The following is a 288,358-nucleotide window of genomic DNA, read 5'->3' on the forward strand; positions in this document are numbered from 1 at the left end:
AAATAAAACTGAATTGAATTTCTTTTATTTGAGCCCATTTATTTCAATAATCAGAAATGTACATTTTTAAAAAAGCTTTGAAATTGCATTTTCTTCATAAACAAATCTATTGGGCAGAAACAACATATTGTGTGTCTCTGTTTAGTCTTGAATCTGACTGTTCAGAATAATGTGTACATTTTTGTCTTCCCAAATCTGTAAGACATTTTCTACTAGTAGTATTTCTCCTTTTAACCCATTACGACCTGAGCAAACTACAATAAAAATCTAAAACAGAAGCATTTTTAAACCTGCTAAAACCAGAGGGTTTCCAGAAAAACTGGGCAGAGATGGGCTACATTTCTCAGTCTCTCATGGGGGAGAGGGCAGCTTGAATCAGTGGCGCTCTAATGTTCGTCAACTGTTTAAACTGTACTGGTAATATCAATTGAAAGAAGTGGTTTCCTAAATGGCTGAAACAGTTAACCCACTGTCATAATCACTCACACAACATTGTATTATCTTCCCCTCTCATGGATGTTTTTGTTAGCTATCAATGTGTTGTTTATGAAATAAAAAAGAAAAAAACACACTACTAATTTTAATCATTTGTCCATGAATTCTAATACATTTTCTGTTAGGCTGAGAGTGTGTTGTTGAACTGTAGTTAATAGTGACCAGTAAGTGACACCTCTAAGGGTTACGATTTACGACATGGCCCTTAGACTTGGATAACAAGTTTTATTTTGTTTCCAACAGCTTGAAGATATGCACATTCTTAAGTCTCTCAGGTTAGAAGATCTTGATCTTTCAGTAGAATGGTTATGTTTTGATAGGATTACATCAACTTGTGTTCATTTAATGTCTCTGCCTAATAAACTAAATGTATTTCATATATAAACAAGTAGGATTTGGACTGTTAGGTAACACAAGTGCAGTTACCACAAGGCCAGCGAATGAGAGCAAAGACAGAACCTCTGAGCAACTGGTCTGGAGCACAGGAGCCACACTCAGTGGGCAGATGACTAAAATAGCAGCAACTGCTGCTGCCAGAAGGTGCAGTTACACTAACGTGTTGCATTCAGCGTCATCATGGAACAAATAGCATCTGTTTTCATATTCTCATCACTCAAGGCATTTAACGGATTTCTTCCTGAACCTGTCACAGTCCGGTTCTTGGGCATTTGTGTCCATGCTTCGTGTAAAGACCACATGTCCCGACGTCAGTTTCATCCTTTCACCTGAGCCATGGCCACCCTTAAAATGTGTAAGGGTATTGATTTAACCCATGTATACAGCCATGTTCTTGCTATGCAAGAGAAAAATGATTGAATTAACATTTTCAATATACATAACTACTGTATTTACTTTGAAAGCAGCCCTGCCCTGGCATAAAGCCAGATATCAAGCCATGCATCCTAAGTTAGCCTGGAACAGCATGTATATTCAAACGTTGCAATGACAGTCTCAAGTCTATTTGTTTCAGGCTGTCCGACAAAGTTGGAAAGCTGGTTTTAAAGTGTTTGTCCACAAGATCTAAAATGAGATCCAACTCACACTACAATATAAACGTTTGACGTAAAACTCAGATTTCAGAACTAAAGGATATTGACAAGTTCTAAACAGCCACAAAACCTCATGAAAAACCTGATGAGTCATTGAGGTCATGCGTAGTTCCATGGATGCTTTCATAACCGACTAGATATGGATGGAAAACAGCCATGTTTATTTGTCTATCAAACAAAACATTTGTGTCGATAGCCATACAAAATGAGAATGTGACAGGACATGTTTTCAACAACTGCCATGAAGAAAACCAGTTTATGAGCTCTGCTCCAGCTCTGCTAGGTGGCACCAAGGGAAGAGCTTTTTAGCAATTTCATGGACAATTCTTGTAAATGTGGCACAAAGAAATATTTTACTGAAAGAGAGGTGAGACATATCAGCTGGTGCAAAAAGAAATGTTTACATTAATAAAAGCAGGAACATCACCGGCCTTTTTCATAAAGAATTGCTGACTTTCATTTTGGAGATCTGTCTCAACTGTGTCAAGACAACCAGGGGAAGCAGAAGTTATACATCTCAGTATTCAGTGAGTTTCAGTGGGGAGACCGTCAGTTAACCCAGATGAGTCACTCTCATCAGAGCCCCAGACTGTGCCAACATCCTGCAGGCCAACCAGTGACATATCTGGTTGTACGTCCTCCTCATCTGATTGCACCTGTTGTTCATCACTCTCTTCACTGGCAACTTCTTCTTTCTGCCACCCTTCAATCTGGTTGGACTGTTGGTTGTTTGTAGGAGGAGCTTGGTCCAAAGATTCAGAAGAACAGGATGCAAGGTCTGGACCTATTGGGGAAGACAAATGAGTAAGTAAAGTTTTACTGTCAGTGGATAAGGATCAACTAAAGAGTTCAGTCAGTCACATCTGAGTTTTGTGTGGTTCACTCAAACAAGAGACAGACTACTGCAGCAGTGGCTCCATCCATTTCCAGAGGGGTGGGGTGGGGTGATTTAAAAAAAATATGTTGGATTGCCAATGATTATTTTTAGAATGACTAATAATTATAATAAAAACTCACAGAAAATGTTATTTTCCTCCCCAGACACAGCATTTTGCCTGGAGAAAAGATTTGTGGAGTTGGCAGTTACAAGTTATAACCAGCCTGGTGTTCGGCAGCCACAGAACCGGTGACCAGCACAAAACTACAAGGTAATCTCTTCCCAGTGAATCATTCACCTTTTTCATGTTTTTCCAAGTAGTGAAAAGACAACAGACACAGCTTTCAGCACGTGGAAAGAATAGTGTAACAGAAGACAATGTCTTTCATGTGTTAAGGTAAATGATTTGGAGTTACCTGACGTCACTGATGATCCAGTACTGATGTTATCACCAGTGGAATTCAAGAAGTCATCAAAGGCCTCCTGGTCTGATATGTTAGCAACAGTCATCTGATCCAGAATACAAACATCAGGTCCTGCTGATCCTGTAAACACACGGTTACACTAAAAGTACTGATGACTTTTGTTAAATGATAGCTATGTGTAATGTTACTTCATAGTAATGTAGCTAGATGACAAACAGAGAAAGTTCAGTTATCTTAACTTGGCAAACATATTTTCATGCAAAGGCAACACTCATCGGATCGGATTCATGGCTAAATTACAATAAGATTGAGTTATTAAGTTCATGTAGACACCTTAATCTGACAAGAAATCGGATCAGATCGGGTTATTCATGATCGAACTAAGACCCCGAGATATCATACATGCTTTGTGCCAGTGATTCCAATCATTCACCGCCATATATCCAAGTGGGGATTTACTAAGGAAATTCCCTGATAATGTAGCATGTGTAAAAGGTGGACTGACTTGTACCTGGCTTTGTTGAATGCACTCGGTGGAGTTCTGTTGACAGAACACAATATTTGGGTTGTATGGAAGTGAATCAGGCTACATGATTTATAACAGCATCTACCACTGAAAGAATGTACTGAAATACGGAAGTCTTCCCCTTCATGGCTCCTTGTTCAGCTGATAAATACCTTTAAAATGATCTCTGGTCAGCAAAGCTCCAAATGGTTTGGGAGCATTGTCTGACCTGCTCACTGTCTGTAGCCCAGTCGTGTCTCTCTCAGGTCATTTGGTGCAGGACTTTTAGCTGCTCCCAGAAGTAAACCTGAATCTGCTGAAGATGCTTTCAGTTGTGGTGGCCCAGCTCTCAGGAACAAACCACCTGCTGATCTGAGATCTGTTGCAGGTGTGTCTGCATTCTAAACTAAATCACTATTTCTGTGAACACAGGCAGGCACTTGATAACTGTATTTGCATAATTACACATCCGTGTGTGTCTATGGATATAGGTATGCTTGCCTATGTTTGTGCATGTATTTCTTGTCTTACAGAACGCCTGTTTTCTTGTGTTTATCTGTGCCAAACACACAGGAAGAGTGACGCGTGTCATAACAGCCCAATGTGTAAGTGATACACCTCCTTTCCTATTCTGCTTCTGACGTTCCAGCAACCTTAGCTCCCTAAAACTACCATCTGCTGCATGGCAGAGCATCAAAATGTGCTACCAAACCTTTTGGCAAAAAAAAACAACAAAAAACACAATTAGAGATTGTGTTTGATGAAGCATCCCTTGAAGCAATAATTGATGCAATTGTGATTTTATGTGCGTAAACAATAAAAATGGATCTTTCTTTTGCCACCGGATACACAGTAATTATAGCTGAATAAATATAGATGAACTGTTGAGGCCAGCATGTTATTAAAAGTGTGATGACTGGGAAGGATTGGACCAAGTATGGCTTTAACAACAACTGCCCTCTCATTAGTGTTAAAGTCCTGTTTATACTTCTGTTATTACTGATAAGTAACTTACCTCTATGCTGTAGGCATCCAGTGGATAGATATTGCTCCACATCTTGGTTAAATGCTTCCTCATAGACCTTCTGTCGTTCTCTTAACTTTTGTTGCATAACCTGCTCCAGTTCTGCCATCCTCTGTGCATGTTCACAGTTTAGTTCCACTACAACAAGAGGAAACATTATTTTTACCTTCTCCCTCTTTTACCTCTTGAAGGACATCCCAAAGCTCTTCTTTGGATGTGGGCTGCCTTTTGTTCCGTTCTCTGTCAGATGATCCCACACTGCTTCAATAATGTTGAGGTCCGGGCTCTGGGGAGGATTCATCCCTCCATAAGACCTGTTGCCACTGATTTTCAGTCCACTTCTTGTGTCATTTGGCACAGCTCAGCCTTTTCTCCCTGTTTCCCTTCCTTAAGAACGGCTTCTTGACAGCCACCCTTCCATGGAGACCATTTCTGATGAGGCTTGGGCCAACAGTAGATGGATCAGCTGAAGGTCCAGATGCATCTCTCAGGTCCTGTCAGGTCACAGCTGGATTTTTTCCTCTTTCTTAAGGACATCACTTTCAGATCCTGTTCATCTGCTGTAGATAGTTTTTTAGGCCTGACACTTCTTCTTTTGTCCTCCACTTGTCCAGTTTCCTCAAATGTTTTAAGGACACACTGCACACCATGCTGAGATATGCCAAGTTTTCAGCTAATAGCTCTTTGGGAATCACCTTGTTGCTGCAGAAATCCTATTTTCTGTCTGTCAAACTGTGTTTTCTTTATTAAACTGTAAAATATCTGCTGTGTTATGTGTGGACACAACACTGGTTCATCCCTTGAGTTAGGAGCCTTTTTTCTGTTTGAATGATTCATAGGTCAGAGTTAAGTGGCTTAACAAAGAAAAAAAAAAACACTTTCCTTTGAAAATGGTCAGATACAAGGATTGAAAATTAGAGAAAAGGCAGCCAATATCCACAGAAAAACTTTGAACGACCTTCAGAAAGACTGGAGAAACACCTTGTTTTCATCCAAATAGAAAATAACATTAAAAGAAAAGGAAAAAAAACACTAACTTTATTGCCCAAGCATAATTTATTGTTATTTTGTTATAATCTGCACATCTTGCTTTTATATTTTTTCCTTTTCAGAACATTGAATTTCCGCCACTGGGTGGTGAATAAAATATTTTTCTATTCTATTCTATGATGCCTTCTCATCATGAATTGTATACTTAACATAAAATATTGCTATAAATAATAAATAGGCAAATACTGCTTTTAAGAAAAATCAAAGGTTCAGATAGTTCCTGTGATCAGATATAAGTGATAGTATCGGCTGTTACCGTTTCTAGCAACAGTATCTGGGACCAAAAATCAACTATAAACTATTGAAAATTTGACCAAATAAAGGAATTTTAGACCCTTCCTTTTAAGAAGGTGGTGTCAAAGATAACTTAGGCTAGTAGTGGTTGTTGGGAAGGGATTGTGACTAAAGCCTCTTTCAGACATGAAAGATAAACACACAGCAACTTACCTTCTAGTGACTCCACCTCCTTCCTGTTGCAAAACAGACAAAATTCCAATAAAAGATAGTTAATAGACAGTGTCACTTCATTTTTTGTTTATCATTCCATGTAGGATTTTCTAGTCAAGTGTGATAAAGAAACAGGAAGTTCCACAGGTCTGAATAAAACTAATTGTGAGATTTTAGACGATATGTGAATAAAACATGTTGAAAGGCTGAGAAATACAGCTTACATTTTTTAATGAATTTCTGTGTAGGATTTTTAGGGCAGGTCTAACATCAGTTTACACAGCAGGGTGAGTGACAGCTGACCCTGACCCTAATAGTCCAATGGTATGAATAGGCCTACAACAAAGCATTATAATCTTGCATTGCAGTTGTTATAGGACTCTACAAGCACACACTTACAGGAGACATGCATTGTGGATTGATTTAGTAAAAACCTAGCAGGGCTAAGGTCAGAGTGATGTGCACCTACTCAGGAAACCAAAGGTAGAAGAGTAACTACAATTGGTGGGTGCTCGGTGGACTGATTTTGTGCTGAGCTGCAGTGATAAAGAATTCAAGATCAACCCCAACACTCGACTCATTTTTCACTTGGTAGTTTTACAAACTTTGACTCGTGACACCTGGGATTAGGATCATTGTAGCCTATTTGACTCTCTCCTTCATAGCTGCCACTGGAATGTAAATTACACCATTCTTTTTTTTTTCTTTATAAAGTCGGCAACTATATCTACAGCTGCATGGTGACCAAAATATTTAATATCTGCACAGTGAGTTTGTAATTTCACATCAAAGCAGTTTGGTTAAAACAATCTGAACTCTCTTTAGCCCTTAAGTGTGGTTCATTGGAGTGTAGAGAAACTTTCTCTATATCCCTGTCTCTTGGTCACCTCAGTCAGCCTGGCAAGCAGGTTCAAAACTCAAACATAGTATTCTATTATACCAGTGCTAAATGTAGAATCAAGAGACAAGAGGAGTCTAAAGTAATCTTCTGTAGACCGCAAAGCTCAAGCATGGTGCATTTATTTAGCTAAACATGCAGTGAGACAGAGCAAACTGATTCTTTGTCTCTGGGCTTCACCTTTTATTTGCTAAGCGGCCCCTCCTCATCACTGCCCTTTCAATTTATTTTTTAATTAGTTCCCCTTTGTTCAATACACTATTCCATCCATTTTATATACCCGCTTAATCCATCAGTTGGGGGGGGCTGGAGCCTATCCCAGTGGTCATCGGGTGAGAGGCGGGGTACACCCTGGACAGGTCACCAGTTCAATACACTATTATGACCCAATATTCAAAACTATCGTCTAGTCTTCAAGCATTTTTAAAAAACATGAGCTCATCCCAGGTCTACATATCTTTCCATCCTTCCCCACTCTCCTGAGTATGCATCCTTCAAGCTTGCCCATTCTCCTGTCCTCGTATCTCATACCTACAGCATCAAGCTTGCCCATTCTCCTGTCCTCGTGTCTCATACCTACAGCATCAAGCTTGCCCACTCTCCTGTCCTCGTGTCTCATACCTACAGCATCAAGCTTGCCCACTCTCCTGTCCTCGTGTCTCATACCTACAGCATCAAGCTTGCCCATTCTCCTGTCCTCGTATCTCATACCTACAGCATCAAGCTTGCCCACTCTCCTGTCCTCGTGTCTCATACCTACAGCATCAAGCTTGCCCACTCTCCTGTCCTCGTGTCTCATACCTACAGCATCAAGCTTGCCCATTCTCCTGTCCTCGTGTCTCATACCTACAGCATCAAGCTTGCCCACTCTCCTGTCCTCGTGTCTCATACCTACAGCATCAAGCTTGCCCACTCTCCTGTCCTCGTGTCTCATACCTACAGCATCAAGCTTGCCCACTCTCCTGTCCTCGTGTCTCATACCTACAGCATCAAGCTTGCCCACTCTCCTGTCCTCGTGTCTCATACCTACAGCATCAAGCTTGCCCACTCTCCTGTCCTCGTGTCTCATACCTACAGCATCAAGCTTGCCCACTCTCCTGTCCTCGTGTCTCATACCTACAGCATCAAGCTTGCCCACTCTCCTGTCCTCGTGTCTCATACCTACAGCATCAAGCTTGCCCACTCTCCTGTCCTCGTGTCTCATACCTACAGCATCAAGCTTGCCCACTCTTCTGTCCTCGTGTCTCATACCTACAGCATCAAGCTTGCCCACTCTCCTGTCCTCGTGTCTCATACCTACAGCATCAAGCTTGCCCACTCTCCTGTCCTCGTGTCTCATACCTACAGCATCAAGCTTGCCCACTCTCCTGTCCTCGTGTCTCATACCTACAGCATCAAGCTTGCCCACTCTCCTGTCCTCGTGTCTCATACCTACAGCATCAAGCTTGCCCACTCTCCTGTCCTCGTGTCTCATACCTACAGCATCAAGCTTGCCCACTCTCCTGTCCTCGTGTCTCATACCTACAGCATCAAGCTTGCCCACTCTCCTGTCCTCGTGTCTCATACCTACAGCATCAAGCTTGCCCACTCTCCTGTCCTCGTGTCTCATACCTACAGCATCAAGCTTGCCCACTCTCCTGTCCTCGTGTCTCATACCTACAGCATCAAGCTTGCTCACTCTCCTGTCCTCGTGTCTCATACCTACAGCATCAAGCTTGCCCACTCTCCTGTCCTCGTGTCTCATACCTACAGCATCAAGCTTGCCCCCTCTCCTGTCCTCGTGTCTCATACCTACAGCATCAAGCTTGCCCACTCTCCTGTCCTCGTGTCTCATACCTACAGCATCAAGCTTGCCCACTCTCCTGTCCTCGTGTCTCATACCTACAGCATCAAGCTTGCCCACTCTCCTGTCCTCGTATCTCATACCTACAGCATCAAGCTTGCCCACTCTCCTGTCCTCGTGTCTCATACCTACAGCATCAAGCTTGCCCACTCTCCTGTCCTCGTGTCTCATACCTACAGCATCAAGCTTGCCCACTCTCCTGTCCTCGTATCTCATACCTACAGCATCAAGCTTGCCCACTCTCCTGTCCTCGTATCTCATACCTACAGCATCAAGCTTGCCCACTCTCCTGTCCTCGTGTCTCATACCTACAGCATCAAGCTTGCCCACTCTCCTGTCCTCGTGTCTCATACCTACAGCATCAAGCTTGCCCACTCTCCTGTCCTCGTGTCTCATACCTACAGCATCAAGCTTGCCCACTCTCCTGTCCTCGTGTCTCATACCTACAGCATCAAGCTTGCTCACTCTCCTGTCCTCGTATCTCATACCTACAGCATCAAGCTTGCCCACTCTCCTGTCCTCGTGTCTCATACCTACAGCATCAAGCTTGCCCACTCTCCTGTCCTCGTGTCTCATACCTACAGCATCAAGCTTGCCCACTCTCCTGTCCTCGTGTCTCATACCTACAGCATCAAGCTTGCCCACTCTCCTGTCCTCGTGTCTCATACCTACAGCATCAAGCTTGCCCACTCTCCTGTCCTCGTATCTCATACCTACAGCATCAAGCTTGCCCACTCTCCTGTCCTCGTGTCTCATACCTACAGCATCAAGCTTGCCCACTCTCCTGTCCTCGTATCTCATACCTACAGCGTCAAGCTTGGCCACTCTCCTCCTTCTTTGTGAAGTTAGTTACAAGTCATTAAATCAATACACAGAGTTAATATGATACATAGATTGGTAAAACATCAACAGAAATCTAAATACAGCTGTTTCTGGGGCTCCTTGTTCTCCACAGGAGCTGGTCTAAGACCTGTCCTCAGGTGTACACACACATTCTGATGATTCTCAGACCTAGTTTTATTTCCTTGATAATAGTTTAATTCATTCATGTTTGGCTGGTTAATAAATGTTTCTGTGAAGTGAACACTTAAAATATAGATTTACTTCTGCTTGACTTGGGCTATAAAACAGACTAAATGGGGGGAAAAACAATAAACATCTTCTCTAACGGCATGACATCACTGAATAATAAATAGTGAGCATATCATACCTTTTCTTTTTCTTGTAGGCTTCTAGTTGGTTCATATGATGTTTTTTGACAGACTGTTGTTCACACTGAGAACACAGAGTTTCCAGGTACACCAGTCTGCTTTCCATCTCCTCAAAGTCACCTTCCAAATGAGCTGGAAAAGGAAAAATCCAACCATATATCATTAACATGGAGACTGGTCTCCTGCCAGAGGTTTCTTTAGCTTCTTCAGGATTGGCACTGAAGGTCATTCCTACTGGTGTAGCCTTACTAAACGATTCTATGTAAGAACGATTTTATTCAGGAGTGTTTGTTCTTGTTATTTATTCATATATTTGTTTCACAAATTTGTTGACAAATTGGAGATTTTCTGCCCATCTTTGCTCATTAAAATTAGGCCCGTCCAAGCTTTTTTTTCCTTTGAAATGTGTTGCAAGCCTGGTTCGCTTCCATAGGAAAGCACATATTTTATGTAGCTCAATATATGAAATGATGCTGACATTTCAAACTATGAAATCTGTGGGGTTCAAACTGTGTGCAGTGAAATATAGTCTGAGTACTTATTGAGATAAGGATATTATAAAGTAACATGTACTAAATTGTTCAACCTGATGTTTTGGCATCATTTCAAAGATGAAGTTGGCTGGATTCATTGAAGAAAAATTCAAATAAATGCATACCTATGTTAGCAGTGATGGCATCAAGTTCACCGATAAAGTCAGGCAAGCTTTGCAGCTGTTCCTGTAGCTGTGTCAGAGCTGCTCTTCGTCTCTCCCAATGAGCTGAGAGCATCACTATGTCACCGTCTAAAGCCTAAAACAAAACACACAGCTCTCAAGGTCAGACGGAGAAATATGAAAAGCTGCTGTAAATGTCCACCCAATTGGGACTTTTACTGTCACAGCTACCAATGGTATATTGACAAATGAAAAATCATATACTGTCATAAATTCATTAGGCTTCTGTCATTTTTAAGTAGTTTCAAAACAAGTAACGCTTTTAGCCAGCCAATGACTGCATGATTATTTACTTATGAAAGAGTAAAAGGACTCTGGTGACTGCTCCTCCGATTGCAAGTGTGTGTGAAAATATTCAGACGTTTTCCATCTCTATCTTTAAAGCACAGAGGAACGTAAAGACGTGGCAGCGATAGCGAACTGACTGAATGCAGGTAAACAAACGAGTGAAGATACGGCAGGTCGGGGAAACATCAGTGGTACATTTGTTTGTTTGCTAAAACTACACCCACCTAATACACAAAAGATGGATTTGTCCTGAAACCTTCAAATATGACATGTAGCATCTGTAACAAGGCAGGACAGAAAAAAAAAACTCCATACCTCTGCTGCCTGAGCACAGTCTTTAGTCTTTTTATGGAGCAGAAACCAACTCTCCTCATACCTAAGAAACAAATTGAAACACTTTATTTCCATAAGTTTTAATATTGTGGCAGTGACTTAACTAAGTGACTGCATACCAACCACTGGGATCCATTCAGTAATGACGGTTAGGGGTAGGGTAAGAGATTAGGGGGCACTTTTTACAGAAACAAATACAGACACACACCTTTGACATCAACAAACGTGCGTGTGTGTGTGTGTGGGTGAGTGTGAGAGACCTGCTTAGGATTTCCAGCCCAGCACTTAAATGAGGAAGGTATTCTTCAAACCTGAACAAGAGAAAGGTTTCAACATTTTCAATTAAACCAGACGTATAATATCCCCTTACAAATCATGTAGTGTAAAGAACAAATGTAAATATAACATTTGAGGGTTGGAGCCCTCAAATTTACTATCTATTAATTAATAATAATATATTCATTCATTTAATAATTCACCGACAGAAGAAGCTCGTCTCCTCAAACCTTAAGCTGCAATGGTTAGATTTCTGGTTTGATAAAACTGAGCAAAGTCACAACTTATGTTTATGAGAGAACAAGGATGTCTCAACTCAAAGGTTTAATCAAGGTTGCTTTGTGACACATTTATGGAACTGTGCAGTCCTGCACATTAGAACCCTTGTTAAAACACTTTCATCTAAACAAAACCACCTGTGTCCACGAGAAATGATAATGCTTAGTTTGATAGACTTAAATATTATTGTCTGCACACACACATTTATACACACAACCACAGAGTTTTCTGATCACCTAGATCTCCTCCTCATTTTGGTGTCTCTGGATACGTCTCCTAGAGTCTTCAAGCTGAAGCCAGGGTGGCACAGAAAAGCAGAATAGGGAGAGGACATGAGGAAGAAGTTATCATTTAAAGATGTAGAACAGTTGCACAGTAGCATGACACATGTTACACGCCAAGTGAAAACACATCATTGGGCCATTTACCAAAATGGAGCACATTTCCATGCAGCTTTAAGAGGCATGAAGTAAAACCATGAGCAAAAGTAGGTGGGGTGCTGAACCAAGTCACACAAACTCAGCTCAGAGGCTACCTTCCATTCCAGATAAAGACACACTGCTGGGTTCTGGTAACGGTTTGGTTTTCTTGGTTGTCTCTTAATACAAAATAAACACACTTAAATGTCCAAGCGGAGTGCTAACTGATTCATTAATGGTATAACTGTAATTCTTTTATATAATAATATAAAGCTGGAAGACTGGAGACTGAAACTCCATTAAGGACACAGCGCAAATATCAGGAAGACAATAATTCTTTTTCATTGACACCTGGCAGCAGAACAACTCCAGCAGCTCTCTGCTCAGCTTTAAGAAGCAAAAACAGAGACTGCAGACAGAGTGGCAAAAATAAAGGAGTAGGATTACAGAGCTGGTTAACAACAGATGGTGGAATCCTGGACGTGTCACTGAGAAGGAGCGTCTCTGCACCCCAGATGTTGAACTGTTGGCTGTGAGTTTCTGTCCATGTTGTCTGCTGAGAGAGTTCACCTGTGTTATCTGCTGATACAGTGTGTGACATCATCAGCTAAGTTGTTGCCAAGCTACAAAACAACCCCAACCCACTGACGGAGACTTGAGGATTTCTCCCACACCTCTCTTTGCTGGTAGGCCTCTGATTTTAAGTTTATTTTCTTATCCATCTCTGATAATAATTTACACTTCAGTGATAGAATTCCATTGAGGGATAAATAAAGTATCACTGAACTGAATTAAACCCAACTGAAGGTTGTTCTCAGAATCCTGGTTTCTTTCATGGTCTATTTGAAATTATGACAGGCTACGTGGGGTGAGAGAATAAAAGAGGGACCCGTTTCCCAGCAGACATTTTAACATGTCTCATCAGGGAAGGCAAAGGTGTACTGATGATTGGTGACTTCCATTAAGACCTTGATTAAACTCCCAGGCACACTCACATGGGCAGCTACACACACCAGACATATATTGGCTGCCATTAGCCTTGTTTATAAGTTACTTTAAGTTTACTTGTGGTCATATTTAGTTTCTTTTTAATTTGTTTTATATCTTAGCTGTGCTTTCATGTTGGTTCTCCAGTGAATTCAGAGTTGTGGGCTGCGTAGTGGTCATGGTCGTCTAAATCTGATAAATATCCTGCCATGTTGCACAAAACTATCAGCAGCAAACTACATGTGAAGTTAGCCGACTGCCACAGAGCACGGAGTGAATAAACTGTGCTGCAGGGGGGCGTGTGGATGACGTGGTCCCAGTAGACCACTTCAAGCAGAAGGGACAGAGACACTGGCTCAAACACATTAAACACAGCAGAAGTGACAGCAGAAAGACACACATCAGTAACAATAGCTGCATTACCAATAGTCTGTCTAACAGAGGCTACTTTTTCAATAAAGTAAAACAAAAACTCATTGCAGAAAGTTATTGGATGGGTTTGTATTGGATTGACTAGTGTTAAATAACATCTGAGGGCAATTACAGCTGGTGGAAATGACAGTTGACAAATATTGACATTTGGCCTCTTTAACAGCTTTTTAATAGTCGTTACGACTGTCCCTCAGAATGCCAAACATGTAGCCTGTCTTTCTTCCACTTACGTTCGGTTAATGAAAGATGGTGAAAGGAGAAATTCTGTAGGACTTAGGAAACTGCGGTATGAGAATTCATCCACACTGACAGCCAGCTGTGATGTGGGTGTGCAGCAGTGAAACTACAGCTGTTCAATCAATATCTTACAAAAAACACTTTGTCTGATCCAATCTTATCACATTATTACAGAAGATTATCTCATGAATACATATCATAAAAGAGACTAAATCAAATAAATTCATTATTTAGGTTTGATATTAAGAAAGAGCTAAAAAATCTAAAAAGTGAGATATAGTGTTGTCACAGGCTGCTCAAATACTGTCCTGTTCTCATATTTATCCACACAAATCCCAATAAGTACAACTGGATGAAATTAATTGAGCATCGCCTTGAAAATTGCAGGAAATCGTGGGATTTGGTATCACCTAATTTTCATAAAGAAGGGAAGCATTGGAGCTCCTTTCCTTAGCTTTTGGGGAATATCATGGCTGCTGCTTAGACAGCAAGGGCCTCATGTACAAAGACTTGCGTGAATTTCCTACTGAAACATGGCGTACGCTCAAACCAAAATGCCCTCCAACGTACAAAAATATCCGGATGTATGAATCTGTGCGTACGCATGAATCCAAGCACATGTCCTTTGTACATCCCAATCAACGTGGAACTGAGCGCACATGTCGGAGTGACCGACTTCTCCCTGTCCACGACCCTACTTAAATATGCAAATCATATTTAAATAAGCCCTCCACCTGCGATTCCCCTCTCTGCACGATCAGAAAATAAAGAAAAAAAGAATGAGTAAGAGACGAAAAAAAGACAACTTCACGGAAAGCGAAATGGTGGTGCTACTTTCTGAAGTGGAAGCGTGCAAAAATGTGCTCTTTGGCACGCTGTCCTCAGACATAAGCAACAAATGCAAGAGGAGTGGGTGGGAGAGCGTGTGTGAGGCTGTCAGTGCCGTGGGGTCACAGAAGTGCAGAGGTGAAAAACAAGTGGTCCGATATTAAGGTGGATGTGAAGCAGAGACTGGCTGCCCACCGCCAAAGTGTGGCCAAAACAGGCGGGGGGGACAGGAGAAGAGGGGCCCACTCTGTTTGAACAGAGAGTCGGCGCAATTATGGGTTACAATGCTGAATGTATGCATTGTGCACTGAACCAGGCCACCTCACCACAATGTTGGTTAATTGCATTTGCGTATCACATATGATCTGTGCATTGATCAAATGAAAAGGTTTCCTGTTGAAATGTACAAATTCATCATGTGGTGGTGCTTTTATAGCAACGTGTGTGCAGTTGATAGCTCTGATTCCATTAGGCAAACCGGCTCTCACTGCAAATTGTGCTGCAATGTTGGCCTGCATTGTATGGGAATTTGATATACCTGGCAGAGAGGTGGATCATTCCGTCCCACTCGGCTGGCATGGCTCGGCTCGGCTCGGCTCAGGGTCAACTGGCACAGTCCCAATCGGTTGGCCAGCTCCCTCATAGGTTCGCCTATGCCCAGAGCCGGCCCTGCCGACCAGAATGAATGAAGCAAGCTCACGGGGTGAATAAAACGACTTACAGTTGATTTTACAAAACGTCAATTTTAAGTCACTCAGATGCTTCTCATTCAGCAGTCCTGAACAGAAAAAGTGAGGCATCCTCAGTGAAGTTGAAATCCTTTGAAATTTTCAATCGTTGATACTGATACAATAGACTGGAGTTCATTTATGATTGTATATGTGTATTTGTGAACACAATAAAACTATCACGGTCTAGTTTGAAATCATTTCTGTAAAAAGGTTTTCGCACCGGTGCTCTATGCGTACTTGATGCGGACGACTGCGCAGTCTACACCACTTGGTTGCATTCAAGTGTTCACATCGACCCGTTTTAAATGTGACACCGAGCTGACACGGTACGCTGGAGTATGAAACCTCAAACGTCCATGGACAGTGTGCGCGGGTCAGTATGGGTAGCACGCCCGACTCCGTGGAAGCCATAACTGTGCTGGAGAAATGCATTGGTCTGTGTGTAGTCGGCTGCGAGTGTGGTGTTCAGGGACCGTCTGGAAATGGCAACATTAAAGCAAAATCTAATTTATTCAAAAGGTACATTTTATGCATGGTAGATTCAGAAACATAATATTGCATATCTATTGATTTCTGTATACTATACTATCAATTTGGAGAAATGTTTTTGCTTATTCTTATTAAATCTATTACAAACTACTTTCAATAACTTGTAAACTGTAGAGTAACAATAATGTCACATCACGTACACCAGCAGGTTAAGTTTTTAGTTATATACTTATCATATAGAAACTTTCTGTTGTTTGATGAAATTGTCACCATATCACTATGGAAAGTGAGTCACTGCTTCTTGTCATTATATTTCTGTTTTCCTTTTAGACTTGAACAGTTAGTCACAGCAGTCTTTAAGAGCATGAGGAGCCTTTATATGCACAGTAGTAAATACTTTGTCCAACAAAAACAATACACCTGGCCATACAGGTAATATTACAAAAAAAGGTACTAATCTAACGCTACTAACTCAATGTACGTCCTTGAGTTAGTAGAAATTAGTTGAAAAGCATATAGATAATCCTCTTTTTTTTTTTTTTTACAGAACATAGGACCTTCTGACTCCTAATTTAGACTCCACATATTAGTAATGATTAGGTTTTTAATTTGCCACATCATTTCTTTATGTGTGGCAGTTTGAGATGTTTCATTTGTATGTTTCAGGTGCCACAACATGAGATCTTCCTCAATGAACTTCTGCCTATAAAATCCATGGAGAATGCAGTTTGGAATAGAGCCCAATTGATGGAATTACAGAATTGGAAGGGAAAAGTCAACTGTAACACGGTATTTGTTTGTATGCTGAAGTATCAGTCCTGAACTCAGTCGGTGCTTTGCCATTTCGCATTAAATTTTTCAAATTCTACACTGCTTTACTTTTGAGCCTTATAACGGTCTCTGAACTCCCTTTATGCATGTACTCTATGTATATGCACGCTTTTGAAATTTGCTAGCAAGAAGTTCTATGGCCATGTGTTTGTGGTTATAATGTTAAGTAGATATCTTAAATATATCTATGCCATTTCAAATGTGAAATAAATAATGTCTTCCAAACATCTCTTAAGCTGCAAATATTTTTCTTTGGAAAATATTGAATTATTATTTAATAGAACAGTAAAACATTTACTCAATACAATTCATATCAACTAATACATTCATAATAAATATTACTTAATAATTACATAGACTATAATGAAGAAACATCAGCAACGGTGCTTGGGTTTTGTAATTAGAACAATGGTAATCTGAGTGAAAGTTTCAATCTATAGGTGAGTATTGCCAGTGCAATTTACTAAAAACAACTGGTTCCAGTAAGTAAATATTACTTAGAAATAGCCTGAGTAAAGATGACAAGCACTTTCTGTGTGGAAAAACTTTTTTTTAAGTAAATGTCACTCCAAATTTATTTCAGTGCAGACACATGGGTGTGTAAATTGTTCATCAGTGTTAGTTGTTCTTATGTCTCAGATGTGCACATCACTCAGTCTGAGGATTAATTGTTTTCACATTTATTCATTATAACAGTTTCCCAACATCACCTCTAAGTGTCACCAAAGAATCAACAGCTGTAGAAAAGTGCAAAAGCCAGCCCTGCAGTTGGCGTGAGGCACCGCACATTTCCACGCTCATTTCACTCTTGATGCATCTGATTGTTGACGTGAAAAAGAGTGTACGCCACTTTTTTGTGCATGAGGCCCCTGGAAACCATCAATCACCAAAACAGCACTTTTACCAGCAAGGGAATAGTGTCATGATTAATACATTTGTGTTTTGGCTCCTATGATAGGATAACTTGTTTCACACACTGAAACACCACAAAGAAGACTCCCTATTTATCATGTCTGCTCATCTTTGTTTCTACTGACCACATCAAGGTAGCTTAGTGTTTTGGCTTAGGCCAAAACAGGAAACCAGCAACCACCAAAACAAATCTCTACCATACCATACCTTCCTCCCTGCTGCACTTCAACTTTCCACATGTTTGTTAACTAAATTAAAGTTTATTTTCATCTATAATCAATAATCAGCAGCATTTGTGCCTTCATACTGTGGTGGCGATGCCTCATAATGCACCGCACTGTGACATGGGTTTCTAAGGTCCACAACGTGCAGCAGAACACTGTCCAACATGCTCCTACCTGAGTTTTAGGCCCTAAATAATAGTGAGCAAATAATTGTTGTTCAATGTGTATAACCCAGTCAGATCTGTCAATCAGATGCAGGTCTTCAGTTCCCAGAATCAGATCCAAATCTGCAAAGATGCTTTCAGTCACTGTGGTCCAGATCTCTGTTGATCTGAGGTCCTGTTTACACAGTTTGTTTGTGTGAACCTATTCTATCCTTTGTAATGTTGGTATGTGTGTGGTTATGTCAGTCTTTGTTCAGCATATTAGATTTATATGTTTTGAAATGTGAACTGTCGTGAATTGTAGAATATAAATAAGCTTGTCATAGGGTCTAAGTCAGTTATTTTAGAAGACCGGCTCCTTACACATAGTAACGGGAGAAACTTGACTTTCTAATCATCATTTCCCATGACTGTCAGTCCTGTGAGCTCAGATAATCTGAGCTGAGACGCTACTCGGAGCAGACATGACTCTGACCCGCTGACGTTTCATCACATGACCATCAGCTGACAGCAATAACAACTCGTTAACATGACGAACCCAGCCTTTTAGTGGTTAAAAAACGCACTGACAATAACTTCAACCACTACTACACTGCTTTTAGAAACCACTAAAAGGTTTCTAAAAGCCACAAGGCGCCAAAAAACTAAATTTCTGTTTACTAATGAGATAAGGGCTGCAGCTTTAGCCAAAGCTAGTGCTTGTACCAGTTCGGTGGTTGTGTCTTCATCAGTTAAGGTAAAGTGTACACGTTAAGAAATAAGAAGTCATGGTCCAGCTCAGCTGTCGAAACCAACATATAATATTTTGTTAAATCGAGGAGTTCGTCACAACCTAAGTTGATAAAAAGCAAGGTGATGCTTCGCAAAGGAAAATCAATTTTTTTTAAAAAAGCTACGAACCCCGAGGAGAAGTCCTGCTGGACCAGGTGAAGTTTCTCTCTGAAGTTTTCAAACATAGTTCCTCCCTTTCGGTTCGGCTTCAGATGAGTTCAGTTACAATGACGCCAGTTTAAACTAGCTATCAACATTGCACAGCTATGTTCTTCTTCTTCTTCTTTGATGTTTAATGGCAGCTGGCATCCTTGGTGTTGCATATGCCGCCATCTACTGGACTAAATTTCTCTTTTTTTCCCCTTATTTCTTCTTTTCTATATTCTTTTAATTATTCCAGTATTTACCAAGAATCGTATTGTTATTCTCCTCCCTTCTTTAGACTTAGCAGATTCTACTATGTTTTTCAAATTATATTCTGTTATTCCTGCCCTCTGCAGCCCTATCTTCATTATTTCCCTCTCCCTTCCATATCTGGGACATGCTATCAACACATGTTCCACTGTTTCCTTCTCCCCACAGCTACACTGCCCAGTTGGATGTTTCCCCATTATCTTAAGTGTATTATTCAGTTTACAATGACCTATTCTTATCCTGCTAATAATTACTTGTTCTGTTCTGTTCTGTCCATAACACCCTGCCTCTCCTGCTACACTTTGTAATTTATATAAATGTCTTCCTTTTTCCTGATTCTTCCAATATTGATTCCACTGATTGTTTATTTCTTTCCATACTAAACTTTTCCCTTCTGTTTTTGTTCATTTTACTTTCATTTCCACCTCTTTCTTTACTGCATCCTTAGCAGCTTTGTCTGCTTTTTCATTTCCTTTTATTCCTACATGAGCTGGTACCCACATGAACACTATTTCCCTCCCCTGTTGCATTAACCTGGATGTTTTTAACTGTATTTCATATAAAATTTCCTGATGTGTTTTTGCTGTTCCGCTTGTAATACTTAAGAGGGATGAAAATGAATCGCTACATATAACTATTCTCCTATCCCTCACCTCCATCCATTCAATTGCTATCAATATTGCACATAATTCTACTGCATATATACTTAAATGATCTGATGTTCTTTTTGAAATTGTCTTATTATAAATGGGAACCACCATTGCTGCTGCTGTTACTCCTGTTGCCTGTTCTTTGGACCCATCTGTATATATATACACATATTCTCCATATTTTTCCTCCACATAGTTATAAAATTCCTGCACTAGATCTGCTGTTTTATTTCTTTCCTTGATGTTCCACATGTTTAAGTCTACATTTGTTTCTTGTAGCATCCATTTTGGTATTACTGTCCATAGAACTGTTGGGCTGAATTCCACATGTTGTATTTTTAGTTGTTCTGCTAAACCCTCACTGACCCACCCAAAACTCGTTTTTTCCTCCTTCCCCTTTTCCCAGCACATCTACAGAACTCTCTTTGCTGGATGTTCTTCTTTGTGTCCTTTTAAATTTATCCAGTAGTTGGCTATCAGCTGTTTTCTTCTGAGCCCTAGTGGCATTTCTCCTGCTTCAACCTGTAGTGAACATATTGGTGCTGTTTTTATTGCTCCGAGACAAGTTCTTAATGCTCTGACTTGGATTATATCTAATTGTGAGAGGACTGATTTTGCTGCCGATCCATATCCCACACAACCGTAATCTATTCTAGACCTTATTTATTTAATATCCGTCACCACTTGTTTCTCTCTATGCTTCTGCTTATCATTCTCCTTTCCCGCTCTCCTGGCAGCTTCAGCATATGATATTTTCTCATTCACTTTCATCCGCTGCACTGTTATCTCTTTCTTCATAGCCTCACATCCCCAGTATGCTACACTATGTTCTCCTCCACAGTTACAGCATTTTGGTTTCACACCTGTCCCACATTTCCCATCTTCATGGTCCCCTCCACACCTTGCACACCTTCTTTTCCCTGTGCACCTGCTAGCAATATGTCCGTACTCTTGACAGTTAAAGCACCTCATTGGTTTTGGGACAAATTCTCTAACACTATATTTTACAAAACCAAAATAAATTTCTTTTGGGATCGTTTTTGCATCAAATTCTATAACCACTGTTTCTGATTCTTTTTTCTCAGGCCCTCTTGTCATTCTTTTAACATCTTTAACTGTCGTATTTCTTACTCTCAGGTTTTCTATTACAACTTTCATACTGATTCCAAGGGGAACCCCTGTTATCACTCCCTTCCATCCAAAACTTCTCTGCTCTCCAACTCTCACCGTTTTTGTAACTTTCATTTTTCCTACACTCACCATTTTCCGAGCTTTTTCCACTTGTGTATCTGTGTTGCACCCGATTAGCAAGTTTCCATCTCCTAACACTTTAGCGTATTTGACCTCTCTTACTTGTGTTCTGATTATTTTTGTAATTTTTAATGGATCCATTTTTTAACTCCCCCTTCACCTTCAAATCTCACCACTACATTAAAGTTTCCCTTCTTCCTATTCCTTTCCTCATCTTCCTGTCCCTCACTCTCCGTGTCTTCTACGCTATCTTTATCTTCTTTCTTTCTCTTTCTCCCACTTTCCTCTTTACCCCTTCCTCCTCTCCCTACTTGCTCCCATTCACCACCCTCTTTATCAATCTCAAACTCCTCTTCACTCATCTCCGTATTGTTACAGCTCTCTTTATCCCCCTCCATTTTACACCCGCTTACCAAAAGTAGAGCTAGGACATCGCTACCGGACCTGTACAGGCCGGCGGCCGATATCCCCCACTCTACTCTCCGTAAGTTACTTTTCTACCTACCTTCTATACTCTAGTGATGATGTTAAACACTCCTCATTTCACTTTTTTCCTCTCGTGTTGTTTTTGAATTTACCGCACTCCACCAAACTCTACCATGTTTCAGGATCACCTGAGCCATCCCTAACTTTAAGCTTTATCAAAAAGGAAAGTTTTAAGCCTAATCTTAAAAGTGGAAAGGGTGTCTGCTTCCCGGACATTTACTGGCAGCTTATTCCACAAGAGAGGGGCCTGATAACTGAAGGCTCTACCTCCCATTCTACTTTTAGAAACTCTGGGAACAACAAGTAAACCTGCAGTTTGGGAGCGAAGTGCTCTGTTAGGAAAATATCTTACAATGAGATCTTTAAGATGTGATGGAGCTCTGTCATTAAGAACTTTATATGTGAGGAGAAGAATCTTAAATTCTATTCTGAATTTAACAGGGAGCCAATGAAGAGAAGCTAAAACTGGAGAAACATGATCTCTCCTGTTAGTTCTCATCAGAACTCTGGCTGCAGCATTTTGGATCAGCTGGAGGCTTTTCAGAGAATATGTGGGACAGCCCGATAATAAAGAATTACAGTAGTCCAATCTTGAAGTAACAAATGCATGAACTAGTTTCTCTGCATCACCCTGAGACAGGATGTTCCTGATTTTAGCAATATTACGAAGGTGAAAGAAGGAAGTCCTAGAAACCAGTTTTATATGTGCGTCAAATGATAAATTCTGGTCAAAAATAACTCCAAGGTTCCTCACTGTAGAACTAGAAGCCAAGGAAATACCATCTAGAGTAACTATATAACTAGACAATTTCTCCCTGAAGCGCTCGGGTCCAAAGAGAACAACTTCAGTTTTGTCTGAATTTAAAAGCAGACAGTTCTGAGTCATCCAGGTCTTTATGTCTTTAAGACAGGCTTGTAGTCTGACCAACCTGTTGGTTTCATCTGGTTTCATAGATAAGTACAGCTGAGTATCATCAGCATAACAATGGAAATTTATGCCATGCTGTCTGATAATGTTACCTAATGGAAGCATGTATAAAGTAATCCAACAGGACAAGCACAGAAACAAGTCCACTATCAAAGGCTAAGAGGAGAGGATAGTGCAATGTGTAGTGCAATTTTCTTAAATTAAGGATAAGAATTTAAATATAAATATGTCAAATAAAAAAAAAACCTTGGCACAATAATTCCACACAAAATAAGAAAAATGCTTCAGTAAAAAAGTGTTGAGTGTAGGGTATTAAAATATAAGTGTAAAAATGTACAATATTAACAATATAATTGATGTTAGCATTAAGGTGCAGGTGAGTGAGATAGTCCAGTTTTTTATATTCTTCTCTAAAGGGAAAACAGGATAGGATGGAAAAGGCTGAGCCAAACCAAGCTCATCTTTGGGCCAAGCAGCAAGAAGAGGAGCAGAGATAGAGGGGGAGCAGGTGCTATAAAAGGAAGAGAGTATGCCAGACCTGTATACGTTTTAAAAGTCAGATGTATAATGCAGGATAATTTAAGTATTGTGTAAGATTATAATAGAAATGTGTTCAAAAGCTGGTTTTCCTTAATAAGAGTGAACAGATTAGGCACTATCACCAACATGATAGTGTAATAGGGCTTGGGTATCTATTTTAAACACTGAAGGAAATATGAGTGTGGCTGAAAGAGGGCGGAGACAGAGAGAAACTCAGGGTTTACTGAGAAAAATCTGGTCCCGACCAGGTTAGGTTCATAGAGTCTGTTACTATGGTAACTGACAGCTTAAGTTATCACTCTCTCTGAAACAGGAAAGAGTTACCCCTCTTTCTCTGGTTTGAGTTACCTCCCTTTGTGAAAGGGAAAACTCAGAGTTTCCCTCATTTCAGGGTTAATAAACTCAGAGTATTCACTAAACCTGCTTTGTGAAACGGACCTCAGGACATAAACCCTCTAAAGACTGGTCGAGAACCCCTTTCATAAAAAGAACTGAAAGGGAACACATTGGTTATGAGTTAACAAATGTGCAAAGGTGTTCATCAGAAAATGTAGGCTTGACACTGTTTAGACCAGATTCAACACTATTATGTTATGCATCACTCTGACATTTAAAGGGGGATGTGTGGTGTTTTCCACAGTTTGCATATGTGCAGCATGGCAATTGCAGCTTGTGAGGTCAACACAACACATGACAATAGATGCTAATGGAGCTAATGTAATGGAGTGGAGTGGAGTGCTTGTAATACTTAAGAGGGATGAAAATGAATCGCTACATATAACTATTCTCCTATCCCTCACCTCCATCCATTCAATTGCTATCAATATTGCACATAATTCTACTGCATATATACTTAAATGATCCGATGTTCTTTTTGAAATTGTCTTATTATAAATGGGAACCACCATTGCTGCTGCTGTTACTCCTGTTGCCTGTTCTTTGGACCCATCTGTATATATATACACATATTCTCCATATTTTTCCTCCACATAGTTATAAACTTCCTGCACTAGATCTGCTGTTTTATTTCTTTCCTTGATGTTCCACATGTTTAAGTCTACATTTGTTTCTTGTAGCATCCATTTTGGTATTACTGTCCATAGAACTGTTGGGCTGAATTCCACATGTTGTATTTTTAGTTGTTCTGCTAAACCCTCACTGACCCACCCAAAACTCGTTTTTTCCTCCTTCCCCTTTTCCCAGCACATCTACAGAACTGTCTTTGCTGGATGTTCTTCTTTGTGTCCTTTTAAATTTATCCAGTAGTTGGCTATTAGCTGTTTTCTTCTGAGCCCTAGTGGCATTTCTCCTGCTTCAACCTGTAGTGAACATATTGGTGCTGTTTTTATTGCTCCGAGACAAGTTCTTACTGCTCTGACTTGGATTATATCTAATTGTGAGAGGACTGATTTTGCTGCCGATCCATATCCCACACAACCGTAATCTATTCTAGACCTTATTTATTTAATATCCGTCACCACTTGTTTCTCTCTATGCTTCTGCTTATCATTCTCCTTTCCCGCTCTCCTGGCAGCTTCAGCATACGATATTTTCTCATTCACTTTCATCCGCTGCACTGTTATCTCTTTCTTCATAGCCTCACATCCCCAGTATGCTACACTATGTTCTCCTCCACAGTTACAGCATTTTGGTTTCACACCTGTCCCACATTTCCCATCTTCATGGTCCCCTCCACACCTTGCACACCTTCTTTTCCCTGTGCACCTGCTAGCAATATGTCCGTACTCTTGACAGTTAAAGCACCTCATTGGTTTTGGGACAAATTCTCTAACACTATACTTTACAAATCCAAAATACATTCCTTTTGGGATCGTTTTTGCATCGAATTCTATAACCACTGTTTCTGATTCTTTTTTCTCAGGCCCTCTTGTCATTCTTTTAACATCTTTAACTGTTGTATTTCTTACTCTCATGTTTTCTATTACAACTTTCATACTGATTCCAAGGGGAACCCCTGTTATCACTCCCTTACATCCAAAACTTCTCTGCTCTCCAACTCTCACCGTTTTTGTAACTTTCATTTTTCCTACACTCACCATTTTCCGAGCTTTTTCCACTTGTGTATCTGTGTTGCACCCGATTAGCAAGTTTCCATCTCCTAACACTTTAGCGTATTTGACTTCTCCTACTTGTGTTCTGATTATTTTTGTAATTTTTAATGGATCCATTTTTTTAAACTCCCCCTTCACCTTCAAATCTCACTACAACATTAAGGTTTCCCTTCTTCCTATTCCTTTCCTCATCTTCCTGTCCCTCACTCTCCGTGTCTTCTACGCTATCTTTATCTTCTTTCTTTCTCTTTCTCCCACTTTCCCCTTTACCCCTTCCTCCTCTCCCTACTTGCTCCCACTCACCCCCCTCTTTATCAATCTCAAACTCCTCTTCACTCATCTCCGTATTGTTACAGCTCTCTTTATCCCCCTCCATTTTACACCCGCTTACCAAAAGTAGCGCTAGGATATCGCTACCGGACCTGTACAGGCCGGCGGCCGATATCCCCCACTCTACTCTCCGTAAGTTACTTTTCTACCTACCTTCTACACTCTAGTGATGATGTTAAACCTTATTTCACTTTTTTCCTCTCGTGTTGTTTTTGAATTTACCGCACTCCACCAAACTCTACCATGTTTCAGGATTACCTGAGCCATCCCTAACTTTAAGCTTTATCAAAAAGGAAAGTTTTAAGCCTAATCTTAAAAGTGGAAAGGGTGTCTGCTTCCCGGACATTTACTGGCAGCTTATTCCACAAGAGAGGGGCCTGATAACTGAAGGCTCTACCTCCCATTCTGCTTTTAGGGGCCTGATAACTGAAGGCTCTACCTCCCATTCTACTTTTAGAAACTCTGGGAACAACAAGTAAACCTGCAGTTTGGGAGCGAAGTGCTCTGTTAGGAAAATATCTTACAATGAGATCTTTAAGATATGATGGAGCTCGGTCATTAAGAGCTTTATATGTGAGGAGAAGAATCTTAAATTCTATTCTGAATTTAACAGGGAGCCAATGAAGAGAAGCTAAAACTGGAGAAACATGATCTCTCCTGTTAGTTCTCATCAGAACTCTGGCTGCAGCATTTTGGATCAGCTGGAGGCTTTTCAGAGAATATGTGGGACAGCCCAATAATAAGGAATTACAGTAGTCCAATCTTGAAGTAACAAATGCATGAACTAGTTTCTCTGCATCACCCTGAGACAGGATGTTCCTGATTTTAGCAATATTACGAAGGTGAAAGAAGGCAGTCCTAGAAACCAGTTTTATATGTGCGTCAAATGATAAATTCTGGTCAAAAATAACTCCAAGGTTCCTCACTGTAGAACTAGAAGCCAAGGAAATACCATCTAGAGTAACTATATAACTAGACAATTTCTCCCTGAAGCGCTCAGGTCCAAAGAGAACAACTTCAGTTTTGTCTGAATTTAAAAGCAGACAGTTCTGAGTCATCCAGGTCTTTATGTCTTTAAGACAGGCTTGTAGTCTGACCAACCTATAGGTTTCATCTGGTTTCATAGATAAGTACAGCTGAGTATCATCAGCATAACAATGGAAATTTATGCCATGCTGTCTAATAATGTTACCTAATGGAAGCATGTATAAAGTAAGAAGAATCGGTCCAAGCACAGAACCCTGAGGAACTCCATGACTTACTCCAATGTGAGAGGAAGATTCTTCATTTACAAGAACAAACTGGAATCTATCAGATAAATATGACTTAAACCAGCCTAATGCAGTTCCTTTAATCCCAATAACATGTTCAAGTCTCTGTAACAGAATGCTGTGATCGATCGTATCAAATGCAGCACTGAGATCCAACAGGACAAGCACAGAAACAAGTCCGCTATCAGAGGCTAAGAGGAGAGGATAGTGCAATGTGTAGTGCAATTTTCTTAAATTAAGGATAAGAATTTAAATATAAATATGTCAAATAAAAAAAAAAACCTTGGCATAAAATTCCACACAAAATAAGAAAAATGCTTCAGTAAAAAAGTGTTGAGTGTAGGGTATTAAAATATAAGTGTAAAAATGTACAATATTAACAATATTATTGCTGTTAGCTTTAAGGTGCAGGTGAGTGAGATAGTCCAGTTTTTTATATTCTTCTCTAAAGGGAAAACAGGATAGGATGGAAAAGGCTGAGCCAAACCAAGCTCATCTTTGGGCCAAGCAGCAAGAAGAGGAGCAGAGATAGAGGGGGAGCAGGTGCTATAAAAGGAAGAGAGTATGCCAGACCTGTATACGTTTTAAAAGTCAGATGTATAATGCAGGATAATTTAAGTATTGTGTAAGATTATAATAGAAATGTGTTCAAAAGCTGGTTTTCCTTAACAAGAGAGAACAGATTAGACTATCATCAACATGATAGTGTAATAGGGCTTGGGTATCTATTTGAAATACTGAAGGAAATATGAAGCATTTGTATATATTATCCCTCTGTCCCAGGACAGTTCATTCCTTTTTATTCTTAATCCATGACTTGATGAAATTTTTGAAACCTAGTTTTATATTGTAACTAATTTGGAAATCATTTAGGATGAGGCTGATGTTCTCTGATAACAAACAAAACAAATAATCCTAAAAGTCATGATGATGTTGTTTTTGTTCCTTTAAGACTCTGAAAATGGCCAGATTTAAATAACGGAATTAGAAACATTTCTAATTGTGTGTTGTGTTATTGAGGAGATTGCTGGGAAAATATGGGTTCAGGTGGTAAACCTATGACAGAGGTGTGCTTGTGTAACTTATGGCAGAGGGTGGTTATGTAGGATGGGGAACTGAAAGATTTTTATTCAGATACATTATTCTTTCAACAGTTTTTGGATTGAGCCGGTTTCTTTTTTTGCCCACAATTTCTCCACATTTTGAAAACACCCGCTCACAGGGAACCGATGAGGCAGGTGTGCATAAAAATGGTTTTGCCAGTTTAAAGAGGTGAGGGTAGACATTTTGACTGTTCTGCCAGTATGCCAGTGGGTCTTCTTATTGTTGTATATGTAACTTTACTTTTCCACGGTACTTATTACATTATTATACAGCCAGGAGCGATCAGACTGAAGTGTTCCCACATGTCAGAACGACCTCTCTTCCTGGCTGGCTCCATAATTATCCAAAACGGAATACCGACAAATCAACAGCAATAGCAACAACAACGCTCCGTGGCTGAGGGAGCTCATCCTCTGAGTTCACCCCCCAAGACACAAGTGCCTTGTATTAGGCCTATAGATATCTTTTTTAAGCCTATTCATACAATTATTTACTTGTCTTTGATGTCTTTTTTTTCTTTTGTCCAAACAGATTCTGATGGTGCCGCTCAAAAAGATGAAATGGAAATGCTAAAACATGTCTGATAACCATCTCCCGACGAGTATTTAATTCTCTACGCAGTAATGCTGCACCTTCATCCACAGGATTGTTGTCAAAAGGACGTGCCATGTTCGTGGAAAAAGTAACCTCCTACTGTGCCAAATGGACTTCCAGAACTTCTAGAGGAACTAGGCCACGCCAAAACTCACCTGCTGACTGAATGAATGAGGAAATCAAATGGCTTGTGTGGCTGAAAGAGGGCGGAGACAGAGAGAAACTCAGGGTTTACTGAGAAAAACCTCATCCCGACCAGGTTAGATTCATAGAGTCTGTTACTACGGTAACTGAACGAGAGCTTAAGTTACCTCTCTCTCTGAAACAGGCAAGAGTTACCCCTCTTTCTCTGGTTTGAGTTACCTCCCTTTGTGAAAGGGAAAACTTCCCTCATTTCAGGGTTAATAAACTCAGAGTATTCACTAAACCTGCTTTGTGAAACGGACCTCAGGACATAAACCCTCTAAAGACTGGTCGAGAACCCCTTTCATAAAAAGAACTGAAAGGGAACACATTGGTTATGAGTTAACAAATGTGCAAAGGTGTTCATCAGAAAATGTAGGCTTGACACTGTTTAGACCAGATTCAACACTATTATGTTATGCATCACTCTGACATTTAAAGGGGGATGTGTGGTGTTTTCCACAGTTTGCATATGTGCAGCATGGCAATTGCAGCTTGTGAGGTCAACACAACACATGACAATAGATGCTACAAGTTGTTGCAGCATTCTCTGCTGCCCTCTTGTTTGCATGAAAATGTCTAAATATTAATAACTTTACATACTATGAAAAAAAGACAATGAATGCACAAATGGGACAAATAAGTCAAAATACCCTAAATCCAATTTATTAACCCTATAAAATACTGTAAATCATGTATCTTCATACGTAATGTATTTATGTAGCCTGGTAGTTTAAACTTTCTCTTAAACTGCGACCATAACATTAAAAAAACATTTCCAATTAAACTGTCCAGCTATCACCAACAAGCCCTCCTACACTGGGGCACACATTTTTCTCACTACACCTGTTACAACATGCATATTCTTATCAAAAATAATTCTTAATCTTTTGAAGAACAGATGGACAGAATAATCTGGTCAGTTTTGGATCTCCTTCATACTACTGAAGGTTTGTTGTCAATCATCTTTTTATTAAATTGTATTCTTTTCTGTCAATCTAAACAATTATGCAGTCTTTGTCCCCAAATCATTCCAACATTCGGCCATAGGGATGATTTTACCAATCAAATCAAAATGAACATAGCCCAAACTGTTTATTAGAGATATATGGATAAGAAATTTGATAATTGCTTGATTGGACAGACACTAAATTACCATCATCCAAACCACTTCAATGGAGCAATTGAATACATACTATCAGAGATATGAATCCTCCACTCTAAAAGCAAATGCCAGGATTCGGTTGGCAGAATTTGCTTTTCTTCTTCTATGAAATGAGTGAATTACCGCTCAAGTAATAAACTGTTGCATAAATCTTAAGTTTTAAAATTTCTCAAAACAAAAAGTTGTTCAAACTAGCTTTCCAGAAAATGTCTTCAGAAGGGCAGACAGGATCTTGTTGGCAGATAAACAAGCAGAAAAGAAGACAAACAGAGTGCACTTAAGCCAGCAGAGTTGTTAAATCACTGCTGTAAGGACTAAGGGAGCAACCAAACACGAGTTTACCCCTGACACAATCAGCAATCTGGGGCCTGTACTATGAAGCAGGATCAGTGGCCTAGCAGGTAGCTTCAACTTAAGCACGTTTTTTTTCAGTATCACAAAGCTGGTTCACATCTTACCAGGTTGTATCATCATGGTAACATACTCTTGAAACTTAACTATCAGAGCTTCCCCACCGCAACACTCCTGCTCAGTCCCTCAGGTCAGATGACCAGCTGCTCCTTGTCATCAACCTTGTCATTGACCTCAAAGCTGAAGCTCAGAGGGCAAAGGGCCTTTTCTATCTGTGCCCCTAAATTATGGAACGATTTACCTTTGCTCATTCGACAGGCTCCCTCACTGTCCGTTTTTAAAGCCAACTTTTACTCATTCACCTTCAACCCTGCTTGAGACTTGATCTGACTTTGCTTTTATTATTTGAAACTGATTTACCTTAATTACGCTTATTGATTATATTGATTGAAATTGTTTAAATTATTATAATGCTACAATTGCTTTTATTTGACCCGCAATAAAACAGGAGGGTTAAACAGTCACAGACTCAAACACTAAGCAGATTTTTCCGGAAGTAGTCATCCTCTGCGCGCTCCCGCAACTACGTGACGGGACAGACAGACTGTCTCCGCCCCCTACGACATGTGCTCTTTTTATTTAAACTCATGAGATCTACGAGCTTTTAACGTACAGTAATTCTTGTAACACACATTACAGACTATACGGTATTGAAGGTACATTTTGTATATTGTCTTGTAGGCAGATTAGTATTGTTGTTATTTTAAGCGGGAGGTCAAAGGTTATTAACAAAATGGCCGAAAGCGGAAAAGCTACAAACACAATGCTGTGAGCAGCCGGGTGGAGTGGATAAGCTAGGGTGTTTCGGGACTTGGCGAGTCGAGCAGTGGTTGGATGGACCTGTTGTCTCTTATTACAACAATAATAGTAACCGCTACTCTTTGGGTGACTAATAATTACGAATGCGTACATGATATTTTTAATCAAACACAGCTCAGCTATCGCTGGATGAATATAAACCGAAAAGGAGACCACTCGTAACAGTCGGTAATGTAGTGTTAGTTGCTTCATTTTACTCCAGCTGTTATTATACTGTTTAAACAAAAACCTTTTTTGGTACGTTTCACTATGCATTAGGGAGTACCGTCCAATCGCTGTCCCGAGCTAGCAAAGCAGCCCAATACGGCTATGAAGACGGATACATCAGGGAGCAGATCCATGATTTGTTGACACTCCGGTGAAGATTCAGCAAGGAGAAAGGATGAACAGGAAGAAGGATAAAGGATTTGAGAGCCCGCGCCCCTTTAAATTATAAGTATTTTATTAGAATTTTGTCATTGTTAACCTAAGAAAAGATAACGTTGGATTTAAAACAGTAATGTTACGTCACTTACAGAAAAACGGTTTAAAATATATTTCTGCTTACTAAGTTTGGCTCCATCACTTTGCTTGCATCATACACTAATAATTATTTTCTGTCATTTTTCTTACGACCCACCAGGTGGTGTGCATCAACAACATTAACTTTCAAAGGAAGTCTGTCATTGTGAGTACTCTTATTACAGCAAAAGTTGTTCAGCTCTGCTAATGTCTCACTGTTTCATCCTCATCATTTACTTCACCTCTTATAGTTGATAGTAAGTACTATAAAAATGACAGATGTGTCCTCTACCAAATAGTTGGATTGCTTTTATTTTGTAATTAATCTAGGAAGAACTGCTAAATTACAGGTGGTTTTTGCAGTGGTTACACATGGACTTGTAGACTTGAATATACTGGCAATATATTGGATCAGCCTTATTCATAATTTAGTGATGGATAAAAGGAGCTCCATGCATTAGATCAGTCTTAAGCAGCTCACTGTGTGACAGCATATATTAGCCATACATCATAAGAACATGAGAAGAGTTTGTTACTGGTTTCTACTCTTTGCAATTAAAGTCTCTACTTGTTACTTTTGGGTTGTATTTAAATTTCTACTAACTTCCTTCTCTCCCATACATACATCAGGGCTACGTTGAGCTGACCATTTTCCCCACAGTGGTCAACCTGAACAGGATCAAACTAAACAGTAAACAGTGCCGCATCTACAGGGTTAGAGTCAATGATCTTGAAGCCCCTTTCATTTACAATGACCCCACATTGGAGGTGTGCCACAGCGAGTCCAAGCAGTGAGTATATCTGCATGTGTTATTTGTTTCTGATGCATATCCTACTTACCTACTGTGAAATTAGACAGAAGGGTTATGCTGTGACGTAAGGAGATAGTAAACAAAGCGAGCTGTTTCATTCTGCAGATTTCTCAACTGCTTTTTACATATTTATGACATCTCAATCAGCTTCAAGAGGTCCTCACTCAGACTGACGTTGAGTTAAAAGGTGCACTTTGTCAAACGTTACCTTGACAAATATCTTCTATCTTTCATACTGTTTTTACATCAGAAGAAGTGTGTTTTTAAAATGTGATTGCACACACCAAAGCAAGCCATAAAAAACCCCTTCTGTCAGTGTTAGCCTGTTCTCAATGTCTAAAGACCACAACTTACTGATCCGCTAACTCCCACAGGGACAAGGCTATGACACCACAAAAGGATGACTTTACAGTGCATCCTACCTCAGTTTCTTCACTGATAAAACTCTCTGAGTCGATTAGACAAGCTTATTATTTTTGCACCTCAGTGGACTGAGAGTGAGCTGCCAGCTGTCTTGACAACAACCTAAAAACTTCTCAGTCTTAGAGAGTCAGTTTTAGAGCCTCCATTTGAGACATTACAGTCAGTAAATGTGCGTTTAGTAACTATTGTAATTTGCATTGTGGCATCTTCTTAATTTGGTCAACTTTTGAAATTTCTTTATTTATATGCTTTGACAACACAAACTACTGTGTTAGTCCAACAGAAACCAGACTTTTAGAATGCTTATGAACACATTTATCTGACTGAAATGATACAAAATCAAGCTTCTCATACCCAAACTAACACACCCAGGTAATGAAGTTGGGTTCAGAAGACTTTCAAGTTTTCACACTTTACATTAGAATGATTGTTTTATGTGCAGCTCGTCTATCAGTCTCCCTGTATGTGGGGCTTCTCTCTGGGTACTCCGGTTTCCTTCCAAAAACATGCATGTCTGATTAATTGGTGGCTCTAAATTGTCCCTAGGAGTGAGTGTGGCTGGTTGTTTGTCTCTGTGTGGCCCTGTGATGGACTGTTGACCTGTCCAGGGTGAACCCCGCCTCTCACCCAACGACAGCTGGGAGAGGCTCCACCTCCCATGACCCTGAGTGGGATTAAGTGGGTATAGAAAATGGATGGTCGGTCAGTCAGTTTGACTCTTGCTTCTGAATTTTTAAATCTCCCAGATTTATGTTGGCATGTAACTCTGCCAACCCACAGCAGAGGCCACATTGTAGCCCTGATAGTAATTCTTGGCCTGTCTGCTAATATTTCTTTAGTTACAGAAGCTTTTCAGATCACAACTGTGTGTTTTTGCTGTTGATGGTTTTATACCTCATGATACTGCTGAACCAACCGTTAGTTTAATGTTTAAAGATGAAAAATAAATGATTACGTCGACCCAAAACCAGGCTGGACAAAGCAAAAAATTAAACTATCAAAAGAAACTGTTGGAAAGCAGAAATAAGATGGAGGAAAATCAGTAAGACTTAATTATCAAATGAATTGTAATGGGCTCAGAATTTATAGTATGGCAGTCAAACAGTCAAGTTACTCTTGTCTCTCAAAACTGATAAAATGTAATCAGGACATTCCCAAGTTAGTCCACAGTTTTTGACAGTTCAGTTAACTTTGTTTTGATAAAGTCTGATAATATAGCCACCAATCCTAAATGTGACGACTTTGAAGCTCACATCTGTGATGAAATAGTTACTATTAGATCAGATTTACTCCAATATCAATACAGGCATGTTATTAGCCTAGAAACCATGTTTTATCAATTAAAACCGAGCCCATTCCTGTTCCAACTCTATTACACATTACAATTTTTGTTTTTCTAAAAAGCTCTGCAATGTAAATTGATGTTTTCCCTTCTGCTTTTAAGACTGCCATAGTTGAGCCCCACATCCACATCCAGATCCATCCATTCTCAATAACTTCAGACCAGCGTCTAATGCGCCATTTTAAGTGAAGTTTTAGAGAAGCTTGTTTTTTTTTATTAGTTCCATTGTGGTTTAAACACTCAGAACAATTTTGAAAGATTCCAGTCTGGTGTTCAGGCCAATTACAGTGCAGAGTCAGCACTAGTACCTCCGGTACAATATGGACATGAATCAACCTTCTTCTGCAACCTTTGATATTGTTGACCTCTGTATTCTTCTTGAAAGACTTCACACACGGATTGGCATCTCTTGTATGGTTCTTACTTGGTTTAAATCTTATCTCACAGATAAAAAATAAAAAAAAATCGTAAGCATAGATGACCATTCATCAAATAGCTAGAAATGATTATGGAGTTCCACAGGGCTACATTTTTGATCTATTTGAGGTGTGGAGAGATGCAGCTCTGCATTGCCATGATCCAGAACCAATTGATGTCTTTGTAACTGTGCTTTAGAGATTAAGTCATGGATGGCAGGAAACTTTCTTCAAAGTCAGGGCAAAACTGAAGTATAGGTCATAGCAGGTTAAAAACAATTCTTTCTTTTACTCAAATTTGAGCTTTGAACCCCACATTGGAAATATAACAGAATGTATTTTATTATCTGATGGGCAACTGACTCTGCATTGGCTGTCAGTCAGCTTGGAATTGATTTTAAGGTTCTGTTATATTTTAAAATCTAAATGTCCTTAGTCCTGCCTGTATATCAGATTTGCTTGAGGACACACAGTTAAAGTGGGATTGATCAATTCTCACACAGTCCATAGAATCACAGTGTCTGGTTGATATAATGACAAAAAAAGCTAAGCTAATCTGAAATAATGAAGGGATTTGGGGTAAGAAAGTAGTTTCCTTCTTTGTATAAAGAGAAAATAGTAGAGTGGACATATTTTTCATTGACCTATCACAGTAAAACTTCTGCTCCTGTCTTATATTTCATCTTAGCGGTTAGTACATTATTTTTAGTATCGATATCTACTTAACTTGAAACTGTTGGGAAACTATTGTTTTTTTGTCTGCATAGGAGGAACCTCAACTATTTCTCCAGTGCCTACACAGCAGCAGTGAGTGCTGTGGACCCTGATGCTGGAAATGGGGAACTGGTCATCAAAGTTCCCTCTGAGCTCTGGAAACAAGGAGATGGTGAGCTTCAGTGGGCTCTGATTCAAATAACCATGCAGTCCTTTTATATAATTTACCATTCAAAACTAGGTTTCAATATTAAAATGATAATCTTTTTTTTTACTGTCCTTAAAAACTGCATCATCTTCATCAGATTGTTTTAAAAACAGCTAGTTTTGATAGTAGAATTATTTGCTCAATAGCTTGAATTGATATGATCCACATACTAAGTTTCTTGGAAGGAAGTACAAAGAAGTGGAAATTTGAGATCTTAGCTGATATGTTGTCTTCTGTTTTATTTTTCTCCAGACATGAAAGTGTTGAAGGTATATATAGAATTCTCGCTGGACCAGCCCAAAGGAGGTCTTCACTTTGTTGTTCCTGATGTGGAGGGCAGCATGGCAGAGAGAGGAGCCCATGTTTTCTCCTTTGGATACCAGAACTCTACAAGGTGCACAGACAGTGGCCGTTTCTGGTTTACAGGTTAAACAACAGGTTCTCCAACTCCACAGTGTCTGTCAGAACACAGAACACACTTGGCCTCTTGCCTTTTAAGTACCGTAAATTCCAGACTATATAGCGCACCCTCTAATTTTAAAAAGAAAATCCATTTTGTTCTTGTATAGGCCGCACCGGATTATAAGCCGTGGGTGTCCACATTGTAATATAAGATATTTACACAGAAAGATGTTACATGTGAGGATTTTTAAACTTTTAAGTAAATGCTATGGTAATATAAACAAATACATACCAAACAGTGCCTGTAACACTGATGGTTTTAGCTTAAATACCTATCAGTAACACACAAATAGGTGATGTAAATGCTTTTTTTTCTAAGAGTGCCTGTAACACTGATGGTTTTAGCTTAAATACCTATCAGTAACACACAAATAGGTGATGTAAATGCTTTTTTTTCTAACAGTGCCTGTAACACTGATGGTTTTAGCTTAAATACCTATCAGTAACGCACAAATAGGTGATGTAAATGCTTTATTTCTAACAGTGCCTGTAACACTGATGGTTTTAGCTTAAATACCTATCAGTAACACACAAATAGGTGATGTAAATGCTTTTTTTTCTAACAGTGCCTGTAACACTGATGGTTTTAGCTTAAATACCTATCAGTAACACACAAATAGGTGATGTAAATGCTTTTTTTTCTAACAGTGCCTGTAACACTGATGGTTTTAGCTTAAATACCTATCAGTAACGCACAAATAGGTGATGTAAATGCTTTTTTTTCTAACAGTGCCTGTAACACTGATGGTTTTAGCTTAAATACCTATCAGTAATGCACAAATAGGTGATGTAAATGCTTTTTTTTCTAACAGTGCCTGTAACACTGATGGTTTTAGCTTAAATACCTATCAGTAACACACAAATAGGTGATGTAAATGCTTTATTTCTAACAGTGCCTGTAACACTGATGGTTTTAGCTTAAATACCTATCAGTAACGCACAAATAGGTGATGTAAATGCTTTTTTTTCTAACAGTGCCTGTAACACTGATGGTTTTAACTTAAATACCTATCAGTAACGCACAAATAGGTGATGTAAATGCTTTTTTTTCTAACAGTACCTGTAACACTGATGGTTTTAGCTTAAATACCTATCAGTAACGCACAAATAGGTGATGTAAATGCTTTTTTTTCTAACAGTGCCTGTAACACTGATGGTTTTAACTTAAATACCTATCAGTAACACACAAATAGGTGGTGTAAATGCTTTTTTTTTTCTAACAGTGCCTGTAACACTGATGGTTTTAACTTAAATACCTATCAGTAACACACAAATAGGTGATGTAAATGCTTTTTTTTCTAACAGTGCCTGTAACACTGATGGTTTTAGCTTAAATACCTATCAGTAACACACAAATAGGTGATGTAAATGCTTTTTTTTCTAACAGTGCCTGTAACACTGATGGTTTTAGCTTAAATACCTATCAGTAACACACAAATAGGTGATGTAAATGCTTTTTTTTCTAACAGTGCCTGTAACACTGATGGTTTTAACTTAAATACCTATCAGTAACGCACAAATAGGTGATGTAAATGCTTTTTTTTCTAACAGTGCCTGTAACACTGATGGTTTTAACTTAAATACCTATCAGTAACACACAAATAGGTGGTGTAAATGCTTTTTTTTTTCTAACAGTGCCTGTAACACTGATGGTTTTAACTTAAATACCTATCAGTAAGTAAATAGGGCTTAATTTTTTTTTTCTAACAGTGCCTGTAACACTGATGGTTTTAACTTAAATACCTATCAGTAACGCACAAATAGGTGATGTAAATGCTTTTTTTTTTTCTAACAGTGCCTGTAACACTGATGGTTTTAACTTAAATACCTATCAGTAACACACAAATAGGTGATGTAAATGCTTTTTTTTTCTAACAGTGCCTGTAACACTGATGGTTTTAGCTTAAATACCTATCAGTAACACACAAATAGGTGATGTAAATGCTTTTTTTTTCTAACAGTGCCTGTAACACTGATGGTTTTAGCTTAAATACCTATCAGTAACACACAAATAGGTGATGTAAATGCTTTTTTTTTCTAACAGTGCCTGTAACACTGATGGTTTTTAGCTTAAATACCTATCAGTAACACACAAATAGGTGATGTAAATGCTTTTTTTTCTAACAGTGACCTGTAACACTGATGGTTTTAGCTTAAATACCTATCAGTAACAGCACAAATAGGTGAAGTAGAATTGCTTTTTTTTCTAACAGTGCCTGTAACACTGATGTTTAGCTTAAATACCTATCAGTAACACACAAATAGGTGATGTAAATGCTTTTTTTTTCTAACAGTGCCTGTAACACTGATGGTTTTAGCTTAAATACCTATCAGTAACACACAAATAGGTGATGTAAATGCTTTTTTTTTCTAACAGTGCCTGTAACACTGATGGTTTTAGCTTAAATACCTATCAGTAACACACAAATAGGTGATGTAAATGCTTTTTTTTCTAACAGTGCCTGTAACACCGATGGTTTTAGCTTAAATACCTATCAGTAACACACAAATAGGTGATGTAAATGCTTTTTTTTCTAACAGTGCCTGTAACACTGATGGTTTTAGCTTAAATACCTATCAGTAACACACAAATAGGTGATGTAAATGCTTTTTTTTCTAACAGTGCCTGTAACACTGATGGTTTTAACTTAAATACCTATCAGTAACACACAAATAGGTGATGTAAATGCTTTTTTTTCTAACAGTGCCTGTAACACTGATGGTTTTAAGCTTAAATACCTATCAGTAAAAGCACAAATAGGTGATGTAAATGCTTTTTTTTTCTAACAGTGCCTGTAACACTGATGGTTTTAGCTTAAATACCTATCAGTAACGCACAAATAGGTGATGTAAATGCTTTTTTTTCTAACAGTACCTGTAACACTGATGGTTTTAGCTTAAATACCTATCAGTAACGCACAAATAGGTGATGTAAATGCTTTTTTTTCTAACAGTGCCTGTAACACTGATGGTTTTAAGCTTAAATACCTATCAGTAACGCACAAATAGGTGGATGTAAATGCTTTTTTTTCTAACAGTGCCTGTAACACTGATGGTTTTAGCTTAAATACCTATCAGTAACGCACAAATAGGTGGTGTAAATGCTTTTTTTTCTAACAGTGCCTGTAACACTGATGGTTTTAACTTAAATACCTATCAGTAACGCACAAATAGGTGATGTAAATGCTTTTTTTTCTAACAGTGCCTGTAACACTGATGGTTTTAGCTTAAATACCCTATCAGTAACACACAAATAGGTGATGTAAATGCTTTTTTTTTCTAACAGTGCCTGTAACACTGATGGTTTTAGCTTAAATACCTTATCAGTAACGCACAAATAGGTGATGTAAATGCTTTTTTATTTCTAACAGTGCCTGTAACACTGATGGTTTTAGCTTAAATACCTATCAGTAACACACAAATAGGTGATGTAAATGCTTTTTTTTCTAACAGTGCCTGTAACACCGATGGTTTTAACTTAAATACCTATCAGTAACGCACAAATAGGTGATGTAAATGCTTTTTTTTCTAACAGTGCCTGTAACACTGATGGTTTTAGCTTAAATACCTATCAGTAACACACAAATAGGTGATGTAAATGCTTTTTTTTCTAACAGTGCCTGTAACACTGATGGTTTTAACTTAAATACCTATCAGTAACACACAAATAGGTGATGTAAATGCTTTTTTTTCTAACAGTGCCTGTAACACTGATGGTTTTAACTTAAATACCTATCAGTAACGCACAAATAGGTGATGTAAATGCTTTTTTTTCTAACAGTGCCTGTAACACTGATGGTTTTAGCTTAAATACCTATCAGTAACACACAAATAGGTGATGTAAATGCTTTTTTTTCTAACAGTGCCTGTAACACTGATGGTTTTAGCTTAAATACCTATCAGTAACACACAAATAGGTGATGTAAATGCTTTTTTTTCTAACAGTGCCTGTAACACTGATGGTTTTAGCTTAAATACCTATCAGTAACACACAAATAGGTGATGTAAATGCTTCTTTTTCTAACAGTGCCTGTAACACTGATGGTTTTAACTTAAATACCTATCAGTAACGCACAAATAGGTGATGTAAATGCTTTTTTTTCTAACAGTACCTGTAACACTGATGGTTTTAGCTTAAATACCTATCAGTAACACACAAATAGGTGATGTAAATGCTTTTTTTTCTAACAGTGCCTGTAACACTGATGGTTTTAGCTTAAATACCTATCAGTAACACACAAATAGGTGATGTAAATGCTTCTTTTTCTAACAGTGCCTGTAACACTGATGGTTTTAGCTTAAATACCTATCAGTAACGCACAAATAGGTGGTGTAAATGCTTTTTTTTCTAACAGTGCCTGTAACACTGATGGTTTTAGCTTAAATACCTATCAGTAACGCACAAATAGGTGGTGTAAATGCTTTTTTTTCTAACAGTGCCTGTAACACTGATGGTTTTAACTTAAATACCTATCAGTAACGCACAAATAGGTGATGTAAATGCTTTTTTTTCTAACAGTGCCTGTAACACTGATGGTTTTAGCTTAAATACCTATCAGTAACGCACAAATAGGTGGTGTAAATGCTTTTTTTTCTAACAGTGCCTGTAACACTGATGGTTTTAGCTTAAATACCTATCAGTAACGCACAAATAGGTGGTGTAAATGCTTTTTTTTCTAACAGTGCCTGTAACACTGATGGTTTTAACTTAAATACCTATCAGTAACGCACAAATAGGTGATGTAAATGCTTCTTTTTTCTAACAGTGCCTGTAACACTGATGGTTTTAGCTTAAATACCTATCAGTAACGCACAAATAGGTGGTGTAAATGCTTTTTTTTCTAACAGTGCCTGTAACACTGATGGTTTTAGCTTAAATACCTATCAGTAACGCACAAATAGGTGGTGTAAATGCTTTTTTTTCTAACAGTGCCTGTAACACTGATGGTTTTAACTTAAATACCTATCAGTAACGCACAAATAGGTGATGTAAATGCTTTTTTTTCTAACAGTGCCTGTAACACTGATGGTTTTAGCTTAAATACCTATCAGTAACGCACAAATAGGTGATGTAAATGCTTTTTTTTCTAACAGTGCCTGTAACACTGATGGTTTTAACTTAAATACCTATCAGTAACGCACAAATAGGTGGTGTAAATGCTTTTTTTTCTAACAGTGCCTGTAACACTGATGGTTTTAGCTTAAATACCTATCAGTAACGCACAAATAGGTGATGTAAATGCTTTTTTTTCTAACAGTGCCTGTAACACTGATGGTTTTAGCTTAAATACCTATCAGTAACACACAAATAGGTGATGTAAATGCTTTTTTTTCTAACAGTGCCTGTAACACTGATGGTTTTAACTTAAATACCTATCAGTAACACACAAATAGGTGATGTAAATGCTTTTTTTTCTAACAGTGCCTGTAACACTGATGGTTTTAACTTAAATACCTATCAGTAACACACAAATAGGTGATGTAAATGCTTTTTTTTCTAACAGTGCCTGTAACACTGATGGTTTTAGCTTAAATACCTATCAGTAACGCACAAATAGGTGATGTAAATGCTTTTTTTTCTAACAGTACCTGTAACACTGATGGTTTTAGCTTAAATACCTATCAGTAACGCACAAATAGGTGATGTAAATGCTTTTTTTTCTAACAGTGCCTGTAACACTGATGGTTTTAACTTAAATACCTATCAGTAACGCACAAATAGGTGATGTAAATGCTTTTTTTTCTAACAGTGCCTGTAACACTGATGGTTTTAGCTTAAATACCTATCAGTAACACACAAATAGGTGATGTAAATGCTTTTTTTTCTAACAGTGCCTGTAACACTGATGGTTTTAACTTAAATACCTATCAGTAACGCACAAATAGGTGATGTAAATGCTTTTTTTTTCTAACAGTGCCTGTAACACTGATGGTTTTAGCTTAAATACCTATCAGTAACGCACAAATAGGTGGTGTAAATGCTTTTTTTTCTAACTGTGCCTGTAACACTGATGGTTTTAGCTTAAATACCTATCAGTAACACACAAATAGGTGATGTAAATGCTTTTTTTTCTAACAGTGCCTGTAACACTGATGGTTTTAACTTAAATACCTATCAGTAACACACAAATAGGTGATGTAAATGCTTTTTTTTCTAACAGTGCCTGTAACACTGATGGTTTTAGCTTAAATACCTATCAGTAACGCACAAATAGGTGGTGTAAATGCTTTTTTTTCTAACAGTGCCTGTAACACTGATGGTTTTAGCTTAAATACCTATCAGTAACACACAAATAGGTGATGTAAATGCTTTTTTTTCTAACAGTACCTGTAACACTGATGGTTTTAGCTTAAATACCTATCAGTAACGCACAAATAGGTGGTGTAAATGCTTTTTTTTCTAACAGTGCCTGTAACACTGATGGTTTTAGCTTAAATACCTATCAGTAACGCACAAATAGGTGATGTAAATGCTTTTTTTTCTAACAGTGCCTGTAACACTGATGGTTTTAACTTAAATACCTATCAGTAACACACAAATAGGTGATGTAAATGCTTTTTTTTCTAACAGTGCCTGTAACACTGATGGTTTTAGCTTAAATACCTATCAGTAACACACAAATAGGTGATGTAAATGCTTTTTTTTCTAACAGTGCCTGTAACACTGATGGTTTTAGCTTAAATACCTATCAGTAACACACAAATAGGTGATGTAAATGCTTTTTTTTCTAACAGTGCCTGTAACACTGATGGTTTTAACTTAAATACCTATCAGTAACGCACAAATAGGTGATGTAAATGCTTTTTTTTCTAACAGTGCCTGTAACACTGATGGTTTTAACTTAAATACCTATCAGTAACGCACAAATAGGTGATGTAAATGCTTTTTTTTCTAACAGTGCCTGTAACACTGATGGTTTTAACTTAAATACCTATCAGTAACGCACAAATAGGTGATGTAAATGCTTTTTTTTCTAACAGTGCCTGTAACACTGATGGTTTTAACTTAAATACCTATCAGTAACGCACAAATAGGTGATGTAAATGCTTTTTTTTCTAACAGTGCCTGTAACACTGATGGTTTTAACTTAAATACCTATCAGTAACGCACAAATAGGTGATGTAAATGCTTTTTTTTCTAACAGTGCCTGTAACACTGATGGTTTTAGCTTAAATACCTATCAGTAACGCACAAATAGGTGATGTAAATGCTTTTTTTTCTAACAGTGCCTGTAACACTGATGGTTTTAACTTAAATACCTATCAGTAACGCACAAATAGGTGATGTAAATGCTTTTTTTTCTAACAGTGCCTGTAACACTGATGGTTTTAACTTAAATACCTATCAGTAACGCACAAATAGGTGATGTAAATGCTTTTTTTTCTAACAGTGCCTGTAACACTGATTGTTTAACTTAAATACCTATCAGTAACGCACAAATAGGTGATGTAAATGCTTTTTTTTCTAACAGTGCCTGTAACACTGATGGTTTTAACTTAAATACCTATCAGTAACACACAAATAGGTGATGTAAATGCTTTTTTTTCTAACAGTGCCTGTAACACTGATGGTTTTAGCTTAAATACCTATCAGTAACGCACAAATAGGTGATGTAAATGCTTTTTTTTCTAACAGTGCCTGTAACACTGATGGTTTTAACTTAAATACCTATCAGTAACGCACAAATAGGTGATGTAAATGCTTTTTTTTCTAACAGTGCCTGTAATACTGATGGTTTTAGCTTAAATACCTATCAGTAACACACAAATAGGTGATGTAAATGCTTTTTTTTTCTAACAGTACCTGTAACACTGATGGTTTTAACTTAAATACCTATCAGTAACGCACAAATAGGTGATGTAAATGCTTCTTTTTTTCTAACAGTGCCTGTAACACTGATGGTTTTAGCTTAAATACCTATCAGTAACACACAAATAGGTGATGTAAATGCTTTTTTTTCTAACAGTGCCTGTAACACTGATGGTTTTAGCTTAAATACCTATCAGTAACGCACAAATAGGTGATGTAAATGCTTTTTTTTCTAACACTGCCTGTAACACTGATGGTTTTAGCTTAAATACCTATCAGTAACACACAAATAGGTGATGTAAATGCTTTTTTTTCTAACAGTGCCTGTAACACTGATGGTTTTAGCTTAAATACCTATCAGTAACACACAAATAGGTGATGTAAATGCTTTTTTTTCTAACAGTGCCTGTAACACTGATGGTTTTAGCTTAAATACCTATCAGTAACACACAAATAGGTGATGTAAATGCTTTTTTTTCTAACAGTGCCTGTAACACTGATGGTTTTAGCTTAAATACCTATCAGTAACACACAAATAGGTGATGTAAATGCTTTTTTTTCTAACAGTGCCTGTAACACTGATGGTTTTAACTTAAATACCTATCAGTAACGCACAAATAGGTGATGTAAATGCTTTTTTTTCTAACAGTGCCTGTAACACTGATGGTTTTAACTTAAATACCTATCAGTAACGCACAAATAGGTGATGTAAATGCTTTTTTTTCTAACACTGCCTGTAACACTGATGGTTTTAACTTAAATACCTATCAGTAACGCACAAATAGGTGATGTAAATGCTTTTTTTTCTAACACTGCCTGTAACACTGATGGTTTTAACTTAAATACCTATCAGTAACGCACAAATAGGTGATGTAAATGCTTTTTTTTCTAACAGTGCCTGTAACACTGATGGTTTTAACTTAAATACCTATCAGTAACACACAAATAGGTGATGTAAATGCTTTTTTTTTCTAACAGTGCCTGTAACACTGATGGTTTTAGCTTAAATACCTATCAGTAACACACAAATAGGTGATGTAAATGCTTTTTTTCCTAACAGTGCCTGTAACACTGATGGTTTTAGCTTAAATACCTATCAGTAACACACAAATAGGTGATGTAAATGCTTTTTTTTCTAACAGTGCCTGTAACACTGATGGTTTTAACTTAAATACCTATCAGTAACACACAAATAGGTGATGTAAATGCTTTTTTTTCTAACACTGCCTGTAACACTGATGGTTTTAGCTTAAATACCTATCAGTAACACACAAATAGGTGATGTAAATGCTTTTTTTTCTAACAGTGCCTGTAACACTGATGGTTTTAACTTAAATACCTATCAGTAACACACAAATAGGTGATGTAAATGCTTTTTTTTTCTAACACTGCCTGTAACACTGATGGTTTTAACTTAAATACCTATCAGTAACGCACAAATAGGTGATGTAAATGCTTTTTTTTCTAACAGTGCCTGTAACACTGATGGTTTTAACTTAAATACCTATCAGTAACACACAAATAGGTGATGTAAATGCTTTTTTTTCTAACAGTGCCTGTAACACTGATGGTTTTAACTTAAATACCTATCAGTAACGCACAAATAGGTGGTGTAAATGCTTTTTTTTCTAACAGTGCCTGTAACACTGATGGTTTTAACTTAAATACCTATCAGTAACGCACAAATAGGTGATGTAAATGCTTTTTTTTCTAACAGTGCCTGTAACACTGATGGTTTTAGCTTAAATACCTATCAGTAACGCACAAATAGGTGATGTAAATGCTTTTTTTTCTAACAGTGCCTGTAACACTGATGGTTTTAACTTAAATACCTATCAGTAACGCACAAATAGGTGATGTAAATGCTTTTTTTTCTAACAGTGCCTGTAACACTGATGGTTTTAACTTAAATACCTATCAGTAACGCACAAATAGGTGATGTAAATGCTTTATTTCTAACAGTGCCTGTAACACTGATGGTTTTAGCTTAAATACCTATCAGTAACGCACAAATAGGTGATGTAAATGCTTTTTTTTCTAACAGTGCCTGTAACACCGATGGTTTTAGCTTAAATACCTATCAGTAACGCACAAATAGGTGATGTAAATGCTTTTTTTTCTAACAGTGCCTGTAACACTGATGGTTTTAGCTTAAATACCTATCAGTAACGCACAAATAGGTGATGTAAATGCTTTTTTTTCTAACAGTGCCTGTAACACTGATGGTTTTAGCTTAAATACCTATCAGTAACGCACAAATAGGTGATGTAAATGCTTTATTTCTAACAGTGCCTGTAACACTGATGGTTTTAGCTTAAATACCTATCAGTAACGCACAAATAGGTGATGTAAATGCTTTTTTTTCTAACAGTGCCTGTAACACTGATGGTTTTAGCTTAAATACCTATCAGTAACGCACAAATAGGTGATGTAAATGCTTTTTTTTTTCTAACAGTGCCTGTAACACTGATGGTTTTAGCTTAAATACCTATCAGTAACACACAAATAGGTGATGTAAATGCTTTTTTTTCTAACAGTGCCTGTAACACTGATGGTTTTAGCTTAAATACCTATCAGTAACGCACAAATAGGTGATGTAAATGCTTTATTTCTAACAGTGCCTGTAACACTGATGGTTTTAGCTTAAATACCTATCAGTAACGCACAAATAGGTGATGTAAATGCTTTTTTTTTTCTAACAGTGCCTGTAACACTGATGGTTTTAGCTTAAATACCTATCAGTAACGCACAAATAGGTGATGTAAATGCTTTTTTTTCTAACAGTACCTGTAACAGGGCTGATTTAAAACAAAAAAAAAAACAACAAAAAAAACAGTAGCCTACCTGGAGAGGTAATTTATCTCCTTCAATTTAAAAGCTACATCATATGCCTTTCTTCGTTTGTTTTCCATCTTGATGGGGGGTACAAATGACTGATTCATAAATGTTATAGTGCAAGTGTATTTGATTTATTGTACAATTTCATTGGACCACTGTGAACTAGTCATTAATTTTATTGGTCTAATGTTACGAAGAAAAATGTTTTTGGCAGCATGAAAAAGAAAACAACCATATTAGCTGCACCGTACTATAAGCCACGGTGCTCAAAGCCTGGGAAAAAAGTAGCGGCTTATAGTCCGGAATTTACGGTAGTTTTTATGGTGAGGTAGAAACTTTTCTGGGAAGTTAAATGAAAAACTGTTCCTCAAGCACCCAGCCAATATCTGTGCACTGCTCATTGCATATTTTCCTCATTAAATGGTCTCCTCCCCCAGATTCTGGTTTCCCTGTGTGGACTCCTACTCAGAGCTGTGTACCTGGAAGCTGGAGTTCACCGTGGATGCGTCCATGGTGGCGGTGTCTTGTGGGGACCTGGTGGAGACCATCTACACCCATGACATGAGGAAGAAGACATTTCACTATGTCCTTCCCATCCCTACAGCAGCTCCTAATCTTTCCCTGGCTGTGGGGCCCTTTGAAATCCTTGTAGACCCCTACATGCACGAGGTTGGTGAAAATGATGTGTCATGATGTTATTGAACAAAACTTTGACTTAAAGGATCATACATAGAACTGAGGATGAAAGTTGAGTGAAACTTCTAAAGCCTTCTAGGTGGACAGCTTTGGCCTGGTACCGCGCTCCAACAACGTTATCTTCACTTTACCCGGCTCCCCTGTGCTACACTCTGTCCCATTCACAGACACAGGACAACAGTTAGTGACACCAAAAGCAGAAGAGACTCTCACTATAAGCTGAAATGAAACGAGTGCAGCGTAGTTGATATCATCTGGAGAAAAACGAGATGTTTACTTCACCAGAGGATGCCATCTCTAATGATCGTCACATGAGAAGCTTCACGACCACACTAAGCCACTGAATAGTTATTAACATGTCATTTCACTGTAATAATATAAATCAAGCTAACAGACACTTGTTAAATTGAACAGTGGTAAAGACTGGTTGCTGAAGTCAGTGATACATAATCAGAAAGAGCAGAAGTTTTTTAAACAGTTTTCTTTTGTTCGTTTGGCCCAGCTGCTGAGAAAAATGACTTATTGTTGCTGCTGGTTGAGACAGAAGTTAACACTTCCTTGTTCTGGTTCAGCTGGAGGTTAAAAGAGCGTTATCCTGTTCATCAGTCATATGCATGCTCATGATGAGGCATTTAATGAAGTGAAGATTTCTTTGGATTCCTTAGTTGGACAACTGAATGAATTTCCATCGTATGAATACAGTTCTAATGAATTGGATTATATTTTTGCTCTTCAATGTTTCTTGAAATAACATTTCCTGAGTTGTTGCCATATAAATGACTTGAACTGAATTGCAGCTAATTATTATGGATAAAACCATGGAGGTGGACTGTTTGAACATGAGTGTTATTTATTTATTTAACAACGTGATCTGTTGAACTCCTCTAAACAGCCAATCGTATGTGAAACTAACATGTGCTGTGTCTGTTAATGTGAAAGCAGCAGTTCAAACTGCTATGTTTAAAGTGACAGGTGGATGTTATATTGCCATCACAAAATAATTTGGAATAGCACCAGAGGGGTCATTAAGACATTGAGATGTTCAGTTACCGCCAGAGTAATGGAAAGCAGAGCAGGTCTCAGTGAGGTTTTAGATCCAAAGATTCCAGCGTCCATGTGTAGAAACCATGCATACAGTCTTATCCACACAAACTTTACTTCTAAAAGAATTATGAGTGACGTAAATGTGAACGCTCGCACAGTTTGGTGTTGATGTCATCTGACAGCAAGAAGGATCCTGGTTTGAATCTCAGATGAGTTCGCTCTGCATGGAGTTTGCTTGTCCTCCCTGTGCATGTGTGGGATTTCTGCTACAACAATTTAAAAACATCCATCCATCCATCCATCATCTGCCGCTTATCCGGGGGTCGGGTCGCGGGGGCAGCAGCTTTAACAGAGAAACCCAGACCTCCCTGTCCCCGGCCACTTCCTGCAACTCTTCCAGGAGGACCCCGAGGTGTTCCCAGGCCAGCCGAGAGACATAGTCTCTCCAACATGTCCTGGGTCTTCCCCGGGGTCTCCTCCCAGTGGGACGTGCCCGGAACACCTCCCCAGGGAGGCCTCCAGGGGGCATCCTAACCAGATGCCACCTCATCTGACTCCTCTCAATGCAGAGGAGCAGCGGTTCTACTCCGAGCCCCTCCCGGATGACTGAGCTTCTCACCCTATCTCTAAGGGAGGCCCAGACACCCTGCGGAGGAAACCCATTTCGGCCGCTTGTATTCGTGATCTCGTTCTTTCGGTCACTACCCACAACTCGTGACCATGAGGGTAGGAATGTAGATTGATCGGTAAATTGAGAGCTTCGCCTTCTGGCTCAGCTCCTTCTTCACCACGATAGGCCGATGCAGAGCCCGTATCATTTCTAATGCCGCACCGATTCTTCTGTCAATCTCCCGCTCTATTCGTCCCTCACTGTGAACACGATCCCAAGATATTTGAACTCCTCCACTTGGGAAAGGATCTCAGTGAAAGCTGAAGGTCACGGCCCGATGACGCTAACAGAACCACATTATCCTCAAAAAGCAAAGACCTGATTCTGAGGTCGCCAAACCGGACCCCCTCAACGCCCTGGCTGCACCTAGAAATTCTGTCCATAAAAATTATGAACAGAATCGGTGACAAAGGGCAGCCCTGACGGAGTCCAACTCTCACCAGAAACACATCCGACTTACTGCCAGCAATGCGGACCAAACTATGACACCGGTCTTAAAGAGACCAAACGGTCCCTATCAAGGGGTCCGGCACTCAATATTCCCAGAGCACCCCCCACAGGACTCCCCGAGGGACATGGTCGAACGCTTTCTCCAAGTCCACAGAACACATGTAGACTGGTTGGGCGAACTCCCATGCACCCTCCAGGATCCTGCCGAGGGTGTAGAGCTGGTCCACTGTTCCACGGCCAGGAAGAAAACCACACTGCATCTCCTGAATCCGAGATCTTGTCCGACGGATCCTCCTCTCCAGTACCCCTGAATAGACCTTACCAGGGAGGCTGAGGAGTGTCATCCCCCTTTAGTTGGAACACACCTTTAAGGAGGGGGACCACCACCCCGATCTGCTAGTCCAGAGGCCCTGTCCCTGATGTCCACGCGATGCTGCAGAGGCGTGTCAGCCAAGACAGCCCCAGAACATCCAGAGCCTTGAGGAACTCCGGCCGGACCTCATCCACCCCGGGGCCTTGCCACCGAGGAGCTTTTTGACCACCTCGGCACCCTCAGCCTTTCCTTTTTCTGTTTTAAATAATTTTTTCCAATCTGAATGTTTTGTAACATAATGTCTGATTTGTAAGTATCTATATAGATCACTTGAAGGTAAGTCAAATTTGTCTCTAAGTTGTGAAAAAGATACCTTAAATACCTGTCCATCCAGGAGTTGATTTATAGTTATCAGACCAGACTCTGCCCATCCTTTTCTAAGCCCGGTCATACACAGACGGTAAAAACTCTATATTCCCTGCTATAGGCGTAGCCCGTGACAGGGTTACAGCTCCCTTAAGTTGGTTTTTTTTTTTAAACTAAATTCCAGACCTTCAAGGTGTGTACAATCCATAAATGATTGATTTAAGTTTTTTCTGAGATTGCTGGCTAAGAAATGGAAGACCAGACAACAGTACCCCATGGCATAGATTTCTGTTCAATAGAGACCCGTTCACTCTCTAAGTCCCCGACCATCCATGCGACCATCCTACTCGCAGCTGAGCTACCCAGTAGTAAAACTTTAGATTGGGTAGGTTCAAGCCTCCTTTCTCTTTTGCTGACATCATTACTTTCAGACATATTCTTGGTCTTTGGTTTTGCCAAATAGATTTTGATATTTTTCTAGTAACTTAAATGCAGATTGTGGTAAATCTTTTAAGTTTAAACCTTTTTTTTTTAGTTCAAGTAAATAATTGACTATCAGAAACCAAAACCGTTTGACTTCTTTGCTGTTCTTCTCATTGATTGGTTCATCCATTTAACTGAGAGAATGGAGTATGTGCACATGTGCTCTATTCATATTGACTGTCGTACTTTTCATGTTCGCAGCTCCACAGTTTGTGGATTTATAGTATAGACAGAAATATGATAATGCACATGTTTAAATGTTCATTTGGTCATTGTTGATTTTGAATGACTTCTGACAGCAGGTCAGTTGTGACACTGGTTCTGTTTTTTTTCCTCCACCTTTCTGTGTGTTATTTTTCTGACCACTAGATGTCCTTAAATATCAGGATGCAACTTTAAGTTCAGGTCTTCCTGACTCTCAATCATTAACGGTTTAAGAAAACAAACTTCACATGTTTTCTTTGAACTAATCTTTGAGAGAGACCAGCTCCTAAACAAAACCACTGTCCTCATCAGGTGACCCATTTCTGCCTGCCGCAGCTGCTCCCTCTGCTCAAACACTCCATGTCCTTCCTGCATGAGATCTTTGAGTTCTACGAGGAGATCCTGACATGCCGTTATCCTTACGCCTGTTTCAAGACTGTGTTTGTGGATGAGGCCTACGTTCAAGTCTCCTCATACGCTTCCATGAGTATCTTCAGGTAGGCAAAAAGTGCTCTCTTTTCCTCTGAGGTAAAGATGGCATTCAGAAAAGAAAATTCCAGCTACATAAACATGATTTCTATTCCACGTTGATCACTTACTGTGGGCTGTTGCTGATGCAGCTTCCAATCATAATATGTTTTCTTTTGGGCTTATTGTATTCAGTGTGACACTTGACCTGTTGCCCGTGTGTTTCAGTACCAACCTGCTCCACAGCCCAATGATTATAGACCAGACCCCGCACACTCGACGCTGTCTGGCTCAGGCTTTGGCCCAGCAGTTCTTTGGCTGTTTCATCTCCAGAATGTCATGGTGAGACTTTACATCTGATGTGTCGCTAAAACAGAATCTCACATTACACTTGCCCATTTGATTCAGCAGATTTGTCAGATTACACACCTTTTTTTGGAAAAGTCTTACTGAACAGACTGATTTGCCATGACTAACCCCTTCCCTGTTGTTTACCAGCATGCCACCCTTGAGTGTGGTGATTCTGAACGAGTGAGTTTAAAGTGTTCAGAGACTTTGATACGATGGTGCGTTTTTTATTACGTTCAGCCTTTACAGATTGTGATAAACTTCAGATTCCATATATTTATGTTAAGGAAAATGTTTGAAAGAGAACTCACGTAACCTGCAAACAACTTTCAACGATGCCCAGCAGTCTTTTTTGCAAAGTGTGGTAACATTTAGCTGTCAGAGGTATTTATATAAGGCTGGTGATGAGAGCTTTACAAAAGAACTAAGCTGTTTTGTCAGTACCAAGAGTCAGAAATTGGATCAGCTCTGGCCTAAAGGACTGAGTTTGCCAGTCTGATGGATAGATGCATTACCACTGAGCAACTCTGTGTGGTTGCTGTCCATGACAACCTGAGTAATTTAGAGGGTCTTGTTTATGTTAGAAATACTTGAGAATGTTTCAGTACACCTAGTACTGTGAAGGAATGCCTTTCTTTACTTACTTTTCATCCTGCGTTGATCTGCCATCTCTGCTTCTCATCCTAACTGACCTCTTAACAAACATCACATGCGAGGCTGTGGTTTGCATATACTGTTGTACGTTGAGCAGGCTGCTGTTGTGTAACAGAAAACACATGAAAGTCACATTTCTGATTTTTAACAGTGTCACACTGCTGCTTGGAATTCATCAGAGGGGGTGAACTGGGTCCTATAATTGAAAACAGGTTAAGATTATTAGTCTGTCACACGTTTGAAAGAGATGACACAAGAAAAACAACAAAAAAGCTTTTTTCAAAACTAACTGACAAGTGGTAAAGCTGATTAAGAGCTAGACTAATGGCTTATTTATGCTCAACCTTAAATACGTACATGTATCATTTTATGTGTGTGATCCCATGTACCGTATTTTGCGCACTATAAGGCTCACCTGATTATAAAGCCCCCCCTCAATCATGGGCTCCATTTCTGTACTGAACCCATACATAAGGCTCACCTGATTGTAAGGCTACATATTACCTAATGTTCTCTGGTTGGTTTATCGCTGCCAGCACAGTAGTGCATGTGTTACGTCTCTGTGTCAGCGGGAAATGGTCCGATGGTCAAGGACAACATCGTCGGTGGTTTTTACACTTATAAACGTATAAACTGCACGTCGATCTGCATCACCCATCTCAGACGGAAGAACAGTCACTCACTGGGACACGGGCAAAAGCATTAATGATGACACGATTCAATCGCTGAGTACGAGCTCCATACAATCTTCTCCGGTCCCTTTTCTTAAAAATTGGAACCACCTCCCCGATGTGCCACTCCACAGGTGTTGACCCAGACTAGGGCTGTTGTGATAACCGCAAAAATGGAATATCACGACATGGGCCACCGCCATCACCGCACGTGACCTCATCTCACCACAGCACACATTGAGAAGGAGACAATAGCACTGGTATATAAACCAAATGTTACTTTCCCCCTTGGGGAGCATTTTGGCTTTCAGCCAAATGAAAAGGGGGCACCAGCTAATTTAAATGAGGCAATCTGTGAAATCTGCAACAAAATGGTTCAAGTAAAACGAGGAAACACAACGAATTTAAGGGCTTGCCTAGCAAGCTACCACCCAGCTACTGAGGTGCGGCTACGCCTCCTCCGCCTCCCGCCACACAGAGTCGTAGAGCTGCTTATGCTCTTAGCCGACAGCTTGGAGTCGGCAAGTACAGCAGAGACAGTGACATGCATAAATGCCAAACAGGTGCTGTTACACGGCATCTGGTTGAGCAGATGGTGCCGTGGAGAAACCTGCATTCAAGTCACTGCTCCAGAAATTTGAAAAGTGAAAACCTGCTTCTCAGAAACTGTTGTGCCGAAAATGTAAAATCCAGTTAGAGCATCGGTCAAAAGTGTGGGTTTTTTTCTCTGCCACCACTGACATGTGGTCAAGTGTGAATCTGACTCCATGCATGAGTCTAACTGTACCTGACCATAGACTGGACTCTTAAATCACTTTGCCAGCACAGCCTCATGCCCCAGAATCACACATCCGACAACATTGCAGAGGCTCTACGCAGTGGATATTTAGTAATTAACAAATGAATTCGCTAGATAGCTAGATTAAAAAAAAATATATATATGGTGCAATAATATCCATATTGAGCCGCCCTGACTCACTGCGGGGGGAATTCTGACAGCCCTAACCCAGACCTCTATGTGACATTGAAGAGAAGACAACCCCACTATGTCCAGAGCCTTTAGCATCTCAGGGCAAATCTCGTCTTGAACATGGACCATTCAGATTCCATGTCCCCCACCTCCTCTGCTATGTGAGAAAAATTCTCACAGTCCCCAGTCTCCAGGGGTTTGGTACCAGAGTCAACGCTGTGTCTGGAACTATATCTAGTTGGTACCACTCCACCTCACACACCAGCCCAGGCTCTGTCCCTGCCAGCAAAGTGACATTCCACGTCCCCAGAGGCAGTTTGCAACAGTGGGGACCTGCCCCCCCCCCCCCGCCCTTGCCTGCATATCAACTCACACTGCAGTAAATTCAGGTTGATAGATTTATGGGAGCAGTGTGTGCATCATACCAAGTTCAAACCAAGAAATACCCCAGGGTAAAAGTCAATGTCACGAAATGATGAAGCAACTCAAATGTGCTCTTAGATGATTTTACAAGGTTCTTTGTCAGAAAGTCCAGAGTCTGTGTGAACTGTAGGGACTGATAGTGAAAGGGTTGTCGTCATCATAAAAACTGTAAAGGCTCAACTCAAAACGCACCACACTCAAGGGTGGCATGCTGGTGAACAACAGGGGAGGGGTTCGTCATGAGTGGGGGAGCAATACGGAGTCTGTTCAGGAAGACATTTCTAGTGGTAAAGTTCAAGTGGCTATAAGCAAAGAAAGTGCTGGAATAATAGTGAGATACATTTTCCACTCTGAAGTTGAAATGGAAGTTGATTCACTTTGAGATTTGAGTAGATGTTCATAGAGTCTAGTCATGCTGTGATTTATTCTGAGGAATGCATGTAAAACATTTCTGATAAGTTTGTCAGATTAGACGGCCTAATGTGTTCTGATGTGTTACTACTCCTATAGGGCTGATGAGTGGGTGTTGAAGGGGATCTCTGGCTACATCTATGGCCTTTACTTAAAGAAGACCTTTGGAGTCAATGAGTACCGGCACTGGATCAAAGAGGTAGCCAATTCATTTTTATAAGTGAATCTTGTGGTGAATCTTTCCCTCAGGAAACCGGTCATTTTTAGGTTTTAATAGCTAAATAACTCCTGTTATACAGCAATGAAATTCAACGTTTCTTTCTTTTGAAAGAAAGAAAGGGTTTTCCAGCTAATTCATGTCTATGAAGTGTTCACACCACATGAGTAATCACTGATGTATATTGTCAGTTAGTAAATTAGTGTTTAGATAAGTGTTTTAAATCAGTGTGCTTCAAATTGAACTCTGTAAGGGGCTCAATTTCGACATAAGAGCACATAAGAGACATTACTGACCTCACTGAGAACAGCTTTAATCATTCACAGGCAAAAAATGCACTACCAGTCCATTCAGGTCAAGGAAACTAAATCAATCAAGAAAGGAATGTTGAATGTAGTTTAGTGACTATTAGAATAGCTGACAAAATTCAAAAAGTGAAATGCAGCTACAATGCTTACTAACATTTACTGTTAGTTGCAGCTCAGTGTTGAAGTTCACGTGCATGAGGTTCATAAACTAAATGACGTGGAGCTGTATGTGAAACCTGACTGAAATGGTTTGCGGTATTCCTCAGATTTTAGAAGGTTGAAGTATTTTTACTCTGTTGTTTCTCAGGAGCTGGACAAGATTGTGGAGTATGAGCTGAAAATGGGAGGTGTGCTGCTGCACCCCACCTTCAGTGGGGGCAAAGAAAAAGACAAGTAATGAATCAGAATGGAGTTTTGGTCCTCGTGCATTAATAACAGTTTGAGTGACAGCTCATTTCCTGGATCACAGCTGTGTGACTCTGACCAAGTGTTTCTCTCTTCAGTCCGACCCCCCATCTTCACTTCTCCATTAAGCACCCCCACACCCTGTCCTGGGAGTACTACAAGATGTTCCAGTGTAAGGCCCACCTTGTGATGAGGTTGATAGAAAATCGAATAAGCATGGAGTTCATGTTGCAGGTCGGACACATTCAGGATATTCTTGTTCCTTGATTTGTTTGTGTAACTGATGTTGAAACAGCTAGCGTTCACTAAAAGCTTTTGTTTTTCTTCTTTCTTTAGGTTTTCAACAAGCTCCTCAGCCTGGCCAGCACAGCCTCATCTCAGAAGTATCAGAGCCACATGTGGAGTCAGATGCTTCTGTCCACTCATGCTTTCCTCAAATCCATCTCTAATGTCTCTGGCAAAGACATTGGCCCCCTCATCAAACAATGGGTGTATCCTAAACTCTTTATGGATCCCTACTTGATGACAGATGTAATGATTCTTGATAAACTGGTTCCATTGTTTTTTGGATTGGAAACATGAAACAACTGGGAGCAATACAGCATAGAAGCTAGTGTGTAATGTAGCGTTTGGAAGTAAAGTCACTTGCCTTTCTGTAGCAGTAACTCATATGTGCTTCATCTTCTGTCAGTGGAACTGGAAAAATCTGAATAAGATCAAACTAAATCAGATCTTGACCATGAAACTGTGCTGTTAACCTTAGAGGAAACCAACTGTTAGAAGTTGGCATACAGTAACAGAGGAATCTGTCAACCCAGCTGTTCTGTTCAGATTTTCAGTCTTAACTATTCATGTCCAGAGACCAAAGTGGAGTGGTGAAATTTTTTGGCAGCTTTGCCTTCAACAGGAAGAGAAATGTGCTGGAGCTGGAGATCCGCCAGGACTACACATCATCTGGAACTCAGAAATATGTGGTGAGCTTTAAGATGGAACAATACAGAATGTATAGTAGAAAATGTGTGCCAGTGTCTTTAACCCATAGATTAAGTTGGCAATAAAGCGCATTCCATGTGTAAAATAAGGCTACAACCAGTCTCAGAAATCTACTAACTGGATGTGGGCAGCTGAAGCATGCAGATAGACCTGTCTGTCTGTCATATTGAGGATGTGAAAATCTTCTGTAGCATAATTCTGAATAACTCTGAGTCTATTGGACATAATAGTGGTTTCTTTTTAAAATCAAATTCACTATTGGCAGGCTAATCTTTCAAAAATGTGTCGTTAGCCACAACTTCTTGTGCGAAAAAGTTTACCTAATATTTCAACTTCTGTTAGTTTCTCTATATCTGTGGAATTCTGTAACACCTGGTTGCCTATTAGTGATTTAATTTGTGTGTTAAGTCCATAAACTGCAGCCTTTCCCAGCTAACACTGGGTAAGAGGGACATGCCTATGGACTGTTAGAGGAGACCAGAGGAGAGCTCCTGGAAAAGAACGGCACAGGAGAAACATTCAGACTTTACACAGAAAGACTCAGCAGACCAGAATCTTCAGGCTCAGAACCTTCTTGCTGTGAAGTGACGGTGTTAATGACTACACCACTGTGTTGCATTATTAGAACCCAAATTCAACGTATTAGATCCTTACACTAAGACCAGGACTATGGTCTCTTCTTGTCATATGAACATTTCCCTGCAGGGTCCCATCAAGGTGACAGTACAAGAACTGGATGGGTCCTTCAATCACACTCTGCAGATAGAGGAGAACAGCCTCAAGCATGACATCCCCTGCCACTCAAAGAGCAGAAGGTATGGAGAAGCACACTGCTCAGTTTTTGTGCTGCGGCATTCCAACTACTGAAGTTGTAGCATAAAGAGTATTTATCTGTCAGCCACTGTCTTTGAATTAATTTCATATGTTCTTGATAACGCTGGTTGTTATTGTGCTAATATGTAAGATCTTTATTCCATCTCTATGTCTGTCCTTAGTGGAACAGAACAGTCAGAAGAGATTTTAAAAACTGAAGTTCTTCTTTTTTTTCCCCCCAGAAACAAGAAAAAGAAAATTCCTCTTATGAATGGAGAGGAAGTTGACATGGATTTATCAGCAATGGAGTAAGATGTTATTTTGTGAATGCTTCTCTGCTTAAAGGAGAACAATTATACTCCTTTTCCAGCAGTTCACACAGGTCCCAGGCACCTTAATGACATCATCTGGTCAAATTCGTCAGGGATCAGACACAGCAGCCCTCTCTGTAAACTGTCTGTTGCACTCGAGTGCTGAGACGGTCGATTTTCCTGCCGCTGCTCACTCCGCCCTCCTTTTCCGCCCATCGTTCGCCATCAGGCTGCTATGACAACAGTTGCAACCATATATGCTTGAGCCAGAGTCAGACGCTGAGAATGTATGTGCTCTAATATAACACAAGCTGCAGTGTAAATAATTAATTTCAGCATCGTTTGTACCTGCATGAACTAGCGGTTAGCATTAGCTCGTGGTAATGGACAAAAGAAACACAAAGCACACTTACATAGTCTGTCCTTTCCCCACGGATGGTCGGTATCGATCCCTCTTTTAGGGAAAGTTCTGCTGCCAGTTGTACTGACCCAAATTGTGGAAGCAGTCCATGTCAAAATGTTTGGCACACACAGATAGGTTTATGAACGTGGCTCCCGTCGTAGGTCCTCTGTGACTGGGGTCGTATGCAGGGTTTTGTGCTGGTCACTGCAGCCAGCAACAGAGTAACTTACATGCTTAGCTCTCATATTTTCCATACTGCCAACCGTTTTTCTTGGCTGCGATGAATGAAATATGGGCGCCTCACCTGAGCTTTGCTCTTTTATAACCTGTAGGGCGTGGTGGGTGGAGACTGGGTGTTGGCCACTGCTGGAGTTCAGATTCCGCTCCCCTTCCTACGTACGAAATGGACGCGGTTATTGTTTTTAACACTGGGGGGGGGGGGGGGGGGGTTTGTACGCACCCCGAATTCAAATATAATAGTGTAGAAGAGCTGGAAAAGTGATTTTTTTCATAATATGTCCCCTTTAAATCTATGTCATGTTTAAGCTACATTTTATAAAAGTGGACTACAGTCTGTCATATCATTAGTCTGGCATCAAATTCTCATCACCAAATTATTCACAGATTGTATACTTTCCATGTTGTGTAAAGACTTCAAATAGTACCAGAAGCACTTTCCTTAGCTAATTTCTGTGAACTTCTGTGAGTGTAGGTACATCACTTGTCAGTGATGCAACATGTCTCCATAATGTGTTTCCTCTGCAGTGCTGACTCTCCTCTCCTCTGGATCCGAATTGACCCGGACATGTCCATTCTGAGGAAAGTGGAGTTTGAGCAGGCAGACTTTATGTGGCAGTATCAGCTGCGCTATGAGAGGGATGTGGTTGCACAGGTATGATCATGTTCCAGCAGATCTCATTCTGCTGTTAGAAAATGAAGCTGTCTTGTTGAAAACTTTTGCCTTCATGGTGCAGGAATTCTTTTTATTTTTTAAAGATCTGTATCTCTGCTGAAGCTGCCTAAAAGCTTCATTGAGTTTTGCATCAATTTTATAGACTTGGATCCAACTATGAAGATAGGATTCTGTTACACTGGAATACCGTCTTACACATTTACATTATTAGTTTAGTTATATCTCTCAGCTCATACAAATGTCATTTTTCATCATTTCGCATTATGTGTAAAACCTTAAAAACTTAACTGGCATGAATAACTTTGATGGTGACTATAGCTGATCTTTTGTGTAGGAGGAAGCCATCTCAGCACTGGAAAAGTTTCCAACTCCTGCCTCTAGATTGGCTTTGACTGATATACTAGAGCAAGAACAGTGTTTCTACAAAGTCCGCATGCAGGCCTGCTTCTGCTTGGCTAAGGTATGTGTTGCTGTTTTGGTTTCTGCTAAATTAAAGCATTATGGTTTTTGAAACGTCATTTTAACAAAGTGAAACATCTGGGCAGCAGCTTGGTCTGATAGTTGTGCTGCAGTGAGCCACATTAAGTTCAAACACTGGGGCTGCTGTTGCTCAGGAGGAAGAGCTGCCCTCTACCAAGTGGAAGGTCTGTGGTTCGACTCCCGGCTTCTCCTGGCCAACTCTGAACATATATAGACTAAGATATGTTGTATGAGTGAGTGAATGAATGGGTGAATATGGCATGTAGTGTGAAAGCGCTTTGAATGATCAGCTAGACTAGAAAAGAGCTATACAAGTACAGACCATTTCCAGTCCACACTTTCTGTTTTCATCATCTGTGAAGTATTACTGTGGTTGGATCCAACATCTTTGGGTTCTCAGTCAGATTCATCTCCTGAGATGTGACTATTGATGTCCAGTAAGAAATTTTTATTAAATTGGTGTTTTCTTTGATGCCTTCTGCACAATATCACCTGATACTTAATAAGTAAAAAAACATTTTTTCCCAAAAAGGCAGCTGTTTGGGACATAGCAGGAGCTGCCGTAGTATTTAGCAATTAATAATAAGTATCCACGGGCAGTTATTTCTATTCAGTAAAATGATTAATGAAAATCATTAATTACGGGGCACCACCAGTAAAACCAGAAACTAACAACTCAACACCAGTATTGGTCTCAAAGGTCTTTTGAGCTATATGTGCCAATCTGGGACAGGGTGTGTCCAAAGCAGACATGAAGGCTATGAACCTGAGCACTGACCAGCGATCAGAAGTTATCACAATACACAGCCATAATGACAGCAAACAACTTCTCACTTAAAACAGTACAAGAGAATTTAGTAAAGTTAGCATAACAGTTTAATTCATGAAACTTTGATTACTGTGGTCCTTGGGGAAATAGTTCAGTCCTTGAAGAAAGGGCTGGAGATGATCAAGTCTTAGCTGCAAGTCCTTGTGTGCTTTCTAAAACAAGGACGCTGGTTGCTTTTTCCTTTTCTGGTGGAGTTGGCATGAGTGCTAACTTTGTGTCATCTCTTTTGTGAAAAATATCAGCTGTACACTGATTCGATCAGCTGACGAGAGTCTGTGCAAGTTTTGTATTGCCACTGCAAGAGGGAGAGACAGAGAGAGGAACTGGTGGGCACTAGCAGACCACACCCATCCTAAAGGCTTTCGAGAGCAATTTGAGCTTAGCAGGTTTTGTCCTCTCTGCTAGTGGGGAGAGGTGTTGAGGAGGGGGACTTGCTGAGTCCCTTAGAGGCTACAGAGGGAGAGCTGCTGTAATCCTTCCCTGGGAAGGTCTGACAGGAAAAAGAAAGAGTGTAAAGTTCTTGGGATCTTATGTGTCGAGTTGGGGGAATGGCTAACTGGAAAGAAGATCTTGGGCATAAACTGGCTTTTAGAGTAAAAGTCTAGTTTAACCCACAAATTGAGTATTTCAAGATGTGAGGTCCCCAACACAAAAATGTGGCTGCAATTAGGATAAGAGAAGAATTATTCAGTTTTTTTGACGATTAAATGGGAAGTTGTTGTTTTTTTTTGTTGTTTTTTTTTAAACCTGGACCTTATTTCTGGCATAAAAAACGTACATCTACTCATCGATAACATTTTGGTGAAAGTCTGCATCCATCAGACGCGATTTAGATCACTCGAGATCCACGTATATATATATAACGGGAAGGGGGATTAGACGATGCAGCCTCTAAATAAGGCCTTATCTGTCTTTATTTCACCAATACTTTAAGAAGAATGAATGAACGCGTACTGTTGCACTGTTGGTTCAGAGCTGCCGTGTTGTTGTTATCGGGGGCTTTCTGCACCCAGGTCACTTGGGATAAAGTCATTGACGCACGCCGCTGCTGCACAGCTTATTTACTCCATGCTCTGTGACGGTCGGCTAGCTTCACATGGAGTTTCCTACTGCTGGTAACATTGTTCGTGTTTGCGAAGGACATTTCACGGTTTTGTACTTTCAGATATTATACACTGATCCGTGTGCACAGGTTATAGCCTAATAATGTCATTATACAGTTTCAACCTCCACTGTGTCTGTCGTGCCTTCAACGTTTTACACGTCTGCATTTTCTGGATGCAAAGTCATCTATGAGGTGTTCATATGACAGCTGCTGTGCCACTTCTGAGTTGATACTTGTGATAGCCAGGCCACTCGAGCGTTCTTGCGCCATGGATGAGCGGAGGTATGTTTTGGTGAGCTTCAGTTTTGAAAAGCTTCGGTCAGCAAAGGCAACTTTAACAGGGAGAGTTACTGCGATGCGGAGGGTAATCCATAGATTTGGATACAGTTCCTGCAAAGGATTTTCATGGAGAAATGATCTTTTTAGGGTAATTACAAACCTGAGCCAACATACGACCACCAACTGGTCAATTGACCACTCCTTTTTCAATAGAGGTGAATGTATATACAGTTAACAAGACATTCAATAAATGATAATCAAGGTCGCTGGAAAATGTCATTTCCAGTCCTCATCTAGACAGAATTATCCTCTCTTCTGTCTCATGATTAGTAGGCCAGCAGCTGGGGTGTTTATGCCACAAAGTTTTTCTTTTTTATTTCAATGACATACCCACCTTCAAGTGAAGCACCAGCCTCGTCTTGTTCAGCACCTCTCAATAATGATAATGTCATGGATTTCAAGTGTACAGAGAAAGGTATACTGTGACTGATGGGGAGAAGTAATAGATTAAAGAACTTTAGGAAACAAATGAGAAACTAATTAATTGGGGTAGTTTCATGTGAAGAGTGGAACGCCTGAATGAGTTATTCATCTAGAGAATTATAGTTGAAATGAATAGAAAGATTAACAAGGACTTTGTTTTATTCGATATTATGTGATCTTCCAGTAAAACATAAAAACATCTTATTTGTATTTCCTACACATTCTTACCTCTGTCATGTTAGTGTTTCGGTAAAGATTTTTTTTCCCAATTATTTAGTCAAAAAGAAAATATAGTGAAAGGGGCTACGGAGAAAAAGAAGAAAAACATGAGTTCCCAGCCAGCAAGGCCTCCCATCATTTTGATTTGTGCTAAACTGAAGCACAGTTGACTGAATTATCCCATTCTGTGGCTGCAGGAAATTCTCCATTCTCTGGATCCGGTCTACTCCAACTTGCACCCCACCGATTTTCCACCCCTCAGGTTCCACCTGAACCAATATTTTCACAGCGTGATACACTGAGTGGGGGTTGAAATGGCTGCATTTCATGTCATTAAGTTACTGTGTTTGGCCACAGAACTCCAGCAGACTCCATCATAATGGCCTTTAGTGTACATTGTCCACACATTGACATGCAGGCTCACACACACACATCCACATACTTTGGCAATCACAAAAACACATGCAATCACAGACTTTGAGTGACCACAGAATGAAGCATGGCACACTTCAACATGCTTCAATCCTCTCATTAACGTGCTTCATTGTGATTGGTTGGGATAACTTTTTGTTGCATGTTATGGTGGGAATAAGGGTATGACTGAAGGCAAACAGAAAAACTAAAACAAAATATACTAATCTGTTCTTGAATTCATCCAAACACACATCAGGTGTGCATGCCCTCCGATATTTCTCTAACCAAATGACAACATCCTGTGTCGGTGACCCTTGGCCCTGTATTACGACATTAAGATAAATTCCTGTTGGAGCTCAAAGACCACTGGAGCCTCTGCTCTTCATACCCACAGAAGCCTCATGTGCTGTTCATGTGTACATTTATTGTTTGCTTTGTCGGCCACTTCTCACCTAAAATAAATAATAAATAAATAAATAAACATAGAATGAAAGGCCACAGCATTCTTCACTTGTCTTTTGGTGGTTCTCTAATAGTAGCTACAACTTATAAATTAGTCTTGTTCTGTCTTTAATTTGTGATCTTCTTTACTATAATCTCAAATGTTTTATTTTTCCACTCGTTATTTTACTGTGATGGCTGCAGATGGAGCACATCTGACGGCTGCTCAATGAAAATAAAAAAACTTGAGTTCAATGGTTCTCATGTTGACTTTGCAGATAGCTAATGCCATGGTGAGCACATGGCAGGGTCCACCAGCCATGAAGTCGCTTTTCACCAGAATGTTCTGCTGTAAGAGCTGCCCCAACATCATCAAGACCAACAACTTCATCAACTTCCAGAGCTACTTCCTACAGAAGGTACATCAAGCAAATGACCAAAACCCTTCTTTGCTTCTTTTTCAGAAATTCTTGCATCATGTCTTGACATTTCAAATCCAGAGTGGATTTAGAGACCACAGTAGCACAGTTCTGCCTACCTTTCACTGTTGGCTTACCTTTTCTACTTTACCAGTTCTGGACTGACAATGGCTGCATTTTTGTGTTCTCCTTCAACCTAAAGCTTGAGGAAGCTTTAGCATTATTAAAATAATTTTAATAATTTTATGCACTAGTCTTTTGGAATAACCTCTTAACAAATTTGTAACTTTCTGGGCATTTTGTCCATCTACCGTACTATTGCTGCTCTACTGTTTGTCATTTTAAATTGTGCAAAATTTCTATCTATGTGCTTTTATATTGCATATTCTGGAAGAGGCCTCATGTATGAAAATGATTGTTACTGTTATTATTACACATCACTGCGCATCATACAAACATCTCTGTGACTGTAAAACTATTACTGAAGGTCACGGTTCTGTCTCTGCTGGTAAAGTTTTTCACAGAAATCACATACGGTAGTTTGAACACACCAACTCATTTATTTTCTATTGGTAGACCTCTCCAAGCTTTTGATTACTACCAGATATGAGGCTGATATGTTTAGCTGAGTTTAGCTTACTGTCGACTTACAAATCGAAATTGTCATAAAGCAGCACTGTAGTTCTATTTCATATTTTACCCATTATGGAGTTTATTTGTCATTATTGTAATTCAGTTCAGTTCAATTATACTTTCTTTATCACTTAAGTGAAATTCTGGGGGGGGGCTGCACTGAGCGAGCTCTCGTAACATCTCTGAGGAAGAAAGCGAGAAGGGGGGGGGGGGGGGGGGGGGGCGGTCCTTCCCCACACGTCGACCTGTCTGTCAGAGACAGACGTTGTGTCATTGGAGCTTCCGTAATGGTCTCGACAGAAGCGATTCCCATAGTGAAACACCTCACTCTGTTATCAAAGAACCAGGGATTACGTTAAATAACCCAACGTTATCAATGGACCAAGATTACCATGCCACATACTTCACACAAGCACATTGTCAAATTAAGTTTCTCTATCTTTTTTTGAAAGGATATTTCATGATGTATTTCGCCCGATGACTGCTGGGATAGGCTCCAGCCCACCCACTACCCGATTAACGGACTGACGGTATAGAAAATGGATGGATATTTCATGATGTCTTTTTTGTGTATGCGTTTCAGACAATGCCGGTTGCCATGGCGTTACTCAGAGATGTGCAGAACCTCTGTCCCAAAGATGTCCTCAACTTTATACTTGACCTCATCAAGTATAATGACAACCGAAAAAACAAAGTAAAGACAGTCGCATATCTCAAATTTTCCCAGTTATCATAACTACTTCATGGTATAGTCTGGGGTGTTGATGATGCAAGTAGGACAGATTTAGCATGCCACATTTTTTTAAATTCTTTTTGTTTATATTAGTGCTTTGTGTAATAGCTCAGGCTTTGCAGACTGAAATTTTTTTTCATCCCTAACAAATGAATGGTAAAAATGGTTTCTATAGTGGTGTCTCAAGCACGAATACTTAAAAACTCTTATTGGATATATTTCAATTTTCTAAATGTTATTTTTCAGATTTAAACAGTGAATTTGTTGCACTGTTCTGTTTGTAACCAGAGAGAAAATAGTTGCTTAACGTTAAAGAAATACATTTGTAAAAGGTCGTGGGTAAGGCTTGGCTAGCTAGATAGATAGTGGGATTTATTTCTGTAGAAATAGAAATTATGATGAATAAGAAATTGAATGTAGTTTTTTTTTTTAATTTATTTATTCCTTTGTGAATACAGATTATTCAAACTTGAACTGATCATACAAACTTCCCGTCATATGAATACACGTTTCTGCTTTTCTTTTCTTTGTGTTGTATGAGGCTATTAAAGTTTAGTCTTTACAACCTTATTAACTAACCTTAATTTTTGATGAGTTGAACAAAACAATTGAGAAATGCTCAGTTTTATCAAGTCAGGCTTGATTCAGTCAGGCAAGTGATCCCATTTTATTTATTTTTTTTACCACAGCAGGGCATATAGGTGCTGATAATCTAGTATGGTGGTGCAGTTTAATCAAAGCAGTGCATGAGCTCATGTGAGGAAGCAGTCTGTTGGGCAAACAGGATTGAATTTCTCCTTCTTTTTCTTTCTTCTTCCTTTTGGCTTGGTCTGTCTTTAGTTTTCAGATAACTACTATCGTGCAGATCTAATCGAAGCACTGACCAACTCTCTGACTCCAGCCATCAGCATCAACAATGAGGTACGGACAGTAGATAATTTAAATGCTGACGTCCGTCTCATCTTGGAGGAGATCACGCGATTCCTAAACATGGAGAAACTGCTGCCAAGCTTCAGGAACACCATCACTGTTAGGTACAGAGTGGAGAGTGTATGTTAGCAATGTTCTACTCACATTCATGTCTGCTGGCAACTCTTTTTCTCAGCTTTCCTGGGCAACATGATTTTTAAAAAAAATTTTATATCTTAAAGTAAAAGAGTTACAAGCTTTAAATCTTGTGCACACATTTTTTTATAGTGATTTTATCTTCTACCTCTGGGGCCATTCATTCTCTCAGGAACATAGCTTCCAGTGTACATTTGATGGGTTCTATCACAGTAATTCGTCAGTATAATAAGGAAATGCTTTTGTTTATTGATTTTCAAGATTTTTCATCCTACAAAGAAATCTAAAACATATCTTTGACTTCAGTCTTTATGTACAGAATAGGTACAGATTTTTTTATTGTAAGGAGTTCTGTGGCCAAACACAGTGTCAGGGGTGTTGCTTCCATTTGAAAAGGATCAAGCGCCTTGCAAGGAGTGTTTAATCTAAATTTTTAATCTAAAAAGAAAAAAATAGTTGTTATTTAGGCTTGCAAAGTTTGTTTGTGATCTTTCTAAATTGATCTCACAGCTGGAGTAACGTGTCATCTCTCTGCAGCTGTCTGAGAGCTATTCGTCAGCTACAAAGGAATGGTCATATTCCCAGTGACCCGTCACTCTTTAAGTCCTACGCTGAGTATGGACACTTTGTAGATGTTCGTGTTGCTGCGCTGGAAGCTCTGATCGACTACACTAGAGGTATGACGTGATTTTATAGCATTGAACTAAGGTTTAAAAATGGATAGATACTACTGTGGCTCTCGCATCTGATACAATCCATCCATCCATCCATCATCTGCCGCTTATCCGGGGGTCGGGTCGCGGGGGCAGCAGCTTTAACAGAGAAACCCAGACGTCTCTGTCCCCGGCCACTTCCTCCAGCTCTTCCGGGGGGACCCCGAGGTGTTCCCAGGCCAGCCGAGAGACATAGTCTCTCCAACGTGTCCTGGGTCTTCCCCGGGGTCTCCTCCCAGTGGGACGTGCCCGGAACACCTCCCCAGGGAGGCGCCCAGGGGGCATCCTAACCAGATACCACCTCATCTGACTCCTCTCAATGCGGAGGAGCAGCGGTTCTACTCCGAGCCCCTCCTGGATGACTGAGCTTCTCACCTTATCTCTAAGGTAGAGCCCAGACACCCTGCGGAGGAAGCCCATTTCAGCCGCTTGTATCTTCGATCTCGTTCTTTCGGTCTCTTCCCACAGCTCGTTACCATAGGTGAGGATGGGAACGTAGATTGACCAGTAAATAGAGAGCTTCGCCTTCTGGCTCAGCTCCTTCTTCACAACGACGGGTCGGTGCAGAGCAACATGCAGACGCTGCACCGATCCGCCCGTCAATCTCCCGCTCCATTCGTCCCTCACTGTGAACAAGACCCCGAGATACTTGAACTCGTCCACTTGGGAAAGGATCTCATTCCCGACCTGGAGAGAGCATTCCACCCTTTTCCGGCTGAGAACCATAGTTCCATAATTTGGAGGTGCTGACACTCAGCTGTGAATCGCTCCAGTGAGAGCTGAAGGTCACGGCCCAACGATGCTAACAGAACTACATCATCCGCAGAAAGCAGAGACCCGATTCTGAGGTCGCCAAATCGGACACCCTCAACGCCCTGGCCACGCCTAGAAATTCTGTCCATAAAAGTTAGGAGCAGAATCGGTGACAAAGGGCAGCCCTGACGGAGTCCAACCCTCACCGGAAACGTATCCAACTTACTGCCAGCAATGCGGACCAAACTCTGACACCGGTCATACAGAGACCGAACGGCCCCTATCAAGGGGCCCGGCACTCCATATTCCCAGAGCACCCCCCACAGGACTCCACGAGGGACACGGTCGAACGCTTTCTCCAAGTCCACAAAACACATGTAGACTGGTTGGGCGAACTCCCATAAACCCTCCAGGATCCTGCCGAGGGTATAGAGCTGGTCCACTGTTCCACGGCCAGGACGAAAGCCACACTGCATCTCCTGGATCTGAGGCTCGATTATCCGACGGATCCTCCTTTCCAGTACCCCCGAATAGATCTTACCAGGGAGGCTGAGGAGTGTGATACCCCTATAGTTGGAACACACCCTCCGGTCCCCCTTTTTAAAGAGGGGGACCACCACCCCAATCTGCCAGTCCAGAGGCACTTTCCCCGATGTCCACGCGATGCTGCAGAGGCGTGTCAGCCAAGACAGCCCTACAACATCCAGATCCCTGAGAAACTCAGGACAGACCTCATCCACCCCCGGGGCCTTGCCGCAGAGGAGCATTTTGACCACCTCGGCACCCTCAGCCCCAGAAATGGGAGGCCCCGTCTCTGAGCTCTCCGACTCTGCCTCCTCCGAGTGCGTGTCGGTAGGATTGAGGAGGTCCTGGAAGTATTCCCCCTACCGACTCACAACATCCCTAGTTGAGGTCAGCAAAGCCCCGTCCCCACTGTAAACAGTGTTGACGGTGAGCCGCTTCCCCCCCTTGAGACGCCGGATGGTGGACCAGAATCTCTTCGAGGCCGTCCGGAAATCGTTCTCCATGGTCTCACCGAACTCCTCCCAGGCCCGAGTTTTTGCCTCAGCAACCGCCGAAGCCGCAGCCCGTCTGGCCTGCCGGTACCTATCAGCTGCTTCCAGGGTCCCACTGGCCAAAAAGGCCCGATAGGACTCCTTCTTCAGCTTGACGGCTTCCCTCACCACTGGTGTCCACCAGCAGGTTCGAGGGTTGCCGCCACGACAGGCACCGACCACCTTACGGCCACAACGCCGATCAGCTGCCTCGGCAATGGAGTCACGGAACATGGCCCATTCGGACTCAATGTCCCCCACCTCCCCCTGGGATATGGTTGAAGCTCTGCCGGAGGTGGGAGTTAAAGCTCCTTCTGACGGGGGATTCTGTCAAACGCTCCCAGCAGACCCTCACCATACGTTTGGGCCTGCCAGGTCTGATCGGCATCCTCCCCCACCAGCGGAGCCAACTCACCACCAGGTGGTAATCAGTTGACTACTCCGCACCTCTCTTCACCCGAGTGTCCAGGACATACGGCCGCAAGTCCGATGATGCAACCACAAAGTCAATCATCGAACTGCGGCCAAGGGTGTCCTGGGGCCAAGTGCACATATGGACACCCTTATGCCTGAACATGGTGTTCGTTATGGACAGTCCATGACTGGCACAGAAGTCCAACAACATAACACCACTCTGATTCAGATCGGGGGGGCCGTTCCTCCCAATCACACCCCTCCAGGTTTCACTGTCATTGCCCACGTGAGCATTGAAGTCCCCCAGCAGAACGAGGGAGTCTCCGGTAGGAGCATTCTCCAGTGCCTCCCCCAGGGACTCTAAAAAGGGTGGGTACTCTGAACTGCTGTTTGGCGCATAGGCACAAACAACAGTCAGGACCCGTCCCCCCACCCGAAGCGGAGGGAGGCTACCCTCTCCTTCACTGGGGTAAACCCCAATGTACTGGCATGCTTGAGTTTTTTTTTTTTTCTTCTGTTAAATGCTCTGATCTCTAATGTGGGGCACAGTCCGGGTTAGGATACCAAGAAGTGTAGAACTACTCCACAAATCGATTGAGGAAGCACTGTTTGGTTATACTTGTTTTATTTAGGCACATTTTTTGCATGAACATAATGTTCCATAATGTCCTTGCCTGTCATTAGGGTTGCAGAGTTTTTTTCCTCTCTTTTTGTTTAATATCTTTTTTTGTTTTCTTCAGTTGAAAGGAACTCAGCAGAGCTGCAATGGCTGCTCAACATGGCTCAGAATGACCCTGTTCCCCATGTCAGGTCAGCTAACACCAGACATATTTCTAGTTTGCTCACAAAGTGTGCATTCATTTATATCACCCTCACAAATTCATATAAAACACATTGCTTTGAAATATGTTTTTCCCTGGTCTTACCTCCCCAATTAAACTAAATTCAATTCAGTTTTATTTATAAGCACCAAATCACAACAAATGTCATCTCAAGGCACTTCAACTTACATGAAACAGCGATGAGACCAGAATATTAGAAAAAGGATCATTTGTGGCCTGGCAGTCTTTGTACCGTATGACTGAAGGAGCGTTTTAACTGTTTCTTATTTTGTCACTCTGATATCCAAACTGCTCCTCTCATTAGAGACATGGCAGCGCCAGAGGTCTCACATGTGTTTTTTTTCTTTATCATAATAATTCATATCAGAACGGGTAGGGGTGTATTTAGTAAAATCTCATTTTTAAAAAGTATTTTAAAGCCTTTTCATCTTCTTTCCATTCAAAAGCCAAACATTACCCTACATTACCAAACATCTTGATTATTTTCTGAAGTCACCAAGGTCCAATCTCAGTTTCCCCTCTTGGCCCTAACCTTCTGTTTCTATCTTATGAGATTGGTATAAAAGTGGGCTAGTTGACAATAGCTATTATTTATTATCATTGCAGGCCTCAGTAGCTTTTAAGCTACATTGCTTATGAGTGAAACTTATTCATCTGAGGCATGCTGTGTGTGCCTGGATGGAGAAGAGAAGCTGGAAATATAGGGGCAGAGAGCCGGGGTGTGATACACATTAAAGGGAAATATATTTACAACACAGAAGTACAAAAAATGGAATATGAATGTTTATAAATGCATGTATTTATCAAACAGTTACAGACCTTCATATGTTTTCCATTAGTGTGTGATTATTGTTGATAGACAGACATGTCTTTTCTTTTTGTGTTCCAACCAGACATATGATCCTGGGTATGCTCTGTAAGAACCCACCGTTCACTAAGACAGCCGACTCAGCTCTGTGTAATGAAGCTCTGGTTGATCAGCTGTGGAAGCTTATGAACTCAGGTGACACACACATACACTACCTGCACTGTTAATACGAGACAATATTTCAAATCCAAATCCCTCGTGGAATTAAACCTTGGAAGTGACCAGGTTATCATTAAAAAAAAAGTAACTGAAGTTTTGAAAAAAAAAAAAAAAGGACTCGGGTTATTAGAGCTTACTCTTACCTTGTTCTCTTGTTGTAATTAATCTTTTTTTTATTTAAAATTAGAACAACTTGAGAATAAAAGAACTATGGAATGACCTTGTAATTTACATTTTAAAACACTTTCTAAATGTACATATGAAATACAGGAAACATGGCTCCATCTAGAAAGCTGTCAGTGGATACATTGGAAGAGTTATAAAACTCCTTCAATAAGATAATTCCACTCAGAAGATGTTGGTTGTTCCCAGTCAGCTGTGTCTGAAATTTGGAGCAAAAGCAAATAAAATGGGAAATAATATTTCAGGCTGGATGAGGAGTCTGTGGCTAGTTATGACACAAGCATCCATTTCTTTTAATGCGAGCAGCTGACTATGCCTTCTTTAGTGTGGGCGGCTGTAGCTCAGGAGGAAGCGCCCACCAGTTTCAGTGCTTGCTGATGACACCCAGCTGTATCTATCAATGAAACCTGGTGATAGCAACCAGTTATTGAAACTGCAGGCTTGTCTTTCAGACATGAAAACCTGGTTGAGCAACAATTTTCTGCTTTTGAATTCAGGCAATACAGAGGTAATTGTTTTTGGTCCTGAAAACCTTAGAGAGACTCTGTCCAGCAATATAGTTGCTCTTGATGGTGTTGCCTTAGCTTGTAGTTCTACTGTGACGAACCGTGGAGTCATTTTTGACTTGAGTTTTCTTTTTACCTTGCACTTGTGTTTAAAAGTTTCTATATTAATAAAGTTGAAGTTGAAATGCCGTTTAAAGTAACAACCATATAGCAAGACAGTTTCTTCCTGAAGCGCTCAGGTCCAAAGAGAACAACTTCAGTTTTGTCTGAATTTAGAGTCATCCAGGTCTTTAAATATTTGAGACATGCTTGTAGTCCAACTAAATGGCAGGTTTTATTAGGCATTAACATTTGTTTTTTTTCTATATTTGTGTTTATATTTAAATCATCAAAGATGTGTTGCCAGAGATCTGACAAGTTGTACATAGTTGCAAAGAAATGCCTCCGTTAGAGCGACTTTATTGGTGAAATGTGGTTTTAGTAAGTGACTGTGTTGAGAAATATTAGCCTATGTACATCGGACGCCAGCTTAAGGATTTGAGTGACCTGGCTCACCCACATTGACACATTGTTAAACACTATGCTGTAAGTGTGCTAACAAAGACAAGACAACCAGACGCTGAATCAAGTCATCCGTCATTTACTTTATTATGTCTATCTTTACTCTTTTTCTTGGGTGTAGCTGTCCTCTGACTTAAAAAGTGCTGTATCAATCAAGTTGAGTTTAGTTGAGTTCTCTCTGGGTACTCCAACTTCGGGCCACCTTCTGAAAACATGCATGTCAGGTTAATTGGTGTCTCTAAATTGACCCTTGGTAGATGATAGATAGATAGATAGATTTGTGTCTGTGGCTCTGTGATGGACTGGTGACCCGATCAAGAAATCAGCTAATCAGTAAAATGTAGTACATCCGACTATATTGTAGGCCCATAGTGAGAAGTGCCTACAGAGAACATGACTTTCAGAAACAACACTTGTGTAGTTCATTGGTTGTGACACCATTGTGTCAATCACTTATTCAGTAGATATTCAGCTCAATGCATTCATATGTATTCCATCTAATCAGTATTATTGATAAATGTTTTGGTAATAAATGAACAATTTAGAAAAATCAAACTGTCTTTTACTTTGAGACAAGGGATTGGATTGTGACATCTATGGAAAAATGAAAAAGAACAATATGAAGAGTTAATGATTTTTTTTATCCTCAAAGTAGTACTTTGTGATATTTCTACAGTCAAGATACAAAATGGGACTGTGGTCTACTTTCTTTTTTTTTTTATTAAAAAAAAAGATAGTGTGGGCCTCTGGTCTGAACACTCATTCCCTTTCATTGTGCCTTTTGTGTGGTTCTGTGAGCCAACAGAACATCCCCTACAGCTTCCCTACCTCAAACAGTTACTTTATTATGTGGAAATTGTTTTTGTGTTGGTTTTAAAGTAACCATTTCATCTTGAACAGACGGTAACAACAGGAGCGCTGTAGTCGGGAACATCTAGTTTGGCATTTTTAATGCTGCCCTGCAAACTGTGATACCCTCAGAAAGGTTGTTCATCGGACTTTATAGTGAAATATGGGACCTTAAAACATCTTCCTTAACTCTGTCCAACTTATTCAGGTTACTAAATGTGGACTGTAGGTTGTAAACATGTCATGGATAAATAAAGTAAACAGAATGCAGCTCTTTCGACGCTTCTTTAGCATGAGCTGACTTATGTATTTACAGTCTGTTAAAAAATGGCCATGGAGAAAGCATGAACCAAACTTAGTGGAGTGACATCTAAGGCCTGATCTTATCTGACCTGCAAAGATTAAAATTTGCATGACCCACCAGCCATTTCTGGTCTGAACAGACTCAACAAAATCAGCAACTGACCGACGTCTTCCCAGATGTGATATAATACCCCAAATATTCCCAGAGGTTAAAGTAATACCTGAAGAGGAGGTCTCTAAATGTTCTTCTTGTGGATGTCTGTTTAGCTCTGTTCTACAGGTACAACTAATGTGAAAAGCTGTAGGTGGAATTGGTATAGTGAGTTTCTAAAATCATGTCAGAAATGAGTATTTTGCATTGAAAAGTTACCATCAAAGGTTTCCGGGACTGAATATGGAGCTTTTCAAACACATTTTTGACCGTTGTTCTGACAAAATATTTCTTTAAATAAAGTAATGGAGAGAAAAGCAGCAAGTCCTCACTCATAAGATCTTCAACATTGTTGAAAGAAGGGATCATTGGTTTTCTAATGTTTTGTGGCCTTTTCCAGAGCAAAGATAAGTTCTTTAATGGGCATCTTTTTTTTTTTTGCTTTACTCTGATGACACTGATGCATTTTCCTTACTATTGTGTGAGTATTTCACTGCTACCACCCAAATGAAAATGACTTAATTGACACCTAAGGATGTAGAAGAAATTCTTCAAGCTTTGTTGAATACCTTTTGTTGTCATTCAGTGGTTCCATTAAAAGAATGCAAGGTTCCTTTGGAGTACACGATCGCATTTGGTGTTATGTTCGGCCAACAAGGCCATTTGGTGTGCCTACTTTACTTGCCCTCATGTTTTTGGTCATGTAGATCTGAGATAGTTCATTTCCTTGTCAGATACAGTAAGATCCAAATAACTCCGGTATGAGGAACCATTATGTTCTAATTAAAGAGACTGGCTGAATGGGTGATTTAGGTTAGATACGTTTCCTGTCTTTCTGTCATTATTATATGACCGTTTCTGTCATTCATAAACTGAAAAAGGCTTACTTTGTGGTGAAGCGCTTCCTGCTTAATCCTGCTTCGATTGTGTCCTCAGGTTTCATTATTTCTTTTTCTTCCAGGGGGTCCAGTGTGCCTTTCAGCTAGCTAACCAGGTCATAAAATTGTAGTCTGCCAGTCCAAATATCCAGCACCTCAAAAGCCAAATACAAGTATATGTTCACAGCTTCAGATTCCTGATGGCCACCGGGCTCTTGTTACAACATGTTATTTATTTTTGTGATTTACAAGCAAGGAGGATGGACAGACATATACTGGTGGTTATTATTTCCACTGAACTCCTGTGTGTTGGCCAGGTTTGTGTGGTGAGCTGCTGGACAGTGCTGCCATTCTAAATACACAGGGACCAGTGTGGTAGCCTTAAATACTGTTATTAAGATGATCTAGTTGTTGTAGTCCTCTCTTCTGCATCCTCTAGCCCCCCCAAGTGTTTAACACACACACTCTCACACTGCGATATTTAACCAGCTGAAGGTCAATGCTTTACAAAAACGACCCAAAACACTTTCCGTAGCTGGTATCCATTTATTTCAACCGTCTTTCTAAAGCCACAGTCTGCCCCCCATTGTTCGGCGCCTGGTCTTTGGAGTGTCAGCTTCAGCGAGATTTGATGTTTCATTCATTCCAACTGCAATTACTCAGATGACTCATATAATGATGCATGTAGTTGTGTGACTGACAGTTGATAGTCTTCTGTTTATTTGTGGTTGTATTGTCCAAGATTTTCCAGTTGAATATGTTGTTTTAGAGCACAGAATTGAAGACTAATTGCTGGCGGTTACTTTATAAAAGTCTCTTTGTATCGTTGCCATGTCTGGCAGCTAAATTGCTGTTAGCTTCTGCGAATGGCTTAATTGCCTGCTGACACAGAGCTGGAACACTGTTTTTGACGGTCTTTATTCCAAGATGTTCAGTGTTGCATTTGCAAAAAATGATAAGTAAAGAACTTGAGAGAGATTTTCTTATGTTGTTACTTACACACCAACTCCCAACCACTCACAGAGCAGGGTCATCGTGACTTTCTGGATTCCTCTTTGAGACAGAAACTGTCAGATTGGTCAGCCCATGTCTTTGTCTCATCCAGCTCACATTACTAGCTGTTTGTTTTGCAGGTGAGGGGCTTTCACCATGTTCTGTTTATGGACAGGGCTTTTTCACTGTTGTCATTGCACAAGTGACAGAATGAGCCTCACTACCCGTTAAATCACAGCAGGGTGACACCTCTCTACCTCTTCACCTATCCTTTTCCCAGGTACCTCCCATGACTGGCGGCTGCGCTGCGATGCTGTGAACCTTTACTACACATTGTTCGGTCTGACTCGTCCCTCATGCCTGCCCCTACCAGAGCTGGGTCTGGTACTCAACCTGAAGGAGAAGAAAGCTGTCCTTAACCCCACCATCAAGCCTGAGCTGGGAGTTGGCGCTGTCATGGACTCACCTGCCAGTATAGGCATCCATGGTGTGGGGATGAGCTACACAACTGTAAGTGGTCATTTAACAGTCAGAAATCACAGATCATCCCCTCTCAGGTCCCTAACACATCAGTAAAAGGTGCACTGTATGGTGTCATATCATAGAACTAGAATGCTGGTGTGTGCCTTGAAAATAAAACTAAAAATATGGTTATTCTTTCCATTTTATACAGATCATAACAAATACTATCCAGTCATTAACTGATTTTGGTGAGAATCCGGAGTAGATGTCCGATCTCTGAAGGAACACTAACCTGGAGAACCTTTTTGCTAAGTAGGGAAAAAATAGTATTGATATCCTGTACTGTAGTGCTCTGCCTCGGAGGACACTTGCATCTCCAGGAACAGAATAATTTATTCTAATAAGTCACAATGTTGGTTTAATGCTCCAGGTTTCATTGGTTATTATGGCAGTGATGAGGTAAGTAGCAGGATTGTTGGTGGTATTTGTTTCCTTTAGTTTGATTTTCTGTGATTTGTACAGATGATACGTGCAAAGGAAGTGCTCCATAAAAGGTTGGATCTATGTGATTATGGATACTACAGGTTAATGCTGCCAACAGTAGGTGGCTATAGCTCAGGAGAAAGAGCAGTCATCTGCCAGTTGGTTTTGACTCCTGGTTTCCCCAGACCGCGTGTCAAATTGTCCTCTGGCTAGACTCAGAAAGCGATGTTGCCTTCGATGCATCCATCGGTGTGTGAATGTGTATGATAGAGAAAGCAGTGTCTTAGAAGTGCTGTATGAGTGTGTGTGAATAGGTGAATGTGGTTAAATACACTAAGAAAGCACTATAGAAGTACAATTAATTTGCCAGTAAAGAGCAATTGACATCTCATCCTCACTGTATCTCCCAGAAGGATGAGAAAATAACACCATTGTGCTGTTCTGTTCTACGGCTGACCAGCGCACTCTGAAATGACCCTACTGCTAATAGTTTCTCAGTAATAGACAATTATTTTGAATAATTATGTTTAAAATTAAAGGTTCTCAATTTGGTATTGTTGTAAACGCAAAACACTGAGACCAAAAGAGGACGAAAGCCAGCCCAGCTCCAGCCTGTCTCCAGCCCACCGCTGGTAGAGAGCTGATGCAGGAGGATTTGCTGCTCAATCAGCTGACTGGGGGGCACCTTGTTTTCTCAGATATGAGACCGCTGAATTCATCCTCCCCTCTCTACCAGGTCTTTTTGGACGGTTTATTCAGGGAACTGTTTTGTTGGGCGCTCAGAGGGACTACATTTGTAACAGTGTGTTCCACAATGACCAGTGAAATGTTTATTAATGGTGCATGATTGTTCATCATTAAGCAGGCATAATCCTGCTTAATAAGGTGTCTTTGTCTGTTAGATGGATGAAGAACCAGATCCTGTGTCACTGGGTGTGTGTGGGGTGGGGCAGCCCCCTCAGGGCCTGAAGAGGAAGGCTGAGACCCCACTGGGGTCTCCTCCAGAGCCTGGACAGGTGCTACAGCAACAGGACGATGATGGAAGAGGAGGGCGCTACAAGATCAGGGTGAGACTCTGCTTTTCCAAAATGCTTCCTTTTAAGTTCTGGTATTTATTCAGACCCTAACCGATGGGCTGTTTTATTGTAATGTACAGTACATTACATATGAAACAGCTACTATCCACAGACCATCTGTTTCTACTGGAAAATAAAACAAGTTGTTTTCATTGATTTCTAAAGTGTTGGTTTCTAAAATGAATTGTGTTCTGTTCCAGTTCAACACAATGGAAGAGGAAGATATTGATATGGAGACAGTTCATGATAGTCAGGCCTTCATTCATCACCATCTGAACTTGTTAGAGAGGCCCTCTACGCCAGGTAAACGCATATACACACGCACACGCACAGTCTTGTCTTTGTGTTGGGACTCTTCAATGATATATTACATTCTGTAGCCTAGTACCCTCAGCTCTATGTTAATATTGAACAGGATCTTCAATCTGAAAACTATTCAATTGAGTTTATTTATATAGCACCAAATCACAACAAATGTCATCTCGAGGCACTTAAATGAATACTGTCCAATTCAAACCAATTATAGTTCAATTCATTGTAATCATAATCCAAGCAAATCCAATTTGTTAAATTAAAAATTAATCCAATTCATACATACGGAGCCAATTCAAATACAATATCCTAGCTAAGGAAACCAACAGATTGCACCGAAACTTGTCTTCAGTCCAATCTCCTGTCCTGAGCGTGCATGAGGCGACTGTGGAGAGAAACGACTCCCTTTTAACAGGAAGAAACCTCTGGCAGAACCAGAACCAGGAAGGGTGGCCATCCGCCTCGACCAGCTGGGGTTTAAGACTGAAAAGAGGGGACAACAAACACCATAACACCATTCAAAGGATACCTGTTGGAACAGGGAAACACAAGTTAATAACCACAGTAATGTCACATGTAAATAATGTATATGGGGGGGATACGATATAAAATTAAAGCTGCATTGCAATTAGCTACCACTTTCTCTGGTTTAAATAGCCTATTTATATTATTTAATTTTATATTTTATTTACCATATTTTGCGCACTATAAGGTTCACCTGATTATAAAGCGCACCCTCAATCATGGGCTCCATTTCTGTACTGAACCCATACATAAGGCTCACCTGATTGTATGTTGAATGTTCTCTGATTGGTTTATCGCTGCCAGCACAGTAGTGCATGTATTACATCCCTGTGTCAGTGGGAAATGGTCCGACGGTCAAGGACAACATCGTCGGTGGTTTTTACACTTATAAACGTATAAACTGCACGTCGGTCTGCATCACCCATCTCAGACTGAAGAACAGTCACTCACTGGGACACGGGCAAAAGCATTAATGATGACACGATTCAATCGCTGAGTACGAGCTCCATACAATCTTCTGCTGTACGAGCCGCCCAGCCGAAAATACTTCTGCAACACCGTCTGTTTTTCCCTTTTCAATTTAAGATTGTGATAAAATCGAAATCGTTATTTTATTTTAAAAAAATCGTGATATGATATTTTTGCCATATCACCCACCCCTAATCCTGGTCTCAACCCTGGGATGTCATGTCTTTGGATGACTAATAAATTCGTCCATATTTCTAGAAATGAGAGCCGCTCCTTCCAAAGTGGGATGGATGCCGTCTCTCCTCATCAGACCAGGTTTTCTCCAGAAAGATTGCCAATTATCTATGTAGCCCACGTTGTTTGCTGGACACCATCTAGACAACCAGCGATTGAAGGAGGACATGCGGTCGTAACTGGTCAGATTTAGCAGGGGTCCAGAGAAGGAGAAAGAGAGTCTGACATTGTTTTGGCAAAAGTACATAAATTTAACATTAATTTTAATTTTAGTGACCTCTGATAGGCATAACCAGGTGTTATTACCGTATTTCCGTTTATCCTTAGCCAGCAGTTTTAAATAGGATTCTATGTCGCCCGCTCTGGCCCCTGGAATACATTTGACTATGGTCACTGGTGTCGCTAATGCCACGTTTCTGACTATAGAGATGCCAATTACCAGGGTTTTCTCCTCAGCGGGTGTGTCGCTGAGTGGGGAAAATCTATTTGAAACGTGGACAGGTTGATGGTGAACCACTTGCCCTGACAGCCAGCCTGGGTTTCCGACTGCTTGGGTTCTGCTAAGGGGCAGCTAACTGGATTAGCTACGCTAGGTGATTCTGCACCAACTAAACGGACCTGGCTCGCTATCAGGTGGTTTTCAACAGTGCGAACCCGAGATTCCAGTTCAGATAACCTCGCCTCCAAAACTACAAAAAGACAACATTTGTTCCATGTACCATTACCACTAAAGGAGGCAGAGGAGTAACTAAACATCTGACACACGGAGCAGGTGAAAGCAGGAGATAGAGGAAGAGAACTGGTAGCCATGCTAAGCTAGAGAACCAGACACACCGCTAAAAAGTGAAAAATAAAGACTAAAGATCTGTAAGAGTGAGCGTTAGAATATAACAAGTATGGGATAGAGTTAACTATGCAAGATGTGTAAATTATAGGGAGAAATAAGGGGATTATTAGTAGTTCAAGAGGAGCAAGAAGTTCCACAGAAGACAAGCAAGGTAACAGGAAGTGATGCAATACGTCTTACCGCAAAGCGTCAGTATCCAACAGAACAAGCACCTGGACATGTATCTGTTACAACAAAACTAGTGCAAGTACACAACAAGGGACCAGGTCTAGATGAAAAACCACTCCACTTGAAGCCTGCCAAACTAGGACTAGATCATTCAGAGAACCTGAAGACAGTTTAAAACCATTTAGTGAAGGTTTCTGAAGTTTCCCTGTTCCAAGCACATCGGACCAGGTTTACTTTTACATCATCATACTCAGTACCACTGAGGCCCACTAACCAGATGCTCTGGCATATCATAAGAGGTGATCAGAAAAGCTGAGGTAATTGTGCCTTTTCAGTGGCTGGCCCTGAGCAAACAGAAGCAGTCCCTGTGTGCTCGCACACAACAAGCTGGTGTCCCAGAACGAGCTGAGTGACCACTCAGTGAGTGTAGGTGGTGGGACCTTTGTGTTCAGCGGTGCTGGCTCACTTTTACAGCCAAATCAGTTCCACCTTGAAGGGGAATGTATTGAAATGTGGAGCAACTTCCAGATTAGAAACTTTTAAGATGCCGTTGAAGCACAGCTGCTTCTTATTTAGCTTTCAATTCAGGTGGCGCTTTGATCTTTTTATTTTTGATCGTGTTTGTATTGAACACTCTTTACTTCTTTTAGTCTGTGTTTCATTGATCACGATCTAAATTTCACAGTATTTTTGTTGTTGTGCACAAACGTGTTTTAAAATTGCTGTATTTGTGAAACTGACATTTATTTATCTATTTCATAAATTCTATTACAGGAAATATTTTCCACTTCTGTTTTTCATTTCTCTTTTCGCATAATTTGTCAAAGTTTATTTTTGGACAAAGATGGACAACAGTTGCTTTATCTGGCTCCTATCTGAATGCTTTGATCTTTGCTAACGCACACATTCTCTCTCTTGGTTTAAGGTAAAGAGCCACCATTAGTCGAACAGTCCTTGCTCTCCATGCCCGCTACACCTTTGCCCTCCTTTTCCAAAGAGACCACCTCCTCGTCTTCTAAGCACGGAGGTGACCATGGCCACCACCACCACCACCACCACCATGAGCACAAGAAGAAGAAGAAAAAGCACAAGCACAAACACAAGCATAAGCACAAACACGAAAGCAAGGACAAGGAGAAGGACCGAGACCGGGATAACTCGCACGTCTACAGCAACAGCCCAGCCAGCGGCCGGTCCCTGCGCTCCCCCTCTCTGTCCGACTGAGGAGCTGGAGGGGGGGGGGACTTCTGTCCTACAGGAGAACACAGAGACGTGTATGCTTCCATGTTCAGTAGAATAGTCTAGTTTTCATTGTCCTGCAGTACTTTCTGACCTGTTTGGGCAGAACGGTTGTTGTCTGGGTTTAATCATCAGAGAGATGAACACCGAGGAATTCCTCAGCAGAATCAAAAGTGCACGTTGGCTCAGAGGAGAAACATGAACTAAACTGAGGCTGAAGCATCATTAAGGTGAACCTTCAAAGACTTCTCTGTGTTGTCACACACAGACCCGGCAGTGGACCATCCCAGGCATGCAGCCACGTACACTTCTCTCCACAAACAGTCAGATACAGTCTTAGCCAAGCTGGTGCACGTGTCCCCGTGCAGAGACACCACTGTGGTGTGCCTCGTGCCCACGGTTCAGTGAGCGGCTTCTCAGGGCAAACATGATGGATGGTGGTGATGCTTCTGTGGTCTGAATCTCTGGTGAGCCTCATGGTCAGAGAATGAAATCAAACTGTAACCAACTAAAACCCCAATAATATACCTGTGTTTTTTATACTTTTGTCTCCAGTTGTCAACTTTGATTTAAGAGGCCTTCGTGTCAGCAAATGATTTTAACTAGCTACAGTCCAGATCCTTCCCTGCTTTTGTGGCTGATTTTACTCTGGCAGAATTTCTTAGCTTTAATTAGGTGGTTTTTAACAATGAGAAGAACCAGCAGAATTCAATATTCATCCCACAGAGACCTTTTTGGAACTTCAGACTTTTGTTGTGAACAAACTGTTGCTTAAATGTTGAAATGCTATCACTCTGCTGCTTGTAGTAAAGTGGGGACGCATTACAGGTTTCAGAATCCCGTGCACACAAAGCGCACTGGGGATGCATTTTTGTGGATAATATTTTCTATTTTGCAGTTTTGGTTTAAAAACATATAAAAGATTGTGAGATAAATCGATAAGATCTCCTATTCTATTTTTGTACTGTATTTATGCTTTGTCATATTTTGTTTGTGTCACATTTGAGCTTCATAGAAGTCTGGTTTCTCAGTGACTGGGCAGGTGACCTGAGGCTTTCCAATAACCCACTTAAAGAGCATTATCCTTCTGATTCCAGGTCAAGTAAGTAGCTTCAATAAAAAGACCAGCTGCAGGCCTCCTCTGCAGTAGAAGGTGCTCGTGGAGTTTATCTCTGGTTTCACTGACAGTATTGGTGTTGTTGATCATGGTGGAATATTACCTGCAGACAGAAGTGTTCTTCCACCTCTGTCCTCTCAAAGCTTTTTAGTGCATGGCACCATTTTGTTGCCACAGTTCAGAGAAGCACAAACCTTCCCCCCAAATCTTTCCCATAACTTTGAACTTCCTGTATTGCAGCTATGAAGATGCTGCTCTCTGCTCACTTTAGCCTTTTTCACACATGGCTTCTGCCTTCTCGTTACTATTCCTCCTCATGATTCACACATGGCAGACAGAGGCATGTCAGCCCCTCATCACGGTCCTTTAGCACATCAGGCTGGTGTCACAGGATCATGAGTGACAGCAGCACAGTTGGTAGAGAGGCACACATGAGGCAGGATCGCTTCACTCCTCGTTACTACCTGCCTTGCTGGAACAGCGGTGGAACAGCGGTGGAACAGCGGTGGAACAGCGGTGGAACAGCTGCGACTCCCCCTTCTCCATCAGTCCTGACTGAAAGGCACATGTGACTTTTGCGCACTATAAGGCTCACCTGTTTCCTGAACAACTCACCTGCTACTACTCCCTGTTTCTGCTGAATCCCATCCATGTAGAGTAATGATTTTAGCCTTGCCACAATCAGAACATTGCAGTACATGGTTGCTACCTACATTTTTCTGTCATTTTTGGGCTGGTTTTGAACATTTTGAGGTTGGAAAAATGAGACTCAGGTTAAAAAGCAGCAGAATCTTTCTCAAGAACCACAACCTTTAAAAGAACAACAGCACCAGTTCCCTTATTAAGTAGGTGGAAATACAAGCATTACGTGAGTTTGGTCACCATCACAGCTCCTGGTGCATCATTAAGCCACTCAGACTTGTGTTAATGGACAGACCGTTACCAACAAACACCACAGGGCTTCAGTCACAGAAGCCACACAAGCAGCTAAATCACAGCCACACAGGTGGCTAACTCATGACTGACTGCTGCTTAATTAAAAGCTCTGCTGTGGTAGATGTGGCACACTTCCTGTATACAGCACCTGCGTTTGCTCGGTTCTACAAAATGATTAAAGATGTCTTCCTTTTTCATCCATACATTTAAATCCTGTACTGGTAGTTTAATGTTTGCTTTGTTTTTTTGCCTCGACCCCACTGATGTGGGGTCAAGAGCACTTTGAGGTGTGGACGGACAGGGGATCAAACCACTGACCCTCCAGTCGGTGGATCACCACTGGGCACAGCTTTGCCACAACTGTTTAACAGCCACAATAGAAAGTTTTAAGAGAAGACTTTAGGGGATGTGCTTTCTCCTTCATGATTAGCTCTGCCAACCCTAAACTAGCTGTTCAAATGGAGAAAGGAAGGTGTCCTTAACTTTGCGTAATGCACTTCACATCATTTTCACGCTCATCAATGGGAATTTACCCATTGTGGGACAATAAAGAGAAATCTAATCTAGTACTTCAGTGAACCCTTGTGTCTCATGGATGGAAGCACTGACAGACTGACTGAGACCTGTTTTGTTGCTTTGTGCTGATTTACGGCGACTAAAGTCTCGGATACAAGAGGACTCTCACTTTTTTTGTTTAAATTATATTTCTATTTTATTGCACACAAACATATATTGAAAGACAAAGAGCATTACTTTGACGTAGGGAAAACAGCCAGCCGACACAAACATGTTACTTCAGCAGAAGCAACAGTAGACCACACATTACATTGTGTTTGTCTCTGATGTGAGAGAGAAGGAGATCTGTACAGCGCCACATGTTGCCATTCATGGACACATTCACAGGACCAAAAGTGGCCCTTTTTCTTTCTCACTTCCTGCAGTAAATAATTTATTATTTATTAGTTCTCCCTGTGTATGCACGGGTTCTCTCCAGGTACTGCGTCTCCCTCCCACCGTCCACAAACCTGTATGTCAGGTTAGTTGGTGGCTCTAAATGGTCCCTTGGAGTGTGAGTGTGTGTGTGGTTGTGTGTCTGTTTGTCTCGGTGTGGCCCTGTGATGGACTGGGTGTACAGCTGGGACAGGCTGCAGCCCCCTAAATTGAATGAAGCGGGTTTAGAAAATGATGAACAACAACAATAGATCATCCTTCATGAGTTCTTTTCTGTTGGTTCGACGTGGAGTTTTCTAAAATATGCTAATTTACATATTTTCATTCTGAAACCATCGCAAACCATTTCTTTCAGATTAAGAGAGAAGTGTTTGAGTCATTTCTGCATTTTGTGTCCGATAGTCCACATGAAGTGTTCCAAATTCACCAGATCCTTATGGACCAAGAGCAACATTCTAAGTCTAATCTCTGTAAAAGCTGCTGTAATTAGCAGGGCTCTCAGATCTCACGCAATGAGAAAGATTCTCTCTCTTTCCTTCATTCAAAACTTGAAAGCCCTGGTAATTAGATAAATAGCTACCTAAAGAATGGAATATTTGGGATTTCTCACTCCTATTCTGTGGCTTTTCACAACACACGAGGCAAATTAAAATAGGGATGGAATGTGGTTGAGCTGTCCTATGTGGAGCGTATCCATTTAACTGGACTGACTTGTGGAAAAGCCTTAGTCCCTTCCAGTTCGGATTCGGAGTCGTTGTCACTGCTTCATACAGCCAGACTGGTATGAATATGACTGACGGAATGATTTAGAAACTTTTGCCAGCTCCTGACTCAGCGCAGCGTAATCCACATGCGGGTTCAGACAGGAGCCCTCTTTCACCGCAGCATCAGTAGGATTCCAGCCCGCTTTTGCAGTCTCCTCCCCTCTTCTCCTGTCCTCTCTAACGGTTCTCCTCTCCGGTGGTCTTTTGGGTTGGAATGCGGTCACCCTAGGACCTGCAGCTCAGGACTAAGCCCGACACGGAAACATGTTGCTTCAGAAACTGGTACGGTAAGAGTCCCCTCAGAAAATGTTCTTATGATGCGTAAATCCGTGTTGCGTCAGATGGATCTTTTTGTTGTTTGCGCTATTTGTTGAACTCTTTCTTGATGTTGTCTGCATGTTGCCATCCGTCTGCCCTCCTGTCCTTTACTCTGGCTCTGCACAATATTTCTGTCAGTTTCATGTGGCGAACGGCTCGTCCAACAAGTCGAAGCTATTCTTGTGCGGATGCGGGGGCCCGAGCTCCCTCTGAACCGGAGAAGCAGCGCTCCAGCCATGGTGCTCCGCAAAATGATGTTTTATCTTCCTCTGGGGGGGTTGGTTTCTTTAGGAAATTCAGAATTTTGTAGTGATCCCTGAATGTTAAGCTAAGCGAAATACTGAAGATGGGAGCGCATACAGAGCAAAGAAGAGTGAAATAGTGAGAATAGTGAGAAGGGGTTGCTATTGCTCTGCCCTTTGTGAACTCCATACCTGTTCTGAGCCCATGCAGCAGATGCACAGTATGAATTACTGCTCTAATGTGAGCTCTGCTGTTGTTCTCCCAGTTTGTGTGGATCCTGTCAGCCCTGTGTGGCTCTGACTTGGGTTGGGGTTTTGTCTACGGTCGGCCCAACCGCTCAGGAGAAGATGGGACCTCAGCCAGGGCAGAATGTGAGTACCCTGGTCTTCTGAACCATCTTTGAACTGCTTGGCCCTGACACATTTACTCAGCAGAGGTTGGATTAAAAAGCAACATGTGACCCCTCCACAGTCACAGTGTCTTTGTGGACAGACGGCACGAGAAGAATGTCTCTCTCAGCAAAACCAGAATTTCCTTCCCCTGACCTTTAATAAAATGCTTGAGGTTTTGAGCTCCCCTTCACAGGTTCTGACATATTAAATGGAACAACATGACTGAAGTTTCTAGTAAATAATTCTAGATTATGCGTCAACAAAAAAATACAAAGCAATCAATATCTTAGGTTACTTTTAGCCATAAAACTGCTGAAAGAAAAAGCATCTAGAATCTGTACTATGTATGAAATGTACCACAAGTCCAACAGGAAAAGGTGTGAAGTTTTTAGAAGAAGAGGAATGTTTAAGTTCCTTTAGATTATCTTTGATGTAGACAGTGCAAACAGAAGAAAAGTAAGAGGAATCTTTTCTTAGAAACTTATAAAGTCATGTATCTGCTGATCATCAGTTTATCATGAGCTACATTATAAACAAACTGTAAATACCAATCCCCACACACTAGGGGGCGCTGCAGAGGGGCACGAGCGCCATCAGTCCATAACCCAAACAAGATGAGAGGAGGCTCATAACTGCATATGCAAATAGTTCAACCGCTAAAGGGTAATATTTCTCAATGTAAAGTTGGAAAGACTCATATTTTTTCCATCTACAGATCAAAGTGTAATTAAGATAATCAAATGATCTGGAAAATGTTCACAGTATCCAGGGGACACTGCTGAAAACTGATGGTTCTGCATGATGCAGCATGATTCTGTGGTTGTAGTCACTGCATGAGCTTAGGAACATCATCAGTCAGTTTGTCCAGACATCTGAACAACAAAAGTTATTATCTACAATGCAAAGAAAAAAAAATCTTCCATTGTTCATTTACTTTTTGAGGAGAATTATTTTTAGAATTTATGGAGTCATCTGGATTAAAGAGGAGAGGGGCTATCATATTTAAACTGGGGAGTGGTTGCATTTGTGCAGCATTAAAAATGAGGAATATGAGGAGGATTTGGACCAACACACACTGCCATCCAAACAACATCTGTCTGAGGGAAAACCGTTTATTTCAGCAAGACAAAGACTAAGCACAACCACAGCAGAAGATGAGCCTGCCTGCTGTCCAGACTTGTCACCCACTGGGAACACTCTGAGAATTATAGAGTGGAAAAATATGAGTACTGAGCAGCTGAAATCCTACATCAAGTAAGCAATTAGAAAATATTTCACTTTCAAAACTCCTCAGCTTCCTCTGTGTTCCCCTCATCTTTTTCCACCACAGTGTCCCAGCTTTTTTGTGCCTGTTTTTGGCACCAAGTTAAACAACATTATTATTTCTTAGGAAGAAAGAAAAAACTAAGCCTCTCTGTTTCAACTTGGATTAGGTTATCTTTGTACCATGTTCATGTTTTCCATAGCATTTTTGGAAACAGGATAGTCTATTAGCAATCATTTTGACAATCAGTGCTTTAGAAGACATTACATGGACATTTTTCTCTGTTTTTTGACATTGACATGAATTTTTAATGGAAAAAGCAAGTGCTCATCAGAATAAAACAATAACCAGCTGCTGTGCTGCATCATTACACCACCATTATTGTGTGGCTGTGTGACGTAAACTGGACAAGGAACAATCAAATGTGTTCAATTGGATAATTAAGATCATTGAAATCTTTTCAGAACTTTTCAGTACAAACCAATTCTAAGCTCAAATTTAGTTGCCAGAGTGGTTCAGCTCAGGCCATGTGAAGTGTATTTTGGATACTCGTTAATGTATCTTGGCCAAGTGTAGGTAGAACATGCCCAAAGCTATGCTCCAACTCCAAAACACAAGCAAGAAACAACTTTAGGGTTTACTTCATGAAGCAGAATAAATCCTGAACTCTGTCTTCGCCCGCCTCAGTCATCCAGAAGTCATTTCACTCGTCTAAATACAAACAACATATAGCTTCACAGGAATTTTTATTTTATACGAAGTGTCTGCCAGTGACCAGAGTGTAGAGATGAGTTTACAGCGGATCACTGTAACCCTGTGAGGTGGGATTTGATGGTGTGTTTTTGAGGAGTGTGTCTGTGCTGCTTTATGTTGAATCAATATTAACAGTGTGCTGGAGATGGTTCTCTGCTCCACATTCTGGAACCCTGTTGACACGGTGGCATAGGCTCTCACAATCACATACCATGTCTGGACTCTGTTTGCAAGGTTTCTGCCACATTTATACAAAAAATAAGTTAAAATGTATCTCTGCTCACTAGTACAGCAGATTATTGCATTTTTTCAGGAAAATCTGTCACAAGAGGAAAGAATCACCAAAATTGGCACAAATATCCCTCGGGGTTTGTTGTTTAGATAAAACCCATTAGCCACACAAAAATCATGATGGCTACCATTTTTTTCAAGATGTCCACCAATTCAAGCTCTGAAATGCTATTTTGGGGGCAACTTTGCTGCCCAATAGGTAAAATCGTACATTTTTGACCACAGAGAAGTCGGCTTCATTGTACTGGAGAGGCTAAGAAGCTCCATTCTATCATATTTAAACCACTGAAAGAATATTATTGATCTCCGGCCTGCTACAAATGGTGTAGGGGAGAGTGGTCAAGTATGAGCCAGTGGGTTGACCCACACACTATTTTTGAATTAGATTATAGGTTAAGATAATAAATATAACAGATTATTAGATTAAATTATCACCCCAATCCTATCCCACTGTTGAGTGTGTTATTTGTTGTTATGTGACCATAAATACATGAAGCACCCATTTCTATATGGCTGTGACGGAGAAAAGGACATAAGAAACAGTTTTGTTTGTCACAGAAACCTCTAGGCTTGTTAGTTGACCATTATCAACATAACATGTTAGGGATGTATTTAAGCTCTTATTACTGTACTGCTATACTGTAATATCACACTGGAACCACATTAATAGTAAAGACTAGCACAAGCTAGCTAGGCTAGCTTGCCTAGCTAGCTTGCCTACAAACAGAACAGAACATTACAGCAGTAAACTAAATACACTTTAACTAGACAAGGGAAACACTGATGTTGGTGATTTGCTAACTTGTAAAATCATGTGAATCATTTGACTAAATATTACTTCACCAGTGGCAATCATTATCAACTCTTGATTTGCTTGCTGTTTAAGTTAGCTTTCAGGAAACAAGAAGAGATATAGACTATTTAGAAAACAAAAGAATGACTTTTTCTTTTTAATATATAAATTATTATAATTGTGTTCAGGTATCAACGTAAAAAGTCAGATGATCAATTTACTCCTACAGGGCTCAGTTTGCATTGGTCAACAGTCTGCCACCACAAACCTCAAAGACATTTGATGACTATGTAGCATCGTATGTTTTGCCCACCATAAAAGCATACTCAAGTACAAACGGACAGACATTGTATTTGATGTGTACCACCCATCAAGTCTGAAGAGTGAGACGAGGTCAAAGTGAAGACATGGAGTCAGACGCAGGGTGATGAGCACCAGTAAAGTCCCCTCAAATTGGCAGAACTTCCTAAGAGACTATGACAGCAAAACTGAAATTTTCAAATTCTTGGCAGACAAGATAGCCACAAACATGATCACTGTGCCCAAAGAAGATGGTGCTGTGAGCAATCACCCGACAAGCCTGGTGAAAATGGCCCCCTGTAGTCATGAGGTAGCTGACACGAGGATATTTGTGCTGCAAACACATCTTCATCAAAGCCAATGACACTGACATTCTCCTCATAGCGGTTGGTGTTCTGTCAACCCTTCAGGAGATTGGGCTTCAGAAACTGTGGGTTGCCTTTGACCAAGGCCGCAATCTGAGATGGATTCCCATCCATGACGTTCTCTCCTTCCAAGCCTTCACTGGCTGCATTGTTGTGTCAGCCTGCCATGGAGACAGCACTGCAAACCTGGGATATTTGTACTGAGGTTTCAGGTGTCAGTATCCACCAACAATACACAATGCTGACATGAAGACATTGGAAAACTTTGTGGTCATGATGTATGACCGATCCAGTACAGCTGATGGTGCTGATGATGCAAGGCTGGACATGTCTGCTCGGAAACAGAGGCCATACGAAGCCATCCTTCCTACTAGAGATGCTCTACTTCAACATGTGAAGCGTGCCACCTACCAGGCATGATGCATATGGGGTCAATCAGTAGTTTGTCAACCAGAAATACAAAGACCTGCTGGCTGGGGATGGACCAAGAAAGGTGATCTGTGGCAGAGCTTGTGGACCGATCTCCTCCCAGAAAGTTGCCAAGAACTGACCATTGTTGTTGCAAATCTGAATGTAGTGGAAGGTGCAAATACTACCGCTTTGGTCTTACTTGCACAGCACTGTTTAGCTGCACATGTGAAGATTAAGATCTATTCCATAAATTAGTTAGAGCATGATTTAGATTATTCTATATTTTAACACTTAAACTGTTAAACTGCTTTAACTGTTGATTGGAGAATGTTAAGGTTATTCACATTACAGATGTGAATTTGAAATGTGATAATTGATTCTAAAATAATTATATAATAATTATTATAATTAGCTATAACGTTTTGTTTGTATGCCATGCTGTACAAATGATATGTACAGTAAGCAGGGTTTAGCTCCTCGTGAGCAAATAAATTGACCATTTTTGTACATTTGTAATAAACATTTTGCTTGAATAATGTTGTGTTTATGCATATTTTAACACTGACATGGACAGGAGGCTCAGCACCATCACAGACAACAGATAACTTCTGTAGGGACACTGTGATTCCAGTGAGGACTGTAAGGTGCTATCCAAATAATAAACCATGGATCACCAGTGACATCAAAGACTTCCTGAACCAGAAAAAGATGGCGTTCCAGAATGGGGATGGAGAAAGGTGGAGGAATGTACAACGAGAGCTTAGAAAGACGTTGAGCTAAGGTGGAGTACAAGAAAAAGGTAGAGAGACAGCTGGAGAACAATAACATAAAGGAGGTGTGGAGTGGCATGAGGACCATCACTGGATACAGATTGAAAAACTCTCAGTCTGTGGAAGGTGAGGTGGACAGAGCCAATACTACAACAGGTTTGACAGTGTGGCTTTTTCTACCTCTGCAGCTGTTCCCTCCACCCCCATCACTACAGCTGCTTCCACTTTACTGCTTCCAATGCCCAGCTGTACTTCCACCTCAAGGCATCAATAATCAATTAACAACTCTGCAGCAACTCCCACCACTTACCCTCCTCTGTCCAGCTGCACCCCCACCCCCAGCTCTAAAATTGATAGCAACATCCCTCCTGTCGTCATCCCTCCGCTACAACCTCTTTGTCCATCTATAGAGGAGGTTGGAGCTGAGCTCAGGGGATTTCAGTCAGGGAGGACTGAGGTGCAGATGGAGTCTGTCCAAGGCTTCTGAGGGACTGTGCTGGTCAACTATCTGTCCCTCTTCAGAGGCTCTTCAATGTGAGCCTTCAGATGGAAAAAGTCCCGGTGCTGTGAAAAACTTACGGCTGTTGTGGCATGTGTGCACGGTGGACAGGAGAAGAAGTACAGGGACCTTGTGGAGTCCATCAATGGCTGGTCCAAAGAGAAATGTCTGCTCCTGAACACTACCAAGACCAAAGAGCTGGTGGTGGACTTCAGGAGATCTAAAACTCCATACCAGTTACTCTGCATTGATGGAGGGGAGATAGAAACTGTTCAGACCTGCAAATACCTGGGGGTGGTGCTGGATAAGAAACTGGAGTGGTCTACCAACATAGAAGCAGTGTACAGGAGGGGCCAGAGCCGTCTCTTCTCGGCTCGGGTCCTTCAATGTCTGTAGTGACATGATATGCATGTTTTATCACACTATCATTGAGAGTGCACTGTTCTATGCTGCTGTCTGCTGGGGGAGTTACACTACAGACAAAAACTGTAGGCGCCTGGACAAACTGGTAAAAAAGGCCAGTTAGTGGAGCAACAGATGAAGAGGAAATTATATTCTGTTTTGGATAATAACAGACATCCTCTCCATCGTAACCTGGCAGGTCAGAGGAGCAGCTGCAGTGAGAGGCTCATCTCACTGTGCTGCAGGACTGAGAGGTTCAGGAGGTTCTTTGTCCCCACAGCCATAAGGCTTTTTACTAATGACTGCTGACATGTTCTTCTCAAATTTATTATTTAGTAATTGATTATTATTATTATTATCATTATTATTATTTAATATACAATCATTGTAAATATTTATAATAAAAAAACACCCATTTTTTTAGCTACTTGACAAATTTCCCCCACTGGGGGATGAATAAAGTATTTATCTATTCTATTCTATTTTATTCTATTTTGTACATTATGTTAGATAGAAAATGTTCTGAGTGAATGGCAGAAAGAGATGTAAAAGGTTTTATGATCTATAAATTAGAAATGTCTATAATTTAAAAATCATCAATAGAAAAATGTCAGCCATCTTTAAAAATGGCCACCACTTTGGAATTTACGTGGCTAATGAGATTTTTCAAAAGACATTCAGTCAAAATTTGGTGTTTCTTTCCAGATGTGAAATATTTTTTTGCTAATCTGCTCTACTACACTGTTCATACTGATCTGCAAACAACTGTGGAAGTTTTTCATAGGATTGTTTTTTATGAATAAAATGTTTTTAGATGCTCAGCATTGAAACGAAAGATGGGAGGAAGTATGTGAAGAAAGAGCACAAAAAAACAAATTTGCAATGAAATTTGTAATAAACTTCAAAACATACTGAAACAAAATAAATGTCATCTGACATGAGAAAGGTAGTTAGGTTTAGACCTTTGAAGAAAGCATGGTGAGTAGTTTCAAAGGCTCATGGTTAAAGAAACATTTGAAACAGAAAATTAACAATTTACGTGAGTGTTGATGTCTGATGTTTTGTGGATGAATCCATCTACCCTGGGGTCTGTTTTACAAAGCAGGTTCAACAAACTGAGTATAATCGTAAACTCTGAGTTGATCTACTCTGAGATATACTTTTGGTTCCAGAAATGCTGATTTGAGTTAGTTGAGTCAACTCTGAGTAGTTTCACCTGGAGTTAAGTGCGTGCACCACAACTATAAAAAGCCAGCATCAATGGAGCCCCGATTCGACGAGTCACCATGGCAACGGAGAAGAGGAGGGCTACGTTTTTCACCAACCTAGAATTAGAAATCTTAATGCGCTCATATGGCGAGTTTCAACAAGTTTTTAGAAAGAAGTGCAACACGCTGCAGCTGCAAAAGAAAGGGAGACGGCGTGGGAGAACTGCTCAGGTCAGTGTGTAAGTTTAAATGTAGTCCTTTGCAATCACAATAATATCACAGGGAAAACTGCTTGAATGGTAGCCTATTCATTTATTTCATTTAGGTGCAATTCCACAGGGGAGAAGCGCACTTGGCAGCAGCTTAAGATGAAATCTGTAAACATTATTTAAACAGGTAAGACCTCAGCATGGAGGTACCTCATTATGATCAAAATGTTTTACACTGTAAACTAAATATTAATTCAGCTATTTGACTGTGCAGCTGTTTTATCCCCAACATAATTCTGTTTTCACACACGTAAATGTCTTCTCATCTATATCATGTTCTGTTAAATAATTAAACCAATTCAGACTAACACAGACTTCTACTCAGCCAACAGAAAGAAGGCAGATGCCTGTAAAACGGGTGGTGGCCCAGCACCTCCACCTCTAACAGAGGCAGAGGAGCTGGACCTAAACCACAATGTTGGAAGGCCAGTGGCTGAGGGATTCCCTGGATGGAGCTCATCCTCTGAGTCCACCCCCCAAAACATAAGTGTCTGTATAAAATGTAACAGGCCTATAGATGTATTTTTTTCAGCCTATTCATACAAATATGTATGTCTTTTATGTCTTTTTTTTCTTTTGTCCCAACAGATTCTGATGGTGCTATCTGCCTGGTGGAGCCTCCTCACGCCACAACAGACCTTGTAACTGAAGGTATGCAATACTCCACAGATTTGATATACTCCACTATCAAATGATAGTTTAAGTTTACTGAAACATACCGCTTATCTGGGATGAAGAGGATGAGGAAGCTGCCTTTACAGAGGCGGATCCAGAAAGGCCTATAGAGGTAACATCTTCATATGTTACTGATAGTTCTCTTCCCTTTCACATTTCTTAACATTCTGGATGAATATAGAGTGACATTTAGCCTCCACTGAAGTATTAACACATTTTCGTCCTTTTTAACAGAGCATGGCTGGGCAGCAGCAGGAGGGTCCCTCAACTCCCACTGCACAGACTGACACAGTGAGATGTTCAGTAAACACCAGAGGTTCAGTCTGTGGAATTCATGTGCAACTGTATCATTTAATGCCCTCCTTCTGTATTACCAGTTGACAATAAAAGAGGTTTATAAAATTCACCTGCTGAAAATTAAAAAAAAAAAAGAAAAAAGAAATACTCTACTTGGACCTCCAGATTAGGAAGACAGATCTGGAAATTGAAATACTGAAACACAAGTTAGAGGTGACTGCATGGTCACAGGTGAATTATGTTAACTATTGGAACATTAACTGAACTAGCCCTTGTATTTGTAGGAAATAAAGAAGACTTTAAACTGAAGAATTAAATTTGTATTACCTCTTTATTTGACTACTGTGGTGGTGGTGATGATGGTGACTTAAACTCTAAAGTGATTATTGCATATGCTGTCTCTGACTGCCCTGCATAGTTTCCTTGCTCAAGTGCTCTGCATCTCCGACATACAAAAGACTTCCATTTGCAAAGAAACGCAGTGCAACACACAATGGCTGCGTTTCCCAGATTCGATCGTTCTTAAGGACTTAAGAAGGCTCTTAAGAAGGGTTCGGCTAAGAAGGAGCGCTAAGATAGGGGACGCGTTCTTAACTGCCTTCTTAAGATCCCGCCAAAGAAGCTTCTTAAGAAGCTCTTAGTGGGAGCTGTCCAGCGCCGTGGTGCCGAAACTAAATCAATCGATGCCAGGCAAAATCGATCACCCACCACTTTATCAGCGCATAAATCACACACAACGCCAAGCTTTTATTAATGCACGGGCTTACCGGGGCTCAAGCCCCAGGGCCCGACGATGTAGGGGGACAACGCAAGGCTCGAGAAAAAAAAAAAAAAAAAAACATGCAAAAAAAAAAAAGCCTAGAAAAAGACAGTGACCAGGAGACTGCTGTCTGTGTTCAGTTGTGAGCGGGAGGGGAGGGAGGGCGAGAAGATTAATGTAACGAATAAATTTACACACTGTGATGCGTTTTTTGGGGGAACAAAGGCCAAAAAAGACATTGCATTAAAAACCAAATTTGGCAGGCAAAAGATATCCCCCTCTAGTCCCTGTGGCCTGCGAGACTGGGGTGCTGTAAGAAAGAAGTGGCAGGAGTTCCAAAGCCAAACCAAAAAAACAAAGTGCAAAGGTGAGGCGAGAGAGCATGGGCACAGGTGGTGGGCATTCTGATGTGTGTCCATGCATGGCGCAGGAGGATCGGTTATCGTAATGAGTGATAGTAATGATGATTCATTTTATTTATGTAGCTATAGGAACACATGGGCAATTCATTATTTTTATATATTGTTATTGCTATTTTTCTTGCGTCAGTGTTCTGCAGCTATGAATTCATCATTACGCATGGTTTTAGTATTCCTTTAAGTGTCAGATATAACTTTACCTGACGCGGCTGCAGTGAGCGTTAGGTTGCTAAGAAGGGTGTTAAGAGTGGGTCAGGGCGATCTTATGTTTCCTTCTTAGTGAAAGATCTTCTTAAGCTAAGAACGAATCTGGGAAATGTGGCCAATATCTGCTGGGATATGAGAGCATGACTACGGTTGGTAATTTTGCAAATGTAAGGACGGATTAGGTTTTGTATGTAAATGATGAGGCACCCTTCGATAAACTCATTTGACAGGTGACCTTTGACCTCTTATGATCAATCAAAGTATTTTTACAGGTGACCTTTGACATACATCCGCTCACATCTGGTCAGGTGGCTTTTGACATCTAAGGGAGGGGGGTTTACAGCTAAGGTCAGAAGGTTGTGAGAAATATATTTGTTGAATGTTTAAATAAGAGAAAGGGTTAATAGGAAAGGTTAAGTTTTAGAAAGTCCTTCTTTTTGACAGCTTCAAAGACCAGTCCCTGTAAGGTAAAGATGAGAAAATAATTAGATGTGGGGGGTACTGTTCGACGCCAGGAGTTGTCAGCAGTGCAAGGATTTGGGTGGGGTGGGGGTAACAGATAGTTAATAATGACCACTAGTGTCTAGACAATCATGCATTGTTACCTTTTTCAGTAAGAGACAGGGCAGTCCATCAGACTCACATCTGGCAACATCTGACTGACCAACTCATACTGTGAGGGTGAACAGCCAGGGGCCACATGAATGCAGTATACTGTGAGGGATGGGGGAGAGCAGACTGTTAATAATGAACATAAGAACAATCCTGCTTTGTTACTGGTTCAGTAACAGAACAGACACCTAGTTTAGGTTTACATCTGGTTATATCAGACTGACCAACTCATACCTCATACTCATACTCATAGGCTGAACTGCCAGGGGTCACAAGAATGCACCAAATTGTGTGGGGAACAGCCAGGGTCTTGGTCTTAGTTCACAAGTAAGCAGATTCAATAAATCTGTATCTAATCGTAGGATGGGTGTAGAATAAGTGTGAAGAATTGTTGTTTAAAAAAAAAAAAGGAAACAAAGTGTCAATACAATTTTTAAGAAAGAAAACGAGAGTTGAAATCCACAGACTTCCATTTAACAATTCTGAGGATATCTCAGGATTAGTCGGCAGTAAGTAAACAGCCTTAATAATGAACATTTATGTAAGTATACTTAGATTCCATCATGACACATTTCTAACTGTTATTCTTCTGAACCCATTGCACAGGAGTTGGAGGTTCTGTCTTACCACAATTGGACTTTGACAAAAGAAATGTGTAACGGGGGGGTGCATGGACCCAATTGCAGTACAAAGGAGTCAGAAGACAGTGGTAAAAAGTTCAAGGCTTTACTGAAACTCTGGCAGACAGACAAACGGTTTAGAAACCAGCAAACAGGAATCAGGAGAGGAGAGGCAAAGTTCTTGGTCAGTGACAGAAGGCTGGGTCTAATTATCAGGAGGCAGACGAAGCAGGGAATCAGGGACAGGCGAGGTCGGTACCGGTAAAGCTGGCAGGAGAACGCTGGAAAGACTTGCATGGCAAAGAACAATCTGGCAAAGGATAGAGTGTGGAGCTGGTGACTATATGCTGGGCTGATTGCATGTGATGAGAGGCAGCTGTGTGCACAGGTGAGTGGAGTGAACTGATGAGGTGTGTGTGGCTGACAGGCTGAGTGGGGCAGAAGCAGGATCAATGGAAAATTACTGATGGTTGGATGACTGAACTGTGACAAAATGATTCAATAAAGGAACAACAATTATAGCTACTTACAGATTTGATTAGTAATGTGAAGGTAAGCTGTCAGTTAGGGTCACAGAGTTCACCTTTCCTTTCTCTGCATCGTGTGTGTTTATCAGCCTCAACATCACAGGGCAGTGTGTGCATGACTGTGTGTGTGTTGGTGGTGTGCACACCTCCAACTGCCCTGCTGTGAAACACTGCAGGCATCCCACGGTCTAAGAGACTAGACAAACACAAGAGGGAAATGGTCTCGTGCAAATATACCAAACAACATTCAGTTGAATAAAATACTGAGAGTTTGCCTACTTTTCCTTTCCTTCTTCATTTTTTAACATCCAGCTAATTATGAGATATTAGTTCATATGAGATAAGGAACATAATAAAATAAAACTCACTGATCTGACAGAATAATGTGATCATTTCACCCTGTTACAGAAATCAAAGTAATTATGCAAAAATGTCAAGAAACATTATTCAAGAAAACCCTGAATCAGGTTCATATGCACAGGGAGCTGTTAATGTAATCTCACACCAGCTGAATATCTGCACCGGGCAAGAATAACTCAATAAGCTGGCTTTTGTTGCTCCTCATGCTTTGTTACTTTGCTGCTAAAAGATTTATCTACCTTCAGTTGACCAGTGTAAAGAACATTTCAGGAACCTTGTTACTGATCCTTATAACTTACTCAACATTTAATTAGCTTTATTCAATGTGATCTTCATTGCAATTTATTATTCATCAAGGAGATCAAACACAGCTGAAGACAAACAGCTCAGTTTTCAGGACTGCAGACTGTACAGAAAATGTAAAAACCTCCAAACAACATGCAAAGGAATAAACTGAGGTCAAAATTTAGTTTTCAAACAGTGCAACATGTTCATAAAGCAAACTAAACTTAAGCAACACCTGAGCACCGAGTTACCCACGAAGTGTCAAGAGACAGATGTTTCTCTGTGATGAGATGATTAAATTAAAGTCAGCAAATAATAAACTTTTTCCACAGCTGGAAAATGATCACCATCACCTGCATGAAATAGCAGTTTAATCAGAGAGGCACCATGTGTGTTCCCATGAGAACAGGGTGCACCTAAGTGATTGGGCAGCTGCAGACTTAGAGATAATGGTAGGTCACTTTTTCAGCAGGGTCAGGTTCTCAGCTGTCACCCTGAGAACTACAGATGTCTGATTCCATCTTTCATTCTGGGATCTCATGAATTTCCAGTTAAACGTTGTAGTTAAGCTGTTAACCAGCACACAAGACCTGAGTTTAAGAAGTAGGTGTTCGTTTATTCAGCCTTAAAGACTTCAGACTCTGCTCAGTCCATCTTTCATTTGAAATCAAAACACAATAACCTCAACCGAGGTGACTTTGTGGTAAGATTCAGACATGAACAACTGTTCAGTTTCTATGAGTAGACACTCTGGAACGAACAGGTGAGCATGCAAAGAAAACATGCTGATCTCCTGATACTCAGGATTAAATATGATAAAGATGATCAAAGTCCAATCTCTCCCGAACTGTTTATGACTGACTGGTGCCTTAGTCAAACATCAAAGACCCCTCCCACCCCCATCACGGACAGTCATACTCACGGTAAGAGGTTCAGTGGCACCAAAAAGCAGAACAGCCATTTCAAACTTCCCACATCAGGTCACACCATGTTCAGTGCAGGTGTGGGAGGTCATATAGTAAGAAAAAGGGGAAAAACTGGGTTTCTTTCAATTTTATCTTAGCTGACCCTCAACATGTAAATGAACTGATTGATCTCTGTTGTCGGTCCTGCCAGATAGCGAATTGATATTCTTAATTGGGAAGTCTCCCTATGACCGACTTCTGAAAACGAATCTATCATCCCTTTGGTTGCTGTTTTAAGCTGTATTTGGTGAACCAGCTCATTTGTATCCAATCTAGCTTTTAAACTGATGAAATGCCAAGTTTGTCTTTGTTTAGGAAATCATAATAATGCTAATAATAATAACAGTACAAGTAAAATAAGATTGAGACACAGGACATTGCTGCCTTCATCTACAATGGATGGAATTTTCTTGGATATATAGTTCAGGATCCTATTTTCTGTGTCATGAAATGTTCTGTATCAGTAGAATCGTTATTACCATCGCATTATCCACCATGCATGTGCTGAACTCTGCATGAGTAGTAAATAAACGATGTGAAAATTAATCGTTAGATGCAAAATATTTAATATTTTGTGGCTAATTTAGACCTTTTGCCCCTTTTTAGTTAAATGATAGAAAGTTTCTCTTTTTAATGTCACCTTTACTGCAGCTGCATGAGACACCTGAGCTACGTATAGATGTCTGGTTTTCACTGTCTGCAGACCGCTGATTCCACAGAGGGGCATGTGTTGCCTGTTGTCATTGTCCTCACCCATCACCAAGATTTTTTTTCTGCCAAATTTATTTATTTTTCTTCTTTTGTCCGTAGCTGTTCCTGACTAGAACCGAATGTGTGCCGGTAGTCTGTTTAAGATTAATACATAGTTGTCTTTAATAATCCACAAAGGGAAATTAAGTTAAAGAATCTGACCAGCGTCTAAGTTTGATTTAAGAACTACAAATCACTAGCACATAAGGTCAGGAAGGTTTTCATGTTCAACATCTTTTACAAATCAAGCTTAAGAATAATATCAGCAGCGGTCTTAAGGTTAAATTCAGGTCAAATCTAAGAGCAGAAAGGACATGACATGACATCTGTAAGCATAACAAAGCGTTACACCAAAATTTCCCCATATTTCTGAACAATGTGTTGACAATCAACAGGTTTTCTCCAGCAAATAGCCATCCATCCATTTAATTATTCTATTCAGAGTCAGGGTTTGGAGCTTATCCCAGCTCCAATATGGGAAGAGGCTGGATACACCATGGAATGGTCACCAGTCTATCACAGGGCCAGCACAGAGACAAACAACAATGCACGCTCACATTCACGTCTAGGGTCAATTTGGAATCACAAATAGCTTAACATGCACATTTTTGGATGGTGGGAGGAGCGAATCTGAGCCAGGAACCCTCTTGCTGTAACCACCACACCATCATACACCCTACAAACAAGCATAACAGCAACCTTCATCACAAAGCCACTTTCAGATGTTTAGAGATAGATTTAATCCTGAAATAAATGTTTGAAATAAATTCCACTCTTATTTTGCACAAACCCAGCTCACACAGAGTAACACTGAATCTCAAATCTACCTGAGCTCTGCTTCTCTTGTTCTCAGCTCGCTCTGCATCTCAGTACGTGCCGACCTCCAGCTCCTGCAGGAGCAGGTGTTTTGAGCTGGTGGAGGTGGAGCCACCAAACTGTCGCTGTGACAACCTCTGTAAGACCTACAACAGCTGCTGCTCAGACTTTGACCAGCTCTGCCTCAGGACAGGTACTCCATCTCAGCCCCTGCTTGTCCTCTGATGACAGCCCACCTTCCCATAAATTACCATCATGTTTCAGGTTTGACTGCAGGATTGCTGCAGGATGTCTCCCAGCATGTTGTCTGTCAGGGGACAGGAACTCAGGGTTGCTCTTTATGATGTAGGTTAGGTTGGGGAGGCCAAAGAAAACAGAAATCCATGCACATCCTATATTTGATCTGGCAGGTGATATTTTTTCTCCAACATATAATGTGACTTTCATCTGTTTGTAGTTATGATTTTAAGAGAAAAGAATAGGTTGGCAGATATCTGTCACACAATAAAGTTAAGAGCTTTGAAATATGTCAGTGGTGTGTGTGCTTGCTGCTGTGGGAGACTGCAATGATGAGACAGGCAGGAGAGGATGAGGAGAGGAACATAGCACGCCTGTAAATGTCAGCTGTGCAGTTTGGGAGAAAGAAGAAGCATTTCTCCTATTTGTCAGAACCTCAGACATACATGGTCAGTGTGTCACAGTGGCAAAGGCTAATCTCTACATCACCAGCACTTTGTATACAGTGTATTATATAGTGAACTGCATCTGGAACAGTGGGATTCATCAGTAAAAAACTAATATTGAGTATTACATGCATTTTGTAATTGTTCTTTAGATACTTTTATCTTTGATGGAGTTTTTATTTGATGTATTCTTGTTGAATTTGCTTTAAGAAAGGAGATTTTCTTTCTCAGACTGCTGCTTTTAAAGTTGAACTTGTATCATTGTTGGCCATACCTGTACTTTGCAGTATGTTGCGATGTTACAGGCCTTTTCAGTTGGACCCTGATTACTTCCAGTCCTACCAGTGCATAATGCTGTCCAACAAAAGAACATTTGTTCAACACAGATCTAATCTACAGCCATTTGTTAAACATGAATAAGTTTAAATGATGTTTTTCATTAGAAAAATCATTTTGTTTGATCAAGGCTTGCAAACATCCAGATATATAATATCAAAGCCTAATTTCCAGCTGTACAGTAAGGGGGTGGAAATGAGTAGTGGACTTCATGATGTGTGCTTCTTGCATATTGAGCAAGCTGTGTGTGTTTCTTGTTATTTCTCTGTCTCTCAGTTGCTGAGTCAGCATTTCCCCCTGCACTACCCATGTTGGTAGCGCTCATTGCTCTCCACTGCCTTGCCACAGTAGTCCTCCCTGTGCTTGAAAGTCATGATATACTTGTTTCACCCTGACAGTGTCAAATCCTACCTTAAAACCCTCTGTCCTTATTAAGGAATCTCCAGAAGACAGAATGTAAAGTAGGCTTAATGCTGCTGCATGCAGCCAAATGAACATCATGATGATACTGTGGTTTTCATGTTAATCTAATGAGGATTAATTTTGCCTCTGTGAATAGTTTAGAGTCTGCAGCTTCTGATACTTGTGTGAAGAGGTTTTCTTCTTTGAAGTGAGGCTCCTGTGTTCGTCCTGCATACAGATGGGGGTTATGAGTGCAGTAAGGATCGTTGTGGGGAGACTCGAAACGAACAGCATGCCTGCCACTGCTCTGACGACTGTTTGGCCAGAGGAGACTGCTGCACCAACTACAAGAAACTATGTAAAGGTTTGGAACTTTAAGTATCGCCTATCAGTTTGTACGGTATATATCTTTATTTATATCTGAATGTTTAGGAATTCAGGTATCAATTATTCCACTTTATATGATATTATTTGAATAGTTTTTGTATATGTGCATGAGGAGATATTGTCTGGAAATAATTGGTCTAAAAATGAAAACTTTTAAAACTTAAAATGAACAAGTTTATTGTCATTTTAAATGCTCATGTAAATATTAGTGATGAGTCTAAACATAGAGATTTGGTCATTCAAGTTATTAGAGGACCACAAAGTCTTTCTAGATGCATCTTAAGGTTGCAGGCAGACATTAAGTGTGACTTTTATTTCATTACAGATAGTATGAACCCAAGATAATTCAAATTTTGGCTCATTATCTTTATTTGATTTATTAACATACTTTTTTGCATTTTAGACCTGCAACACATTTCAAACCCTTTTAAACGTATCACAAGGGCACTACTAAGACTTCGATAGAGGAATACATTTCAAGGTGCCTCAATAGGCTGTGTATCTCACTAACGTTATTTCTGGCATTTTGTTTTAGTGATAGTATAGAAGTAGAAAGAAACAGAAGGTACGTTTGAAAAACAAAAACACTGAAAGGGATTAGAGGAACTTGATTTTTCCAGCAGTTGTAACTCTCTTTGTCCTTTTAGGTGTATGTGTGTGAGACAAAGACATTTGACTAGTGATGTTTTGTTGTTTCTACAAGAAACATAACTTTCTACAACTGGAAACTGGAAGTTGGTTTGGAGAACCAATTGTTCAATCTCCATGTTAAATACAATAGCGAGAGGAAAATGTACCCTGTGAGTCTGTCACAGTTTATGTTGTAATAGTCTTGTTTTCAGGTTCTGTTCTGGTCATGTTTTGCCACTTAGTTTCACTCACTTCACCTGCTTCATTGCTCACAGCTGCACCGCATTCACTGATCACTCCCTCCTCAGTATTTAGTCTCCTGGTTTCCTTTCATTCACTGCAGAATCCTCACCAACCCTTCATGCCTCAGTCACCGAAGATAAGTCTGGTTTCCTGCCTCATAGCCATAGTCCCGTTCATAGTTATTTATTCATAGTCACAGTTAATCATAGTCTTGTTTTGTTTTTCATAGTCTTGGTTTTTGTCAACGTTTAAGTATTTTTGAATCGGGCTCTGCCGCGCTTTCTGTTCTTGCCTTTTGCTCCCTGTTTTTTGGAAATAAACCTTTTTTTGAATTCGAAGAACTGCACCTGGGTCCTGCCTCTCCACAGTTTCTGACAGAAGGATTCTGCCAGAATGGACCCAGCAGCTCTCCAAGCGCTCCAGAGCAGACTCACGGCCTTGCAGAAAGGCATGGCTGAGGGGGCTGACAGTCTCGCCCGATGGAGTCTGTCCGGAGACTACCTGGAGGAGTTTGGGAGGGGGCTAGTTCCGGTCATCCCCGGAATCCAGGAGACTTGGGAGGCCATCAGGAAGATCTACATCGCGGCTGCGATGGACATTTTCGGCCTAGAATCAGCCTGGATCCTGGACAAAAAAACTGAGATTTTAGACCAGGCGACCAGGTTCTTGCCCTTATGCATATTGTGGGTTCACCATTTCAGGCCAGGTATACTGGTCCTTATACTGTCATGGAAGAAATCTCTGACTTGGATTATTTAATTGTAATACAGCAGTGTAAAAAATCAACACAAGTCTATCATCTAAATTTACTTGAAACCTACTACACCTTGTGATCATGACTCGGGGCAGGATGTAAAAGAGGGTATGCGTCCTTTTCTTAGTTGTCTGGGACTGTTTGAAGGTGATGGTGTTCCAGAGCCTGATGACATTTTGTTGTATGATCGTTTAAGAAGTTCCGAGGCTCTCTGTAATCTGGATCTGTCTATCCATCTCTCGCTCCAACCTGCCATGATACCCAGACTGAGGCAAGGACTCATCCCTAACCCAGACAGAGCATTCCACCTTTTTCCAGTTTAGAACATGGGCTCGGATTTGGATGAGCTGACTTTCATTGTGGCTGCTTCACACTTGGCTGCAGACCACTCCAGGGGGCACTGAAGGTCTTGGCTTAAATAGCCAACCGAACCACATCATATGCAAGAAGTAGAAATGCGACCCTGAGGTTCGTACTCCTCTCCACGACGACGCATTGAGATCCTGTCCATGAAAACCAGAAAAAGGATCAGTGACAAGGAGCAGTCCTAGTGGAGTCTAACATGCACCCGAAACATGTTCAACTTAGTGCCAAGAATACACACACACCTCTGACTTTGGTTATACAGGGACTGGATAGCTTGTAAAATCGTCTCCAGTACCCCATACTCCCTCAGCACCCCCACTGAATTCCTTGGGGAACACGGTCGTAAGCCTTTTCCAAGTCTACAAAACACATGTGGACTGGATAGTCAAACTCATATGATCCCCTCTTGCCCCCCCAAAACAACCAAACCCAAAAGCCTCATCCCTAGAGCCAGATTGCAACACTGGGGATCAGCACGCCCCGGCCCCAGCCTTTGCCTGCCACCCAGCTCGCACTCCACCCTTCCTTGATGTTCCTCCCAGGAGTGGTGCACTCATGTGGAGGATTTTGCTGTAAAAGCCACAACAAACACTGTATCAGCATGAAGACTTCATCCAAATCTTTGAACTAATAAAGTACACAGACTAGTAGACTACAGTCCTTTTTGCAGTTTCTAAGTTCAGCCTTCTCACACCACCTTGACAGTCGGGTTGAGCTTCTCTTGGCTTTAACTTGAAAATTGCATCTTTAGTAAATTATAATTGCTGTGGCATTAATATGTGGTGATGAGGAGCAGCTTATCTGTGCTGGACGATGGATTAGGGGCGGCTCTCGCTACATCAAGACACGCACTTGTCTCTTCTACCCGTATTCAGCAGGGGAGTTCTCAAGTAGCTCTCCTCTACTTACCACTCTACAACAACACAGACAGAAGTCGGTTTCATGGAACAGGCATTTATTACACAAAGATGTTGTCTTTGAAACTTTTACCACTTTTACTACTTTTTTCCTCTCTGCAGCAATAAAATCTTATCCGTTCTTGTATACTTGTGTTTGTATACTTTCTTTTTTTATTTCAAAAACTGTATTTGCAATGGGATAATTGATTGATTTTTCTTTCTTTTTTCCTCTCTCTCTCTCTCTCATTCACTCACTCAAGCCAAAACTGTGTTGATATCTGGCTGTTGAAGCGTTACATGGTACCATAAACCACTGTGTTGCCGAGCTGTAAACCAAATGTGTGAACTGTGGAGTCTCCAGGATAGACTCTGGATAGAATATGCATAACAAAAGGTGGTGTACTAAAACAAGTCAAAAGCAAGTTTTGGGTCAAAATACTACATATTCCCTTTTTTTTACTGCACTGTAAATTGCTTGTATTTTGTACAAGAATGCAGCAGCTACATCAGGCGTTTATTAAATTGAAACATTAAGTCCCAACTTATTTCTGTATAAGAATTAGCTTTTGGGAGTTGTTAGAATGGTAAACACAGACAACATGTCATCCCGAGGCACTTCAAAGACACAATACAATTCAAGCCAATTATAATCCAATTAATTGTAATGCAATCATAATGCAATCAAATCTAATTATTTAAATTCCAAATTAGTCCAATGAATGCATACAAAGCCAATTTAAAAACGTAGCGTAGTTAAGGAAACTAACAGATTGCACTGAAACTTCTTTTCGATCCAATCCCTCATCATGAATGTACACAAGGCGACTGTGGAAAGAAAAAAATCCTTTTTAACAGAATGAAATCTCTGTCAGAACCAGACTCAGGGAGGGTGAGAGGACAGGAAAGAGGGGACAACAAACACCATAACATCAGGCCAGGGATACTTGCTGAGAAAGAGAAACACAAGTTAATGGGAACAATAATGTTATATTACAGAAAGAAAAAGTAGAGAGGGTGTCTGCTTCCTGAACCCAAACTGGTAGCTGGTTCCACAGAGAGGAGCCTGATAACTGAAGGCTCTGCCTCCCATTCTGCTTTTAGGGGCCTGATAACTGAAGGCTCTGCCTCCCATTCTGCTTTTAGAAACTCTGGGAACCACAAGTAAACCTGCAGTTTGGGAGCGAAGTGCTCTGTTAGGAAAATACCGTACAATGAGATCTTTAAGATATGATGGAGCTCGGTCATTAAGAGCTTTATATGTGAGGAGAAGAATCTTAAATTCTATTCTGAATTTAACAGGGAGCCAATGAAGAGAAGCTAAAACTGGAGAAACATGATCTCTGCTGTTAGATCTCATCAAAACTCTGGTTGCAGCATTTGGGATCTGCATGGAGCAGTTTTTCTGCATCACCCTGAGACAGGATGTTCCTGATTTTAGCAATATTACGAAGGTGTAAGAAGGCAGTCCTGGAAACCTGTTTTATATGCGAGTCAATGGATAGATTCTGGAAAAAAATAACTCCAAAGTTCCTCATTGTAGTACTAGAAGCCAATGCAATGCCATCTGGAGTAAGTATATGACTAGACATTTTCTCCCTGAAACTTTGAGGTCCAAAGGCAACAACTTTGGTTTTGTCTTAAGTTTAGGAGCAGAAAATTCTGAGTCATCCAGGTCTTTATGTCTTTAAGACATACTTGTAGTCTAACCAACTGATTGGTATCATCTGGTTTCATATATAGGTATAGCTGAGTATCATCAGCATAGTAATGAAAATGTATGCTCTGCTGTCTAATAAGGTTACCTAATGGAAGCATATATAAGGTGAAATGAATCAGCCCAAGCACAGAACCCTGTGGAAGATTCTTTATTTACAAGAACAAATTGGAATATATCAATGTAAATGATCACACATTTGAGCTGCAAGAACTTTAGACATAAAAGGGTTATTGGATATAGGTCAATAATAACTAACACTCCTGGATCAAGAGCATTTTTTAAGTGAAGATTTAATTACAGCAACCTGTACAGTCTGAGGTACATATCCTATCAACAAAGACCGATTGACCAAATCCAATATGGAAGTGTTGATTAAGGGGAAAATGTCCTTGAACAGTTGCTTAGTAAGGAAAATCTATTTGAAATGTGAACAGGTTGATGGTGAACCAAGGGTTTGACTTTAGGGCTATGCCTCCTCTTCCTGACCGTCACCCTGCTAGCCTGGGGTACAAGCTTGGTGCGAGCTGGGGTACAGCTAATGGGATTAGCTACACTTAGGTGGCTCCACACCAGCTACAGGAACCTGGCTAGCTTTTGGGTGGTTTTCAACAGTACAGAGCTGAGATTCCAATTCAGATAACCTTGCCTCCAAAACTACAAAAAGACTACATTTGTGATGTGTACCATTATCGCTAACGGAGAAAGAGGAATAACAAAACATCTGACACATGGAACAAATGAAAACAGGAGATGGAGGGAGAAAGCTGGTAGCCATGCTAAGCTAGAGAACCAGACACACCGCTAGAAAATTGAAAATGTGTCAGTACACCAAAGAGCTACATAAATGGGTGCTGAGAATAAAACAAATGGTGTGCGATAGGGTTCACGATGCAAAAGTGTGTCACTTATAAGAAGAAATTCAGTGATATTTAAAAATCCTAGAGAAGCAAGAAGTTCCTCAAATGAGGATACAGGAAGTGATGTAATACATTTTACCAAGAAACGTAGCAGTAGCTCTTGAATACATTGGAACTCTTTAATCAACAACAGTGCCTTCTGAACAACAGATCCAGATGCTTCAATCAAATAAAGCTACCACAATACTTAAATTACTCCTTTACAAGCAGAAATTATGCATGATGAATATACTTAAGAAAGAAGCCAAAGTTTCATTAATTATATTTACTTCAAGTATCACATGCTGAAAAACTGCTTCTGCCGAAGGTTAGCCAGATTGACTCATGCTTGATATGATTTAGGGAATTTCTCTGACTTACCTGTACTCTGATCTCTTGGAGAGTTTGAAATCAGTTGTCATCAGCTGGAGAGGATTTTCTCTTTTGGAGAATAATCCCAATAGCTCAAATCTTTGAGACATGTCAAACTGACACAAATATTTCATAACAAGCCAACAAGATTGGGATGATTACACTTAAATGTTAACTCCAGATGCTCTGTGATTTGTTGAGTATGTCATGGTAGTAAATGTCCTCATTTACTTCCCGTCTCACAGCCTGAGAGTTGCAGACCAACCAATCAGAGTGTGCTGTTTGTACATAATGTTCTTCACTTACTCCCTCGTGTTTTCCTAGGAGACACTTCCTGGCTGCAGGATGAATGTGAGGAGATCAGGGCCCCTGAATGTCCTGCTGGGTATGTTTAAATCTTTGCCATAGAAGAGAGACTTCTAATAGACTGACAATAGATTGAGAAAGTTTAATTCTATACCTTGTGTCCTTTGTTTATTGTTCAGGTTTGTGCGTCCACCACTTATTATACTGTCAGTGGATGGATTCAGAGCTTCTTATGTGAAGAGGGGGAACACTGTCATACCCAACATAGAGAAACTCAGTAAGTCTGCATGTGTTATATAGAAGGATGGTTCAAGATTCCTTGTTGAAAAATGAGTAAAAACGATAATGATGTGGGGCTTTGTGTGGAGTTGAATTCCAAGGAGCTGTGAGTAAAAATGAACAAGTGGTGGTGAATTTTGCAATTATAAAAGATTTCAGTCTTGGAAGTAATTTTTCTTTGTTCTTTTCAGGAAGATGTGGAACCCATGCCCCTTACATGAGGCCTGTTTACCCATCCAAAACCTTTCCCAACCTCTACTCTCTGGCAACAGTGAGTATGTTATGATGAATACATGTGCCTCCAGATCTTAAAACTGATTATTAAAAAAAGTTTGAGGTCAAATCTGAATGCCTGTTTTGTAAAACACCGCAGTTCAAAGGGCTGAACAAATCTTGTTGAACAGAGGGGGGGGGTTTAGATGACACGCATCGTCTGGCCCATCTTACACGGGCTCTCATTAACTCTCCAGGCTTTCAATTTCCCAAGACACACGCTCATTGACTCTGTCCACACCTCCATTATTCTGATGTGATGTTTGATACATCGTTGATGACAGGTTGCAGGAAGCACAACACCTCCCTGGATCACATGTACTGTATATACTGAAAAAAAACGTTAATTAGTAGAATGTCATGAGGTGCAGAGGAGCGAACCCAAATTCAGACAATGGAGAGATGAGTGCAGCTGGCAGATGATCTGGAAAGGCTTTAATAAATCCAAAAACACAGGAGGTTTGGCACATGGACACGAACATAATGACATTTTTACAAAAAAACCCCAGAAAATAAATCAATGGATCCAGCATGGAGGAAAGAACCCAAACCGGTCTCAGGAGCTGATCAGAGCCAGCAAAGCCAGTTCAAATGCCCAAAAGTCTGCCGATGGCCCAGCAGGCCAGAAGAATTGGCGTAACAGAAACCCCTGCGGGGCGGACAGGAGAATAAAATTCTGGCCAACAGAAAACCAGGGTCTATATGCAGAGGGAGTGAGGGGGTTGAAAACAGGTGAGTGCAACCGGTAACTTAAAGCAGGTGTAACACAGAAAAGAGGTACATTTGAACAAAAACAACCAAGGGAAAGTTTTACAAAATAAAACTGGAAATACCAACAAAAATAAAAACAAATCCAAGGACCATGACAGTAAACCAGTTTAACTCTCTCAAAATTGGGTTGTAGCTTTATTGAGTGAAGGTTTTTGTTCCACCTTTGAGTCCTGCGGTGTTGTTGTGTCATGACATATTAATAGTGAATTTACACTATTTTGTAATTGAAGGGTCTCTACCCTGAGTCTCATGGCATCATTGGAAACTCCATGTATGACCCGGTGTTTGATGCAGCCTTTAACTTGAGAGGCCGTGAAAAACTGAATCACCGCTGGTGGGGAGGACAACCAGTAAGTAGAGAGAAGACTTTTCTTTTGAAGCTCAATGCAGAGGGAATGATAAATCTAATTAATGGTAGATATTATTTTGAGTTCATGAAAGCTGAGTTGGAATCGAATACCAGCCTTTAGAGATTTAGTTTTTTAAGGTTTATTTAAAGAACAAACTTATGTACATTTTTTCTTCATTGTCAAATTGAGCAAGCATGATAGTAAGTCCCAATTCCTTCCCAACAAACATGACTTTACCAGTATCTTTGTTAAAGAGCTTCACCAACCTACTGTTTGTATTTTTGCGTTAGTTGGGTTTACAGTTATTGATCTTTTCTCTACTGTAGCCAATGAGCATAGTTTATTCACTCTTACTTTGTGGTGAACACAAAATAAATGTGAATAATTATTCTAATGTGATTACTTTCTAAGGCTGATAATATAATGACTTGTATATAATGCTTTTTTTCAAGATCTGGATCACGGCACTCAAACAAGGAGTGAAGGCTGCCACCTTCTTCTGGCCTGTGTAAGTCTACGCAGACACACAAATAAAACCTGCCAGCCTGACTCCCCAGATACTGACTCCTGCTTTAAACCTGCTTGCTGGCTGCTCAAAATGAGTATTGTTCTCTTTCATGAAGGGAAATGCAAACCTCAAAGATAGCATCCTAGATGTTACAAATGAAAAGTAAGTCTGGCCAACCCGGTTCTTTGAATGGGTGGAAAGATCTACAAATATGATATATGATGGTTAACAGGAACATTCCTTCCCCTTATCATAGAGCTTTAAGATGCTGCAGTCAGACCATTCTGTGGCACAACACTGCCTTTTGATGCTTTAATAATAATAATAATGATGATGATGATGATAAGGATTAGCTCTGTCTCCTCACAGCAACAAGGTTACTGGTTCAAATCCTGGCCTTTCTGTGCTTCCATGTTCTCCATGTTTATGAGAGGGTTCTCTCTGGGTACTCTGGCTTCCTCCCAAAGTTCAAAAACGTGCATTTAGGGTTAATTAAAGATTTGTTATTTGTCTCTGTGTGCCCCTATCATGGACTGGTGACCCTATATCACTATAACTATCGCAGTGACAGATCTCTCCACTCTAGGAGGAAAACGAAAGGTCTATGAAAAGATTAATATTTAAATTTGATAACACTCTTCTAAAGAGGTGAACAAAGAAAACTCTCCTTCTAATGGAGGAACTACAGAATTCAACAAAGAACAAAAATCCAGCATCCACTCCTATAACGGAGGAGCTAGAAAACATTACAACAGAAATCACTCAAAAGGAGGAAACCAAAATCAACTATGAAAACTAGTCAAAGCTAAGCTGAGAATCTACACAAACATTAACCAAATGAAAACTCTGAAGGAGATACGCTCGACTTCAGTGATCAAACAAAAGATCAAAATACCGAGTACCGCAATGGTCAAGAATCTGGAACACAAGGAATTAGGCTAGAGGTTTCGGAGGCTAGGATGAAGACTGTTAGGTACGACACACTGGCCACGAGACAAGGGAAGACGAACACTATATAAGACATGAGGATCCAAGGGGAACAGGTGGAAACACTTGAGTAATCAGGGGAGACACGCAGACACATGACACGGAAGGAAGGGCAAATTATCTGAAACGAGAGGAGAAGTTAACATTCAAAATAAAACCGGAAGTGACAAGTCAAGGTACAAAAAAAAATGTTCGGGGATCATGACACTCCAAGGGTTTTCAGTAGCTGCTGGTGGATTTTCCAACAAAGCCTTTGCAATCAACTTCCACAGGGTAGGAGAGTGCCTTTTCTGAAAATATATGAAATGAAAATGATTTAAGGTAACCTGCAAAGGAAGCTTGCTGTTAGGCTGGTAAATATTAAGGACTCTAGGACTACGTTCACACTGCAGGTCTTAATGCTCAATTCCAAGTTATTTGCATGGTTGTTCACACTAGATGTTAATGTGACTTCCCTCAGACTTCAGTGTGAACAGTCTATGGCCCTAAGTGACCCGCATGTGTAGAAGACGTGATGTCACATGCAACATGATGCGTTTACAGAAGTAAAAATGAATACTACACATGTCAGCATATGTATATTAACTCTAAAACGTTTTTGTGCATTTGGAGCCAACAAAATTATGAGGATTTTAATTATGTCCAAAACCTTGCTTTCTTTCCACTGATTGGGCCACTTTGGCCTGCAGTGTGAACGTAGCCTAAGAGGTTTGTGTGGTACTTGTGAACTTAGTACCAGAACACCGCTTGAACTGAGTCATTGCCAAATACAACTGTGTATCAATTTAAATCTGTTGTAACTGATGCAAGCTTGGAGTTCATGTTTAGATTGTTTGATGGCAAAAGCATTGAACTTCCAGGCTTTGTAGAACACATAGAGGCCATACTTATCAGCACAGCAAAGGCTTTTATAGGGCTGGAGCTACATCTCAGCAGAGGGATGCTGCTAGTTTTTACATCAATTTGGATTAATAGGCTTATATGCACTATAGAGGGCACCGCTTTGAACCAGGGTTGCAAATGAGCCACTTTAAAGAACCAAGGGGCCAAAGTGTGGTTAACATAGCTCTGCTTGCACTTTGCACTGATAGAGGTGTATGAGAATTAGACAAGATTGTGCCTAAGACAAAGAGTGGAAGTGTGTTGTGATATTTCTGAGTAGCTGAGAATGCCCTTTAATGCAACACATTACATTGTTTTACGACATAGGCATATATTACCATGCCTTTGCATGGTAATGGAGACCAGGGACTGGCTGTTTGGTTTAAAGTCTGTTTTGGGTTTAGCTCTGCTGGAGGTCGCTGTTTGAACCACCAGCAGAGAAAAGTGAGGAACGGAAAGAAGATGGAAGACGAAAAAGGGAGAGTACATGAAAACATACAGTGGGTGGAGAGTAAACTGAGTTGAAAGTTTGAACATAGACAAAAGTGCAGAGACAGCAGACGTACAGCATGCTGCATTCAGGGCCTCACTCCTGGGTCTGATGGTTGACAGCTGTAGACTGTGTTATGGGTAAAAGCTTGGTTGGTGGCCTAATCTCTACTCAGACAGCACAGAGGCAGTCTCTGATGTCACTTTAAACAGTAGAAGGGCTTTAAATTTGTTCTACAATGCACGACTCTATAAAGAGCTTTGGGAAGTCACAGAAACAGTTTGGAATTTGATCATGCAGAAGGGCAGCAAGACCCCAGAATCTATTACTGTAATACCTCCTTCAAAAGCACAGATGTACTTAGTGATTCAAAAGTTTATTTGTATTTTTTAAATTAGTTTTACAATGTAAAAAATACATGAAAACTATAGAATAGAAAAAAATCTGTCATAAAGATGGAAGCTGTAGTGGGGTTTATTTCATTTTGGTTTATTTAATTTGAGCCTTCTTTATGTGTTTGATGTGTCGTGCTGAGGTAGTGATGATATAGAGCAAACATCTCTACTTCAGCTTCAGTAGTAATCCATATTATTGCAAAATACTGTCAGAAAAATCCTCAATGTGTCCAAATATGAGCTTTTTGTTTCCATTTTTTGTGTTTATGTGAGATGCAGAGAAAGGGAAGAGACAGCATCTGTGTGGACTGGTTCCCACCATGTGACATAGAATAGGTGTTGGAAGGGGGGGGGGGGGTCCTTGTTGATGACATGCTTGATATGTATTCAGAATGATTTGAGCTTAGTGGCGCCATCAACAAATCCACACTGTGAGGGCTCTTTGACCAACGAGCAGCTTCTACAATCATCCAAACTAAATCATTTTAGTAATTGTATGTATTACATCACTTCCTGTAATTAATTTTGTGTTTATGTATTCCAGAGCCATCACTTTAGAGAGGAGAGTACTGACTATGCTGCAGTGGCTCCACCTCCCTGAAGAAGAGAGGTAAATTTGAATTAAGTTTAATATTTTCGTCTGTTTCACATACAGTAGACTTTTCTTTTCTTTTCCTAGGGCTGGGGGGTGGCATGGGGAAGGGCTGCAGGGATCGAGGAGGGGGGTGGGGGGTGGGTACGGGTGCATTGAGGGTGGAGGGGTTGAACCAGTTGAAGAATTGGTTGAGTCTGTTTGCGTCATCCCTGTCCCCCCCATTCTGTACTGGTCTTTGTGTTGTGACCTGTGATAGTTTTCACACCATCCCAGATTTCTCTCATGTTGTTCTCGTTCAGCTTCCTCCCGTAGAAGTCCTTTGCCTCCCTCAGGCAACGTTTATTTCATCTCCTCCTTGTCTTTGATCCTGAAGGCCACCTTATGCCTGTTGAGGACAGCCTTGATTTCCTGAGTCACCAATGGTTTATTATTAGGGTAACACCGTAAGTCTTAGCAGGAACAACCACGTCTACACAGAAATTTAGATAGTCTGTTAGACAGTGAGTTAGCCCCTCTATGTCCTCACCATGTGAACCCAGCAGCACATCCCAGTCCATGGTGTCAAAGCAGTCTCACAGGGTCTCTTCCGCTTCAGTTGTCCGTCTCCTGATGGAGCGTGTGGTGACAGACTGCCTTTGGACCAGCGGGGTATACTGAGGCTGTATGTAAACCAGGTTGTGGTCAGGCTTGCTCAGTGGGGGGAGTGCAGTGACTCTGTATGCATCCCTTACATTAGTATACAGTAATTCAATCGTCCTGTTGTTTCTGATGGGGCAGTCCATAACCAGGTGAAAAGCAGCCAGAGAAGAGTCCAGGGTGACATAATTGAAGTTTCCAGAAATGATTAAGAAGACCTCAGGATGTTGTGTCTGCAGCCTTGCTGTGACAGTGGGGACCTTCTCACGGGCAGTGGCTGCATCAGCTCTTAGAGAGATGTAAACACAGATGAAGATCACGTGACTGAACTCCCTTGGCAGATAGTATGGGTGTAAGCTAATGGCTAGCAGCTCCAAGTCTGGGCAACAGAAAACTACCTTCACTGAGGTTACACCAATGCCTGTTGATATAAATGATGAGTCCTCCACCTTTGCTTTTGCCACATGCCTTGTGCTGTCACTGCCGTGAATCCACTCAAGTCCACTTTAGCATCCGGTATGCTGTCCCTTAGCCACGTCTTTGTGAGGATGAACAAGCTCCACTCCTGGTATTCCTTGGTTTTCCAAAGCGGACAGCTCATCCATCTTATTTGGCAGCGATTTCCCATTATTATGGAGGGAACTGAAGCATTAAAAAGATTGATTATTCAGAATTAAGTCATTATTAATGGTATCAAAGATGCAGCATAATCTATAAAACAGTTTTCTACTTGCCAAAACCTGATCACTGCCACTAGCTTTCTATTTCAAGACTGTTTTGCCCTTAAAATGGTTTGATTTTATTCAGAAGAGTTATTTTTGGCACATTATAAACCAACAGTTTCTTATCACCCTCTACAAAGCCCTTAAAGGAGCATCCTAAACAATGAGGCCTACAGCAGTTGATTGCATATCCAAAAAGCAGTCTGTATGCTGTCATTAAAATTCTTCTGTAAAAATGCCCAATTTGATTAAAATGTATTCAGCTGTACAAATCATAGGCAATCATACTCTTATACAGATATTTTTACCTGTCAGAAAGTGAAGACAGAAAGCTTCTTGTCAATAAAATGATGACTGTACCTTAAAATCTGATTTGATCTCATTTCACAAGATCTGGTTCCATTAATGAGAGTCACATTGCATATATTATCTGCCAATTGGGTCTCTTCTACCCTATCCCATCCCCATTTAAGGGGGGTGGGGGGTATTATATGTCAACATAGCACTTTTTGTTTGCCAAAAACTGTCTTGTCAGTAAAACCTGGAATATATCTTGAAATGGCCTGATTTCATTCAAGAGACTCATATTATATAGATTACTGGCCAATTAGTTCCTTCCTCCCACTCCCATACCCTATAAGGTGGTATTAGACCACATTATAGCACTTTTTGCTTGCCAAAAACTGATTGCGGCCCCTGTCTTGTCAATAAAACCTTAAATATATCTTGAAATGGCCTGATTTTATTCAGGAGACTCATATTATACAGATTACTGGCCAATTAGTTCCTTCCTCCCACTCCCATACCCTATAAGGTGGTATTAGACCACATTATAGCACTTTTTGCTTGCCAAAAACTGATTGCGGCCCCTGTCTTGTCAATAAAACCTTAAATATATCTTGAAATGGCCTGATTTTATTCAGGAGACTCATATTATACAGATTACTGGCCAACTCGTTCCTTTCTCACACTCCCATACCCTATAAGGTGGTATTAGACCACATTATAGCACTTTTTGCTTGCCAAAAACTGATTGCGGCCCCTGTCTTGTCAATAAAACCTTAAATATATCTTGAAATGGCCTGATTTTATTCAGGAGACTCATATTATACAGATTACTGGCCAATTAGTTCCTTCCTCCCACTCCCATACCCTATAAGGTGGTATTAGACCACATTATAGCACTTTTTGCTTGCCAAAAACTGATTGCGGCCCCTGTCTTGTCAATAAAACCTTAAATATATCTTGAAATGGCCTGATTTTATTCAGGAGACTCATATTATACAGATTACTGGCCAACTCGTTCCTTTCTCACACTCCCATACCCTATAAGGTGGTATTAGACCACATTATAGCACTTTTTGCTTGCCAAAAACTGATTGCGGCCCCTGTCTTGTCAATAAAACCTTAAATATATCTTGAAATGGCCTGATTTTATTCAGGAGACTCATATTATACAGATTACTGGCCAACTCGTTCCTTTCTCACACTCCCATACCCTATAAGGTGGTATTAGACCACATTATAGCACTTTGTGCTTGCCAAAAACTGATTGCGGCCCCTGTCTTGTCAATAAAACCTTAAATATATCTTGAAATGGCCTGATTTTATTCAGGAGACTCATATTATACAGATTACTGGCCAACTCGTTCCTTCCTCCCACTCCCATACCCTATAAGGTGGTATTAGACCACATTATAGCACTTTTTGCTTGCCAAAAACTGATTGCGGCCCCTGTCTTGTCAATAAAACCTTAAATATATCTTGAAATGGCCTGATTTTATTCAGGAGACTCATATTATACAGATTACTGGCCAATTAGTTCCTTCCTCCCACTCCCATACCCTATAAGGTGGTATTAGACCACATTATAGCACTTTTTGCTTGCCAAAAACTGATTGCGGCCCCTGTCTTGTCAATAAAACCTTAAATATATCTTGAAATGGCCTGATTTTATTCAGGAGACTTATATTATACAGATTACTGGCCAACTCGTTCCTTTCTCACACTCCCATATCATTTAAGGTGGTATTAGACCACATTATAGCACTTTTTGCTTGCCAAAAACTGATTGCGGCCCCTGTCTTGTCAATAAAACCTTAAATATATCTTGAAATGGCCTGATTTCATTCAGGAGACTCATTTTATACAGATTACTGGCCAACTAGCTCCTTCCTCCCACTCCTATACCCTTTAAAGTGGAATTAGACCTCTTTATAGCATTTTTTACTTGTCTAAAATTGATGACAGTGCCTCTCCTTACCCTTTTATTGTCCATGTTGTGATAAAATTGTTTGATTTTTATCAATAACAATTCAATTTAATTTCTTAGCTCTGACTTTTTCACCTGAAGAAATGGCATGACCATATTGACCTCCCCACTAACTAACTCCAAAAAAAGTAAATAAAAGTAAGGGGGTATTTACCTAGAGCCTCCCTAAAAAAAAAAAAAAATTTAAAAAAAAAAAAAAAAACGTACGAAAAAATGACGAAAAAAATGACAGGGGGTGCGTGCCAAGAACATACCTGAAAAAAATATGCGGAAAAAAAAAGAGGTATGATGAAATTCGGAAAAACCTATATGTTAGGCCCATATTGCGATGGTGCTAAACGGCCACTCACAGCTCATCAGCACTGGTTCCCCCCAGGGCTGTGTTCTTTCTCCTCTGCTCTTCTCCCTGTACACCAACAGCTGCACCTCCAGTCATTAGTCTGTCAAGCTCCTGAAGTTCGCAGATGACACCACCCTCATCGGACTTATCTGTGATGGTGAAGGAGAACAAACTGGAGTTCAACGCTCTAAAGACAGTGGAGATGATACCCCTATCACCCTCTGTGACTCTACAATTGACACTGTGGAGTCTTTCCGCTTCCTGGGAACTATCATCTCCCAGGACCTAAAGAGGAACAAGAAAGCCCAGCAGATGATGTACTTCCTGCAGCAGCTGAAAAAATTCAACCTGCCAAGGACAATGATGGTGCACTTCTACTCCTCCATCATTGAGTCCACACTCACCTCTTCATCACCATCTGGTACACTGCTGCCACCACCAAGGACAAGGGCAGATTGCAGCGTGTCATTCGGTCTGCAGAGAAGGTGAATGGCTGCAATCTTCCATCTCTCCAGGAGCTGTACACCTCCAGGACTCTGAGGCGTGCAGGAAGATTGTGGCTGATCCCTCGCACCCCAGTCAAACTATTTCAGACACTCCCTTCTGGCAGGAGGCTGCGGTCCATCAGGACCAAAACCTCAAGCCACAAGAATAGCTTCTTCCCATCCGATACCAGCTTATCAACAAGGCCCGGAGCCCCCGTTGACACTGACTCTCTCCCTCCCCCCTCCAGATCTTCTGCATTACATTAACGCATGTCTATTGTCTATTGTCTATTATACAGATTCTGTATATATACACGTCTATATTGTCTGCACCAACTACATCAAGTCAAATTCCCTGTAAGTGCAAACCTACTTGGCAACAACCTTGTTTCTGATTCTGATATGGTGAAAACTTTGTCACTTGGTGCTTGGTTCTTAAGCCAAACATGACTTGATCAAAGTGTCTGTCCCATTCTTCAGGTTTGTTTTCAACCAGGTTGGCCAGTGCTCTAGGGGAATAACAACGATAACAAAGGAGTTGTTGATTAGTATACTGAGGTAACAGCAACTTGAAATAAGTAAATATACATAAAGGGGAAAAGGGATGTTGTACCTCTGAATGGTCCCATTCATTTTTTCCCGAAGTTTGCCTGTGGGTGGTACGGCGCTAAAAGGCTTCTTTTGATATTAAGGATTTCACAGAACTTTTTGTTGCTCTGTAGATCTAAATCATTAACAATTTCTGTGTTAATTTTTTAGTACAACTTGTATATGTATGTAATTACTTATTCACACCTCATTGACAAACTCCTTCCCTTGGTCTGTAAGGATTCATTTGGGTGCCTTAAACAAATTTTAAGAGAAACTGGGTCACATCCTCAGCAGTCTTGGATTTAATGGCTTAAGCCTGTGGCCACTTGGTAAAATAACCAATAAGTACACATACACTATATTGCCAAAAGTATTCACTCCAAATAATTAAGTTCAGGTGTTCCAATCACTTCCATAGCCACAGGTGTATAAATTCAAGCACCTCGGCATGCAGTCGGCTTCTACAAACATTTTGTGAAAGAATGGGTCGCTCTCAGGAGCTCAGTGAATTCCAGCGTGGTTCTGTGATAGAACGCCACTTGTGCAACAAGTCCAGTCGGGAAATTTCCTCCCAACTAAATATTCCATAGTCAACTGTCAGTGGTATTATAACAAAGTGGAAGCAATTGGGAACGACAGCAACTCAGCCACAAAGTGGTAGACCACGTAAAATGACAAAGCGGGGTCAGCTGAGGCACATAGTGCGCAGAGGTCGCCAACTTTCAATCGCTACTGACCTCCAAACTTTATATGGCCTTCAGATGAGCTCAAGAACAGTTCCTAGAGGGATTCATGGAATGGGTTTCCATGGCCGAGCAGCTGCATCCAAGCCATACATCACCAGGTGCAAGGCCAAGCGTTGGATGCAGTGGTGTAAAGCACTCCGCCACTGGACTTTAGAACCGTAAAGATGTGTTCTCTGGAGTGACGAATCACACTTCTCCATCTGGCAATCTGATTGACGAGTCTGGGTTTGGCGGTTGCCAGGGGAACGGTACTTGTCTGACTGCATTGTGCCGAGTGTAAAGTTTGGTGGAGGTGGGATTATGGTGCAGGGTTGTTTTTCAGGAGCTGGGCTTGGTCCCTTAGTTCCAGTGAAAGGAACTCTGAATGCCTCAGCATACCAAGAGATTTTGGATAATTTCATGCTCCCAGCTTTGTGGAAACAGTTTGGGGATGGACCCTTCCTGTTCCAAGATGACTGTGCACCAGTGCACAAAGCAAGGTCCATAAAGACATGGATGGGCCACTTTGGTGTGGAAGAACCTGACTGTTCTGCACAGAGTCCTGACCTCAACCCGACAGAACACCTTTGGGATGAATTAGAGCAGAGTCTGGGAGCCAGGCCTTCTGTCCAACATCAGTGTCTGACCTCACAAATGCGCCTCACATAAACACACTCCTAAACCTTGTGGAAAGCTTGCCCAGAAAAGTTGAAGCCGTTATAGCTGCAAAGGGTGGGCCAACGTCATATTAATGGATTAATGGATGGAGTCCTATGGATTAAGAATGGTATGTCACTTAAATTCATATGTGTGTAAAGGCAGATGAGTGAATACTTTTGGCAATACGTTTGTACTGATTTCCATCCAAGATTGTTTTACACTGACCAATCAAGTCCATTCCAATCAGTTTGAATGGCTGGGTCACCTTTTAATCACAGAGAGCATTAAAACATTTCATTTTAATTTTTGCATCGATTCCATTTGAAAAAAAAATAGCTAACTGTTTTCTCTTGTAAAAGATAACACAAGAACATATAATGTTACCTTTATTTGAGTGTACTCAACTTCCTGTTTAATAATAACCGCCACACACTGACTCACATTAACTGTAATGTATACATATATACTTTTAGAATATCAAATTGTATGCGGTGATCAGTTCTGGTTTAATTATATACAATTACTGATCTTCATTAGTTAAAGAAAAGCTTTGATATTCAACAACTTCCTCTTTGAAATATTTTAAATATATGAGCCTTAATTTAGACAATATAGCCACAATAGTTATTTATTTAGATTTTTAAAGATGAAAGAAAGTTTCTGAAACAAGACAGGTGTTTATTTGTTGTGCAAAATCCTTCAAATATGAAATTCCTGATCATTTTAAGGTCAAAGATCCAGGTCCTGGCATTTTAGCTGTGATCACTGTAGCGTTTTATATATGAAATTAATCAATAATTTTATAATTACCTTGAAGGACACCACCTCCCATTCACATTGGGAGGAACGTATTAGAATTTCTCAACTAGGAGTCGTTCCTGAAGGAGGCATAGACCCCTACGCCTACATGGACCTCTATGCCGTGGAATGTCATTTCCGGTAGCTGCTTTTTCCGGTCTTAATGGCTGTATTCGGTGAAGAAGCTCGTCGACATTTGAAATTATCAAAAGAGCATTTGTTCATCCAGGTTGCAAATTCACACCAGTGTTGTAAATTCACCCGTTCCCAGCCTTGGCCGGTCATACAGACCACCTCTTCTCTGTCTTCTGCTTCAACCTTTGCACTATAAGCATTTCTTCTTCAGCATTGATGAGCTCCAGCTGCAAATACAGCTGCTCCACTTGGTTGCCATTGTTTACTGTTGTTAACTGTGACTGGAAGAAAAATCAAGAGTAACCCTTTTACCACCGGCTCGTGTGTTAAAACCCACCCTATGCTTAAAGATGAAGCTTAACTCCTATCCAACGTCTTGTGGTAAAAGTCACATCTCAAATTGTAAGTCGGTCTAGGGTACGGTATGATCCTCACTTTTAAATGAACAGTCGGAGACTATAGAGGATACACTTGACCTGTAACATTTACATAAAGCTTTAAGAATAAGTCACAAATCAATAAAATCAACACAGGATCTCAGTTTACAATGTATATTATCAACCACAGAAACACATGTGAAACTTTCTTTCCGCTTTGAGTGCACTCTTGGTCTATAAATGTTGGCGCGCTTCAGTTGGAGCTCATATTGAAACCTTTATTTTGTCGTACCTCCGGGTGTATGGGAAAACAGCCGGGCCAGGCCGCAGTTTAAGGATCCCCCGCAGTCATCTCCGACCACAGCAACTGGCAACGACAACCCTCCGTCCCACAGCAGCAACCCCGCGCTCTCCAACAGCAGCGACCGCAGCGCTAGCCTAGCTCCCGCTACTGAACTTGCTTTGTGTCTCACCAACACAAAATAGCGGCGTGGAGTCCAACTCACAGACCCTCCGAGCACGTTGGTCAATCACACTTCCACGTTCACAGTCCGCCCAGAGGACGCACACAGTTGAAGAGTCTCCGCTCGTCTCCTTGTGGCGTTTTTTTTTCTCGTCTTTTCGGGGCTCTCCCGGAAGTGTAAAAAACTCTTAAGGTCATGAACTGACGCACGTAACCAAATAATTTCTGAATGAAATTATATTTTTAAATCACCCATTTTAAACATAAATTATTTATACATTTTAACATCTTCCCATGAAAACAATAAATTAAATACCAATGCCCATTTATCAGAGTATTACACAAGGATTCGGCTATAACTGTAACGGGTGGTGTATGGACCCAATTGCAGTACAAAGGAGTCAGAAAACAGTGGTAAAAAGTTCAAGGCTTTACTGAAACTCTGGCAGACAGACAAACGGTTTAGAAACCGGCAAACAGGAATCAGGAGAGGAGAGGCAAAGTTCTTGGTCAGGGACAGAAGGCTGGGTCGAATTACCAGGAGGCAGACGAAGCGGGCTAAAACTCGGGAGAACCCGAGAACTCCCCATCCTCAGGTTGTGAGGAAGGCGAGTTCGCCGGTGGGTCCACTGCTTCCTCCTCCGACAGGGAGTCCTCCCACTGGTCCGGGGCAGTGGAAGGGCCAGCAGCAGGCGTCCTATGGCGAGGGCCCCTGCCGATGTTGCTGGGGGAGGGCTGGTCCGGATGTTGCTGGTGAAAGACTTGGATGAGACCCCGGTCCAAAATGTGTTGAGCAGCAGGCACCAGCGGGCTCTCGTTGATCGGCTTGACCTTGGACACATGGAATGTTGGGTGCACCCACATAGACTGAGGGAGTTTGAGCCGGACTGCCACAGGATTGATGACCTTCTCGACAGTGAAGGGCCCAACAAACTTGGGAGCCAGCTTGTTGGATTCCACACGCAGAGGAAGGTCACGGGTGGAGAGCCAAACCTTCTGGCCCACCTGGTATTGTGGAGTTTGAGAGGGATGACGGTTGGCTGCTGAGGAGTACCGGTCTGCCGCCTTCAGGAGGGAGGCCCTAGCATGGCTCCAGGTCCGACGACAGCGACGGATGATGGCTTGAACTGAAGGGCAAGAGGCCTCCCCTTCCAGGGCTGGGAAGAGAGGAGGCTGGTAACCGTAGGCACACTGGAAAGGAGACAACCCGGTGGTGGAGCTGGTAAGGGTGTTGTGGGCATATTCCACCCACAACAGATGCTGGGACCAAGAGGATGGGTTCTGTGACACCATACACCGGAGGGCCGTCTCCATTTCTTGGTTCTTCCTCTCAGTCTGGCCATTAGATTGCGGGTGGTACCCGGATGACAAACTGGCCGTGGCTCCCAAGAGGCTGCAGAACTCCCGCCAGAATACTGATGAAAACTGGGGCCCTCTGTCCGTGACCACATCAACAGGAATCCCATGAAGGCGAAAGACGTGGTTGAGGAGCAGCTGGGCTGTCTCTTTAGCTGACGGGAGCTTAGGCAAGGACACAAAGTGTGCCATCTTAGAGAAGCGGTCCACAATGGTAAGAATAGCCGTCTTCTCATTCGATGGTGGCAGGCCTGTCACGAAGTCCACTGAAATGTGGGACCAGGGGCGATGTGGCACTGGGAGAGGCTGCAGGAGGCCGGATGGTGCTTGACGCGATGTTTTATTCCGATTGCAGATCTGGCAGGCTTTGACATACTCCCGGGTGTCCTCCTGTAACGTGGCCCACCAGAAACGTTGTAGAAGGACCTCCCGGGTTCTCTGGATCCCAGGATGGCAGGTCAACTTAGAACCATGGGCCCACTGGAGTACATCCAGTAGGGCAGGCACTAGGACCAGGCTGACCCTCTGTGGCAGCTCTTACTTTCTCCTCAATTTCCCAAGTCAGGGATGCCACAACACATGGGGACGGAAGGATGGTGTCAGGAGCACTGGTGCCATCATCCTCCCTCTGGAACTGACGTGACAGAGCGTCAGGTTTGACGTTGCGGGAGCCGGGTCTGTAGGAGAGGGTGAAATTGAACCTGGTGAAGAAGAGGGCCCATCGTGCCTGTCGAGAATTGAGTCTCTTTGTGGTTCGAATGTACTCCAGGTTCTTGTGGTCCGTCCACACCAGGAAGGGCTGCTTGGTTCCCTCCAGCCAGTGCCGCCACTCCTCCAGGGCCAGTTTAACAGCAAGGAGTTCCCGGTTACCAATGTCATAATTTCTCTCGGCTGGGGAAAGACGCCGAGAGAAAAAGGCACATGGGTGGATCTTCTGGTCACTGGCTGCTCGCTGGGACAGCACAGCCCCTACACCCATGTCAGATGCATCCACCTCTACGATGCACTGCCGTTCGGTATCAGGAACTTGGAGGATGGGTGCAGAACTGAAGCAGTCCCTCAGGGTCTGAAAGGCTGTATCTGCAGAATGGGACCATCGGAAGGAAGTCTTGGAGGATGTCAGGGCTGTGAGAGGGGCAGCGATGGAGCTATAGTTCCGGATGAAGCGCCTGTAAAAATTGGCAAAGCCCAGGAACTGCTGCAGCTTCTTATGGGTTTCAGGGACTGGCCAGCACCTAACTGCGTCCACTTTGGCAGGATCCATCTCCAGGTGACCTTGAGTCACAATGTAACCCAGGAATGACACAGTCTGTGAGTGAAACTCACACTTTTCGGCCTTCACGAAAAGGGAGTTCTCCAGCAAGCGTTGGAGGACCGTCTGGACATGGTGGATATGTTCTTCGCGGGACTTAGAAAAAATGAGGATGTCGTCCAAATAGACGAAAACATATTTGTCGATCATCCAAAAGTCTGTGTTTCGTCCTTTTTGGTAAGTGTCACGTTTTAATTTACAACTCTTTAGATAAGAATGGTAATGTCCTTTCTTGGTACGCATCCCACTTCCCCATGTGGTACCAGAAGGTGAGTCTTTGTTTATTCAAACCCAGCTCTGGCTAGGTGAGAAGATATTAATCTGACTCCAGAATTTTCCAAAGGTGGAAGGTCCTTGGTTGGAATGATTTTTCACCCCCTTTTTCATGATTGTAAATTAGGTGGTTTTGTTGTGTTTTGAAACCTCTACCAACAGATTACAGAAAAAAAAAGTTTCTTGGGTCTTCTCCCTTTCCGGGTGTCCCTGAGCAGGCTACATTACTATTTCAGCAGTTTTAACTGTGATTGGGCCATTTGGAATATTCCACGGGATACAATATTTAAAAAGGGCTCTTTATTGAATTGAAGTCTTCTTTAACAAATAAGATTTTTGGAGGCCCTCATACAATAAAAATATCCCTTCACAAACTCATACTGGGAGCCATAATACATTTGTGGCAAGATGAAAAATCCGCACATATGTTGTAATGGAGCTTCAAAGTTGTTGCAGAAGATGCATGGGACAAGAACCTTTTTTTATTATTTTAATAGGGAAATTCACTTTTAGTGTCAAACTGAGAAGCATAATCACTTTATGGCAGGTTGATAACTGTTATTACTACATCATTATTAGGTTAGTCCAATGAGCCCTGAAGGGGTCAAGTATGACTTGACTGTCTTGAATGAAATCAGGCCATTTAAAGGTATATTCCTGTTTTTACAATACCGGGACCTTAATCAGTTTTTTGCAAGCAAAAAGTGCTATAATGAGGTCTAATTCCATCTTAAAGGGTATGGGACTGAGAGGAAGGAACTAGTTGGCCTTTAATCTGCATAATATGAGTCTCTTGAATGAAATCAGGCTATTTCTAAGAAACTGTTGGTTTATAATGTGCCAAAAATAACTCTTCTGAATAAAATCAAACCATTTTATGGGTAAAACTGTCTTGAAGTAGAAAGCTAGTGGCAGTTATCATGTTTTGGCAAGTAGAAAACTGTTTTATAGATTATGCTGCAGCTTTGATACCGTTAACAATTACTTAATTCTTAATAATCAATGGTATTGAGCAGTAGCTCCATAATTTACAGTCATGAAAATGAACAGAAATTAGAGTTTATTTAATACCATTTCCAACACACAAATCACATCAATTGCACTTTATATTCTAAATACAAACAAGCATAAGACAAAACAGTAAAGCAGCAACAAGCTTCAATACTGTTTCAGATTACAGCTAATCTCTTCGTCTGCACTTTTAATAAATATTTTCAAGCACAAACGTTTCACAACAACATACTTTCTCTGTTAACATAATGTCACGTGTATTTGTCGATTTGATGCTGAGAGGAACAAATGTAGACCTAATACTTTGAAAGAGAAATAGAGAAACGGCTCTAATGGACTGTGCGCACTCCCGTGGCTATTCAATCAGTTTCTGGCAGACGATCACTATTTGGCACAACACCGGCAGAGCTGAGAAAGAGATAAAGATAAAGCTGATGCTACGCTAAAGGCTCGTCTAGCAGACCACCGCAGGCATTTTAAAGTTTCAGTTCCCTCCATAATAATGGGCCTTTGTTATGAAGCCACAATCAACGATGCTTTGTCATAAACTGCATCTGAACTATCTCTCTCAATTACACTGATACATTCCACACACTGCTGTGTAGATCAAGACAGCTACGCCTATATGCTGCGTGTGTCCATATGTTGATACAACATGCGGCTGTAGCTTAGGAAGAGCAGTCACTCATCAATCGGAAGGTCGGTGGTTCGACTCCGGCTTCCCTGGGCTACATGTTGAAGTGTCCTTGGGCAAGACACTGAACCCCACGTTGCCTACCAGTGTATGAATGTGTGTATGAATGGTTAGAAAGCACATAGTTATATATAGACGTGCTGTATGAGTGTGTGAATGCGGCATGTGGAGTTAGAAGCGCTTTGAGTGGTCAGCTAGACTAGAAAAGTGCTGTACATGTACAGTCCATCCATTTACTATTTGATGCATTTTCTGTGTTACATGCACATAGCAGGTATACTGTGTCCCAATGCATGAGACTGTACCAGGCCCAGACTGCTGAAAACTCACTTCAGTATTTGTATTGAATCTATCTGGATAGTTTGATACTGCCAATCAATGAGAAATAATTGTCCCTGTTCGTACTATCTCCAATGATTCCACACTGCTGACTTGTTTAAAAACTCCAAATGAGATGTAAGTGGGGTACAGCTGATGGACAAACGTTTCCAGTTTGACTTGTATCTTGTTTCAGGCCTTACGTTTACGCCATGCACTCAGAACAACCAGATACATATGGACACAGAATGGGGCCCAAGAGCACAGACGTGAGTATTGTATATCTGCAAATGCTTTTATCTGAGTATGTATTATGTGATCTGTGTATAAGATAGCAGACCACAGCTTATCTGTGTATTTTGAGGTTCAGGATCTCCTTTCTGCGTTCCAGCTTAATAACCCTCTTAGGGTGATTGACAGAATTGTCGGCCAATTGATGGATGGACTTAAGCAGATGAAACTGCATCGATGTGTCAACATCATCCTGGTGGGGGATCACGGTACAGACGCAAACACCTGCTCAAACACCACATAAAGAATAATGTTAACATCCTGTGGCTTCAGCCTGAAATTGAGACAGACAGAAGATTTTTAATTTTTTGACTGTCATTTCCTATTTCAAAGAACTGTGATCATCTCTGTAGAGAAGAGTCTCCACTTTGTTAAACTACAAAAACACAAGTGATGTGTCTTTTCAATCACAAATGATCTTTGGCAGAGTTGTATCTGCAGCTTGAAGAGAGTGCTTTAAACAACAGTCTGGTGTTTCTACAGTCTTGTCTATAAGATGCAACTCTTGGTATTTGGCTGGTAAGGACATTCAATCCAAAAGGGAAATGAGAACTAGAAATTCAACCCCGGTCTTAGTCTTGAACAGTAAATGTCATGCTGAGGAGACGTAAATAAATAAGGCAGTCTGTGTGTTCCCAGGTATGGAAGAAGCACATTGTGATCGTACCGAGTTCCTCAGTAACTATATGACGAGCGTCGATGACATCATCCTCATTCCTGGGTCCCTTGGCAGAATACGCTCCAGATACCCCAACAACCCAAAATGTGAGAGACCAACAACATTATTATGAATATTATTATGGTAATTACTGTTATTATTATGTTTGAACCATCTAAACTTTAAAGGTACTTTTTTAAATAAGTACACATAGACCAATACTTTATAACAAAATAATTCCTCTTTGTCATTTCTTATGTTTCACTAAAAAACAGTGGTGGGGTGTCTCAGAAACACAACTCTCTGCTGGTTTATTCTCAAACTTAAAAAAGAAATTAATTCAAATCACTGTCTCACACACACAAACAGCTTCCCACTGGGTTGTGTGGACATGTTTATTTTTAACCGCTGTAAAACAAGTTACATTTGGTTTCTTTTATGTATTTATTCATGCAGTGACTGACCCATATGCTGCTGTTTTGATACAGCATTCAGTGGCAACTTGGACCTAAAATTAGGAAAAATTAAAAAGAAAAAATGTCAGTCACCTGAAGAAGTGGGATTTCCTAATCAGTTTTGGATTTTCACTTAAAAGGAGTTTTCACATATGCACCAAAACATTCATTGTCTACCTTGAACTTAAAGTAAAAACATTTGACTTCTGAAGTACTTTAAATGCTTTATTACATGCAACTGAGGGGAGAAAGGAGCCAGATTAAACAGTTGTGTTTATGAACACTGGCGTTTTATTTCCTACATACTATACCTTGTACTGCAAAACACTGCAGAGGATTTTTGCATATTCACCTTACTGTATTCTGAACATTTGGGCTCACCACCAAAGACAATGCAGTAATTTGAAAGCTAAAATAGTCTCCGATGACTCCGGTGTCTCTTAGAGTGGTGCTGCTTTGGTGGCAGCCTTCTGCAGTGGTTCTGGACTTGTTGTGGCTTTCTTTGCGTCTTCTTGAGATTTTTTTTCTGTGAAAACAAGATTTTTTTGGACATTTTTCTCGGCTGGTTTAGATACTGTGCTTTTGGAGTGATATCTGCTGGTAATTCAGGCAACGTTTTATGATGCATAACCATGGCCACTGGAAATTAGTTTGCATGTTGGAGCAGTTGATTGAGCTGTCCAAAGCCCATGTAATGCCTGGGTTAAGACTTCAAACCAGGCTGGCTGAAGAGTAGAGGACTTGTGGAGTTGAGGAGGAGTTGTGGGTGCAGAGCAGAAACCAAATGAAGAGGAAGGAGAAGCAGGGAGTTTAAACCATTTCTTCATTTTGATTCTCATGGTATGAGTGAGATCACAGGCAGATGAAATAACTCCAACACCTCTCTACTTAGCTTTAAGACTGTATGGATGGATAAAGACTGCAGACAGAGAGGTAACATTGAAGGAAGAAGGTTGTGGTGTGGTGTGAAATGGTAGCGGATGATGTGACCTTGGACATGTCACTGTGAAGGACCGTTTCTGCATCCTCGATGTTGAACGGTTGGCTGTGAGTTTCTGTTGTCTACTGAGAGAGTTATATGTTGACACTGTCTGTGACATCATTAGCTAAGTTGTTGCCAAGCTACAAAACAACATCCCAAACGATTCATGGTGATCTCTAAAGATTTCTACCAGACCTTTCTTTCTGCTACACTTTAACTTTCAACATGTTTGTCAGCTGATTAAAGGGGAAGTTTGGTTTGTGCGGTGTAGAAAGCCCCTAATAACAACAACATGGCAGCTCTGAACTAACAGTGCAATAGTTTGCGTTCATTCATTCATTCATCTTAAAGTATCTGTGAAATAAAGACAAATAATGCCTTATTTAGAGGCTGTATTGTCTATGCCTTGTTTACTCCCGTTATATGGATATACGCTGTTTTCGAGTGATCTGAAGGACGCCGACTTTCACCAAAATGTTATCGATGAGTAGATGAACACATTTTATGCCAGAAATAAGGTCCAGGTTTAAAAAAAAAAAAAAATGAAATTCCCCTTTAATTTTTTGTAGTCTATTAATTTTATTTTATCTTGTCTTTTATCTTATTATCCATCTATAACAATTACATAGCTTTTTTTAAAGAACTTTATTTATCTTTACTTTATTTTCCATATGGGGCGGAAGTTCAGGAGGAAGAGCAGTCACCCACCAATCGGAAGGTCGGTGGTTCGACTCCGACTTCCCCGGGCTACATGTCGAAGCGTCCAAGACACTAAACCCCACGTTGCCTACAGATGGATACATCTGTATGAATGTTAGAAAGCTATATGAGTGTGTGTGTGAATGGGTGAATGTGGCATGTAGTGTTAGAAGCGCTTTGAGTGGTCAGTTAGACTAGAAAAGTGCTATAAAAGTACAGTCCATTTACCATATTAAAAGCTTTTACATAAATGGAGGCGCATTTCTTACAAAAGTTGTAAACCCCCATCCAGGTGGTATCCCTACAAACACAGACACATATACCAGCAATATACAGATACCAGCACACCTAAAAAGGAAAACAAATGTACACAAAAATAAAAACGGACATAGAGCCACAAAAAAGACCCAAACCAGTCTGCCTTGACCAATATGGTCATAACACCAAAACTGTGGACCGCTGCCATTAACAAAAAAATAAAAAATTCCGGGCAATCAGGGCATTGAAAAGACCAGGAGTCAAAGAGAGAGAAAAAAAGAAAACAAGGGGTCAAACAAAAGGCAGTCTCCTAGTTATGAACTGTGACCAGGTTTTATCATATTTGTCCTCCAACCCATGAACTGTATACTTATTTTTTTTCTAAATCTAATCCCAGCATCACCTCTGTAGTCCAATGAAGATAGGCAGGAGGATTCTTTCCCTTTTCAGATCAGTAATATCAGATGACGTGCAACGATGTATCCGGGGTTGCATTTCTGTGGAGACAGGACAACTCCAACTTGTCCCTAAATATACCAAAATGATCTGTTAAAGAGCTAGGCTGCAGTGCTTTGCTATGTATCACCTAGAAACCATGGAAAGACAGACATGACCAAAACGTGTCCCAAAGAAACAGGGGAATATTGACATAGGACATTGAGTATAATTGAGATAGTCTGTCATAACCTGTGAACAACCTTAAATCGAATCAAACCATGTCTGATACAGAAAGAGGGTGTGTATATGCTGTATGGTATTTTTGCAGAGATCTTCTGGTAAAGCTTCTCCAACTTCTCCTTCCCACGCTGCTCTGGCTTTATCCCATATATAAGGATACTATTCAGAATTAATGCTCATATTTTAGATTTTGCTCCTTTGTTAAGTGCATTTAATTTTAAACTTGGGACTGAATACAATAGGTCTTTTGAGGGTGGAGATGGATACCCTGGGAAGTCTTTAGAGGCCAAACTCTGAACTTGAAGCTACCTGAAGTAATGAGACTTTGATAAGCTGTGGGCTTCAGACAGAAATTTAAATTATGCAAAGCTGCCATCAATAAAGAGATCTTGAAAGTAGACCAATTCACCTCTATGCCAAACTGTAAGTGCCTGATCTGTTTGAGATGGTGCAAAGAGATGAGTAAACATTATTGGAAAAGCTGCATGCATTTTTTCGATTAAAATGTTTTCTGAACTGGCACCAGATCTTTATCGAATTTTGGACCACTAAGTTTGAGTTCAGTTCAGGATTAAGATTGAAATCGAGGAAACTGGTAATGTAACTCTCAGTTCCATACCAGTCCAGACTGGACCTTCTCTATCTGCAAACATGGTGAGACAACATGTCAGCTTAACAACATTGGCTGACCAATAATAAAATGAGGAATTTGGCAAACCTAAACCACCCTTGCATTTATCTCCTTACAGGCTTGCCTTCTTTATATGTGCAGGTTTTTTTATTCCATATGAACATAGAGATAAAGTGATCCACCTAGGGAAAATAGGATTTTGGGAAAGAAATGGGAATTATTTGAAATAGATAAAGAAACCTTGAGATTTCAGTGATCCTCTCTGCATGTATCTGTCCTGCCAAGGAGAATGGGAGTTTTGACCAACTATCCAAAACCGTTTTTGGCACGGTCTAAAAATACAAATATAGCCTTGACTGAACCTGCTATTTCTATTCCCAGGAAAGTAAATTTGTCATTTCCAATTTTAAAGGGCCGATTACGATCTGTCTTGCCAGATCATTCATTGGAAATTGTAAAGATTTTGATGAATTAACTTTATATCCTGATATGCTACTGAATTTTTGGAGCAGGTAGAGAAGGTGGGGCATGCTCCCAATTTAATCTGATATTTGCAAAAGCAGGTAATTAGCATAAAGCAAAGTTTTACGGTTTGTTTCGCCCTCAATATACTCTTAATCCTACCATCTGACCTGATAGCGATCCAAATTGTTCTAAACCTGTGTAAAGATAGGTCCATTTGATTCTCTCAAACCTTTTGAGCGTCAAGGCTTAGGATAACTTCAGGTTGTATTATTGAATTGGGGGAAAATAGCACATTAAGCAACCTTCTTACAAAAATGATTGCTGTCTGGAAAATAAATTCTGTTTGATCCTCATAAATAATGATGGGAATAATAGGGTCTAAGGCAGGGATGGGCAACTGGCGGCCCCCGGGCCGCATGTGGCCCTCGCCCTCATTCGTAGTGGCCCCCAGATTAATTTCTGAAAATTATAAAAGTGTGTCATCTACCGCGCCTGATCACTTTTAAGTTGTAATATCAGAGTTCCTATGCAGTCGCATCTTCCTACGTGCTTCCACCGGGTCTTCTCCAACATTGAGGACGAGAGATCAAGCCATGGCGAAAAGCATGAACTCAATCAAGAAAATGGTGTCTTTGAGGTGAAATGGGAAGTGGATTATCTGTTCACCGAATTTAAAGGCAAACCTGTGTACCTAGTTTGCTTGGAGACGCTATCAGCCATGAAAAATTTCAACCTATGTCGCCACTACAACACCTTGGACAAAGTTAAATACGAGAAGTATACTGAAGCTGCCAGGACTGCTCTCATTGCCGACCTCAAATCACAAATTTTGGTGATGCTAACCTGGTTAAAAACTTTGATACGGTCTCTTTGTACAGTGACTGGTAGAATTTTTGACATTAATGATCATGCTGAGGGGAAGATGAAACAAGTTATGCATGACTGCAAGTACTTCTCCCTGGCCTTGGATGAAAGTACAGATTTGATGGATGTCAGCCAGCTGCTGATTTTCACAAGAACCGTTTACAGTTTGTTTGAAGTGCACGAGGAGTAACTAAAAATGGTATCTTTGCACGATACCACCAAGGGCATGGACATATTCAACGCCGTTAATAGTGTTGCAAACGCTCATGGCGGCTTGGATAAGCTATCGGCTGTTGTTACGGATGGAATACCTGTAATGCAGGGGAGACGCACCGGATTCACAGGGCTCCTTCAACAAAGCGGATAGAACTGCCCTGTACTGCACTGTATCATACATCAAGTGTATGAGAAGTCCTATTGATTTTGGGCCAAGACCCTGAACTTTAGCCATGTTATGGACTTGGTGACTGAAGTACCAAATCTCATCCGAGGAGGGAACAGATCCCTCAGTCACAGGAGATTTATAGCCTTTTTGGATGAAGTAGACGACGCATATGAAGATTTACAAATGCACAGCGAGGTCCGATGGATGAGTCAGGGGAAGTGTCTTGAGCGTTTTTTTGCGCTGTACTCCAAAATTCCAGTGTTTTTGGAAGACAGCGTTCGTGGTGATATGAGTGCTTACTGCAGGAAACTCAAAGACACAGCTTTTCTGTGCGACATGGCATTCCTTTCTGACATTACTGCACACCTCAATGACCTGAACACAAAGTTGCAGGGGAGAGACCAAACTGTGTGTGACCTGTGTGCACACATCAACGCATTTCAGCGCAAATTAGACCTGTTCAAAGAGGGAGTTTCATCCCATCATCCGAATTTGACACACTTTCCTGCTTGTGAGGAGATGCGAAGAAGTGTCCCAGAGTGCGAAAGCTTACTTAACAAATATAAGACCGATATTGAGAAACTGCAGGAGCAGTTCAAGCATTGTTTCCTACGGTGTGCAACGTGAATAACTATTTTACCGGATTTACGCTTATCCTTAGCCAGCAGTTTTAAATAGGATTCTATGTCGCCCGCTCTGGCCCCTGGAATGCATTTGACTGGTCGCTGGTATCGCTAATGCCACGTTTCTGACTATAGAGCTGCCAATTACCAGGGTTTGGTCCTCAGCGGGTGTGTCGCTGAGTGGGGAAAATCTATTAGAAACGTGGACAGGTTGATGGTGAACCACGGGCTTGACTTTAGGACTATGACTCCTCTTCCTGACAGTCACCCAGACACTCTTAAGTCCCGGCTGCTCGGGATCTGCTCGGGGACGACTAACAGAGCGAGCTACGCTAGGTGGCTCCGCACTGACTAAAGGGGCCTGGCTCGCTATCGGGTGGTTTTCAACAGTGCAGAGCCGAGCTTCCAATTCAGATAACCTCGCCTCCAAAACTACAAAAAGACTACATTTGTTACATGTACCATTACCACTAAAGGAGGCAGAGGAGTAACTAAACATCTGACACACGGAGCAGGTGAAAGCAGGAGATAGAGGAAGAGAACTGGTAGCCATGCTAAGCTAGAGAACCCGACACACCGCTAAAAAGTGAAAAATAAAGACTAAAGATCTGTAAGAGTGAGCGTTAGAATATAACAAGTATGGGATAGAGTTAACTATGCAAGATGTGTAAATTATGGGGAGAAATAAGGTGATTATTAGTAGTTCAAGAGGAGCGAGAAATGACACAGTGCACACACAAGGTAAGAGGAAGTGATGCAGTACGTCTTACCGCAAAGCAAAGCCGTCAACCAGAGAGCTGTCCTATGTGGCCCCCTGGTAGCGCTGATGAAAAATTGTGGCCCCCTCCATCATTTAAGTTGCCCATCCCTGGTCTAAGGGCTTTAGTTAAAATGCTATAGTCGCAGCACAGAATACTGGCCTGTATGAGCTACACTGCTCATGATCTTTTTTAGTAAGACTGACATTGTGGCTTGGGTAAGCATTTGTGGTCATTTTACACTGGCCAGTGATTCATCATAGACTGATTTTAGAACAGATACAGGTTTCGAAGAAAATTTCCCCCGTTAAACTCTATGGGATCTTCGTCCAGGGAACCTGGCACCCTCCCTGTTCGAGGCAACTTGATAGCATTTGCTATTTGCTCAAGCGACAATGGTTGTTCTAAGAATGACTGAGCATCTGGAGAAATCTGGGATATCCAAAGAGTCAAGAAATTAGTAGATTTCCAACTAACTAATATCTACCTCCAATTGATATAGGGTAGAATAGTATTGTTTAAATTGGTCATTATTGGCTTGAGGGTTGTACAGAGTAAGATTCCTGGGATGATTTGTTCAGCTGACTGTTGTCTAAGTTGAAGTTCAAGAAGCCTCCTGCTTTATCTCCATGGTCACAATAGACCAGTCTGGATCGATTTATTTCTTTATTTTTTCCGCTTTCCAAGCCATAAGTGTATTAAATTCAGTTGGCAACAGTCATTTCTCTTAAAAAAGATCTGGCATAGGCAAAAGCGCATAGTGTCTCTCAATATCTGCTCTTTGTTCTTAAGTGCTACATAAGAGATAACTTGCCCCCTAATATAGGCTTTCATAGACTCCCACAAAATACCCCTAGACACATCCTAAGTCTCGTTAATTTCCAGAAAGAAGTCAATCTGATTATTGAGAAATGTTCAACAATTGCATATCTTTAATCAGGATTTATACTGCCACAATATGATTATTACATTTTATTGATTTGAATTTAAATTAACTGATCACTGCACTGTACAGCACATGCAGTACAATAGCTACAGATAAAGACATTTTTCTTTTCTGATGAATTTTTTTAGAACATATTAACTTTAGTTTGTTCCACTTGTTCTGCCAGCCTGGTTTTTGATAACAAAATACTTTAAATGAACCATTAAGACCTGATCCAACATCTGCTTTTGTCCGCTGACATTTCTGTGCTTTTATTCTTCAAGCCTTAAAAATGTTACATTTTTAGAGAGTCATTCTGAAATATTACTTAGGTGTTACAACATTTTTATAATGCACAGTTGAACTGAATAGATGAAGTGCATGTTCATATTTTTTCTGAAGGTGAACTGTTAAAGTATATTCTTCTTCTGCTTTCGGCCTCTCCCTTTATTAGACATCTCACTTCATTGATTTGGCACGTTTTACACAGGATGCCCTACCTGATGTCACCATTTTATCCAGGCTTGGGACTGGCACTATAAATACACTGGATCGTGCTCCTCAGTGGCTGGGCGTTGAACTGTTAATGTATATTGTTAGACTTTATATGAACAAGTGCTTTGAAAAGTTGTGTATAACCACTGTTCTTTTTTCAGACGACCCTAAGACTGTTGTTGCAAATCTCACTGTAAGTATTATATTTTCTTGCAGAATATTAGACCATGAAGAAAACATACTGTGTGAAAAAAAAGTGGAACAAGGACTGATGGAGAATTCTGTAAATCAAATAGAAAAATCTAAATTACACTTTTGTTTAAATGTAGAGGAACAGGATGTAGAATTGGCACATTTTACACAAATTTGCAATGACAAATTATTTTCTCTTCAAGTGTAAGAAAGCAGACCAGCACTTCAAGCCGTACTTAAAACAGTACCTGCCCAAGAGACTGCACTACGCCAGCAATCGGCGTATTGAGGAGATTCACCTGCTGGTGGAGAGGAAGTGGCATGTTGCCAGGTACAACACCAGCACTACGACTGGGGGCGCACATGAAAAAAAAATAAAAAAATAAATAGCTGAACTACAGGTCCAACAATACAAGGTATGTCCTAGTTCTCAAATCCCCCCATTTATAACAGTGTTTAATCACCAGGACAAAGCTTTGACTGGCAGTTGTCTTTCTTACACTGAAAATCTGAAACATGACAACTCTCTCCTTCTTCCTTTGACTTGATTTTGTTGTGAGACCCGACCTGACACAGCACATGTTGACCTTTAGATGAGGACTGACTACACAGTAATGCAACAAAGCGTCGGTCATTATAAAATCAATTTATAGTTGTTGTATGGTTTAATTCTTGAATACTCTTAATCGAGTATAAGAGAGCTGTGTTTAAGAATAATTAATACATAACATCACTAACGCACAAACGTCTCTTTTCACACTATTGTTCCGTTTTTCTGTAAGTCGTTTTGGATGAAAGCGTCTGCTAAATGACTAAATGTAACTGATCTATGCGAGGCTGATTTCTCTGCTCTGACAGCAGTTAAGAATAAACAAGACTGGATGCTGTTGAGAAAGATTTGAGGCTTAAACTGTCTTTGATTGCGTCAAACATCGGAGAGATTTGTGCCAAGATGCAGGCCCACCCGTCACATTAATATGGGCACGGGTCTCAGCCAATCAGAAAACAGAATTCTTTGTTGCCGGGTGAGGTCTGACATAGCAGTGGCTGTAAACCCCCGTTCCATGAATGAACAGCGGACGTAACTGCCCGCCCGGTTTAAGGTGTGGGGGATTGAGGGTGCCAACCCAGTTGGGACATAGAAGGGAGCCGCTGATCTACGTTATAAAAGTTTTTTTTTCGTGGCAGTCACATCAACAATGATCAGGTTATAACTTTGGCACAAAGCATCAAATGGCAACAATTAAGCTTAGTTGTGGACACGGTTCCTTTACAAGTAACAGTAATAAGGAGTCTGCTACCTCAATCCGTTGCTTTTCATCCTCCGATGGATGGTCTGGTGGCCTACGCCGATTTCCTTTATTTTTAAACCATTTAATGAATATCTTTCAATGGACTCGAATGGGATGTTGATGGTTGGTCGTCCTCGTCCCATTTGAGGCTCCACAGCATCCAGCCGTTCCAGGACTGAACAGAGGTTTACTATGGCGACCTCATTAATGTGTAAATCTGTGACAGACAGAGTATGCAGCCAAGCTCTCTGTGACTTGTTCTACTCGGTAACGGGCATCAGACTCAGATATATTATTAGATTTTACCTGCTTCTAACAGTTTTTGCACAATTTGAGGGAGCGCCATGCTCTGTGATCGCTCGCGGTGGGGCTAGCAATTCCGGAGTAGTGGCATCACAGTTATGTCACCTCACACAGGCACACAAAATGGGGAAGGCCCACGTCCACGAGTACAGGGCTAAACACGGCACGCAAACAGGAGAGGGCAGCCACCACCGCCTCAGTCCATCAGCACCTAAAGAATGCAGAATAAAAGAGAGTGACAGGTCAGAAGAGTTTTCCAGATCATCAATATCAACCTAGATCTTATATCCAACACAGTTACTCCATGGATCACAATCCCACGTTACAATGAATAAAAAGAACTCCCAGCTCCATGCAGGTGATAGCCGCCTCAGTCACATGGGCAGGCTAGGTGAGCTGACCAAACAATTTCCTCAGAATAAGGTAGTTAAAATGAATTAAAGCAAAACAAACCGAAAAGGCAAAACAACAGCAAAGTTACAGCTAAGGTATTAGCTCAGCTTCACAGGTGTAGACCACAGTGGCTGCAGGGTTAGCTGCTGTGAAAGGCCTCACTAGAAGGCCTCAATCCAGCCTTAAAGATCCTATAACGCATGAAAGAAGTTGTTAGCTGGCATGTAGGACGGTAAGGAAGTGCACGCCATGAGAGGTAAACCATACATACCGATCAGGCAAATGCTTGTTGGCTCCAGGGAGAGAACGAGCTTGAGCTCAATCAACTAATCTAAGGCCTAGAAACACACACTTCGCACAATACCATCAAGAATGAGGGATGTACCAGCGGTAATCCAACAGTAGCCAAGCGAGGGCCTACACCGAAACAAGCTGCAAAAAGAAACAGCTAGAATAAGCAAAATTATTTCATTTTACAAGAAGAACAGAGCTGCAGGAGCAGCACACCATACCTGCAGCAATGTCAGAGGGTAGACAACCAGGAAGAGAGCAGAGACTACAGCTGATAGTACACATACCATTTGCAGCCACAGCCTGCTGCATTTGAGTGACAGGCTGGTAAGTGTCATGCAATTAGAGGGACCAATTAGCTAGAGTCACATAGGAATACACCATTCCTCCTGCTCCATTAATATAACATTGCCATTCACAACGGTATTTAAAAGGCATTTAAAAAGATTGGCAGGCATAACAGTGACTAATCTAACCTTCAGAGCAAGAAAATGACATTAGCTTAGCTTAGAATGCTAAACGCATACCTACAGTTGCTCGAAAGCCGACGCGTCCCACACCACTGCACCTCTTCTTCCATGGCCAAGGGGCGTAACATGACTGTAAAAAGTATCAGTTACACTGTTCACCTACTATGAAAAAGAAAAAAAACTGTACTGTACCATGCAATGAAAAGGCGCCGTCAGGGTCACAGGTTACTTAAATTAAAACAAAGTCTGGTGCGATTGTTTCGTAGAGCAGCTCATTTTAATAAGCATGAACACTGTCATCCAAATATACAGAAACACACACACACACAATTGTGCGCCAGATAAGTTCACTGAAATCTCCCGGAGAAGGTCGGTTTTGGTACGCTTTAACCTGTGGTATAGTTCCATTTGACCAAAGATATCCAAACTGATAGTAATTGATTTGGTAGAGCTTGGTCCAGGAGTAAGAGCCACAGTTTTCCTGCAGCATACCTTTACATGCTCAACACAGAAACCTCTGGAGCATTTTTGTCTCCTTACATTTCAAAAAGTCTTCTTTAGATCTCCCTTGGTTAAAATACTACTTTGGGGCGCTGGTTAGTTCAACTAGTTGAGCAGGCGTCCCATATAAAGAGGCTGAAGCTCCTCGATGCAGCCGTCCCTGTTTCGAGTCCCAGCCTGCGGACGGCCCTTCGGTGAGTGTCCTCTGCCCTCATTTCCTGTCGAGCAACTTTCCAATAAAGGCCGCTAGTGCCAAAAAAATCCCTAAAAGAAAAATAATTACCAGCATACTCAGCATACTTGCATCCAAAAAGCAGTTTTAGTCTGTCACGGAACATTAATTTAGAATATCATTAGTTCCATGAGCAGAATATATGTACTGACATATGTATATGTATGTCAGCTTCAGCTTTGGTCTGTATGAGAAAACCAAACTACAAATGTGAATATACCCTGAGGCTGTAGACAGGAGGATTTCATTCTACATTTTGTGTCATCTGAAGGTAACTGACAGCATCAGATCTAAAAAGAAAAACCCTTGTTCAACCATTGTTTCAGGAAAGTTCCTGAAGGCAAGAGACATTGCGGCTTCCTGGGGGACCACGGATATGACAATAAGATCAACAGTATGCAGGTATTTTATATAGAATGTAGCTGGTCTTTTTCACGTTTCCAATATCCTCTTGGACTAACATAAAATCACTGCTATTAGGATGTAAAGCTGAACCATTACTTACAGGCAAAGTGGTGATATGTGCATGTTTCATACACATCACAGGTGTTTTGACAACAGCAAAAAGCAATATTCTACAATGCTCTGTTGTGTAACTAGAAATGTTTTGGGCTCTGGCTTCAGAGGGAGAAGTTTACATTATGCTACAAATGAAAATGAATGTCATTGGAAGAAAATTATTATAGAAATTAAAAGTTTTCCTTAGTTTATTGTTACAAATCATGTCACCTGTGATATCAACTGTCATTTTCAGACAATTTTCTTGGGCTATGGACCAACATTTAAATTCAAGACTAAAGTTCCAGCATTTGAAAACATTGAGCTTTATAACATCATGTGTGGTAAGGCATAGTTTCCTGGTCCTTGAGTATTGTAAAGTTCTAGAATCAGAATGGTTTATATTCTACTTTCAGTCCTTGAGCTGATTTTAAACTTACTTTTCCCACTTTCAGATCTTCTAGGTCTGAAACCAGCCTCTAATAATGGAACCCATGGCAGTCTGAACCACCTGCTGAGAAGCCCCCCCTTCAGGCCCACCATGCCAGAGGAATTGTCCAGGCCAACAGCCCTTGGTCTTGTTCCTATGGTAACAGATGACTTGGGTTGCAGCTGTGAGGAAAAGGTGAGCCATGATGACTGAGTGGCAAACCCAGTCAAAGCTTGCTGCAGAATGTAAAGATAAACATTAGTTTTTGGCAGCTCAGCTCACATATGCAGTAACTGAGCATTAGTTCTGATCCAGACCTCATTTCTTTCTGTTTCCTTCCAAGCAGCCAGACTTTCTTGTAATCTTTTAAAGTGGTCTTTAAGCAGCACACACTCACCAAAACAGGCTTTTTGAAGGTCTTTCAAATGTTTTCTTTAGACTATTTGGATATTGGCTGCTTTTTCACTCGTTTTCAGTCCAGTCCTTGTACCTGACCATTTTCAAAGGAATGTTTTGTTTTGTTAAGCTACTTAACTGTGATCTAGGCATCATTCAAGCAGAAAAACGACTCCTAACTCAAGGGATGAACCAGTATTAGTCTTAGCAAAGAAGTAATTTTAAATTGTATCTTTAGGCACTTTGTCACCAGCAGCCTGTCACAAAGACACATCATTTGTTCCCATTTCTTTAGCTGCATCTATGAAAAACAGCAAAGAAAACACAGTTTGACAGACAGAAAATAGGATTTCTGCAGCAACAAGGTGATTCCCAAAGAGCTATTAGCTGAAAACTTTGCATATCTCAGCATGGTGTGCAGTGTGTCCTTAAAACATTTGAGGAAACTGGACAAGTGGAGGACAAAAGAAGAAGTGTCAGGCCTAAAAAACTATCTCCAGCAGATGAACAGGATCTGAAAGTGATGTCCTTAAGAAAGAGGAAAAAATCCAGCTGTGACCTGACAGGACCTGAGAGATGCATCTGGACCTTCAGCTGATCCATCTACTGTTGGCCCAAGCCTCATCAGAAATGGTCTCCATGGAAGGGTGGCTGTCAAGAAGCCGTTCTTAAGGAAGGGAAACAGGGAGAAAAGGCTGAGCTGTGCCAAATGACACAAGAAGTGTTCTACTTTTCAACCAATCAATCAATTTTATGGATCGAGATGGTCACCCTGGTGAGCAGTAAAATAGAGTAAAAGCTTTTCTGTCTCTCTATCTCAAGTTGGACCTGTGTCATCAGTCAGATAGAGATGATGACAACAAACCCAGAAGCTCGTTTACTGGAGCCGATTCCGCATACATCACCACATGTGAGCTGGGTTGTCAACACTGTCATGAGAGCTTTTTTTATTGATGAAGTGCTTGGATGAAGCCCTCTACACAAGAACTACAGAAAGCTCTCCAGGATTCTGAATGGCCTACCTTTTAATGTAACTCTAAGTCACACTTTATTATTATAGTTTGCCTCAAATTTTTTACAGCGTATTGCAAAAATCTCACATTGATGACAAGAGAGGACTATCAGGACCATCTCTAAATGAAAAATAGAATGTTGTCAGTATTTGGAATAAGAAGAGATGAGAAAGATGACAGCTGTTTAATTTATCATACTGCTTATGTTAGTAACTGTAACTTTTTTGGCTGCTAAAATTGCCACAAATTATTACTGACTGCTCTGTACCATCATAAAGTCGTTAGCCTAGTCCAGTTTTTCATGTATATCATGCATGTAAAAACACATTTACTGTTCAGTTCATGAAAAAGAATTGCTAAGAGAATCTAACTCTTTGCCTCCTTAGGCATTTAGGAGAGCTGAATCATTTTATTATTGTGAAGTAGAACTTAGTGAAAAGGTGAAGATTGTTTGGATCTGTAATGCAACATTAAAGGAACACAAGCTCATATGTTTAAAACTAAACATTTTTCCCTCAAGGCCCCTGCAGCATCTGAACCTCAACCAGTTACTGAACCTTAACCAGTTACTGATAGGAAGATTTATTTTGTTTGTTAGTCTCTTGAAGTTTTGCTAATTCAATGCAGTCAACCTTTTTTTTCACAAAGGAGACTTGTAAAAAGAATAATCTGCATGTGCCTGTCATCTGTGATCATCAGATCATATGTAGCTTTTTGATACAAAATGTGTTACAACTGGTTGCTTTGTGTCTTCCTGTAGAGCTGAAAAACACCATATGAGATGGAGTCAGTTCACCTTCATTCAGTTTGTTTGATCAAAATCTGTTCAAGAGCAAACACAAAAATGATTTTTTTGTACACAGTTCTGGCAGAATCAGTGTGTGAGTTGAGCTGATTGGATTGAGGTGAACTAGACCCAGCTCTGCACTGCACTGTTTTTTACTTTATATTTGCTGTGTTTGTGATTACCATGTAGATTGTTTCAATCTTCAATCTTTTTGCAGTTACGTGTAAAAAGTAGGGGCCAAAGAGGTTTGAAAGTGACCCTTGTACGAGGCTATAACCTGGAGTCACTGTGGCTCTGTCTCTTACAGAACAAAGTGGAGGAGCTAAACCAGCGATTGAGGCAAGCTATTGATGGTCAGTCTTTCATGGTATTCATGAAATTCTGATTTATAAGTGACCTTCTCCTTATGCAGGTTTCTTTAGATTCAGATATTAGTCCATAAGTAAAAACTATAAACCATGTTGAAATGGAAACTTTATTTTTATTAGTATCATGATGCTCACTGAAACGTATTGTGATGAATTTCAGCTTTCACTGTTGTTTATTGCAGCATTCTGTTTCATTGCCGTTGTGTCCATTTGTCTCTTAGACAGCAGGAATCTGCCGTATGGTCGGCCTGCTGTCCTCTTCCGTACCAAATATTCCATTCTCCACAACAGTGACTACATTAGTGGCTACAGTGAAACTCTGTCTATGCCTCTGTGGACATCCTACACGGTCAGCAGACAGGTACTGCTCAGGATATACTCCTTGTTTCTGTACTGTAAAATATCTTTTCTTCACATATCACCTACAAAGAAATGAAGGCCGACTGCACCAAACCTTTTATTATTCAGATTTCATCTCTACTGAAACAATTGCATCTGATCGATCAGAAAACTATGCATTTTGATGCAGTGTATTTAACCACATCATACGAACCTCATTTTAGTGACGGCAGAGATTCCCAACTCTCTGACTTCTGGCATGATGAGATTTGAACTCACCATCTGCGTCACATTCTCATAACAAGATTAAGAGGGAGCCTCAAAACCCACCCTTTATCTTAACAGCCTGCCTATGCAACAGAACAAAGTACTGTAAAGAGAAAGAAACTCACATTTCAAATTTCAGTAAATCATCACAAAGAGCTCAGAGGAAGCTGTGTGTCTGGCTTTAGGAACCTATAGGTCAAATGCTGACTCATCTGCAGTATATAAAGAGTCTGGAAAAAGTCAGATTAATGATAGTAATCCAGGTTTTTACAAAATGAAATACTGCACTTGTTTATTTGGTCTTTACAGCTGTTTGCAGGAGTTTTATATGGTTCAAATGCTGACCATGCAAAGAGCTGTTTGTACCTATCTGCAGGATTATGCTGCAACGGGATCCACTGTCTAAGCTTTGTTAATAATAAAGGAACAGAAATTAAGAAACAATCACAAGCAATAACAAAAAAGAGGAATGTAAAACATTGGGATAAAAAAATCTTGCTAAATTGTAGAAATAAGTAAAAGAGGAAGTTATAAAAGGGATAGAACAGACTTGTGGGACAATAATACTGCAATAATATCAGAATAAAGTGTTGAGTACTGTAGAGACTTGAGTGTTATAAGTAAATGACAGTTTTCTGTTTTTCTGTTCAGTGTCACTGTCAGAGTAAGAAACAGGAAATGTATGTTTTCCATTTGTATTTAAGTTGTTTACAGTGAAGTGTGTATGTTAATAATCTAGATAGCCTGCTGGTGAAAAAACTATATTCAGTCACTTCATTTTTGGCAGAGCAGCTGCTGTGTCTGCCTGACCTCAGTAGCCTGAACAATCTATTATTTGGATTTGACACGTCCCTCATGAGGTTTTGGGCTCACAGCCTCACTGCCTTTGTATAAATCTTCTGCAGGGAAGGGAAAGGTGCATGTGTGTGAGTTTACCACTTATTGCAGGGCACCGCGGTTACGGGCAGTACAGTTCCCATACCAGGAGATAATGCTGCCAGTTAGGACACTTGAGACAGTCTCTGTCTGCATTTCATAAATGTGTGTTGTGTGTGGAGAGTCCATGGGATGTCGTCAGTGAAGTGGATGCCAAGGTACTTGAAGTTAGTGATTATTGTCTCTGATTCAACATTGACAATCAGCTAGATGTAGCTACTTTTCTGCTTCCTGTAGTCAGCCATCATCTCTGTAGTTTCATATAGGGACAGTTGTATTTTCCAGGAAAACATCACCTCCTGAAATAGAAAGGGTCTGACTGGTCCCTACTGGTACATTTCTACTTTGAGCCATAATATGCAGTGTGTCCTGAGCTCCATCGCAGATTTGATGAGACTGACATGGGATTTTGAACTGCTCGGGTATTGATAACCTGTCTATCCAGATAGCTGTGCCTGTGTCAGGCAGACTTTTCCTCTGTCTAGAAACAAAGACAAAATCCACAAGAAGTGCTGTATACTGTATAGTGCACAGTAAAGTTCTATGTAGAACCTAGATAAGATTAAAACCTGCCATCAGTGGCATGCACAAAGGGGTTGCAGGGGGTGCGACTGCCCCCTCTTGTGGCCCAATTGTTGAAAAACGCATGCTAAAGTGCCCTCTTGGGAGCCAAAACGCTCTACAGTGGTGAGGACTCGCTATATGTGCCCATTTTTTTTTCTTTCCTTCAAAAAGTGCACGCCACTGCCTGCCATATACTGTTAGTGTGGACTATTTAACATTCCTCAATGGGATTCACTTCAAACAGTCTTTTCACTCCACAGCTCAATTTCTACATGAAATGAAACCTTTTGAAAGCTGACATCTTGACTTGTCATAGCAAGAAAAGCAAAGGGGTACTGGTTCATACCTTCCTGGGACACATGATGGAACTGAGCCTCCACACGACCTGTTCAAGTCTATTACACCTCACACAGCTGTGTGAAACTTCTAGCAGATATAGTCACAGAACTGGTATGCTGTCTGTGTGAAAGAATAGTTGGCAGGATGAAACAAATCCCACCACAACCGCCACAAATGTGGCTCATATCTCTAATCATGTGGAGGCACACACTGAAAGGAGACTACATAGAATTATTTGGATCAATGAGAATGAGTAAAAACAAGAAAAGGCAGTATAATGAAAGGCTCTTCCTAACAACACTACAGCACAATCTCTTGTGGTAGGGGCCTTTATTCAACTTAATTTGTGTCATCTGTACTTGTCCTGTTGGTTTATCGCAAGTGAAGATTATTGTGACCGATTTAGAATTTTCTTTGCTTCCAGCACCCTCTCCTGGCAAATGTTAAATTAGACATTGTCCCAACTCTTTACTGTCTTGCTTGCTTTTCACTGTTCAATTCAATTCAATTCAATTCAATTCAATTCAATTTTATTTATATAACGCCAAATTACAACAGTTGTCATCTCAAGGCACTTAGATAATATAGTCCAATTCAAGCCAATTGGAATTCAATTCATTGTAATCATAATCCAATGAAATCCAATGAATTAATATAGAGCCAATTCAAAAATTAATATCCTAGCTAAGGAAACCAACAGATTGCACCAAAACTTGTCTTCAGTCCAATCTCCCGTCCTGAGCCTGAGGGACTGTGGAAAGGAACGACTCCCTTTTAACAGGAAGAAACCTCTGGCAGAACCAGAACCAGGAAGAAACCTCTGGCAGAACCAGAACCAGGAAGAAACCTCTGGCAGAACCAGAACCAGGAAGAAACCTCTGGCAGAACCAGAACCAGGAAGGGTAACCAGCTGGGGTTTGAGAAGACAGAAAATAGGGGGGAAAGACACCATAAACACCATTCAAAGGATACCTGTTGGAACAGGGAAACACAAGTTAATAACCACAATAATGTCACATGTACATAAAATCATTTGAGAAATTAAACAGGGGGAAAAAGAGAGCAAAGTGAGGAAAGGTGTGACAGATGAGGTCCCCCAGCAGTCTAAGCCTATAGCAGCTTAACTATGGGATGTTTCAGGATTACCTGAGCCATCCCTAACTATAAGCTTTATCGAAAAGAAAAGTTTTAAGCCTAATCTTAAAAGTGGAAAGGGTGTCTGCTTCCCGGACATTTACTGGCAGCTTATTCCACAAGAGAGGGGCCTGATAACTGAAGGCTCTACCTCCCATTCTACTTTTAGAAACTCTGGGAACAACAAGTAAACCTGCAGTTTGGGAGCGAAGTGCTCTGTTAGGAAAATATCTTACAATGAGATCTTTAAGATATGATGGAGCTCGGTCATTAAGAGCTTTATATGTGAGAAGAAGAATCTTAAATTCTATTCTGAATTTAACAGGGAGCCAATGAAGAGAAGCTAAAACTGGAGAAACATGATCTCTCCTGTTACATCTCATCAGAACTCTGGCTGCAGCATTTTGGATCAGCTGGAGGCTTTTCAGAGAATCTGTGGGACAGCCCAATAATAAGGAATTACAGTAGTCCAATCTTGAAGTAAGAAATGCATGAACTAGTTTCTCTGCATCACCCTGAGACAGGATGTTCCTGATTTTAGCAATATTACGAAGGTGAAAGAAGGCAGTCCTAGAAAACAGTTTTATATGTGCGTCAAATGATAAATTCTGGTCAAAAATAACTCCAAGGGGCCTCACTGTAGAACTAGAAGCCAAGGAAATAGCATCTAGAGTAACTATATAACTAGACAATTTCTCCCTGAAGCGCTCAGGTCCAAAGAGAACAACTTCAGTTTTGTCTGAATTTAAAAGCAGACAGTTCTGAGTCATCCAGGTCTTTATGTCTTTAAGACAGGCTTGTAGTCTGACCAACCTGTTGGTTTCATCTGGTTTCATAGATAAGTACAGCTGAGTATCATCAGCATAACAATGGAAATTTATGCCATGCTGTCTAATAATGTTACCTAATGGAAGCATGTATAAAGTGAAAAGAATCGGTCCAAGCACAGAACCCTGAGGAACTCCATGACTTACTCCAATGTGTGAGGAATATTCTTCATTTACAAGAACAAACTGGAATCTATCAGATAAATATGACTTAAACCAGCCTAATGCAGTTCCTTTAATCCCAATAACATGTTCAAGTCTCTGTAACAGAATGCTGTGATCGATCGTATCAAATGCAGCACTGAGATCCAACAGGACAAGCACAGAAACAAGTCCGCTATCAGAGGCTAAGAGGAGATCATTGGTAACTTTCACCAGTGCTGTTTCTGTGCTATGATGCACTCTGAATCCTGACTGAAACTCTTCAAACAGATTATTTCTATGTAAATGATCACAAAGTTGAACTGCAACTATTTTTTCAAGAACTTTAGACAAAAAAGGGAGATTGGATATAGGTCGATAATTAGCCAACACTTCTGAATCAAGAGTAGGTTTTTTTTAAGTAAAGGTTTAATTACAGCAACCTTAAAAGTCTGAGGTACCGTTGAGGTACTGTTGATACCTTGAGCTGTTAAACTTTAAAAGCAGATGTCAGTAGAACTTATCTCTCTGCCTGTTGGTGTGTCTGAATATGTGGTCCTCCAGGTGGAGGTGACTTCTCTGCCTGAAGTTTTGTCCAGCTGTGTGAGACCCGATGCCAGAATCCTTCCAACCTACAGCCAGTCTTGCACCAACTACAGAGCAGACAAACACATCACATATGCCTTCCTGTACCCACCACGTAAGTGTGCCACCATAGATCACTCTTCAGTAGTTTTTAGTGGTGAATAGTTTTAGTTACTGCCCTGTTTGCTGCTCAGTTCTATCACCCAAAAACTGTTTTATCTTGTATATATTTTTTCTGATATTTACATGAACTTTTTAGCTTTTCCATGTGATTTAATATTTGTGTTTTTTGTGTGTTGCTCAACATAACTGTAAATAAATGAAGGCCAGCCCTCCAAGTTAAAATAAAAGGCCTTTTAAAAATACTAAGTGAAACATTTGCAAAATGAAAGTGGGTCATACATCTCTTTGGTGTTGTTAGCATACAGTATGTTATGGGTATCATATTGTTGTATGAGCAGAAAAACAGCTCAGAATGAATCCAACCTGGTTGGATGAAGTACAACTGCAGGGAGCTCATCAGATTCTACTCCTGGTTCCAGCAGTAGAAATCTATTGCTGCTGTGGGCATGTGCCCACCAGGACTGGACAGTTGAAGGCTAAAAAAATAAGTCATGTCAATTTCTGCTGAGGCTCCAGCTTGTGGGAAAAGAATTTGCTGTCAATGAATCCATGGACCAAATCTTCCATGTGAGCTGTCACTGATCCACAGGGCTTTTATGGTAGATGGCAAGTGTCAAAGTAATATCCACGTGAAGGCCAGGATGCAAGTTTTCTCTGCAAAACATTGGATTGTAAGAGATGAGAAGCCTCACTATCTTTGTCTTGTGGCTGATGACGCCACAGGTCGTGGATGCATGCTCGTCACTTCACAGCATCCTCTCCTGGGGCCTCATGTACAAAGAATGCGTAGGCATAAAAAAGTGGTTTATGCTCTTTTTCACGTCAACGATCTGTTATAATAAATAAATATGAAAACAATTAGTCCTCAGACTGTTATGTGCACATCTGAGACACATGAACAATTAACACTGATAAACAATTAACACTCCCATGTGTCTGCAATTACACGAGTGGATATAAACCATGCGCAAAGTGGTGCAGTGCATACCATTATAAACAATGGCTGCTTTAGCAGTATTAGGAGACTTTGCAAATGGTGCAATTTGTAGAGAGTGTGTGTTCAGAGACAGAGAGGATTTGCTGGCACATGATGATAACTGACTCATCAGCCGCTTTAGGTCCCCGAGGGCAATCCTCCTGGAACTTTGCGCAGAGCTGCCGCCGGCATTTGAGCGCAACACAGAGGCCAACCAATTGGGACTGTGCCAGTTAAACCTGAGTCGAGCCAGCCGAGTGGGATGGAATTATCCGCATCTCAGCCAGGTATAATCAAATTCCCATACAATGCAGGCCAACATTAAAGCGCAATTTGCAGCGAGAACCTAATGGAATCAGAGCTATCGACTGCACACACAGTGCTATAAAAGCGCCATCACATGATGAATTTGTACATTTCAATAGAAAACATTTTCATTTGATCAATGTACAGATCATATGTGATGGGCAAATGCAATTAACCAACAATGTGGCAAGGTGGCCTGGTTCAACGCACGATTCATACATTCTGAATCACAGCGTTGTTGGGAACAGACTACAAGCTGGCACTGTGCGCGATGGGTGGCTTTTTGGTGAGTAACTTTATCCGTGTAATTGTCCTAATATTATTCCTCGTGACGCGCATTGAGCTTATGCGCCCCCCCATTTCTATCCTGTCTTCAAAGCATAATTTCTAGTCTGCTTGTGTACGCTTCTCAGACCCCTCAGCATTGACAGCCTCGCACGCGTTCTCCCACCCACTCCTCTTGTGTTTGCTCCACTTCAGAAAGTAGCACCTCCATCTTGCTTTCCACGAAGTTCTTCTTTTTTCCCGTCTTATTCATTCTTTTTTCTTTCTTTTCTGATTGTGGAGAGAGAGAAATCACAGGTGCTGGGCTCATTTAAATTTTTTTGGCGTGGACAGGGAGGACATGTGCACTCAATTCCACGTTGATTGGGATGTACAAAGGAAATGTGCTCGGGTTCATGTATAGCACAGATTCATACATCCAGATATTTCTGTGCAGAGGAGGGCACTTGGGTTTGAGCGTACTGCGAACACCATGTTTCAGTAGGAAATCTGCGTAAGTCTTTGTACTCGACCCCAGATGATTGCTGGTTGACTATGTTTAGCAGTATGAAGCATCTGTATTTAGAGTTTGATCTCAAATTTGAATACTCTACAGAGCAAATTGTTCTTAGTAGAAAACTTCAAACAAAAAACCCTGAACTGAATTAAGTCCAACTGTGCCAGACCGGAGTCTAAAGTACAGTATATTATGTATGTCACTAATCCTTTTTTTCTTTCTTAACAGAGCTTTCATCTCATTTGGAGAGAAAATATGAGGCGGTCCTCATTTCAAACACCATACCCATGTATCCTGCATTCAAAAGTAAGTTGCTACTTCAGTGTTACGGACTGAAATCCTGCTTTAATGATAATTCAGTCTAATACTTTTTACTTTTAATTTGTCTGCTAGACTCACAACCCTTTGTCTGTCCCTCTGCCCCTAGGGATATGGGGTTACTTCCAGAGAGTGCTGGTGAAGAAATATGCCACTGAGAGAAATGGAGTGAACATTCTCATTGGACCCATATTTGACTATGATTATAATGGAATCAGAGACTCAACTGAGAAGATAAAAGAGTAGGAATATTTATTCCTTTCACTGTAAAGTCTCAGTACAGCTGCATAAATTATTTCTATGTTGTGTGGGAAATAATAATAATAATAATAAAACCTTTTAACTTCCTTACTTGCAACATGCAATGATCGACTGGAACATTTTTCACAAGCAAAGAATGAACTAATATGACAAAATGATTCATAACAGGTCTTCTGCCTTAATTCATATTATGCTTATCTCCCTGCATTTACTGGTTTATTTATGTTTTTCTCCATCCTGAGTAATTTCGTGTGAGGGTACCTACTTTTGTTATTTATGAACACTTCAAAACACTTATATATATATATGCATACACATATTTTGGATATACAGCGAGATACAGAATGATATCAAACAGTGGCAGATTAGCACAACTGAGGGACTTGACCAACCAACAAAATCTTTCCATCCATTTTCTTAATCCAACTCAGGGGGGCTGGAGCCTATCCCAGCTGTCATTGGGTGAGAGGCGGGGTACACCCTGGACAGGTCACCAGTCCATCACAGGGCCACACAGAGACGAACAACCACACACACGCTCACACTCACTATAGGGACAATTTAGAGTTACAATTAACCTGACCTGCACGTTTTTGGGTGATGGGATGAAGCTGGAGTACCCAGAGAGAACCCGTGCATAGACAGAGAGAACATGCACCAACAAAATACCTTTTTTTAATTTAATTTTCTTTTCAGTTACTTTTGGTGCTTTTAGAATTTCTTAACACCATGTTCCCCTTTTTTTTTAAGATTATCATTAAGAAGATCATATTCTAGTTTGTAATAGTTATTTTGTATTGAGAATATTGAGACTGGCTGCAATGTGTTGTCAGCCAGACAAAAGGGCTTTTAGTGTAACTTTGTCTTGTGTTTAAATCACATTAACTTGGGATGTTGGAAAAAAATGTTGCATGAAAAGGAAGGGAAGTTTGTTTTAGCTAAAGCTGAAGTTCACATATTTTCTTTGATCTTTGTTGCAGATATGTGAGCGACGCAATCCCCATCCCCTCACACTACTTTGTGGTCCTCACCAGCTGCTTAGACTTCACACAGGCTGCAGACTCGTGCAGTGGTCCGCTCAGCAGTGCCGCTTTCATCCTGCCACACAGGCCCAACAACGACGAGACTTGCAATGTAAGCAGCATCATGTTTCTGAGTGTATCGTAATTACTGAGGACTATTTTCTTCCACAATAAATATACATGAGAACCCTAGTTTTAAAAGAATTATGTGTGAATATAGTTAAAAACTTGAGCTCTAAAAGTCATTCGCCAATCTTCCCGAATAATATTATCTGAAGCAGCAGACGTTCTCATCAGTCCTGACTTCTGCTGTGATGCTGCTCTGTGTCCTAGTTGTTGTCACAGCCAAAGCACAAAGTGTCTGAACTGGTTTTTATTTTCTGATTCAGGACAAGCATAGATAATGCATATCACCAGTAGCCACATGTGCACCTCCATGTCAAAATAATTGACTCCCTTTATACTGGGAAAAACAATGCTTTTTAGCATTTTGGACGTGCTGACAGTTTGAGGAATGCACCTGAGTGTTGACTTGACTGAAATAATGTAATTACAGAGCACCACTGAATAGTTGAGCTGTGCATGTGAGGATGATGCACAGGATGAAAACTGTAGACAGGAGGAAAATCTTCAAAAAATCAAGGAACAAGATAGCGATGTATCAGATAAATTTGTTCTATAATTAAATCTGCTGTTAATTATGGTGGAAGGTCACATAAACTCATATCACAACTGAGATCAGCAATCTTCTTTCAGACACATGCCACAAATGACACCCCAGAGAGCTTGAATCTTTCAAAGGTAAAGATGAGGAAGGGTTCAACACTCTGTGAAATACTCCAATAATAATAATAATCCAAAGGAATCTCTATATGTGCAGTGTAATGGTTGATGTTACACTACAGACATTATAAGACTGTTTGTGTAAAATCTGTAATTTATGATAGCAGCTGTCACATAAACACTGGGGTAAAAAGCTCAATGTCTCCCTCTGAAATGTAGGGGATGAGAAGTATAAAGAGCAGAGAATGGAAAATATTGAGGTAAATTTAGTGAAAATTTAGTTTTGTACTATATTCCACCTACTGTACATGATCTCATAACATTTAAAGTAAGAGCAGCGAAGTGAGAGCCCAGGCTAACTGTCTATGTCCTCACTGTCTCCTACAGAGCTCAGAGGATGAGTCTCGCTGGGTGGAGGATCTGATGAAGATGCACACAGCTCGGGTCAGAGACGTGGAGATCCTGACAGGCCTGGACCTGTATCGCAGAACCACTCGGAGCTATGCTGAAATCCTCTCTCTCAAGACCTACATGCATACGTATGAGAGTGAGATCTGACATCTATTGGTTCTGTGTTTTGATATTGCTGAGCTTTCTTCAGCCATGGTGGATGTATGTGGTACCAGGATGAGGTTCAGTCTTCTGTTACACTGGGCTGTGCCAGCTACTCTGCAGCATCCATGTTGTGGCCCTTTCATCAAACATTTGCTTTCATCTCTTTCATTTCACCCACCTGGTTGGATTCAGCTTTAACACCACCGAGCCACTAGCTGTGATACTGGACATTTAAGTTTAACTGAAATGCATGAAAAAACATTACAAGGTTTGTGCTTTAAAGTTGTTAAATTGAGTCATGAAATCTACAAATCCATTTGAAGAAAATCTGCTGTGCACTGACAAACTATTCACCCAACCATTCATCCATCGATCTGCTTTCCCCTCTTATCTTTCAGAGGGTTGAATGGGAGAAGCAGATCTTAGCTGACATTGGACTATCCATTTCAGTTCAGTTTTATTTATATAGCACCAAATCATAATGAATGTCATCTAAAGGTACTTCAAAGATAGAGCTAAATTAAGTTCATTACAATCCAAGTCATTGCAATGCTATCATAATCCAATCAGATCAATTTAATTAAAATCCAAATTAGTGCAATTCATACAGAGCCAATTTATATAAAAAAAGAAAAAAAAAGTAAGGAAACCAAAAGTTTGCATTGAAACTTCTCTTTTATCCAATCCCCCATCCTGAGCGTGCACAAGGCGACTGTGGAAAGAAAAACTCCCTTTTCACAGGAAGAAACCTCCATCAGAACCAAAACTGGGAGCCGGGAGGGGCGGCCATCTGCCTCAACCAGCTGGGGGTTAAGAGGACAGGAAGGAGGGGACAACCAGCACCATAACACCAGGCCAGGGATACCTCCTGAGAGAGAGAAACACAAGTTAATGACAACAATGATGTCATATGTACATAGAGAGTAATAAAGAATTATAGTCGTCCAATCTGCAAGTAACAAATGGATGGAGCAGTTTTTATGCATCACTCTGAGACAAGATGTTCCTAATTTTGGCAATATTACGAAGGTGAAAGAAGGCAGTCCTAGAACAAGAGGTGTTACAATCTTTTAAGATGCCATAAGAGTACATGTAATTTGTGTGAATAGTAAAACAGTGGGAAAAGTGAACATTTTAATCAGAGAAGCATCACTTCTTCAAATGACATACAATAAAATGCACCATGTGACCACCTCAGTGTGCAGGCAGACTTTCTGTGGATGGTATAATTATTAGGAAAGCAAAAGAGTTCCACTGCTCTGTGTTACTGTGTCATATTTGCTCTCATATGGACCCTTTTTGTGCAGCCAACCTCGCTTTAGCCTCTGTGTGTATAATCTGGATGTACATTTTGCAGAGCAGAAGCTGACCTGATTGTTCAGACCAGGCGAACCATTTGCACCCGCACCAGGTTTTGTGCTTGTCAGGTTAGGAAAGTTTGATCAACACATCCCTATTTAGGAAGGTACACAATATGAGCAAACTATTTGAGTTTAGTGCACATTCTAACTAAACAAATGCTGGAGAACCATCTGGCACACGATAAACCTGTGGCTTGTTACTGTAATGTTTGTTTTTTATTTGAACTTTTAGTTAATTCACTAGCAGTATACTAGTAGTATTACACCCTATAGGCTCTCTAAGGCTCTATGCAGATATATACATAGATATACACTATATTGCCAAAATAATTCACTCATCTGCTTTTACACGCATATGAACTTAAGTGACAACCCATTCTTAATCCATAGGGTTTAATACGACGTTGACCCAGCCTTTGCAGCTATAATAGCTTTAACTCTTCTGGGCGAGGTTGAGGAGTGTGTTTATGGGAATTTTTTTATTCTATCATTCTCCTGGGAACTGCCAAACCCAGACTCATCAGATTGCCAGATGGAGAAACGTGATTCGTCACTCCAGAGAACACGTCTCCATTGCTCTAGAGTCTGGTGGCGGCGTGCTTTACACATCTGCATCTGACTTGGTGATATATGACTTGGATGCAGCTGCTCGGTCATGGAAACCCATTCCATGAATCCCTCTAGGAACTGTTCTTGAGCTCATCTGAAGGCCACATGAAGTTTGGGGGTCTGTAGCGATTAACTGCAGAAAATTGGAGACCTCTGTGCCACTATGTGCCTCAGCATCCGCTGACCCCAATCTGTCATTTTACATGGCTTAGCACTTCGTGGCTAAGTTGCTGTTGTTCCAAATCGCTTCCATTTTGTCATAATACCACTGACAGCTGACTGTGGATAATTTAGTAGCGAGGAAATTTCACGACTGGACTTGTTGCACAGGTGGCATCCTATCACGGAACCACGCTGGAATCCACTGAGCTCCTGAGAGCGAGCCATTCTTTCACAGAGGTTTGTAGAAGCAGTCTGCATGCCGAGGTGCTTGAATTTATACACCTGTGGCTATGGAAGTGATTGAGACATTTAATTAAAATATTTGGTGGGTGAATAGTTCCGACGGGCTCACCACCCATGGGAGGGGCCAAGGGGGTCGGGTGCTATGTGAGCTGGGTAGCAGCCGAAGGCGGAGGCCTTGGCAGTCTGATCCTCGGCTACTGAAGCTAGCTCTTGGGACGTGGAATGTCACCTCTCTGTTGGGGAAGGAGCCAGAGCTGGTGTGCGAGGCTGAGCGTTTCGGCTAAATATAATCGGACTCACCTCGATGCACGGCTTGGGCTCTGGAACCAGTCCTCTTGAGAGGGGTTGGACTCTCTTCCACTCTGGAGTTGCCTGTGGTGAGAGGCGCAGAGCAGGTGTGGGCATACTTATTGCCCCCCGGCTGTGTGCCAGTACATTGGGGTTTACCCCGGTGAACGAGAGGGTAGCCTCCCTCCGCTTCGGGTGGGGGGACGGGTCCTGACTGTTGTTTGTGCCTATGCGCCAAACAACAGTTCAGAGTGCCCACCCTTTTTAGAGTCCCTGGGGGAGGCACTGGAGAATGCTCCTGCCGGAGACTCCCTCGTTCTGCTAGACTTCAATGCTCACGTGGGCAATGACAGTGAGACCTGGAGGGGTGTGATTGGGAGGAACGGCCCCCCCGATCTGAATCAGAGTGGTGTTATATTGTTGGACTTCTGGACGTCATGGATTGTCCATAACGAACACCATGTTCAGGCATAAGGGTGTCCATATGTGCACTTGGCACCAGGACACCCTTGGCCGCAGTTCGATGATCGACTTTGTGGTTGCATCATCGGACTTGCGGCCGTATGTCCTGGACACTCGGGTGAAGAGAGGTGCGGAGCAGTCAACTGATCACCACCTGGTGGTGAGTTGGCTCTGCTGGTGGGGGAGGATGCCGATCAGACCTGGCAGGCCCAAACGTATTGTGAGGGTCTGCTGGGAGCGTTTGTCAGAATCCCCCGTCAGGAGGAGCTTTAACTCCCACCTCCGGCAGAGCTTCAACCATATCCTGGGGGAGGTGGGGGACATTGAGTCCGAATGGGCCATGTTCCGTGACTCCATTGCCGAGGCAGCTGATCGGACCGTGTCCTCGGGGAGTCCTGTGGGGGGTGCTCTGGGAATATGGAGTGCCGGGCCCCTTGATAGGGGCCGTTCGGTCTCTGTATGACCGGTGCCAGAGTTTGGTCCGCATTGCCGGCAGTAAGTCGGATACGTTTCCGGTGAGAGTTGGACTCCGTCAGGGCTGCCCTTTGTCACCTATTCTGTTCCTAACTTTTATGGACAGAATTTCTAGGCGGAGCCAGGGCGTTGAGGGAGTCCGATTTGGCGACCTCAGAATCGTGTCTCTGCTTTTTGCGGATGATGTGGTTCTGTTAGCGTCGTCAGGCCGTGACCTTCAGCTCTCACTGGAGCGATTCACAGCCGAGTGTGAAGCGGCTGGGATGAGAATCAGCGCCTCCAAATCCGAGACTATGGTTCTCAGCCGGAAAAGGGTGGAATGCTCTCTCCGGGTCGGGAATGAGATCCTTCCCCAAGTGGAGGAGTTCAAGTATCTCGGGGTCTTGTTCACAGTGAGGGACGAATGGAGCGGGAGATTGACGGCGGATCGGTGCGGCGTCTGCATGTTGCTCTGCACCGACCCGTCGTTGTGAAGAAGGAGCTGAGCCAGAAGGCAAAGCTCTCTACTTACTGGTCAATCTACGTTCCCATCCTCTCCTATGGTCACGAGTTGTGGGAAGTGACCGAAAGAACAAGATCGCGAATACAAGCGGCCGAAATGGGCTTCCTCCGCAGGGTGTCTGGGCCTCCCTTAGAGATAGGGTGAGAAGCTCAGTCATCCGGGAGGGGCTCGGAGTAGAACCGCTGCTCCTCTGCATTGAGAGGAGTCAGATGAGGTGGCTCGGGCATCTGGTTAGGATGCCCCCTGGACGCCTCCCTGGGGAGGTGTTCTGGGCCCGTCCCACTGGGAGGAGACCCCGGGGAAGACCCAGGACACGTCTCTCGGCTGGCCTGGGAACGCCTCGGGGTCCCCCTGGAAGAGCTGGAGGAAGTGGCCGGGGACAGGGACGTCTGGGTTTCTCTGCTCAAGCTGCTGCCCCCGCGACCCCCGGATAAGCGGCAGATGATGGATGGGTGAATACTTTTGGCAATATAGTGTGTGTATATATATATATATATATTCTAATTATTCTGAGGAAAAAATGTTATGCATTTTTAAAAAAAAAAAATCAAATGCACTCCATAAAATAGTCTTGTGGGTCTTGTATGACATGGACTTTGCCCCATGTCCAGAGAAAAAGAATAAACTGCCTTTGGTGTTTCATATGAAATGATAATGTTTGTGTGTGTGTATGTGCTTGTGTGTGGTAAGGTGATGGTCAAACAAAAGGCACCCAAAGACCAAAGACCAAACCTTTCCTTGCCTCCTGAGGCACAAATTCCTCGGGTACAAATATTTGAGTCTCCCCATTGTTCGAAGTCTTTCTTCACTGCGCTAAAGGTGCTGACTGACTTTTTCACTCCAGAGAAAATAAAACTTATTGCCAGCAAAAGAAGTCTCAATATTTCATTCTTCACCAGAAGTAATAGGAAGGAAAACAAGGCCGTAACTACCATAGAGGACACCGAGGTCGTGTCCTTGGTATTTATTTATTTGTTCTTAAATTGTGGTGATTTATATTTGAAAAGCCAAGCGCAGCGCGACTTTTTTAATAAAAGAGTGGCTCAGTTTGGGCATACGTGCTGCGCGTCATCAACAACATGCACTGTCGCTATGGTAACTAACACACACAAGTCGGACTTTGATGTTACCGCTACCGTTAGTGAGTCAGTCAGTCTCACCAGTCACTGGAAGAGGAGCACATCAAGCTAAACATGTAGGTGGAGAGCAGTTTAAGTGGTAGATGACTGAGGAAAAAAAAGCATTTTAATGTGGAGATATTTTTATTAAAGCCCAGCGAACTACTCAGATAGCAAGGAAACATGAATCAAAGTTTAATTTTGGTTAACTCTGTTAGTACCGGTCGTCAATCAATTTCCACCGGTTGAGTCAACATTCATTTTGAAATGTCAGCGACGTCTTCGATTGAAAATTAAACGTTTATTCAGTGTTGATTTCTCAGTGTTGGATGTTGAACCTGTTCTATATTTCTGCCGGAGCACAACGCAGCAACACGGCACAGAGCAGATGTGTGGGACAGGAAGTCGTGCGCAGAAACAAAATAAAACATGGTTAATTTTCAAAATAATAATAATAATTAATAACTTTCTGTGGTAACTTGCCCTTACTACATGAGTCACCATAATGTTCCTTCAAAAAGCCTCAGAATGCCCATTTTTACCTCAAATTTCAAAAGCTCTGCACCGTCCTCAAGGTTTTTTTTAAAAAGATTTCTGACATCTGAAAACATGATGTTGAAAAGGCTTATTGTTTTAATTTCTATCAGTTTAGTATTTGACTGTGTTCATAGAGTCAAGATTCAAGAGTTTTATTTGTCAAATACATAATCATACATAGTACAATGTGCAGTGAAATTTTCTTTTTACCTGCCACCAAGAATTAAGGATAAGAATTTAAATATAAATATGTAGAATAAAAAAACCTTGGCACAATAATTCCACACAAAATAAGAAACTAAGAAAAATGCTTCAGTAAAAGTGTAGAGTATTAAAATACAAATGTAAAAATGTACAATATTAACAATATTATTGACGTTAGCATTAAGGTGCAGGTGAGTGAGATAGTCCAGTTTTTTATATTCTTCACTAAAGGGAAAACAGGATAGAGAGGAAAAGGCTGAGCCAAACCAAGCTCATCTTTGGGCCAAGCAGCAAGAAGAGGAGCAGTGATAGAGGGGGAGCAGGTGCTATAAAAGGAAGAGACTATGCCAGACCTGTATATGTTTTAAAAGTCAGATGTATAATGCATGATAATTGAAGTATTGTGTAAGATTATAATAGAAATGTGTTCAAAAGCTGGTTTTCCTTAACAAGAGAGAACAGATAAGGCACTGTCACCAACATGATAGTGTAATAGGGCTATTTTAAACACTGAAGGAAATATGAAGCATTTGTATATATTATCCTTCTGTCCCAGGACAGTTCATTCCTTTTTATTCCTAATCCATGACTTGATGAAATTCATTCTCCAGTTTTACATTGTAACTCATTTGGAAATCATGTAGGATGAGGCTGATGTTCTCTGATAACAAACAAAACAAATAAACCTAAAAGTCATGATGATGTTGTTTTTGTTCCTTTAAGACTCTGAAAATGGCCAGATTTAAATAACGGAATGAAAAACATTTCCAGGGGAGCATGCACCTGAATCCGACTAGAAGTTCTGACTCATGACCTCAGTATTTTTTGGGCCCTGCTTACGGCCCTGAAGGAAAAACTTCCACGACAATTTGGTGTCAGAGGTGAGAGCCTTCGAGCGATTGTCTGGGATGGAGCACGGATAGTGACAGGCCATCCTGGAAAGAAAAATAAAATTTCCCGCCTCAAACCTCAAAAGAAGTTTATTTTGTGATAAAGGAGGACTCACCAGAGACATCCTGGATCATTGCCGCTGGGTTTCCACAAACATAATTCAGCAAAATTAATCTGGGGTCTCGTGTACAAAGACTTGTGTGGATTTCCTACTGAAACATGGCGTACGCTCAAACCAAAATGCCCTCCAACGTACAAAAATATCCGGATGTATGAATCTGTGCGGACGCATGAATCCAAGCACATTTCGTTTGTACATCCCAATCAACGTGGAATTGAGCGCACATGTGGGAGTACCCGACTCCTCCCTGTCCACGCCCCTACATAGATATGCAAATCATATTTAAATGAGCCCTGTACCTGCGATTCCTCTCTCTGCACGATCAGAAAATAAAGAAAAAAAGAATGAGTGAGACGGAAAAAAAGAAGAACTTAATGGAAAGTGAGATGGAGGTGTTACTTTCTGAAGTGGAGGCCCGCAAAAATGTGCTCTTTGGCACGCTGTCCTAAGATATAAGCAGCAAAAGTAAGAGGAGTGGGTGGGAGAGCGTGAGCGAGGCCTTTAATGGTGTGGGGACTGAGAAGCGTACACAAGCAGAGGTGAATAAGAAGTGGTCCGATATTACGGTGGTTTTGAAGCGGAGACTGGCTGCCCACTGCAGAAGTGTGGCTAAAACATGCGGGGGAGGCTGTTTGAACAGACAATCGGCACAGCTATGGGTGACACTGCTCTCTCAGGAGTGTGGGTGACTCTGATTACCCCCAAGGTAAATACCTATATTTGTGTAACTCACAACAACTGTGTTCATACAGTAACTAGTGCAGAAGTGCGCCTGGGAAAAGGTGAGGCTGATGAAGACATTTTACACTTTACACACAGGTTATTAACATTTGCACACAGAGACGATCAAGGGCTTGTTAGAAATATCTGTTAACCAGTAAAAAACAGCAAGTTACTAACTTTAACCACCAACTATGATGCTGGGAAGACGGGATAGAAATTGGGGGGCGCACACGCTCAATGCACGTCATGGGGAATAATATTAGAACAATTACACAAATAAAGTTACTCACCAAGAGGCCACCCATTGCGCAAAGTGGCACCTTGTAGTCTGTTCCCAACAATGCTGTTACTGAATGTATGAATCGTGCGTTGAACCAGGCCACCTCCACAAAGCATTTGCACATCGCATACGATCTGTACATTGATGGAATGAAAATGTTTCCTGTTGATATACAAATTCATCATGTGATTGTGCTTTTATAGCACTGTGTATGCAGTCGATTGCTCTGATTACATTAGGAAAACCGGCTCTCACTTCAAATTGCGCTTCAATGTTGGCCACTGCATTGTGGGAATTTTATATACTGGCTGAGATGCAGATAATTCCGTCCCACACAGCTGGCATGTCTCAGTTCAGGGTTGACTGGCACAGTCCCAATCGGTTGGCCAGCTCCCTCTGGAATGCCCCGGTTGCTTAAACCCCAGTGTGCACATCACCTGTGGCACAAACAGCGCATGGCTCCTCGCTGTGTTGCGCTCCAACGCCGGCAGCAGCTCTGCACACAGTTCCAGGAGGATTCAAAACAGCTGATGAGCCAGTTGTCATCATGTGCCAGCAAATCCTCTCAGTCTCTGAACACACACTCTCTTCCAATTGCAACATTTACAATGTCTTCCAATTCCGCTAAAGCAGCCATTGTTTTTAATGGTATGCATGGCATGGTTTTATATCCACTCGTGTAATTGCAGACACATGGGTGTGTTGGGTGGCAACACCCATTCCGAAATCCCGCCATTCCGACATCCCGCTATTCCGACATCCCGCTATTCCGACACGCAAACGTCCCACCATTCCGACAAGGCTTTCCGTATAAGGAAATGTGCGTTACTCAACAGGCGAGTCCCTTCTTTCTGTTCATGCAATTTATATGTTTAACACATGTTTACAGATAAGCGTTATTAAAGACACAAAGTCTCGGCAACTGGAGGAGGAGAAGCAGTCCGCGGTGGTTTTTAATCACACACTCAATGCCACTTGTTTCAACTTCCGAAAATTTAATCCAGGAAAAAAAAGGCTTATAAACATGGACCGAAACGGCTCCATAACACGCACAAGAATCCAAAAGAAACGAAAGTTAACTAAAAGAAAGCAAATAAACAGCATGAAGTGGTCAAAATCGGTTTTACTCATGCCTATGTGCGTCTGGCACATGCGTCTTCGGGCTCTCCCACGTTGGTTTGTGGATGAAAGCTATATGTTCAGCTGTAATGTCATGTAAAAACAATCTCTACATGACATTTACTCCCAGGTGTGACCAGTTAGGTCCTTAAGATATCAACAGGCTGTATAAAGCCTTGCGCAACGGCTGTGTGTTTGTGCCAAATGCGCAAAGCCCATCCGCGCCTCCCATAAGTATTCATAAATCACGTGAATTACATGAATAAACGTTTTTACAGCATTTTGTTGTGTTTTATACGTTCTATGCTGTCATTTCTCTCCTCTCCTATTGGCAACTGTGTCCTGTGCAGTAGCCGTGATATCTGTAATTGCAATTATTACTTTTGCATATGATGACAGCGGGCAAGAGACGCATGGGCTCTGTGGAGAGCTCCGCTCCAGCTGGCTGCCTGACAGCTCACTGACACTGTATTTCTGCTTAATCAGTTTCAGTCTAGCCAGAGTTACATTAATATCTGTATTTTTATATTTGAAATTTCAGGGGATTTTGATAATAGATTATTAAAGTTTGTTTGCGAGGCTGTGGCCTCTGTATGTGCAGAGTTTGTGCGCCAAACTTTAGGGCGTATTTGCGCCGGCATATCATTAGTGCAAAATGTTTTGGGTAAAAAAATAGGCTATTAAAAGGAACTGTCGGAATGGCGGTATGTTAAAAATAAAAAAACATACCGCCATTCCGACCATAGGAGGAAAAAAGTGTCGGAATGACGGGACGTTTGATAAAAAATGAAGTGTCGGAATGGCAGCATGTAACCCAAAAACCAGACTTAGCATAGGTGGCATGAACAAGGAAGGTAAGTGAGGATTTCGCAATGACTGATGGAAATCTGGAAAATATATAGTGTTGGGAGGTGATTAGTGACGAAGTGCAGCTGTGGAACAGAAAACATGTGACTAGAGTGAAACTAAGTGGCAGGGGAAAAACATGATGGAAACCTGAAAACAAGAATAATCAAAACATAAAACGTGACAGTTAGATGATGTTTGAATAGTAAAAGCTAACACTTGCAAAAGTAGTCGCAGATAACCTGAATGAATCAGTTACTCTCACTGGTCATGTGAGTGAAGTTATCATTTAAGCCTTATGATATAGTGTAGGAATACGAGAGAACCCGAGGGTGTGAACCGTCATTCGGACCCACATGTCTGTGGGTCTTTGAATGCATCACGAATGTGCAGAAATGACGCACGTTCACTGAACACTTTCACTTCCATATCGAGCTGTATTTGTCATGTACAGTAAAAACCTAACGGTTATTTGTGACACTAACCTGGAGTTAGCTTCACTTAACACGGTTTTTTAACGACAGTTGGCAGCATTTCGGCGTGGATACAGCTCGGTGGTACGAGACCAGTGTTGACGGGTGAAGTTTGCGTTCCGTGGTACAGCAGCCTACAGTTAGCCTTTAATAGGGCTGATATGTGACACTGAAAACCATCCGCGATGTTGGTGGCGTTAACAGACGCCACAAAATAGCGCTTTTTCAGCTACGTGTCTCTTTTGAACTCACCTTTATTCACAGGTAATCTTTAGACAAAGTTTCCAGGGCTTCATTTGGATCGAACAGAAGTGACCAGGTTGGTGAGTTGTTCGTAAAATCGATCAGACAATGTCAGGTGGAAATGGAAAGTAGTTCATTTTGACGCAGAGTTCAGTGTTGCTGTGTTAGTTCCTGTTCTCACTTTGCTCAGGTGTTGTTGCCTTTGTGAAGCTAAACTCAGGGTTTTATAAACAGCATCCATTTTTGCTTCATCCATACACTGTGTGCTGTTTCTTATTCACACAGGTAAACATGCTTTATCTTTGGGCGTGATATTGAATGACGTCAGTGTCATGAAGTATATGAATTATTCCTGGTCATCAGTCTTATTTATCCGACCCTGACTGGGCTGCTGGCCACAGATTTGTTGGACCCCACTGGCAGCTGTAATCCTCTCATTGTTTGCTCTTAGTCTGACTGAAATGATTAGTTCAATCATAGATTAGCTGAATTATGCTGGTAAAATAACTGTAATAGTTTATGATGTGTGATTTTTTCCAATCATACTTTATTATAGAAAGCTGCATTTCCACAGCTGGTCAATCAAGCCAAGATGATGTTGCTGTGATGTTTACCACAGCTGGTGATTTCTGCTCCAGGCAGTTGTTCTCTTTGCTCATTTAGTAGAGAGTAGCAGTGACAGTATTAGCAACCTTATAAACAGCACTGTGTCATGCTTAAACAAGCCACAGGACAGCGTACCTGTCCTGTTTTCTGTTGTTCCACACAGCTGACGGCCGTTCTGTTAACATGGGGCAGATGGAGGAAACCAAAGAGTCATGTCTCAACATCCTCACCTGCCACAGAGAGCTGCTGGTGTCCAGGCTCAGAAGCATTCAGTGCCTCCTGGATAACCTGTTGGGTCGTGGCTTCTTTTGTCAGGAAGATGTTGAGATTGTTCAGCGCACGGTCACCAAGGCAGATCAGGTTGGAGCCTTGCTTTGACATTTAAAGTGGTCTAAGGTCCAAGATGAACTGTCTGCAACCAACACTGACTGTTTTCTGTCATTATTTTATAGATACGCAAAATCTTGGAGCTAATCCAATTTAAAGGGGAGGAGGCTTGTGAATATTTAATGTTCATCATATCTAAACTATGTGATGCGTATGTGGACCTCCAGCCATGGCTGAAAGAGATTAACTTCAACCCAAGTAACGCAGTAACACAGATGACCGTGGTTAACACAGACCCCAGTGAGTATTAAAGTCATTAAGATGGATTTAATGTGTTTCTGCTACTCTGTCTACACTCAGGTCTCTCACTCACTACTCAACATATTTTCACTTTAATCATTGAAAGTGCTTTTTTTTTTAAACATTCAGTTAACTGCTGAGTTATTAGTGGTTAGCTGTGAACTTTCAGGGCAAATAAAATGTAGTGGAGACATTATTCCCTGTCTCTGATGTCATGTACCATAATAAGTGTAAGAATGATAGAAACACGCTGCATAAACTGGTGACCTTGACATGTATAAAATCATTTAATTTTATGCCATAAAAGGATAAAGGGCCAATGTCCACAGTGTGCTTTTTTTCTCAACAGGACTTTCTGTCAGCATTTTATAAAAAAAACCCTTTTTAAGTTGGACACTTTTTTTTTTCTCTGACAACAATATCTTTACAACACAGTTTCACTTCAAATGCGGTTTTATGATAAACCATCTATACTTCTTTTGTTTATGATATTTAGTTATCATTTTATTATTTGTTCACCATGAGCAGCAAATAGAGGATACTTGCCCTCATATGATGATGATCAACAGATGATCTCAGTCTGAGATCTGACCTGCTGTGTATGATACAATCCTTTGGAGGCAGCAGTAATGTCCAAGTTACAATTAGAGAAGCCCAGTTCCAGGTCTGTTTTAGGTTTCAGTTGTTTCTGGAGCCATTGTATTGATGATTATGGATTACAGCATTATAATGCTCTTACAACGAACTTTCAGATTATAAAATGTACTTATCTGACTGATGACTGACAGCCAGTCCTCCTCCTCTGACCCTGCAGCATCTGTCTCTTTCCAACAAGTCTCCGGTTTCCCAGCATGCGTAGTGAAACCCTTACAGGTGGTCTAGAGCTGGGCAGGGCATATGCTGCTCAAAAAGGCCACAAGTCCCTCCACTACTCACTGACCTTCACTGAGTCAAATTCAGGTCTTTAATGCTGGTCTAAAGGCTGGTTTAAAGCTGTTTAAATCCAGTCATACAGGCTGATGCTCCTTCTGAACCTCTGTGTGTCACGGATATGTGGCGTTGGCGTGGAGATGAGGACCCGAATGCAGATTTTATAGTAAAAAAAACCTGATTTATTTAAAGAAACTTCAACACAAAGCGCAGCGAAACCGGAATTAAAAAACCTAAACTGACAAAACAAAACCATAGGAGCAAACAAAAAGCTAACAATGACTATGAAAACCTGACAGGAACAATGACAAACCTGATACTACATCATAAGTGACAGTGAGGATCTGACAAAGAGTGTATCACAACTGGGAGTTTAAATGCTGAGGAGGCTCAAAATATCCCACTCTATAATTGAACCTGTTTTACTGTATGGTAGTGAAGTATGGGGCCCTCTTACAAATCAAGACTTTGAAAAACGGGACAAACACACAATCAAAAGCATGCATACTGAGATCAGTAGGAGCATTCTCAGAGTCCAAAGGAACACCCCCAACAATGGATGTCGAGCTGAATTAGGACAATTTCCCCTTTTAATTTGAATACAAAAAAAGAACCATAAAATTCTACCCGCACCTCAAAGCCAGCGAGCCCAGCTCCTACCACTACAAAGCCCTGCAATGCCAAGAGGAGAGCAAAGAAAGGAGTCCCTTCTGGTCCAGCTGGTCCACCGGCTCAGCTCCAACAGCACAGGGCACCGAGACCGCCCTCCTCGGTACCCACCAAATTATAACTAAAGAAAAAGACAATTAGACCAACTATCTGCAACCAAAACCCAAAGCAAACTCCAATGCTATTTGGCCCTAAACAAACAAAACTCCAAGGCAGATTATCTGAGGAAAACGTTGACTATGTACAGACTCAGCAACCACAGCCTGGCCTTAGAGCAGTGTTTCTCAGTTCCAGTCCTCCACCACACCTGATTCAAATGATCAGCTCGTCATCAAGCTCTGCAGCGGCCCGATAAGGAGGGAAACATCGAAAACATGCAGGGCAGTGGGTCATGAGGACCGGAACTGAGAATCACTGCCTTAGAGAGAGGCCGACACAGACAGCCCAGAGAGGAGCGGCTGTCAGCTCTGTCCATACAGACAGGCAGAGACAGAGCAACACTTGGTTGAAGAAATTACAACTAAATTAAAGAAAAAAAATTAAAGATTTTGACACCCTTTCTGATGAGGAGAAAATGAAACATCTGCTTGGAGAACACAGCGTCAGTGTCACAGAGGCAGCAAAATATGTGAGTACATGTCACAGCCTGAGAGACAACAGCAAAACCCAATAATACCTCTGCCTGTTTGGTGTAGAACGGGCTTCATTTAAAGTAGTTCATGTATTTCAAATGAAATGTATCTAATGGAAATAATATGTAATTGTATAAATATATCATGTAAAAATTGTTTCAGAATTGAATTGTATGTCTCAGTATATCTTTCAGCTTTCGGCAACAATGTTTCATACCAATAAAGCAAATTTGAATTTGGGGGATTTGTGAGTGAAGGCAGCTGAGGGAAGAAACAGGTGAAGTGAGTGGAGCTGATGAGTGGACAGACTGAGGACAGGGAGTAAAGACTAAGACTAAAACACAGACAGGAACACAAGATGCAGATTGTGACTTTGTGTGTCTGGCAGGAATCTCATTTGGTTCTGCCATCCCTACAGTCTTAGTCCAGACTGTAATGTGTGGTTCCATGACGAGGGAAGCAGCTGCCAAGCTCTATCAGAGCGGGGCATCCCGCCTTCACTTGCACTCCTGTACAGGTCCTTCCTGAAATCTGTCATGTAGATAGATCCAAACTGATTAAGAGCTCAGAGTGTAGGCCAGGTTTCGTCCTGCACTCAAGATCGGTTCTGTTTCCTCACTTGTAGCTTTGTTGGTTTGTCTCTGCACTGTGTGGCTGTGCGCATGTGTGTGTAGGAGAAGATAGTCCTACATATTGGATATGCTTAGTAGATGGTTAATGCACAGTAGCACACACAAACATGGCACTAGAATACCCAGCTGTATAGATTCTTTAAATGTAAACAAGAACAAAACTTGAATTAAAAGCAGGATCTGTCTGCTGCTGACTGAATTAAATCACTTGCACATACAATTATTTCCCTGTTCCTCACTCAGCTTTAATCATCCATCCAGATGACTAGCACTGAAATCTGTACAACGTACACACTGTACAATAAGCAGCAATTCAGAGAACATGCTTAGGTCTCACACACCACATCATGTTTTGTTATTACTTAGTTTATTAAGAGACAGTTTATGCAGGACATCAAACTGTAATTTATTTATGAAGGGTGTCCCATTTAAAGATCTTTCTACTAATCCCCTGTTGAGGCATATTCCAAAGTCCAGTCATCTCACATCTTGGATGTTCTTAACAGTTTAACAGTTTCACACAGCAGAGCTGTGGTTGGCCCCCAGCTCACTGCTTGTTGTAAACACCACTCCTCCACATTCTCACTATTGTCTGCTGGAGACCTTTGCAGAATTCTGGCAAAGAATGATGGTTCTTCATTAGATTGGCCTGAAATTGTTTTATACATATATTCCCAGCTGCCATCGTATAACTGTCTTAAGTTTTCATAAAGTAAACACTAAGCCTAATAGTGAGCTAAGATGGCACTCCTACGCGTTTTCCACTGAAGACTGGAGTCCTGTGACCAAGGTTGAATTAGTCCCTTTCTGCTGCAGAAACTGCTCAGGTCAGCAGGAAGGTTCTTTGTTCACTCAGAGAAGGGAAGTCAGTGTGATGACCGAAGTCCCTGAGAGAGCTTATCTGCATCTGTTTGGATTTGTCTTGTCTGAAACAAGTAGCATACTGACAGTGTGCTTCCTTTAAGTCAGCAGGTACAGTGAGAAGCTGCGACGTGAGATGAGCCGGGACACCAGCTTCATCATGTCGTATGGCCAGCAAGACGAGACGCGGCTGGAGGACCTGTACACCGACACTGTCATGGAAGTGTTGAGTGACTGCAATGAAAGTCTGGGCTTCTTACACAGTCTGGACCAGCTCCTGAGAGATGATGCCATCTTCAATCCCCAAGGTGAAATCATCTATGTAATGGGGGATGCTGGTGTGGGAAAGTCCATCCTCCTGCAGAAACTCCAGGACCTCTGGTCCAAGAAGGAGCTGCAGACAGATGCCATCTTCTTTTTCAAGTTTCGCTGTCGAATGTTCAGCATCTTCAGTGATACAGAACAGATCTCCCTCAGGGATCTTTTATTCAAACACAACTGCTACCCGGATCATGATCCAGAAAACGAAGTCTTTAATTACATCCTGCGCTTCCCTGAAAAAGTGCTTTTTACTTTTGATGGCTATGATGAGATTCAGGAAGATCTAGACCTGATGAATGTTCCTGAAGTGGTGTCACCAGAGGACAAGGCTAACTCTCTCCAGCTGCTCATCAGCTTGCTCTGTGGGAAACTGCTCAAGGGCTCCAAGAAGGTGCTGACTGCCCGAACAGGGATTGAGATGCAAAGCAGAGTGATCAGGAAGAAGGTGGCTTTGCGTGGCTTCTCCCTAGATCACCTCAAGACCTACACTGAACTGCACTTTAAGAAGCAGGAGCACCGAGACCTGGTCTCAGTTCAGCTGGATGCTAGCCCCTACCTCTGTGGCCTCTGCTCCACGCCACTCTTCTGCTGGATTGTATTCAAGAGCTTTAGGCACCTGCACACAATGCATGACAGTTTTCATCTGCCTGAAAGCTGCATCACACTAACTGACATCTTTCTCCTGCTTTCTGAGGTATTCCTCAGCCGCTCAGCCTCACCTGCTCCTTCTCTGCTGAAGAAAAGCACACGCTGTACCTCAGAGATGTTCAAAGCAGGACTCAGGCCCCTCGCTGCATTTTCTAAGCTGGCACTTGGAAGTTTAGAGAGAGGTAGTTTCATTTGCCGCCAAGAGGAGATCTGTGAGTGTGGTCTGACCGAGGAAGACCTGGCCCTGGGTTTTCTTCGACCTGTCAGTGACTGTGAGGCCACATTTGAATTCATCCACGTTACCCTGCAGTCATTCTTGGCTGCTTTGGCTCTGGTGCTGGATGAGCAGTCTGCTGCCAGCACCATCCTTAAGTTCTTTACAGAGTGCAGCAGAAGAACAGAAGCATCCTGTCTTTCTTTAGTTGCATGTATCAACTCCTCTGTAAAACCAAGTGAAAAGAAGCCATTTGCAACAAATGAGCACCTTCAGTTCACTAACCTGTTCTTGTGTGGACTCCTGTCAAAAAACAAGATGGGCCTGATGCAGCATTTGATGTCTCCTGTTTTATTAAAGAAGAAACGGGCTTTATTAAAGTCTTACCTGTCCACCAGTGTCCAGTCCCACCTGCAGGGCTTGCCTCACTACAATGGTGACGAGGGCAAGAAGGTTCATGTTTTGCCCAACTTTCTTTGGATGTTGAGGTGTATCTTTGAGACGGGGAGCAAAGACATTGCTAAGATGACAGCAAAAGGCATCAAAGCAGGCTTTATCAAGCTGGGTTACTGTAACATATATTCAGGAGACTGCACCGCCCTAAACTTCGTCCTGCAGCACCGCCAGAAGCTCCTGGGACTCGACATGGATAACAACAATATCAGTGACTATGGGGTGAAGCAGCTCAAACCTTCCTTTTGCAAAATGACCGTTGTGAGGTGAGTTGAATGTGTTTTACCTATAATGGTGCATGAAAGCTATTTGGAAAAGTTTGATACTGTATATCTGACCTAAAACATCAGAAGTCACACAATTCTAATTCTTAATTCTCAAATGAACCAATATAATATGTATGTTAGCTTCAAAGCTATGTGACCCTTAAACCGGTCACCACTGGTGTGTTCAAGTCTATTGTTTTACTGGATGAATTTTTCTACCTTGAGATTCACTTAATAATGTCTTAAAAACTTTTTAGGCGGCACGTTGGTTAGCTCCGTCACCTCACAGGGTTCCACACTGACTTTAGGAGGGAGTTATTGGTCTATGTGTTGGCCCTGTGATGGACTGGCAGCCTGTCCTCCTGCTTCTTGCCAATAGGCTCCAGCCCAGCTCAGTCATCTTGAACCAGATTAAAACGTATAGAAAATGAGTGAATGTTTATCCAGAAGTTCCTAGATTTGTTGCTGGGTACTTTGACAAAAAGAGCCTGAGAAGTCTGCAAATGTACCAACTCAGTCCCTTGTGGCGGTGACCTGGATTGAGATATTCACTGTTGTGAAATGGATATCTCCATAACAGAACATTTGAGTTCAGCTATACTGTTTTGCTCTCATTTGTACACTGGCTGGCTTGACCACATGATCTTTATCAAACAGGCATGTCACAAGACAATGGGTCTGACCCCAAAAGCAGACCGAGGTTGACTTTAAGGTAATTTATTAACAACACATGGGATTATTGAATATAGTTGACTAGCAGTTGGAGGCGGAATGAGACGATGTACTGACAGCCTGGGAGAGGGCCTAGAGAGCAATAAATGGTGATAAACAAGATTAGCTGGTTGGCAGATGCACAAGAAAAGGTGATGAGGTTATAGTTTAAGCTGAGTGTTACCCAGCTGGGGTAAACAGTGGTCTGGAGCTGAGTGGGGAGAAGCCTGGGGAAGAAATGAGATGATGGAAAGCAGTTACGCCAGGTAGCTGGGATGGTCTGTCCCCCAGAAGCAGCCAAATGTGGAGGTGATCAGGGGTTGGAAACAAAAGGACAGGAATGTTGTAACCTGCCAACTTTGGGACAGGACAGCAGTGTTGTTTCAGGGTTCTGACCACCCTTGCAGCCCTGCCATGCTGTTAGTTGTTCTCTTGATGATGGTCTCATGGAAGTTTATTTTCTCCCATGTGAAAATGCCTTTGGTTGCTCTGAGCCTGTCTGGTGGAAAAATGGGTATAAAATAATAAGAATAACCGTATACAGTCATGATGACATATTATCTCATAAAAATGAATAAACAGGTATTCATCTTCAGAGTGGTGTGTGGGGGTGTGTGTTTAATACATTTCCAGAATAAGCCCACTGATTCAAAGATGTAACTGAAAAGGAAGTCTTTCTTTTCCTTGAATGCAGAGTGGGAGCTGGTGGTTTGAGTCAGTGTACACTTATAATGTTCTGTGGGATAATGAACACATTTTTATTTTCTGTAATTCCATTACAAAGGAACAAAGGCTTCAGTTGTAAGTCAGTATTTAAGATGCTATTAACAATCTGATTCAGTCTCTCACACATTGGAATTTAACTTTGGACAGTCTCAGAAAATGTGAGTATGATCCTCAGTTTGCTTACAGTTCTGTCCACACTGGGCTATTAGTCACGTTATATCTTTTTGTTTCTGTGAAAATAATCGTCCCCAGCTCTCATTTTACTTTTAAGTCTTGTGTTCCCCAGTAAAACCAGTTTTTTTCACATTTGAATTTGAGAGGTTACTTTAGTGTCCCATTCTTTATTTCACATGAAATCATTTCTCAGTTCTAGCTGTAAAAGTCTGATCCTGTTGTTGATTTAAATGATCAAACATTTGATCCTTTCTCTGCTCACTCCCTCTTACCAGCATCTCCTTCTGCAACGGGTGTGTTTCTGGGGTTGTTATAATGCCTTAGTATTTAAAAACAAGTGCTGCCCATTTAAAGGAAATCTCTGAACCCGTACTGAGATTCTGACATTAATTTTACAACCCAAAACTTGAACAACTTTTTTCTGAAGGTCTCAGCAATCCTTTTTGTTTTTGATTAATCCATAAATATGTGTTGTGATTTACATTGAACCAACAATTGAAAACTCTTTAAGTTCACAGCCCCTCTTACACATGTCTTACTGGAACATTTTTTTCAATTAACATATATGTATATATATGTAATATAAGATATATGTATAATATTTTTACCATAATTGTTAAATTTAGGGGTTTTATCAGTTTATGTAGAAATCTGTTGGTGTTTTAGATCATATTTATTTATGCAGAAATTTGCTTAAGGGTAAGCAGACTTTGAAGCTACCTCTCAACACTGGCAGATATTCAGACTTATTCTGTGGTCTGTTTACTTGTTCTTTTGTGTTCAGATTGTGTGTCAATAACCTGACAGACAGCAGCATCGAGGTTCTGGCAGAGGAGCTGTGCAGACACAAAATTGTGGAGGTTTTGGGGTGAGTAAGTATTTGTGTCAGTTGTTCTAAAACTGAGTAATGTGCACTCAGATTGTTTCTTCTCTTCTAACAACCAGACAAGTTGTAGCTCCTGTGACAGGGACCAAATGACCAAAAGACAGCCACGTTGGAGCATTTTGGAAACACAAATGTTCCCAAAAGAGACAGAGATTATTTCTCTTCACACAGTATGATTATGCTCAGTGATTAATAAACAGAACCAACAAAACGTCAATGCTGTCATGTGTGAAAACTAAATTGCAGACCCTTGTGATGGGTGGAGGTATTTTGTGTATAACAGGTAAAAAGGTACTTTTGGGACTACTGCCTAATGTTGTGTGAGTGCATTACTGTATTTGTGAATGTTCTTTAGTAAAGATGGACCCCATTTAACTGTGTTAATATAATAATATGTTAACATTTAGGCCCATTGGTCAGGCTATAGAGGCATATTGGACTCTGGAAATGGCTTTCAATAATTTCTGACTTTTTATCAATAAACGGTTAATGTAGACTTGAGCAAAATTTGAATAAAGACTGATCTGATATATTTCCTTATTCAGGCTTTACAACAATCACATCACAGATGTTGGAGCCAAGTTTGTTGCACGAATCATTGAGGAATGCCCCAAGCTGGCAGTGGTCAAGTATGTTTCTGACTTGTACAGTTAAAAAAAAAAAGAATGAAAAAATAGTTACAGAATTGATTATGCCATTATTTCTTTATAGGATTGGTAAAAACAGGATCACAAGCATTGGTGGGAGATATTTGGCCAGTGCAATTCAGAAAAGCACTTCGATATTTGATGTGGGGTAAGTCTGTCAGAGGGATGTTTAAGATTGGATTACCATTGGACATCAGTGGAATACAGGCTGAGATGTTTGCAGCTGACCTGAGAGCTTTGATGTCTTTGCTTCCAGGATGTGGGGGAACAGCATTGGTGATGAGGGAGCAGAGGCTTTCGCTGAAGCTTTGCGGAACCACTCGCGTCTTACCAACCTCAGGTCTGAAGGCCAGGCAAGAAAAAGAACAGAGGAAATGATCTGAATACGTTGACTTGAATTGTTTGTCTTCTTCTCTGCTCTAGTCTGTCAGCCAACGGCATCACATCAAAAGGGGGGGAATGCCTGGCAGAAGCACTGAAAGAGAACAGTGTCCTCAGGATATTCTGGTATGCAAGCCACTTAATTTGAGCTAATGTCTATGTCAGGGACATGTTAAGTAATGTGGTGCCACCACGGCTCTCCTGAGATGCAGATTCATATCTTCTTGATGTTATCAAACATTAAGTCTATGGATGAGCAGGAACTCTTGGGCTGGGTCATAGGTAGGGGTCCTAGCAGAGTGCTGTTTGGAATCAGTGTCTGTTTGTGCTGCTGCAGGTTGGTGCAGAATGAGCTGACTGATGATGCTGCTCCATATTTGGCTGAGTTGATCCAAGCAAACACTGGTCTAAGCCATCTCTGGTGAGGAAAAAATTCATTCCTAAGCATGCTCTCACTGTGTCAACATGGTTGGACTTGTGGTGTTGCTGGTCAGAAATCGACTGTCAATAACTCACTTGTATATACTTGTTTGCAGGTTAATCAGCAACCAGTTCACTGCAGATGGGATCCGGCATTTTGCAGAGGCTCTGTCTCACAACACTGAGCTGAAAGAGATATGGTGAGAACACTGAGAGTTCAGTTTTCAGTATACCTAATGGCGTCAAAGCTGCTTTGTATGAGACTGCTAACACTGAGCTTTTATCAATCAGTGATTCATCCATCCATCCATCCATTTTCTATACCGTCAATCTGTCGGTGGGGTAGCAGGTGGGCTGAGCCTCTCCCAGCAGTCATCGGGCGAAAGGCATCAGTGATTCAATTCAATTCAATTTAGTTTATTTATATAGCACCAAATCATAAAAAAATGTCATCTCAAGGTACCAATTGGAGTCCAATTCATTGTAAGGCAAGTTTATTTGTCGAGCACAATTCATACACAAAGTGCTTTACAGCCACATAAAATCAGAAGAAGGCAAATAAAATCATTCCATAAAACATGAAAATAAATAATTATTAATTGAATTAAAAGCAAAGAGAGCAGATAAAATACTTTCAGTTGTCATATTCACAGCTAAATAGAACGGTTTTCAGCCTGGATTTAAACTTTGTCAGAGTTGAGGCCTGTCTCACATCTTCTGGAAGACTGTTCCAGATGTTAGGAGCATAAAGCTGAAACGCAGCCTCAGCTTGTTTAGTCCTGACTCTTGGCACCACCAGGACACCCCTCCCTGAGGTTCTTAGAGTCCCAGTTGGTTCATATGGCTCTAACATGTCAGAGATGTACTTTGGCGCTAGACCATGAAGAGAACAGAGCAGAACTGTTTTAAAGTGCAGAGACCTAAGCACTGGACTAATATGGTCGTATTTCCTGGTTCTAGTCAGGACTCGAGCAGCAGCGTTCTGGATGTACTGCAGCTGTCTTACAGCCCGTTTAGAGCCCAGTGAGCAGCCGTTACAGTAGTCTATCCTGCTGGAGACAAACGCATGGATTAGTCTTTCTAAGTCTGGTTTAGACACTATTACCTTGATTCTGGCAATGTTTTTTAGATGGTGAAAAGCTGCTGATGTTATTGATTTAATGTGGCTGTTAAAGTTCAGGTCTGAGTCCATTTACCCCTAGATTTCTAACCTGATTATTAGGTTTTAGGTTTTATAAGGGGACTGATAACTCCCCCCTGAGCTGTCACCTTATCGTGGTGGGGGAGTTTGCGTGCCCCAATGAGTCTGGGAGCTATGTTGCCCGGGGCTTCAAGCCCCTGGTAGGGTCACCCAAGGCAAACAGATCCTAGATGAGGGACCAGACAAAGAACAGCTCAAAAGACTCCCTATGATGAACAAAAAATTTGGACCTCGTGATCCCTTGCCCGGATATGGGACAGCGGGCGCCTGGTGGCCGGGCCTGTGCCCATGGGGCTCGGTCGGGCTTAGCCCGAAACGATGACGTGGGTCCCCCTTCCGACGGGCTCACCACCCGTGGGAGGGGCCAAGGGGGTCGGGTGCTATGTGAGCTGGGTAGCAGCCAAAGGAATCACACTCCTCAGCCTCCCTGGTAAGGTCTATTCGGGGGTACTGGAAAGGAGGATCCGTCGGATAGTTGGGCCTCGGATTCAGGAGATGCAGTGTGGCTTTCGTCCTGGCCGTGGAACAGTGGACCAGCTCTATACCCTCGGCAGGATCCTGGAGGGTGCATGGGAGTTCGCCCAACCAGTCTACATGTGTTTTGTGGACTTGGAGAGGGCGTTCGACCGTGTCCCTCGTGGAGTCCTGTGGGGGGTGCTCCGGGAATATGGAGTGCTCTAAAATTAAATAATTTATGATAAAAGATTTGTTTAAAAGAGAGCGTACGTTCAGCAAAGCCATTTTGATGTCAGTGCTGAACACGCTCTCAACGTGGCATTTTAAGGGAATATTAAAAACACTTCTCTGGGTTTTAACTGTCTATGTGAAGTGAGAGTTTTGATAGTGTGAATGTCCTGAGATACTGCTGGCGGAGAAGGGTCTACTGATTGAAAGGAGTGTATAGTGGGGATGAAACGTGTAGTGGGGGAGGGTGGGGGTGAGTGAGGGGGTCTATGTGCATGTGACTTAGCGGTTAGTCAGGGGGTGGCTGTGGTACAGGACCGGACAGTCAGGTTGAAGTTAACTGATAAAAGCCGTGAACCCTCCTGATTTTGGTGGAGGCTGTCCTGTTTAAAAAGGTATGGCCTGTTTAAAAAAAGCTACAAAGTTGTCAACAAAAGGGATACTTTTGTTCAGACAATATCCCTTCAGCCACAGGTGACGAAGGCGGCTGGTGGTGACGTTACCGTAGCGAGGTGGGGGAAGCAGTCCAGAGATAATCAGTCGATTCCCCGTGTCCAGTAGGCGATCCACGAGGGAGATGGAGAAAATTGTTTTGCATCCATACACTGATCTGTGCGATGCAGTGAGGGGGGGGGCTAAAGCCTAAAGCCTGATTGGAAAGTGTCCAAAGCATTGTTAGACAGGAGAAAGTCAGAAAGCTGTTGGTATACAACTTTTTCTAGAACTTTGCCTAAGAATGGCAGGTTTTATATAGGCTGGTAGTTGTTCAGTACTGTGGCATCAAGATTGCTCTTCTTTAGAAGAGGCTTAATGACAGCAGTTTTAAGGCCTTTGGAAATGTTCCAGTCTGAAGTGAGATGTTAACTAGATGAGCGAGTTGTCGTAAAAAACTGCTCAGCACAGACTTTAGAAATCTAGAGGGCAACTCATCAAGGCAGCAAGTTGACAACCTCAGACTGTTTTGTCATAACAGGTGTGAAATGTGTCAGCTTGAGGTGTCTTGCTGGCTGCAGAGTAGTTAATTGTGTTGTGGAAATTATTGCATTTTTAATGCCTTGAACTTTGTCATTAAAGAATATTGCAAACTCATTCTCAAGGCAGAGAAACTGGAGGGTTTGTAATTTGTTTACTGTAGAAAACAGGACACAAGAGTTGTTACTGGAGTTTTTGATGATTTCAGTAAAATAACTCCCTCTTTCTATGCAAAGTCTGGCTGAACACACATTGCTTTTCTTTGTAAATCTCATAATGAACCTGGAGCTTTGACTTGCACCATTTCCGTTCGGCTCTCAGGCACCTTTTCTGTGCCCTGACCGACTCTTCTCTTCTCCACGGTGCCCTTTGCCTACTTTTAACCATTCTGGCCTTGACAGGAGCAATGGTATCCAAAACATTTAAAACACTTGATGTGTAAGAATTCAAAAGAACATCAACATTAGAACACGGGGTGTTCTCAAACCTAATCATTTCTGTTAACTGTGTCCCTATGCTGCCATTTATGAGTCTTCCCAGACCCATAACAACTGCAGACCCAAATGCTGGTTTGGATGGACCCAGACAGGTCAAAGAAAACCCAAAAATGATCAGATAAAGCAACATCGACAACATCCACATTTGAAAAAACGACACCCTTTGAAACGAGCACATCCAGAGTGTGCCCTCTGCTGTGGGGGGGCTTAGTCACATGCTGAGTTAGACCAAACATTTCAAGGACAGCAGTGAGTTATTTTGCTTGCTTATCTTGGGCTACATCTAAATGCACATTCAAGTCCCCTGTTATGACTAAACAGTCGAAATAAGTGCACACAATTGAAAGTATTTCAATAAAATCATCAATAAAACAATTATGTGGTGGTTTGTAAATAGTGATATAAAGTATGGAAGATAATTTTATCTCCATTTTGAATGACACATACACATATTATCCCTGAGTATGGTAAATGGACTTGTACTTGTATAGCGCTTTTCTAGTCTAGCTATAAACAGAACTAGAGTACCAGGTTCCTCAGTGTTTAATAAAATGTGATGGTCTACTGTATCGAAGGTGGCGGTAAGATCCAGTAGTACCAGGACTGTGAGTTTATGATTATCTAAGTTGCACCTGGTATAATTCAAAATCTTTACAAGGGCTGTCTCAGTACTGTGGTTCCGCCTAAAACCAGACTGATACTTCTATAAAATATTGTTCATGTTTAAAAAATCATTTATTGGTTATAAAACAGTTTTCTAATATTTTACTTAAAAATGGTAAGTTGCATACAGGCCATAAATTGGCATAAATTGCTCTTCTTCAGAAGGGGCTTCACCACCGCTGTTTTAAAAGAGGTGGGGAGGACACCCGTCTGGAGAGAGCAATTCACAATGTTTAAAAGCTGTTCCTCAAAGAATCCATAAAATGTTTTTAAAAAACGGTGTGGGAATTGGGTCTAAAAGGCAGGTTGTAACTCAAAGCATTCATACACACATTCATACCCCCAATGATACTCTGGGGGGGGTAACGTGACAAGGACTCTTCGACATGTAGCCCGGGGGAAGCCAGAGTTGAACCACTGACCTTCCGATTGGTGGGTGACTGCTCTTCCTCCCGAGCTACAGCCGCCCTATGGCACAAATATGGCACACACACCCCCATCCCTCTAGTTTTTCAGACACATAATTGAAGCGAGATGGACTTGGACTCAATCAGGACTGCATTAGCTGTCTCAGTTAAAAACAGTAAATCAAGATTGTGAGAGGAAATAAACCTATTAATTAAGAATGATTTGTTACTTAAAGATCTGACATTGAGTACTGTGTGTTTGAGATTAGCTAGAGTTGAACTTGATGCTGTCTTCTTCCAAGGGATATGGATAATTGTTATCATAATCCAATTAAAATATATAAATCAAATTCAAAATTAGTCCAATTCATACATGCAGAGCCAATCCAAAAACGATTTCCCAACAGACTGCACCGAAATTACTCTTCGGTCCAATCCCCCATTCTGAGCATGCACGAGGCGAGAAGCGACTCCCTTTTAACAGGAAGAAACCTCTGGCAGAATCAGACTCAGGAAGGGTGGCCATCCGCCTCGACAAGCTGGGGTTTGAGAAGACAGAAAATAGGGAAAAGAGGGGGTCAAAAACACCGTAACACCATTCAAAGGATACCTGCTGGAACAGGGAAACACAAGTTAATAACCACAATAATGTCACATGTACATAGTATCATTTGAGAAATTAAACAGGGGGAAAAAGAGAGCAAAGTGAGGAAAGGTGTGACAGATGAGGTCCCCCAGCAGTCTAAGCCTATAGCAGCTTAACTATGGGATGTTTCAGGATTACCTGAGCCATCCCTAACTATAAGCTTTATCAAAAAGGAAAGTTTTAAGCCTAATCTTAAAAGTGGAAAGGGTGTCTGCTTCCCGGACATTTACTGGCAGCTTATTCCACAAGAGAGGGGCCTGATAACTGAAGGCTCTACCTCCCATTCTACTTTTAGAAACTCTGGGAACAACAAGTAAACCTGCAGTTTGGGAGCGAAGTGCTCTGTTAGGAAAATATCTTACAATTAAATCTTTACGATATGATGGAGCTCGGTCATTAAGAGCTTTATATGTGAGAAGAAGAATCTTAAATTCTATTCTGAATTTAACAGGGAGCCAATGAAGAGAAGCTAAAACTGGAGAAACATGATCTCTCCTGTTAGTTCTCATCAGAACTCTGGCTGCAGCATTTTGGATCAGCTGGAGGCTTTTCAGAGAATATGTGGGACAGCCCAATAATAAGGAATTACAGTAGTCCAATCTTGAAGTAACAAATGCATGAACTAGTTTCTCTGCATCACCCTGAGACAGGATGTTCCTGATTTTAGCAATATTACGAAGGTGAAAGAAGGCAGTCCTAGAAACCAGTTTTATATGTGCGTCAAATTATAAATTCTGGTCAAAAATAACTCCAAGGTTCCTCACTGTAGAACTAGAAGCCAAGGAAATACCATCTAGAGTAACTATATAACTAGACAATTTCTCCCTGAAGCGCTCAGGTCCAAAGAGAACAACTTCAGTTTTGTCTGAATTTAAAAGCAGACAGTTCTGAGTCATCCAGGTCTTTATGTCTTTAAGACAGGCTTGTAGCCTGACCAACCTGTAGGTTTCATCTGGTTTCATAGATAAGTACAGCTGAGTATCATCAGCATAACAATGGAAATTTATGCCATGCTGTCTGATAATGTTACCTAATGGAAGCATGTACAAAGTAAAAAGAATTGGTCCAAGCACAGAACCCTGAGGAACTCCATGACTTACTCTGGTGTGTGAGGAAGATTCTTCATTTACAAGAACAAACTGGAATCTATCAGATAAATATGACTTAAACCAGCCTAATGCAGTTCCTTTAAACCTCCTTGAACAGTCTGGTTGGGATTGGGTCTAACATACAAGTTGATGGTTTAGAAGAGACTATTGCTGTTGTTAGCTCAGAAAGATCAACGGGACAGAAGCTGTCTAAATACAAATCAGGTTCTAAAGATACTTCTAAAGCTGCTCTACTTGATGATACATCAGTGATAATAATGGGAAGGATTCCATCAATCTTCTCTCTGATAGAAACAATTTTATTGATGAAGAATCTCATGAAATCGTCACTGCTGAGAGTTAAAGGAATACATGGCTCAACAGAGCTCAGACTCTTTGTCAGCCTGGCTACAGTGCTGAAGAGAAACCTGGGATTATTCTTATTCTCTTCTATCAATGATGAATGATAAGCAGTTCTAGCTTTACGAAGTGCTTTCTTATACGTTATTAAACTATCTTTCCAGACTAATTGAGACTCTTCTAAATTAGAGGAACGCCACTGTCTCTCCAGCTTTCTTGCAGTCTGCTTTAAAGCAGCTGTGAATTATACCAAGGAGCCAACCTCTTCTGACTGATTACCTTCCTTTTCAGAGGGGCAACATTGTCCAGTGCTGTACGCATTGAAGCTATAGTGCTGTCAACAAGAGAGTCAAGTTCTACTGGAGTAAAATTTAGGTAGTATAGTCAAGTAATGTAAATTAAAAAGTTATTAAAAAATGGTCAGACAAGACAGGGTTATGAGGGAACACTGTTAACTGTTCACTCTCAATGCCATAAGTCAGCACAAGGTCAAGGGTATGATTAAGGCAGTGAGTAGGTCTGTGAACACTTTGAGAAAATCCAATAGAGTCTAATATAGAATTAAAGTTAATATTTAGGCTGTCATTTCCAACATCTACATGAATATTAAAGTCACCCACTACAATGACTTGTTTTTTGATTGAGGGGGGGGGCAGCATCAGGTGGGAAGCCGCAGAGAAGTGTGTAAGACTACAACTCTGCATCCTGGTCTCAACCCTGGGATGTCATGTTTTTGGATGACTAATAAATTCGTCCATATTTCTAGAAATGAGAGCCGCTCCTTCCAAAGTGGGATGGATGCCGTCTCTCCTCATCAGACCAGGTTTTCTCCAGAAAGTTTGCCAATTATCTATGTAGCCCACGTTGTTTGCTGGACACCAACTAGACAACCAGCGATTGAATGAGGACATGCGGCTAAACATGTCATCACTGGTCAGATTTGGCAGGGGTCCAGAGAAAACTACGGAGTCCCACATTGTTTTGGCAAAATTACACACCGATGCAACATTAATTTTAGTGACCTCCGATTGGCGTAACCGGGTGTCATTACCGCCGACGTGAATAACTATTTTACCGTATTTACGTTTATCCTTAGCCAGCAGTTTTAAATAGGATTCTATGTCACCCGCTCTGGCCCCTGGAATGCATTTGACTATGGTCGCTGGTGTCTCTAATGCCACGTTTCTGACTATAGAGCTGCCAGTTACCAGGGTTTTGTCCTCAGCGGGTGTGTCGCTGAGTGGGGAAAATCTGTTTGAAACGTGGTCAGGTTGATGGTGAACCATGGGCCTGACTTTAGGACTATGACTCCTCTTCCTGAAAGCCACCCAGCCACACTGAGGTCCCGGCTGCTTGGGATCTGCTTGGGGACGACTAATACCCTATGATAACACCATTCAAAGGTGTTAGCCTTTGAATGGTGTTTTTCCCCCCTCTTTTCCCTCTTTTCTGTCTTCTCAAACCCCAGCTGGTGGAGGCGGATGGCCACCCTTCCTGGTTCTGGTTCTGCCAGAGGTTTCTTCCTGTTAAAGGGAGTCGTTCCTTTCCACAGTCCCTCAGGCTCAGGATGGGAGATTGGACTGAAGACAAGTTTCGGTGCAATCTGTTGGTTTCCTTAGCTAGGATATTATTTTTTGAATTGGCTCTATATGAATGAATTGGATTATGATTACAATGAATTGAATTCCAATTGGCTTGAATTGGACTATATTATTCAAGTGCCTTGAGATGACAATTGATGTAATTTGGTGCTATATAAATAAAATTGAATTGAATTTAATTGAATTAATAGAGCTAGCTAGGCTAGTTGGCGCCACTCTGGCTAAAGAGGCCTGGCTCACTATTGGGTGGTTTTCAACAGTGCAGAGCCGAGCTTCCAATTCAGATAACCTTGCCTCCAAAACTACAAAAAGACTACATTTGTTCCATGTACCATTACCACTAAAGGAGGCAGAGGAGTAACTAAACATCTGACACACGGAGCAGGTGAAAGCAGGAGATAGAGGAAGAGAACTGGTAGCCATGCTAAGCTAGAGAACCCGACACACCGCTAAGAAGTGAAAAATAAAGACTAAAGATCTGTAAGAGTGAGCGTTAGAATATAACAAGTATGGGATAGAGTTAACTATGCAAGATGTGTAAATTATAGGGAGAAATAAGGTGATTATTAGTAGTTCAAGAGGAGCGAGAAATGTCACAGTGCACACACAATGCAACAGGAAGTGATGCAATACGTCTTACCGCAAAGCCACAAGAATGTGACCTGAAAAGGACTATGAACATTGCAGCACATTTTCTGGTCATTTGATTCTTTATTCCGGACTAAAGGAAGTATTCTGCAATAAACAATATGCTGAAGTTATTTTACTTTCTATAACTAATATTTAGATTTACCTTTTTATTGTGAATTGATGGTGTGTTTCTGTTGTAGCTCTCATTTGGTTTTAGTTCTATTTTCCTACACTATCGACAGTCCAGGGTGAAACTTATAGAATATAGTTTACTCCATCCTCCACTAAATTTTCCCGTTTAAAACTAGCAAACAGAAATGAAATAAATCCCAGTGGATCAATGATCACAGTCAGGCCCTCAAAAGACCCACACTGCCTTTAAGAATTGAATGCTAATTAATTAGCAGTTAAGGATGCAAGATCATCTTATTTCCCACAACTGACATCCTGTAACAACCACTATCCTAGAACACTGTTAAAGGAAATTTATACTGTTGTTAATGGATCCTCCTCATCGTTTCCAGAAGGTGATGCTGAACTTTCAGATAAATTCCTAATTCATTGTATAAATAAAGTGAAAAATAACTCAAATCTAGCCTAATTTTTGCAGCATTTTCATTTCTCATGTTAATTCTGTTTCTTTTCAGTTTCCCTCCCATGGCTAGAGCACACGATCTTCCATATGACCGCTTTCTCCTGCATTCTTGATATTGTTCTTGCTTGGCTGCCTGAAGAAGTTTTCTCCACAGTCAGCCCTGTTAAACATGTTCTTGTCAATCTACTGCTAAAAAAAAAAAAATAATAATTTGGACCCCTTAATGTGTATCTGCTGAGTGCAGGTATAGCTCAGCAGTAGATACTGTTCAATTTTAGTTCCTCTTGCATCATTTAGAGTTCTGGGTTGGAAGTGAGGCTCTTAGCTTATGGCTTATTTTGCTTATATCGCTCTTGAGTTTGAGAAAATTGCAGTACAAATTATAATGTCAAAAAATATAGTGTGAATCGTTTAAATGATCACAATAAATGAATATCTGAAATTCTAATTCAGGTGAAAGTAAGAGTTTTGTGTTCTTTGGGAATCAATCCTTTTTATTTTCTATCTTGACAGTAACATTTGACTTTTCTGGATGAGCATTAAAGACTAACAACAGTAATAAGTTCACGAGGGAAACAAAAACTAAAAACAATCAATAGATGTGATATATATCAGACAGACATCCTAAACCTAGCTTTAAACTGTCTTATATAATGAAGCATAAATACTAACAACTGCACTGCTGAGTAAACTTTAAGGATCTGAGTTTGGTAACTGCAGATCAAAGATGAAAATGAAACTCTGTATTAGAGTGAATGCACCCTGAAAGAATCTGCACAATATTAGCATTCAGTAATATTAGCAATAGGAAGCTCTGAGTGTGTGGAAGTGTTTGAATTAAAGCCTGATGCCATGTGACTCTGTCCCCACAGTGTGAGAGGAAACCAGCTCTCTGAAGAAGAAGAGAGACAGTTTGTTTCAGAGAAACGGCTGCGCCTACACTGACTGCCTGAGTCATGTCTTTATCTGCAGCTGTGTTTGGAGCTGCTTTAGTTCTGCTTCCTGCATCAGATGTATGCGAGAACCATAGAGCTCAAACATTCTGACCACCAGCAACGCTCCAGTTTTTACAAGTTTAGAACCAGCAATAACCAACTGTGGATCAGACTGACATTTGGTTCTCACTGGGAATCTACATCCTTAACCAATTCATTTTTGGAGTCAAAAGGCAGCATTCCTGAGCAAGAACCACTGTCGTTTTCTACTGGTAAAAATGCTCATCTAAGCGCTGTGTTAGTAGCATCATGCTGATTTGATTTAATGTTATTCTGTATGCTCTCATCTGATGTCACACCATCTGCATTATTGGAAATTCTGGGGATTATTTGCTTCTTTATGAACCTTTTATTTTAACTGAATAAAATGTGTGGTTTATGTATGTATGAAATGATTAAAACATTTTACGTTAAAAATGGAAGTGGAAATAGTGATGAAGTGCAAAGCAGAGTTTCCTGTATGCAGTTTTGTATGCGATAATTACTGTAAACCATTTTATTCATTTTGGACTGTTAGTGAGTGAAAACTGACATATAATAATGTTTGCATTTTGTGTTATATGGAAAATATTCCCCAAGAAAACGCAGCATTAGGAAAACCTGAATAATATCGTACAACTGTCACCTGTTTCAGATGGACATGGGATTCAGGAGCTGATCTTGTATGTCCCAGTAGCTGTTTGTGCTGTTTTTTAGCTTTCTATCTTGATGAAATACAATGCAGTTCATTAGCATTGTTCTTTGGACTCTCCCTGCCTGGCTGGAAGCAGCTGTGATATGTGCAGTGGGCCTTTTAATCTACTGGTTTCGAGTAACTGGACCAGTGCAGGTGGAGTCCAAATGAGAAGACTGGTCTTTGACTAAAACAATGTGAGCACAAAGGAATGACATTTCACTTAACTCCATATTAGATACCTGACATATTAGATAGGTAGCAGAAAAAAACGCAAGCTCCAAAGATATTGTATGTACTTGCATGTACATAAAAGACAAGTTTGTTGTGTCTTTGTTTCCTTGTTTGTCATATTGAACAGCATACACTCTGTTACAGCTCATATCTAACACTTGTTGTGATTCACAAAATGCAGAGAAATAAACAGTAAAAATGTTATTAATGCACCAGACTAGCTTTTTACTGGCTCATGTATATTATCTTTAGCGCCTCACACACAGTACTCCATGTAGTGAGGACACACCACACTCTTTCAAACAGACAAGCTGCTGCTCAACCAGTCAGTGTAACTGCCAAGATATATATATATGTATATATATATTATATATATATGTATGTATAATGTATATATATATATATATATATTTTGTGACAAGTATAGCATGCAGTTCAGGAAATTAATCTTTGATATATATGGAATGAAACTTTGAATATATTGAATGAAACTCTGAATATATTCAAGGTTCATTCAATATATTCAAAGATTAATTTCCTGAACGGCATGCCATACACAAGTCAAAAGATATATATATATATATATATGTATATATATATGTATAAAACCAGGGAAGGCCTCAGCTGTTTGTGATGACAGTGTTACACAACTATGCGTGACCACCAAGCAGAGAACGGAAGAGGCTTCTTCAGCATAAGGAATGACCCAGAAGGTCCTCCATGTCCACAGCCCAACACAATGATTCTACAATGATTTCTGACTCTTGTTCTTTTTTACATTTTTATATATATTTTTATATAAATCATAATCATATTTGTTATTAAACTGCACAAATAAAATATTCTTTGTTGGGATAAGTACATTTCTATTAACAGAAACTTCATAGAAGTTAAGCAGCTCCAAACGTTTGTGAACTTAATTTCATGATTATTAGGTTTATTGCTATAATGACTCCATTAAGGCCAGCTGTGTTGTACATTTCTGCTCAAATTCAGACAGAAATAAAAAGACAGGGTCAAACCTGCTCACAAAAATCAGCTCTATGATCAGACATGAAAAAAGGCCTGTGACTTCAATGAGGCACATGCTCACAATATTGCTACGAAGACAAATGAAAGAGGAAAGTCCTCATTAATGCTCTCACGTTATACTGGAGAGAGGTGCTGCACCAACACTGTGGGGGGGAACCTTCTACTGCTACAGGGCTCAGCTAATCTGTGGCTTTCAGGCTTCCATATTTAGCATGATGAATATTCATGAATATCCCAGGGTGGATCCCAAAACTCAAATGTTCATTTCATCCCCAGTGACTTACGCATAGATCCCTCAGGTCATTCCATCCAGAGAACGACTCGAGTTAACAGACATTCAAAAACAATGTAAGGTTGTGCTTTAAAGGGACGGCAGTAGTTCAGCTGTAGTTCCATAAAGTAGAACTCAAGGTTATAAAAACGACCTTCAAACCTTGCATGACTGGGACTTTATGAACACTTTTAAGGGGAGAAGGCTGCACCATGAAAGGATTCTTATGTTTTTCACCCATCTCAAACGTTATCTTGTTAGAAAGATGTGAACTCCTTCATACTTATTTAGACCAAAACTGACAAACAACTACTCCATTAATTCTTATTCAAGGGATAGAAATAGGATTAGTCTTGTTGTAAATATCATTAAAATATCTCCTTTTAGGTTTTTATGCCTTCCAACTCTGTCAATAGAATGCATATTTCAAATGAGGAGTGGAAACAATATTATGTTTATGAAATTCTGCTCTGTAATAAATATATGTGGAATGGGTAACAACAAAGGTCTCCACAATTTTCTTAAATTTAACAAGACCTCTGAAAAAAGATTGTCTTCACCAATCCAAAGAAACAACTATTCAGTTTGAGACTTTAAAGGCAATTCTTAGCTAACTTTTTAAATTGAAGTGATTGATTCTGTTAGCATAGCTGAACCAACAGAAAATCACAGTATGAACAGTATACTGGAATTTGGAAGTAAACAGTAACCTGTAAAGCATAGCAAATACATCGAAGTAATTTGGATACCTTTACCTGCAAAAATAGAACTATATAAAATGCATGTCTAAAATCACAGACTTGACTATGACAAATATCCTGCAGTAACACACAATCTCAGTTTTCTGATTTATTAGAAGCAGTTTAAAAAGTTACCTTAGGGCTGACTCTTATTTACAATTCATAGATTACAGGAATCAAGAGGTTCTGTTTTACTGCCTGTCCCATTTGGGATGATACCAGTTATAACATTACATACAACGCATTCACAGTATTTAAAAACCTAAACCACCAAAACGTAGTCACAACAGGAGATGCAGTGACTGAGTTTATTTGTGTAATTCTTCTCCATCAGTCTGTACAATGAATTGAATTCCAATTGGCTTGAATTGGACTATGTTATTTAAGTGCCTTGAGATGACAATTGTTGGAATTTGGCGCTATATAAATAAAACTGAATTGAATTGAATTGAATCATGAACTAACTTAGCTGCTGTTATATTTCATTAAATTAAATTACTGTACCAACATTTCTGTTCTTCTCCATGGACATTTTTTTATTACCAGATTGAAATAAAAGATAAATATAACTAAAAACTATTTTAACCTAGGTTTTAGCTCAGCCTAGCTGCAGCTGTAACTATGCAGTTAGTCTTTCAGAGGCAGACATGTTCTGTTCAAAGTAATGTATCCACTGTATTTAGGATTTTAATTCAGTTTTGCACATTTTTTATGATTAAAAATAATGCATGGCCATTATACATTATTTTTCTTTATAAAATGTACAAAGAAAAGAAAAGTTCGTCAATAGTCAGATACATTTTAAAGTAAACATTAAGTAACATTTTTGTAGGGTAGTATATAGACAATACTGTTTGGAGAGGTTAAAATTAAAGTACTAATATGCGATGTTATGCACAGTTCATGAGAACATGTGTAGCTTTAGGTACACATGAAAAATGTCTCGTAGCAGTGACTTCTGATTCCAGCCCTGCCTACTGCCTGATAGGCTGTAAGGGAGAAGTGGATTTGGGTCTCTACAGAAGCCTGTTGGATTGTTGCAGTCTGCCTGTGAGTCCATTTCAGAAACAAAGGCTTCTGTCTACCATCATGCTTCTGCTACCTGGAAACAAAAATACTATCTGTGTGAAGGCAAGTTGAGACTTCCCCTCTTGTTGAGCAACATCCTCTGTCTTCATCATGCAGTATGCAAACAGTCTTTAGGATGGTGGAACAAGCAGTACATTCACTACTGGAGTCACAGAAAAAGAGGTTTAGGAGGAAATGGATGACAAATTCTCCAATGAAATCCGAGTTTGACAGACTCACTGAAAACAACAGAAGCCATTTTTTCTCAGCAGTAACACAAAACTGGTCAAAATTGAAGTTGATCACACAAAACAAACAAAGACTAAAAAATCTATCCTCTTGGGGCGCCGGGTAGTTGAACTGACTGACCCTAACCCTAACCCTTGGCGCCCCATGAGGCTTCAAGCTTGTCAACGCCTGGTTTTGAGCACTGACTCGGGCCATTTGCTGCATGTCATCCACCTCTCTCTATCCTCTTTTGTGTCAAGTAATTGTTAAATAAAGGCCACTCCTGAAAAAAAAAAGAAGATCCTCTTGATGTGGTTATATTCCCGTTTCTACATCCTATTTTTCTCAGAATAAGAAATCATTAATGTGACATCATATTCTGTTCAGACAAAGAGAGCAGGTAAACTTAAACCAGAATGCCGGTTGCTGTGAGCCAGCAGTATCAACCACTTCACTGTTGTGCTCTCACCAGCTAAGCTCTCAAAGTACAGCTCACTTTATTCCCCTTCTCATGACATTTGACCGAAGGTACCATCTGGAAACCTCACAAGGGATGTACTCCAGGCATGTTCAGCTGAAAGGAAACCACGGATCAGACTCTGATTATACTGCGGAGGGTCGTGTGACCTTCCTAGCCTGGGAATACCCCCAGAAGAAGCAACTGTACACCTGACACCTGGGCTACTATCAAAGACTGCTGCCTCTGCAACCACATTCTGCACAAGTGTCATTAGACAGTGATGAATGATGACCCGCACTTGTTAAATGTGATTATTTCCAGAAAACAAGGCACATAATCTGCTTAAAGTGTTATCACTATTAAACGAGAACCATGAGAGTTCAGAGTGAAATCAAAACATCTGTTTTTACAATAACTTTATTTCATTTCTGAACTCCCATTATGATATGATGTCATATTATGTATTAAAAGCTATGCTTATTTGTATTCTCTTTATTCTATTTGTTCTAATGAAAACCTAATCATGATTAGATTCAAATGTTATTACATTTACTATGTAAATACATTTGTTAATTTAATTTTTACTGTAATACAGAAAAAAAATATGTTTTTATCTCATTAAAAGGACATTTCTTGTTATAGAAACCTTTATCTATATCTTCATTCCTGCTGCCAGTAACAGACTGCGGTGGGTTTAGGCTGGTAAGAGTTGGGGGTCAGGCTCCTGCAGACCTCCAGCTCATGGTTTATGATTATATATGAGCATATTCACAGTTGACAGCATCAGTTGTGGGGAGCAGCAGCTGCAGTCAGTCTGTATACTCTTCTGTTCTAACATGACTTCTTTAGGTGAACCAATTCTGAACCAGACGTTAAGAGAGACCTGGAGGGATGCTGAACTCCTGCTTGAATGGCAGTTATGGTGAGATGTTCCTTCAGCAAAAGAACTTTGCCGACTGTAATGCCCTGACTGTCAGGGTGTGAGGTGGAGATGAGTCTGTTCACTCAGAGTTAAGTATGCGTGTGCAACTCAAACAAACACAAAGTTTGTATCCCTGAAAATTGCTTGGATGAGATTTGGCACACTGTGATAGGACAGTATTTGGAGGGGGACGTGCGGTGGAGTGTACAGATCACAGTGGTCACAGTGTCCATCAGTCTCCTTGGATCTGCATTTCATTTAGTAGATCCTGCTAAAGATGGGGTACCTGTCATCAAATGAAAAACAAAAGAAAACATCAAATCAGATACAACGCATCCGAGTGCAATCAGTGCCTGAGGAGAGTCTCAGATAACCCTCATAGCTAAAGAATTCTGAGATAAAAAATCTACACCTTGGAGACATTACCTGTGCAAAAAAGCTTTAATCAGATGGATGCTCTGGACACGATCTGTTCACCTCAAACCACTCATCGATGCAGCTGGAAAACAGGAAGAGAGGAGCGTCAATACACAGAGTGCCACAGTGAGGCCGAGAAAACGAAAGGAAACGTTGTCCGCAAACTATCTGCTTTGTTGCATCTGTGGCACATTTTAGTGAGCGGTCAGTAAGCTGCAGCAGCTGAGCTGTGAGACTTTCTTTAACACACGGTGCTGACACCAAAGTCAATGTCTAAATATATCTTTTAAGAGAAAGACAATAAGATTTATTCAATACTGAATATGTTGTCTCTGTACTATTCAAAGGTGTCACATTTTGGTTGAAGACGGCTGATGAAAACAGGTGCTGGACAACACTGAGCTGAAGCTTTGTGTTAATGTTCAGTGTGAGCCCACACAGTAATGTACAGCGTAAGCTGCAAAGCCAAGGTTCAGCCTGTGTTTTTGGGAGTTAACATGTCCTACATTATGTATTTATTTTCAAACACGTATAGCATCTTCCCAGTTTTTTGAAAAGGGACATAAAAATAAATCACTTTCTCTGTTATTCTGAGAATGTATTTGTGTGTCTGAAGGAACTCATAAACTATGACATAACACAATCCTGTCACTTTGTTTGAGGTCACCAGCAGAATCTACCATTAAGAAACCAAACTTGTAAACATCAGTAAAATGTCCTGAATAATATCATCTGAATAATACTGAGTTCTAGTTGAACAGATCAGTCATTCAGGTTTTCCATAGACCCTGAAACCATCGATAAGCTTTTAGCTGGTTAAGCTAAGTAAACTATAGCCAAAATGCAAGTGTGATCATTTTAACCTTAAAACTGAAGATATAACAAAGAAACATCTTCTCTGGGTGCAAAGACATAACTCATTACCCTTTATGATAGATGCAGAGGCAGGGCAGACGGGCAATGGTGTCCCCCTGCAGCAGGTCCTCCAGGCAGATTGCACATTCTCCAACATCCTTGGTCAGGACATCCTCTGCATGGCAATACAGACATTTCACGGCAATGAAAAATGTTCTGTTCTTTTAAAAAGATCAAATAAAATACAAAGTCAGCGATATCAGTACTAGTTTGTTTGCTGGCTTTCAACAACATGATATGAGCAGCATGGAAAGTACAGGAGAAAAAACACTTCTTAAAATAAACTAACAGGAACCAAGTCTCAAACATTTTCACCAATATCTGACACACACACACACACAAAATGGTAAATGGACTTGTACTTGTATAGCGCTTTTCTAGTCTAACTGAGCACTCAAAGCACTTCTAACACTACATTCACACATTCATACAGCACGTCCTAACTACATGCTTTTCTAATCATTCACACACATTCATACCCCCAATGATACACTGGGGGAGCAACGTGGGGTTCAGTGTCTTGCCCAAGGACTCTTCGACATGTATTCTGGGGAAGCCAGAGTCAAACCACCGACCTTCCGATTGGTGGGCGACTGCTCTTCCTCCTGAGCTACAGCCGCCCTGTTTTTACAATTTAGTTTTTACATGTGTTGCCTTCTGGTATGTCGGAAAGAGTTCAACCTCAATGTATACAAGACAACAAACAGAAAGACAAGCAAACTAAATATTTCCACCTTTAGTCAGCAAACGACAGGTTAACATATTGCATTAATTGCATTGTCTAAAACTGATGGATCTATGTGTTGATCTTAGGGGGAAAGTTGCGCTGTTTATTCTGGGTTTAATCCATATCCCATTTGAATGAAAACTGCTTTGAAATCATCTGGTGCAATTTTAGCTATAATTTGTTAATATGCTCATATCATACAAAATGAATCAGTATGATACAGAGCATTTCCCTCCACTCTGTTTTACATTTAATATGTATTTATAAAAATGAAATCAAATGAAAAAATACTTTATTTATTTCGAAAGGAAATCATATTGTTGCAGTTATTTCTTTTTCAAGCCTTCCTTATAAAAACGTATTGATGCTGGCCTGAAGGACCTCGAGTATCTTTCTGTTTTGCACAGGAGCAGAAGAAGTCTTAAACTGATTACACTGCAACAATGAGGATGGTCAGTGTTCTTCTTTATGTTAACCAACATGTGTAGCATACATATATATGTATGTATGTATACATATATAAAATAATTGTATTTATAATATTTATATATCATAAAACTCTGTCTTTAGTAATTTAGTAAAGAATAGTACATATGATGCATCTGTAGTGGAGGTCAGGCTGCAAGTCTATTGTAAGTGATGATCAAAGAAGGCCTGTATATTCATGTCAATTCAGTTTTATTTGTATAGCGCCAGATTACAACAAATGTCATCTCAAGGCACTTAAGTAATATAGTCCAATTCAAGCCAATTGGAATTCAATTCATTGTAATCATAATCCATATCTTCACTGCACCCTCTTACTTTGTTTTTTTCCGTGTGCTCAAGATGCAAGAATATCTTCCAGAGGTCCCTGAAGGCATCACTGATTTGTGACGCCAGTTCTTCAAAGTGAGAAAAGCTGGTTGGCAGTTCAGAGCAGACAGTCACACAACAGGAAGTGTGGCAGCACACAATGAAATGTATGCAGTGTAATGGATTATTTGTTGTTAATTATTGTTGTTTGTGATCACAAATATTTTCATATCAGTGTTAATACGCTCAGTTTCAAATGAGATACTTGAAACTGGACTAGAAATGATACTGTGGCTGTGGTCTGGCTCATAAGTGGAAGTCAGCATGTCACCATTAAACCCATCAGAGCAAAACACAGTCATGATGACTGGACCTGTGGATTAACCCACATAGGCCTGTTATTGTAGGCTGGAGCACATGGCATCCAGCTCAGCTGAAGAAAAAAGGTATTTTTAGCACAGTCTGGACTGCTCACTCAGTTATGGTAAAAAAACCAACATGTTGTTGGGGTTGGTGGTTTCTAATGTTATTAAGTGTTTGGTTTTTTGTGTGTGTGTGAGAGAAAGGAGATAAATCATTTTGAATATCATTACAATGAATTTACAGTATTTATGGTTCTCAACAACAATCATGAAGTACTTTGTGAGACGTAAATGACTGAAACGTATATTCCATCCACAGTCTCTCATCCTGTGGCTGTACTCTTTTCAATTGTGGTCAACAGCTGACAGCGATTCCTGTGCTTTTTATGAGCTGTTTGTTGTCATTATCTTCACACTGTGCTTTAAGTTCATACCTCTCTTATGTCAATACTCTCTACTCTAAAGGTATTTTTTACATGCTGCAAAATTGTGCAATAAGCTCACTATTGTGACTCTAAAATATCCAAGTGTTAAGACATTGTGCCCCAGGTAAACAGCAGTTCATTTCAGTTTAGATCAATCATTTATATACTGAGCTAGGAGGAACAATGATTATTTATGCTGGGCTCTGCTTGCCGTACATTTGACTGATAACTAAGTTTATTTTTATGTTGACACATGCAGTAAGTCAGCAAGAACCAGCTAACAACCAAAATATTTGTGATAAGAAGACATTTGGAGTCAGCACACGGGTACAACAGCCTTGCATAATAGCTGAAGGATGGCTTGTCCGGTTTCTCAGGCTAAACAGAGAAGCATGAACTTGGAAAAGAGCCAGGAAAGCTGCTTTCCCATGACTATAACATTTATGCTAAGTTACAGTCAGGATCAATCAATTGTACATCCTTTTATATTCTAAGGTTCTATAAATCAGACCATGATCAAAATCATCTGGTCCTGACAGGTGTTTCATTTTTTTACTCTAACCTCAGATATTACACTGTGTCATTATATATTGAACAAAACACAGAAGCAGTGAGTGAAAAACTAAGTGAACCCTATGATCAAACAGCTTGTAGAACCACCTTTAGCAGCAATAAGTTGAAGTAATGGTTTTCTGTTTGACGTTATCAGTCTCTCTCATGGTTCTGGAGGAATCTTGGCCCACTCTTCTCTCCAGCGTTGCTTCAGCTCTTTGAGGTTTGCAGCTTTGGTTTCTGCACAGCTCTCTTAAGGTCCCACCACAGCATCTCAGTCAGGCTGAGGTCTGGACTCTGACTGGACCATTGCAACACCAACTGCACCATTGACTGGACCATTCTTCAGAGATTCTGCTGTAGATCTGCTGCTGTGTTTGGGATCTTTGTCCTGTTGATGAGCCAGTTTCAGCCCAGCTTTAGCTGTGGGACAGATGGCCTCACATTTGACTCTAGAATACTTTGGTATCCAGAGGAGTTCATGGTGGACTCAATGACTGCAAGGTGCCCAGGTCCTGTGGCTGCAGAACCAGCCCAGATCATCAGCCCTCCACCACCGTGCTTGACAGCTGGTATGAGGTGTTTGTGCTGATCTGCTGTGTTTGGTTTCCTCCAAACGTGCTGCTGTGCATTAGGACCAAACATCTCCACTTTGCTCTGGTCTGTCCAAAGGACATTGTTCCAGAAGTCTTGAGCTTTGTCCAGATGCAGCTTTGTAAACCTAAGCTGTGCTGCCATGTTCTTTTTAGAGAGAAGAGGCTTTCTCCTGCAGCCCTTCCAAACAAGCCACCCTTGTTCAGTTTTTTTCTAATTGTGCTGTCGTGAACTTTAACCTTTAGCATGCTAACTGAGGCCTGTAGATGTAGCTCTTATGTTTTTCAAAGTTTTGCACTGTCTGACCTTGGGGTGAACTTGCTGGGACGTCCACTCCTAGGAAGATTAACAGCTGTCTTGAATGTTTTCCACTTGTGAATAATCTTTTGTGAAAAATCTCTCTTTTGAACTATGAACTCCAAATAGTAATCAAATAGTAAGGACGAGATCATTTTATTAGGCCCTTATACAGAAATTCTGAAAATACATTTTCTTTTTCACATGACTTTTCCAACTTCCTAAAAGCTCTGAGGTTCATGTCCATTCACAGATAAAAAAAATTACACCGAAAGATACTAAAAATACTGAACCAAGTACCTTAAAACTCTTGTTTTGGGTCCTGTACAGAAACACTAATACCATTAACTCTTTCAGTTAAAGCAACTGCTTGGTGACCTTTGCGCCCTGTACAGGCCCCAGCAGATACGTTAAGGATTTTAGAGAAGGAGCTACTCTAAAGAGCTCAGCGGGCTGACCTCTGAGCCGGGGTTTCTGTATATCAGCTGTATATCTTAGGCTCTGTAACACTGCAGTGAAAACACATGTGGACCAGCAGGACCCGTGATGTCATGTGCACACAACAGCTGCTGCTTGTGTCTGTGTTATGAACCAACACCACCGGATATATTTAGGGATCGGAAGTAAACAGTATTTGAACAGTCAGGCTACAGTTTGCCTGGAAGAATTTTTAGCTTTATCACTTCTTGTTTCTGCTTTGCTGCTTTTATGTGTAATAACTGAAAAATGTTATCAAATGGATGGTTTGAAGGACTAATTAAAATAAGAGATACAGACAGATGACATCTGCTTTGTTTCCACTCACTGTTGTTCTGTTTCATAGAGACTCTCTGTCACACACACACACACACACAAGCACAAATACACACATTTATACTCATGCCCACACACTCAACAATCTGCATTGATTCTCCTAGTTATAAGAGGTTGTCCTGCTGCTTCCAGGATTGGTCTCAACATGCAGCTAATTGGTTGTCGTCTGCAGCCCTGTATACACAAAAACATTTAATAACTGCTGCTAATACCTCACAACTCTTTTTCAGACCCTTAAAGGTCTGACAGCAATATCTTTTAAAAGTTACTTATTGTGAGAATGATTTAAGGCATTTCTATATTGTTACATATTGTTTTCCTGTTTCTCTTTATTGTGAGAATGCTGGAAAGCAGTACAACAGTAAAATAGTGTGAAAAAGACGCAGTGACTCTGCTGAAACATCTTCATTCTTATGGCCATAAAGCCTTTCTAAGTTACAGTTTGTACAGGACAACGTCACCTTTTTGGGTCATGTGATTTCTAAGGATGGGCGCTCACTTTCTCCTAAACGTGTTGCTGCAGTTCAGAACATACCCTACGTCTGCATCAGAATATTGCTAAACCGGTTACTAAAAAACAGCTTATTTCATTCTTAGGTATAACATCTTACTGCAGGAACTTTATTCCTAACTACTCTTTTCTCGAAGCTCTCTTAGGTGCTCTTATCCATGGAAAAGGCCTCCAGTCAGCTGATCGTGTTCCATGTACTCCTGAGGCTGAATCAGCCTTTAGTCAGCTTAAGCTGGCTCTTCAAACAGCACCAACACTTGGCATTCCAGATCCTCATAAACCTTTCATACAGGCAGTGGATGAGAAGCATGGTTGTATGACATCTGTTCTTCTGCAGGAACATGGGGGCAGGCAAAGGCCAGTGGCTCATTTCTCAGCAAAACTGGACTCTGTGGCTGCAGGCCTGCCTGGTTGTCCTCGTGCCATTGCAGCTGCAGAGAAAGCTGTCCTGGCCTCCCAAGATATTGTGGGCTACGCTAATTTGACTGTTTTGGTTCCTCATGCTGTTGCCATTATTCTTCTCGAGCTTAAAACTTCACATTTTTCAACTGCTCGTTGGCTCAGATACACCTCTGTGCTCCTTGATATGCCAAATGTCACTGTTAAACGTTGTACTGTTCTGAATCCTGCTACTTTGCTTCCGACTCCTGAGGATGGGGAGCCTCATGACTGTGAAGCTGTTCTGGAACAGGTTTGTACACCCCGACCTGATCTTTTAGAGACTCCTCTTCCAAACTCTGACATGATTCTTTTTGTAGATGGATCAGCTTTGTGTGATCCAGCCACAGGTACTAACTGTGTTTGGTTTGCAGTATGTTCTTCACAGGACACTCTGTTGTCTGGTTCGCTTCCTAAACATTTCTCTGCTCAAACTGCTGAGCTTATTGCACTTACTGAAGCTTGTAAGTTGGCAGCTGGTAAGTCTGTCACCATTTACACAGATTCCAGATATGCTTTTGGTGTTGTTCATGACTTTGGTGCGCTGTGGAAACACAGGCATTTCCTTAAATCAGATGGTAAAACTATTCTGAACTCCAAGCAGGTTTCTGATTTTCTTGATGCGATCCTTTTGCCTACAGCAATCTCGGTCTGTAAGTGTGCGGCTCACACTAATTCAGACGATCCTGTTGCTTGTGGCAATGCCAGAGCTGATGCTGCGGCTAAGCAAGCAGCTAAATCTTTTCCTGTTTTCGCTTCCCTCTCTTTGCAGGCAGAAGACTCCCTCACAGATCTCCATGCTTTGCAAACTTTTGCCTCTGCAGATGAAAAACGCATTTGGTCCTCTGTGGGTTTTTTCCTCATTTTGCAAAATTGACACATGGGTTGGACCATGTGTCAAAAGGGGGGATGCTGAATGCACTCACTGCTCAGTGGTTCACAAATATATAAAAAATAAATGATATTTATATATATATATATATATATATATATATATATATATATAATACACACAAATAATATTCCAGCCTGCCTGCAAACTGGACTGGTAGGTGCACCTCTGTGATGTTAGTGTATAATGTCCGTATTGCTGTTGACCCTTTTTCTCCTCAACCAACCCATGCATTAAGCAAACGCTCTATTCCTGGCAGTTTTGAGGATCGTGTCTATGTTGATTCAATTGGAGTCCCAAGAGGCGTCCCTGATGAATACAAAGCCAGAAATCAAATAGCTGCTGGCTTTGAGTCCATTTTCTTGTGGCCTTCTATTAACAACAATGTGGACTGGATAAATGATCTTTTCTATGACCAATAGCGTTTTATTAATTACACTCATGATGCCATTGAAGGACAAGCTGAACAGTTAGCCCCCACGTCTCTTATGGCTTGGCAAAATAGAATGGCTTTAGATATGTTGTTAGCTGAACACAGAGGGGTGTGTGCATTGATGGGTGATTCATGCGGTACTTTTATTCCGAATAATACAGCTCCGGATGGCTCTGTAATCAAATCAAACCAAATCAACTTTTATTTATATGGCCAGCAACACAAAGTGCCTCACAGAGGCTAAAAACAACAATGATATACAACATACCAACCCTCCCACCCCCATAAACACCCAGAGACACGGAGACAAACAGACACACACAGATGCACGCACACACACACACACCCAAGCTCAAGCGTCTAACTAAAACATGGAGTTAAAACATTTAATTAAAATAATATAGGACAAAAATTAAATATGATAAAAAGTTTGATTAAAAGGAATAAAGAAAATCAATAAAATCAAATAAAAGCCTGCTTAAAAAGGTGAGTCTTGAGCTTCCATACTGGCCTGAGAGAGAAACGGGTGGACTCTGGCTATCTTCTTAAGATGGTAGATGGTATCTTTGTTATGTTTTTGTGTGGAATAAAACTAAGCTCAGAGTCAAATATCACACCCAGATTTTTTACAGTTTTAGATGGTTTAAGATTTTGTAATTTTGTTAAAAGTTTCTCTCTCTGGCCTTCAGGACCAGTGACTAAAACCTCAGTTTTGTCCTGGTTGAGCTGTAGGAAGTTCGCTGCCATCCATGACTTGATATCTAAAATGCAGTTAAAAAGGGCATCGAGTGGCCCTGTTTCATCAGGAGACACGGCAATGTACAGTTGCGTATCGTCAGCATAGTTATGAAAGCTGAAGCCTTGCTTCCTGATAACCAGAGCTCTAGAAGGCCTTCGCTCCCTTAGAGAAGAAGTGGCTGAAAACTCTGGTGTTGACACCTCCCTTATAGGTTGGCTTGATTCAATGTTTGGCAAATGTAAGACTCTAATTCTTTCCCTCCTCACAGGCATCATTATTGGATTGTGTATCTTGGCCCTGCTGTATTGTTCCCTGTGTGCGCGCTATTGATGAGTCTGTATCTCACCAAATTATTAAAATGACTCAAAGAACTTCTTTGCTTTCAAATTTTTCCTCTAGCGACTCTGACTTAGAAAGGGATGAAGATAATCATGTTTAATTGTTCATGTTTTGACTGTTTATCATTTAACCCTTTATCACTCTGATGCCTGCATTTTAAAGTCTAAACGTTGTGTGCAAATGCAGGCTGATGTTTTACAGATAAAGTTATCATTTCTTTTGGGTTGATTAATATAATGGTATTATTATAATCAAAAGGGAGGAATGTAATGGAAAATAATTCTTATATGCATTGTATTGAGTGTTACTGTGTATAACCTGCAAATGACAAAGCTGCAAGGTACCAGTCTGTCCTGTTTTTCTTAAAATCCTCTTTACAATGGTGGGCTTGTTATAATGAGATAGCTGCACTTTAAGGGGGACAGGGCTGAGGCTGATATTTACGACTGTGTCTGGGTAACCTTAGCTGATGGTTGGGCAGGAAAGATAGAAGAACAATTAACTATACCCAAGGAGAGATGATGCGACAAGTGGGCAATATAACTGTGTATTTTTTTCCCAGTGGTCAGAGCAACTCTGTATTTTGTACTGTGTTGTTCTCTCTTGCAAGATATTATTATTAAAGCATCTTATCTCCTCAGAAGAAAATAACTGATTCTGTGCATTACTAAAATTTCCACCATACTCTTCAAAAACTTCCTCCTCTTTCCAACCTAACTACTTCTGCAGATTTTCAGCTAGAGACACCATTCAAATTTTAAATGGGTCAGAAGACATTCAGATATTACCAAATGGGTCAGCTTTTTCAAATATTAAGCCAATTTTTAAATATAACGGTTTCAAAAACATGAACAAATTTAAACTATTTCTCTTCTTTTCAACCTAACTACTTCTGCATACTTACACCAATTTCTACAGTTGTGGTATCTAAACGTTCAGCTCTTTCAGGAGATTGTAGCTTGGACTTTTGGTGTCTCTAACTTAAACACTTTTTAAAATATCAAAAATTTTATTCAAAATTCAACTCTTTCTCCTCTTTCCAAAATATTTAACATTTTATTCAAATTTTAGGCACATTTCAAATCTTTCTCCTCTTATCAACCTAACTTCTTCTACATACTTTCAGCTAGAGACACCATTCAAATTTTAAACGGGTCAGAAGACATTCAGATATTACCGAATGGGTCAGCTTTTTCAAATATTAAGCCAATATTGAAATATGACTGTTTCAAAAACATGAAAAAAAACTTCTAAATTTTTTTCGGCCCTTTCATCAAATCTTATTTTTTCCAATAGGTTTAAACCATTCCACTATTGTCATTTCAACTTCAAATTCCTTCAACCAAAACTTCAGCAACTGATTTTTCAGCAATTGAAAGTTTTTCCACTTTTTTAGCATTGTCAGCTATACCCATTCAACTTCATCAGCATTCTCACTGCTGTTTCACAGGAACAGCTTTTTCTAGTTGATATTGCAATGATCATATGACAGGAAGAGAGGAATTAGTTCAGCCGAACAGGAAGACGGTTTTATCAAAAGGAAGTCAGCAGAGAGAGAAACATGATGTGTAGTAGGTGAAAAGTCATCAGATCTCTCAGTCACTGTAAAGATCCATCCACCCATTTTCTATACCCGCTTAATCCGTCGCTTGGGTCGCAGGGGGCTGGAGCCTATCCCAGCGGTCATCGGGTTTTTTTTTTGGGAGTGACATCTGGAAGTTTTTTTCCAGATGTCACAATGTACATATAAATATTTTGAGTTTGTTTTGCCACTGCTCTGTAAAGCACTTTGGGTTGCATTTTGATTGAAAAATGCTAAATAAATAAAGTTCAAGAGGACTTCATTAGAATGTCTTGCCTGTAAATTCAAAGCCTTTTGAAGTAACTTTACAATCTAACAAAAGACAGAGGGGTTTAGAACAGGAACCAACAAAACCACACTTATTACACAAATTAAAACATCCCCTGGTCACAGAAACCATGGCTGTGATGGAATTTAATACCTAACAATCTCTGATAAATACGAGGAAAAGCTGTCCAGGAAACACACAGCATTAGACTACAGTTTTGGAAATATTACAAGAAGACAGAGATCACACAAGTTTCACAAGGAGGAAGACTACAAAAGAAGGATGTAGTTACATAACCAGAGCTTCACACTTTATGAGGAAGTAGTCATTTAGTTTCTTCATGTGACAATTATGATCATCTCTGGTGGGATGAGGGTGTCACTATTAGCTGATTTATGCTGAAAATCTTCTTTAATGTGAGATTCTGTTAGCTGCTTCAGTAATCTGTTGCTTGGAGCTGGATGATGTTACATTGACGTAAATTGTAGTTTTACTTTTGGAGAAGCTACAGCAGTTTTCTCACAATGTAAAGTTAAAAGGGAACAGTCAGTCCTACCGTTGTATGTGACTCTGGGTTTGGTCAAACACAAAACCAGGTGAAGGTCCATCTCATCTGAGGACACATACTTTGAACACACAGGGCACTTGAAGCCTGATAAAAAAAAAGAGAAAACATGAATACATTACATTCTCTCTATTTTTAAAAGAAAATATTAAAGTCATCATCTCAAAATGCATAAAAAAAGATTTTTTTATATCAGATATTTTGACTTGACTCATCATGAAAATCCAAAGATGTAATTAAATGAAATACATTATTGATGGGTACCTTACCTTTAGTGGCTCATTAATCACTAACAATCATTGTGAACACAATCAAGTGTTTATTTCCATTTTTAAAAACAGAAATACATTGGCATTCTTTCAATACAGCATATCTTATCACCTGTAAAGTACTGTTAGTAAAGCAGGGCACCAAACACTACTACTAACCACCCAAAACCAGTGCAGCATGTTACACAATATCAACTCTATAACTCAATTAATTTCAATAATACTTTATTAATTCGTTATAGATGTATAACAAACTAAAATATAAAACAGCTGACAAACATGCAGAAAGTTGAAGTGTAGCAGAAACCTATCAATAGGTTGGGATCTCTGTAGACAACACAAACAGAAACAGCTCACAACAGTTCAACATAACACTGTCTGCAGTCTCCACTCGCCTGCACAGTCCCAAAGCAAAGTAGTGAGGTGCCATAGCTGCTCTTGCAGCTATCTCTCGATAAAAAATATATATATATAATATATATAATCGACTTCCTGATATTTCTGCTGTGTCCTCTTCAGTGCTCCAAGCTTTCATCCAGCAATGATCTTATACCACTTATACCACGATGATCAAGGGAAGAAATGGTTCACCCTCCATTCCTGCTCTGCATCCTAGACATCTCCTCTTCAACTCATCTTGATTCGGGGTCTTATTCCAGACATTATTTGGTCTTTGAAAAGCTGTTCTAAGAGCTTAACAACTTTCCTGTAGCCATGGTTATGCATCATAACCGATGAAAAAAATCCTTCCAGCAGTACAACATCCAAACCAGGACAGATTTGTTTTCATAGAAAAAATAGTAGAAAATCCCAAAAAGATGCAAAGAAAGACTCAGTATGTCCAGAGTTGCTGCATCAAGCTGTCTGCTTTTAGGGTGGCACCATTTCAGATAAACAACTGTACTTAAAACAGAACTATAAGACTTATAGACCTTAAAATCCTGCTAAAATACAACATGGAATATTTTCATGATTTCAAAATCCTTCAAATGACTTTTTATGCACTTAGAATCATAGAGTCACATAAACAATACATTCTGGGTTGATGGTGACATAACTTACAGGTGCTATCAGGAAAGAGCTCAGGGGTGTTGTTTGTTGTAACAGCTGTAATCGGAGACTATAACAAAACTTTGTAATATTACCATGTCCAACTTTGTGTCTATGTTTATCACAGATAAAAATCTGCTTTTCTTTAAGTTGAACATAAACTATAGCTATTGATCTTGTTCTACAACATGAAGAATCCCACAGAACCCTCAGTTGCATTGCACATTTTTTAGTTTAACACCATCACCACCACCACCTTAGCAACTGAAACCTTGTAAACCACAACTAAGTTCAAACACAAAGAAACTAAAGTACAACATCATCATGATTGAACTATTTGGACTTGAATTTACCAGAATGCTTGCACTAACTGTCCTCAGTCAAAGTTTCCGCCCCCTCAGCTTGTGAGACTATGTTAGCCTGAACAGCTGATGACAGAGGATGGAGCTCCTCTGTTAGCAGCAAACGGCAGCTGTTCACAGACACCAGACTTTGCTCCACTCTCTGATCATCTTCATCCAGGGGAACATTCCAGTAATGTCCTCACCACTTTCACTGCTCTTGAAATTAAACTGAAGAGACTGAACAGATGTCATATTTATCTCATTTTAGCATCTGGAACCATCCTGGCACCCAGACATTTTATGTTTCAATTTCACATAGCCACATAAAGAAAAATAGCAGTCTTGGAATAATAAGTTTTTCTCTAATATTATGAAAAAAAAAGACATCTACAAGCTTTGTGAACCCCGACAGTTTTCCCCAAAGAACTACAAACATTCAAATATTTTTCTCTGGTTACAGCACACATATGGACACTCACGGTTACATGCACAGTTAAATTGGGTTACTGTTAAAACTGGACTGGTCCATTCAGCTGGACCACCGTCCTTGTCCCAGAATACATACAAAGGAGGAGAATCCAACTATTGACTGAAGTATGTGAGGCAGTGGCGCTGTGGACTGTGTGAGAAAACATTGAAGATATCCTGCTGCTTCTAACTTCCTCTGTGAGAGATCATGGAACAGCTGAATTCACTGTACAGATGTTGTCTTTAAGTTACTTCAATGGTGATTTTGTCTGATGAGGCTGCGGTTATAAATGTGGATTAAGCAGATAGAGAGGATGGATGGATGGACTATCATGTCAACATGCATCTGGTTTTGGTAATTTTTTAAATTATTTTTATGTTTATATGAGTCACGTAAACATGCTTAATGTTTCTATGGTCCACTTTGCAAGTTTCTTGAGGTATAACTACATGTACAAAGAGTGAAAATTAAAGGGGAACTCCGGTATTTTTAAACCTCGTCGGCGTCCTTCGGAAGATATTTAGATAACTCCAGATCCGCGTATATCCATATAACGGGAGAGAACAGGGCATTGACAATACAGCCTGTAAATAAGGCATTATCTGTCTTTATTTCACCAATACTTTAAGACGAATGAATGAATGAATGCGTACTATTGCACTGTTAGCTCATAGCTGCTGTGTTGTTGTTATTGGCGGCTATCGGGGGGCTGATAGAGGGCTTTCCACACACTCGTCTACTGGGACCACTTCATCCACACGCCCCCCTGGAGCACAGTTTATTCACTCCGTGCTCTGTGACAGTCGGCTAACTTCACATGTAGTTTGCTGCTGATAGTTTTGTGCAACATGGCAGGATATTTATCAGATTTTGACGACGTGGACGACAACTTTGAGTACGATGGACGTCCTTACCGGGGTGAATGAGCTGTGCTGCAGGGGGGCGTCGATGACGTCCCCCATTCAAGGAATCTAAATATCTTCCGAAGGACGCCGACTTTCACCAAACTGCTCTCAGTGAGTAGACATATTTCCTGCCAGAAATAAGGTCTAGGTTTAAAAATACCGGAGTTCCCCTTTAAGTAATCTAATGATGATTTCATAACAGACTTCGGGGTATCAAGCAGTTAAGACTTTCAGATGTCACAAACAAGCTCAACAGCACAGTCTAAACCATGCTGACAGAGAAAATAATTCAGATTCATGACAGTGATTGATGGCTACACCTGCTGAATGTCTATGGACGTGTGAATGAATAGAAGCAACACTGAAGAGGCAAATGTTGGACTACATCTCCAGAGGCCCCCCATACACTTAGATGTCACAGCACAGCCAAAACCCAGATGAAAGCAGAACCTTATTAATATGAAAAGGAAATCATTGTAAAATTTTAAGGATCATAATTCAGTTTTCATCATCCAATAAACCTGACACAGTTTAAAGATTACAAATGTATGTTTCTCTTTCTCAGCAGGTATCTCTGGTCTGGTTCTGATGGAGGTTTCTTCCTGTGAAAAGGGGAGTTTTTTCTTTCCACAGTCACCTCGTGCAGCTCAGGACAGGGGATTAGATCAAAGACAAGTTTCGATGCAATCTGTTGGTTTCCTTGGCTTAGCCTACTTTATTTTTTTAATTGGCGTTGCATGAATTGGACTAATTTGGAATTAGATTAATTTGATTTGATTAGATTATGATTGAATAACAATGAGTCAATGAATCATTCAGTTTTAATGCACCATCACCTACACACAGAAAACAGAGGTTTCCATTGGTCCAACAACAAGGTTCACAGTTTCAAACCCAACCGTGGCTTTTTAATCTGAACACAGAACGTTTTCCATATGCCACTGTAGATTTTTCTCAAGGCACTGTGGGCTCTAACCAACAAAAAGGTAACTTTTTGTTCAATTATTCTTTCAACGATACATGATAATCTTAAAAATCTTCAATTTGTCAGCTGGAGTGACAAAGCTCAAGTACCTTTTTGGAAGCATCCCTGCATCATCAGTGTAGTGGTATGATTGCCACCTTCCATGTGGGAGACCTGAGATCAAATCCCCTGCATGACTCCAGTAGGGGTCCTTAGGCAAGACCCCCTTACCCTACCTGTAAGTCGCTTTTGGAAAGTGTCTGCTAAATGCATAAACATAAACATCTTGATTTCTTAATGTGTAGAACTCTCTAAAAAATATTCCACAGACATCAGTAACAGATTACCCTCTAAACAACTCTTTTCCATCAGCTGTGGGCTTTACAGTTCTACAGCAGAGGGCAGAATGTGACATATGAAGCGCAGGCGATGCACATCAGACAGAGGAGAGTAAATGTGTTAATTGTGTGTGTGGGCTTCAGTCCAAATGCAAAATCTGTCTACATGCTGTGACACTGATGGGTTAAATAGATTAGTGCAGGCAGAGTCAGGCTCTCTGCTGCTTGTCTGACCCATTTAATTGAATCACAACAAGTAGACACATGTACAATGTCATTTTGCAAGATCTCCAGGCCATCTGCTGACAATTAGGAATGCACTATACAGTCTATGTGTGTTTATTTGAAAGAGGAATAAGGATAGAATCCAGCTCTGCAAGACTTCCCAATCCATTCGGAAAATGCTGCTGAGCCCTCCTTTTAAGGCTGTGATGACTCATCCAGCAAACTGTATGGGATGCTCTCCCTAGGAAATTTAATTGCTTTGTGTGTCCTCATGCATGCCAATGTAAGGTCTCACCTGCTGTTGAATGCATTCAAACTCTGGTCTATTAAAGTATAACATATGTGGCCTTGTGTAAGTCACAGATGCTGGAATATGTACATGTGAATGACATGGCATGGAGCAATATATCATTTTGTTTCTTTGTCTTTGCAGTGCCCACCAGAAGCTGCTGACTTAGTTTTTCACACACTGCTTCTACATTTTGTCTTAGTTTTTGCTCAATAAAAAGTGACACAGTGTGTAATCTGTCATGTGCTGTTGTTCATTTGAGGTTGGATTTACCTCATTTTAACACTTTGTAATGAGATTTTTTTTTTCTAAATAGCAGAAGCATCAAACTTGGAATTGAAGAGGAAGTATATCTTCATTTTCCTTCTGCAGATGAGAGCACAACAGTTTTTAACTGGCCAATTCAATTCAATTCAGTTTATTTATAGTGCCAAATCAAAACAAATGGCATTTAAATGATACAGTCCAAATAAAGCCAGTTATAATCATACAGCTCCCTCTGATAGCAATGAACTACTGTCTTGGTGATACATTGTGCTAAATTGTGCCTGTGATCACCCCACAGGTGTGTGCTCTGGTGGTAGCCAGACTTTGCTGTCTACACAAGATTACTTTGGACTCCTCTTGTCTCTTGATTCTATTTTATGTTCCAGGCTGACTGAGGTGACCAATAGACAATACGATGGTTTCTTCAAAATTGCCAAATATGCTCTCCTCAGAAAAGACAGAATTAGGTTGACATAATTTGTGGTTCATTTTTTTATTCCTCATTCAGTTTACCTCATGAGTGAAACAATTGTGCAACAAATGCTTTCACTTTCCACCTTAATAATTTTCTTAAATTTTGGAAACTATAGTATCCTTAGTGAGAGATAATAATGTTGGGAGGCTTCCACAGTATATGGTTAGGAACTAAAAAAAAAAAAAAAAAGATTAAATAAAAATCTCTGAAAAAGTTCAGAGACTGTGTTGCTTCAATGAACATTTCATAGTATTTGGCTCCTTGTTAGAGTCTCTCATTGCATGTGATTTGCTCAGATGATCCCTCTGTGGAAAATTCTTTTAGTGTTAGTCTAGTTATAGTTTGCATTAAGATCTCAAACTGGTAGAAAGCAGCAGGTATGGTTAATGTAATGTTGTACTTTTTGAAGCTAGTAGCTGATTTCATTGCACCACCTCAGACAGAACCTCTTTAACCTCTCATTGTTCACAAGTGAAATTCCTTCTATATGGAAATCTGTTTTTGTATTTCTTTTGTTTAAAGTGCCCCCGCACCCCAGAACGGAACAACTATAGTCCCATTTTCTAATTGTTTTTTCTTGTTAAGGTTCTTGAATTTCTTGTAAGTAACCTAATTAAACATACGTTGACATCCACAGCTACATTTATAAACCATAAAGATTTTAGCATTATTAGATGTTATTCAATTGCCAGCTAAAGTAGCCATTTGTAAACGTGCTGCACATACAAAAAACACTGACTCTGTCTCAAATAGTAATAGAGAAGCAGAGGAAGATGCAAAAAAAAGAGGGGGAAGAACCTCATACAGAAATAAACCTCCAAGTGTGATATGCAAAAACCAGCTTCTCAAACAGAAAGACAGATATGGCAGAATAAAAGTCGGACTTTTATGATTGACCGGAAAGAAAACCCATACTGCCAAAGAGTTTGTTTAAATATGCTGCAGTATTGAGCCATGGACCATGTCATGTCTCAAGAGGAGGGATGGAAGCAATGATAAACAAGGTTTTCACAACATATAGTTTTACGAATTATTGAAAAGAAAAATAAAAAATAAATAAATAAAAGAATAAAGTTTTGTCTAGCAGGTCAAATATGTGCAAAACACAATCCACAGGGCAATCTAAGACCAAAACGAAGATAATTCCCTCAGCCAGTGTACCCTTTTCAACACATTTCTATGGATTTCATTATTTGATTATTGTGAAGATTTCATTGAACTAAATTAATGTGAAGGGAAACGATTCTGCTCAGTGACAACAGAGGTTTTTACCAAAAGGACTGAAATATTTCCATGTGCACAAATAGATGAACTGTCAGTAGCAAAAGCACGGGTAAAATAAATCATTTCTAGATTTGAAATTCCTGAAAAGATCTTCAGTGATAATTTGACACACTTTGTAAACAATGTCATCTCACTGATGGCAAAGAACTTAAAATAGACCTTAGAAACCACTGTGCATATCATCCACAGTCAGCAGGTTTGGTGGAGAGACACAATGGAATAATTAAGTGAAGATTGAAGAAAATCATGGAAGAAACAGGAAATATTGGGTTTACTGTTTACCATCGTAAACATGCATCCTCCAACTAGCACAAGATGAACTCCATTTCAGAAAAGGTATGGAAGACCATTTATACTCCCACAGTTAGAACCATTCACCAGACATGGAAAAAAAGGAGAAGAAACCTTAGCAGAAGACAAATATTGAGAAGTAGAAAGATTTCTTCTGTCTAGTCTGTTCCAGGTGAACTGGTGAATCTCTGAAGACACCCGGAGACTGGATCCTCATCAAAGTTATGAAGAAAAAGAACTGGTCCAGCCCAAGGGGGGGAAGGTCCCTACCAGGTACTGCTTACAACACCCACAGAAGGTAAAGGACTTCCTGGATTCACTCATCACACTGTAAACTAGTAAGACCACGACCTTCAGAACAAGGGAAAGATTAGTTACCCACCACCGTCCTCTGAGGCATGAGTCTGACTACAAAGGGGAATTCTCTCAACAGGAGGGGGTTCATCTCAACGGCTAAAACGAGAACATAGGGTGTGGCTAAAATAAGACAGACTTCGGCCGGGTCATCCATTCAGATTACCAGGATTTTGTGGGTTAAAAGGAACCAGCTGTGTATTATTAATCATTACTCTTATTACAGTAGTCCCAATTTTATGGTATGAAGCATGAATTAGCAGAAATAAAGATGATGCAGGACAGAGTACCACCACTGTATCACGGTTTATGTTCTGTTCCATGTCATGTCTCGTCATTTCCTGTTTTATTTTCAAAGCACTGACCTTCTCCTGTCGTTTCAGGTATCTTGCCCTTCCTCCCGTGTCAAGCATCTCATTGTCTTCCCTGATTCCAAAGTGTTTCCACCCTTGGTCCCTCATGTGTTCAAATATTCTGTGTTTCCCTTGTCTTGTGCCAGTAAGTTGTCTCTATACATGAGCATCATTACCAGCCATTTGTCTAGAACCTCGATCCACAGTTCCACAAGCCTGCAGTGAGCGATTCTCCTGCAGTGCTATCTTGTTTTGTAATTTATTCTTACCCCTAGCCTTAGTTTATCTATTCAACACGGTCTAACCGGTCTGTGCATAGCTTTGTTTTTTTCCTCCGTTTTCAAGGAGAAGGAGGTGATTTTTGTTGTAACCATTCATAGTCGCCTCCGTTAAAGGAGAGCTTTAAGTTATCCTTAAAGTTCATAGAGACTCTGTTTCGTTAAGAGTGCATCTTTTGTTTCATTCCACCTCGTTTGGAGAGCGTGTCTTTGTTTTGTAAAATGTTCATAGTTTTTCTGTTTTCCTCCCAGTTTGGAGAGATTTATGTTTTGTAACTTTCATAGCTGCACTCCTCCTCCGCCATAGTTACCGAGGAGAGCGCTTATGTTTTCCATAGCCCGTTCTTTTGCTCTGCCGGGACCTTGCTGTGCTCTGTGTGGTTCGTTAAATAATAAAAAAAACCTCTTGGAATCCAAACGATCCTGAGTCCCTGGTAACTGACACACTGTCCCCCCGACATAGCAGGTGCCACACTAGATGTAACCTTTATTTAAACTTGGAGCTATATTGAGGAAACAACCTAATACAATATAGCTGAGACAGAAAAAACATCAAATTTTTTGAAGACACGATTAAAACAACATTTAGAACATACAATTAGCTGAACGGAACTGACAAAGATAGACAGTGAAAGCATAGAAGTCTAATTAAAAACAGGAGCAGTTGGACAGACTTTTGTTGAATCTGAGTAAGCTCGGGGAATCAAATTTAGATAATGATCAGACTTGGGCTTTCTTATTTCTGCTGTACCTTTATTTATAAGCTGCCTAAAAGCAAGGCAATGACCCGGGTCCCTCATATGCCCAGCTAGCATCCAAGATTTATTTATTTTTTAAGTAAAGAAGTTAGTTCTGTCGAAAGCCAGGGACTAGACCTGTCCTAAGTTCTATACTTTTTAAAATGGGCGTGTTTATCAACTATGGAATTAGAAGATTTACAAAAATGGTCAAGTGCTAGATCTTCATCTGGGATTTTAACAGTGTCGTGAGTATAACTATTCAACAGATCAGTTAAAAAAAAGCCTGCTCATGGAGATGTTTCAGGATCTGGATACCAAGCGTGGACCTAATGTTTTCATTTTTGCAGTTCTGATACAGGCTATTGAGCAGTGATAACTAACACCAAGTTCAGATACTGCGGATTTTCTACCTTTGATTTGTTAAGATTGAGCCAATCAGGGACAACCTTGAAGGATCTCTTAAGTTTGGTTTTGTAGGATCAGTAATTACCTGAGAAAGGTTGATATCGGTACACACCTTTTTTAAATGATCAGAGGCAGAGTTCAACTTGTTTAAAGTAATATTGCCACACAGAGATTGGGTTCAGGCCACATGCACACAGAATGACATCAACAAATATAAGAAATATTAAACATTTATACATATAGTCATTGCATACATGTAGAGGTGTGATATTTGGAAATGTGCTCATTGCAGAGTTATGATCAGTTGAGTAATGAGGGTTGAACTATTCTGGGAAAGAGGTTCTATTCCCAGCATCATGATGGACACTCCTGATATAGAAGGTTTCGCTAACGCATTGGAATTGTTTTACTATTTTCATATGCATGTGCAATGAAGAATTGCTTGCTGCTGATAAATGCAAAGAAGAACAGCTTACACATAGATGCTCACATATAGGCTGCTGAATGCAATGAAGACCTGCTTATCAAGTAAAGTTCAATGTCAATGTGTAATATTCAATTAGGATTTGCAAAACAGTGAAGTTAAACAATGAATGGGTCCATAGTCGGTATGAGAAGACGACAGGAATATTTACCTGAGATGAGAAAATTGCGATAAATAATTGCTTGTTTGTTTGTTAGTATGTATGTAACTGTGTTGAGTTGTAGTTACTCAGTAGTGTCTCAGTGAAACAACCGACGGGGGAAGCCTTGCAGTGACAACAAAAGCAGTGTTTTACTGATCAGTCAAGTTGCTCCAGTGTACTCCATACAAACTGGTTGGCTACTGAAGGGATAGAAAATGGGGAATACTTGTTTTAAAGCAAACAAGGAATTAGATGGGAAAATACATGTTTTAACGGTAACCAGATAATATTATATACTGTGTAGTTTTGTAGGAAATCACAAAATGATTACATAAAATTAGTGAAATCAATTGAAGAATGCCTTTCTGAAGAGCTGTTTACCACAGATGAGCAGCTTTGCGACCAAGCACATTGTAGATCGCTTTACTGCCAAAATGATCTAATTTAATGGATTGGTTTAGACATGCATAACAGCATTTTAAGAACAAAGAGAGAAGCAAAAAAGGGACAAAGCTTCATGGTGGAAGGTGATGTATAAACAACTGTGTATATGATGAAGGAGAGACCATTTGAGCAGCACAGGGACAGGAGTCCAAGTTAAAGGATCTCCCACGTGGTATCACCTGTCACACTGTGTCAAGGCACCAAAAGAAGAACAAATCACCAAACTCAAGGACAAAGAGACGAAGACTCCGGTGGATCAAGAGGGAAGACTAACAAACCAGAAACACAAAAGCTCAATTTCAAGATCCAGAAGAAGAGGCTAACGATGCTGCGAACGATGCTGGGAATGATGCCAGCAAGAACCTACCAGTCAATGAACAGAGAAGAAGATTCAGTGTCCTCAATCTGCAACACGTGCCAGGAACTATGGTGGCCTCCCCTCCGGAAGGCGATCCAACAAAGACTCGACGACGACACTTCGAGAAGGACAAGAGAGTCAGCTGTACCAAGGAGACCAAGGTCAGTCAGTAAAAAGACCGAGCCCAAGTGTAACACCTGGTTATATAATAGAACCAGTTATTAATGTAAAATAAATCAAATTGAAATTTAGATGTGGACCAGTCATTCAGAAGATTAGATTCACTCGGGAGAAATGGGTGTGAGTAGGAAAAGATAAACAAGAGACCACTGTTGTGTTATTAAAAAAAAATTATTTCGATATGAATTGATTATCTTCTTCTCGGATTCTATACAATAATAACACATAAGACAAAATCAAAAATACACAAACTATTTCCTCTTTTCCTTTACAAATCCACCTGTCAGCTAAGTATCTAAATTTGATGTCTAATTCTTAGTTTAGTGCTAATTTAGTTATCATTCTAATTGTCTAGTTAAGTTCTAATTCTGCATTTTTAATCCTGTTTTAGTGTGTATCTTACTGACAGGTAGTTTCCTTTCAATTCCAATTCAAAACAATAAACAAAGATAAATAAAAAATAGTTACAACAGTAAAAGTAGGCTATACAATCACAATATATCACAAATAAACAAAATCAACTTCTCTGACAGTCTAGGTTCAGTGGGGTTTGGCTGCTACTTCAGCTCAGACTGTAATGTCTGGCCAGCTGAACTGAAGAATTTGAATGTTGTTCATAAAGAATGAGGGGGTGATGATGAAAGGGAGTGGGGGGTGATGATGAGGAGGGTCACGATCAGCACACACACACCTTGGAAGCACAAGCCAGGAAAATAATCCATATAAATCTAAAACACACCTTCTAAATTATGCTATGTTATCATTTGATTATAATATTATTAATATAGAGTAAAAACAAAACAAAACAAACCTATCTATATTTAAATATTTACAAACTGGATCAACTGATAGTCTGATGATCCCAGCCACCGGCAACAAAGACGTTTAAGATTAGCCGTTGGTAGCTTGCCAACAATCAACAGCCAACACTGAGCTACTACTTTTTCTTTTTAGTTCCAGGGCTACTTTGTGACAGAGTATTGTTTCACTCACCAAGAGTCTTTGATTTAAAACAGCAGGATTATTACTGTTCCAGGAGAGGTTTCTTCTTCTTTTTATTTTCTGTTGGTCTGTCTCTGACTCCATCTGTCTGGGTGTCTCTCAAGGTGCAGCTCTGAGAGTGAGGGCACTTTGGTCTAAACAGCATTTCATATCAGCTGACTGTTGTTATGGTTACATTAGAAATATATAAATGTATTTATTTAGTAAATGATTTATTCATTTAAATCATTTAACCTAAATACAAATCAAGTAATGTAAATACAATTATTATTTATTTAATATGTCCAGTAACCAGGGGTTACACAAGCGTTACGAGAACCAGTTGAAACAACCCTGGGTAAGTCAGTTCAGCTGCCATGCCAGTGCACAGCATGGAATCTTGACAGACTTCTTCGAGTGCAGTGGAAAGACAACTCCAGTAAAGTATGTATTGCTCAGTGATGTTAGGAGAATGAAAAAGAGAAAGGGACTGCAGTCTTTATAGCCTCTGTTAGTGTATATATTATGACCCCCAACCTGGGTGGTTAGAGTTAAGCTTCAGACTTGAAACCGAAGTTGAAATGGTGGTTTTAGTAGTAATTAATGGCAACTTTGATACAAATCTGGGACTTTTTGAAGAAATAACACTATGAAAACATCTCAACATCATCTCCACCACAAACCCCTGCATCTAGATGGGGAACAACTGAGGGAATTAATACATCAACAGCAGGTACAACACAGGTTTTCACTTCAGTGAGGGCCAAGGCCTCAAGGGGGGCAAACATAGAATCCTCTACGATTGAAACATCTCTGGAGACTGTGATAATAACAGCCATTACCTCAAACAGTACTGATACTTTTGGGAGTATTACAATACGATTTACCCAACCCCCAAGGTTGGAGGACAGGGATTTGGTGCCATCAGGTACCATTTACAGCATTGGTGAGGAAACAGGTAGAGAATCCCCTGATCTCAAGCAGCAAAAAGACAAAGTAGCTGATAATGTTCAGGAAGAAAATAAGTGATAATGACAGATGAGTAGCAAGCAGAGGATGATATCACTGACATGTATCCACTTTTGTATTGTATAAGTTATAATCGTGATCCAAAGCAGCCGCTTGCTGGCTAATGGTGTATAGGTTTGAAGTTGCTACTTAAACTAGAGAAAACTGTAAAACAGCAGTGAGAATGCTGATGAAGTTGAAATGGGATAGCTGACCATGCTAAAAATAATAATAAAAATAAAAAGTTCACTTTGAGGAGAAAACTCATTGCTGAAGTCTTAGTAGAAGGAATTTAAAGGTAAAAAGAAATTAGTGAAACGATTTGAAGCTGATTGAAAAAAGGCAGAATTTAAATGGCTGAAAAATGACAGAAGGTTAAAAATAACAAGGATTTCAAGCAGAATGAAAATAAGTGAAAAGTGTTGACATTTTGCTAAAATCATTCTAAAAGGGTGAAATGGAATGGATATGCCAGCTGAATTGGAACCTTTAATTGAATTGTAAAAGGGGGACAGCTGAAGAGCATTTCAACACAGAGATGAACAGTTCTCATGAAAAAGGTCAAAGGTTAACAGCATTCTCACAATAATCGTGCAGTAGGAGTGGACTGCCATTTTTTGTTAACCCTGTTTGCTCCTGTTTATGTTGCTACAGGGAGGTGAGATGATTGTATTTTTGTTGGCATTCTTTTGGTCAGAAAAGTTGCCTGTAAACAAGATAGATAGTTTTGTTTGTTATTTTGGCTGTGGTCCACTCCGACGTTACTACGACCGATTTGTTGTAAGAGGAATGTTTGTGTCAGCGTCAGACGGTTATTTTCAACCTATAGCTTTTGTGCAGTTGTTCAGGTGTAATGAAGAAAAGCTTTATCTTGTCCATGTTTTATTTAGGCTTCCTTTACACTAAGCATGACATTTCTATATATATTTTGATTCCTTATTTCAGAAAGTATTTAGTCTTGTTAACATTGCCTATACTCAATTGTTTAATTTCATTGTTCTTTGAATGCATGATGGGTTGTTCATATAATTGATTTAGAATGATTTGGATTGATTTGAATGACTTTTATTTGAATATATTTCCTGACTTTTAATCCGCTGTTTTACTAAATGACCTACTATTGCAGTGGTGTTGCCGGACACAGAGGTGTCCCAGCTCTGTAAAGGAGTTTCAGCAGATATAAGGGGGGGAAAGAGCGAGTCTAGAGTTTGCTGTTAGAAGGACATGACGGGTGGACATAAACAGATACACATGACACATACACACTGATATAGAAATAAAAAGGGTTATTAAGTATTAAACAGCAGATATATGCGCAGTTTTGGACTCTGGAAGCAGAGTTTAGACACATCGGGTTACAATTACGGGGAGCTGTCAAGTTACAACATATTGTAACATAGTTTAATTTTCTTGCAAGATACTGGCTGGTGTTTGCTTTTTGTTCAGGAGGACATCTGGGAGACCAACCTAGAGGGACTAGCTACCTGGGGACCCCAGCTTGGAATGGACTCAGAGACACGAGCATGGACAATGAAAATGGACTGGGGTCCCTGGACAGGACAATACAATAATGTAAAACTCATTTAGGATACCGATGATGGAAACCAAGCTGCATGGCTACTCCACTGCAAATGCTTTAATATTTTTCTCTATTGTAATTTTTATATCTTAAGATTATGCTCTTTGATTTTGTTATACTCTCTGATATCGTAATCGGAAATGCCATAATCTTTGTTGTTATGAATCATTTTAATCTGTTCATATACTGTCATGGATTGGAAGCATCTATGTCAACTGTAATTTTGGTGCTATATTTGGTGCTTTTTGGTATATCTTACTCTCAGTAGGTGAGTGAGGCGATAATAGGTTGGAACTGGTGCACGGTGGTGTGGTGGTTAGCACCGTCGCCTCCCAAGGTTCGATCCTGGAGCTTGCATGTTCTCCCCATGTATGTGTGGGTTTTCTCCGGGTACTCTGGCTTCCTCCCACCGTCCAAAAACATGCATGTTTAATGGTGACTCTAAAATTGTCCTGACGAGCGAGAGTATGCATGGTTGTTTGTCTCTGTGTGGCCCTGTGATGGACTGGTCAACCTGTCCAAGGTGTACCCCACAACCCAAGTGATGGATTAAGCAGGTATAGAAAATGGATGGATGCATCTTTACAATGACAGAGATTTGATGACTTTTCACCATGTTTCCCTCTCAGCTGACGTCCTCTTGAGAAAACCCACTTCCTGTTCAGCTGAACTAATTCCTCTCTTCTTGTCGCTCAGTCATATGATCATTGCAATATCAACTAGAAAAAGCTGTTCCTGCATAACAACAGTGAGAATACTGAAGAAGTTGAACGGGGATAGCTGACAAAAACTTTCAATTGCTGAAAAAATCAGTTGCTGAAGTTTTGGTTGAAGGAATTTGAAGTTGAAATAACAATAGTGGAATGATTTAAACCTATTGGAAAAACAGAAGATTTGATGAAAGGGTAATTATTAGTATAAAATAGGGATTTCTTGCTTAGATTGTCTCAAGAGTGAGATTCCCTTCGGCCATCCACTCTTTTTCCCCACCTTTTATGTAGGGTGGTTTTTTATTGAGTGGACGAAGGCTGACCTGCAGGTTCCCTACAGGATCACAAAGAATTCATAGTTGAGAGAGACATGGAGGTTTCACCATGTTAGGAGAGTGATGAGCTCATGTGGCTGAAAGGAGGCCTGTAGGCTGGTTTTATCGTAGCTGAATTTGGTCTAATTACTAAATAGGTTTAGTTTATCTAGTCTAAAATAGTTAGAGTAATGTGCGCATAGGTATGTAAATAGGATCTTAGTTAATTAGTTGACTCTGAAATTGAGGCTCCATAAACATTAGGACTTCTAGACACAGATAATGTCAAACAGTCGGAATTTTGTTGACACGGGTCCGCAGATTGAGTTCGGTCATTTGTTAAGACACATATTCGAGATATCATTTCATTTTTCGGGAGTCTTAAGTATTCCCAAAGGGGGGAATATGTAGTGTCTGATGTTTACCACCTGTGAAAAGTTGGTATCTAATTTAATGTCCTTGGTCGCAAAGTTTGGTAAATACCAGCTGTGTAAGGGAGTCATGGGTATAAATCAGGACATTTTGAGAATAACATACACCCCAGCTAGTTTGTCCAAGAAGAGGCTCAATAGATATGCACAAACCATATGCGGGCTTTGTGCTTGGTGATGAGAACATGCAACATCTTCAAGGTCACCAAGAACAGGCAAATTCTACATAACGAAGACTGCACCCTCGGTAAGTCAGAGATTTCAGGGAATTCGGGCTTGACACATCTCTCCAGACTTGATGCTGTTGAGTATGTTCTATTATCATTGTATTGTATTTTTGCAAGGCCGCTGTGATTTGTATTGTGTGTCTACATTTTGTTTTTAACTGTTTAGTTAGGCATGTTTCTGGTTCAGGTTGCTGGTTTGAGTTGCATTGCATGGATGTCCTTGAATGCTTTGATATTTTTATTCTGTGACCAATATAGCTGTTTATTCTTGTTATAATCACATTTTCTTTTATCATATGGTCGTAGCATTTCAGTTTCAAGAGTACAATAATTAAGCTGTGATTTAACTGTATTTCTCCCCATCTCCAGCTTGTGAGATTGTAATTTGGCCCTTTCTTAATTTGTTACAAGAGCGTTACAAATGTCATCTTAAGTTGAAGAATAGGGTGTGGTTCAATTGTTGTCTTTTGTTTACTCGATTACAGATTGGGAGGAGTTAATAAAATCCTGGGAGGTAGGCTTAGAGGTCTGTTCATATTTCATTGGTTAGAATTTACAGAGCTGTAACGTGCATCGTTGTCTCATTTGGATTGGTGAAACGTCATTGTGTATAGATCCGATTGGAAGCATCTGGGTAGGGCAAAAGTTAGGGCAACGCTTGAGTCACATAAATTTGCATTTATTAGCAATAGCAATAAAGCTAATACCAATTTAGTTCTAAATTAGCAATACATTTGCATTTATTAGCAACAGCTATAAAGCTAATATTAATCTAGTTTAAACTTTCAATAGGTTAACAAGTATTAGCATTAGCAATAAAGCTAACATTAACCCAACTCTAAACTAGAAAACACAATAGCAACAAGGTAAATCCTAGCATTGAATTAGCACTGGCTTTAATCCAACCTAGAGCATAAGCCTTCAAAGCTAACAAAGGCTAACAGTAACATTGGCACTGACAGTAGCCTAGCCTAACCATTAGCATAAGTGGCAGCCTCTAAGTTAAACTGAGCGGAGTATTGAACTAGCATTAGTTTGAGCTTTAGCTTAGCTTAAACTTAAATGTCCAAGAGTTTTTTTTTTAAAAAGATTTAAAAAAGTGAGGAAGTAACTAGTTGAACCAATGAATGTAACACCAATGATAATCATCAGTGCCAAGCATCCAGAACATTTCAAAGATATTCAAAAAATATCCAAAAAAAAAAAAAAAAGGGAAAAACAAGCAAAAAATTTGTTCTCACTTTGGCCAAAAGATGGCACTTTCGATGTAGTTGCCTGTAAGGATATGGAACGAGGAATCAAAGATCACAAACTAAGGGATAAAAGCAAAAAAGATACAGCAAAAGAGAGAACTTGAATTAAAAGTTTTAAGCTTGTTTGAAAATGAAGGCCTTCGTCACAAAAGGAAGGAGGGTGTACTGAAGAGGGAACAGGTAGAAGTCGATAAGACCAATCAGCATGATCCTGCAGGACTATATCCAACACTGTCAGGGGTAGTAAACATACAAGGAGATTTTGAAATTAATGATCACAAAACACCCCATGAACGACCAACCACTTCACTTCCAGAACCAAAAATAGCTACATCAAGCGGACATGAAGCTCCTCAGCTTCAAATTCAAATCAGGATGCAGAGAGACAGCCCCCACATTATCAAAAATCACTGGTTCAAAAGGCATCTTGTGAAGATCCTAAGAGTGCAACAGCTTCAGAAATAGCACATTCCTCAGATCACCAAAAATCACATCAGGATCGTACCACCACATCCACTTCAAACACCACTGGCAGTACAAACACCACCAGTTGTTAATGTTTACCCACAACCACCATACACACAACATTCAGGGGACAAGTCCAGTATCGACCCCGTAGAGGGTTCAGAAGAGGAGCACCAGAAGGACAAAGGTCAATGGTAGCGTGTTGGGCTTGTGGCGAGTTTGGACACTTTGCTGACAGATGTCCCAGACCACAAGGAAACCCAAATATTCAGCATGACCGTGGCCAGTCACTGCGGGGAGCAGCAAGGGGGCCGGCAGATCCATGGGTGAGTCAAAAATTTGGTTATTAGGGGTGCCCACAGAATCATAAAGGGGAGGGTCAGTTACCGGTTATAATCGTGGGAGCTAACATAAATAACCGATGCTGCAGGTTCTAATTGAGGATGAACCGACTCCGATGTTGGTAGACACTGGAGCCATATGCACTTGTGTAAGTCAACAATATGCTACACACCTCCCCATGTCAAACAAATTTGTTGAGACAATAGGATTCTCGGGAATTAAGCAGCTAGTACAAATGACTGCCCCAGTGCGTTTGTCCACAGAGGGATGTGAAATGAGAATAGCAATCAGGATATATTGTCAGACTCCCCTTAACTTACTGGGGAGAGATGTTTTGTGTAAACTAAAAATTTAGATTTGGTGTTCCCCGGAAGGCATAATAATGGATAAAGAAGGTCTGGAGTTTCCAGAGTTAACACAAACGGACACAGCAAGAATATATTGGTTGGGGACATTTCTGAGCCAGTAACAGTTGCATTTAACAAATGGGAAAAATACATTTGAGTCCAGTGTCCAAAACCAAGAAAACCCACACTCGACTACCATTGTACAATGTCTTATGATGTTTCAAAAAGGGGAGAGTTCGAAGAGCCATGGGACAAACAGAACACTGAGATAAATTTGACAGCTCAGTACATTATCATTGGAAAACAAGGGGCAGCCATGAATGTGGAACCAAATACATTATTTCTAAATGGCACAATGTACAAGAATCTGCTCCACATGTTACTTTGTTGGTGAATGAGAATTTCAAAGCAAAGGATTTGGGACCCATAATGAAAATTGCTTTTGGATTAAAGTAGGAACGAACAGAGAAGCCATTAATCTTCTAATCACAAGATGCAACAATGATCAGAATCCTGTGCAGCATATTAGGATTGGCAAAATCACAGATAATTATGGCATTGGCAAACCAAACAGTTTAAACAGCAAAGCAAAGAGAAGCAAGAACTCGTGAAAGTAATTTGTTGTAGGAAATTATATCTCACGTTCCAAACCAAATGTGGTCTAAAAATGATGCCGATGTTGATTTGTTGAAATCTGCTAATCCAGTGAAAGTAGAGTTGAGACCCAATGTAAAACTTCCTAATCGTCCTCAGTATCCACTCAAAACAGTGGCAGAGGAGGGTGTAAGTGGGACATTAGAAGGCTTTGTAGGAAAAGGAGTGCTGGTTGAGACGGATAGTGTGTGCAATACTCCAATATTTCCAGTATTGAAGGCAGACAAGTCCAAGTACAGTTTAGCACATGATTTGCGCATGATAAACGCGATTGTCTAGGATTGGCCATCAGGGGTGCCAAATCCTTACACACTCCTCACCAACGTGCCTCCTAATGCAACATTTTTTTTTTTTACAGTGATTAATTTGTGTTCTGCATTTTTCAGCTTTCCTCTGGCAGAAGAATCTGAACATTTGTTTGCATTCACATATAGAGGTAAGAAGTACACTTACACCAGACTTCATGTGTTTAACTAGGTCCTTGGACAAGACTTGGAGGGCCTTGCATTGAACGGCACACTACTACGCTATGTAGATGATCTTTTACTGTGCTCACCAACTCTGGAGGATTGCCATCAAGATTCCATAAAAATCCTCCAGAGGCTGGCAGAGGGAGGATACAAAGTTTTGAAATCTAAACGTCAGTATTGTCAGCCTGAGGTAGAGTATCTAGGGAGATCAATTTCACAGGGAATGATTGCTATTTCTCCGTCTCACTTGGAGGGAGTAAGTAAAGCACCGTGTCCAAATACAGTTGAGGAAATGATGATCTTTTTGGGGATGACAGGATTCAGAGCAGATTGGATAGAAGATTATGCAATCAAGTGTGCTCCTCTAAGAGAAAGTATGAATCAATCCAAAGACCAAAGGTTGAAAGCACCACTGAAGTGGACAAATGAGGCTAGGTTAGCCTTTGAAATTTTTAAACAAGACTTGCAGAAAGCACCAACACTGGAAACACCAGACTAGGAGAAGCCATTTTTCTTCTATGTCTCCAATAGACACAGCATGTATGCTTCTGCAGTGATGAGGCAGGAAACATGTAGTGGTCGCAGAAAACAAGCTATTGCTTATTACAGAACAAAATTAGATAATGTTGTACAAGGCTGGCCACCATGTTATCAATGGTTGGAAGCAGAGCAGTGTGCTTATGAGAAAGTATCCACAATAACAATGGGGTACCCAGTCATCATCTTAACTCACCATAAGATCTCAGGACTAATAAATCAGGGAAAGTACGTTGTGACTCAAGCAAGATGTTTGCAGTTTATGCATCTTTTGACGTATCCAGATGTGAGAACACAGAAGTCTACTAAAACTTGTTTGTTTGTTTAAGAGTAGTGTCTAAAGTGAATTTACAAGTCAGAACCTTGGTGGGCTGGATGAAGCTCTACTGTAGTAGACAAGATCAGTAGTGCACTTTTTTTTTTTTTTTTTTAGAAATCTGGACTACTGCAAGTATGCCATTCAGTTACAGACCCAATCCATGCATGCCGGAGACCGCATGTTTGCCTTAGGTCAAAACAAAGGTGGCGGTGTGTATTTACGTTAACGTTCAGGTGGTGGAGTAACACTGCTGTGCGAACAGTGCTGATGGTGAAGTACAGACACTTTTATTCAGCGGGGGTGTTCAGTGCTGTGTTCATGCTGGCTGTTTACATCCCACCATGGGCCGATCGAATCACAGAGCTAGGGCAACTGCATAACATCCTTGGCAGATACACGACCACACGCTGAGCGTTGTGTTTGTTGTTGTCAGGAATTTTAAGCACTGCAGCCTCAGGATTGTGCTCCCAAAGTTGGATCAACATGTGAGCTTTCCAACAAGCAACAATAACATTCTGGACCACGTCTACAGCAATGTGAGGGACGCATACAAGGCTGTGCTTCACCCCACTTTGGATAGTCTGACGATATATCTGTGTTTCTCTATCCAGCTCACAGGCAGCTCATCAAGTAAAGCCCCCCGTCATAAGTACAATTATTAAAGTTTGGAATGAAGAAGCTGATTTGGTGTTTCAGGACTGCTTTAAGATTAGCATTAACATTAAGATAAAGAGACTTTATCGTACAGTGTACACAACCACAATGAAATTGGGGCACAGTTCTCCCCCCAGTGCAAACATGTAATAAATAATAAAATAACTAAATAAGGCATGTACTTATCAAAACAAAAAGATACCATATGCAAATTAAGGGACGACAGACAGGGCTATAAACACAGACGTGTGGCATATTATAAATGTGAGCACTGCACATAGATACAATGTGAGAAATTAGAAAAATATTGCATATATATTTATTGCACCTTTATTGGCCTGTGGCTGAAACGACATGTGATAGTGTCACATTTGCATTTAACAGGGCTAAGAATCTCAGAATGCTGCGTGCCCTCCTGAGACAGCGGGTGCTGTCGAAGTCTTTGAGAGAGGGAAGAGGATGGCCAATGATCTTCTGGGCGGGGTTAATAACCCTCTGTAGTGCCTTTTTGTGCGCTATGGAGCAGCTGGAGAACCACACAGAGATGCAGTACGTCAGCACACTCTCAATGGAGCAGCGGTAGAAGATGGTCAGCAGCTCCCTCTTCCAGTCGATCCTCCTGAGGATCCTCAGAAAGTGGAACCACTGTGGGGCCCTCTTTGACTGTGTTGACTGCAATCTGTAGCTCGTCAATCTTAATCATTATGGATCTGGCATTGGAGAAGAAATGACTGGAAAATGGCGGTTTCAAGGTTATCTCTTTAGCATACAAGGACCGGCCCTGCAGCCTCACTTCTGCTTCCTTCCTGCTTCTCCTCCTCTTGGGCTTGCCACCGGGGAGAACCATCCATGGAGACCCTGGAGTCCTGGCTATGTCCCGGTATGCTGTGGCAGCAGTGGTATTCTGACATGATCGAGATCATCATTCCACAGTGGAATCCCACACCCAGTAGATCCTGGCGACTGTAAATAGACTTTGCCCAACATACTGTGGTGTTTCCGTACAACCACACACACAACAGTACGTACAAACACATTAAACAAAGCACAGAGCGTGGAGAGCCGTGAGCCGCTGCGTCTATGCTTTCCGCCATCTTGGAACTACAATGCTACAAACTGGGATATGTTTAAGACACCTGCTTTGAGATATCTAATCTGTTAATGGTACCATGTGCAACTCAGAATACAACAGAGACCAGTGTAAGCTCCACAAAGCTAGCTTTTACTTAATATTAGATCTCTGTCCAATAAGTCACTGTTAGTTAATGACTTCATCATTTCACACAATTTAGATTTTCTGTTCCTGACAGAAACATAGTTCACAGAGAGCACAAGTGCTGCTGTTCTTAATGAAACAGCACCCACAAATGTTAGTTTTATGGACAAATGCCGAAATAAGAGGAAAGGTGGGGGAGCTGCCTTTTTTAAAGATACATTCCAGTGAAAAGAGATGTCATTTGGTGATTTCACTTCTTTTGAATATCTTAGTTTTATTTTAAAGGGTGTTCCTAAAATTCTGTTCTTAATCATTTACAGATCTCCAGGATACTGTGCAAGTTTTATTGATGAATTTTCTGAATTATTGTCCGTTATCTCAACTGACTTTAACCCTTTTGTATTGATTGGGGATTTAAACATTCACATGGATAATATGACGGATGGTAATGCCAAAGAATTTTCTTCTATGCTGCACATGTTTGGTTTGTGGCAACATGTAAAAGAACCGACCTACTTTTGAGGTCATATTCTGGATCTTGTCATTTCTAAATGTGTTGATATTTCTTCTGTTGTGGTTATTGATTTGGCCTTGTCTGACCATTTTTGTATTTCATTTGATTTATTGATCACTCAGAATGTTCAAACAACCAGTTAAGTTCAGTTAAGAAGAGGTACATTAATGAGAAAACAGGTGCTCAGTTTAGGGAGGCCATAGCTATGTTACCAACTATGAGCGCAGTCGGTTGATGGACTGCTGGATCATTTCAACTTGAAAATGTTGAATGTAATGGAAGCTGTTGCATGCTTTCTGGCATTAGGCACTTCTCCCAAGTCACTAAAGACAGCTGCCAATTAAGCCAGTCCTAAAGAAGAGAACTCGCCTCTATGATGAATTACAGACCTGTCTCTAACCTCTCTTTTATATCCAAGATTATTGAGAAAGTTGTAGTTAAACAGCTCAACCATTTTTGAGTAAATGTGGAAATCTCTATAACTTTTAATCAGGCTTCTGACGTCTTCACAGCACTGGTCAAAGTGTTAAATGACATTAGGTTGAATACTGATTCTGGTTATGTTTCAGTCCTGGTTCTGTTGGATCTCAGCGCTACATTTGATACTGTAGATCACAGAATCCTGTTGCACAGGCTGGAAAACTGGGTTGGACTTTCTGGAGCGGTCCTTAACTGGTTCAGATATTGCAGATTATATATTATATATATTATTATATATATATTATATATTAACATAACGATACACAACTTTATGTGTCTCTGACACAGTACGTCTGCTAGGCTGCAGTCATCTGGTGACAGTGTCTGGAGGAAATAAATATTTGCATAAGAGAGAGTTTTCTACAATTAAATGAAGACAAAACTGAAATAATTCTGTTTGGAAGCAAAGAGAAGAGGGTCAGCATTGGTAAATACCTTGAGACTCGGGCCCTTACAATCACTGACCAAGTTGGTAACCTTGGAGTGTTGATAGACTCAGATCTGACTTTCAGCAGCCACATCAAAGCTGTCACCAAGGCAGCTTTTTACCAACTCAGAAACATCAGCAGAATTAAAGGTTTTCTCTCCCAAAAAGACCAGGAGAAACTCATCCATGCATTCATCTCCAGGAGACTCGATTACTGTAATGGTATTTTAACTGGACTTCCCAAAAAGAGCATTAAACATCTGCAGCTCATCCAGAACGCTGCTGCTGGAGTTTTAACCAGGACTAAGAGATCTGAACACATCACACCAGTTTTAAAATCTTTACACTGGCTTCCAGTCAGTCACAGAATAGATTTTAAAAGCCTACTGATGGTTTACAAATCCCAGAACGCTTTAGGCCCAAAATACATCTGTAATATGTTCAGAAAATATAAACCCAGCAGAGCTCTTAGATCCAAGGACTCAGGTCAGCTGGTCCAGTCCAGAGTCCAGACTAAACCTGGAGAAGCAGCATTTAGCTGTTATGCTGCAAACAAGTGGAACAAACTGCCAGAGGAGATTAAACTGTCACCAAATGTACACACTTCTAAATCCAGGTTTAAAACATTTCCTTTCTCATGTGTCTATGCATGAAATCTGCACGCTATCTTATTAATTTGTCTAGACTGTTGTTTTCCCATTTAATTTCCCATCCATCCATCTTCTATACCGTCAATCCGTTAATCGGGTAGCGGGTGGGCTGGAGCCTATCCCAGCAGTCATCGGGCGAAAGGCGGGGTACACCCTGGACAGGTCGCCAGTCCATCACAGGGCCACATAGAGACAAACAACCATCCACACTCTCACTCACTCCTAAGGACAATTTAGAGCCACCAATTAACCTAAACGGTGGGAGGAAACCGGAGTACCTGGAGAGAACCCACGCACTGACAGACCAAACGGCTCTCCCTGTACAGCCATTGGTTCTGAACAAGCGCCTCCAGCTTGTCACACTTGTTTGGCAGCGAGTTCGCATTTTCCATCAGCACCAAGGGCAGCCCCAGCTCTGCATCCACGGTACAGCTTCCTCAGCTCAGTCAGAATATAATGTTTTTTTCCGTGTCCAGTTCTTGACAGGGCCAACAGTTCTTCTCTATTGTACACTGCTCTACTCGTAGTAGTACACATTGTCCAATTAAATTGGAAACAAAAAATGAATATGTTAGCCTACAAAGTCCTTAATGGAACGGCTCCATCTACTTGAATGCTCTTGCAAAGGCTTCTGTCCCAACTGGGTCCCTCCGTTGGTCCCAGGATTGTCGTCTAGCAGCTCCTACACCACGCCTAAGACAATCCAAACTCTGTTCATGTGTCGTCCCACGATGGTGGAATGACCTACCGAGCGCTACCAGAACAGGGGCGTCCCTGTCTATCTTCAAGAAGCTCCTGAAAACCCAGCTCTTCAGAGAGCATCTCCTATCCCAGCACTTACCTTGTACTTCCCTCCCCCCTCTATCTCTGCACTTTATCTTTCTGCACTTCCTTCTATGCCTGCACCCTATCTCTACTCTGTCCCCTCTGACAGAGTCGGACTCCTGGGTTCCTTCTATGTAGCTTATTGTTAGCTTTTTATAAAGCTGTTATATCTTCATTTGTAAGTCGCTTTGGATAAAAGCGTCTGATAAATACAGAATCATAAACATAATAAAAATCAATAAAAATCTCAGAGCTACTCAGACTTGCTGCCGATTAGACTGGCACATATCAACCGAAAATGAAAATAATTATATAGTTCCAATTTACAGATTTTGGGCACCATCACGGAGCTCTGCTTAGGGTGGGACAAGCTCTGAATATATATTACTGAGGGTTGTAACTATATTGCAGTTTCTATTGGACTGTTTGTAAAACCAAGTGAGTCCGCTGCTGTTATCTCAGGTTTTAAAAGGATCACTAGAGAATTTGGCAACCTTTTGCTCTTTGGCTTCCCCTACAGTTGTTGGATGTAATGCCACCGTCATAAAAGCAAAACTCCATCTGAATCCTGTATGCAAATTTGTTTTCATGCTTTAGAGGCTGACAAAATCTATAGTATTTCCTTTTATTCATGATACAGAGTACCAAAGTAAATGCCTGGAGTATGTAACCATGTTTCAGTAGTTTTATTACAGGAATCAACCCCAGCTTCAATCTCCTCTGATTTACAGCCAACACATAATTAAAACCTGCGAAGCAAAAGGCATAGATAAAGAGAGCTGATCAGTTATTACTTACTGATAGCAACAATGAAGCTAACTCTTCATCTGTCTGTCATCTTGTTTTAAAATCCAATCTGATGTTTACACTTTATCTTTTCTTCCTCATGTCCTCTAATAACGTTGCCATGGGTCTAAATTGCAACAGTTTCTTTTTTAACTCTATCTATTTTTGGCAATTGCGCATTTTTATGCAGTTGCTAGTATGTGTCAGGATACAATAAAGAAAGATGCTGTTGTGTTAGTCTGAAAATAATTGATTCTTAAAATACATGTAAATGTTAGAATAAGATTGAAATCACACTAAATTGAAATTCTTAAAGTGTGACTAACACCCAGATAATGTCGCTGGACGTTGAATTCTTACTGCATGTATATGTTCAGTGGTATTCTGCATATGATTCATAGTCCCTGTCCTGAGCTTTGGGAAGAGCCTATCCTACCTGACATTGGACAAGAGGCAGGGTAGACCCTGGAAAAGACGCCAATCCATCACAAGGCCAACACAGAGACAAACAACCATGCAAGTTCACACTCACTCCAATGGCCAATGTAGAACAATCAGCTAACCCAACATGCTTGTTTTTGAACAGTGGGAGGAATGATAAACCGTAAATAAAATGTAGTTATAATGCTTTTCTTGTCTAGCTGACCACTCAAAGCACTTTGAAACTACACGCCACATTCACACATATACAGCACAACTTAGCAGTCTTACAGGTTATACAGTGCTTATTTTCACACACATTCATACACCAATGGATGCATCCGTAGGGGTGGGGCTCAGTATCTTGCCTAAGGACACTTTGGCCCGGGAAAGCCGAGAGTCAAACCCCTGCTCTTCCTCCTGAGCTACAGCTACCCAGAAGTTGTAATACCTAGAGAGAACCCACACATGCAGACTCCACACAAAGTCAGCAATATTTTATGGATTTATGTTTAGCATATTTAAGTATATTTTCCTCTCTGGATAACTGAGTGGAGCAGCATCCAGAGCACCACATTAACCAGCTGCCACCACCTGTGAATTAAATGCAATACCTTTTAACACCAGCAAAGATTCTGTTTTTAACTCTTTTCCAAAGGAAAAGAAATAACCAAATTTCATACCTTAAAGGGGAACTCCGGTATTTTTAAACTTAGACCTTATTTCTGGCATGAAATACGTTTATCTACTCACCGAGAACAGTTTGCAAAAGTCGGTGTCCTTCAGAAGCTATTTAGATAACTCACGACCGGCGTATATCCATATAACGGAGTGAACGGGGCTTAGAGGATGCAGCCTCTAAATAAGGCTTTATCTGTCTTTATTTCACCAATACTTTAAGAAGAATGAATGAATGAACGTGTGCTATAGCTCTGTTAGCTCATAGCTGCTGTTATGTGGCTACTTGCAGCTATAGGAGAGCTAACGGAGGGATTTCTACACAGGCACTCTACTGGGACAGTGGGTGCTTCCACACCTCCTTTTCCACACCCACACTCTCATGCAGATCAACGACAGAGGGAGTCAGACAGAGACAGAGTGAGGGACGATGAGCGGGAAAAGATGGGGAAAATATTGAAAGAAATATTGTAAATAATAGGAGAAAGAGAGTGAATTGAAAGACTGGATATGACCTCAAGGTGGGAGATAACACGAAGGCATTGTGTCCATTCTGTAAATGTGAGATATGTGCTCACTATGCTGATTTAATACAGCATGCTGGCACAGAAAAGCACAAAAAACTCTGCTCCTTTCTTTTCCATGAGGCTTACAGAGAGAGGCTTCACATCCTCAAAACCAAATGAGACAAGACAAGCAAATGAGTTAAAGACAGGCACTTATGTAGCCTGCCACACATCAGTCAGTGCTGTGGATCATCTGTGAACTAATTGAATCTACCTCGACTGACAAAGAAATCAAAATACACTGGATTAATAAATCATGCAACTGCCCCATGCAAGTCATGCAAAGTTTTTATGTGTATTGTCAATTTGCTTTTATTTATGCCTTATATATATGTACTTTTTATCAAAGTTTTAAAAATGGAGTTATTCAAAGTGTTTACTGGTAATTTACTGAAAACGAAACTAAACGTTTGTATTTATACAGTCATCAAGAGGCCTCTCCTTACATGAAAGGTGGTGGGTCACCCGTTGGCTTGTTTTGGACTTGTTTTCTTGCAGCTTGTTTCTATCACACCCGGTTCACAGGCAGCTCACTCGCTCTCCCTCCCAGCTCGTAGAAACTCGCTGCTCCGAACGGTTCACTTTATTCTGTACATAATTATTTTATTCTAATGGTGTACTGTTGAATATTAGAATATTATTATTTTTGCACTATTGTTTAGGTTTTTCAAATGTTTTATTTGTTCACAGTTTCACACATTTTATTACAAGTTTGCACTGTTTCACACTGAATGTTAATTTATTGGCTTTTTGGATTATTTGCATTTATTTAGAGAGAAAGAAAGAAAAATAGATTCTTAATTTGGTGTCTTTTTCACAATGATTTGGGACTGGAGTGGTTTGGAGCTTGTTTGTACATTCTGTGGCGCACACACTGATTGAAGTGGCTCAAAAACCTGATTCACTTCAGTGAGCGACTCATACAAACTCGAGTCAGTAAAAGGAATCGAGTATCCCATCACTAATGGGTTCTAAAACTCAGCAAACTCAGTCATCTTCAGCAAGTTTCAGAAAACAGAACAAGATACAATAATCTAAGACTGCTATGGTTGATCTTAACTGATTCATTTCTGTCCACCGATTAACTGAAAAAGAAAATCCACAGTAAATGTTTTCTGGGGCAAATGAGAGGTTTTGGTCTGCTTAAGATGTGTTTCAAACCCCCAAATGTCTACTGGTGTGATATGTGAAAAAATACTTGAGTGGTCAAAGTAGAAAAAGTAAGACATTTATGTCTGTGACTTCTAATTAGCTTTGATTAGATGCACTGAATATTTTTCTGCTCAAAATTCAGGTTTTGACCAAACTTTACACAGGAAAGCTTTTTAGAAACCGAACAACAAAAAGGTTATAGTTTATCACCTGAATGAATATGTAAACTTTACTGTTTTTATATTTAGTGACTGGATGTGACTGAAATGTCCCTGACAGGACGTGGGGGCTCCTGGTTTATTAACAAAAAAGTGTTAATACATTTCACAGGTCTCTTAGGTTGGACGGTTTATGTTGCCCATCTCTTGGTGAGGTATCAGAATGTCCTTCAGTGAAACCAAGGCGCTCTTCCTTCACACGCTGGGTGAAATAACATAACACATAATCGCTGGATTTACTGTTTACTGGGTGGAGACATGCATTAAAAACTGTGACTTGGCCATAGTGGCATCCAGGTGCCACTGGCCCCATCCTCAGCCATCTGCACAGCCGGTCTGTGGAAACCCACAGTGACTCACCCCTCTTACCTCCGAACAGATGGGGGGAGAGGTGTGCTGGTAATGAACCTATCAACAGCCGAGGTGCTTCCCTCTCTCCGCCTGAGCGCCCCCTGCCCGCCGCCTCCTCCGGACTGCTGCCGCCGGACTCCTGGGAGCTGTACGCTGCGCTGCTGTTCGGAATGTGGATGCCTGACTGTGGGCTTCTACTAGAACCTGCGGAGTTCCCCACAGAGCTGGCGCTAGCACCGAGCGGCTGGCTGCTACTGGACTCGGAGGCTCTGGAGGCACCGTGGTACCGCACAGCCGCGGCGGCAGTCCTGGGACCGTCTCTGCCGTTGCTGTTGGACGTGGTGGAGGGCAGGTCCGAGCCGGAGTAGGCTCTGGTCCGTCCATTAGCAGCTGGATTAGCGACAGTGCTGCTCTGCTTTGCCCCCATGTTAACCTCCACTTAGTCGTCTCTGAGATATTAAAGAGGCAGGGGAAAGCCGACAGTGTGCCAGATTTCTGCCTCAGGCTTAACAGGACAGACGTCCTGAAACAGCAGAACAAACTCGTCGCCACAACGATTCCATCCGGATAAACTATCAGTCAGTGAAAAGTGAAATCTGCCATCTGTGACAATAGCTGAAGATGTGTGAAAAAACTTGAGCCGCCGTCACCGTGGTATTCCGACAGTAATAGTTGCGGTCGAGCCGCAGGTAACGTGGTTCCCTTCCCCGTCTGATCCGCCTCTTTGACCCGCTGTGCTCGGGCTGGCTGCTCAGGGTCCGTTCCGCCATAGCTCCTGAGCTGCGTGAGGGAATGAGGAGTCGGGCTCCTCACAACACATTGCTCAAAAGGAGGAAGCGATGGAGGAGAAAGTGTTGCACTATATGGTTTTATCGGCAACAGCAAGGAGCCTCGGTGTACAGGACAACCGTTCAAGTTAGCGAAGCTCAGGTGGACTTCTGCTGTGACGTTTCAAAATAAAGGCTGTGACACGTCTTAAACAGTAAGTTGAATTGTTTGAGGTGTACAACCTGCTAAAACTAAGATTACAGGCCATGCAACTGACAACTTTATAGGGTAACCACAATTAGCATATTATTGTCAAGTCAGTGTTTAGTTGATCTTTTTCTGTCATAAATAACATGCTTGGAGAATCAAAATGAACACAAACTCTTCAATTAAATAAAAAACCAAAAGGGTAACATCAAGATTGGCACTGTTTTTTTTTACATCTTTGGAAATGTGTTGCATTTTGGGTATAGCACTCTACTAAGGAGAGAAAACTGATTCACATTCTTCTTTTTTCGTTTGTCAGAAACTGGGAGTGAAAATCAGACCATTAAGACTACAAGCCAACTGGTGGTCACTTAAAGCATTTGCAGACTGTTGCTCTGCTCTAATAAAATCCTGATAACAACAATCTGATGTGACAAAATCACCATTGAAGTAACTTAAAGACAATGTCTGTTCAGTGAATTCAGCTGTATTTACATGTACCTTCATCTAGCACAGAGCAAGTTAGAAATGGCAGGAAGCCTTCAACGCTTTCTCACAGCGCCACAGCATACTCAGTCACACACTGCAGTCAAAAATGGATTTTGGTCCAGTGAAATGACACAGTGGATCTGTACCCATAGGTTGGATCATCTGTGCATGTAACCATGCTGACTGTGTAAGTGCTAAAAAGTGCAACGACTCAACCAGACACTTGAGGAAGCACAATTTCAATTTGAAATCCTATTTCACAGGAGAACTAAACATAGTCACACTCTGTAACAACTGTATGGGTTGTCATGGTTGATTACAAAGCTTAGTTATATTGAATTAAGTGGTTTCTGAGCCAGATCTATCCATTACACATTACCTCTAGCTGGTATGAGGTGTTTGTGCTGATATGCTGTGTTTGGTTTCCTCCAAACGTGCTGCTGTGCATTAGGACCAAACATCTCCACTTTGCTCTGGTCTGTCCAAAGGACATTGTTCCAGAAGTCTTGTGCTTTGTTCAGATGCAGCTTTGCAAACCTAAGCTCAAAGAACTGTAAGAGGTCCTCAGCTGTCTTGGTCTTGTTCCTTGGCCTCATTTCACACTGGTCTCCTGTTAATTACGCCACTCATCAACCCTCCCAGTATTAGAGGTTGCCCATCACCTCTCTTATGAGCCAGCTGGTTGGCTTGCTTCTTTGTGCTTGCCTTTTGTTTGTTTTTTCAAGTTTTGGATTTTCAGTTTCAGTTTTCAGTTGCCCTTAGTTTGATTTTTAAATACCTTTTTTTTGTTCATTATTAAGTTTGCCTCTCTCAGAGTGCATTTGGGTGTTTAACCCTCACTCAGTCTCTTGGGGTGAACTTGCTGGGACGTCCACTCCTGGGAAGATTGACAGCTGTTTGAATGTTTTCCACGTGTGAATAATCTTTCTCTCTGTAGAATGATGGACTCCAGATAGTTTGGAAATGGCCTTGTAACACTTCCCAGATTGACGGGCAGCAACAATTGCTTCTATAAGTTCATAGCTGATGTCTTTCCTCCTTGACAAAACTTCTGCTTTTATAGAGGTGCTCACACTTACTGATGATCAGCTCCTGGCCTCTTAATTCCTGTGGACGCAGTAAGGATTCACTTAGTTTTTCACACACTGCTTCTGTTTTTTGTCTCAGTTCAATAAATAATGACACAGTGTATAATGTGTTGTTGTTGTTCATCTTAGGTTGGATTTATCTCATTTAAAACGTGGTGAGAACCAAACAAATATTTTATTATGCCCTGAGAAAAACATTGAAAATGAGATAAGTTGTACTTTCTTTTATCATCTGAATGTAGTTCACACAATTTAAGAAAAAAAATGCTGCTAATAATGCTCCACTAGTACTTTTATAACAGAATTAAGAAATATTATTTTTTGGTGATTTTTTATTTTTTTATCTGTTTCATAGTGAGAATTTGTAGATTCCAAGGTTTCATTTGTCACTTAACGAACCACCAGAAGAAACAATGAAATGTCACCCACATGAACAAAGTTTTTTTTTATTTTAGCCTCTAAAAACCTAAATAAAACACACAGGGATGGAGTGACAATGACGCCCATTGTTTGTCAAGCTTAAATGTGACAAAGCAATTGTAATATTCAATAAATCTATTATCAGCACTGACAGCCCAGTTCTACATGTGAATCTTTAAAGCCACGCCAGTCCAAATGTACCAGGTTCACAATGAAGGCTCAAAAATTGTAAAGTTATTTTAGAACCTCTGGGCTAAAGAAAAATTGTCATACACTTATGTTTGTCTTTTAAGATTATACCATGCCTATATTTTGTATTTCACGATTTCTTAAAAATCGTAAAATTACATTCATAAGTTGCAAGATCTAAACAGACAGGAGAAAAGAAACAACCCAAGACATTACATGCCTGCTTGTAGAGGAACTAAGGCCCCTAAATGTTGAGATACCCCAGCCTGAGGAAGAAAAAAACCAACCATGTTGTTTTAATGAGAGAGATCCTGAGGATGTCCTAAAATGTACACCGTACTGTTGAGTTGGTACAGTGCATATTGTTACGCTGATGTGCATCATCAGGTCTTTAGCTTCTGTAAAGTTGTACAGGGCTCGATAAAGTTTTTCCCTGAATGTGCTCGCTGTCTGAGTCTCGTTCTGTATGTTACACTTTGAGAGAAAAAAACAAAGAACGTTGCCTCATTTCAATAATAAATTTCATAAATTGGATAACAAGCAACCAACATGCGCTGCTCACGTGGTCAGCAGACGCGGAGCAACATGGCGAGAGACAGGTGAGAAGCCAATTAAGAACACAACTTTTTTAAATAACTGAAAATATTCCTTTCTAACAAGCTTGTAACACGACAACATATTATGAGGAGTAACATTAATTTATGGGATTTGCACACTATTTACAGGATTTAATTAGTTTAATTGGCCTATTCTCCTCAGATTTGACCAAAGTAAGCCTCCCTTCGCTCACTCGCAAAGCAGAAGTTGCGAAGTACTTTGCTGAGGTCCAGGCTATCAGTTAAGTCTTTGTGTGTAGGAAAAGGAGGTAATTGAGACGTGGTCGCATTTGACATGGGCACCTGAAATACAGCTGGAGAAGCCTGTCACCTTCACTCAAGAGGAACTGAGGGCCTCGTCCCTGGGCGGCCAGTATGTCCGCCATTGTGGACACCTTTGTGACCCGAGTAATGGGTCTGTCAGCGAACCTGTTGTGTGCCTGCAGTGACTGGAACATTGACAGCTGGGTGGAGAGCCGCTCCATGTCAGCCATATTCTGGGGCATGCTGATGCTGCCTTTGGTCTCGTTGATTGCTGTGAGGAGAACGCGAGTTCGCTGGTTAAACCTCTGCTTCAGAACAGGGGTGAAGAGGTCAATTACCTCAAAGAACTGACTTCTGAGGTATTCCTCTGGACTTTGCCACTGATGAGGTGCATCACCGTCATCATAACGGCGCGGAGCGCGTTGCCTTGGAGGGAGTGTGGGCTCCTCAACCAGGCCGTCAATGGCTGAATTTTGGGCTTCTTCAAATATGTTGTGAAATCCCGCAGTGGATCTCATTTCTCTATAGTGACTCTGGAGCATCTGCACCACTGAAGCAATTATCTGTGGTGACACGTCTGTGGACTGTAGCACTGTTGCCACCTCCTCCGCAGATGAGAACCATTTTAGACACACTTTGAGTCCAAAGAAAACACTGAACTGTGTCATTTGTCCAGGCGCCTACAGTTTTTGTCTGTAGTGCAACTCTCCCAGCAGACAACAGCATAGAACAGTGCACTCTCAATGATAGTGTGATAAAACATGCACAGAATATCACTACAGACATTGAAGGGCCAGAGCCGTCTCAGGAAGATCCCCATTCTGGAACGCCATCTTTTTCTGGTTCAGGAGCTCTTTGATGTCACTGGCGATCCATGGTTTATTATTAGGATAGCACCTTACAGTCCTCACTGGAATCACAGTGTCCCTACAGAAGTTAATGTAGTCTGTGATGGTGCTGACCCTCCTGTCCATGTCAATGTCCATTTCTTCTTCCTCCAGCAGTACAGCCCAGTCTGTGACATCATAGCAGTCTCTCAATGCATCACGCGCCTCTGGTGACCACTTCCTGAAAGATCTGGTAGTAACAGGAAGTCTTTGTACACAAGGTCTGTATGTGGGTTATAGATAGACCATGCTGTGATCAGATCTACCCAGTGGTGGAAGAGACGCTGTCCTGTAAGCCTCCTTTACATTAGCATAAAACAGATCTAATGTCTTATGCCTGTCTGGTGTGTTGTCGTTCAGCCAGGACTCAGACAGACAGATCAAACTGCTCTCCCTATACAGCCGTTGGTTCCACACCAAATATTTGTTTGGTAGCGAGTTAGTGTTTCCCATAATCACTGAGGGCAGAAAAGGCTTGTACCTCCACCTCCTGTTGTCCCTCTTTGCCTTTTGTTTTTCTCCAGCTCTGCATCCACGGTACAGCTTTCTTAGCTCGGTCGGAATTGGATGTTTAATTCTGCATCCAATCCTTGACAGTGCCAACAGTTCTTCTCTTGTGTACACTGCTCTAATATTGGTAACAGTGCACATTGTCAAAAAATAAAAATAAAATGAAATGTATGTAAAAGGCAGATCCCTAAAAATCACTAAAAAAGTTTAGATAAAAACTAAAAATTGCATATAATTATAGAAACGACGAACAAAATTGAGAGCTACACAGACTTGCTGCCGATAAGGCCGGCGCGTAGCAACCAAAGGTAGTATAGGTAGTTTATTTAAGTTTAAACATATTTGACAACATATTACTTACACAAAAATAAGTAAATGAACTAATGGCCAAGACCGCAGACCTCACCCTCGAATGATGAGGTAACTGTAGCTTACATTTTTCCATCAACCGACCAAAATCTGAAGTATTTCCAGACAGCGCTTTTCGTATTTTGGGAGATTAAAATCACTTTCTCTGCACCTGCGATCGAGTTGGGCTCTGAACTTTCTGCCATCTTCAGTTAAGGAAACTTTGATCAGTGAGGCTGTGCCAGACCCACTCGCAAAGCAGACAGGTTTGCACGAATGTGTATTTTTCCACATTTGAATATTAATTTTCATCTCCGAATGTCTGTTTTTAAAACCTATTTGAATATATTTTCATATTTAGAATATTCTTTGACAGCCCTAGTTTGCATACACCTTGGCGCAAACATCGACCCAACAACAACACGGAAAAGAAGAAGCAGCAACAACAATAGATGGCTTTTCGATTGTACAGCTGCTGCTTCTGGCTTTACGGTGCTTCATTGGGATCAGAAAACGGCAGATCCAATATGTTTGTGTTGATCGACAGGTTTTAAGTGGTTTTACGTTCTTGGAGACAGGTAATAACCTATTAACGGTTTGACTATTACTTACATTGAATATGAGATGGTAATGTTAGCTTTTGTTATGAGCTAACATTAGCCGGTGTTATGTCCTTGCTGGAATTGTCACAAATTCACAAACATATTAGGCTACTGGCGATTTTTAAGTCGCTGTTCATATCTACCACAGCTCTCGCGGTCTTGCTCTTGTTGTTGGTCTTAACAACTCTGCTCCCCCGATGACGTAAGCAGTTCTTTCCTCTTTCCTCGGTTTGGCAGAAAAGGGGCACTTGTGGCCATACAAATGAGTGCATAACGTCTGGCTACAGGCAGTGACTCCTCAAAGCCAAATTGACTTCTGAAGTTTTGTGAAAGCTGTTGTTTTTCCTATTTTGAAAAAACTACTTGTCGTATCACAGCCAGTGAGTGCATGGAAAGCTGGAAGGCACTGGCATAAGGCTTTCCCCAGCTTTTCACAGATTGAATTGATAGTTAGTAGTTTTAGCTCTTTTGAATCTCTGATTCTCAGTTTTTCCCAAAGTGGAAAGTAGAATTTAAGATTCTTCTCCTCACATATAAAGCTCTTAATGACCGAGCTCCATCATATCTTAAAGATCTCATTGTAAGATATTTTCCTAACAGAGCACTTCGCTCCCAAACTGCAGGTTTACTTGTTGTTCCCAGAGTTTCTAAAAGTAGAATGGGAGGCAGAGCCTTCAGTTATCAGGCTCCTCTCTTGTGGAATAAGCTGCCAGTAAATGTCCGGGAAGCAGACACCCTTTCCACTTTTAGGCTTAAAACTTTCCTTTTCGATAAAGCTTATAGTTAGGGATGGCTCAGGTAATCCTGAAACATCCCATAGTTAAGCTGCTATAGGCTTAAACTGCTGGGGGACCTCATCTGTCACACCTTTCCTCACTTTGCTCTCTTTTTCCCCCTGTTTAATTTCTCAAATGATATTATGTACATGTGACATTATTGTGGTTATTAACTTGTGTTTCCCTGTTCCAACAGGTATCCTTTGAATGGTGTTATGGTGTTTTTCCCCCCTCTTTTCCCTCTTTTCTGTCTTCTCAAACCCCAGCTGGTCGAGGCGGATGGCCACCCTTCCTGAGTCTGGTTCTGCCAGAGGTTTCTTCCTGTTAAAGGGAGTCGTTCCTTTCCACAGTCCCTCAGGCTCAGGACGGGAGATTGGACTGAAGACAAGTTTCGGTGCAATCTGTTGGTTTCCTTAGCTAGGATATTATTTTTTGAATTGGCTCTATATGGATTAATTGGATTATGATTACAATGAATTGAATTCCAATTGGCTTTAATTGGACTATATTACTTAAGTGCCTTGAGATGACAATTGTTGTAATCTGGCGCTATATAAATAAAATTGGATTGAATTTAATTGAATTCTGCATCCTCAAAACCTCCAGCCAAGATGATCGTCTGTTCCTCAGTGAGTCTACTTGGACCTGAGCTGTTTATATAATTGCAAGCAAAAGAAGAAAGTGTAGCCTTGTTGCCACTACTTTTCAAGTACCTCCTGTAATTTAGCACTTTTGTGTGCACTGAGATCACATGTGTTGGGCATGCATCTCCACCTGCTCCACATCTTTGTCTCTCTTGTTGCTTGATGGAGTTTGGGTGATCATATCGGTCAAAAACGATGGCAACACAACTGATTTTCTGCTCTCCCAATAGCAGTGAAAAGATTCTTTTGAGAACCTGTTCCAAAAGGTCATTGAAAGTGTGAAACCCTGATACATTCTTTCATTACTTTGAAGTAATACCATACTATCTATGATGTATGCAGATGGTCCTGTTACATCAGGTAAATGGTACTCGCTTGTCACAATTGACTCTATCTTCTTGGCTAGGTCGGCTTTGGAAGTTTTTCTCATCCTGCCATCATCATAAAACACTGCAGGTGGTACCGCAGCTAACTCATGAGACAACACCTTCTCCATGAAAACATCTCTTTGACTTGAAACTGCTAAAAGTCTCCTAAAAAAAGAACCTCCGAATCCATGCCCAGACTTGTTTTTTGATACAGGTGCTTTCATGTCTGAGAAACTGACTGAGCATTTTCTTTTCACTGGTTCCCAGAAGCTCTTTGTTTTTGTGTCCCTTGCAAGGCGCTCCTCTATGAACAGTTAGTTTCAGTGTTAAGCATCTTCAAGGAAACAGGACAAGCCTTTTGCCACTTTTTCAGAAGCAACTTGACCAGTAACAATGTTTACAAGCTCTTCAGGAACACTATCCATATTAAAGGGGTTTTGGTTTTCCCCCACAATGTCCATGATTTTTTGTATGTCTGCCTCATCTTGGCTGGTTTTGGAGGATCCATGCTCTTGGTGAGTTTGTGGGTCTTGGACATTTTTGCCACAAAGCTCTTTCATGGCATCCACATATTCTGTGGTGACATGCAGTGTCATCAACCATCTTGTGAGAAACGCCTTTCTTAAGTGTGAAACCAACAACTCTACCTTCACTCTTGCCCTCATTGATCGTTTGCTCCAGTTCCTGTGCCTGATCAGTTGCCATAAAATTGAAGCTCCACTCATCAGATCGCCATGCAACAAAGCCCTCTTCTGGCAGGAACTTGTATGACTCTGGTTGCTGTTCCTGAAGTGTTTTCATTTCATCGACATAAATTGGCAAATACTTGGAATAGTTGTTTCTTCCAGCAGCCCTGAACCATGGGAAAACTTCCACCATACAGTTTAACTGAAGCTGAAAGTCTGCATCTCTCTCTGCCCTCAGCATTCTCAGCAAGAGGTCCACTCCTTGCATGAACGTGAACCAGTAAGCAAAGGTGGCAGACTGCCTACTTCCTGCTGTTGAAAAAATGTGAACTAATTCTGAACTTCATCAATGTGTTCATCTTCGATTTCTTTGATTTGTTGTTTTGTCGATGCCCTGTCTTTGGCATTGAATGAATGTTGAAGCTCATTCAGCTGTTCCAACTTTGAAGTTAATCGTTCCTGTCCTCCTGTTCCTGTCCATGACATCATTCCTTTCCAAAAGAGTCGAAAGAGAGCTTCTAGGACGATCTTCAAGCTTCTTACCCCCTTTGAAAGCTGTTTCCCTTAGAGCATTTGTCAAGCAGTGTTCTCACCATATACATCTGACTTGATCAAAATGTAAAGCAGTCCACCATCTCCATAAAGCTTGCCAATGCTTGCAAGATAAGCCATAATGATGTGCATGCCTCCTAATCGCATTGTTACCTTTCCATGAAGACAGGGTGGTTTGTTCCACAGAATCTCCTGGGCTTTGCTATAAATTGCAAGATCAGCAGTCACATGAATGTGCTTTTGCCCCAGTTGTGCAGAGAGCTGTGAATCAGTGCTATGTAGATTGTGGAATAATCAGTGGGTGAAGCTCTTATGAAAGGCATGTAGCGCACAGCAACAACTGGAGGTGACTTATCTGTGATGAATGCATTGAACGCAGACCAGGATGGAACATGCTGTTGTTTTCCTTTAATGATCCGGACCAGCTTCCGGTTCAGCCTACATGTGAAGCTTTTCTCCATCTACATCATAGTTGTTCCAAGCAGAAAGGGACTTCTGTGGAATCCTGGCAAGATGATGGACTTCTGCTGTGGTCTGACCTCGTCTGTTTATAACCATGGCCATTGCATGAATGGTCTGCTTTCCATCCAGAGTCTCCTCGTTTTGATCAAAACTGTCAATTGCGGCATAAATCATACCATGGTCTGCGATTCCACTGAGGCCACTGAAGGTGCCTTCATTCCTTGTGATTTGATCAGCAGAGACAGGTGTGACAAACTGCCTGACTTCATTGTTTGAAACACAGTGACCCATAGCATTTAACTCATTAATTAGTAACTTGCTTCCAAATTCATGATTTATCATAACGGCAAGCCCTAAAGTTATAGGGGTGTGCATCTGGTGGCATTGCACAATGATATTGTGGCAGATGGCAGTTATGCAGAGATTTTCCTTTGATGAAGGCTTTTCACATGTTTTGGCAGTTGTATAGCAGTTTTATCCACACACCAGGTTACAAAATAGAGAATGTTGGGTACATAATCTTGACATGAATGAAAAGACAGATGTTCACTGCTTTCATAAAAGCCAAGGTCTTGCTTTACCTCTGCCATGGTTTTCCTCAATACACCTGCTGCCATGTGTAGTATGGGATTTTCAGACATTGTTGGATGCCATTCCAAATTGCAGGATGGTGTTGATGATAATTAAGAAACAGGAGGTTAAAACAATTATCTTGTCTTGGTATTAATTAAGAGACTAATAGAATGGTATATATATAATGATACAAATGGTTAATGCAGATTGGAGAGTCTGTTAGTTCTGAGAGATAAAATTTGCCATCACACTGTTCAACAAACAAGTTTGTCTGTATAGTGGTTCAGCAGCTTCTCCTTTAATTTCCATGAAGCATATTTAGTTAGATCAGTGGAGAGCATTTTGAGTTTGTTGACAAATTTTTCGGTGAGGGAACTCAGCAATGTTACAGTCATGTTCTGTGATAACAATGACTGATTAGTTTCTTCAGGGAGTGCATGGAAGGCCTTGTCATGAGTGGACACCTTTTCCTCATTTAGATATTTTCGTTTAGCCGCAGCCACATTTCTATCAGAGATGTAATGTCCCGGACAGCTTTGATGATGCTTGACGTCAAAAGCAAAGAGATCTTGATATGCTAGCATTCAAAGCGTAACTTGTTCATCTGCTCTCTCTTCTGCTGCATGCAGCACTTTGTCTCTGGTGTTCTTACCAGTGACGGTGGTGACTGATGTAAGACTCTCTGGTCTTACGTGGTCAATCTCTTTGGACATTGAATGAAGAGTTATCCTCCCTACTTAAGCTTCCAGATAAAGTGGCTGGTGTGGATGGAGCTTCACTCTGATTTCTAGTTGCATCCAATGCTGTGATGTTTGTCTTTGTAGTGTATGAGGCTCTACATAATTTATGATAAGACACCTGGATTTTGAAACCCAGTATATCTTGTTAGTGTACATTAATATTAATTCCTGGCATGACACTTATATTGTTTAAATATAAGTGAGATGTAAAACCTAGACATCATGCCTAAAAATCATGCCTCATCCTTACTTCAGCATTAGGCAAGGCTACCAGATGCTTACAGCCGTGCAGGTTAGCACTAATACTTTAACGCTATGTGCGAACACCAACAAAAGATGTTACTGTGTGGTCAAAGATACGGCTATTAAATTCCTGATGGTTCCCTGATACGTAACAAAAAATCTAGAACATCATTAGACACATTTGTAATGTACAAAGTCTACAACTACTATGGTTTACTAGACTGTCAGCTGGGAACCAGCTAGCTAGCTAATTACCTTACTGTTAGTAGCTAATCCATGGGAACATTGTCCATTTTCTGTGGTTTTCAATACTTAAAAACAGGTTTTACCTTTTTCTATCTTCTCTCTCTCTCTCTCTCTTTATTTTTGAGTGTGTCAGTGACATTAACACTCTCAGCAGTTATAACCCTCTGAAACTGTAAAGAACACTGCAGAGAAAGGGTCAGTGCTGATACCTAAAACTAAAACCCTAACCCAATAATGGAAATAGTAACCCTTATGTTAATTGTACAGTATGAAGAATTGTTAATTTGGACAGTATGAAGAATATCTCTTTATTATTGAGAAACTATGTAAATAGTAGGCCAAATGTCATTTTTATATCACTGGTTTTAATAGGAAAACATTAGGCTATATATATACTATTGAGAACCCCAGTGCATTTCTGTACTGTATATTATCTATGATTCAGTTTATGATTGATTATGTTTATTCTTTGATTTTGCCACTTCAGTCAGTCAAACTTTTCAAGTAGTTATGTTAAAATATTGTGTCATACAGTCTGTTGGCTCATTGTGTCAACATATCATGTTATTCAAACTAACTAAAATATAAAGGAACAATGTATTTAGAATGATAAAGAAATGTTTGATATTATATTTATTATGTCTAGTTGTGTTAACTTGATTTGTTTAGCTTAATCTATGGTTTGTTTCCTTCTCTTCACACATTTACACCAATCGGGCCCCATTATATTTGTCTGTTTGAAGCACTGGCTGGTGAGGGGCTGGTGACAACAGTGGATGAAGTGTATAGTCAAATAACCTATATTTTTGATAGGATAACAGTCTTTGGTGCATATAAATTAAAATTGTTTAGTGATTTATCCTCTGACTTTAATAATGACAGACAAATGACACATACCTTCCGGATTTTGAATTTCCAATTCAATTTCTGCCTATAATTCTTGTGTTTAAGTGTATAAATCTCAAAGATGGGCAAAAGTATTGATCACATATTTGCTTTATTTGATTCAATAACTGTCTGTGAACATTCAGTCCAAATTTGGTGACATTCTGATCATTATTTCCAGAGATACATGTGATAAGGCACGGTTTTGGGGAGCATCTAAACATTAACCAAACAAACCAATTTTGCAGTAAAATATTTATATACAACCATCCATTTAAAAAACTAGACATATTAAAGTTGTGTTTTGTTCTACCTCGGGTAGGGGTATCTCAAAAACTAAAGTATTTTTTGGAGGTTTGTTCCTCTACTATACCTTTTTCTGTGGAAATTGTAACATGTAAAACTGTCCTCAATGTGATGTTGCACAACAATATTGTTCAGGAAATCTTACAAGGGCTTAGGAGATGGTTGAAGATAGTGTTATGCCATGGACTGTCACACAAGAGAACCAAGTTGAAGTCCCATTCAACCCAATATCATCCAACATTTTTTTTTGGCCTTCAACCATAGTTGGTTACGGTTAGGCATGAAAAATACACAGGCAGGGTTATATAATGATGAATAAGGTAAATAAGACAATGGCTACTGGTAGGTTTAAAATTGTGGATGAGCTGCTTATAAAGAGGAAGCACAAGTGAAAATGATTATACTGATTGCAGGTGAAGCCAGACCAGGTAACAGTTGTTACGAACCGGAATTAATTGTGATTTCAAAATAAAATGGGAAATGCAGATAATGATCATGACAAATAATAAAGAATAACAGTTGTCCAATCTTGAACAATCTTGGCTTCTAGTTCTACAGTGAGGAACCTTGGAGTTATTTTTGACCAGAATTTATCATTTGACGCACATATAAAACTGGTTTCTAGGACTGCCTTCTTTCACCTTCGTAATATTGTTAAAATCAGGAACATCCTGTCTCAGGGTGATGCAGAGAAACTAGTTCATGCATTTGTTACTTCAGGATTGGACTACTGTAATTCCTTATTATTGGGCTGTCCCACATATTCTCTGAAAAGCCTCCAGCTGATCCAAAATGCTGCAGCCAGAGTTCTGATGAGAACTAACAGCAGAGATCATGTTTCTCCAGTTTTAGCTTCTCTTCATTGGCTCCCTGTTAAATTCAGAATAGAATTTAAGATTCTTATCCTCACATATAAAGCTCTTAATGACCGAGCTCCATCACATCTTAAAGATCTCATTGTAAGATATTTTCCTAACAGAGCACTTCGCTCCCAAACTGCAGGTTTACTTGTTGTTCCCAGAGTTTCTAAAAGCAGAATGGGAGGCAGAGCCTTCAGTTATCAGGCCCCTAAAAGCAAAATGGGAGGCAGAGCCTTCAGTTATCAGGCCCCTCTCTTGTGTAATAAGCTGCCAGTAAATGTCCGGGAAGCAGACACCCTTTCCACTTTTAAGATTAGGCTCAAAACTTTCCTTTTTGATAAAGCTTATAGTTAGGGATGGCTCAGGTGATCCTGAAACATCCCATAGTTAAGCTGCTATAGGCTTAGACTGCTGGGGGACCTCATCTGTCACACCTTTCCTCACTTTGCTCTCTTTTTCCCCCTGATTAATTTCACAATTGATTTTATGTACATGTGACATTATTGTGATTATTAACCTATGTTTCCCTGTTCCAACAGATATCCTTTGAATGGCGTTATGGTGTTTTTCCCCCCTCTTTTCCCTCTTTTCTGTCTTCTCAAACCCCAGCTGGTCGAGGCGGATGGCCACCCTTCCTGAGTCTGGTTCTGCCAGAGGTTTCTTCCTGGTTCTGGTTCTGCCAGAGGTTTCTTCCTGTTAAAAGGGAGTCGTTCCTTTCCACAGTCCCTCAGGCTCAGGACGGGAGATTGGACTGAAGACACGTTTCGGTGCAATCTGTTGGTTTCCTTAGCTAGGATATAAATTTTTTGAATTGGCTCTATAAGAATTAATTGGATCATGATTACAATGAATTGAATTCCAATTGGCTTTAATTGGACTATATTACTTAAGTGCCTTGAGATGACAATTGTTGTAATCTGGCGCTATATAAATAAAATTGAATTGAATTGAATTGAATTGAATTGAATTGAAGAAACAAATGCATGGACCAGTTTTTTTTTCAGGGAGCCAATGAAGAGAAGCTAAAACTGGAGAAATATGATCTATTAGTTCTCATCAGAACTCTGACTGCAGCATTTTGGATCAGCTGGAGGCTTTTCAGAGAATATGTGGGACAACCCAATAATAAGGAATTACAGTAGTTTAATCTTGAAGTAACAAATGCATGAACTAGTTTCTCTGCATCACCCTGAGACAGGATGTTCCTGATTTTAACAATATTACGAGGGTGAAAGAAGGCAGTCCTAGAAACCAGTTTTATATGTGCGTCAAATGATAAATTCTGGTCAGAAATAACTCCAAGGTTCCTCACTGTAGAACTAGGAGCCAAGGAAATACCATCTAGAGCAACTATGTAGCTATATAGTTTTTCCCTGACGTGTTCAGGTCCAAAGGCAACGACTTAAGGGATATTCAGAGTATTTATTTTTATCTAATCTTCACTTCTTAAAAATTTGCTCCTGATTTGTGTGGAGAGCCTCCTGATCATTGTGCTGCCTGCTGAGTGTAAGTAGGTTGTTAAGTAAGTATGTACGTTATTAAAATGTATTTAACACTTTCCACAACATGCTTCAAAATAAAATACAATGTAAGTACAGAAAAAACATTAAGACATTAAAACAGACAAAACAGGCAGTTCAAGACGTAAAAACAGAAGATGTCATAAAAGCCCTCTGTCACAAAATGCTTGTCTCAATTAGACTTAATTTGTGTTTTTATAGAAATCAGCGCAATCATTTTAATCTGAAAACAAGGCAAGCTGATTCCACACAGTTGGCAGCTCCATCTCCGACATCCTCCGACCAATATATCCACTTTCCCTCCTCTGCCATGTCCAAACTATCTCAGTCTGTCCTCTATAACTTTGTCTCCCAATTTTCCAACCTGTGCTGTCCTTACGACGTTCTCATTCCTAATCCTGTCCATACTGGTCACTCCCAAAGAGAACCTCAACATCTTAAGCTCTGCCACCTCCAGCTCTGCTTCCTGTCTCTCAGTTGGTGCCACTGTTTCCAAATCATACAACAAGGCTGGTCTCACTATTCTCTTATACACATTTTCTTTCGCTTTTGCTGCAACCCTTTTGTCACACATCACTCCTGGCACTTTTCTCCATCCACTCTATCCTGCCTGTACTCATTTCTTTACCTCTTTTTACTCCCCATTTCCTTGGACAGTTGATCCCAAGTACCTAAACTCCTGCACCTTTGTGACCACTGCTCCCTGTAACCTGACTGTTCTACCTGCCTCCCTCTCATTTACACACATGTAGTCTGTCTTACTACAGTTGACTTTTATTCCCCTCCTTTCCAGAGCATACCTCCACCTCTCCAAGGTCTCTTCCACAGCGATTCCCGTTTGACCTCATCAGTTAGTTTGTCCATCACCAGAGCAAACAAGGCAAAGTCATGTCAAGGGTCTTGAAAGATATAGCTCAATTTAAACCAGTTCATTGGATTGTAATGTTTGGATGTTGTCAAACATGAAGCCAACAGATCAGCTTTCACTGGAGGATTTGCAGTAAAATCTTTCTATGACTGCATGGACAGACCCTCTGGACCATGTACAAGACCGAGGGTGTAGGTGAGCTTATGGATGTGTAGGATGTGAGATCATGGCATGAGGCAGAGGAGGAAGCGAAGTCAGAGCACAGAACAGCTTTAGCAGGGATATTCAGTGTAGACTTCTCCCTGTTGTGCTCATCGGTGTCCTTGCTGCCCAGTCTCCGTTCTATGTGTGTGGTGTGGCAGTTTCCAGGGAAGTCTGGTTAGATGCCTCTGCTTCTGAGGTGGTCAAGTCTGACGTTTCCCTCAAGCTACCTTCCAAGAAAAGACACTATAGAAAGAGAAGCAAGGTTCTCAAAAGCTTTCCGCTGCTTATCCATGTTTATGTTTTGATCATTGTTATGTTCAGGTTCTTTATGTTCTTGTCATGTTTCTCCCCTGCCATCAGCTTCACTTCCTGTTTCCTTGTCATCAGCTGCACGCACTCAGTAATCACTCCCTCCACAGCATTTAGTCTCCTGGTTTTCTGCCATTCATTGCAGAATCCTCACCTACCCTTCATGCCACAGTCACTCAGAAGTTCAGTCTGGTTTTGCATCATAGTTGTGTTTGTTAATCATAGTCTTGTTTTTTTCACAGTGCCACAGTCTTGTTTTTTCAAGTTTAAGTATTTCTGATCATCTGGCTCAGCCGCGCTTTTTGTTCTTGCTCCCTGTTTTTGGAATAAACCTTTTGATTTTGAAAGACTGCATCTGGGTCATACCTCTCACCCCCATCTTTGACAAACACGAGAAAAGGTAGATGGGTAAAAGTGTATTTATTAAGTAAGAGGAAAGATGGTTGTCAGTGTGGGTTCACAGAAGTGATCCAAGTAGATGGTTTGAATAAATAAGAAGAAAGGTAAGTTAGTCCAAGTTTGGTAATATTTCTAAAGATTGTCAGGTGTGAGATAATAGGTTAGTCTTTCCTTACTTGTCAGGTTGAAAGTTACCTTTCTGGGGTGGGTGGGCACTGGTTGTGGTGAGGACGATCTGAGTCGTTGGAAGGTGAGCAGGCAGGTTAGTTGTGGAGGTGAGTTCTCCAAGATATCTCAGAAGGGAACTGGCATGAGGGAAACTGGCAGGACTGAACTGCTCATAAAAATCAGCATATGGTTCCATGAAGGAAGCTGAAGGACAAAAGGAAACGCAGGTAAGGCAAAGATTTACTTCGGATTCAGACACTGATGTTGGACGAGAAGGCCTGGCTTGCAGTCTCCGCTCTAATTCATCTCAAAGGTGTTCTATCGGGTTGAGGTCAGGACACAGTCATGTTCTTCCACACCAAACTTGCTCATCCATGTCTTTATCTTTGTGCACTGATGTAAAGTCATGTTGGAACAGGAAGGGTCCATCCCCAAACTGTTTCCACATAGTTGAGAGCATGAAATTGTCCAAAATTTCTTGGTATGCTGAAGCATTCAGAGTTCCTTTTACTGGAACTAAGGGGCTAAGCCCAGCTCCTGAAAAACAATCCCACACCATAATCCCCCCTCTACACCGCAAAAACTGAAGTGTTGAATTGACTCCCACAGAGTCAATTTTAACCCTTTTTCAGGGTTTATATAGCTACAGATTTAAATTAACATTTTCAAAATAGATAATGATTTAACTCTGTGTCAAGAGTTACTTTTTTAACTCACTAAACTGGGTTAAAATAACACTACATAGTTTGAATAATAATAATAACTTTATAATGCAACAATAATTGAAATAACAATAATTAATTTCAAGAAAAACAACACATTTTCAAAATTTCCCATGCAGTCAATTAAAACATCATAAATGAATATAATGTATAATGTACAAACTGTCATCTGCAGAACCTTATGAGCTTTGAATATCAAATGGTTTTAATTTCAGTTATTTTTATGACACACATTTCTTCAGTTGGTAATACTTTGAACGCATGGTGATGTTCTTCAAAGTTCTCTGTAAATAGCTTGTGTGTCAATAAAAAATGTCTTCTTCAACCAGAAGTACATGAACTATTTGACAAAAGACTGGCATGTCTTCCTACATTGAACTGCAAACAACAAGCCCACCTTTGTACTCTACACCCTCAACTTTAACCCAACTTGTTGAGAAAACATCTTTTGACAACAACATTTCTTTATTTTATTATTTAATTGGCCCACATTCCTTCTGTTTAAGAGTGAAGGTTTCCCAGTGATAAGCAATGACCATCTGATGCCTTTTAGGAAGTGATTTGGTTATGTTTTTGAAGTAATCTTTATGCTTATGTTTTATTTTTATGCATTTGGCAGATGCTTTTATCCAAAGTGACTTACAAGTAGGCAATTAGGGTACGGGGGTCTTGCCTAAGGACCCCTACTGGAGTACCTTTCATGCAGGGGATTTAAACCCTGGTCTCCCACACGAAAGGTGGAAATCATTCCACTACACTATCCACTATCCGTTAAACAACTGTTTCTTAGCCTCCAACCTCATATATCAGACAGAAGATGGATAATGAATCATAAAATGATGCTTGGGTATCATGTTTCTGTGTGGATACAAGCACTTAAATAGTTTGTGATGGACAACAATCAAATTCTTTAAATATACAGTCATACCCAGAGTGAGAGAAGGTGAAAAAACTATGTTCATTATCTGAAGTAACAATGGTAACAAATTGCAGTGTCTATTTTCAGCAGGAACAATGTCACCAAACAAAAGTGGGATGTTTTTCACGAGACAGAATGTGTGGATAGAGTTCAAACCAATCACGTGCATCACGTGCAAAGTCATATTGGAACAGGAAGGGGCCATCCCCAAACTGTTTCCACATAATTGGGAGCAGGAAATTGTCCAAAATGTATTGGTATGCTGAAGCATTCAGAGTTTCTTTCACTGGAACTAAGGGGCAAAGCCCACCATAATTCCCCCTCTGCATAGCAAAAACTGAAGTCACGTGCATCTGCGCAATATAATAGCCCATGATTACCAAAAATATACTGATATCAGCACAAGAAGGCAATTAAACACAAAAGGCAATTCAGGGAAATTATCTTTATTAATAATAATAAATAAAATTAACAATTCCTTCTGTGATATCATGTTTGCGTTTGGATGATAGAGGAGGCTTAACATCCAGCATGGTCTGGGTGTATCTGAGGGATGCTGCCGTTGTTGTGCGCCTGCAGTTATAAAACAAATAAACAGATATTAGGATAAAATATTGAAATATGTTTAATATGATATTAATAGCCTATAATATTAAAATATTACCGTTTTTAGATGTTTGTAGTCGAGCTGTGATATGCAAACTCTTCCTGCCATCTATTTTGATTAAATTCTGCCACACTGCCGATGTCTGTGACATGGATGGTAGAGGAGGACTCACTGTAAATGAAACGCTCAAAATAAAAATAAATATTCAGCAACCCACCGGACGTCAAATAACGTGGACGTTCTTCAATCTACATGTCTCTAGTGGGTTGGGCTAATCCAAAATAGTGAAAACAAGAGGGGTGTTCTCTGAAGACAGGCTGTTACCTGTGAAACTGGAGTGCTCTGAAAACGCCCCATTAGCACTTGGTACTTTTCTCATGATGGAATTAACAATAGACTATATGAAATTAACAGGGCAAAAAATCGACCAATCAGAATTTTGTCAATAAGTCAACCAGTAAACTAGGACTTTACAGCCCTAAAAACCATAAATCCTAGAAAGCAAGTTCTGTTCTGATATGAAGTGGTGGGTGAGATATTCAAAAAGCAATTTGATCTCATATTGAGCCACACCTCAATTCATATTCATATTCAAACCAAACAGTGACTTCAACTGAAGCTTTTCCTTAAGAGACTGGCAATGCACGTCATACATATCTTTCCCACGAAGAATCACTTCAAGGAAGTGCCTGTTGTATGGTTGAGCAAAGAGATGGCTTTCTGGCAAGCATGGGGATGCCTGTGAAACTGAAGCTGCTGTTCAACAATAATGGACCTTTGGAAATTTGGGCCTCCTGAAGAAAAACACACAACAAACACTTTGAAAAAAAACAAAGCCTAGCCTGAGCAGATACGCAAATGGAAGCAGAATAGTACAATTAAGTACAAGTAAATGTTAATGAGAACATTATCTACTTGTGGACAATTACTTTCTTACCTCCTCCTGGAGAAAAGCCAGTGGAGCCACTTGGAGGTGCAGATCCTCTTTGAATCTTTCTCTGGATCGTCTTCAGACACCAAGGAATGTATCCACTGCTGCTTGCAGCATCTAAGAAGTGCTCCTAAAATGGAAATACATTCAAAATTAATCTGTTGTCAAACACATAACCTCCTGAGAAATCTCAACAACCCAAAACATGAAAATTATGTAAACAAAGAGTAAAATAATAATGACTATACAAAGACTTTCTTGGGAGTATGGGTCTTTGAGGGACGGGAACACTGTCACTATCCTAAGAGCGTACTCTTCTCTAACATCTTTGGTGGGGAGTTTCCTGAGAAGAGAGATTAAAGTAGCATTCTATATTTATGTAACAGCCAAGCAAGTACTTGAAAAAAAAGAGAAGAGTACACACAAATATAACCTGTGTTTATCAATCATGTGCGCCACAATCATATTGACCATTTTTCTTCTGGTAGCATCTGTTAGAGTTTGTGTTGTGTGATATTCTTGGAGGACCTCTTCACCACCTGAGCTGGTTCCAAGTACAGCTTCGATCAAGCAAAAAATGTGATAAACAGCTTTTCTAGAGATTAAGAATGACAAAGAAATCTGTGAGAACTGAGCTTTTTTACAACCTTTTTAGCAGATGCTGCATCAATGGTACCCTCAACTCTTGGCTTCTTCATAAGGACCTCATCTAGGAGTATAGCTGATGTACTTGTACTTGAACTGAAGTTTGAGTCAATAGGGAGCAATCAGAAAATTCTAAAAGGAAAAAAAAACAACAACTTTATTTACGGTGTAGAAAAAGTCATGGAGGCAGCCAAAACAACAGCACACCATAGATTTAACTAATTTAATCAACTGATCTCAGTCTTGAGAGTTGATTGGTCAAACTATGTGCTCTTGATTGGTTGGAACAAAAACCTCCAGCCACTTGCCCTTTTTGGGATAGTTCTCCCAGGGCCGGCTTGTGGCTTAGGCAGTAAAGGCAAATGCTAAGGGCGCCTACCACCAGGGGGCGCCAGAAATTGCAGAAGAAAACAGTGTGCCACTATTTTTAACACTAATTAGTATTGTAGCGTGTGTAAGGTTCTCTTAAGACAGATATTGATTTTCTATAAAGTACGTGCTTTGTTACTTGCAAACAGGGAGAAAGTGAAAGGATCACACATACACTTAGCTCACAGTGCAGTCAGAACAAAACATAGGGCGCCACAAAGCAGGATGAGAAACATGCAAATACCCTGCCCCAGAAGGCCAACCACTACAGTATCAATAATACCAACTAGTTTTAAATGTGTGCTTATTCTTTTCTTAAGGAACAATAATACCGTAATATTATCCCTTAAGAAAAGAATAAGCCCACATTTGACTTCAAAGCCTACTATATAGTACTTTCCTAATAAGCCCGAATAAGTCCCCGCCCCACCACCACTAATCAGACTTCTTTTAACTGCCACTCGGTTTTCATATTTTTTTGTATTCACATTGCTTCACATTCCCAAAAACAAAAGAGGGACGAAAGTGTCAGCATGACTATTTTAACAGACTCTTAATCAATGGAGAAAAGGTCAGGAGGTCCGTGATGTTCTACATCGACTGGTGGCAATAATTCAGTCATTAGCTGAAAGAAACATGGCTTTTAGAGGTTCCACTATGGAAGAATGTGGCTGCATTATTTGACTCATAAATTAAATTACTAATCAATCATCCTATTTGCATTTTATTTTTCTTCTTCAAGAGTGCTCAATCTTTCACTTAGTTAAAATGAAAAAGAAATAGACATTTGAGATTTAATTTTCAAAATATGCCCCAGCAAAAAGAAATTCAATTTGAAATGCAAAATGTGAAAATTAAAATGCATTTGCAAATGCTTTTTCATTTTAAGAATGTGGCTGCATTATTGGACTCATAAATGAAATTTGTAACCAATCATTCCATTTACATTTGCATTTTCTTCTTCAAGATTGCACATTTTTGCTTTTTCATTTTCATGGTCTGCCCGCAAAGTACTGCCCATGATTCGAAAAGGACCTGCTGTATCTCTCATGTGTTACAGGCAAGGGCGTAACCATGGTTTAGACATTGGGGGGTCCAAGAAAAACTAAATTGTTGAGTGCATTATCTACAATTATTTATTTATATATGAAAAATTGGACATTTAGAACATAGTTTAGAGGACTACATTGACCATGTAAATTCACATCTAAAGGAATAGTGTAATTTCTCCGAGACAGTGACTGCCCCCCCCACTTTGTTTTGGTTAGTTGCTTACTGTTTACTGACCTTAAACACACCTACCAATTACAGTTATGCTCTTCCAGTAGTTCTGTAGCAAATAGGACAGCTTCCAGTGGAAAACGACCAAATACCCAAAGCAAGTTTATGGAAATATTTTAATAAGGACAACTAATGATGTAACAAATTACAGACTTTTCCTTTAACAAAAAATATGCTGAGGACTTTTACATCCAGGTTCATTTCCATTGTGTCAATGTCTCAAAATGTGCATTAACAATGAAAAGTCTAATAGTCTAATGTTATTTTTGTTTTAAGTTCTTTTATTTTGAAAGGGGGCGGAAGTTTATTTTGTTGATTCTGTGTTGGATTTCCTGTTCTGGTACAATCTGCTCTGTTGAGCAGCGGCTCCGTCAAAAGTAGAAGTCCAACGTAAAGATAACGAGAGCCGCTGCTGAGACGGCGGCGCGCCCGGTGGGTCACTCTCATTGACTAGAGTGTTAGCGATCAACAACGGCGACCGCGGCGCAGCCGTTACGTCCCTGGTAACACACGGAAATAAATTGAAAATAAATAAGACATAACAAGAGACCGATCCCTTGACAGGGTTCATAAAAGGAGAACATGCATTTTACATATTTTCTTCTGTATATTGGGGGGGACAGGTTGGTATTTTCTCAATATTGGGGGGGACACGACCCCTCCAAAGAATGCGTGGTTATGCCATAGGTTACAGGAAACTGACAAATCACACAAGGAAGGTTGGTTAAGGGAGAGGTTTGACAAACTCACATTGACACACATTTATCGGACACAACGTAAATGTGCTGTGTCAGTCTCTCTCACACCAGCTCAATGTAACATGTACACCATGGACTACTCAGTCCCACACATCCCACTAGCAAAAGACACATCAGATAGCTGGGAAGATTTGAGCCCAGTTATGAAATCGGGTAAGTGCGCAGCCGAAAGGAAAGAAACATGGATGGATCTATTATTTTTCCACCTACACTGCAGTGCAACTAAAAAAAAGGTCTTTTGTGCACACACAAAGAACAATCAACGGTAAGTATGATGTTAGCCTTGTCGGACTTTAAACCTTGCAAGGCTCAATATTCGCTAAAACAAAAAGCCATTGATAGTATACCACTATTATTTGAGTCTCTTAAGACAGCAGGAGTAATTGTTCCATATAATGATTCTCCAATACGCACGCCTTTGTTTCTTGTCCAAAAATAAAAAAAAAAAAATAAATGAAAAAGAGAGAAAGATCAACCAACAGAATGGCGTTTTATTCAGGATCTGCAAGCAGGCAATGCAACCAAGTAATACAAAATTCTTTTCAGTGGTCAACCTTTCAGACACCTTTAGCATTTCAGGTCACCCAGGAAGCTAAATCTGGTTTGCTTTCAACTTCAATAGGACGGGCTACACATTCATAAGTCTGTGCCAAAAATACTGTTGAAGTCCCACCATTTGTATTGAAGCTCTCAGACAGTCTTGAATCTGTTTTCTCCCCAGGCACTGCCTTGTTACTGTATGTTGATGATCTCATGATCTGCAGTCTGACCAATGAGCAACCAACACAGTCAAACCCTTTGAAACATTTGGCTAAAACTGGTCACAAAGTGGTCTTCTTAGGTCATGTCATCACATCTTCTGAAAGGAAGACTCTTTCACCAAAAAGAGAACCTTCCAAAACCCATCACAATTTTCTTGGTATGTGCTCTTACTGTAGACAGTTCATTTTTAACCATGCCATTCTTGAAGCTCCACTCGCCTCCCTCATTCATGGCAAAGGTTTACAAGCAAAACATAATATCACATGGACTCTTGAAGCGGAACAATCTTTCACTGAACTAAAACTTGCCTTACAAAGCACTCCAACTTTGGGCCTGCCAGACCCTACCAGACCGTTCTCTCAAACAGTTGATGGAAAAGATGTCACAGGGTGACAGCCAAAACAAAAAGGTAGGACTCAACAGCAGGATTCAGTGGATGAAAGTGGGGGGACGATTGCTACTCTTGCTTTGTGCACAAATGAAGCAGGCTGAAACGTATTCTCGAACATCGGTATCCATGGACGGTGAGGGTGCGCTGGATGCCCGGGTGTTAGGTGAACTTGGTCGTATGAGCCCAGTGGATGGCTGACGACCTAGCAGATGACGGAACGTATCGGTAATTAGGAGGCCCAGGGTCAGGGTCGTTGTTCAGACCCTGAACGTTGGATCTGGTCCTCTACAGTCCAGGTAACACCTAAAACGCAGGTACTAGGCAGGATATTGACGGGGGTGTCCAGAGAGCTAGTGGAGTACAGATGAGAGAGGGCATCAGGTTTTACGCTGTGGGTGCATGGTCAATAAGTAATGGAGAAGTTGAACCACTCAAAGAATAATGCCCAGCCCAGCCTGCCTGGAGTTCAACCTCTTAGCATCTCTGAGATAAATCAGGTTCTAATGATCAGTCCAGACCACGAACGGATGTTTTTCACCCTCCAGCCAGTGTGTCCATTCTTCCAGAGCTAATTTAAACGCCAGGAGCTCTCTGTTTGCTCGCTGGTTGTCCCATCTGTCTCCGATCTCTGGGATAAGACTGCCTCAACTCCAGAATCAGATGTGTCTCCACAAACTGTCGCTCGGGATCTGGCTGGATGAGAATAGGAGTTGAAGTGAAATGGTTTTTGAGGGTTGCAAATGCCGCATCAGCCTTCGTTGAAGTTAAGCGAGTGAGGGGAGTTGCAATCTGACTATAGTTGCGAATGAATCGACGGTAGACGTTAGCAAACCCCAAGAATCGTTGTAGGTCTTTACGAGAGGATTGAACAGGCCACTCAGCCCCGGCTTTAATTTTGTGGGGATCTGTTCTCACCTGCCACCCTTGAAAATATAACCCAGGAAGGACACGGAAGGGGTATGAAATTCACACTTTTCAGCCTTAACAAAAAGGCGTTCTCAAGCAGTCTCTGTAGTACGGCTCAAACATGGCGCTGGTGATCCTCCAGGGAACGAGAAAAAATAAGAATGTCGTCCAGATAAACAAAAATTAACTTATGAAAGAAGTGTCTCAAGACATCATTAACCTAGGCTTGGGATTACAGCTGGGGCAATGGTTAAACCAAAAGGCATCACCAGATATTCAATTAAATTAAATTCAATTTTATTTATATAGCGCCAGATTACAACAATTGTCATCTCAAGGCACTTAAGTAATATAGTCCAATTCAAGCCAATTGGAATTCAATTCATTGTAATCATAATCCAATTAATTCATATAGAGCCAATTCAAAGTGACCTAACACGGTGTTCAAAGCAGTTTTCCATTCATCGCCATGACGTATGCACACCAGATGGTACGCGTTGCGGATGTCCACTTGGGAAAAGATGGTGGATCCCAGTATAGGCTTGAAAGCGGAGGAGATGAGCGGTAGAGGGTATTTGTTTTTAACAGTGATCTCGTTAAGGCCACGGTAGTCAATACAGGGACGAACAAAGAAGCTTACAGCTTTCTTTGGAAAACCGAGACAATTAATGTTATAGGTTTATAGGTTTAGTCTTATGAGTGATGGTAGCCAAAGGGTATGTCTGACCATTTTTTAATAACTTTCGAATTTACATTACTTGACTATACGGCTTCTGAGAAGAATTCTACATATAGAAGGTGTCTGTCAGAGAATGCTGTAACCAGATTTAAAGAGTTGATTTCATCATCCTTTTCTTCACTGCCATGTGCTGATGTGACAGAGGACGGCTACCTAAATTTTACTCCAGTAGAACTTGACTCTCTTGTTGACAGCACTATAGCTTCAATGCGTACAACACTGGACAATGTTGCCCCTCTGAAAAGGAAGGTAATCAGTCAGAAGAGGTTGGCTCCTTGGTATAATTCACAGCTGCTTTAAAGCAGACTGCAAGAAAGCTGGAGAGACAGTGGCGTTCCTCTAATTTAGAAGAGTCTCAATTAGTCTGGAAAGATAGTTTAATAACGTATAAGAAAGCACTTCGTAAAGCTATAACTGCTTATTATTCATCATTGATAGAAGAGAATAAGAATAAACCCAGGTTTCTTTTCAGCACTGTTGCCAGGCTGACAAAGAGTCCGAGCTCTGTTGGGCCATGTATTCCTTTAACTCTCAGCAGTGATGATTTCATGAAATTCTTTATCAATAAAATTGTTTCTATCAGAGAGAAGATTAATGGAATCCTTCCCACTATTATCACTGATGTATCATCAAGTAGAGCAGCTTTAGAAGTATCTTTAGCACCTGATTTGTATTCAGACAGCTTCTGCCCAGTTGATCTTTCTGAGCTAACAACAGCAATAGTCTCTTCTAAACCATTAACTTGTATTTTAGACCCAATCCCAACCAGACTGTTCAAGGAGGTTTTCCCCTTAATTGACACTTCCATATTGGATTTGATCAATCTGTCTTTGTTGACAGGACATGTACCTCAGACTTTTAAAGTTGCTGTAATTAAACATTTACTTAAAAAAACCTACTCTTGGTTCAGAAGTGTTGGCTAATTATCAACCAATATCCAATCTCCCTTTTTTGTCTTCAACTTCAGAGTGCATCATAGCACAGAAACAGCACTGGTGAAAGTTATCAATAATCTCCTCTTAGCTCTGGCGGACTTGTTTCTGTGCTTGTCCTGTTGGATCTCAGTGCTGCATTTGATACGATCGATCACAGCATTCTGTTACAGAGACTTGAACATGTTATTGGGATTAAAGGAACTGCATTAGGCTGGTTTAAGTCATATTTATCTGATAGATTCCAGTTTGTTCTTGTAAATGAAGAATCTTCCTCACACGTTGGAGTAAGTCATGGAGTTCCTCAGGGTTCTGTGCTTGGACCAATTCTTTTTACTTTATACATGCTTCCATTCGGAAACATTATTAGACAGCATGGCATAAATTTCCACTGCTATGCTGATGATACTCAGCTGTACTTATCTATGAAACCAGATGAAACCAATAGGTTGGTCAGACTACAAGCCTGTCTTAAAGACATAAAGACCTGGATGACTCAGAACTGTCTGTTTCTAAACTCAGACAAAACTGAAGTCATGATCTTTGGACCTGAGCGCTTCAGGGAGAAATTGTCTAGTTATATAGTTACTCTAGATGGTATTTTCTTGGCTTCTAGTTCTACAGTGAGGAACCTTGGAGTTATTTTTGACCAGAATTTATCATTTGACGCTCATATAAAACTGGTTTCTAGGACTGCCTTCTTTCACCTTCGTAATATTGCTAAAATCAGGAACATCCTGTCTCAGGGTGATGCAGAGAAACTAGTTCATGCATTTGTTACTTCAAGATTGAACTACTGTAATTCCTTATTATTGGGCTGTCCCACATATTCTCTGAAAAGCCTCCAGCTGATCCAAAACCCTGCAGCCAGAGTTCTGATGAGAACTAACAGGAGAGATCATGTTTCTCCAGTTTTAGTTTCTCTTCATTGGCTTCCTGTTAAATTCAGAATAGAGTTTAAGATTCTTCTCCTCACATATAAAGCTCTTAATGACCAAGCTCCAACATATCTTAAAGATCTCATTGTAAGATATTTTCCTAACAGAGCACTTCGCTCCCAAACTGCAGGTTTACTTGTTGTTCCCAGAGTTTCTAAAAGTAGAATGGGAGGTAGAGCCTTCAGTTATCAGGCCCCTCTCTTGTGGAATAAGCTGCCAGTAAATGTCCGGGAAGCAGACACCCTTTCCACTTTTAAGATTAGGCTTAAAACTTTCCTTTTTGATAAAGCTTATAGTTAGGGATGGCTCAGGTAATCCTGAAACATCCCATAGTTAAGCTGCTATAGGCTTAGACTGCTGGGGGACCTCATCTGTCACACCTTTCCTCACTTTGCTCTCTTTTTCTCCCTGTTTAATTTCTCCAATGACATTATGTACATATGACATTATTGTGGTTATTAACTTGTGTTTCCCTGTTCCAACAAGTATCCTTTGAATGGTGTTACGGTGTTTTTCCCCCCTCTATTCCCTCTTTTCTGTCTTCTCAAACCCCAGCTGGTCGAGGCGGATGGCCACCCTTCCTGGTTCTGGTTCTGCCAGAGGTTTCTTCCTGTTAAAGGGAGTCGTTCCTTTCCACAGTCGCCACAGACATGCTCAGGACGAGAGATTGGCCTGAAGACAAGTTTCGGTGCAATCTGTTGGTTTCCTTAGCTAGAATATTGTTTTTGAATTGGCTTTACATAAATTAATTGGATTATTTTTAAATTGATTAATTGGATTTTATTGGATTATGATTACAATTAATTGAATTCCAATTGGCTTGAATTGGACTATATTATTTAAGTGCCATGATATGACAATTGTTGTAATTTGTCGCTATATAAATAAAACTGAAGTGAATTGAATTGAACTAGTACTGCAACTTATCGTACCTACGTTTTGAAGTCATAAAGGGCCAGCAAGTAAAAAAGACAAAAAGAAATCCTTGAAAATAACGTTATATCAATGTAGACTAATAGGCTATAATGAATGAATTGTATATTTTACTATATTTATTTGAATCACTCTATATTCATATGCCTCAAATATGCATTCTTCATTTGACATCTTTTATAGCCTATTATGCTCACTTGCAATAAAAGTATGAAGTTACACTGACAAGCACAGATCAGGCTTCATCACAGACTTCATATACAAAATATGACAGGAGATAGGCTCCATACAACAAAATGTACACAGAAGTTACACACTCAGGTCTCCCTCTGCAGTCTTCAGGCTTCATGCTAAGGCTATTTCTGCTTCATGTGTGCTCATACAAATGTTTTAGACACTTTGACACAGGTTGGTTCCTGTGAAGTGAAGATCCACCACAGTGAGGGGGCTGTCCCTGGTCCTGACTCACTAAAATGAAAGACAACAGTTAAATGTGTGTGATCCCTATTTAGGTCAGTTCTTTAGAACACTACACAAATCCCAAAAACATTAAAATATTTGGTTTCTAATTTAAAACTGCTTTTGCATTACATATATGTCAGAACCATTATGAACAGTTTGAAAATCAGGCCTATTTCTTGGTCAAAAGCCAGAGCGATTCTTCTGTGGCCAGAAGACTCTTTCTGGATCCACCTTTATATGTCTATGGACATGCATCATGGCAACGCCAGTCAGCCTCTCAGCAGACATGCTCGAGCGAAGCCATGTTTTGAGCCTCCGTAAAGCAGAGAAAGATCTCTCACAAGTAATGGTCACAGGTAATGCGAGAAACAAAGTTAAAATGCAGAGGATGTTCGCATAATACACCATCTCTATTTTCTGTAAAGTGTCCTGTGCTGTTGCTGGCAATGCATCCTCGTTTTGGCTTTGAAACCTATGTTTCCATCTGTGAAGTTCTTGCTTGATGGTTTCTGGATGAGGCAGGTCGTCTTTGTACCAAGATATCAGTTGCTCTTCCCTGTCCTTTGTCAGCCTTGACAGTCGGTTGGGCACCAAGTAAGATGCAAGCAGAGCTGGTTCACTTCTGTCAGCAAACCTTGTCTTCAGCTGATTGGTTATGTGATCAATGAAGGTGTAGCCAAACTATATATCGCCGGCACACGACAATGCACACGGCACCAACAATATATATTCATAGTGGACACACGTAGCGTGATGTGATAAGATGTAAGGATTTATCTGAAAGTTCTCACTATCTGAATAAGCCTTATTTTATCTCATTTTAGGGCACCACCTTCAATCGAAGGAAAAAGACAGAATCTTACGATTCTGGTATGTTAAATTAATAATCAATAATTAATTAACGATTAATAAATTCCAGTCTCATATAATCGCTACTTGTGAATTCTCATTTTGTTGGACTCACACGTACGTAAAGAACACATACACAAAAGCCGGTTGATTTTATATATGTATATATATGAACCATTTATTAAAATTATATGACCAAAGACAAGAACCTTAAGACAACAAGAGAAATGTTTTGAATATGAATGATTACATAAGAAACACTTAGTGAATTGAAAAGAACTAAGGGGAGGGGATGGATGGATACCAGAATCATTCAAATAGTCTAGATTTGTTACTATTTTAATTAAAAGGCTAACAACTTGGGTTAATTTATAATTTTAACAGCAAATTCTCTCGGCACCCACCGCATACCGTCTGAAATGTAAGAACAGGGTGGATCTTACTGTTAGGTCAGCTCCAAACCACAGGTTTGTCTCTCTCGGTTCCGCGTCTCACAGCCTTCATTGTGGTTGACTATCAGGGACTGGACCGGTCGGTTTCATGCGCCGGAGGGCTTCTGGTAGCTTTTGGTAGCTCGGAAGACGAACGGGTGGTGTGTCGGAATTCACCGCAAATAATGATAAAATTGTCCAAGGGTGGAGTTGGTTTTGGTTGCTGACCAACTCTGATGAGGTGAACTTAAATTCACCAAAGATTGACAAAAAGGTTGACAAGCTGAACGCTGGCTCCTTTTGGTGATCAAAAATAGGTGAGGAAGCTGCAGCAGCAGAGTTTAAAACGTGCTATAGAGAGGAGACAGGATGGCGGACGAACAAAAACGCAAAATTTATCTTTCTACTACAGTCTTCTCTTTCTGTTTTGTTTGGACCTTCTTCTTCCATCTCACCTTCCTCTCCTGCCATTTTCAAAGACTCTCCGCCAGACTCCCATTCCATCAATCTTAAAACTCTTCATCTTCTCTACTGATCTCTTTTCTGGACTGCTGAACTTTCAATATTCTGACTTTTCCTCTCGGTTTCCAGAGTTTGATTCGTGGAGGCGGGGCATGACGTAGGCCTACACTACACTGTCAGCCAATGGTATGCCTGAAACTGTTGTGACGTCTGCCTGGGCGTATTTTGTAAGGCGACCTGCAAGGAGGGTGCCTCAAAGCAACTCCTGCATTCTTCCATCTCATAAACATTTGTTCAGAGGATTCTAAAAACACCATAACTTGTTAAGATATAAAGGGTAAAGATATAGCATAAACGTAGGCTATAAAACAACATAACATAATGATGGTTATGAGTCTCAAAATTCAGATGGATATCTGTAAAATTATGAAGTATGAATAACGAACCAAACAATGTTATTTTCCTGTGTTAAACATAACACATACAGTAAGAAACAGCTGAAGCATTATCTCATATAAATGTCACATGTCATATGCAAGTTGTTGACTTAGTTTTGGGTTTAACTATTCAGTTTCTACGGAACACTTGGGGGCCAATGTGGCTCCATAAGCTGGTTAGTCATTTTCCAAAATAATTACTTCTTTCGTATCCTTCCACGTACGATCATGAAAAAGGTATTAAAATGCAGCTTGTGATATCCCTGAGAACATGAAAGAACTTGTACAAAGATATAAAGCACATTTAATACAGTTTCAAGATTCAGCTAAAAAGTGATTCTGGGTGAGATCCTTTTGTCTCACTGTCACCCTCTTTTTCACAGGGACAGCTTCAATGGAGTTAGCTAGTTCTTTTGATTGTTGAAATATTGAACTGAAGCTCTCCTCATTTCGTAGGCTGGCGATGCACTGAGTCACCTCTTTTGCCTCTTGGTGAGCATTCATTAAGTCAGTTTTGGGAGACTGGAGTTGCTTTGTCAATGGCTATAAGTATCCAAGGACCTTGTTTGTCATCACTGAGGTGACAATTGTTTCAAATGACTCGATGCTGTGACACAACCTGCTGGCTTTTTCATAATTCTGTGATGTTCCTGACACTATTTCTTGCAATGCAGAGTGGACAGCACCAAAATTTTCAATAAATTCACCAATTGTCTTGCCTCTTGACCCCCATCTTGTGTCTGACATTTGTGGGATGCTTCTTTTTTTTTCCACGTTGTCTCTGTCTGAGACCTTAATTCCTTCTGGATTTGCAGCCTGTTTTTCTTGATCGTGTCACGATTTACGTTCTGTTTCATGTCTTGTTCTGTTTCATGTCTTCACTGACTTTCCCCTTTCGTTTCAGGTATCTTGCCCTTCCTCCTGTGTCAGGCTTCTTTTTTTTAAAGTATTTTTTTGGGCTTTTCAATGCCTTTATTGATAGGACCGTGGAGAGAGACAGGAAACAGGGCAGAGAGAGAATGGGAATAACACGCAGCAAATGGCCATCCAGTTCGGGACTTGAACAGGGGCTAACTGCATCGAGGACTAGCCTCTGTATATGGGACGTCTGCTTAACTCACTAAGCCAACGACCACCCCACTGTGTCAGGCTTCTGATTGTCTTCCCTGACTTCCAAGTGTTTCCACCTGTTCCCCTTGGTCCCTCATGTATTCAAATAGTCTGCGTTTCCCTTATCTTGTGCCAATATGTTGTCACTCCCCATGAGCTACATTACCAGCCATTCCTTGACCCATAGTTTCCACGAGCCTGCAGTGAAGCGATCCTCCTGTAACGCTATTTTGTTTTGTAATTTATTCTCTTTCATAGTCTTAGTTTATTTATTCTATACGGTAAGTTTCATAGCCTTGTTTGTTCCTCCGTTTTCAAGGAGAGATTTTTTGTTGCAACCTTTCATAATCGCCTCCGTTAAAGGAGAGTTTTAAGTTCATAGTTAAAGTTTTATAGTGCCTGTTTTTCGAGTGCGTCCTTTGTTTAAATTCACCTCGTTAGGAGAGCGTGTCTTTGTTTTGTAAAACTAGCATTTCTGTTTTCCTCCCAGCTTGGAGAGATTTATGTTTGTTAACTTTCATAGCTGCGCTCGTCCTCCTTGTATGTTACTGAGGAAAGCGCTTAGGTTTTCACAGCCCATTACTTTGCTCTGCTTGCTGTGCTCTGTGTGTTTAAATAATGAACATCTCCTTGAATCTGAAAAAGTCCCTCCGTCTGTGTCCTGAGTCTGAGAACCTGACAGATCGCAGACGTTGAAAAGAAAACGGTAACCTTCTCAATAGTGCCCTTTGTGTTCCTAACCAAAGGTATATCTGAGCACCCATGAACTACAAGATTCAGGGTGTGGCTCCTGCAATGTGTGAACAGTGCCTTTGGATAAAGCTCTGTTATTCTCTGTTGGACTCCACTTACATGCCTGCTCATTGTGGCTGCTCCATCAAAGCCTTGGCCACGAAGAAATGTAGCTTGGAGACACCACTTCTCCAACTGAGACAGAATGGCTTCTGTAATGGATGCAGCATCCAGGTGCTTGAGAGGACAGAACCCTAAAAAGTCTTCACAAATTCCAGTTCCATTGGTACTGGTAATGTAACGTATACAGATACAGATACACAGTTGCTCTATCCCACTCACATCCACTGTTTCGTCGGCAAGCACTGTGAAGAATTCAGCCTTCTGTATTTTCACACTCCTCTACCATGAGTGTGAGGCTGCTGTTGACAGGTGGCTGTGTTGGAGCTGCTGTTGGTGTCACCTCAAAGCAGGCAAAGATGATGGCAGCTCCTCTGCCAGGGAGGGGTCTCCATCTGGGGGCGGGTAGTTTCTAGATCTGTAGCTGGTGATGTGCTGGACACCCCGCTACACCTGCCTGGTGTTGTTACTCCTGAGCTGGTCATCTATCCTCCTTTTGTATGTTGCCTTGGCCTCCCAGATGCCTCTTTTCAGGTTGGCATTAGCAGCACTGTAGAGTACCGTATCCCCTAACCTGAAAGCAGCGTTCCTGGTTTTCACCATGCTCTGGACCTCCTTAGTCATCCAGGGCTTCCTGTTGGGATAAATCCTCATACGTCTGTTCCTGGTGACATTGTCCGTGCAGAACCTGATGTAATCCAAGAGTGCTGTAGTGTGGTTCTCCAGGTCCTGGTGTGCAAAAATCTCCCAGTCGATTCTCTGGAAGCAGTCCTGTAGCTGGTGGGAGGGATCCTCCGACCATGTGGCAACAGTCCAGGTCATAATGGGAATTTGTTTCCGGAGGGGGGTGGATGCAGGGATCAGAAGCAGGGACATGTTATCAGACTGGCCAAGGTTTGCTTGGGGTTTAGCCCTGTAGGCCTGTCTAATGTTTGTGTACAACTTGTCCAGTGTTTTTTCTCCCCTGGTTGTACACTTTATGTGTTGATGGAATTTGGGGAGGACTGCTTTCAGATCAGCATGGTTAACGTCCCCGGAGATGATGTGAGCAGCCTCGGTATACTTGTTCTATTTGTTGCTTATGGTGCTGTGCAAAAGCCCCAGAGCCGAGCGAGCATTAGCATCTGGTGCTATGTACACAGCAGTGAGTAGTATGACTTTAATCTCATGGGGGAGGTACAAGGGTCAGAATTTAATTGTCATGAACTCCACATCCGGAGAGCAGTGACTCGCGACTTCTGTGGAATTTGTGCACCAGTTCTTGTTTTCATAAATGCATAGCCCCCCTCCTCTTTTCTTACTGGAGCTTTCCGACCTGTCTTGCCGAGTAGCCTATTAGCTCAATAGCCGTGTCCGCTATGAGTTGATTTAACCACATCTCCGTGATCAGCAGAATGCAGCAGTCAGGGATAAGATTTTCGGTTGCAATCCACAGCTTCCACTCATCCAGTTTGTTTGCAAAAGACCTCATATTAGAGAGGAAAATGCTTGGTAGCAGTGGTTTGTGTGACTGCTTCCTAAGCCACGCAAATACGCTGCCTCAGCACCCCCTCTTTTGCTTACGTTCTCTGCACTGCTGCCAGTTCCTCGAGGCTGGGATTGTAATCCACAGACAGTGGATTACAATCTGGAGTGTTTGTGATACGGAGAAGCTCGTATGACACACTTCCCTTGATCACTTGACCTATAGATAGAATATCCTGCCGGTTATAGGTGTTTTTAACCGGGCAGGATGGAAAAAAGAAACTCTGAGTCAGACAGCACTAAGCCATATTCATTTTCATTCACAAATATATGTTCTACTAAATGGTTGAGCAGGACATAGAAGGGTTATATTGGCTAAAGTATGTACATTTGGACCTCTGTGGATGTTAAACAACACGAATCCCTGAAGTCAAGCCAATGTCCACAGGTGGAGAGGTCAGACAGGTTTTTCTCCAGGCTTTGGATTCACTCTACTCACCTGTGCTGCATTGGGTAATCACTGCGGGCCTGGAGGCTGGAGGTGACAGCAATTCCTTGCAAGACCATCATTCCTGCAATGGTAAACAGCTATGTTTACCTATTTTGTAAATCCTGCTTTCATCTTGTACTTACCCCATCCTGTTTTTTTCCCTTTGAGTACCGCTTTGTGGGGATCTTGGATGAACTGCTGTACCTGTGTTTGCACTTACCTTAATCCCGTGAACTCCTCCAGTCTGCCTGCTAGTCACTTACCTGCTGTCCTCGTTCATCTGCCTGTCTCCTCTTCTTTATCATGTTATTTATCACATATTGCTGATACTGGTAAATGCTATTAAACTTCTCACAGAGACATTCACATTCAGGATAAATTAACAAAACAATCTCTAAATCGTATAACCTTTTAAAGTCATAAAGCATACCATTTTCTTTCAAACTCAAATGTCACGGCAATTGCCATGACCAAAACATCCAATGTGAAATAGCCTTTGATCTTCATCTTTGACCTTGAATCTTGAGCTAATTTCAATCTTTGTAATAGTAAGAACCTAGAAAGAGTACAAATGGTAATTAGATGTTGCAATAATCTTTTTTCTCCTCTTATAAGTGGTCATTGCCTCAGGTTAATTCTACTCGCAGGAGTAATCTCTTGTCCCATGTGTTTCAGTGGAGCTGAAGAAGACTCTGACTCACTTTGTTCACTTGTTTAATTGCTATATAGAGGGTGTTGTTCATTACGTTCATCAACTTTTCCAGCATTCTTCTTTGCAGAATCAGCCCCAGGGCTCCAGAGCAGTCATCAGCACCTTTCTTTATCAGTTTCTTCAATTTCTTTCAGTTTCTGGCGCTAATGCTGCTGCTTCAACAGATGACGGCAAAACAGAATACTCTCCACCAGACATATAGAAGATATGAAATATGTTTGTGCAGTAATTGAAGGATCTTAGCTTTCTCAAAAAGTATAGTCTGCTCTTTCTCCTCTTGTAGACAGCCTCAATGTTGCATTTCCACTCTAGTCAGTTGTGTAGTCCTCCACCATAGTCACATCCTCTTCCAGGAAAGAAATGTTTTTTGGTGCACTGGTCATCCTAAAATCCAAAATTACCTCTCATTTATGTGTAAAAATGAGATGATTGTTCCAACACCACGCCACAAAGTGGCCGACCAGACCCCTGTACTCAGCTTCTTGCTTATCACTGACACCTTTTCAACCACTTACTACTCAGATTATTCTGTTGGAGCTTGTTCCAGCTTTTTTACTGTACACTTCCTTGCCTGCTCTTATCTCTTTTTCCAGCTGTTTTTGAAAAGTCCTCACCAGCTCCATATCTCCCTCAAGGCTTTCTTCATCTACAGCAGTGTTTTCAGGTCTGGTGGTTACTCTTGGGGAAGCACATCACTGTCCTTGTGGGGATAACAATAAAACTGCCCACATATACGTTCATTTAGTCTGTCACACATTCATTCATGGCATTGATATTGACTTCATGTGGCAGTTTGTGTTAAACAGTGGTAAAAATATACAAAACTAAATCCCTTAAATCTGGTCTTTATGTTGATTTAAACAGATGTTTCTGTATTTTAGCTGTACAAACACATACAAACAAACCTGGGATAGTTGGAGTCTGTTGACCACTGATAAAGCTAACATTCTTAAATCAAGACTGGTGTAATGTGAAAGATAATCACAAATGGTGTTCACTCACCCACTTTGTCACACCAACACAACAGAGACATTTGAAACAGTTTCCCTAACCGCTTGTGGTTCAGACTTGTGCCCGTGTTGGAAAAGCTATTAGGTTCAGCCTCTCTACAAATTCAGCATCACACTGGTTCTTTATCTTTGAGGTGTAGCAAACAAATCTTAACATTTCCATGACCATGTTACTGGCCAGGAAAAAAATCCACTGATTGTTGAGTCTTTAGGGAAGTTAGAAAAGGCCAACCTGTGATCATAACACAAAACCCCATTGTCTTTAAGACTAAACAGGCAAGGAAGAAAAAACAAAATACCATGCTCCAACAAGTGGATGCCTTGTTCCTTGTTGAGCGATAACTTCTGCTTTTAAAATGCTGTCGTTGAAAAACATGCATGCCTTAATTCCCATACACATGCACTGTTTTGTGAATTCAACCAGTCATGTTATCACTTCTGCATCACTTATTGTGAAAGTAACAAAGAAAAAAATATCAGCTCAGGTGAAGATGCTGGATGCTGCTGTGGACAACTCTGAAGTAAGGAAGACTATATTGTCAATAACGTCTGGTCAATATCCACGTTTTTGGGATTTTTCAGCTGAATATAACAAGAGAAACGTTGGCATATCTGAACCCATTCTAAATAAGGTCTATACAGAGAAACCAGCACAGGGACAGTTACCATCGACATTTATTAATGTTGTATTTTCTTTAATAATAGAAAGATATAATTGGGGAAGGATAATTTCTCCAATGAGCCAGGTTTGGAACATTCAGATTGTAAGATTCTTACTAAGGCTTTATTTTCAAAAATGGTTAAAAGTTGTGCCTTACATTATAGGCTGTGACCAGGTAGGGTTTATCAGAGGTAGATCATTAGCTCATGACGCTCCAGAAGCAAAGCACTGGCAGGGCACTCGGAAGCATTTGCTGCCAACATTTAACCATTGTAGTCTATCTGCCCAAATAAGTTTAGTTAAATATAACTGTTGTCTCCATGAATGACAAAGAGGACTCTTGTCTAAATATTTACAGTGGATGAGCTTATGGTAAATGGTAAATGGACTTGTACTTGTATAGCGCTTTTCTAGCTTCACTACATGCCGCATTCACCCCACTCACACACATTCATACAGCACGTCTTAGGATATAACTACGTGCTTTCTAAGCATTCACACACATTCATACCCCCAATGATACAATGATACAGCAACGTGGGGTTCAGTGTCTTGCCCAAGGACGCTTCGACATGTATCCTGGGGAAGCCAGAGTCGAACCACCGATCTTCCGATTGGTGGGTGACTGCTCTTCCTCCTGAGCTACAGCCGCCCTTACGTCAGCTCAGTCTGACAGCTGTAGTTCAGGGAGATTGGATTTTTACACAATCCATCGAGGACATTAATATGATGAATATCATAGTTTTGAGCAAGAGCTATGAGAAGGAACTCAAACCTGTGCCTATTTTAGGTTAATTAAGGAGCAATTTTAAATGAGATTTCTATTAGTGGTTGGTGGTGCCAAAGCATAACATTCAGAGATGATCAGTCCTGCAGAATGTAAATGGCTGCAGTGCCAGATCCCAACGGGTGATCCGTGCATTGGCATCTTTCTTTCGGCAGAGCCACCAGAGAGGAGCATGGTCCGAGCAAGTAATACCGCAGAGCGCCGACCACCCACTGGATAGACAGGCACTCCCTCTCCACCGTGCTGTACCCGATCTCCCTCTCAGATAGTTCCCGGCTGATGTAGAGCACCGAACAGCCCCCAACCTCCTTCCCTTCCCAGCTGTTGCTGTGGATGACAACGTCATCCAGGTAAGCGGCAGCATATGCAGCATGCGGGCGCAGTACCCGATCCATGAGGCGTTGAATTGTGGCTGGGGTCCCAAACAACCCGAACGGAAGGGTGACAAATTGATACAACCAATACGGAGTGGAGAAGGCCGTTTTTTTGCCTCAGACTCTGGAGACAAGGGAATCTGCCATTAGCCCTTGGTCAAATCCAGTGTGACAGTGTCGTAAAAAACGAGCAGTGCCCAGGCGATCCAGGAGCTTGTCGACCTGGGGGATATGATAGGCATCAAATCGTGAAACATCATTCACCTTGCGATAGTCCACACAGAACCGGATAGACCCATCTTTCTTAAATGGTAAATGGTAAATGGACTTGTACTTGTATAGCGCTTTTCTAGTCTAGCTGACCACTCAAAGCGCTTCACTACATGCCACATTCACCCCACTCACACACACTCATACAGCACGTCTTAAGATATAACTACGTGCTTTCTAAGCATTCACACACATTGATACCCCCAATGATACACTGGGGGAGCAAGACTACACCCATCTCCAGCATTGCTTCCAATTCTGCCTGAACCACTTTTCTCTTGTGCTCAGGTAACCGATAGGGTCATGAACGCACCATCACGCCTGGGTGCGTCTCAACATGGGTGCTGAATAAGGCTTGTGCGTCCTGGCAGGGGGGAGAACACATCAGCGTAATGCTGCTGCAACTGGGCTATGTCTGCTCTCTGGGACGGCTAGAGGTGGTTTTCACAAAGGAGTGAGGCAGGATTGATAGATTTTGGTACCAAGGGCCCTAACTCATCCCTCTCTGCAATTGCCGTCACCAAGGAAATCGACTACGCCTCTCTCCACGCTTTAAGGAGGTTGAGGTGATAGATCTGTGTTGCACCTCCCCTGTCAGATTGCACAAGCTGATAATCGACATCAACCACTCGTCGTGTGACCATAAAGGGACCTTGCCACTTGGCGAGTAATTTTGATCTGAAAAGATGGGAGAAGTACAAGCACTTTATCTGCCAGTGAAAATTGTCTTAACCTAGATCCTCTGTTGTACAGCCGCTGCTGACATTCCTGGGCCCGGAGCAAATTCTCTCATGACAACTGTCCTAATGTGTGGAGCTTTGCTCTTAGGTCCAGGACGTACGGAACTTCATTTTTACTGGGACTTGGACCTTTTTCCCAGCTAGGGTTAGGGTTAGCCTCGAACATCCCCAGGAATGATTGAGGGTCATCTTCCGGTGTCATTTTATGTAGGCCGACTCCAGCGAGCGAGGGAGCCGGTGCTGCTGCTCCGGCTCGAGCCACCATTGCCTCCAGTAGCTTTGTCTGCGGTTCCGCCTGGTCCTGAAGTGTGACCAGCTGCTGCCTGCTGAGAGCCACCTGATCTCGGTTCATCGCTGCGACCTTTGCTAGCATTTGGGCCAATACCGTTATGGGCTTTTGTGGTTCTGTCATCTCTCTTCTGCTGAATTCACGTTGGGTGCCAATGTGACATTGCCTGATGCCTCTACGGGTTCTTTCAACAAGATTCCAGAGACTGAGGATGGTTTGACGTGTTTATTTTGTACTTTTTTGACAATCTGATCAAGTGGAGTCGTTCACAGGCCTTCCCTCTCCCGGTTCGTGATGCTGACTCCACTTCTCTCCAGCACGCTACTGTGTTTTTAAAAGAGGCGCGTGAATGCCGGTGAATGCCGGTGTACTAACCACTCACCGAGTCCTGCTCCCCTGAGCTCTCTCCACACCTCTCCTGCAGCTGATGCACCACACCCCCTCCACAAACTTATTCTTTGGGCCTGAGATGTGGCCTTATTGTATCTGAAGGCGTTATTAGAGCCCGAGCTGCAAGGCAGCAAAGCCCTATTGTATCTCAAGGATTTATTAGGGCCCAAGCTGTGAAACAGCGGAGGCCCTATTGAATCTGAAGGAGTTATTATTGCTATTATTATTGTTTGCGCTAATTGCTTAAAAAACTCACGAAAAATCGCCAAGGACGCCAGTCGTGGGGGGAAACGGCGCAATTTGTCGTTAAGTATTGGCTCTGTAATGCAAAATGGTTCTATAGCGCCACCTACAACACTGCAAAAACGCCTAACGAATGGGGTCATTTTGCCGAACCCTGACGAAATTCGATACATGCCTTCGTCATGCCCAGGCACACACCAGACTTTTTTTGGTAACATGTAGGTGGCGCTACAAGCATGTGTAAGCTTGGACATATGTATGCATTTTGGGTGGAACCCAAGTGCAGCCTATGATGTTTGAGGTAGATTGAAAAATTTATTTGGGAGTTCTTTGTGTTAATGGCGAGCAGTGTCCAGTCAACGAATTTTGAGGCTTCGCCACGGGCCACACCCTTTAAGGCTTGAGAAGGATTTGTGCAACTCATATGCGAGGTGTGGAAACGGGCAAAAATGGCGCCGAAACTTATGTTCCACTCAAAATGGCTGACTTCCTGTGGACCTGGCACCATGGTGTCCATAGGCTTTTTTGTGCGTCTGGGCATGGCGAAGGCGTGTACTGAGTTTCATCAGGGTTACGGAAAAATGACCCCATTCGTTAAGTGTCCTTTCAACATTCTAGGTGGAGCTACAGAGCCATTTTGCAACGCCAAAGTTTGCGAACGCCAAATTGCACCATTTCTCCCCACGACCATCATTCCTGTATTTTCTATGCCCTGCTCTCTCCCGTTATATGGATATACACGGATCTAAATATCTACCAAAGGACGCCGACTTTCGACAAACTGTTCTCGGTGACTAGATAAATGTATTTCATGCCAGAAATAAGGTCTTGGTTTAAAAATACCGGAGTTCCCCTTTAAGTCAAAAAGTCAAAGTCAAATTTATTTGTACAGCACATTTCATGTTCAAAACAATTAAAAGTACTTTACATAAAATAAAAGCATTGCAGCGGGGAGCAGAAAAATCATTAAAAATAAATAAAAGTAAATAATTAAAATGAATTAAAGCAAGAAAATCTTAATAAATTAAAAGATATTGTGCAGATTTCATGCATAGACACATGAGAAAATAAATGTTTTTAATCTGGATTTAAAAATGTCTACATTTGGTGACAGTTTAATCTCCACTGGCAGTTTGTTCCACTTGTTTGCAGCATAACAGCTAAATGCTGCTTATCTGTGTTTAGTCTGGACTCTGGACTGGACCAGCTGACCTGAGTCCTTGGATCTAAGAGCTCTGCTGGGTTTATATTCTCTGAACATATCACAGATGTATTTTGGGCCTAAACTGTTCTGGGATTTGTAAACCATCAGTAGGCTTTTAAAATCTATTCTGTGACTGACTGGAAGCCAGTGTAAAGATTTTAAAACTGGTGTGACGTGTTCAGATCTCTTAGTCCTGGTTAAAACTCCAGCAGCAGCGTTCTGGATGAGCTGCAGATGTTTAATGCTCTTTTTAGGGAGTCCAGTTAAAAGCATTACAGTGATGGAGTCTACTGGAGATGAACGCATGGATGAGTTTCTCCTGGTCTTTTTGGGAGAGAAAACCTTTAATTCTGCTGATGTTTCTGAGTTGGTAAAAAGCTGCCTTGGTGACAGCTTTGATGTGGCTGCTGAAAGTCAGATCTGAGTCTATCAATACTCCAAGGTTACGAATTTGGTCAGTAATTGTAAGAGCCCGTATTTACCAATGCTGACCCTCTTCTCTTTGCTACCAAACAGAATGATCTCAGTTTTGTCTTCATTTAATTGTAGAAAATTCTTTCTCATCCAGGTGTTTATTTCCTCCAGACACTGATAGTCTGCTTGGCTGCAGTCGTCTGGTGACAGAAACACATAAAGTTGTCTATTGTGTGCATAACTGTGATAAATGATGTTAAAGTTCTGCAATATCCGACCCAAAGGGAGCATATACAAGTTAAACAGAAGAGGTCCAAGAATTTAGGTCACAAGTCATGGCCACTCGCTGAGATTCATAGCTGCCAATTGTAACAAAATAACTTCGGCCTTCTAAATAGAAGAAGACCTGAACCAGTTAAGGACTGCTCCAGAAAGTCCAACCCAGTTTTCCAGCCTGTGCAACAGGATTCTGTGATCTACAGTATCAAATGCAGCGCTGATATCCAACAGAAACGTACACAGAATCAGTATTCAACCTGATGTCGTTTAACAATTAATTTGACAAAACAAAGACCAAAAGAGAAAACTACACCAGAGTTCCAGCTAAGGTTTTAGCACAGCTTAACAGGTGTCAGCCACAGTAGCAGCAGAGCTAGCTCCTGTGGAAGGCTGCCCGAGAAGGCCTCATTCCAGGCTTACAGATCCTATAAAGCCATGAATAATTCTATGAATAAGAACAGAGCTGCGGAGACTGGAGCTGAGAGCACACACACACACACCATTTGCAGCCACAACCAGCTGCTGTGTTTGAATGACAGGCTGATAAGCGTCATGCAATTAAAGGGGACCAGTTAACTAAAGCCAGATAGGAATTTAACATTCCTCCTGCTACAAGTATCATGTGTAGAAATGTCTATGGTGCAATTAAAACTGGGGAGCTGATGGCTGCACAGGAAAATTCCATTAAATAGTGATATCATACTCCTCAACTATGATGTATGTGAAAGGATCAAAGATGGTAAATTAAAAAAAAACATTCATGATTTTCTAGATTTTAAATCTTAACGAAAAAGTCTTTGTCTTCCAATTTGTAAGATTTCCATAGGTAAACAATCATAAAGCTGATTTTGACCTATCAATTTACAAACAAATACACTTACACTGTAGATGCACACACACACACACACACACATAAAACATCAGTTAGCTTTGGGGAACTTGTGAGGGATTACTAACATCAAAGTCAATAGAAATGTCAGCCAGGCTATCTTTGGAAATGCCAGCAACCCTTTGCATATCTGCACCACACAACCAATACCACACACACACCTGCCCCTAGCAGAGGAGGTGATTAAAGCGGCACTGGTGAGTGTGCCTTTTGATCTCCAAGCATGCTGGAAAGCACTTAAAGGCAGAGCCTGGTTAAGAAGGAGATGACATCACACCCAATCAGGATCTGCTGCAGTACTCCAGGGTTCCCTCCCTGCAGCATTATCAAATAGATTAACAGGATTAAGCAAATACAGCCAGCAAAGGTTGGCACTTGAGCTGAATGTATTAGTATTAATATCCTGGGGTTTTCAGGTCATCTGAATGAGGCACATGAACTGAGTCAGTAGTGTGTGGATGAGTTTAAGTGAACACTCTAACATAATGTCTTTGCATGACTACTCCCAAAATTCTAACCGAAGAAATTCACTTATATAAAAACGCTCTACAGTTGTTCAGTTTTTTGGAACACTATCTGGTACAAATAGTAGTCTGATTCAAATGACAGGCAATAAGGGTAATTGTGGTCTCTAAAACCTCCATTACTCTTCTGCAGAGCCTCTGCCAGATCAAATGGTCAGGAAATAAATAAAACCCTGATGAAGAGATGCTTAGAGTGTTTCTTTTTTTCCTCTTCAAGTTTTCTCCAGTTAATCTCACTCTTACAACTTTTCCAGTACCACCCAGTGCTGGAAGCATTTAGTTTTACACTGGATTGGTGATATCAATGTTGCACTGCAGAGACCGTCTTGAAAACCTCCAGAACCTGGGGAAACGTGTACCCCAAACAAGGAGATCAGAGGGCTACTTTAGGGTCTGAGCCCATCTCTGGAGCTGAGTTGATTTAAAAAAAAGAATTTGTAGTGACAAGTCTCCAGGATAGAAGAGATTTGCCTGGAACTGTCAACATATCTTTTAAAAGAACAATACGCATGCTTAGAGGAAATTACACTCCTCAGCTCTCCTGGTAAATGTGATGCCATAGAACTGGATGGGAGGTTGAGTCAATCTTCATATCCACCCTCTAGTTTGATAATTGTGGAATGACTGGAAAAACAAGATTGGAAATAAGTTTCCTCTGAAGGGTGGCTGGGCTTTCTCTGAGATGAGTTGAGAAGTTAAAAGGTGTGAAAAGGTGAGATGTTCAAATCTGCGAAGAAAACTTGCATCATTTCATTGGTTATCTGCACCAGCTTCAAGTTTAGATGATATAACATGCATTTTACTATTGAATGGGGGACTTAAAAGCCTTTTGTGATTCAATTAAATTAAATAAAAGTTCTAGATAGCATTGTTGTTGTTTTATATCTTGGCAACAACTTAGCTGATAATGTCACTACGCAGATAAACTCTCAGTTGACAACATGGACAGACATTCACAACCAACAGTTTATCATCCAGGGAGCAGACATGTTCTTTCACAGTAACATGTCCAGAATTGCATGATCTGTTGTTAACAACATTTACAGAGAGATAATTAATTTGAGACGATTGTGTAGAGAAACAAACTCTTTTTTTTTACAAGAACCAGCCTCAGAGACCCTCTCTGAGAGGCCATCAGCCTCGACCGTCTGGGGTTTAAGAGGACAGGAAAGAGGGGACCACAAACACAAGGACACCAGACCACCAGATACCTGCTGAGAAAGAGAAACACAAGTTAATGACCACAATACTGATATGTACATAGAGAAAAAAGAAAAACAATGGGGAAAGGTGCATCATGGGAGGTCCCCCAGTAGTCTAAGCATATAGCAGCATAAATATGGGATTTTTCAGGGCCACCTGAGCCACAGCTAACTATAAACTTTATCAAAAAGGAAAGTTATAAGCCTAAAAGGTAGAGAGGGTGTCTACTTCCTGAACCCAAACTGGCAGCTGTTTGCACCTATTTTCTTTCAGACACTCTACTAACCACAAGTAAATGTGCACTTTAAGTTCTCTGTTGGGAAAATATTGCAATGTGATCTTTAAGCTATGATGGAGCTCGGTCATTAAGAGATTTATACGTGAGGAGGATTTGAAATTCTATTCTGAATTTTACAGGGAGCCAATGAAGAGAAGCTAAAACTGGAGAAATATGATCTCTTTTACCGTATTTACATTTATCCTTAGCCAGCAGTTTCAAATATGATTCTAAGTTGCCCACTATGTCCCCTGAAATACATTTAACTATGGTTGCTGATGTCTCTAATGCCACGTCTCTGACTATAGAGCTGCCAATTACCAGAGATTTGTCCTCTGCAGGTGTGTCGCTGAGTGGGGAAAATCAGTTTGAAACGTGAACAGATTGATGTTGAATCACAGGCTTGACTTTCAGACTGCCTCCTCTTCCTGACCGTCATCCAGCCAGCCTGCGGTCCCGGCTGCTCTGGTTCTGCTAAGAAGTTAGTGATGGGATACTCAATTCCTTTTACTGACTTGAGTTTGTATGAGTCACTCACAAAAGTCAATTGGGTTTACGAGTCACTTGAATCAGTCACCCAGCGTGTGCGCCATGGAATATACAAACAAGTTCCAAATCACTCCAGTCCCCAAATCATTGTGAAAAAGACTAAAAATCAAGAAGTGTCCAAAGCAAAACATTTATTTTTATTTCTTTCTCTCTAAATAAATGCAAATAACCCAAACAGCCAATAAATAACATCCATCCATCCATTTTTTATACCGTCAATCTGTCGGTCGGGTAGCGGGGGGGGCTGGAGCCTATCCCAGCAGTCATCGGGCGAAAGGCGGGGTCACCCTGGACAGGTCGCCAGTCCATCACAGGGCCACCCAATAAATAACATTCAGTGCAAAATTATAGTAAAATGTATGAAAATGTCACAAATAGAACATTGAAATAACCTAAACAATAGTGCAAAAATAATAATATTCTAATATTCAACAGTACACCATTAGAATAATAATTATGTTCAGAATGAATGAACTCCCGCTTCCTTCAAAATGAACCCAGGAAGGAGAGAGAGCGAGTGAACCGCAAGTCGAGTATAGGAGTCATGATTCATGTCACACTGCGGTGAGGTCATCTGGGTATTATTTTGTCTTGTCCTCTTGTCATTTCCTGTTTTATTTTGAAAGATTAACTCTCCTCTTGTTTCAGGTTACTTGCCCTTCCACATGTGTCGCCAGTCTGATTGTCTTCCCTGATTCCCGATTGTCTCCATCTGTTCCCCACTTCCCTCCATGTGTACTTATAGTCTGCGTCTCCCTTTGTCCTGTGCCAGTGTGTTCATCTTTGTCTTACCACAGAGTTTACAAGCCTTGATTCATAGCCATTTGCTTTCTGCTCCTTTTTCCTCCAACAGAGTGATTTTGATTTGTAAGTTTTTTTGTACCACAAATTTAGTTGGCTCATTTAAGATTTCATAGCCTTTTGTTTCCTCAGTTCGGAGTGATTTTTGTTTTGGTTACATTTCATAGTGAGTGATTTTTGTTTGATGTTGCCTCTTTCGTCAGAGAGCCTTTTGTTATTGATAAAGTTTATAGTCTTTTTGTTTTCCTCCTAGAGTGGAGCGATTATTATTTTGATACTTTTTATAGCTGTCTTCCTCTGGAAGAAGTGCGTTAGTATCAGGTCTTGTAGACACCTTTAGTTTTGAATCACGTTTTGTCTCGTCACTTCCTGTTTTATTTTATTAACCTCCCTCTCGTTTCAGATATCTTGCCCTTCCTCCTGTATCACGTGTCTGATTGTCTTCCCTGATTCCCAAAGTGTTTCCACCTGTTTCCCTTAGTCCCTCATGTGTTCAAATAGTCTGCGTCTCCCTCTGTCCCGTGCCAGTATGTTGAATTTGTTTCCTTGAGCGTTCTCATTCTAGCCCTGTTCATAGCGACCATAGTCTTGTTAAGCAAAAGATCTTGATTTAAGAGTGGATTTTTGTTGATATTTTGTCATAGTCATAGTTTAAGATCACGCGGTTCTTGTAATAGCCTGTTTTGTTTTCCTCCCTTTGGAGTGATTCTTGTTTTCTTTCTATACGTTTATAGTCTCTCCGTCAGAGGAGTGTTTTTTCGTTATTAGATTAAAGTTTATAGCTACTCCATTAGAAGGAGTGTTTTTTTTTCTGTTAAAGTTTTTATAGTGTCTCCGACTTATAGGAGAGCGGTAAGTTAAGTTGTTGTTTGATATAGCCTTTATTTTTGTCCTCCTGGAGTGGAGAGAGTTTTTGTTTAATAAGTTTTATAGTCACACTCTCCTCTCGATAGATATTGAGAGGAGTGTGTTTGGAGTTTTATAGCCCATTGCTTTGCTCTGTGAAAGAGGTCACGAGTGATTATTATTATTATTAATAAACACTTATTGATAAAGAGCCTGCATCTGTGTCCTGTGTCTTCACGGTTCGTAACAGTTAGAGATATTTTCATAGCCTATATTTATTTCTCTGTCTTAGAGAATTATAGTAGTGAAAATAAAGACTACTTTGTTATTTGTAAATCCCTGCATCTGTGTCCTGTGTCCTGCCGGGTCGTGACAATTTATCACTCATGAATTGTGTGGAGCTGCGAGTTTACGAGCTGGGAGGTAGAGCAGTTAGCTGGAGCAGAACCGTTGCTTCAGCCACGGAGCTAACACAGCAATTAAACTGATACATTTACACAATTGCAGTTAGCATAACTGTTGTGTGGCTTATCTCCTCTTTACAGTTAGCGAGCAGTAGCAGCGATGAGTCAGTGAATGAGTTAATGGAGACAACGACTCGTAACTCCCGAGTCAGTAAAAAGAATCTCGAGTTTTGAACGACTGAGTCATGAATCGCACATCACTATAAGAGGTGGTTAACAGGGTTTAGCTAAGCTAAGTGGCTCTGTACTGACTAAAGGTACCTGACTAACTATCGGGTGGTTTACAACAGTGAAGAGCTGAGCTTCCAATTCAGATAAGCTCGCCTCCAAAACTACAAAAATACTACACTTGTCACATGTACCATTATTACTAAAGAAGTAACTAAACATCTGACACACCAAACAACTGAAAGCAGAAAATGGAGGCTCAGTGGCAAATAAGCAGTTAAGCAGCAAGGTTAAATACTCATTTGGACAGAGGCTGTCATGTTATTGTCATATTGTATTAGTTGTGCGCAGAGATAAAACAGTATGACTAAACGATGAAGAGCTGTGTGTCCCATCATCACTTTGGCAGCCACTCCTTTTTTCACACAGCACAGAGGTAGAGCAGGCACTACAAGAGAACTTACTGTGAGATACTAAAAATTCCCCCTTGAACAAACAGTCGCTGATTTAAAACTATAAGTCATATCTGAAAAGTTCTTGAACCGTTAGTGCCAGATGGGACGGCAGAAGACACTGATGTAATAATGCCGCTCCTACGTATGGTATAGTTTTTAATGGCAGTTTAAAAACACCCCACACCATAGGCCTCATGTACAAAGACTTGCGTGGATTTCCTACTGAAACATGATGTATGCTCGAATCCAGAAAACATTGTAAACACAAAAATATCCAGATGAATCCAAGCGCATTTCCTTTGTACATCCCAATCGTGGAATTGAGTGCACATATTGGAGTACCTGACCCCTTCCTGTCCACGTCCCTATTTAAATATGCAAATCATATTTAAATGAACCCTGCACCTGAGATTCCCCTCTCTTTTTTAATTAGTAAGATGGGGAAAAAAAAATATTTCATGGAAAGCGAATTGGAGGTGCTACTCTCTGAAGTTGAGAGTAAAACGTGCTCTCTGACACGCTGTCCTCTGGCATAAGCAACAAACGCAAGAGGAGTGGGTGGGAGAGTGTGTGTGAGGCTTTCAATGCTGTAGGGTCAGAGAAGTGCACACAAGCAGAAGTGAAAAAGAAGTGGTCCAATATTAAGGTGGAGTACTTGGGTGAAGTAGAGAATGGTTTCCCACCACCAAAGTGTGGCCAAAACAGGCAGGGGGACAGGAGAAGAAGGGCCCACCCTGTTTGAACGGAGAGTTAATTATGGGTGACACTGCTCTCTCAGGGGTGGTGGGAGCACATGTGGGTGACTCTGATTGCCGATTGCTCTATGTATGGTATGTGGATTGAAATCTGTTCAATTTAAATTTAAACATGCCAGCATATCAAAGAGGATATCAAAGACTTTAAATCATGTTTGATTACTCAATTTATTTATTTTTTTAACACAGGAGAGGACACAGAGTTGTAGTCACATGCCACAGACTCGGGTGATACCTCCAGCATCCCCAGCGTCTACGGCGCCAGTATGCTGCAACCACTGGCTGCTGCTGCTACTGCCGCCCACCCAACTGGTTGTGTCCTCACCCATGCTGTGCTGGAGTCACAGGAAGAAATCGTGGGAGCAATAGGCGGCATAAATGATCGTCTAGATCAATTGATAGGTGTCCTCACAAATATCGGTGAATCAATAAATGCATTGATGAAGAAGTGAATTATGCATACTTGCCTCTTTTGCATGGTTGAAATCAAATGTTGCCAGGCCCAAATGGCCTTTTGGGTAGGATAGCATTCATTGGTGCAGCTTCTGGTTCGTCTGGTGGGGAGATATGCTGCTCTGGCAGTGGTATGGCGTGCTGGTTTGCCACATTGTGGAGGACGCCATCACAATGTGGCACACCTTCTCGGGACCGTACAGCAACATACCCCCAGTCCTGTCCAGGCAGTGCCACTGTCCCATTAGCGGACGAAATGTCCTCTCAATGACTGACCGAGTACAGTTCATTGTTCCTTCGCTCTTGGTCAGTCTGAAGATTAATTGTTTTTACATTTATTCATTATAACAGTTTCCCAACATCACCTCTAAGTGTCGCCAAAGAATCAACAGCTGTAGAAACATGTGTACGTCAGCCATGAAGTTGGTATGATGTACCGCACATTTACATGGCCATTTCACTCTTGATATATCTTATCTTTGCTGTGAAAAAGAGTGTACGTGTAGTGCCTTGTGCTTGCTGTAAGATTAAACCTTTGTGTTAACTGACTCCAGCAACTCTGAGCCTAATTGGGAGAATTTTCTTAACAACTGGGTCCTTCGAACCAGATTTCAACATCCTTTCTGCTGTCCGGGGTCCGAGCTGAAACTGTGCACGGGAGAGTCCAGGACTCCTAACGAAAGACATCCAGCTGAATTGCTGTTATTCAGAGGCCAATTTCCACTGGAAGGGGGAAAGGTGATGAGATCGTATTTTGTGAATCAGTGGCCATAGCCCTGCTACCTTGTCTTCAAGCAGTAGTAGCAGCATTTATGGCAGTGCAGGCATCAGCAACTATAGTGTTATTTCATCCATTAACACTTAAGGTACCTCATGCAGTGGCTGTGATATTGTTTCTTAACAAAATATCTTATGTCTCCTTCCAGACACCTCTCCTGTGTAACTGTTCTCCTTTCACAGCCACACCTTGTTGTAGAAAGGTGAACTACACTTAATACATCCACACTGCTGCCTACACCATGAGATGGAGAGCCACATGATTGCATGTCTGTCTTTTACCCAGGCCAGACTTGACTGATACACCTCATGAAAACCCAGAAATAACTAGGTTTGTTGACAGGTCAAGCAGGAAAAACCCTGATAGCACAAATGCAACAAGATTTGCTGTAGTAACAGAAGCTGAAGTTCTCTAAAAAAAGACCTCTAAAAGTTACTCTGCTCAAGTAGCCGAATTGGTAACTTTAACTTGCTTGTCAATTAGAGAACAAAAACGTTGTTAACATTTACACTTACAGTCAGTATGGTTTCTCAACTGTACATGTGTGTGCACAGCAATGGAAAAACAGAGGAATGGTGACATTCACAGGCAAATCAATAAACCATAAAGACTTGATTTTAGCATTATTAGATGCAATTCAATAGCCAGCTAAAATTTGTAAATGTGCTGCACATACTAAAAACAATTATCCTGTCTCAAAGGGTAAAAGAAAAGCAGATAAAGAAGCAAAAAAAAATAAATGGCTCAGGCACCATCAGAAAACCTTCTTTCAAGGAAGAAACTCACATAGAAATAGGCCATCAAGTGTTATGTGATATGCAAAAAGCAGCTACACAAACAGAAAGATAGATATGAGGTCCCACTTACAGTGTACGGTCAGACTTGTATGAATGACCTGAAGGAAAACCCATATTGCCAAAAAGTTTGTTTAAATATGCTGTCGTTTTGAGCCATGGACTATGTTATGTCTCGACAGGAGGGATGATAGCAATAATCAGCAATAAAGGGTAATCTAAGACTAAAACGAGGACAATTTCCTAAGCCAGAGTACCCTTTTCAACACATTTGATGGATTTCATTATTGTATGGATTTCATTTAACTAAATAGATGTGAAGGGAAACGATTCTGCCAAGTGATAATTGATGTTTTTACCAAATGGGTTGACGTAATTCCATGCACACAGGCAGATGCACTCTCAGTAGCCAAAGCACCGGTAAAATAAATCATTCCTAGATTTGGAATACCTGAAAAGATCTACAGTGATGATGGGACACACTATGTAAATGTTATCTCCCTGATGGCAAATAACTTAGTAATAGACCTTTGAAACCACTGTGCATATCATCCGCAAACAGCAAGTTTGCTGGAAAGACACAGTGGAATAATTAAGTCAAGGTTGAAGAAAATCATGGAAAAAAAAAAGTAAACTGTTTACCACTAGTAGTCCTAAACATGCATATTACTCCAACTAGCGCAAGATTAACACCATTTGAGATAATTTATGGCAGACCATTTGTACTCCCACAGTTAAAACCATTCACCAGACATGATGGCGGAAGAGAAGAAACCTTAGCAGAATATATGGTTGAAATGTTGACAAGTAGAGAGATCACTTCTGTCAGTTATGTTCCAGATGAATCTCTGAAGACAGTAAAACTGAATTCTCATCAAACTGGTAAACAAAAAGGAAAAAAAAAAAAAAACTGCCCAAAGGGGGAAGGTTCATATCAGGTACTACTTATAACATCCAGAAAGGACTTCTTGGATTCACTTAACGCACTGTAAACTAGTAAGGCCACGACCTGCTGAGAAATTAGGAAAGATTAGTTACCCACCACCGTTCTCTGAGGTATAAGTCTGACTACAAAGGGGAACTCTCTCAACAGGAGGGGGTTCGTCTCAACCTCAGTGAAAAAAACAACAGCTAAAACAAGAACATAGGATGTGGCTAAAATAAGACAGGCAACGGCTGTGGCAACCATTCAGAGTACCAGGATTTTGTGGGTTAAAGGGAACCAGCTGTGTAAAGTTAATCATTACTCTTATTACAGTATTCCCAATTTTATGGTATGACGCATGGATTAACAAAAATAAAGATGATGCAGGACATAGTACCACCCCTTTTATTTATATGGCACCTTTCATACTTTAAAAGCAACACAAAGTGCCTCACAGAGGCTAAATACAACAATGATATACAACATACTAAACCACCCACCCCCATAAATACCCAGAGACACAGAGACAAACAGACACACACACACACACACACAAGGTCAGACACACTGCACTTATCGGACAGAGACATGGCCGGGCACCCAGACCTAAGGCAAGGAGAAAGCCACCTTGGGGGGCCAACCACACTGAGAGGGCTCCTGGCCCAAGACCACAGGAGCGCCACAGAGACAGTCCTGACCCGGTCAGACAAGAGGCCCCGCACCAAGGTGCAGAGTCCTCCAGCCACCCAGGCCAGAGTAGTCCAAAGAACAGCACCCCCGTCAGTGGACCAAAAGCAGCTCCCAGTGTGGTCGGCCCTCATGAGGAAACACTGGAGCTAAAGACTGAAAGACTAAAACAGTAAAATAAGATAAAAAGGTATAAAATGAACAAAATAGATAAAATGCTTTTTAGCTTATATAGTTAAAATGTCTAACTAAAACATGGAGTTAAAACATAACTATAACATGAAGTTAAAACACCTGACTAATACATGGAATTTAAAACATAAAAAGAAGACCCTTTTAACTATAAGGGAGCCCAAGGGGACTCGTTCTTTCCTCCTGTAGCATCAGCTACTCCCAATCCTTTCAGGACCCATGTGGGGTTCCAAGAAACAGATAGACTGGATTAGTCTGTCTTTGCTTTAGGGAACCCCGCCCTACCGGGGCCCTTTGATCGGGAGCTAGATCAAATCGCTAGCAACGTCCCAAGGTTCAACGACACAAGAGCATATTTAAATTCCATAAATTTTTACCTGCGAAGGTTCCCAAACGCATCTATTAGTGACAAAATCTACTTAATTAAGATCACATCCAGCTGTGAAGTACGTAGATTCATTGAGTATCAACTTGATTTCATCCAAAATGACTACAAACTTTTCTGCCAAACACTGGAAAGAGAGTTTTCAGATGAGTTGGCCCAGTCTGGTTTGAGCGCGGCCATGATGATTAAACAGGGACGGAATGAGCTGCCTCAGTAATATTATTACCGCCTCCTCAAGGCTTATTTGGCTCCCGCAATGAGAAAGGAATGGAAGAAGATATAAATTTAAAATCTCTCTTCATCCAAAGCCTCCAGCCAGAACATAACACTGCCCTGACGCTGAACCCTTGCCTATGGAGCTAGAAGGAGCTAAGAACAGTAATCTAACCAATCATGATTCCCGACCAGAGCGGGCCAGTGAAGGTCACAAGACACCATTGGCACAATCGTTTTATCAGGGAAACGGCTTTTCGAAACCTCGGTGGCATAGTAAGGAACAAACTTACTTGCGAGCGGAACACCACAAACCTCCTTTTAACCTGCACAGTAGTAAGTTCTCCCCCAATCGGTAACCCAAATACCCAGTTCAGGAGAACCAGAAAAACTACAGAAATAGATCCCGGGAGGCTAGACCTACATGCACATAGCGGTCGCATTTACCACCTCAGCAAGAATCAACCGAAACATTCAAAAAGACAAACAAAGACTTTCCAGAAACACGGCCTGGAAAGAAAAAGGAGGTATTTGGCCTCAGTCAAGACGACATAGATAGCATTAAACGCTTGCTGCTAGAAATCAAAGAAAAGAAAAAGGACAAAAAGTCTGATCTCCTCTTCATAACTGCTGTGACACCTAAAAAAGCCCTTCCAGCTGATTCTTTCCCCCTGATTCCCCAGCGTTCCCCAGAACGAGTGACAGAGTCACCTCCAAATCCTGCCTCTCCAGAATTTGAGCTGGGTCTACAACAAGCTCAAACAGAGTCACAGACTCCTTTGGAATGTGCAGAGGAGGAGGTGAAATATCCTAGTGCAGTCTTGGTTGTCCAGCTGGATCAAAAAAAGATCTCCTCTGACCATAATGCCTTTCTGACACAAGTTGAACCACTTCTACAACAATTTCTGTGCAACCTCTCTGAAAAGGGAGTCGCATGAAAATCTCTTTGACGTTGGAGGACGTTCTGAGACATGAAGCCCTCGACACACCTGCAGACATAACTTTAATGTCTCTGTCACTCTTAAGTAAACTGCGCAAGGCAGCAAACCACAACAACAAGGAGTTAAAACGCCAGCCCTGTTCTCTGGAAGTGCGTCCGTATGCCTCTCATAACACTACTCTATCAGCAGTATCGCTGATACAATTATCGATTGGTCAAATTACTCTGGTTCATCCAGTATATGTATCATCTCTTGAGTCCATTCCTTTGCTTGTCGGAAAAGATCTTCTGAACCACTCAGAGCTCCTACTCGATTTCAAACGCTTGAAAGTGTGGTCACAGGTGCGAGAACCTCTGAGGACTACTTTTCCTTGCAATGAAGGCTTCAGCTGCTATGTCCTTAAAAGTGAAAAGCACAACGCTATCAAACAAATAGCTCTGATCGAGTTGCCAGAAAAATTAACACCAGATTATGTTGTCCACGATGGTCCAACCACTCAGGCTGAACCTGACAACCTGGTGAAACAATTCCTGGCACAGTGAGACACTTTCTTGTGCGCATTACAACCATCAATGACACAGGACGAGTACTGCCCACGGGTACTCGGAGGTAAAGTCGCCGATAGATGATGTCATGATAGCTCTGTGGGCTGATAAATCTGCAATCTGTAAGGACCAATATGACTAATTAGCGTGAGAAAACGTCAATCTCCAGATGGTGATCCAATGCCGACCAAGACACTCACTGCCACGGGTGTTTGTGCTCTCA

At 40.8% G+C, this 288,358-nt stretch overlaps 5 protein-coding genes across 8 annotated transcripts; 3 read left to right on the forward strand and 2 right to left on the reverse strand.

The window, feature by feature from the left end:
- Nucleotides 1-1,318: 1,318 nt before the first annotated feature.
- dtnbp1a (dystrobrevin binding protein 1a) lies at nt 1,319-19,012 on the reverse strand. Its single transcript, XM_072395022.1, has 10 exons — nt 18,870-19,012; nt 11,952-12,005; nt 11,421-11,471; nt 11,143-11,203; nt 10,483-10,615; nt 9,824-9,956; nt 5,873-5,895; nt 4,367-4,513; nt 2,838-2,966; nt 1,319-2,328 (listed from the first exon to the last, which is right to left on the reverse strand). Exons 1-10 carry the CDS (start codon nt 18,923-18,925, stop codon nt 2,069-2,071), a joined length of 1,047 nt encoding a protein of 348 aa, XP_072251123.1. The 5' UTR covers nt 18,926-19,012; the 3' UTR covers nt 1,319-2,068.
- Nucleotides 19,013-30,872: 11,860 nt separating this feature from the next.
- Nucleotides 30,873-82,095, forward strand: taf2 (TAF2 RNA polymerase II, TATA box binding protein (TBP)-associated factor). 2 transcript variants are annotated; one of them, XM_072395023.1, is made up of 28 exons: nt 30,873-31,126; nt 31,217-31,390; nt 31,571-31,625; nt 32,090-32,250; nt 35,220-35,338; nt 35,627-35,768; nt 46,922-47,153; nt 51,023-51,207; nt 51,407-51,520; nt 54,755-54,854; nt 55,488-55,573; nt 55,684-55,819; nt 55,922-56,076; nt 56,445-56,559; nt 57,284-57,393; nt 57,634-57,699; nt 58,871-58,997; nt 59,353-59,478; nt 63,547-63,687; nt 64,904-65,014; nt 65,894-66,087; nt 66,656-66,795; nt 69,794-69,863; nt 70,789-70,898; nt 75,627-75,856; nt 77,194-77,358; nt 77,568-77,670; nt 80,847-82,095. In XM_072395023.1, the coding sequence occupies exons 2-28, from the start codon at nt 31,341-31,343 to the stop codon at nt 81,143-81,145; spliced, it is 3,642 nt and encodes a 1,213-aa protein (XP_072251124.1). In that variant the 5' UTR covers nt 30,873-31,126; nt 31,217-31,340; the 3' UTR covers nt 81,146-82,095. The 2 variants fall into 2 exon arrangements, with proteins under 2 accessions (XP_072251124.1, XP_072251125.1); XM_072395024.1 differs by having other exon boundaries at nt 30,873-31,122.
- A 2,946-nt stretch (nt 82,096-85,041) lies between these two features.
- enpp2 (ectonucleotide pyrophosphatase/phosphodiesterase 2) lies at nt 85,042-154,406 on the forward strand. Its single transcript, XM_072395028.1, has 25 exons — nt 85,042-85,210; nt 85,755-85,860; nt 100,537-100,692; nt 102,159-102,284; nt 108,509-108,569; nt 108,670-108,767; nt 108,961-109,040; nt 110,044-110,163; nt 110,616-110,671; nt 113,970-114,035; nt 127,385-127,457; nt 127,580-127,688; nt 128,119-128,244; nt 136,517-136,548; nt 136,751-136,878; nt 140,356-140,431; nt 140,784-140,871; nt 140,983-141,152; nt 143,461-143,506; nt 143,743-143,882; nt 148,633-148,768; nt 151,068-151,145; nt 151,267-151,399; nt 152,399-152,552; nt 153,611-154,406. The coding sequence occupies exons 1-25, from the start codon at nt 85,193-85,195 to the stop codon at nt 153,779-153,781; spliced, it is 2,547 nt and encodes an 848-aa protein (XP_072251129.1). The 5' UTR covers nt 85,042-85,192; the 3' UTR covers nt 153,782-154,406.
- Nucleotides 154,407-164,168: 9,762 nt separating this feature from the next.
- On the forward strand, nt 164,169-186,688 carry nod1 (nucleotide-binding oligomerization domain containing 1). 3 transcript variants are annotated; one of them, XM_072395027.1, is made up of 13 exons: nt 164,169-164,510; nt 164,991-165,042; nt 165,077-165,400; nt 165,493-165,667; nt 169,496-171,293; nt 173,689-173,772; nt 174,336-174,419; nt 174,502-174,585; nt 174,694-174,777; nt 174,861-174,944; nt 175,156-175,239; nt 175,355-175,438; nt 185,455-186,688. In XM_072395027.1, the coding sequence occupies exons 3-13, from the start codon at nt 165,224-165,226 to the stop codon at nt 185,525-185,527; spliced, it is 2,811 nt and encodes a 936-aa protein (XP_072251128.1). In that variant the 5' UTR covers nt 164,169-164,510; nt 164,991-165,042; nt 165,077-165,223; the 3' UTR covers nt 185,528-186,688. The 3 variants fall into 3 exon arrangements, with proteins under 3 accessions (XP_072251128.1, XP_072251126.1, XP_072251127.1); XM_072395025.1 differs by having other exon boundaries at nt 164,991-165,035; nt 165,200-165,400; XM_072395026.1 differs by lacking the exon at nt 164,169-164,510 and having other exon boundaries at nt 164,523-165,035; nt 165,200-165,400.
- A 2,625-nt stretch (nt 186,689-189,313) lies between these two features.
- znrf2b (zinc and ring finger 2b) lies at nt 189,314-233,266 on the reverse strand. Its single transcript, XM_072395029.1, has 5 exons — nt 232,370-233,266; nt 202,861-202,956; nt 192,547-192,652; nt 191,632-191,704; nt 189,314-191,491 (listed from the first exon to the last, which is right to left on the reverse strand). Exons 1-4 carry the CDS (start codon nt 232,776-232,778, stop codon nt 191,647-191,649), a joined length of 669 nt encoding a protein of 222 aa, XP_072251130.1. The 5' UTR covers nt 232,779-233,266; the 3' UTR covers nt 189,314-191,491; nt 191,632-191,646.
- Between the last annotated feature and the right edge of the window lie 55,092 nt (nt 233,267-288,358).

This window comes from Leuresthes tenuis, unplaced genomic scaffold (genome assembly GCF_036924035.1).
Source record: "Leuresthes tenuis unplaced genomic scaffold, fLeuTen1.0.hap1 SCAF_10, whole genome shotgun sequence".
NCBI lineage: Eukaryota > Metazoa > Chordata > Actinopteri > Atheriniformes > Atherinopsidae > Leuresthes > Leuresthes tenuis.

What these genes read in the sequence shown, in the direction of transcription:
- dtnbp1a (XM_072395022.1), bottom strand. Translation starts at nt 18,925, where the DNA reads ATGTTTGAAAACTTCAGAGAGAAACTTCACCTGGTCCAGCAGGACTTC. An exon ending in AAAATGAGGAGGAGATCTAG is followed by an intron (nt 11,472 to 11,951) that starts GTGATCAGAAAA and finishes TCTCTTGTTCAG; the next exon opens with GTTTGAAGAATACCTTCCTC. An exon ending in TGCCATCACTGCTAACATAG is followed by an intron (nt 9,957 to 10,482) that starts GTATGCATTTAT and finishes TTCCTTTTCCAG; the next exon opens with CTCATTTGGAAGGTGACTTT.
- taf2 (XM_072395023.1), top strand. Translation starts at nt 31,341, where the DNA reads ATGAACAGGAAGAAGGATAAAGGATTTGAGAGCCCGCGCCCCTTTAAA. An exon ending in TGCCACAGCGAGTCCAAGCA is followed by an intron (nt 32,251 to 35,219) that starts GTGAGTATATCT and finishes TTGTCTGCATAG; the next exon opens with GAGGAACCTCAACTATTTCT. An exon ending in GCTTCCATGAGTATCTTCAG is followed by an intron (nt 51,208 to 51,406) that starts GTAGGCAAAAAG and finishes CGTGTGTTTCAG; the next exon opens with TACCAACCTGCTCCACAGCC.
- enpp2 (XM_072395028.1), top strand. An exon ending in CATCCTGGTGGGGGATCACG is followed by an intron (nt 127,689 to 128,118) that starts GTACAGACGCAA and finishes GTGTGTTCCCAG; the next exon opens with GTATGGAAGAAGCACATTGT. An exon ending in ATAAGATCAACAGTATGCAG is followed by an intron (nt 140,432 to 140,783) that starts GTATTTTATATA and finishes TGTCATTTTCAG; the next exon opens with ACAATTTTCTTGGGCTATGG.
- nod1 (XM_072395025.1), top strand. An exon ending in ACTTCGATATTTGATGTGGG is followed by an intron (nt 174,586 to 174,693) that starts GTAAGTCTGTCA and finishes CTTTGCTTCCAG; the next exon opens with GATGTGGGGGAACAGCATTG. An exon ending in ACTGGTCTAAGCCATCTCTG is followed by an intron (nt 175,240 to 175,354) that starts GTGAGGAAAAAA and finishes ACTTGTTTGCAG; the next exon opens with GTTAATCAGCAACCAGTTCA.
- znrf2b (XM_072395029.1), bottom strand. Translation starts at nt 232,778, where the DNA reads ATGGGGGCAAAGCAGAGCAGCACTGTCGCTAATCCAGCTGCTAATGGA. An exon ending in CTCCCCCCATCTGTTCGGAG is followed by an intron (nt 202,957 to 232,369) that starts GTAAGAGGGGTG and finishes TTTTTTTATCAG; the next exon opens with GCTTCAAGTGCCCTGTGTGT. An exon ending in ACCCAGAGTCACATACAACG is followed by an intron (nt 192,653 to 202,860) that starts GTAGGACTGACT and finishes ATTGCCATGCAG; the next exon opens with AGGATGTCCTGACCAAGGAT.